The 288,358-nt window shown below is 42.9% G+C and overlaps 2 protein-coding genes and 2 pseudogenes across 3 annotated transcripts; 3 read left to right on the top strand and 1 right to left on the bottom strand.

Annotated features, from left to right (window-relative positions):
* Positions 1 to 65,778: 65,778 nt before the first annotated feature.
* On the bottom strand, positions 65,779 to 66,485 carry LOC121154007 (annotated as a pseudogene).
* Positions 66,486 to 75,001: 8,516 nt separating this feature from the next.
* LOC121154005 lies at positions 75,002 to 75,714 on the top strand (annotated as a pseudogene).
* Positions 75,715 to 80,137: 4,423 nt separating this feature from the next.
* HEPHL1 (hephaestin like 1) lies at positions 80,138 to 157,310 on the top strand. The gene is made up of 20 exons (XM_040977301.1): positions 80,138 to 80,322; positions 98,897 to 99,141; positions 116,436 to 116,648; positions 118,532 to 118,711; positions 121,902 to 122,156; positions 124,958 to 125,126; positions 127,569 to 127,708; positions 127,841 to 127,972; positions 129,099 to 129,310; positions 132,447 to 132,597; positions 135,676 to 135,888; positions 137,761 to 137,974; positions 143,140 to 143,279; positions 145,552 to 145,692; positions 148,180 to 148,286; positions 149,733 to 149,955; positions 151,128 to 151,267; positions 156,321 to 156,483; positions 156,941 to 157,012; positions 157,108 to 157,310. The coding sequence occupies exons 1-20, from the start codon at positions 80,153 to 80,155 to the stop codon at positions 157,308 to 157,310; spliced, it is 3,483 nt and encodes a 1,160-aa protein (XP_040833235.1). The 5' UTR covers positions 80,138 to 80,152.
* Positions 157,311 to 164,077: 6,767 nt separating this feature from the next.
* Positions 164,078 to 206,997, top strand: PANX1 (pannexin 1). Of its 2 annotated transcripts, none has more exons than XM_040977136.1 (5): positions 164,078 to 164,757; positions 188,069 to 188,205; positions 201,942 to 202,177; positions 203,273 to 203,931; positions 204,360 to 206,997. In XM_040977136.1, the coding sequence occupies exons 1-5, from the start codon at positions 164,577 to 164,579 to the stop codon at positions 204,440 to 204,442; spliced, it is 1,296 nt and encodes a 431-aa protein (XP_040833070.1). In that variant the 5' UTR covers positions 164,078 to 164,576; the 3' UTR covers positions 204,443 to 206,997. The 2 variants fall into 2 exon arrangements, with proteins under 2 accessions (XP_040833070.1, XP_040833069.1); XM_040977135.1 differs by having other exon boundaries at positions 204,351 to 206,997.
* The last annotated feature ends 81,361 nt before the right edge of the window (positions 206,998 to 288,358 follow it).

Raw genomic sequence — 288,358 nt, 5'->3', positions numbered from 1 at the left:
CTCTTAGGAGGTTTTGGTAAAGGAGAGTAATTTCCCCCACATATTTAAAATTATAAAAGATATCTTTTCTGACTCTGGAAAGCATGGACATTTTTATCTTTTAGTAGCAATGTCAAGAGTTAAAGGCAAGGAATGTTTGAACTCACTCTGTAGAAAGATGTTCTTCGTCTTTCCACTAACATATCTCATTTTAAGCAAGTAGTTGTACTCTTATATGAAAGTAAAGCTGTGGTAATGCAACAAGGTGGAAGAATCCACCATGGGGGCGGCGGGTTTTGGGGAAGGGAGGGAGGAATCCCAGTGCCTATAAAACTGTGTCACATAATGCAAGGTAATCAATAAAAAAATAAAAATAAAAAATAAAAAAGGGGGAAAAAAAGAAAAAAAAGTAAAGTTAAGAGTTTGGAAAAAAAAATTGTGAAAACAAGTGGCGCTGAGCCCTGCTCTGAAAGAATGTAGTTTCTTTTGGGAGAGGAAGGACTGTAAGAAGTTGAGATGTGCGTGAAGTCACAGGTGGCAGTGGACACGCCCGTGTCTGTCTCTGCCTCGTATCCTGGTGGTGGCTCGCTGAGATTTTTGTCTCTGCTTCACCCTTTCTCCCAGAATGGAGAGGCACTCTGGGAGTCTCCTTTCTCCAGGAGCTTACTCTGCACACTGTAGGAGCTCAGGAAAACCAGGTTGAGTAGATTAAGAATAGACCCAAGCCAGCCTTGCCAGTCAGCTGTGTCTGCTTAGTTTCAGATCTCTTATTCCTGTTCAACAAGAAACACATTTCAGTGGCTTAATTGTGAACTGCTCCAGGATTAGCCCCAGGTTTAGATGGTGGAGGAGCTTATTAACTGAAGCTTTCAGGATTTACCAGTTGGGCCCCTGATGAGGCCTCCACATACCCCTCTTCCCACTTTTTGCCTCCAAGTGTCTTGGTACCTGTAATTGAGAAGGAGATGCACAAGAGGGGCTTTAGCCAGAGAAACGAGACCCTTCTCCTCCATAGCTTCAAATCTGTCACTCTACGAACAGGATGTGCTAAAGAAGAAAAGCGTCTGCAAGCTTATGCTTTGGATTGTCCCGGGAAGATGATTGGGCTCTTGGGAGTCATTCGAGGTATTAGACTGTTCTAAAGATTTACTTTCCCCAAGTTCTGGAAACTCAGTGTCTTCCCTGGACCCACCAGCCTCCTGGCATTGTCAGAGCCCACAAGACAGTGTCAGCACTCAGTACAGTGCTTGAGCACATAGTGAGGGCCCATGGTGTCCCTTGCTCTGGCCACCCGTGGGACAGCCGAGAGGAAGCTGGAGGTGCAGTGGCTTTGCTTGGCAGAACTTGTGGCATGGGTGCCTTCAGCCTGACCATGCTTGTATATGGTATGTTGTTCCCATGCAAGGCAGCAAGTGCCAGGACCTGTGCTCCAGGCTGTGCTCCCCTGGCCCATGCCTTTGCATGGAGCTGCAGCTTTACTGCCAGCTGGACGGCTGAGGATGGAAGTGTCTTCCCTCAGAGTTCTGGGGGGCTGCAAGTCTGAAGTAAAGGCTGTTGGCTGGTTCTGGCTGCTCAGAGGGAGAAGCTGTGCCATGCTTCTGGTAAGTGCTGGCATTTGTGGGTGTTCCCTGGGTTGTGGTGGAGTATTCCTCTCTGCCTCTCTTTTTGCATGGCCTTCCTCTCTGTGTATTTCTTCTTATAAGAATGCTAGTAATGTTGATTTAGGTCTCTAAGTCGGTATGAACAGTTCTTAGCTGAGACCTTAGTTGTAAACAAGGTCACGTCTGAAGTTCAAGTTGAACAGAAGTTTTAGGGGACACTTTTCAACCCAGTACTGGCCATGTCAACTAGAAAAGGGCACCCTTAAAAGAACATCTGCCAGTGGTCTTGTCTGCTTCCCAAGTGTGTCTTCTGCTTGTTCTGATTTCAACAAAAGTGCCATGTAGGTTAGTAGGGGCTTGGGTATTTGCTGTGAAAGCTGTCAGCTGTGCAAGGTGCATTGTTTTACAGCTTTCCTGAAGTAGATCTCCTTCCCAATGCCTCCTTGGGAACTGCCAGAGCTTCTGCATGCAAACTCGCATTCTTGGACATATTTGTGGCAATGACAGTAAAAAATCATCACAAGGAAACTGGAGAGGCTGACTTGATTCCAGCAAAACTTTTTGCTTTTAAATGTAGGTGAGTAGTCCCCAAGCTGTTTCTTCCTCTGCTTCTCTGGTGGTTTGGAAAAGTCTGTTGTATTCTCATGAGTTAAATATGGTAGGTTTTACCACTTCACTGTGAGTCATGCGTTAGTTCTCAGTGTGCCCCATAAAATGTGCATCAGCAGAAAAGGGTTTTGTGGTTCATTAAGACTGGGGAGTTGTGTGTTTGTTAGTGCTTCCCTGGAGATTAGCAATGCACAGTGGCTTTGTGAAGGTTCTGCCAAGCTCTGAGGTAGAGAAACCCATTAAACTGTGTTTCATTCCAGTACATTATGATCCATATTAAGGTGAGCATGCATCCTCCTTCTTTATTAATCACCTCATTTAAAAGAGTTCATTTATTTGAAAGGTAGAGTTACATAGAGGAAGGGAAATGGAGGAAAGGGTGGGGAGAGAGAGAGAGAAAGAGATATTTTATTCTCTGGGCACTTTGTAAATGGTCACAACAATTAGTGCTGGGCCAAGCCGAAGTCAGGAGCTTCTTCTGAGTCATTCACTTCAGTTCAGGGTCCCAAGGACTTGGGTCATCTTCCACTGATTTCCCTGGAGCTGGATCAGAAGCAGAGCAGCTGGGGACATGAACCTGCACCCAAATGGGATGCTGGCCTTGCAGCTGGCAGCTTAACTTGCTATGTCACAATGCTGGCTCCAACCCCCTCAAACACTACAGACTACTTATTTTATCTGAGAGGGAGAAAGAGAGTGAATGCTCCCAGCTCTAGGTATCAGCCTGCTCACTGCACAAATACCGGGGAGTTGGAATCTCAATTGAAGTTTCTTCCGTTGTTGGTAGGGATCTGACCACTTGATGTCCTTGATGTCTTGTATGGCAGGCATCAGAAGGGAGCTTGTAACAGATGAGATTGGATTCCAACCCAGACCCTCTAATATGGGATGCAGATGTCCATGACAGCTTCTTAACTGCTGTGTCAACACTTGCATCCTGGTCCTCACCCCTTGAATAAATGATCAGCGTCTATTATATTCCATGGAACTTATATGTACGCAATTAACTAAAAACTGCTGGAGGGTGGTCAGAGATAATAAATGTTGGGATCAAGCTCAATTTCAAATTTAGATTCATCTAAGCTGGCTTCTATAAGCCCAAATGTCCTCATTCGTATGATGGCATTACAATGCTACTTGCATTATATGATTCACTGAAATAGAGGTCAGGGTTGGCAATTGGCCTAGTGGTAAAGGCACACTGATTAGGATGCCGGTGTCCTCTGTTAGAGTACTTGGCTTGAGTCTCAGCACCTGCTCCTGGTTCTAGCTTCATGCTAATACAGACTTTGGGGAGCAGCTGGTGATGACCCAAGTTGGGATATTCATACTCACGTGAGAGACTCACACTGAATTCTTCTGTCCTGACTTTGGGTGGCCTGGCCCCTGGCCACTGAGAACATTTGAAGAGTGAACTAGCAGATGAGAATCTCTGTATCTCTTTCATATTAAAATAAATTTTAAAAAGAAATAATACCTTGAATATCTTGTCTGAAAATAAGAAATCCGAAAGCTCAAAAATCTGTGAGCATCAACATGATGCTACAAATGGAAAGCCACACACCTGATCTTATGTGACAAAAGTCAGTCACAATGTAGGTTCATTAAAAGTGGTGGGTGATGCTACCTTCAAGGATGGGTGCTTGGTTTTGTGGTTAAGACTCGTCCTGGCACAACCATATTTCATACAGAAGTTCCTTGGTTCCCTATTCCAGCTTCCTGCTAATGCACACCCATGGAAGCATCAGATGATGGCGTGTATGTCTGCTACCCATTAGGGAGACCAAAACTGAATCTAAGCTTCCAACTGTAGCCTTGCCTAGCCGTGGCTGTTGTGGACGTTGAGGAGTAAATCAGGGATGAGATCTCTAGCTAACTTTTTCTGTCCTTGCTTTTCAGACTAACAATTTGTTTTTAAGAAAAGAGTCTTTAGGTTGCACTAAATAGATTAATTTTGTGTTGAAGTTTGGATCAGGGTATCTCACTTTGTGTATGAAAATATCCCATAATCAGAAAAAAACTAAAGTAGGAAATATCTCTGGTCTCAAGGTGAAACATAAGAAACATTTAGCTTTTTTAAAAAAAAGATTTATTTTATTTTATTGGAAAGGCAGATTTGCAGAGAGAAGGAGATATACAAAGATCCTCTGTCCACTGGATCACTCCCCAAACGGTCACAATAGCCAGAGCTGAGCCAATCTGAAGCCATAAGCCAGGAGTTTCTTCTGGGTCTCCCATGTGGATCCAGGCTTGCAATACTTGTGGCCTGGGAAAGCAGTAGAAGATGGCCAAAAGCAGGGAGATGGATGGCAAGCAAAGCAGCTGGAACCCAAATTGGTGCCTAAATGGGATCCTGAAATGTGCAAGGTGTGGATTTAGCTACTGAACCATTGCACCAGGCCCAAAATACTGCACTTGTAATAAAAAGGGCTTAGCATAAACCCTGGAATAAAGTAACAACTTGGTAAATGTGGATGACTTCTTATTTTGCAATTGTTGTATAGTTTTATGGCTTTTTCTATCATTCTTAGAGGTCATTTAGGAAGTGGTGAGCTTGATTCTAATGAAGATGTTCTCAAAGCTGACATTTAAAAAATTATTTATTTAAAAAAAAAAAGAGAGAGAATGAGATCTTCCATCCATTGGTTCACTCCCCAAAAGGCAAGGGCTGGGCTCATCTGAAGCCAGGAGCCTTTTCCTAGTCTCCCACATGGGTGTAGGGGCCCAAGCTTGGGCCATCCTCTGATGTCCTCTCAGACATACTAGCAGAGAGCTAAATCAGAAGCAGAACAGGTGGAACTCAAACTGGCACCCATATGGTAAGCCAGTGCTTCATGTGGATTCCCAACCTATCACACCATAGCGTGGGACCCTCAAAGCTAACCTTTTAAAAAATCTACTGTGATAAGAAAGGAAGGTTTTTAGTGGGCTAATGTGTAAACTGTTGCCTGTGATGCTAGCATCCTGCATGAGTGCCAAGTCAGGTCCTGCCTGCTCTGCTTTGGCTCCAATTCCCTGTGCCTGGGGAAGCAGCAAAGGATGGCCCACGAGTTTGGGCCCCTAATGTGGGAGACCTGGATGGAATTCCTGGTTCTTGGCTTGTGCCTGGTCTAGCCCTGGCTGTTGTGGCCTCTGATTTTTCATTTCAAATAAATAAACTTTTTTTTTTTAAAGATTTATTTTTTATTATTTTTTCATTGGAAAGGCGGATATACAGAGAGGAGAGACAGAGAGGAAGATCTTCCATCCGATGATTCACTCCCCAAGTGAGCGCAACGGGTCGATACTACGCCGATCCGAAGCCAGGAGCCTCTTCCGGGTCTCCCACACGGGTGCAGGTTCCCAAAGCTTTGGGCCATCCTCGACTGCTTTCCCAGGCCACAGGCAGGGAGCTGGATGGGAAGCGGGGCTGCCGGGATTAGGACCGGCGCCCATATGGGATCCCGGGCGTGCAAGGCGAGGACCTTTAACCACTTGCGCCACCGTGCCGGGCCCAACTTTTTTTTTTTTAATATTGGTTTTCCTCTCAGTTTCTATGAATTCTGGGGACTGATTTTTAGTTTCAGCCTGGGGCACTCTCTTGCTTCTGTTTATCAGTTGTGATGTCTTCAGACCGAAGGAAAATGAAGGCAGAGCTGACAAATGAAGGTCTACATTGGGAAGACCTTGCACAGTCACTGACTCACCTCTGGGGTGTGGGGCTGGGCCAGCAGAGAGACTGTGCTGATCAGGACAAGGAGAAATGGCTTGAAACTCCCTCGGTTCCAAAAGCACTGACTTACCCTTCCCATCTGCATAGACCACAGAAGTCAAAGTCGGCTGATGACTCGGTGAAGGCCAAGCACAGCCTCCACAGCGCTGAGCCCCAGCAAGGTGGGAACACGACCTGCTGAGAGGGTGTTGCGCTTGGGCTTCCGGCATGTGGCCCCCACGGCCCCCATGGCCCCACGGCCCCCACGGGTTGGCTGAGTAAGTCATGGCTCCTGCCAGGATAATCAACTTTATTGTAACAGAGAGAGAAAAGGGAGGGAGCTGCTGAGGCTGCTTACATCTGAAATTTTAAAGTTATTTATTATATTTAAAAATGTTTTGATTAACATATAATGTTTATATATTTTTATAGGACACAGTGCAATATTTCCATTTTTACTACACAGTGTAAACTAATCAATACAGACAATGGTTTTTCCATTTTGTGCTTGGCGCCTACCAATGTGTTTCATGATACATTTTTTTGTGAAGTATAGCTGACCCACTGTGCTGTGGAATGCTGGAAATGATTCTTTCTGATCATGGTTTGGTTCTTACTGTTCAATCTTTCTTTTATTCCCTATTCCACTGGCCATTCTCAGCCTCTACAATCACTATTTTAAGGTTAGGTAGCTATTTTCTCTTCCCTCTGTGTTTTTTTTTAATATTTACTTAATTTTATTGGAAAGTTAAATATACAGAGAGGAGGAGAGAGAGGAAGATCTGCTGTGTGCTGATTCACTCACTGCTGTGAGCTGCGCTGATCTGAAGCCAGGAGCAAGGAACCTCTTCCAGGTCTCCCATGTGGGTGCAGGGTCCCAAAGCTTTGAACTGTCCTCGACTACTTTCCCAGGCCACACACAGGGAGCTGGATGGGAAGTGGAGCTGCTGCGATTAGAACTGGTGCCCATATGGGATCCTGGATATACAAGGTGAGGACTTTAGCTGCCAGGCTGCTGTGCTGGGACTCTTTTCTCTTTTTATATATAAAAAGTGATTTTTATTTGAAAGGCAGGTTCATAGAGAGAGAGAAGGAGACTCAGAGAGATCTTCTATCTGCTGGTTCATTGCCCAAATGGTAGCAAAGGCCAGAGCTGGGCCAGTCCAAAGTCAGGAGCCTGGAGCTTCCTCTGTTTTTTCTGGATGCATACAGGGTCTCAGTTATTTGGAAAATTTTCCATTGCTTTCCTAGGCATCTTACCCAGGGAGCTGGATCACAAGTGGAGCAGCCGGGATTCAAACTGGTGTGCACATGGGATGCTGACACCTCAGTGGGAGGCTTACCTCATGGTGCCAACATGCTGGCCTTGATCAAGTATTTTTTCTTCTTTTTTTTTTTTTTCATCTGATCATAGTTGTTTTTATTTGTATGTATTTATTTTCTTTTCTTCTTTTTTTTTATTGTTGCTTACATTGTATTATGTAGTACAGTTTTATAGGCGCTGGGGATTCCCCCCACCCCTCCCATACCCCTCCCCCATGGTGGATTCCTCCACCTTGTTGCATAACCATAGTTCAAGTTCAGTTGAGATTCATTGCTTGCAAACACATGCCTAGCATAAAGCTCAGCGTCTTATTGTCCAGATAAGTTCAGTGGCCTCTTGGGGAGACCTTCTATGGTCTGAAGATAGGTCTAACAGAGTAAAGATCCGGTCAGTTAAAAGCCCCAACAAGGCCTCAGTATCAATATACAACATTATGGAATTAATTGACATAGTATTGGGTAAACAATATGTTAAAAATAATGCAAGTTCCATTCTTCGAAACATCTGGGTTGAGACAGTATCAATGACAGGTTCAAAAAATAACAAACAACCAAACAAAAAATTACAGGTTAAATCAAGGCAAACATGTGGTATCTAATCTTTTGGGATTCGCTCATTTCCCTTAGCATTATAGTTTCCAGTTGTGCCCATTTAGCCACAAAGAACTGCATTTTGTTTTTTTTAATAGCTGAGTAGTATTCCATGGAGTAGATGAACCAAAGCTTTCTTATCCAATCTTCTGCTGATGGGCATTTTGGTTGCTTCCATATTTTTTCAACTAAACATGTGAGAAGGAATGAGTGCTGTTTCAGTTTTTTTTTCATCTGCTATAGGAGTTTTATTTTTTATATTTATTTATATATTTTTAGATTTATTTATATTTATTACAAAGTCAGATATATATAGAGAGGAGGAGAGATAGAGAGGAAGATCTTCTGTCCAATGATTCACTCCCCAAGTGAATGCAATGGCTGGTGCTGTGCTGATCCAGAACCAGGAGCCAGGAACTTCCTCCAGGTCTCCCACATGGGGGCAGGGTCCCAAAGCATTGGGGCATCCTGGACTGCTTTCCCAGGCCACAAGCAGGGAGCTGGATGGGAAGTGGAGCTGCTGGGATTAGAACTGGCGCCTTTATGGGATCCTAGGATGTTCAAGGCGAGGACTTCAGCCACTAGGCCACCTTGCCAGACTCTATAAGAGTTTTATTTCAATAATTTGTTTTTATTTATTCATTTGAAGGGCAGAGTGACACACACAGAGGGAGGGAAGAGGGAAGGAAGGAGATAGAGGAAGAGAGAAGGAGAAATACCTTCCAACCACCAACTCAACTCTCAGATGCTAAAGCTGAGTCAGGCCAAAATCCAGGGTGGCAAGGACCCACAAGTACCCTAAGCATCATCTGCCACTTCCCATGGCGTGCGTTAGCAGGAAGCTGCATCAGAAGCAGAGGCTCAGTCCTAGGTGTTCCCCCAGGGGATGTGGGGGTCCCAGGCGGTAGCTTAACCGGATATGCACTACAGCATCTGTATCTGGTGTTTGTCTTTCTGTGTCTACCTTGTTTCACTTGAAGTGATGATCTCCACTTCTATGCATTGCAGGGCCCGGTCCCCCAAGGGTTAACCTCACCTGGTATGCCTGCTGCACTAATCTTGTTTTTTCTCATACCAGTTGTGCTTGAGAAAGCTTGAGAAACTGGTCCAATCAAGCAGGGCATGACGTCCCCCCGCATGACTGATGGGTTCATGTTGATCTAACCGCAAGCTTCCTGATACATATGAGACATGCAGTGATCAAAGAGTATGAGAATATTCCCCAGGAGGAACTAGACAGAGTATATTAGAACGGCCTGAAGTTCCAATAAGGGGCATTCTTACATGAATGACCCAGTGTGTGTGTGTGTTTTAACCCTAGCCCCTCCGCTCAGCTCGGGGTACACGGCGATGCGGGCATTGCTGGCAATGCATTTTGCTGGAAATGTCAGAATTTCATTCCTTTTTTTTTAAAGATTTATTTTTATTATTTTTTTGTTGGAAAGGCGAATATACAGAGAGGAAAGACAGAGAGGAAGGTCTTCCCTCTGATGATTCACTCCCTAAGTGAGCGCAATGGCCAATGCTATGCCGGTCCGAAGCCAGGAGACTGTTCTGGGTCTCCCACGCGGGTGCAGGGTCCCAAAGCCTTGGGCTGTCCTCGACTGCCTTCCCAGGCCACAGGCAGGGAGCTGGAAGGGAAGCGGGGCTGCCAGGGATAGAACCGGCGCCCATATGGGATCCCGGACATGCAAGGCGAGGACCTTAACCACTGCGCCACCGCGCCGTGCCCCATTCCTTTTTTTTTTATATCTGAATAGTATTCCATGGTATATCTCATTGTCTTTATTTGTTTGTCATTAATGGTTACTTGGAATGATGCCTTATTTTGGTCATTGTGGATTGTGCTGCAATGAGCATGGGAGAGGATACTGACTTAATATGGGAATCATAGAGCTGCAGAGTCCTCCCTGTTCTCATCATCATAGAGGGGGCTGATTAACTATGTGCCTATTGCTGGGAGGGCTGAATGGAACACCATCTTTCCTTTAAGAGTACAATCTCCCAGCAAAGCAGTGTGGATTCAGACTTTGCCACAAACACAGGGTCAGAGGAAGTTGAAATGGGGTATGGAATTTGCTGCAAGAGACTCCGAGGCGGCAAGGGGAAGTGAAGGGACAGAGCTCCAAAGCCATCCAGGCCTGGGTCAGAACCCCAGCTCTAGGCAGGTTTAAACCTTCTCATATCGCAGATTCCTCAAGTATAAAACAGCATCTATAATAGAACGGTCATGAACATTGGATAAGATCGCTGTCAGCACAGTGCCTGCTTCATGGAAGACAACGTAATTTAGTGAGATACCAATTATGACACACAGGGGAGAGCTGAGAATATTAGAGTGGCTGAAGGGGGCTTCACAGAGAACCTGGCCCTGAAGGAGGCCACACTCGTTGGACAGAGCAAATGGGTAGTTTTTCACATGGTAGTACATGGGTTTTATATTATTTGATATCTGTCCATCTACCTTCATGTGTGTGTGTGTTTCTGCATGCTTTGATTTCTCTGTGAGGCTGGAGTTCCTTAAATGTAAAGCTTGCTTAGCCTCACCAGCAAGCACCTTTCACAAAAGGACTGAAAGGCAAAACAGGGATGGGATACTTCCTGGAGGGCCCTTGTAGCAGTCAAGGTGTAAGCAGATGGAGTTTTGGAAGAGGGTCATGTCGGGCTTAGGGAGGAATAGTGATCAGACTCGGGACACGCTGTCAGGAGAGAATCCACAGGGATTAGTGATAGGTTAACACAGAACTGAGAAGCGAGAACAATCCAAGATGATTCATGAGTTGGAGAGGTGCATAGGGATGGCTGAGAGAGACGAGGGAAATGCTGCGAGCATTATATATGTCAGGAATGCAGAAGAAGTATCTTGGCTATAGAGACACTTGGGATTGTTCACAAATATCCATAGCCGATTCTGAAAGCCACAGGCATAGATGAAATCAGCTGGGCAGAGACCAGGAGATAGGGAAGCAGGTGTTTTCCTCAACCATCTGCTGCGAAGCTTCTTTGTGTACATATTTAGGAAAATAAATGTGCATCATCGGGTCCAGTCGTTTGGACACACACACATATTTACATGTGTTATCCAAGTTTTATGAAAAGAATACACCTGATAGAGCAGATGGGCATCTCAGGAAATAACAGATGGTCCATTTCAGGATATTTTACAACCCCAAATATGGTAATTAAATCTCCCAGTTTAAGTATGAACTTCAAGCAAATAGGCAAGCAGTCTCATTTTCTCTCTCTTAAGATTTATTTATTCTTATTGGAAAGTCAGATATACAAAGAGGAGGAGAGACATAGAAGATGATCTTTTATCCACTGATTCACTCCCCAAGTGACCGCAATGGCTGGAACTGAGCCAATCTGAAGCCAGGAGCCTCTTCTAGGTCTCCCACGTGGGTGCAGGGGCCCAAGGCTTTGGACCATCCTTGACTGCTTTCCCATGCCACAAGCAGGGAGTTGGAAGGGAAGCAGGGCTGCTGGAATATGAACTGGCACCCATATGGGATCCCAGAGTGTGTAAGGCAAGGACTTTAGGTACTAGGCTACCGTGGAGGGCCTGAATTTTTCTTATTCCTTTCTTCCTATAGAACCTAGACTGCTGAACTTGATAACCGGGGCTGATGAGGTCAAAGTAATGAGTTAAATATCTTGGAGAACTGCTTCATTCATGAGGCTACACAGACCAGTAGTTGTTCAGAGATTGTTGATTTCTAAGCACATGAGAAGGAACAAGGCGCTAGGTATGAGTAGAAGTACTTGCTGTCTTGCAGTCAACCCCGAGAATACACAACTTCACCAACGTTAGCTCTGTCCTCTTCAGAGGGCATACTGTGACTTAAGGCCATGAATATCACTCACTCCCAACTGTCACTCTTGAAAGGGAGTCTGTTATGAAATTATGCCATTTATGACTAGGTGGTCCCAACTAGAGGCCATTGTCCTCAGTGAAATGAGTCAATCACGAAAGAACAAATACCATATGTTCTCTCTAATGTAAGGGAACCATCATGGAAAGCGTAACTTCAATAACCCAATCCATACTAGTTTTTTTTTTTTTTTTTGGCTGCATCCCATGTGTTTTGATGTTTTTTTAATTTCAGTTTCATTTATTCCAAATATTTTTCTCTTGTCGAATTCATCACTGGATCATGAATTACATGGCAGCATCATTTTACCCAGGAAACTTTTGTGTTTCCTTTTTGTCACCCATGTGTTGATTACTCAGTGGTTTTTTTTCCCCCATGGTACTATAGTTTGTTGTTGTTGTTGTTGTGGCTGTTCTAACTCATACCAGTTGTTGACCTTATTTCATGACTTCTCATTTATGGAAATGTATAGTGATGGAGTACTGGGGTCTACCATATCCAGATGTGGGGGTACAATGCAACATGCATTCCTGCTTCCAAACAAAAGATGGACTCCCAATGAAATTGTTGGAAATGAATAGACAATGGGATGCTGGACTGCCTGACACTGTCTGTACCAGCAATGCCAGGGCACACTTAAATATGAGATTGATGGAATTATGACTCCTTATGAAGGACAATATTATTGTAGTAATGTGGGGAAAACCCATCGGGGGCAGTGAATTTGAGGGGGGAATCACAAATTTAAAAAAAAAAGGCAGCCATGGGGGCTGGCACATCCCATATGGGTGAGGTTTCAAGTCTTGGCTGCTCCATTTCAGATCCAGCTCCGTGTTCATGGTCCTGGAAAGGCAGTGGAGGGTGGCTTAAGACCTCGGGCTCCTGTACCCACATAGAAAACCTGGAAGAAGCTCCTGGCTCCTGGCTTCAGACTGGCTCAGCTCTGACTGCAGTGGCCATCTGGGTAATGAACCAGTGGTTAGAAGATCTCTTAGCCTTTCCTTCTCTCTTTGTGTTGTAACTCTGCCTTTCAAATTAAAGTAAATAAATCATTAAAAAAAAAAAAAGGGAGTCTGCCACAGATGGGATTACTGAGCAGATTCAGTGAAAATACGACCACACTGCACATGGCACCCACAGTGCCCTGAGTGGCTGTACGCACAGGAAACAGCATCCCCCGCCGTTTTTTTAATTCTTCATTTTTCATGCTACATTTCCTTAGGCTCAGGGATTTCCCTTTCCACCTTTCCCCATCCCCTTCCCCTCCCCCCTGACAGTTTCCACCTATATTGTAATGATAGTTTAGTACCTCAGCAACAGTCATATCTTAAACAGAGCAAAGCCAGGTATTCAGGGTATCCAGGTAGAGGCAGGTGATAGAAGCTCAGGTTTTGAAACATGCATCCTCTGAAAAAGTTGAAGGGGTTCCACATTTTCATTTGCATGTGCCATACCTGATGGTGTTCTTGCTTTGCTTATACATGCAACACAAAATGGAATGCCAGAGCTGAGATGCCCTGTATGATCATCTGCTCATTTGCAATTTTAAAGACTAAAACCTACGAAACCGTGAATAGGAAGTGAGACTTATCCACTGTGGAACGACAACACCCAGTATCTACACACTGTCCAGCACACAGAAGAGTATTTTTAAAAGCTCATGAGAAATGGAATTCAAAGATAAGCTAATTTCGGTATAAAAATTAGAATCTATATGTAAGATACTCAAGAAGTTCACTAAGGGGTCTTTCTCTCTTGACAGCTTCCTCGATGCTATGCAGGAAGTTTCTATCTTGAATATCGTTAATAAATCTTGCTTACTGCACTGAAAAAAGTTAACAAAAAAAGTGAGTAAACTATGCCTGGGTTTCATAGAACATTTTGCATCGCAATAAATTTACCTTTTAGTTCCACTTCCCAGAAACTTTCTGAAGTATCCTCAGAGAAGTATGTGTGTGGTTAGTACCCTTTTCTATGCTCATGCTTGACATCAGCAATTGATCTCAGCATTCTTTCTTTCCAAGCCTAGACAAGTCCTTCTCAGATCAGAGTGACTGATCAATTGATGTTGGCCTCTGAATGAAGCCTATTTTCCACCTTGCCTGTGGGTGTTCATTAAGCATATGTTATATGATTGGGTGGGACAATGAATAATCATTTTCCTAATGCCTGAGTCAGTGACCAACACAGCACCTTGCATGTGTACAAACTCCATAAATATTTGCTGACTGGATGGGTGAGTGCGTGTGGCTACAAGGCAGACACCAAGGGAAGGCTGGCGACCCTTCCAGCCTGTAAATGTCTTGCTGAATTGGAGTAAAAGGGACTTGTTACGTTTATCCTGGTCCACGATGTGCCTATGTGTCTTTCTTACCACAGGGAGGACAGGGGAAGTGAGTGGAGATTCTTAGAAATGGCCCGCGGGAGACACAGGTCCAAGGTCCCTATGGGGGAAGATACTGATTGAGAACAGAGTTGGGGCACAGCGTAGTGAGCATCAGGGTCTCTGGCTATTTTAGTTTTTTTCAAAGGGAAGAAGTGTGGTAACTAGACATATAAGAAAAGTGGACAGCCTGTGTGATCCAGGACTTGCATGTGGAAAACATCTATGATGAGTCCCATCCTTGCAGTTAAGTCATCCCACTTTTCTTGAGAGTAAACTGCATGGCAGATGCTATGGAAGGCCCCTCGAGTTCAATGGATAATAAATCATGGGCTTAGCCCTGAAGAAAAGAGCTTATCTGTGTACATGGAGTTGGACAAATAATCCTAGAAATAATCCAAATGGGGAGAAATTTGTAATGAATGCATTGATACTGCCACAGGTTTCTTTTCGTTGTGCTGAGTGGTAGAGAGCAGGAGCGTCATGGGCCATGGGCCAGAAACGAAAATGAATGTGCCGGGATCCCACATGGATGCCAGTTCTAATCCTGTCTGCTCCACTTCCCATCCAGCTTCCTGCCTGTGGCCTGGGAAAGCAGTTGAGGATGGCCCAATGCCTTGGAACCCTGCACCCACGGGGGAGACCTGGAGGAGGCTCCTGGCTCTTGACTTTGGATCGGCACAGCACTGCCATTGTGATTACTTGGGAAGTGAATCAGTGGATAAAAGATCTTCTTTTCTGTTTCTCTGCCTCTCTGTATATCTGACTTTGCAATAAAAATAAATCTTAAAAAAAAAAAAAAGAAAAATAACTACACAGTGAGTGAACTTGTAGTGTTAGTGAGCTTTAGTGTTAGTTCTTCCGGGACCAAAGTGGAGGGCATTTTTGAGTTTTTGAGATGTGATTTCCCATATTCCTTCTTGCTTGAGTGCTCATCTATGATGTGTCACCTTCTTGGCACCTGAGAAAGAAGAAAGACAAGCGAGGGGAGGATTTTAGTCCTCTCTGTGGGCAGACAGCTAGAAGCACAGACATCTCAGCAGGCAGGCCTCCCAAGTCTGTGGGCTTTGTGTCCACAGTCATGGCTTTCTTTCAGTCCTTTCCACTCATTCTTCCCCGTGCCTCATGCGGCACTGCCCAGCTCTGTGGGCTATAGCCCTGCTCCCTACCCCTGTGTCGAAAGGAGGATGTTCTCTAGAGGAATTGTTTCATGGAGACTAACATACTGGGAAGTGAAGATACATTGCAGTATATATCTCTACTCTCAATGAAACCATTAAAGGTGAACTCTCAATGAAACTGTTAACAATGGGATGCTGGACTTTCTGCCATTGTCTATACCACAATGTCATGATACACTTAAATAGAAGAATGGTAGACTTGTGAGCGTTGTTGAGGGGCTATACTATTGTTATGCTATAGGGCAAAATAGTGTGAAGGGGAGGGCAAATGGGGAGGGAAGAAGGGTAGAATGAAAAATCCTTGAGCTCATGGAACCATCTCATGAAAAAAATTGCCAAATTAAAATAAAGGATATTAAAAGTGCTAGGGAATGACCAAGCTCACAGTCTGATATCTGCGAATGGATGGTTAGTGATTCTGTAGACCCCACAGTGCTTACCTTGCCTCTGTCAACACAGTAGCCTCCTTCAAACACTGCTTCTCAGCAGTGTTAATGCTGGCATAAGCACCTGTAATGAAGAATGAACTCTTACAATGAAAGGAATAATAACTTTTGGAAAAATATTTTGATCGCATCACTCTCTTTTTGTAAGTGTTGAACAATTCCCTGGAGTCTGTAGGCTAAAGCTCAGATCCCCGGATGTGGCACTTGGCTCTTCATATCCTGCCATCAGAGCCTCACTTCTCCATACTTGGGAGGACCTGATACACCAACCTACAGGCTCCCAAGATGGGCCCAAGAATTTCCTGCCTCTGAGTCCTTGAATAAATCCTTTACTTTTGCCATCAGGTAAACTCCTCTTCATCCTCTTGGGGCCAATTCAAATGTTGTTTTCTGTGAAAGAAGGAGAAAACACATCCTGCTTCCAAAGATAAATGCATTTCTTGGTCCCTGGAATCAGGGAATACAGAGAAGGTATAAATCAAGTTTATGGAAAATGTTCATTATGAAAATTCTACTAGATTTCCAAGGGGTTATGGTACCAACATTTCTCTTTAATTTTTTAAAAAGATTTATTTTTATTGCAAAGTCAGATATACAGAGAGGAGGAGAGACATAAAGATCTTCTGTCCAATGATTCACTTCCCAAGTGACCGCAATGGCTGTAGTTGAGCTGATCTGAAGCCAGGAGACTGGAGCTTCCTTCAGGTCTCCCAAACAAGTGCAGGATCCCAAGGCTTTGGGTCATCCTCTGCTGCTTTCCCAGGCCACAAGCAGGAAGCTGGAGGAAGCAGGGCTGCTGGGATTAGAATTGGTGCCCATATAGGATCCCGGTGCATGCAAGGCTATGACTTTGCCATTAGGCTACTATGCTTAACCCTTCTTTTAATTTTTGAAGTACCTACATATTACCTCCTATGGCAAAAGACAGGATTCAGGTGAAGATCTTGGGAAGGGGTATTTGTTTGAGGTCTAAGTGCAACCACAAATATTCTTAGGCCAAAGGAGGCTGTGAGTAAAGGCTGACCCAGTGTGTCATGCAAAGATGGAGGCAGAGATTGGAGTGATGTGGCCACAAGCCAACGAATCCTGGCAGCTGTCAGAAGCTGGGCAAGGCCAAGGATTAATTCCCTCTAGATCATCCTAAGAACACAGCCCTACTGACAACTCGATCTTGGATTTTTGATTTTAAAAAAATATAATGTTACCTTAAAGTTTTAAATTGTCACATAATTGTGCATATTTATATGTACCTATTCTTTTGTCTGCTTCATTCACTACTGTCTTTCTAATGCCTAGAATCATGCTAATCCATAAAAGTTTGTGCAATGAGCTGCTATTCCAGGCTAAGAACCCAAATCTTCAGTGTCACATGTGAGGATAGCACGTGTGAGGGCATTTCATCTCACTTTGCATGTCAGCTGTCTGGAGGAGTTAGGGCCCTCTCTGGGGCCATCCTTCTGAGCATAGCTCTGCCTTCATGTGGAACAAGTCCTCTGCTGGTGTGAGCCACACACATGCCATCTTGTACTATGTCCTGTTTCACATGTGAATGTGTGTGCCAGATGCGGGAGAGAGGCAGAGTAACAGGCTTTGGACCCAGATGAGCATTCAAGTACAACTTTTGCCTTGTACCAGGGGAATAGCTGAGGTCAAATGGCTTCATTTTCCTGGTCTCTTCTTCACACCCGTAAGTTGGAGGTAAATGATCCTGACCCCACAAAGCTGTTGTGGGAAGCAAATGAAACCATATGTGTGTAAAGATTTAATACACTCTAAACCTTTGTGCAAATGCCTGCTGCAATTATTATTAAAGGGCAGGAACCATGACTTCTGGTTTCATCCTGTGTGCGTTCTATGAGTGGGTGTGCTTGTCATTGTATTATGAGGCCCTTATGGCTTTTGAGATCTTGTCTGGGTCATTCCGACTCAGCTCAACCCACTGCTTTTTCTTCCTCATTCTGAGGAGATGAGTGCCACCCAGTGACTCTAGTTCCTCGCCTCCAGTTTCTCTCCAGTTGTCTGCAGTGTTCCTAGTTGCTCTCCAGGGCTGCTGCAGCCAAGGGCACCCCACCATGCATTGGCATCTTTTTTTTTGGTTCCAGAGCATGTCTCCCTGATGCAGTTAACACTGGGGTTTCTCAGTGCTTCTTGTAACTTCCTTTAAGTTTTCTGACTTCCCTCTATTTTGTACTATCTTTGAATCTTTCTACCTATTTCTACGTATTTCACAGGATCTGCCTTTCCAATAGAAAATCTCTTAAAAAAGGTTTATTTTTTCCCCCACAGGAAAGGCAGCTCAGATTTACAGAAAGAAAGAGAGACAGATAGAAAGACCTTCTGTTCACTTGTTCACTTCCCAAATGGGCTAAATGGTTGGAGCTGAGCTGAACCATAGCCAGGAGCCAGGAGTTTCTTCTGGGTCTCCCATGCAAGTGCAGGATCCCAAGGCTTTGGCCCATCTTCTACTGCTTTCCTAGGCCACAAGCAGGGAGCTGGATGCGAAGTGGAGCAACTAGGACCTGAACTGGTGCATGTAGGGGATCCTGGTACTTGCAAAGTTACAATTTAGCTATTGAGTCATCACACTGGGCCCGAAAAGAAATAAATCTTTTTAAAAAAGAGAAAGAAATCAGAAGGGGCAGTTCCTACACTCCATTCATTTATTCATCCAGGCACTTGGTACTCAGTGTTGGGGTTTCATGTTGGTGCAATTAGTTCTCATAAGTGAAAACTTGATACCTGGGAGAGGAGGAGCGAAATGAAAACAAAGCAGGTATGGAAACTCTCAGTGATGACCTAGGGGCAGCAAACCATAGCTGGTAGACTCAATCTGGTAAATATTTTATTTTTATAAATAAATTTTTATGGTAAAACAACCTCATCCATTGATTATCCATGACTGCTCTTGCCTCACCATGGAATGTTGAGTTGTTGAGACAGGAGACTACATGGCTCACAGAGCCGTGTAGATTTAATGTCTTGCTTTTTAGTAGAAGTTGACCAATCCCATAATATTATAAGAAAACCCCTGATGGAAGTTATAGTACTAATTTTTAAAGAAAGTCATTTTTAAAAGATAGAATATGACAAATATTCTGGTCAGTTGTCCTCTTTTCATCGGTCTACTCTGGGTGCTGTCATAGGCAGGCACTTAGCAAAAGTGAAAGATTTGGTTTTATTTTCACAGGGATCTCAATGTAAGGGGAAGTAGCCACAGAAATAGATGCTTGCAGCAGGAAGTGCCAATGCAGAGTTTGTCATGGAGCAGTGATGAGGACCAACTGGCCATGCTTGGGGTATTAAGGGGAGATGGCCTTAAGATGGGGTGATGACTCTGTAACTAGAGGATCCTCCAAGGAAACCACTTGGGAGGAGGAAAAGTAAAAAAAAAAAATCTCCTTCTTACTAATAGTGCAGCTCCAAGAAAGCTGTGGAAGAATCATGCCAAGTCTGTGATCTTAGCAGGTCCTTGCATCTTCCTATTGGGAAAGTATAGTTGGAGGTTGATGATGATGGCTTCGGTGGCCAAGGCCACTTAACCGCCCATGAGTCTCTGTTTCCTTATTAAGGCAGAAAAGATATTACCTTTGTGAATGCTGTGTGGACAAAAGAAATCTAATATGTGCAAAACATCTGGCACTTAGTAAATGTTTAATGGGTTCTTAAAGGATTAGAGGGAGTAAGACAAGCACTTAGGGAAGCATTGTCATTTTGCTCTAGTTCTGTCTAATCCCAAGACACTGCCATAATTATTATGAACTTGGCTGTGGGTCGTACAGACTAAGGTTCAAATCCTGGCTCTATCACTTTGCAGCGGTATGACCTTAGACATATCGTTTAACTTTCTTCATCTCCTGTTCCTCATCTGTAAGATGGGGTAGAAGATAACACTCAGTTTCATGGGGTTTCTGGGATGATAAAAATAAGCTAATGCGCTCACAATAATCATATATGAAACTTTCACTGCAGGGACATTAGAAAAATGAGGGGATATGGATCATCTTGACCTTTCCTATTATTTAGGTGGAAAATTACCCGTTTTACTCCTTTAGCAACTGAGTTGACAGAGCCTAGAAATTGTAGAGAAATTATAATGGAGGTTGCCTGGAGAGAAGAGAAGATTTTACAGCATGCTTTCTTTTCCATGTTTTCTCCTTCTGAGCTTAGATTGGAGTAGATTCAGCATATAAAGTCTTAAGTTCATGAAAAATATTTATTATGTAAAAGCTATGCAGGGCTTTAAACATTCTTTATATCAAAATGGGACTATCTTTTAATTTTCACTCTTCAAAACCTTAAAACATTAAATCTTTATTATTAATTTGAAATATAGAGAGACTGAGAATGGGAGTGAAGAAAGAAATGAGAGAAGAAAAAGGAGAGGAGAGCATTCATGTGTTGGTTCACTCTCCAAATGCCCCAGGAGCAGGGCTGAAGAATTCCCTCGGAATGTCACGTGAATGCAGGGACCCAGCCTGGGATCCATCATCTGCTGCCTCCCAGGGTGCTCATTAGCAGGAAGCTAGATCAAAAGTAGGGTTAGAACTCATGCCAAGTCACTCTGCTATGAAATATGGCATCCCAGGTGGCAATTGAACTGTAATATCCCAAATTCCTATTCCCTTTGAGATAATTTCTGATAAATGTGCTATACCTGTACATTTTTATGGAGCCCAGTACAATACACCAATATGCATGTACAGTGTGAACTGATCTTATAAGTCGATCAGCACTTATGTTTCCTTGTTTTCGCTTATGCAAAGAGGCTATGAGCTCCTTTTGTGAATTTTTTCTAGTACCCCTGTATTTCTTCTGCTGAGTAGAAGGTTCTAGAAAAGTGTACTGGTTCACGGTCAGGCTCCTGGCATGAACCTCTGACTTCCCAGAGATGACATTGTGCTAACATCCCTCTTCATCTGCTCTCAGGTTCACACTGAGATTGTTAACTGGCTCGTGAGTAGCTGCTGCTCTTTCACTAGTTGGAGCCTTCCCATGGTGTAATTTGCAAAGCCAGGACCCTCAGTTTGGGCACAAAACATAAAAAGTAGCTCAACTTATTGCACCTGGAGAAGTTTTCAATTACCCTTGAATGATGACATAAGCAGAAAGATACTGCCTGGGCTTACTTTTGTCTGGTATCCAGTTCAGAGCTGCAAACAGCCCTGAGTGCGGTGCTCCTTTGCGTGTAGGAGGCTAGCACTGCCAAAATTAATACCTCATTGTGACATCTGACAGTGTGATAATGAAAATTGAAAACTTAATGAGAAATATCACTTTATAATATGCTGCCACCCACTTGCTCCAGGCATGTGATAGATGCTATTTTAATTCTCAGAATAACCTTATGGAGTAATAGTACCATGAGGAAATGGGCTTACAGGAGAATATTTGCAAATAAATTGAAAGTACAATTAAAAGATGCATTTCTTTTGGTGGAAAAGAAGAATTCACACACAGCTTTCTCACATGTAGCTTCCACGAAATTTTTTGAAGATCCCTTTAAAAGTTTTTTTAAATATTTATTTATTTTTACTGCAAAGTCAGATATACAGAGAGGAGAAGAGATGGAGAGAATGATCTTCCAACTGATGATTCACTCCCCAAGTGACCACAATGGCCTGTACGGTGCCAATACGAAGCCCGGAACCAGGAGCTCTTTTGGGTCTTCCACACAGGTGTAGGGTCCCAAGGCTTGGGCCGTCCTCAACTGCTTTCTTAGGCTACAAGCAGGGAGCTGGATAGGAAACGGGGCTGCCGGGATTAGAATTGGCGACCTTATGGGATCCTGGGGCGCGTTCAAGGCAAGGACTTTAGCTGCCAGGCCACGGCACCGGACCCCCCTTGTAAAAGTTTTAAGTAAGATTCTGGGGTCTCATAAGTCATATAAACATAACTGGCAGAGGGTTCTGCTCATGTTCACCTCCAATGTTTCTCTGTTAGGGCTGATGGCTAGGAATTGAGAGCACTGGCAGTCTTGGGCTATGGGACCTACAAGTGGCCATGAGAGGGGCTCTTTACCCATTCCCAGGGTTGAGCTGAAAATAAATTTGAAAAGCCAACAGTCTGCTGCTGCTCCTAGATGCCTTAATGTCACAGCCAGAGCTGCAATGAGTATGATTGTGCTCAGTTCCCAGGAAAACTGAAGATCGTATTAAGGAGCAATGAGTGTGTGGAGACTGGCCATGTTTAGAAAAAGTTGAGCAGCACCCAAGGTTGAGCCTCCATTCAGCCATGGAGGGAGTCGTCCTCTGGAGTCATAGCAGAGGATGCCTTTGGAATGCAACCTCTTTACTTCCCAGTAAACATTGCGTCAGAGAACTGAAGCTTCGTACTCAGGGTTATACAGTTGGATAGTTGGAAATAACAGAAAACAAACAGTAAAAGCTTCATCAGTCTTGTTTCATTTGACTTATCAGTAGTTAAGTGACAAACACATCAGTAATATATACATTTTTTAAGAAAAGAATTCTTTTGAAAGAATCACAGAGAGATAAAGATGGAGAGATTGTCTTTCTGCTGCATCACTCTTCAGATGGTTTCAACAGCTGGTGCCGGGCAGACCCGAGTAGGGGCTGGAGCTTCATCTCAGCCTCCCACGTGGGTACCAGAGCCCAAACACTTGGATTGTCTTCTGTTGCCCTTCCCAGGCCATTAGCAGAGAGCTATATATAAAGTGAACAACCCGAACACAAACCTGTGTCTGTGTGGGATTCCAGTGTCACAGGCAGTGACCTCACCCACCTTGCCTCAATGCTGGCCCCGATGTTTTCAATTTTTATGCATTTACTGCTATTCTGAGGTTCAGAGAGGTTAAGCAACTTATTTAAGGGCACACAGTTTGTTCTAGGGCAGCTTGTCTTTGCTGTTTATCCAAGTCCCATTCCTGCAAGCTTCGACTTTATGCACAGGTGACAATCAGAAGTTCTTGTGTTCCTAAATCATGCCGTTTCACAAAATCTGCCCCATGCTCCCTACATATTTATATTTAGACTTCTCACACAGTTACACCTAAACTTTGTTTGGGTGATACAGTTGCTACACTGAAGTTTCCACATCAGCATCAGGCTAGGAGAGCTTGTGAGAAACACACAGAAACCCAGCAACCCAGTATCTGGTCAGCAGCTATGCTGGGAGCACAGGTGCTCAGGGATGCCTGTCTTGGGTGAGGGGCTGCAGTCCAGACAGCTTGGGATCAGCAGAGGGACCAGCAGAGGGTAACAGTGTCAGAGAATCCTCTAGCTCAACTATCTTGGAGTTTCCTGGTGAGTTCTGGATTCTTCCACTTCTTAGAAGGCAGGAAGTGAACAGGAGTAGCAAGAAGCCCGTTAGAGGTCAGCATAACCATCAGTTCACAGCAGTCTGCCCTTTCATGAAGCTCCCTGGGTGAGGAAGCCACTTGTTTCTTTGGGAGCTGAAACCTGAGAACTTCCCAGAATCTTCTTGTGCCGCAAAGTGCCCATGGTATTCCTGAACTTTACTTATGTATTTTTGGCATAAGGCTTCCCTCTTCCTGTCTGTTTCTGACTTCTGATTTATCCCAGTCAGCGAAAAGTGGTTTAGACTCCGCAAGCAGGAGCCAGCACTGCCTCTCTGCCAGGTGTCCTGCGAAGCAGCCAAGTGATACAGCGACACAGGTACTGAGTGTGCTGTGGCCCCCACTTAGGTCACTCCTGGAAGCCTTGGCAGTTGCTCTCCCAGCTCACAGAGAATATTATGAGGCGTGTGGCGGTGCTGGTGTGAACAGCCAGGATATTGACTAGAGAGGCAAACGTTGCCTTTTCATTTTGTCATTTGTCAGCTCCCCTGCTTTTGGTCCCCAGATTGTTGTCATGCTCCATGTCACCAATGGGCATGTGGCCTCTAAGCTGGGCTTTTGTTATCCACTCGAATCATATCTCAGTCAGTCAAGGAAGGGAGATGAATTGCTCATTGCCTCTATCTCCCTCCTCACCCAGCCCTCTGGCCCCTGAGACTGTGATACAAATGGGATAGAGCAGCCACAGGGAGGGCTGCTCTCTTTCCTTTTCCTTATGATTCCTTCATTAGTTGAGCTTTCCTCCTTAACCTCCTGCCAGACCCTGCTGCTCCATCCATGATTGCCTTCATTTTATTAATTAATGAAGCTTGGCGCAGTGACAGTGATGGGGCGGAAGGGCAGCACGGATGGTGAGGAGAAGGAAGTTTTTGGTCTCTGTAGTTGAGATTACTCATATTCAACACACCTGTTGGGTATTATCTGGCCATGATTTTACTAGTAGAATCTCCAATATTTCCTCAGTTTTCAAACACGCTTGCTCTTCTAGTGTCATCTGTTGAGCTGTGCTTATTTGCAGAATAAGCAGAGCATTCTGCAATTGTGAAGGCGCTGTGCAAGTGTTTTATCTGTGCAGGTGAATTCTCAATTTTTTTCTGGTTACTATTTATCTAAGCACTGGAAGTGACACTGCAAATCTGTGAACAAATATTTATAACAGGATATTTATTGTCAGCTTCCCAGACTCTCAAGGGCTCTGAGTGTGTCCTAGGTCCAGGGGCACGAGGCCCTTGCTGTACCAGGGTTCCGTTCTTCTCCCCCTGTGGCCTCTCTTTCCTGAGAAGACTTTTGAGTGAAGCTATGGAACTGGCTGTAAGTGTGAGGCCCTTTCCCCATTGTAGCACATGAAAGTGTGAACATGGCAGATAATCGGAACAACTGTCTGAACATTCAGTTTGGAATGAGGCTTGTGGTGGCTTTGAACCTGGCCCACAAAGGAGACTCTGTGGTTTGTTCAGCAGTGACTTAAGTATCTGTGTGTACTACTTGATAGTTATCCTCAAGAGTGCGTGATTCCTCAGGATCAAAAAGTTTCTTTCATAGAGTACCATGATCTCCATAAATATGCTTCCAATGGCAGACAAGGAGAAATGGAGGAATTTCATGTGCAGCTTTTAAAAAAACACACACTCACATGATTTTTAAAATTGAAACACACAGATTTACAGAGAGGAGAGACAAATCTACCATCTGCTGGTTCATCACCAAATGGCCTCAATGGCCAGAGCTGATCTGGTCTGGAGCTCAGAGCCAGGAGCTCCTTGCTGGACTCCCATGTAGGTGCAGGGACAAGCACTTGGGTTGTCCCCTGCTGTTTTCGCAGCCCATAAGCAGGGAGCTGAATTGGAAGTGGAACTGATGCCCGCTTGGAATGCCAGCACTGCAGGCAGAGGCTTAGCCTTGGAAGGTCCCTCACTTGCAGCTTTTAAAAACATGGGTGGACACAATGAAATAAAATTGCAAGTACACCATATTAAAAGGTATACTTTACACAGATAGAGTTTATACATATATAATAACCTGTATTTTGGGGTCAAACTTTCTGATTTGTGAGATTTCAAATACGTTTATTAATACAACAATCTGGTGGACTTTTTTTTTTTTAGTGGAATAGAAATTTAAAGTTCAGGGAGAATAAGTAATTTACCTTAGGTTTTATGGTTAATGTAACAACGCAGGAATTTCACTCATGTATGCATGCATGTGCTTGCTTTACTGTGATTATTTGTGGTATTGTGTGAGTATTGTACATATGCATCCATGTTCTTGTATACTTGAGATTATCAGGAAGCCATCAAAAGTTTATGGAAAATATATTGTGTACAAAATGCATGTATTTATAATTTTTTTCCAGCAAAAGAAACTTAAAATTTTAAAAGTTTATTTGACAGACAAAACAACAGCAAAAAAAAAAAAAAAAGAGATGAGACACATCTTTCATTTACTGGTTCTTTATCCAGATGTCTGCAGTATGAGACTGAAGGCAGAGCCAGGAACTCCATTTGGGTTTCCCACACTGTGGCAGGAGCCCTGGAACTGGAGCCATCACCCACTGTTGCCTAGGATGCACGTTAGCAGAAAGTTGGATCAAGAAGTGAAGGTGGGACTTGATGCCAGGCCCTGTCAAGTAGTAGCTAAAGAATGCCTTCCCTTAAACTGTTAATTTCATTTTCCATGAGCTCTTTGAAGCATGACATTTAGAGGCTTTTGGAGCATGAATTTGACTTTGATAAAACAGCAAGAGAGGTGGTGTTGCTCATGGGGTCTCTCTGTGACTTCAGTGGTCTGGGCTCTACTGTCCAGATGTTGATCACAGCACCTTGAGAAAGGAGCCAAGTTTAGCTGATACATTTTTCAATGTAAACACAGTTTCTCAGCTGTGATGAGAAACACCCTTTGTTTCTTCTCTGCTGCCTGGATAGATCTAGAAGATGCTGGAGTCCCACATTTTCAGCACCATCCTGTACCTCACCTTCCAAACCAGAGCATTGTGGTTCTTGGGCCTTCCCAGGGTGTGTGACTTCATTGTGTGATACTGTCATTAACTCCTGCTCACCAGGCACTGAGCTTTCCATTTCCTAAGTCTTTAATTGCTTTCTATTGTCACATCTTTCTGAGCTGTGATCTCATCTCTTTGTACTTTTAAGATTATATCACTGAGTCTTCCGGAAAAAGTATCTAAATGAAGGCAGACACACATGCATGCTTTGCAGGAGTAAAGTTCTCCCCATTTGAACAGCAGTAGTGGGGCTAACATTGTGGTGGCTGGCATCCCATATATGTATTGGTTTTACTCTCACTTGCTCTGCTTCCATCTAGCTCCTTGCTTAATGTGCCTATGAAAGCAGGGTAACATGTTACAAGTGCCCTGTCATCCACGTGGAACACATGGATAGAGTTTCTTGCTCCTGTCTTTGGCCTGGCCCAGTTCCATCTGTTGCAGACACGTGCAGAGTGAATCATTCGGTAGAATCTCTTCCTGTCTCTTCCTCTCTGTCTTTTAAGTATAGATAATACATCTAAAAAAGGTACCCCAGCAGTCCTGTTGGATCATTTTACAATTATCAATGGATGCAAATTTTAAAACAATTTCAGAATTATTTGAAATAATAATTGCTTAATTGTTATTATTTAAGAGGAGGGGAAGGGAGAGAGGAAAAGAGAGAAGGAGAGAGGAGGGGAGAGAGACAAAGGTTGAGAACGAGAATGAGAGTGAGCCAGAGGTCGATGGAGATCTTGCATTTGTTGATTCACTTCCCAAATGCCTACAATAGTCATGACTAGCCAGGCTGAAACCAGTAGCCTGGAATTCAATCCAGGTCTCATATGTGGGTGGCAGTACTTGAGACATCACCTACTGTTTCCTAGGGTGTGTGTGAGCAGGAAACTGGAGTCAGCAGCAGAGGCGTGATTCAGCTCCAGGCAATCCAAACTGGAACATGTGTGTCACAAGCAGAATCTTAACCACTGAACCAAATGCCTAATCGTGATTTTACTTTTATTGGTGACTGTTCGGATTTAAGAAAAAAGTTTTTAGCTTTTTAAAAATTGCGGCAAGACAAATTGGTAGCATACCTCCTATACTCACAGCATAGTCAATATGTTTGTTCCAGTAAATTTCAGTATTTAAATATATATTTCTTAAGTTTATTAATATAAAGAGAACAATTTATTGTATTTAATAGATACAGTATAAGAAGATAATCATACTTTTCTTCCTCCCTTTTGCCTTCTCTCAACAGCACTCCTTCCTTTTTTCTTTAATTTTTGCATTTTAATTCACTCTATAATAGCAGGCTTCATGCACCACTAACCATAAAATTCAGCAAGTAAAAAGTAGAAAGACAACAGTTCTACAGAATTTTAAACAAGGGCTAAAGTCAGAAATCAAATCTCATGATATCTGTTTCATCCCTATATAATTTTTTGTATTCTATATCTACACTGTATCAGAGAAAATGTGATATTTGTATTTTGGAGATTAATTTATTACATAATGGTTTCCAGTTCAGTCTCATCTGTTGCAAAAGGCAGGAGTTCATTCTTTTTCATGGCTGATTAGTGTTCCCCAGTGAATATAAACTGTATTTTCTTTATTTAGTCATGAGCTGATAATCATCTGGGTTGATTCCATATGTCAGCTATTGTGAACTGAGCTGAAATAAACATGGGGGTACAGATGGTGTTTTCAAATGCTGATTTTATTTCATTTGGGTAAATTCTTGGGAGTGGGATGGCTGAGTCACCCGATAGACCTATTTTCAGATTTCTGAGAGTGTCCATATTACCTTCCAGGGGTGCGTTAGGGTACCTTCCTTCTCATATCCTCACAAGCACTCATTATTTTTTGATTTTTGAATGATAGACATCCAAATTACATTTTTATTTGCATTTCTGTGAAGTTAGTGATCCAGGAAATGTGCCCATATGTCTATGACCACCTGCATTTCATCCTTTGAAAAATGCCTGTTCATGTCATTTGTCCATTTCTTAACTGGATTGTTTTATTGTATTTCTTGAATTCTTTATGGATATTTGACATCAGTGCCTTGTCAGTTTGTACTTTGCAAGTATTTTCTATTTCTACACTTGCCTCTGTACTTCATTGAGTGTTTCTTTTGCAATGCAGAAACTTCTTAGCTTGATATAATATCATTTGTTAAATTTTTGCTTTTATTGCCAGAGCTTTGGGGTTTGTTTTCAAGAAGTTTTAGCCTATATAAATGTCTTGCTGAGTTTCTTCAATGTTTTATTCTAGTAATCTGATGGTATCAAGTTATAGATTTGGGTTTTTGATCCATTATGAGATGATTTTTGTATAATTGTAAGGTAGAGGTCTTGTTTATTTATACGTCTACATGTGTAGAGTCATTTCCCCCAGCTCCGTTTGTTGAAGAAACTGCCCTTTCTGCACAGATTGACTTAGCTCATTTGTGAAAGTTAGTTGGTTGTAGATGTGTGGATTAAGTTTTTGTGTTTCTGTTCTGCTGCAATGGTCTATATGCCTGGTTTTGTGCCAGTATCAGGCTGTTTTGACTATAATTTCCCTGTAGTATCTTAAAATATGACATTATGATGTATCTGGCTTAATTTTTGTCATTTAAGAAAGCTTCAGATGTTTGGGGTCTCCTGTTTCCTTATGAATTTTAGTATCTTTTTTTTTCTAGATCTGAGAAGAATGTCATTGGTATTTTGATTGGGATCACATTGAATCTGTAAATTGCTTTTAGTAGTGTGGACATTTTAATGATATTCTTGTAATCTGTGAACATGAAAGGTTTTCTATTTTTTTGTGTGTGTCTTCTATTTCTTTCTTTAATATTTTGTAGTTTCTATTGTAGAGATCTTTACCTCCTTGTGGTTAAATTTATTCCAAGATAGGTACATTTTTTTGTAGATATTATGAGTAGTATTGATGTTACAAATTCTTTCTCAGCCATGGCATTGTAACTTTACAAACTCTCTTATGAATTCCAGCAGTCTCTTAGGTGAGTTTTTTTGTTCTTCTAGACTTAAAATCATGTCATCTGCAAACAGGGACAATTTTACTTTTTCATCTCTGATTTCATTAATTTGGGTCATCTGCTACTTCTTTTTGGTTAGCTGGACCAATGGTGTATCAATTTTGTAATTTTTTTAAAAACCATGGTTTCATTTCACTGATCTTCAGTAATTTTTTTTAACCTAATTTTGTTGATTTCTTCTGAAATTTTGCTTCTTCTTTTTTTTTTTGTGGGTAAGACTATTATTTTTTCCATATTGTTTCCTTCATGTTTAAAGGGGGGTATTAAGGGAGAAGGCCCACCCAATTTCCCACCCTCCCCAGGTCCCAGATGTAGGGTATGCTCTGAGGTTCTTGCTCAAGTGGTTTTGATATTTCAACAGTTATGAATCGCTGCCAATCTTGCCACTCCAAGCACTATGAGGTCCTTGAAGAATCCACTGATTGACATAGTCCATCATAGAGTCTCTGTTTGCCCCGTATTTCGCTGCTAAGATATAGCTGAGATGGTTGGTTGACCTGTTCTGTCTTCTCTGTTTTCTTGGTTTGGGTTCTGAGTCCAGCATTTTGATTGGGGAGATCTCCAAAGAAACTTTGTCTGAGGTGTTCTGTTCTCGAACCAGATTCTTGTATGTGCTAGCAAGTACAGGGCCCAGCATAGTCCATCGCCCTGATCAGCTGGTGGTTGCAATTGCTGGGTTGGTTCTGTTTTCACTCCCGACTTCCATTCTTTTTGTTTTTAAGCAGATTATTTATATATATATATACACACACACACATACATATGTAATATACACAAATGTCTCTAATGTATACACATATATGCCTTTAATATATTAGGTAATTAATTAACTTGCCTTTCATAAATTAAGTAGTTAATTAACAGATCTTTAATAAATTAGATAGTTTAGTCACCAGGAAATGAAAATAATGAGTTTAAATTAGAAAATGAATGGGACCTTTCTCTCCCATTTTGCCCATAAGCAACTGCCTTGTTTACATTCTTCGCTGGCTGGTGCTCACAAGGCTTTGGCAAAGCCAGTGTGCTTCTTGAACGATGCGGTCCCGAGAACTGAATATGAATTGGGGTTTGAGGAAGACAAACTGTACATGCTCCCTTGTGCTGGTGCCCTATAACCCTGAGGGACTTTGTTCTCTGTATCGGGGGTCATTTGGGCCTCTCTAATGATGTCACTGAAACCAAGTTCATGAATATTTATAAAATTTGCTGTGGCCTTTCTTCCAAAAATTGATCAAAAGGAATTTGGATTGAACTTCACCTTCTTAGGCTCCTGCTTAGAAAAACATATCATGTCTTGAGGCCACATCCTATTCATGTCTGGTCAGGACATCAATGCATCAGACTTCCCGGTGAACTTGAAGAAATACTTTTGCAGGCAACCTTGACCATTAGAGGGAGTCAGGCCTTGTGAGAACTGGAAACCCTGGCTAGGTAAGGATGGTGCCAATAAAAGAGTACCTTGGAAATAAATTATCTTATTCCATTTCTAATTTTCCAATTATGAAAATATTATGTTTGAGAAACACATTTCTATTTCCTGAGAGATCATTGAAAAATTGGCTAAGCCTACTAGGGTTCTTATGAAATAATTATTTATGTTTGCTCTCATTAATAATGATCATAAGTACTTATGATTTTGATAATATTAGCTGGCACTCATAAAATATTGACTAATATTCCATATTAGCAGAGAGCTAGCTGGGGACCTGGCTCCACCTGGGGCCTCCCAGGAAGTTTAGGAGACGTCTTGAAATGTGGATGAGAAGCCGACCCCAAGGCATCCGCCCCCAGTCAGCAGCCCTCTGTGGCTCTGTCCTTGGATCTGTAGGAAGACTAGGAGTGCTGCAGGATGCAAAAAGATCTCACCACAGACTGGAATCTATTACTTCTTACTCAATTAGCTTCATCTTACGTGGTACAGATATTCCCAAGTTTGGATCTTTACACTTGAACAAACGGGCAAGGAATGAGCCCAACAGGTTAGTGGTGGGGTGTGATGGGGTAGCGGGAGAAAGATGGCATCAAAAAGCTGAGCCTATCACTCTAAATCTACTCTGTGGTGCTCTCTCTTTGATGTCTGTTGTTGACGTCACAGAAAGTAAGTTAGGGACCTACTTCTCTAAATCTGCAGAACATGCGTTGTAGCTGATGCCACGCACTGATCCAGACCATTTCTTGCCCTCTGCCTCACACGCTTTGGCGGAGGCAGGATAGGCACCTGTCCTTGGGCATGAAGCTGAGTCCTTGGTTCTCCTTCCCAGGTACCAACAGGGCTCAGGATGCAGCACCTCTTTCCCTGGCTTCCCTGGGCTCCTGTAGGTGACCCAGTAGCTCACTGGCTGCTTTGACTGGAATTCGGTCCATGGATATCATCTCATCTCAGGACCATCTGCCTATTTGCAGGGATGTCCTTGATCTGACAAAGGTGACAGACGCTATCTGTCTTATTCAAGATGTAACTTTCAGAGATAGAAGCTGTTCCTGGGCAATGAAATCACAGTTTGAAGATATTCTTAATAAGGAAGATGTTTGGAAAGTTTAAAGCTGGCAGGAGATTTTTCAGCTGTCAAGCACTCTCTTCACACCACCGGTAAAAGGTGGGAAACTAGGCAATGGAGGTGGGGTACTTGTTTCAGCCTGAATTAAGTAAAAACAGTGTTAGCGGCGGGAAGAATCTGGGTTAAGGGAAGTCATAGGCAATGAGTGTGACTTGAGGAAAGGAAAATTCCAAATATGAGCCCCAGCTCTTCTTCTTCCCTTCTTCTTTCTCCCTGAAGCCTTCTTTCTCCTGCTGTTCCCACCTCCCTGTGTAGGATTCCCTCCATACCAGCACAGAGTTGGTTCTGTAGCTGGTATCAGCCTGGGGCATCTGCCTGGGAGCCGGTGACATCAGAGATCAGGCTAACCTCCTGAGCCTTTCACATGCCCAGCCCATGGTTTGTATTCAGGGAAGGTAGAAACTGCCTACTCAAGCCCGTGCTCAACCTTTATTCCCCTAAAGTTTAGCATCCTGGGTGGCTGTTTGTGCTTTCTGCAGCATCGGCATTCCTGTTGTTCCATGTGTTGTTTTTTAGCTTCCTTTTATTATTGCTTACATAATTGAGAGGGGCCCGTGCCCATAGGGGCCTCTGATTAGAGTGAGGAGGGTAAAGTATGGAGCAAGGTGGGTAGGACAGATGTTTCAGTTTTTGCTTTTTTCTTGTGTTGGTGGCAGAAAGCATGGGTGGGGAGGAGGAGGAGGTGGGAGCTGTTCCTTGCTGTTAAATTATCTTAGCATCAGGGAATGGGGGATGGTCATTTGATGACGCCTTAGAGATCCTGACCTGGGGAAGAGTGACAGCCTGTAGGGGGGATTTCTGAATGCCTTCTCGTAAACTTGTGAATGAGACTCTGTGCACAGTTAGTGAGGCCTAGCTTTCTCAGGCCTCTACACCCTCACCCATTCACTGTGACTGCTCTCTTCCCCCACAGTCTAGGGCCCTTGGTTTTGGATCGCTTAGCTGAAAGAGCGAAAGAAACTCACAAGTAAGCCCATTCATGAGTATCTTCAGAGAAAATACTCCCCAGAACTTGAAAAAAGCAGGTTAAATCTGCCCAAACCCATATCAAGGATCTTGAGGCTTGGCAGTTGTCTCCTTAATTCTGAGTTATGGATCCAACCAAGCAAGTTGCTTGTGAGAGTGCTTGGCCTCAGTTTTCCCATATGTATAATGGGGTTAATAGCACCTGTCTCCTGCTTTTCCTCCAGTTAGATACGTTGTAATATGCACAGCAGTCTCAGATGAAAGACACCATATAAATACCCAATGTTATTAAAGGCCCTAGCCATGTGTAAAATCATGGAAACTCCGTTGTTTATAGTGTTCATAGAAAAATGGATAACAAGACTAGGCTGTGCCCAAGGGTTTCTTGGCTTGGGGACCTGGGAGCTGTTTGTGAGATACAGGATCTGTCTGTGAAATAAGGACCCAAATGGCAGCGGAAGTCCCAGAGGGAACTTTAAAATCCTTCCTAAAAGAAACACATTTTTTTTAAAGATTTATTTTTATTATTATTTGAAAGGCGGATATATAGAGAGGAGAGACAGAGAGGAAGATCTTCCATCCGATGATTCACTCCCCAAGTGAGCACAACGGCCGATGCTATGCCGATCCGAAGCCAGGAGCCTCTTCCGGGTCTCTCACGCGGGTGCAGGGTCCCAAAGCTTTGGGCCATCCTTGACTGCTTTCCTGGGCCACAGGCAGGGAGCTGGATGGGAAGCGGGGCTGCTGGGATTAGAACTGGCGCCCATATGGGATCCCGGGCGTGCAAGGTGAGGACCTTAACCACTTGCGCCACTGCGCCGGGCCCAAGAAACACATTTTAAGATAACTTGTCCTCACTGGGCTTGTCTGGACAATAGGATGCTGGACTCTATGCTGGGTATATGCTTGCAACGAAGGAATCTCAACTGAACTTGAACTGTGGTTATGCAGCAAGGTGGAGGAATCCACCATGGATGGCGGGTTGTGGGAGGGGTGGGGGGAATCCCAGTACCTATAAAACTGTTTCACATAATACAAAAATGCCATCCTTGCTTGCCTTGCCCTCTCCTCATGCCTGCCCTTTGCCTGAGCTCACCCACTTTTAATCTCTTGACTGCTTCTTGTGTTTTGAAATAAACTCGTTGTCCTCATTTCAGATATTAGTTATTGAATTTCTGTGATTGATCTGTAAAGATTTTACCACCATGTTCCCCTTTCCTCAACCTTTACCTTCATCTGTGTCATGATTTGATTGCTTCTATCAATCTGCTTTGAAATGTACGCTTTTATTTTTCATTCAATGATGGTTGTTATTTTGGAGTGAGTGGATGTTTGGCCTTGTGGTTAAGAAACTGGCTGAAATGCCAACATCCCTTATTAAGTGCCTGAATTTGATTTCTTGTTCCAGACTCCTATTCCAGTTTCTTGCTAATGCAGACCCTAGAAGGCAACAGGTCATGGCCTGACTCTGGTGTTTGAGTCTTTGCCACCTACTTAGAAGTTCTGAGTTGAATTTCTGTCTGCCAATTTCAGATCATCCCCAGCCCTGGCTATTGTTGACATTTGGGGAGAGAGGCAATGGGTGGGAGGATTCTCTGTCTACATCTCTGTTTCTTTTAATCTCAAATAAAAAATAATTCCAGTTTTTTTTATCCTCCATTTTTAAACTATTCTTTCTGTTGCTGCTCCCGACATCATTCAAAATTTTACATTGTCAAGATTGATAGTGTGATTGTCCCCTAGTATTTATGTGGGGTTGCTTCCAGCACCCCCTGAGAGTACCAAAACCTGGAGAGGCACAAATCTCTTATGTGAAAATACATAGTATTTGCATATGAACTGCTCTTATTCTCCTGAATACTTCAAATCATCTCGGGAATATCTATAATGTTCAATGCAAGGCAATTGCTATATAAATAATTGCTTACTATGTTGTTTATTTTTATTGCAAGGCCAGATATACAGAGAGGAGGAGAGACAGGAAGATCTTCTGTGTGCTGATTCACTCCCCAAGTGACCACAATGTTCAGTGCTACACAGATCTAAAGCCAGGACCCAGGAACTTCCTCCAGGTCTCCCACACAGGTGCAGGGTCCCAAGGCTTTGGGCCGTCCTCGACTGCTTTCCCAGGCCACAAGCAGGGAGCTGGAAGGGAAGTGGAGCTGCCAGGATTAGAACTGGCATCCATGTGGGATCCTGGCGCGTTCAAGGTGAGGACTTTAGCTGTTAGGCCACTGTGCCGGGCCCACTATACTATATTGTTTAAGGAATAATGTTAAGAAAACTTGTGTACATGTTTAATGCATACACATTCCCCCCCCCCCAAATATATTTAATCTCTGATTGGGTGATTCCACAGACATGGTATCATTCATATAGGAGGTTATGGATGTTTATCTTCCATTTGAAACCACAACAATCCCCTGTGATTTAGCTCGGGGGTTAGTCTATGAGCTGAAGCCTGTTTTGACTGTTCAGTGCAGAGCCTGCTCTTATGCTATGATTCTGTGTTCTCTCATAGAGCTTTTAGTTTTTTCTGCTGTCTCAGATTCTTAGTGTGGCATTACTTTTGTTGTATCCATAATCTGAGTACTTTGTCCAAATAAACACCCTCTCACATATCCTCCATCTGTCCTGGAACCCACCGTCTCTGGCTGACAGCTCTCAGGTCGTTCCCCTGCTGCTGTTATAGAAGCATCCTGAGACTTCCTTAGCACTGCCACCCAAGGGACCCTGCATCCGCCTGGCTCCTGCCTTACGTTACCTCTCTGTTGCTGGGATAGTCTAAATAGCTTCCAAAAAGGAATAATAAAAGTGAATTCTGAGTTTTGAAATGGTTTTTTTCCCTCAGCTTAAATGACAGCCTGAGCAGAGTTCGTGGTTGTTCCACTGTGCTCTGGTGTAGTGTCAGTATGACTTCTGTTCCTTTGTGAATAATCTGGTTCAATTTTTAAAATTTTAAATCTTTCAAGATCCTGCTTTTCTTCTCATTATTTTGAGAGTACACTGTGTTGATTTTAAGCAAGGATCTGTTTCAGTGGATTCTTTTCTGGTAGAAGGGACTCTGGCCTCTCTGGCAAATTCTGCTATATATTTGCTTTACCAATTTTTATTTTGGTTTTTAAAAATTTTTTTATTTCATCTTTATGTGAAAGACAGAGTTACAGCCCTGGTGTAATGACTCAGTGGCTAATGACTGCCCTGCACATGCCAGGACCACATATGGGCACCACTTCAAGTCCCGGCAGCTCCACTTCCCATCCAGATCCCTGCTGCGGCCTGGGAAAGCAGTAGAGGATGGCCCAAAGCCTTGGGACCCTGCATCCTCATGAGAAACCAAGAAGAAGCTCTTGGCTTCAGATCAGTTCAGCTCTAGCTGTTGTAACCATTTAGGGAGTGAACAGCAGACAGAAGATTTTTCTCTCTCTAAATCTCCTTCTCTCTCTAAATCTGCCTTTCTAACAACAACAACAACAACAACAAAACATCTTAAACAAAAGGCAGTTACAGAGAGAAGAGACAGAGCGAGACCTTCTGTCTAATGATTCTTATCAATTACCCACAACATCCTGGGCTAGGCTGATCTGAAGCTAGGAATCAGGAGCTTCTTCTGGGTCTCCTGCAATGGGTACAGGGTCCCAAGGCTTTGGGCTGTCCTCTACTGCTTTCCCAGGCCGCAAGCAGGGAGCTGGATGGAAGGTATGGCAGACAGGAAATGAACTGGAACCCATATGAGGTGCTTGAACTACAGGTGGAGGCTCAGCCTACTGCACCATGCACTGCTCCCCTTTGTTTTTCTAAACTCTCATTTTAACTCTTATTGGCTGTTCTGGGCTAAGTTATGTACCCTAAAGGATTCATTTGTTGAAGCTCTAGCTCCTAATCAGTACCTCATATTGTCTCTGTTTTTTGGAGATAGATCTTTAAAAAGGTGCTACAGCAAAAGAAGGCCATTGGAGAAGGACCTAACCCAATCTAGCTGGTGCCTTTAAAGGACAGGAGAATTGTGCACATAAAGGGAACACTAAAAAAAGCCCTTGAGGATAGAGAGAGAAAATGGGCATCTGTAGACACAGGAGAAAGGCTCAGAAGAAGTCAAATTTGCCAGCTATCTTAAACTGTTCATATGAAAAATTTGAGAAAACACACTTTATTGCTGAAGCTACCCAGTCTATGGTATTTTGTCATGGTGATCCTAGCAAACTAACACTTCATGAAGATCAAGTACCAAATTCACAAAGAAGCAGACTCAAATTGGTTTTTGTAATAAGGACACACAAAATGTCAATGCTAGGCGGACCAAGCTACATCACCAGGACATGATTTCTTGCCATTTCTTGGTCCTACACTGCTTTGTTCTTTCTTTAAAGGTTCAGAGATGGGGGGGCGGGGCGGGGGGTGGCAGGGCTCGACACAGTAGCCTTGTGGCTAAAGTCTTCACCTTGCATGTGCCAGGATCTTATATGGGTGCTGGTTCATGTCCCAGCAGCCCTGCTTCCCATCCAGCTCTCTGCATGTGGCCTGGGAAAGCAGTGGAAGATGGCTCAATGCTTTGGTACCCTGCATCTGGATGGGAGACCTGGAGAAGCCCCAGGCTCCTGGCTTCAAATCGGTTCAGCTTTGGCTGTTGCCGCCATTTAGGGAGTGAAACAGCAGAGCGAAGATCTTTCTCTCTGTCTCCCCTTCTCTCTGTATATCTGCCTCTCCAATGAAAATAAATAAATCTGGGCCCGGCGCGGTGGCGCAGTGGTTAAGGTCCTCGCCTTGCACGCCCAGGATCCTATATGATCGCCGGTTCTGATCCCTGCAGCTCCACTTCCCATACAGCTCCCTGCCTGTAGCCTGGGAAAGCAGTTGAGGATGGCCCAAAGCCTTGGGACCCTGCACCTGTGTGCGAGACCGGGAAGAGCCTCCTGGCTTCAGATTGGCTCAGCTCCAGCAGTTGCGGCTACCTGGGGAGTGAATCATTGGATGGAAGATCTTCCTCTCTGTCTCTCCTCTCTGTATATCTGCCTTTCCAATAAAAATAAAATAAATCTTAAAAAAAAAATCTTAAAAAAAAAAAAAGTTCCGCGGTGGGGCTTACTTGCTGTAATACCCAGTGGGAAAGAATTAATGAGAAAAAAAGTGTTTTGAAGAAATGAAACTAAAAACAGAAACATCAAAATCCATGAGATATAGTTTCTGCTGATCTTTGTTGGTGAGATATGTCTTCTGTAGGCAGCAAATAGATGGGTTTTGTTTTTTTTTTAAACCAGTCTACTAATATATGATGTTTGATTGATGGGTTTAAGCTATTTACATTCATGGTTAATATCAATATGTAGTAATTTGGCCCTTCCATTTTAGCAATGGGTTGTTCATTGATTTAGTCTTCTGTTGTTATTTTACTGGGATGTTCTTTGCATTTGCCTTTAGTTTTGGTGGGTGCTATTCCTTTTCTCTGTCAAGAGAACATCTTTTAAGTATCCTTTGTAGGGTAGGTTTGGAAGAGACATATTCTTTAAACTTCTTTACTGTGGAAGAATTTTATTTTCAAAGACAAAAGAAAATTTTGATGGATATGTTATTCTGGGCAATCAATTTTTTTTTCTTTTAGAATCTGGAATATGGTCTGCAGCCATACTACCCTGAACGGGCCTGATCTCGTCTGATCTCGGAAGAATCTAGAATATGTCACTCCATTCTCTTCTGGCCTGTAGTTTCCTGTGAGAGGTCAGTGGTGAGTCTGATCACCATTCCTCTATATGTCAATTGATTTTTTTCACGTGGAAATTTAAGGATCTTTTCCTTATGTTTCATTGAAGAGAGCTTGATTAGCATGTGTTGCCTTTGGTCAACCCCTTTGGAGGTTCTGTGTCCCTCCTGGATGTTTCCCAATGTTTTCCTCCGTGTCGGGGAAGTTTTTCTTTATTATTTCATGAAATACATTTGTAAACCCAGCTTCTCTTCATCTTCTGGAACTACAATGAGTTTTCTGAATTCTGTATTCCCCTTTGCTCAGTGTATTCCTCAGTTAACTCTGAGACTGGCGAAGACTTTTGCTCCTTTGCAGGGGAATCTTCAGTAATATTGATTGCGCCTCTGTCTCTTCTTTTGCTCTTGGTTATTGTACTTCTGGTTATCAGATTCTTCTACTTGGAGCAGGCTTCTAGGCTGTGTCTCCCACAGATCTACAATTGAATTTTACTGATTGTGTGTGGTACCTGGTTCTTTGTTTGCAGTCACTGTGGCACTCCCTCCAGCGAGTTTCAGATGTGGGCTCTCATGTTAGATTTCCACCATGGTCTTCATAGCTCCAGCTCCTGGTTCACCAGTCTCCACCTCCTGTGATCCCATGCTGAGACAACAGCATTGTCTGTACAGTCTTTCTCCCACTCCTAGTTTGAGCAGGTCTCAGGATTAGGGAGATACCAGGTGTCCTAAACAGCTATGTTTTTGGTGATACTGATCTTGCTGGAACCTGCTTGCCTTTAGATCTGAGGTCCACATGGAACTGTTTTGAGCTGTGAGGTGCCAAAGTTGGTATTATTTTTGATGTGGGACCAGTGCAATGCGCTGAGCTGGAAATGAGTTTGCTCCTAGTTTGGCACATGTGCAACTCACTGTTGTCCCTGCTGTTTCCAAAGTCTTTGCCCCCCTGTACAAAGTGATGCTTGATGTGTCACCAGTGGAGTTCCTGATCTGCTGACCATTAGGTCAAGGGGATACCTGGACTTATTTTAGGTGGAACCTGTAAGATGCCACCTTGGTGCAATTCATGGAGCCAAAAATGAGTTCACGCCAAGCTTAGTGCTTGCATAGTCCTGTCCCTTAGTGTTTCTTCCCTATACAAAATGGCACCTGATTTGCTGCTGGTGAGGGTTTAGGCTGTGAAATCGACCCTGTTCCTGCACTGCTGGTCTGGGATCTTCTGCTTTGTCTCTGCCCCTGGCAAAATTTAACAAGCTAGCAGGATTGGTAGTTCTTTGTGTGGGTTCACCTCCTGAGTTCCCAGGTAACGAACCTTCCCATCTTGTTGCTGGTGGCGTTCCAGCTGTCAGTGGAGTTCACATCACTGCTTGCTGACTGCTACTGGGGTTTATGGTCACTGCAACACCACACCGTGGGTCAATTTGTCAGTCTCCAGGAGGCCCTCTGGCGCCAGTCTGTCCTCTCCTGTTTCCTTCAATGTGCTCTTTCTGCTTCACTCTGGGTAATGTTTCTCTATGTGCTATATGTGTCTGTATCCTATTTTGCCATTTTGATTCTCCATTTTTTTTTTTACAATTATTAGGTTAATTCATTTCTTGAAAGAAAAGGTCTATAGTCTTTGTTAAAACAGGGAACAAGCAGATAAAGTTGATTTGTATTTGAGAAGTTTATAGTAGTGTCCCAGATGCTAGAGATGAGTGGAATACCCAACCATGAAATCTTGTTTTAAATTAATATTGTTGTTATTTCACATCAGTAACTTCCTTTTTCAGCTGTTGTAGAAAATTGTCACCTTCTGATTCTCTTACCCAGCAGAGACCCACAGTCTGTGTTACTGAAACTAGTGTCCTTTTGCAGGATTTGTACCAAGGATTATATTTTGAAATGTTTTTCTGTTATTTCAATCATGATTTTTTGTACTTCATTGAATCTTATCTGGAGTCTTGATATGATTTTAAGATTAGGGATATAATAAAATGCCATAGTTAAGTAAAATGATAATTTAACAAATAGGAGCAATAGATACATTCAGATAAAGTAATTCGGCATAGACAAAATATGTTCTTTTGAAATATTTGAATACTGGATAGAACAGATTGGTCAAGACTTAAAGGAGGATGAGCAACCTTAGAAAAATGTGTCTATTATTGGAAGTGTTACGTGATTCTATGAAAGTCCTTTATTTATCAATCAACAAAATTGCTTTAAGATAGATAAGTCCATTTCTTTCCTCAGCAATGGCCAAGCTGTTTGTAGCAAACTTGACACCATTGCTTAACACCTGTAGTTGGTGAAGCCATCTAAAGAAATAGTGCTTCAAGGAATTATTCTGGAAGAGTCTCATTATTTTCTGGACATCCAACCCTAACAGGTTTAGACCTCCTTGGGGTCTTTCATAGCTCTGTTTGGATTTGTCTCAGAAGACCTGTTCCTGGATTTAGAGCTCCGTTTAATACAGAATTGCATGTGGGAGGATCAACTGAAAACTGAAATAGACCTAAGATTGGACATTGTACTGAACCCTGTTTCTATATCTGCACTTTCCCTATAAAATAGCAAGAAAACAACAGAAAAGAAAGAGCCCAAGAAACTGACCAGTTTTACTGAAAAATTTCCTTAATGTTGATGAAACAGTAGGATAATAAATTTTTCAAGCCTCAACTTTTTGTTGTTTATCTTGTTAACATTCATGATAAAACAGAAAGTTTTTTTCTTAATTTTAAAATTCCGCAGTGATATGAAATACACAACATTTTTAGGGGTACAATACAATATTACAGCATATATTCATTACTTCAATTGTCCATACCAGGCAACCAGTCTTCCCATTTCCTTCTTTGTTTAGAGACTGCCTACTCCTGTATTCCAGTTATTTATAAAGAATACTATATATTGCCATGAGGCAATGACATGCTAAAATCCAGAACCCCTTGCATTTACCCCACTGTGTTTTGGTAATGCAGGAAGTACTATGGCAGGTTGGATTATGGTGGCTGACTCAAAGAAATAGGTTATTATTTGAACTGTGCATTGAATCTTTCTTTGTTTGATGGAGAGTCATTTTCCTTGAAAGAATTATTGACAGTCAAAATATAATTATGCTAAGTTGGAGACCTAGAAGGTATTTGAAAAAAAATGAATAGTAAGCCTGAGTCTGATAATTTAAGGAAAATAATAGAACATACATTCTAACCAATAATGAAATTAAGCTTTAGGGTGAAAATCAAAATTTTAAAAATTGATACACATCATCATCTGTTTGATAGCTTCCTGGTACTTTTAAAGCTTTTCAGGGACATTAGTCTTAAAAAGCACTTATTTTTTTCATATTATATTAAGAACTACCTCAGCATTTATAATACCTTTATAATTCAGTGAACCAGTATTTCCCAAATGGTCAGTGTGTGGTATTACAAATTGATACATGGGCCAAAGACTCATTCCAAGAATAAAACAGATCAATGCATTTTCATATAACAGTATATGAAAACTTAAATACAGTTTCAGAATCTACATTGAAATTAACCTTTAAGAAATGATCTACTTTTCAAGTTATGATTTTGTGACATAAAAGGATATTCAGAATCATCTGAAATGAGAGAATGTGTTGCAGTGGCTATGGAAGGGAGCAGTGGGGAATGCTTATTGGACAAATAATAAAGTTTCAGTTATGTAAGACCAATAAATCCTAGATATCTGGTGAATAAATTTTGCCTGTGTTGATATTAGAAATAAGAATTGTGAATCTATGAATTTGTAAATATTCATTGATTTTATATGGTGTTACTATTACCTCACCAAAATAATTAGAGAAAAAGATTCTTAAATTGATGAGTTTAACTGAAAAGGCTATTGAGATACTTCATGCTAGGTTTTTAAAAATTTTATCCCATAGATAAGAGCACATTGCAATTAATTCTCTTTTAACACATCTATCGCCAGACATGTGTGTTTTTTTCCATAGCATCAACCAGTTCTCTAACCCTTCTGACACCAACTGGGTGAAAGTCCAATTAGTTCTGATGGTCTCTGCCCAGGATGTTAAACTTCATAAAGACTCAACTGCATGAGAATGCCTTTACTGCAGATTCCAGTCATATATGTGGTGCCCTGGCTATGCACACTGTTGTCTTTCTTGGCTACACATTACTACAAGAGCCTCCTCAGGCTTGAAAACTTTTTGGACTGGTTCAGAGAACTGAGAGCATCACTTAACTACAGCCAGCTTATCATGAAGGATATTACTCAAGAGCCACCAAATGCAACAGAGGTACAGGCCAAGGTCTGAGCCACACTTTAAAGCTTCTGTTCCTTCTCTGGGCACATTACCCTCTGGAACCTCAACATGTAGACCAATACTCCCCAAATCCCTCTTTGTTTAGGGGTTTCTAAGAAAGCACCATTGTAGTGGCGTAATTAACTAAAGCATTGCCTATTTAGTGAATTCCATCTCGAGCTCCTCTCCACTCGTCTTTTCCAAGGTTAGGACCGGGCTGAAACTCCCAGCCTCTCTGATCACTCCTTGGTCTTTCTGGTGAGCAGTCCCTATCCTGAAGCTATCTGGTGCTCCAACCCCAGTCATTTCATAAGAACACAGTCACCTTATCCCTTTGGGAAGTCCTAGGGTTTCAGGAGCTGTGTGCCTGCAATTGGAAACAAGCATCAACTATCTGGTTTCTATTGTACCACAAAGCTGAATGTATAAGCAGATATGAAAATCCTTCAAGCTTCTAGTAGGCCTGACATTCAAGAGATTTGCAGAAATGTGAAATGCTAATTTACTTATTTTTTTTGCAATTGTAGCTATTTTCCTTAAATATATATTTCTGTTGGCATGTGTGGGCTTATTTTTTTCCTCTTAAATGAAAAATAGTTTTTTTCATTTTTCCTCTTAAATGAAAAATAGTTTTAAATTTAAATTTCAATTTTTACTAAGCCCATGTTGATATATTCAATGGATGTGATTATCGATTTTATTGGTTTGCCAATATATTTGGTGTTTCTTCATCTGGAAAGTGGGCTTCCTGGACTCCCAAAGTGTTAATGAGATATGGAGCAGGTCTCCATGGCTCCCACTAGGACTCCAAGCATCACAGACTCCCAGCCGCTTGGCCTTCTGTCTCTCTGGTCCCTTCTGTGCCTGAGAGCTGCTCTTTGGTCACCCCTGGTTAGCCTTGCTCTGCACATGCCCAGGATGGGACAGCTTTTAAACTGACTCTTTTACTCCTTGGAGGTAATGAAAAGCCTTTTGCAAGGATTCACAGGGGGTCATCTAGTAGGATTTGTTTGAAACGATCTTTTAGGTTTGTCCTAGAAAGTGAACTGGAATGCCAAGAAAACGTTCTTTTTTTTTTTTTTTTAATTACATTGCATTATGTGACACAGTTTTGTAGGTACTGGGATTCCCTCCCCCGCATGGTGTATTCCTCCACCTTGTTGCATTACCCAAGTTCAAGTTCACATGAGATTTTTTCATTGCAAGCATATACCAAGCATAGAGTCCAGCATCTTATTGTCCAGACAAATTCAGCGACCTGTTGGGGAGACCATCTTTGGTCTGAAGGTAGAGCTGGCAGAGTATCATCTCTATCAATTAAAAGCCCCAACATAACATCAGCAATAATTTATAACGTTATGGAATTCATTGACATAGTATTGAGCAAACAACATGTTAAAAAAATGCAAGTTCTTAACCACATCCTGTGACTCCTTTGTTGACATTTTAATTTTAGTTTATACACAACCAGGTTCTATACACCTTAAAATGCTAATGATTACTATTTAGCTGTCCCATGTCTATTTTCATTATAGTATTTAGCATTATATAGCATTGAAGCATAATTTTGCTGAACTTGGCTTTTTTTTTTTTTTGGTAGTCTAGACTGGCTTATAACTCTAACAAGACAAATGTCAACAGTTTAGGTGCAGAACAGTTTTAGGAGGGGTGTGCAGAGAACTCCTCAATACCCTAGTGAGGAGTAACCAATCTTTGTGTCTCACCTAGTAAGGTATAAGTGAATCCACGCTGACCGTTTCCTGTCTGATTCTAAGCTTTCCTTGTTGTTTTCTAACTATTCTAGAGTTTTATTTGTTTGTTTATTTTGAGGGGTTTCTAGAGCAATCCTGATGGTCATTGCAAGAGAGGGTGGGGACCCAAGGTTGGAACCAAGCGAGGACCAGAGAAAGCTCCGCTCCTGAGTCCCCAAGGAAGTTTACTGTTCTGTTTCTGTGGACTGCTCAGGGCTCCTGGCTGTTGTTCTGATGCCCTTGGATCCTGCGAGGAAGGATTTGGACTTCTTTCATCCCATGTGGTGGATCCAAGTGGGAGTGGATGACCTCAGAGTTCTTGGCCTCTGAAGGCACTCCAACTCCCTGTGGTCTCCTTGGCAGTTGGGATGTTGTCCTTGGTGCTGGTACTAATGGTCCTTGGTGAGAATCCGTGAGTCTTCAGGGTTGGGATACAAGCCTCCTCCTGTCCCTCTGCTCCACTCTGTGCCTATGACCTCCTGTTAAGAGGTTGTCAGGACCGCTCTTATTTCCCCTTATATGTCTTTGTAGCTTAACTATTGTTTAATGCTGATTCGAGTCTGTTGTCTTGAGTTACCAGTTATGATCCTGGTAGGTTATATTTCACGTCTTCCTTATACATTCTAGGGAGATGGAAGATTTCTCTGCTCTCCCTCCCCACTATGGGATAACATAGGGCAATATAGGTGATGAAGGGCTAATCTCCAGAATATATGAAGAACTCCAAAACAACCAAAATACCAGAACAAACAAGCCACTCAAGAAATGGGCACGGGAAATGGGCAGACATTTCACAAAGGAATAAACCCAAATGGCAAACAAATACATGAAGAAATGTTCAAGTTCCCTGGCAATAAGGGAAAATCCAAATTAAGACATCAATGAGATACCACCTAACGCCAATAAGATTGGCCCACATACAAAAAAACACCAACAACACTTGCTGGTGAGGTTGTGGGGAAAAGGGAACCCTACTCCACTAATGGTGGGGCTGCAGGCTGGTACAGCCTCTATGGAAATCAGTATGGAGAACACTCAAACAACTCAAAATCTGTATACCATATGATCCAGCAATAGCACTCTTAGGAATATATCCAAAACACCTGTTTCACAAGAAGCCAATATGCACCCCTATGTTCATAGCAGCACAGTCAGTAATTGCAAAAACGTGGAAGCAACCGAAATGCCCATCAGCAGAAGATTGGATAAGAAAGCTATGGTTCATCTACTCCATGGAATACTACTCAGCTATTAAAAAAAATGAATGAATTGCAGTTCTTTGTGGCGAAATGGGCCCAACTGGAAGCCATAATGCTAAGAGAAATGAACTAATCCCAAAAGGTTAGATACTACATATTTGCCTTAATTTAAGATGATATGATGTCAATATGAAAAACAATATATGTAAAATGTAATATGATTTCAACCTCAAACAGCCTATCTCACATGCAATAAGATATTGTAAAGTAACCAATGAACCAAGAATCAATGTAAGTCAGACTGCTTATGATCGACATCAAAGAACTGTAAAACCTAATATACTTTTATGTTATCCCAAGAAAACTATGTTATCCCAAGAAAACTTTCTTAACCTAAGTTGTCTAATGTCATGAAACAATCCTGTGAAGCAGGTGTGGGGGGCACTCTGCCTTGGTTAGTGAAACCTGCTAGCTACGGAGTGTCCTTGATCTCCATTGTTAATACCCCTGCCAAGCTGAACTGTGATAAAGGCTGGTGCCTTTCCACTTTGCTTGATTTTCCTTTTCATTTTTTAAAAATTCATTTTAAACTTCCATTTGTTGTTACTTTATTTCAAACTTTTGAAACTTTATTCATTTTCATTTTGTGAGAGACAGAGTGGAGGGAGCTCACTCCAATTGCTGGTTCACTTCTAAAATCCTCACTTTTAACAGCTAGTAGATTGGTGTGACTGAATATTCTAACATTACTTTAAATGTAAATATAATTGTTTCTGGGTGTCTGCCACCTTTTATGCCGCCATGTAGGGTAGCAGGCTCCTCAGGGCTTGGGGGTGCAGGCTTGCAGGGGACCTAGGGGATGGTGCTGGCGAGGTTATACAACCAGGCAGTTGGAGCGAGCCTAGGGATTTCCCCATATGCTTGGTCCTGGGTGGGGTTGGGGAGGGGAGGGGAGAAGAACCCTAAATTAGCAGGTGGACCAGGCTTGGGGAACTTTGAATCGGCTTTGATCTTGAGTGGGGAGTAAGTGCCAGGCCAGCACATGGGCCAGGAAGTTGGGGACCCTAGAGGCCGGGCAGAGCTGCAGGCCAGCACACCACCCCAATGGAGACTGGATATTGGAATACTGGGCTGGGGAACTCATGTGCTTCCAGGTGCAAGGATTGTGGATTTCTCAGAGAAGAGGGTAAGGGTATGTGTGGGAGGGAGTACCACTAAGGGAGTATGTTACAGGGGAGGAATAACTTTTGAGGGACTTCCATCGGCAAGGCCATTCTACTTGCAGCTAACCAAGAGGGCTAAGACAGAATAGTTTGGAGGCAGAAAGCTGGAGGAACTTTTTGGGTCAGACCGATACACCTGCTCCTGTGGGAGACCTGAGCTGGATTAGTAAGCATTGACCACCACCACCGACCATCACCTACCATTGCACACTAATGCTACAGCTGGGTCCTATGTGGCAGGGCTAGATCACAGCACCTGCCAATGGGTGTCAGAACAGGGGGATGAGCAATGTTAGAGTGGGCTGTGACACTAACCAGCAAGTAAGCGAATCAGGTCTGTTGGCAGATTCTGTGGGGTATATGTGGGTTCACCCCTGAAGGAACTTCAGTTTCCACTGGTTTGCTTAAGGGCTGGAGTAGTAAAGGGCTAAGGTAGGCATGACCATGATCCCCTGACAATCATGGGTACTGAGGTTGGGAATAGGCTGGGCTGGTCCGGAATTTAGCATCTGCAGGTGCACCTAAAAAGGGTATGGGTCAGGCTAGGCTGCAACATCCACCAGCTCATACAAAGCCTGAGACAGAGGGAGCAGACTATGCTAGGTAAGGCCCTAGCACCTGTTGGCACATGTGAGATCTGGGTCTGGGACTGGATCTGGTGAGTGAACTTGGGATACTCTCCTGGTGAGTGGTAGCTTCCACTGGCAAGCAAGTGATTCAGGCCTGTTTGTTGTTCAGGTCAGGTAAGGGAGCTCACCTGTCAGCAAGTAGGTGGGTTGATTCTGGCCATGGGTGTGTGAACTGGACAGAACTGGGACAAACCTTAGCCCACTGGCATGGGTAGGAGCTAGGCTGGAGCTAGGCTAGGCTAGGCCTAGCCTAGGCTAGGCTGTCACACCTATAGGTTTACATGAGCCAGGGATGGGGGCAGGCTGGGCAGGGTTAGGCTGTAGCAACCCACCATAAAGAGTTAGGACTGGGCAAGGCCGGAATAGGCCAGGCTGCAGCATCTGATAGTAAAGGACAAGATGGGAAATGGTCTATGCTGAATTGCATCAGCAATCACCGGCATGTGCAAGATCTGTGACTGGGAACGGGCCTAGTTGGGGAGCTAATTGGATGCCCCAGCTAGGTTGTAGTTCCCACTGGTGAGCATGAGAGCTGGAATGCGGGGTAGCAATCTGAGCTGGACATGATTGCTGTGTCCCTCAGCATGGGTGTGGACTGGGTCTGGGGTGTGCCAGACTGGACTGAACTCCAGCACCTATTGGTGCTTGTGAGAACCAGGGTGAGCAGGCAGAGATGGGCTGCCTATTGGTTGGGCTAGCTCTTGGCAGTTTCTGAACCACACCAGAGCTGGATCTGGGCATGGACCAGATATGGCTTGGCAGAAGCATCCAATAGTAAGAATCAGAATGGATACAGGCCAGCCAGTTGGGCAAGGCCACTGTTCTTGCCAGAACAGGAGATGGACAAAGTAAACCTGGGCCAAGTACCCATTGGTGTGCATGAGATCTGCCATTGGAAGGAGGCCTGATAGAGGAGTTTGGGGCACTCCTGTGTCGGGACACAGTCCCTACAGGTGAGTGCAAGAACCACACCTGGAAGCAGCCCAGACCAGGTCAGGTTATAGTACTTGCGTGCATACATGTAGGTCAGGTTTGGGAGCAGGCCAGGCTGGGCCAGTTCATACCACCCATGGCAGATCTGAGAACTACGACAGCGTGCAGGATAGGCTATAACAGGCTACAACACCAGCCAGTTTACTTTAGGGCTGGGACTGGGGGCTGGCTGGGCTGGACTAGGCTGTAGTAATCACTAGCATGAGTTGAAACAGGGCAGGCTGGGCTGGGTCAGGTAACCCCACCTGCCAGCAAATGCCAAGGTGAGGTGGATCATGACAGACTGCCATACTGGGCTGTAGCATCTACCAGCACACATAAGACCCAAAGTGGATAGGTGAGCCTGATAGGAAGGAAAACATGGACTCTCTTGCTGGGCCCCTGCTCCTACTGGTAAGCGTAAGACCTGGGACTAGGGACAGACTAGGCTGGGCAGAGTCACAACACCTGTTGGCTGTATGTAGACTGGGTTAGGGGGAGATCCAGGCTGGATAAATCATCTGTTTCTACTGGTGCATGCATGAGCCAGAGTAACTGCAGGCTGGTTGGAATTTGCCACAGCATCAGTTGGTAAGTGCAGGAACTAGACTGCAGAACCACCTGGAGAGTATAAGATGCAGGACTGGGAGTGGGCCTAGTAGGACAATGGTGGTGTTCGCTTATGGGCTGCAGCTCCTACCAGGTAACATGAGAACCAAGACTGAGGGTGGGCCTGGCTAGACAGGCAATGGTACCCATCAGCATGAGCGTGGACTTGATAGTGGGGTTGATTGTGTTGAGTCAGACTCCAGTGCCCATTGATGTATACAAGAGCTGAATGGGATATTGGACAGACTGGACCAGTCTATTGCACTTACCAACTTACACAGGAACCAGGATTGAGGTGGCCAGGTGGGGGTTAATAGAAGGTCACTCTGATAGGCTGCAGTTCCCGCTGGTGTGTGTGTGAGGGCCAAGTGTGTGTTGGCCAGGTTTGGTCTAGGCCACAGAATCCATTGGTTTACCTGAGATGGGGCTGGAGGTAGAACTGACCTAGAAACTGCTAGTGTATGCATAGGCTGATATGGGTGATGGACTGAGTAAGATCTCGTACTTGTAAGCACACATAAGAGTCATATCTGGGAACACATCAAATTAGATTTCTTTGAACTGTTGTTCTTAGAACTTCAACCATGGGGAGAATCACAGGATCTGTGGTCTGAGTGTGGAGTGCATGTGTTAGAACTGGGCTTCCTCAGTGGCTTAGATGGAGCAGTTGATGGCATGCCCAAATGTACATGGATGAACATGACTATCCAATGGGGCCTACAGAGGATATTTGGTAACATAGCAGAGGATGGAAAGCAGAACAAATTGGGCATCTCTGCCTGCCAAGCATTGACAGCAAGTATTGGTGAACGGATGCTCTGCTGGACTATGTCAGCCAATGGACATTGGAAGGATTTCCTCATTCTTGGATCAGCAAGACTGCCAGCATCTCAGAACTAGCAAAACCACTTGAACAGTACCCTCATAACATGTTCCACGTTGGGTATCCTGGGATGACATTTGTTGGCCATCCCCCATCCCTGGGTACTAAGGCAGTTGGAATGCTGCATGTGGCTTCTCCCCTTCCCTTCCCCTTCCCTTCCCTTCCCTTCCCTACCCTTCCCTTCCCTTCCCTTCCCTTCCCTTCCCTTCCCTTCCCTTCCCTTCCCTTCCCTTCCCTTCCCTTCCCTTCCCTTCCCTTCCCTTCCCTTCCCTTCCCTTCCCTTCCCTTCCCTTCCCTTCCCTTCTCTTGCCCTTCCCCTTCCTCTTCCGCTTCCCTTCCTCTTCCCTTCCTCTTCCCTTCCCCAAGATACAGGAAGAAGAAAAAGAAAATTTGGAAACAATGGTCTTATCCACTTTCCCCTAATCCTTGACCCTTCCCACCCTAGTCAGTCCACATGGGTATGCAGGGCCCTAAATACTGAAGTCATCATTTGCTTCCTTTGTATACTTTAGCAGAAAGCTGCATTGGAAGCAGAGCAGCTGGGACTTGAGTCAAATACTCCTGTGAGGATCAGAACGTGTCAACTAATGATTTAGCTGTCATGACAAGTGTCCGTTCCCAGTTTTCTTTTTTCTCCCCTTGGCTGTGAGTTCCATGGGAACAGATATCTCATTGATTTTCCTCCTTGCTGAGTCCTCTGGCTCTACCACAGAACCTGGCAGGTTGTTGAGCCTCACTAGTTCTACTTTGAACAAATAAATTAAAAACTGTGTGCACAAGTAGGGGTTATGAGGAATGTCTTTTCATTTTAAGATCTGAATTGCTCAATACTTCTATTAAAAAGTAAACTACTAAAAAAAATTCCAATAATGAAGATCAGTGATTTTGAGGGAATCCCGGTGTCACATAAGTTTCACTGGACAAATGCCATGTGATATTTTAGGTGGAATGCTAACAGCTCTATGTGTATAAAATGGCTGCTTTTAAGCCCAAGTGCTTTTATTATAATGCTTTGGGCCAATGAAGTCTTTGATGAAGGTGTGTCGCTTCCACAAATGACATGAAAGGTGACACTCTAGATGTGGTCTCACACCACATGAAACAAATCTGTAGGAAGAAGTATCAACACATGAAAACCCTATTCTCTGTCTGTATGCCTCTTTCATTAGGGTTTATTATAGTCTCCAGAGTTCATTCATAAACATTTATGGAGCACTGCAGAGGTGGTATTGAGGATATAAAACACTGAGCAGGCATGGCTGCTGCTTTGCTGGAACTTGCCGGTGGCTGGGGCACAAGTCACAGAGACAGTCACAGAGACAGAAAAGCTTATGCAAGACCCATGGCACACTAGTCACAGACAGGGGCAACATTCTGGGGTAGGAGTGGAAGGTTCAATTCCTTTGAAATCTTGAGAAAGCGGTGGGGACAGAATTGTGTTATGGGAAATATTCCTGGAAGAGTGGATTTTGATACAGACCTTGAAGGAAGTAGAAGATGTGGACTAGAGAAGAGGAATGATGGGGTTTGAGGAAAGGAATGTGAGTGTGCAGAACAGAATGGGTGAAGCATCTATTTTTCTAGAACATAGACAGGATTGGTAAGAAACGAATGTGAGATCCCAGAGATATGGGCCAGGGGGAGGTGTCCACAAAGATGTGGCTATTGAATTTTCTTGGGAAATGAAGTTTAAATTGGATACAAGAAGTATCTAGGGGGCACTCAGTGGAAAACTACCATGTAACCAACAACTGGAGAAAGGAGTTTCTAGCACAGAGCGAAAATGAGACACAATATTGGGAAGGACTGGAGGCTGGAGGCCACCTTGGAAGTGTGCTCATTTTAGAGCAGTGTCACCCAGTAGAAATACAGTGCCAGTCACATATGTAACTCTAAATTGTCTTGTAGTGACATCATACAAGTAAAAAGGGAAACTAATTTAACTATAGATTTATCTTATACCAGTCTTACCCTGATACATTAAAAATCTGATGGTGGAATATGTAATCCATATATAAATTATTAGTAAATATTCAACAGTTTTTGAACACTAAGTATTTGATTTCCTATGTCTGTTTACACTTCTAGCACATTTCAACTGGGATGTAAAATTTGCACTGGACATATCTGATCTGTGTTACATTTTATAAAATTTAAAGGGGAAAAAGATTCACTTATTCAAGTTATTACAAACATGCTTAAATGTTTCCCAGGAACTGGATTGAGTATTAGTTATTAAATGTAAGTTAATTAAGATTAAAGTGTTTAATCACCTAATATACTGTATAAATATGTTTTATTAACTCAATATAAAAAGTATATTTTATTGATTCAATAGCCTCATGTGACCAGTGGCTACCATTTTGCACAGCTCAGGCTTAGAAGCTTGTTCTGGTGTGATAGATGGGATTTCCCAATTAGATTTGTATTTATTTTTGACCCTGTAAGGAGCTGAGAAGGTAAATGAATTTCTTTGTTCAGAGAGAATAAATCTGTTTTCCTTGCATTTAACAGGATTACAGAGAAAAAGTTCTCCCTTTTTGTTTAATACAGGCATATATTAAGTACCCAAACCATGCTTGATATGTGGTGCCTGGCAGATGCCGGCCGGCTTAAGGAAACCACTTCCACTTCACTCTTGAATTCTTGTCAGCCTCCTGAGAATGCAGCCCAGTAATGTGTGCGTGTTTCTCTGTATCTGTGCGTCCTCACTTATCTCCTACCTGTTGTCAGCATTTGATCGAAAGGCATGAGCGCACACCCGACCTGCACGGCGTGTGGAGCAGGGGCTGGAGCTTTGTTCCTTGTTTCCCACCCTGCTCTTCTTCCCTTCTGACCCAGTTTCTCCTTCCCTTGTGGTATGCTTGACTTCCACAATGGATGTAGAAAATTGCCCCACAGCTTTATATCAGCAATCTGAGGGCTGCTGCTCTTGTCTGATCATTTCTGCCAGAGCCTTGATATTGAAGATGGTAATGGGGAGCTGAAGACGGTGCTAAAGGGCCCTCTGCCAACACAGTCGCCAGGGTTCCTGGCAGCAATTCCAGGCTGTCTCAATCACTATGGAGCCCAACTAAGCATCATGCTCTCTGGGGCTGGCACTGGCTCTCCCTAACTGGCTGCCAGAGTGACCTTCATGTGTACACTACTTAAACTCATGATTTTAAGTGTGTAATTTTGAATTCATTAAATAACTGAACAAGTGCCACACAGAATTCTACGCCCTTGCCTCCAGCACAAAGTTTTCACTACTAAAATCTTACACTGGTGTAAAATATTTGTTAAAATTTTAGAAAGGGGCTGGCATTGCAGTGTAGTGGGTGAAACTGCCAGCTGCAATGTAAGCGTCCTGTATGGGTGCTGGTTCAAATCCTAGTGGCTCCACTTCTGATCCAGCTCCTCGCTGATGGCCTGGGAAAAGCAGTGGAAGATGATCCAAATGCTTGGGTCCCCATCACTGACATGAGAAACCCAGAAGAAGCTCCAGGCTCCTGGCTTCAGCCTGGGATGATCCTGATCATTGCTGCCATCTGGGGAGTGAACTCATGGATGGAAGATAGAGCTCTCTCTCCAACATTGTTTGGAACTCTGATTTTAAAAAATTATTTATTTTACATGAAAATCAGAGATACAGAAGGGTAGAGGGAGAGAGCAAAAAAAAGAGGAGGAGGGAAGTAGGGAGGGAGAAAGAGATTGATTGATCCCATCTGCTGGTTCACTACCCAAATTGCTACTACAGCTACAAGCAGCTAGTGCTGGGCTATTCGAATCTGGCTCCAGGAGCTTCTTCCAGTCTCCCACCTGGCTTCAGGATCAAAGGCTCTGGCACATCCTCTGCTGCTTTCTCAGGGCATCAGTAGGGAGCTGGATTAGGAGTGGAACATTTGGGACTCAAACAGATGCCTATATGCAATTTTAGTGCTACAGGCAGAGTATTAGCTTGCTGAGTCAGTATGGCAGCTCCTGGAATTCTTTCAGATTAAGTTTGTATAAAGTGTCATTCTTTGTATCATATTTTGTTTTCTGTACAAATGACCAATGTAATGATGTGAGTCCATCACTACAATTACATGCAGTATTGTGTTACTACTCTAGAATTTCCGGGGCTTTACTTACTCAAGAAAACAAAATGACGGATCTGTTTTATGATGAGAAAATTAAGCAAACTTTTGATTCTCATGTTCATAAATAAAGTTTCATTGGGATACAGATATACCCACTTGTTGACACACTGTCTCTTGTCTCTTTCACACTGGAGCAGGGTTGTGTAGTTTAACTAGGGACCACGTATCCTGCAAAGCTGAAAATATTTCTATCTGACCTTTTATAGAAAAATTTGGTGAACATTAGTTTAGACTATAATTTCTGTAACATTCATTCATTTGTTCCAGAATGTTGTCACTTATGGAAGGGATTTGAAAATGATTGATTTCTGCTGTAACCCTGTAGATTTTAGATACAGAGGTCCCTTTGAAATATGAGCAACCGTTTCCAGCACCAGCTTTCTTTTGAGGCCTACGTTCCCTCTAATAATTTTACTGATGGGTCTTTGGGACTTACATCTGGCTTTTTAAAAAATGTGGATCTCAGACAAGAGCTGTGCAGATGGTATGTTCAAAGAAAACAAAATTGTGGACAAAAAAATCCATTCATTTGTATCCATTCATCTGTAATCCATCCATTCACGTATTTTCTTCCCTCTGAAAGTTAGTATTGGCTGTTTGATGTCTGCAGTTCTTGCTGCAGAGATCAGAAATGCAGCCTGGTCTTTAAGGAGGTTAGAAATGAGTGTGTGTGACAGACGGATGAAACAACTGTGATGCGGTGAGCTAAGTGCTATAAATGAGGTTCATGAATGAGGTAATAGAATTATAAGCCCACCAGTCACTTATTCAGCAAGTGGTTACTAAGTTCCTGCTGAATGTCAGGTCCTGTACCAGCAGTTGGGAATATGATGGTCAGTAAGGCAGGTCTTAAGGAGCTTTTAAGTCTAACGTATTTATCAAGGGGGCGGGGAGGCTGATGTAATTCTCTTACTTAGTGCAAGAATTCTCTTGGCAAATCCCATTTACTCTGATGTGGGTTATCTTTAATGATATGAAACCGAAAGATTGATTTGTGTCTAATGTTGGATAATTATAAAAATTGTTATGCTTTCTTTTGAGTGAAACTATAGTAGGAATAATTTCAGAGCTAAAAAGTATAAAAATTTGCTATTATTTTCTATGATACTGTTTTGTAGGCATAAGGATTTCCCTTTCCCTTCCCTTTCTTTTTAAAAAAGATTATTTTTATCGGAAAGTCAGATAAACATAGAGTGAAGAAGAGACAGAGAGAACAACATCTTCCATCCAATGATTCGCTCTCCAAGTGGCTGGAGTAGAGCTGATGCAGAGCCAGGAGCCTGGAGCGTCTTCCTGGTTTGCCACGGGAGTGAAGGGTCTCAAAGTTTTGGGCCATCCTCAACTGCTTTCCCAGGCCTCAAGCAGGGATCTGGATGGGAAGAGGGGCCACCGGAACATGAATCAGCACCTATATGGGATCCCAGTGTGTGTAAGGCGAGGACTTCAGCCACAAGGTTACTGTGCCAGGCCCCTTTCTCTTTCCATATTTTCCCCTACCACCACAATTTCCCCACATATTATTATAGTAGTATAGTCCTTCAATAATTGTTACAAGTTTTACATTCAGCTGTTTATGTGAATCTGGCATTGTAGGCATAGACAAAAGTAGAAAATTTAGTATCATGTTGTCAAAGTCTACTTATCTGTTTCGTTGGAAGTCTCATTTTATTCAGGAGTAGAGATGCCTATTGCAATATATCACTCCTTCCTGATATATTAGCCTTTATTATATAGTTCATCTATGAGACTGTATATATGTACTTGTTTACCCATATACTTGTCTATTTTGTATTTTGCATGAAGGTTGCCTTATATCACAGAGCACATATGGTATTTGTCTTTTTGAGACTGGATATTTCTCTGAGCATAGTGGTCCTCAGTTGGAATCTGTGTTTTTTTTTTTTTCAAAAGCTAGAATTTTATTCCCTTTTTTATTGATTGTGTAGTATTCCATGGATTAGATGTACCATATCTTTGCATTTCTCTTTCAATGGGCATCTGGGTTGTTTCCATGTCACTGCTGTTGCGGATTGTGCTGCTGTAAATACAGGGTTTTCGGTCACTTTAGAAAACCTCAATGTATTTTTTTTCTTTCATATGATATAATGTGTTGTCATTGACTCAAGTATACAATTACAGGGATTTTGTCATTTGCTCATGATTTTACTCACAGTACACATATAACAATAAGAACTACTACTATTAGGACTAATTTCTATAAACACAGAAATTTGTCAAAAAAATTCACAAACATCTGAGGACTCCAGATTTTCATCCTATTTTTTATTTAATTTAATTTATTTATTTAATTTTATTTTTATTGGAAAGGCAGATATACAGAGAGGAGAGACAGAGAGGAAGATCTTCCGCCCGATGATTCACTACCCAAGTGAGCACAACGGGCCGATACTATGCCGATCCGAAGCCAGGAGCCTCTTGCAGGTCTCCCACGCGGGTGCAGGGTCCCAAAGCTTTGGGCCGTCCTTGACTACTTTCCCGGGCCACAGGCAGGGAGTTGGCTGGGAAGTGGGGCTGCCGGGATTAGAACCAGTGCCCATATGGGATCCCAGGCGTGCAAGGCGAGGACCTTAACCATTGCGCCACCGTGCCAGGCCCCATCCTATTTTTTATAGAGAACCAGAAAAAATAGGTTCATTATATCTAGAAATAAATACTTGTGTTTACATTTGAGTGAATAATAATAGCTATTATATACTGGGTTTTGAATATGTATTAAGCTCTTTATATAATTTATCTTCTTTTTCATAATAAAATGGGAATGTTTGTTAATTCTTAACTAACTGGTGAGTAACCTGATATTTAGATAACCTCCCAAGTCTTACAGACTTGGTGAGCAGTAAAGCTTAGGCTAATATTTTCGTTGTACCTTCTTGTGGTCAGCTGTCATTCTTGCCTGTGCTGGGGACACTTTGTGGCATGTGCGTGCTCCAAAGGTTTGTCTGTTTGAACATTGGAGAGTAACTGGAGAAGGATAGGTAAAAATACATTGTGAAATACTCAAGCAAAGTCTGAGCCATCTTTGTCACATTATGGAGCCCTGTCCCCAAACGTACCAGCAAGTAGTACAACCTGCAGATTGTTGGCAGCTGACCTCTGGGTGGTGAAGCCAGCAGGATGTGTTGGCAGAGGAGGCCAGAAGCCAGGATGTTTATGTCTCTCCTATCTGGGGTGACACTGGAGGCAGCAGTTACCTAAGCCCTAACTCCCTCTCTTATGATTCCAGATCTGAGAGCTCTGTGTGGTTTTAGCTCCGACTATACCATTCCAGCGACTGAGTTCTGATAATACTGCTTCCTCTGGTTTCCCAGGACTTAGGAATGAATGACATCCTGCTGTGGCTCTCATGGGGTGGGAGTAGCCTCACCACTTCATGCCTAGCTTTCATGTTCTTCTGTTCTTTATTTAATCAATCCCTTGTATAAATTCTCTGTTAAAATACTTCCAGTTTTGTGCCCGACTATTTTGCCCTGAGAAATACACAGTTCAGCTCTAAAGTTTCAAGGGCATTGAAACAACACAGTTTAAATTTAAGAACTCTCTCTCTTTTTTTTATTTGAAAAATAAAGAGAGAGAATACTACTGTTCACTGGTACACTTGCCCAAAACCTTCAATATTCAGGAATGAACCAGGGCTGAGACCAGGCACCAGAAGAGCAATCCAGGTCTCCCACCTGGGTGGTAGGAACCCAGTCACTTGAGCTGTTAATGCAGACTCCCATGTCCTACATTTGTAGGTAGCTGGAGTCAGGGGCTGAAGCCTGGAACAGAGTCCAGGTACGCTAGCATGAGATGTGGGCATCCACTAGGGTAAATGCTTTTCTAGTAGTTGGTGTATTTGTTGTGTGCTTACAGTATGGTCAGGCAGGCCTATGTGATTCTGAGGATCTCACCGTCCTTCCTGGTAAGGCTGTCATTGGAGCTTTCTCTTGCCTCTTGTGACAACTGGGAACAGAATGGGAGAACCACACTCAGGTGAATTAACACTTCTGTCCATTTTTGAGGGGCAGGGCACAGAGAGGCTGAGCAGTGTGATCCTGGCATGGGTGCAGGAGCAGGTTACGTGACTACTACCCTGGGGTGCTTGAGAAAACCATCTGTGTATCTGGCCAAGCTGGCCTCTGTGTGTATAGTTTGCTCTTCCCTCCTTATCTCTCCCATTTGCTCTACTCAGCTTGCCTTGTTCTTACATAGCTCAATTGAAAGATGTTTACTGAAATCTAGTGCAAAGGTGATGGCTGCTTTCAGGGAGTTAGACTAAGTATATGTTCTGAACCCACTGACCAGACCAAGTTATAGCTCCTGAGGTCAGAGAAATTGGCACTTAGAGGTAACTGTGGGCTAATTGGTGATATGCAGATGTTCCTTTCACATACTCCATCACTGAGAGTAAGAATTGCTCCTGAACGTATGGCGTAGTACATGTTTTACTTCTTGAAGAGTGGATCCCATCCGTAGCAGTGTTAGCACCACCTGGGAGTTTGTCAGAAATTCATTCAGCAGTAAGCATCGTGGCACAGCAGTGCACATGCCAGTAGGGAATCCTGCCTTCATGGAATGCCCGGTTTGAGTTCCCATTTTAACCTGGCTTTCAGCTAATGTGCACTCTAGGAAAGGGCCAATGGTCAAGGACATGGGTTTCTGCTGCCCATGGAGGGAGACCCTGGTGGAGTTCTGGGCTCCCAGCTCGGACCTAACTCCAGTCCTTTACAGGCATTCCAGGAATGAATGGGTAAATGGACCATCTCTTTATTACCCTGCCTCTCACGATAAATAAATAAAAACAAATAAAATGTAAAAAATAAAAAAAGCAAAACTTCAGGCTGTCATCCAAATTTACTGAATCAAAACCTGTCATTTAACAACATTTTAGGTGATTTGTATGCACATTAAAATTTGGGAAGTACTGTGGTAATTCATAAATGAAGACTTTGCCTAGCTAGTGTTATAGTCTTTTTGCTACTTCAGCATGTGGGACAAATGGTGCCTCTTCCTGGAGGGGGAAATCTTGTCTGAGCCCTGTGCAGTCAACTCAGCCTGCTTTGCCTTCCCAACAAGCTAAGGATAGCTGGAATACACCTTTGACAATTCTAACACCAACAAAAATGTGAAAGAAAGGAGAAGAGGAGGCAGGAAGGAAGGGAAGCTGGCAGGTCAAGTTTGTGTAGCCCAAGCAGCTTGGCCGAGCCATTCCCAGGCTATCCAGGAATAGAACTTACTGGGTGGCTGCACAGTTCTGGGCCCTTTGCATGTGAAAGTTAAAATTGTCTTTCCATTGCTGTCAGGTATGACATGTGAGTGGAGAGCCAGTTCTTGGCAATTTCTCAAACAGTACGATTTAAATTTTCTCCTGGCTTTCCTGCCTGCATGCAAATTCCTGTTGAGCTTTAAAGGCTGGTCAAATGCCAGCTCTCCCATGAATGCTTGAATGCAAAATTCGTGCAAGGTTTTCAATATCCTTCTAGATGAACTCTGCAGGACACTAAGCTCTGGTAACTCTCCCTCTGCCAGTTTGCATAACCCAATCTGCTCTCCTACCCTCTCCACTCTTTGCAAGGAGGAAGATGCCAACTGGATCGTCGGATTAATGAATGCCTGCTTTTAGGTGCTGTGGAGAAAGAGTATAAGAAAGGTTCTTACAATACTAAAGAGGGTCTACTAGAGGCCCTCTGAAATCTTTCATGAAGTCCAGGAAGTATTTGAAGGAAGGTTTCTGTTCAAATGCAAATAAACAATGGGAAGAGAAGGGAAAAAAACTTCTTTCTTGCATTGCGTGGCAACCATATTTGCTGGCTGTGCTGTGTGCGGTGTTTTGTTTCATGCAAATTAACTTGGCAAAGACAGAAATATTTCTTGGCCTGGAATCTTCCAATGATTCCTTTATCCTGTGGCTGGCTGTGTATGTCAATGATGAGAAATATTTCTTAAAAGTGTAGCTCTCAGTTTATGGAAATGGGGTGAGGGTGTTCAGGTGTGTGTGTATGTGTATGTGTGTGCCAAATTTGATGGGCAGAAGAAGTTCACATTTTGAGAAAACTTTGTTGGTGTTCTTAACTTATTAATAACTATATTGAAGTAAATTTTGAATTAGTTTTTCTGTTATTTCACTCAGCAAATATAAATGGTGTGCTGTACATACAAAGACGAACGAAACCATTGATACCTACAAGCAGTTGCTTCATTCTCATCTATTTATGAATTTGCCCAATTCTTGTCTGTCGTGCCCCTATCTCACCCCTAACCTGGGAGAACTCCACAGCCTTTCTCCCTTTGAGAAGTTGGTACTTTATTTTAGAATTTTAAGTTTACAGATAAATTGAACATGAGGTAGAGGGAATTCTCATATACTTCCCACCTAATTTCTCCTGTTTTAAACATCTTGCTTTAGTGTGATGCATTTGTTACAAGTGATGAGTCAATACTGATAAATTATTACTAACTAAAGCCCACAGTTTACATTGGGCTTAGTTGTGTTGTCTTTCACAAATGTGGAAGGTATCCACCAGGGCAGTAGCTTATAGGATGTGTCACTGCCCTAAAAATGCCCTGTCTGGAGTCCCTGTGCTTTGGCTCTCTGCTGCTTCCTGCTCCACCCCCATGTCTCGCTGCCCACGCAATTGGAGAGTAAGGTGACACTGAATTGGACTGAAGTCAAGGTGGAGCTTGTATGTAGGTTACCTGGCTCCACCTCAGCATTTTGGCCAACTTATCACCCAGACACTTCTGAATCTTCACCAAATGTGACAAGAGATTCATTCTGTCTATTCGGTGTGACAAAGAGACACAAAGAGAATGTAAGGAAAAATTTACAAAGAATCCAGCCCCTAACTGAGCGATTTATTAGCCCACTGAGCTGCCTCGGGAAATTTCCCAAGAAATGCTTGGATTTTAGAAATGGCTTTTCTTTCATCTTTATGACTCATGCCTCCTAAAGGAGCACAGGTTCTTTAATGGAATGTTTTGGGGATGTAATTTTGGTGGTGCCACACTGTACCTAATGAAGTGATAATTTGTGGATGCACAGGGCATATGAGGCAACAATGGGGGCCAGTTTGGAGAGCGCTGAGGCCAGTCAAGACATGAGCCTGATTTAGATGCTGTCCATTCCCAGGGTCCTTTTGGATTACATGTTGGATGCTTGGAAGGACCTTGCATTCATCTTATATCGTAATTCAGTCTTACAGTCCTTGTTCCAGGAAGGCAGTGGGCAGCAGGTAGTCATTCTGGTTTGCAAGATTGTATCTTCATTTGTTGACAACAGGTTCTACTGGCCTTGGGAGCTTGAAAAGTCCCTTCTAAAGTAGGTATTGGACTTTAAATGCCAACAGTCAAGGCCAGTTTTTTATAGTCTGTATGGCTATCCCAGGTGATAGCCAGGGGCCGGGTGTGCCTTGACCCTGTTCTAAGTGTCTGTGCTGATGTTCCTTCATTATTCCAGATTCACAGGGAGCTGCCCCCTGACGTCTTCTGTGAGGCTCCCCTTTATGCACCCCAACCCACCCTCATGTTGTAGTAGGTAATTTTCTTATACCCATTGCAACTATGTTCTTACTTACCCACTAGATCATTAGTTTCACTGAGTTCTTATTAATCCCTACAGAAATGCCATGCAAAATATACAGGTGAACCAATTGACTTCAGAGGTTTAATGGCACTGTTAAAAAAAAATGAAAATCTTACAGACATGATTATTGATTCTCTCAGCATGTGCTCCTTCCATTTGATGACAAATTTTTCCCAGTTTTAGTCCTAAAATGAATTGAGTTCTCTAGTTTCTTTACCTCTACCTATGTTGAAAATCTTATCAGTGTTGCCAGATAAATTACAGGATGACCCGTTACATGTGCATTTCAGAAAAATCAACAACTATTTTTTGAAAAGATTTACTTAATTTATTTGAAAGAGAGAGGATTTTTATTTCATTGGTTCACTCCCCAGATGACTGCAATTGTTGGAGTGGGGCCAGTGGAAGTCAGGAAACAGGATTTTTTCCAGATGTCCCATGTGAGTGCAAGGGACCAAGGACGTGGGCCATCCTTTGCTATCTCCCAAGGCACATTAACAGGAAGCTGGATTGCAAGTGGAACAGCCAGGACTCAAACTGGTACTCATATGGCATGCAGAATCCACAGGCAATGATGTCTTTACTCGCTATGCTACAACTCTGGGCCTAGCAACAAATATTTTTTGAGTTTAAATATACCCAAAATATCTCATGGGACATAATTATACTAAATAATTATTTTTTGATCATCTGACTTTCAAACAAAATTGAATTAAAAATGTTTATTGTAAAACATAATAAAATTTGCTATTCAATAATTTAAAAAATTATTGGGAAGGCAGATTTACAGAGAGAAGGAAAGACAGAAATACCTTCTGTCTTTTGGTTCACTCTTTAAGTGACAACAGTGGTTGAAGCTGAGCTTCCAGAAGCCAGGAGCTTCTTTCAGATCTCCTACATGGGGCAAGGTCCCAAGGTTTTGGGCCATCCTCTACTGCTTTCCTAATTGCCCCAGGCCCCAATAAAATAGTTTTCAAGAATTTGATTTAGTGATGTGAAGTACATTGCTGTACAATTGTCATCACTATCTTTTTCCAGAATTTTGACACCCTCACAAAAGGAAACTGTGCACCCTTTGAAAAGTAGGCATTCAGTGTGGCAGTGAAGATTGCCCTGAGCACCCAGGATCCCACATTGCAGTGCCTGTGCCTGCGTCCCAGTTCTGCTCTAGATTCTACCTTCCTGCTAATGTACACCCTGGGAAGCAACAGGCTCCACTACTGGGTCCCTGCCACCTCGGTGGGAGACCTGGATTGAGATCCTGGCTCCTGGCTTCAACCTTGGCCCTGTCTCCACCCCGCTGTTGAGATCATCTGGGAAGTGAAACGAGGTTGAGATCTCTCTTTTTCTTTTTCCATCTCTTTCTCTCTATTTCTTTTCTAAAGATAAATGTAACACAATAGAAACCTGATTCTTTTTATCCCCTAGCAACATCTATTATATTTTCTATGAATTTGCATATTTGAGGTAATCTATATAATTAGTCATACACTATTGCTCCTTTTGTATCTTAATGTTTTTCCCCTTAACATGATTTCAATATTCATCCATGTTGGGCATGCATCAGAATTTCATTCCTTTTTTGAGTCTGAATTTTCCTTCAGATGTATATGACATATTTTGCTGAACTGTCGTTTTGTTCATGGATATTTAGGTTGTTTCCACATTTTGCTTACTGTAACACTGCTTTGAACACCATGTACAAGCACCTACTTGAGTCCTTGCTTTTAATCCTTTGGGGCTTGTATCGTGGGGCTGGGATTGCTAACAAAGGAGCTAACAAAAATGCTTTCTTTTGCAGCAGCAGTATTTTATGCTCCCACTAGCAAGGCACAAGGGTTCCAGTTTCTCCAAATTCTCACCAAAACTTTCTCTCTCTCTTTTTTTTAAAGTCATCTTTAGGGATGTGAAGTAGGATCTCATCGTGGCTTTGACTTGTATTTCTATAACGATTGAACCTATTTTCATATGCTTGTTAGACGTTCTTCGCAGTAAAGTCCTTTGCCTATTTTTATTTTTAGAACAAAATGGACGTATTTCTATTGATCCAAAAGATAGCATGTTGTGGAGGCAAAGAATGAATAACAAAAAGTAAAACTATTTTTATTTGAAACAAACAAACTCCTTACATAGCTCAGAGGATCACTTGGAAACAAACCCTTGCTTGACTCTGTTTATGAGCTAAAACAGGCACAAGCAGCTTTCTTTTATTCATCTTTATTTGAAGATAAGTAGGAAGCTACTTCTTGTTTTCTCATTTTTTTTATTGATTACATTGCATTATGTGACACAGTTTTATAGGCACTGGGATTCCCCCCCGCCTCCCCAAACCCCTCCCCCCCGCCACATAGTGGATTCCTCCACCTTGTTGCATTACCACAGTTCAAATTCAGTTGAGATTCTTTCATTGCACGCATCTACCAAGCATAAAGTCCAGTATCTTATGTCCAGATAAGTTCAACGGTTTCTTGGTGAGACCATCTCTGGTCAGAAGGTAGAACCGACAAAATATCATCCCAATCAATTAAAAGCCCCGACATTACATCAGTAACAATTTATAATGTTACGGAATTTGTTGACATGGTATTGAGTAACCAGCATGTTAGAGAGAGAGAGAGAAAAAAAAGAGAATGCAAGTTATGAACTACATCCTGTGACTTCTACATTGCCATTTCAATTATTAGTTTATATACAATTGGGTTCTATACACCTTAAAATGGCTATAGATTACTATTCAGCTGTCTCATGTCTATTTTAATTTTAGTATTTAGCAGTTTATAGCGTTGAAGCATAATTTTGCTGAACCTGGCTGTTTTTCAGGTTTTCTTGATTTTTATTTGAAAGGCAGATTTTACAGAGAGAAGGAGAAGCACAGAGAGATCTTTCATCTGCTGGTTATTCCCTAAATTGCTGCAATGGCCAGAGCTGAGCTGATCCACAGCCAGGAGCCAGGAGCCAGGAGCTTCCTCCAGATCTCCCATGTGGGTCCAGCGGTACATGGGCTGCAGCCACCTTCTGCTGCTTTCCTAGGCCATTCACAGAGAGATGGGTTGGAAATGGAACAGCTGGGACATGAACCAGGGCCCACAGTGTATTGGCCCTTTAGTTTCTTAAAAAAGCTGACCTTTGCTTTAGGCCTGATCCTAGAAGTGTAAGCAAAGTAAAACAATGGAAATGATTCGCCATTATTAGTTGTCATATCACACCTATGTCACCTATGTATACCTGCTGATATATCTGGGAAGGATTGCTGTATCATAATTATGTGTGAGTTTGTGGCAGGCAGATCCAAGAAAAAGTAATTTGACATAAGTATTGCATGTTATTTAGGGGCAGTTACAAGTGTTCTCTTAATAACAGGTTACAACAGCAAGATACTGCCTTGAAGTTAGCTTTTTCACATTGGTTTATTTTTGATATTTGTGATTTACATAGTTGATTCATTTGCTTATAGTACAATCCCTCTAGAACAGTGTGTATATTACAAAGTTACAAAGTACTAGACACAGTATAAATATTATTCTTTCCATATCTGTACTTTTTCAAATTTTCTTGTATCCACAGTAGTGCAGCAGTTCTTGAATTTAAAAACATAAATAGATAAAAACTGTTCTAAAAATACAGATGCTTGTAACACAGAGGTACTCAATGGAAAGGGGATAATGAGGGAAGGAGAGGAAGGGATGTGTTTGTGGGCAGGCAATGGGTTCAAGGCTTTTGATTTAGAAACAAGTTCCCCAGAGAAATGGCTGCAATGGAATTTCCAGAGAACCTTCTTGTCCTTCAAAAAGGATCTGGACAACCCAGATCCAGACTTTTGAAACCTCTATGAGATGCTATAAATGATGTTCAAAGCAGTCAAGTATGAATGTATCTTCCATTGAGCTGTAATTTGTAGTATCACCTCTTTAGCTGTTGGTGGATCAGTAAAAATCACTGACATACCAGAAGTGCTTTGGAGGAGGAGACAACAAAATACTGAACACATTACCAGTCTAGATCAGCAACGGGCTTCACGGCTAACAACATTTTCTAAGCAATAAAATTACCGCAGGATAGGTTTCTGTCTGACATTAATGTAGGAGGAGAAAAGATTGACAAGCAGATACTGTGCTGATAGAAAAGTGCAAGGCAGAGAATACAAAAGAATGCAAGACAATGCTGTAGGTTCAACAGCACTACAAAATCTATTGACTTTCAAAACCCTAAGAAAGGCTCACTATTGTGTATAAGTTGCTTATTTGTCATATGGCTACACACTGCATCATTCTACACATTGAAGAATCCACAGTCAGTCTTTAAGCAGTCTGGATTTCTTTGCCAATCATGTAACTGGGTATGTTGCTTTAGATTTTGCGTGCAGGTAGCTGGAAGTTGCTGGCACAAGACCTTAAATATGGCAGCTGATGTGGTGTGATAGTTTTCACTGATTGCTCTCTGATACTCATTTCTGCATTCTTTGTGACTTTAACAGACACCTTGGCAGTTTGGATTTCATTCAACACAGTTACTGAATCCTGTGTATCTTTGTAAGTAACCAGTTGAAGATTGCCATCTTCATAATGGTGAACTTGAATCATCAGCACTCTAACTGCTAGGGCCATCGCTGGTGAGATATCCTGTGTCCTTTTCAGAAGTTTTTTGGTAGAAACTGGTGCGGCTTTCGACACATACATTACCAGTCTGTTCCTTATATGTAGTATTGGCATAAACGGTACAGAAGCTATTGGGATGACGATCTTTCACTTGGCTCTTAAAACATTGTCTCAGGACTCTCTCTAGGACTTGAAACCTCTGCCTACTTCCTCTGGCTGGGGTCACTGACTTCTTTTAAGTAATCAAATTGAAAGGAAATGTTGTTTCTTGGATCTAAAAATCTGCTATTCTCTAGGTTACTGTGCTCTGGAATTAAGACCCAATCTTCATATCCTTCTGTCTTCACAGATGTGTTTTGATGCAATGCTAGGCGAATGGTGTGCTCCCCTTTTCCTAACAAGATTGTCATCCTTGGTAGTAGCTGGCCGTCATTGAATACTTCATTACAATCCCCTGAGAGTGCAAGGACCAGCGTAGCAGGTATGTGTACCTTCTCCTTGTCTGACACTGATCCTTCACGTTGGCTATCCTGGGCTGCTTTCCTTTGCCCCGTTTTGAATTAGGTTGTTTCTTCTTGTTGTTGCTGAATTCTAGTAGTTCTTTATATATCTGGGGAATTAATCACTTAAGAGATATATGATTTGAAATGTTTTATTCCATTATGTGAATTGTCTTTTCCGTGACTTATATTCTTGTTTGTTAAATCTGCCTGCTTGTTATGTGTGTGAGTCTTTACATTAGAATGAAATTATGGATTTCATTTTTTTTTGCACCAAGATGATTTTTCTTTTAATTCTGTTTTCTGTGAACTCTTTGGGGTACTCTTGTACATGAATATGATTCATGAGTGTTTTAACTTTGTTCAATGCTTGTTCTTGGCTTAGGCTATATATGTTTTTTTCTTTTTCCCATTTTAATGTTTTTAAAAATATTTATTTATTTTCATTGTAAAGTCAGATATACAGAGAGGAAGATCTGCTATCTCCTGATTCATTCCCCACCCCAAGTGGCTGCAACAGCTGAAGCTGAGCTGATCTGAAGCCAGGAGCCAGGAGCTTTTTCAGGGTCTCCTATGTGGGTACAGGTTCTAAAGGCTTTGGGCCATCCTTGACTGCTTTCTCAGGCTTCAAGCAGAGAGCTGGATGAGAAGTGGGGCAGCCAGGGCACGAACCAGCATTCATATGGGATCCTTATGTATACAAGGTGAGGACCTTAACTGCCAGGCTAACATGCTGGGTCGTATATATTTTTTTCTACCTGCATATCCTTCATAACCATTTTTGTAGTATTTATACTCTAGTAAGTATTAGACCCTGTTTACTAGTATTTAAATTCCATATTTAAGATTCTTCTATTATTATTTTATTAAACTAGTGTTCTCTGGTTTGAGATGTGATCACTTGCTCTTGTCATTGCCTCTTATCATGATGTGATACAGTCAAGAGGTCCCTTGCCTTAAGTGCATGCATGCAGCCACCAGGCCCTTGAACCTATACAACTTAGAGCTAAATAAGCCCTTTTTATTGATTTTTTACATAGTCTGTCTCTAGTATTTTGCTATATAATATAACCAAACTAATACAAATTCTGACGAACATCTAGTGCCGATTCCAGAAGGAAAGAAACATTTCACTCACTGAATTTGAAAATTCCCTGAACTAAAGATAGCCATTAACAAAGGACATGTCATATCTATACACATTTGGTATATTGTGTTGAAATTATAAAGAAGACGCTAGAAGTAACCCAAGGAACAGCTGGATTGCTACAAAAGAATGACAAATAGACTACTGGCAACAAACTTATGGTAAGCTACAGCTGAGATGGGGAAAACAATAGCTTAAAAATACTGAGAGAAAACACCTAGACTACTAATGCTAGCTAGCCCACCATCAATGGATAATGTTAAAATGCTTCACATCAAATAAAGGGAATAGAAAGTATTTTTAGTAGAAGGAAAGAAAGTAAATTTGGAGGAAAGGAATGACAAGGCAGAATTGAAATAGGTGAGGCAGTCCTGCAGAGAGCTCACAGTCCCTGTCCGGACAGCTGTCTTAATCTCTGCTGAGAACACACCCTCAGTAGCCTAAGAATCTGCTAATAGGTTCCCCTTCTAAGAGATTCCACCATCTTCCAATATTGCCGCACGGGGGACTAAGCTCCCGCACAGGGACTCTGTGGGACAAACTGTCCCAACAGTTGCCAACTTTTTCCTATCTCAGCTGCTCTTTCATACTGTGCATCTTGTTATCTCTTTTTGCTTCATTTTGTTAATTTTATATCAAAATTTTTTGTTTATTAAACATTTTCATTTAAAAAAATCTACAAAGTTGGGCTTGGCGCAATGACCCAGTTGCTTTTGCTTAATCCTCACCTTATATGTGTTAGGATCCCATATGGGTGCCAGCCTATATCTTTGTGAATGTTGTAAATTTTATTTAAGGAGAGGTAGCAATTGTCTCCATTTGTGGAAAAACTTTTGAAAAAAAGTATGTGAAAGTGATAAAAGTTGGATCTTTTTTTTTTTTAGAAAATTGACCAAGAACTCTAACATAAAATAGTCTCCAATTTTAATTTTATTTGTGCTTGAAAATATATAGGAAATCCAACATACGCCCATGGTCAAGAGTTATTTTGAATTTATATTATTACTTCAGTTTCCATGGCTTGTTCTGAACATTGGAATGGAAACTGTGGATTATCAACCAACCTTGACACTCACAATGCATTATTACTTCGTTGCTCATGATGTTGCATGACTTTCATTTGCCTCTTAGCACCTGGCCAACTTTCTGAGCTTCTTTTAAGTTGTGTAGCTTATCTCTGACTGCTTATTAAAAATCAAGTAACATAATTTATATTTGGTAAAGTTGTCATATCAGCAGTTACTTGAACTCAGAAGCTTTTGAAACTTTTTTTTTTATTACATTGCATTATGTGACACCGTTTTCCAGGCACTGGATTCCCCCTATCTCTTCCCTAACCCTCCCCCCATGGTGGATTCCTCCACCTTGCTGCATTGCCACAGTTCAAGTTCAGTTGAGGTTCTTTCATTGTAAGCATATACCAAGCATAGAGTCCAGCATCTTATCGTCCAGATAAATTCAATGGCTTCTTGTGGAGACCATCTCTGGTCTGAAGGTAGAGCCGACAGAATATCATCCCGATATGAAACTCTTAAAAATTATTGATTCCAAAGAGCTTTAGTTGATGTGGATTATAGCTGTTGATATTGATCACATTAGACATGAAAATTGATAGATAAAATAATGCTAGCTTATCTTAGAATATACCAAATATTAGTATAAACATGTTAAATCTTAGCACAAATATTATCCATTATAAAATAAAATGTATTTTTTCCAAAAATACATTTGTTGAGAAAAGTAGTATAGTTATGCAATTATGAAATCTGTGTAATATCATACTAAATATTCCATCTGTTTCTGCCCATTAAATTCTTTTTATATGCTTGAGAGAATTAAAGTGACTAAAGCAAATAATAGCTTTGTATTTTTGTGAAAATGTTTTTTAAAGATGCATTTATTTTTATGGAAAGACAGTTATGTAACTGAGAGTTATATAAAGGAGAGACAGAGGAAGATCTTCCTTCTGCTGGTTCACTCCCCAAAGTGGCCAAAATGGCCAGAGCTGAGCCAATCTGAAGCCAGGAGCTTCTTCCAGGTCTCCCACACGGGTACAGGGTCCCAAGACTTTGGGTTATCCTCCTCTGCTTTCCCAGGCCACAAGCAGGGAGCTGGATGGGAACTTGAGCAACCAGGATATAAACTGGCACCCATATGGAATTCTGGCACGTTCAAGATAAGGACTTTAGCCACGAGGCTACCGTGCTAGGCCCGTGCAAATAATTTTAACCTTAATTGACTCTGAAAGGATCTTGAGGATCTCCAGGGCTCCTGCAGTATACTTTGACAGTTACTGAAGTAGTTCTATTAGGGGAATACGGGGTACACAGTGTAAGTGGGTTTGACTGAGAGGATGGATAGACTCCAGTGAGATAAGTGTATGTGGGCATTCGGCTTCCTACTAAACACAGCTGCAACTCATGCAGCTCTTTGGGCTTCAGTCATATCCTCTGGAAATGAAGAGGCCAGACTAGCACATTGCTGAGCATTCTTCCTGCTGTACAACTATATGCCTTTCTGAGCCTGACTGTAGCAGGTGCTCAGCAGTAGTGTTTGAATGACTGTATGAATGAAGAGTATATGCTATTGAAGCGACTTCTGCACTCAGCGGAGAACTGGACCTGGACTCAGGGATCACATGCAGAGTGGCCTGAACTGGAAGAGTAGGGCAGTGAGGAGCCATGGGGTCTTTGATGAACTAGAGGATTAAATGCTTCTTAAAGGAAACCAAATTCAGATTTTATTATGCACTATGTTAAACCAGTAAAGCAGGCTGGAGTTGGCGTGTTGGCTATGGATGGAGACTTCTGGACTAGATGGTTGCCTGATTTCTTTCAAACTCAAAGCAGAGTCTTTCTGAAGCCGTTTCCTGGAAAAGCAGGTTGTTCAGGCTTCCTCTCTCTGTCCCACAAGTCTAAATCTATTCATGGGAAAGGATCTAATAAAGTCATTCAATGAAGACAACCACAACTGGAGAGACTGATACCGTGAAATATTAGAATTTTTATAGGGTTAATCTGGAACAAAAATAAGAACATTCTCTCTGATTGTGGAACTCGGGATGAGTGATGAAACCAGGGCAGGGAGCCTTGGCTGTATTCCAGAATTTGTGCCACATGTGTCTGCCTGCCCAAACCTGGGAGCCAGGGCTGCACCCATAAAGCCTTTCCCTACGGAATGGTCGGCTGCTTTGATCGTGACTGTGGTTCTCCTGGGAATCTACATCCCACGGAGGTCTCAGCTAACCCACTTCCCACCTGGAGCCACAGCCCTGCTGTCTAACAGGAGGCCACTCTCTGCGGCCACAATGCCCAGAGGCTTGCTACAGTTAATCAGTCTTTGATGCTATATAACAGGGTTTCCTGAAGAACTGTGCTTCTTGGATAGGATTTTTTAAGGAAGTACTGGGATGAGTAGTCAGAAAATAGGCTGGGAAGTTGTAAAGCCCTTCTGCATTCAGCAGGCTGCGGTCCCTAGAGCTGTACTTAGCAAACTCCAAGCAAGGTATCGCCAAGGCATAGGAGAGTGGGAGAAGAGCAAGCGGCTCTTCAGACCTACAGTCTGGATTCTCCTTCAGTCAAGTGATCCTAGACATTGTTCTGTCTTTCCCAGATGGCTTCATACAGAAAGAACTTTGAAAACCACAGGTTCAGGCAAGAGAGCTCTCTGTAGGCCTCCTTCCCTGGTCACTAGGAAAAATGGAATCTGGAGAGCTTTCTCACTGGTACTGGAATGCTGTTACTAAGATCATTACAAATGAAGTCTCAAGAATCAGGGAGGACCCTCCCCCCCACTTTAAGAAAATAATAGATATGAAATTAGATAGCCATAAAAACTTGTAGATTCAACAAATCCTAAGAATGCTATTGCTATAGAATCTGTTTAAAATATATTTGTTTTTATTTATTTGAAAGGCAGTTATGGAGAGAGAAAGAGGGGAGTGAGATCAATCTTCTGTTTGGCGGTTTACTCTCACTTGTCCACAGTGGCCAGAACTAGATCAAACCAAAGCTGGTCCAGGCCTCACCAGGAACCCAGGGCCTCTCCTGGGTCTGTTACATGGGTTCAAGGTCCCAAGGACTTGGGCCATCTTCAACTGTTTTCGCATGCTATTAGCAGGGAACTGCACTGGAAGTGGAGCAGCCAGGATTCAAGCTAGCACTGCAGGCGAGGCTTAACCTATTGTAGTACAATGTTGGCTGGCTCTGAAATCTGACTTTTTACTAACTGCCCAGGAAGTCTTGTTAACTAACTGACTTCTTTTTGCTTTAAATGAGAACTCAAAGGAAGTCTCAAGACCTTTTGGTGATTTTGTTATGCTGTTATGATTACATGCCAGGTACCCAAGTTATAACAAGCTGGTAGAAAGGATAGGTATGTTATAGCAGAGAGATGGGGAGGAGTAACCTTATTCTATGGAGGACTCAATGACACCTGGAAAGAGGTGGAGTTGGGTCTCTGGAATCTCTCTAAGCTCTTTTCCATAGTTTTCTTAGAATGAGAACCAAAAAATAAGAATTGAAGGGGTCTGAAAGTGTCACCTATGAGATGCTATGGGGAGTCTCTCTATCCAGACAAGTGACCAGATTGTATCTACTTCTCTCTGCTTCCCAAAATCAAAGCATTTGAGCCAGAAAAAAAAGCTGGATGCCTGAAACCAGTATATCTTTAGGCCTGGCTAACAGGACTCTTGTGTGAGCCAGCACTCCCAGGGAGTCCCTTGTATGCACTGCCTTTCTCAAATAGGATTCCTCTTTGTGTCTGGGACTGTTTGGGCTCACCAGTGCCATCTGGCCCAGTGACCCTGAGCCCAGACCAAAACCTGCTTGGGTGATGGGTTCTAGTCCTATTTTTCCCTTCAGGGTGCATCCTAACTTACTAGTTTGCATATGGGGTTGACCAGATGCCCAAAGGCTAAGGGACTTGTGTTACCAGATGGTCTTGTAGATAGTTTCAGTTCTAGGGAAGTAGTCTTTTGGGTGGATTGTTCTTGGTAGCAGGCATGATGTTTCTTTCACAGGATTGTGTAATATTGAGCTCCCAGAATGGTGCTGCTGCTTTGGCTATTCTATAGTTTTCCATCCTGCCCATGTGCACCCCAGGGGCGATGTTGGAACTCATGAAGCTCCACATGTGGGAGAGCACTGGGACTTTGCCTGACCTCACTGGGCTGTGTTGGTTTAGGTAACAGGAAGGGAAGACAGGGTCTGAGGAGACAGTGAAGGCGAGTTAATACTCTCTACTCTCTTTGGAAGCTGGCTTTCATGAATTTCCAGCACCAGTGCTGGCCTCGGGCAGGTGTGATGTGAGGCATTGCCAGGTACTTCTCCAGGGAGGAGCAAACAAAAGCCTGAAAGTGGACAGGGATGTAGCCCATTAACTTTCCTCCATGAACTCACCCAAGTGTCTCTCGGGTCCACTGATGATGACAGTGGGTGGGGTTTCTAAAGAAGTGACTTCTATGTGCTTTATTGCACCCCATAAAACATAAGTGTGTTTCAGAACAAACAGCTGAGCCATCATCCCAAACTCCTTAGGCACCTGCACCAGGAGTGAGATTCTCCATGCACCGTTCAGCTTGGGTGTAACTTGGATTTCACTGAACTCATCACAATATTTAATGTGTAAGATTTGTTTATTGTTTATAATCTGCTTTTTTCCCTAGAATATAAAGTCTTTAGGGACAGGGACCATGTCTGCTCTTTCTAGACTGACCACAGCAGTGTTTCATACCAGGCAAATGAATGAATCAGCAAATGTTTTAAAATAATTGATGCCTTTTCCTGGATTATGTGTTAATGTGTATTCTACTTTCTGTTTCTTTAAAATGCTTATACATTGCAGGCATGTAGTTCATGAACCAGTTAAGTTTCTTCTTTAAATGTTTGTATCCAGAATCAGTAGAGTGCATGGATTCAAGTCCCAGTTCTGGTTTCATTCCAAATTCCTGCTAATTCTTGGACAGAGGTCGGTAGGTAATGGCTCAAGTGGTTGGGTCCTTTCCATCTACTGTGGGACTGGAATTGAATTCCAGGTTCCTAGCTTTGGTTTGGCCCACTGCCAGTTGTTGGCACACTTGGAGAGTGAATTATTTCATGGAAGACTGACATTATTTCTTTCTTTCAAATGAAGAAATAAATTTTAAACTTCTTAGATTTGTTTTTTAAACAGGAAAGTGGGTAATACCATTGTTTCCACACTAATATCATTTTCCCACCTGTGTCTGGGGTGAGGGGAGAAACAAGGGGAAAAGCCCCACTCAGCCTCCCACCCATCCCAGATTCCTAATGTGAGGCACGCTCCGAAGGTCCTGCTCAAGCAGTTTTGATAGTTCAGCAGTCTGAATTGCTGCCAATCTTGCTGCTCCAATCACGAAGAAACCTATTCAGAATACACTGGCTGACATAGTCTCTTCATGGTTGGGGTTCTGAGATCAGCAGTTCAGTTGAAGGGATCTCTAAAGAAACTTCATCTGAGATGATCCCAAACCTTTTTAGACTTTTTTTTTTTTTAAGATAAAGAAACCTCTTGTGCTACTTCCTTCTTTGAAAGGGTCTCCTGATCTGGCACTGACTTCCAGTTCCGCTGAGCTCCACTAGCATCTACTATAGCTTGGGGCTTGGAGCACATGCTTTGGCACCAGACACACTTGGGTTTGAATCCTGGCTCAGCCATTTCTAGTTATGTGACCTCGGGCAGGCTATAACTTCTCCAGACCTCAGCTTCTCCAGCTGCAGAATGAGGACAATAATAGCTGACCTCCCAGGCTGTTACAGTTGTGACGAGTCACAGGCAATTTATGTAAAGTAGTTACCACACTGCCCGATGTATTGCAAACACCACTACTGTTTATGTTACTGTTTCCTCAAGATCTCCCGTATGTCTGGGTTTGTGCCAACTACTCAGGATGCAGAGATGAACAAAGTGTGTGTCAAGTCAGGCCTAAAAAATGGCCTAAGCACCAGCCCTGACTGAGAGTGAGGTGAGGCTAGGACTCAGACCTCAGAAGCAGGGCAAAGGAATATGGCAGTGGTGAGGTCTACAAGGATCAGGCAGGAGTGAGATTCTCACAGTGAGAGCTCAGAGGCTGGAGACTCTGGAGGTGGGAAATGGAGGAAGGAGCAGCCCCTGAGCTGCAGATTCTTTTCATAAAATTGTGAGCTCTCAGGTGTAGTAGGAGGGGTGACGGGGTGGGGTGGATGCTGTTCAAGGAGTTTGGAAGCAGAGGTAAGTGTGTGTGTGTGTGTGCAGAGTACAGAGGAGCACATGGGAGCGAGGCATGATGGTTGTGCAGGCAAAAAGCCTAAACGGGTCTGGGAAGGTGAGAAGGGAATTAAGAGGAGGGGTGGGTGGTGAAGTCGAAGGTCAAGTGCAAAAATGCTCGGGCTGCCCGCCTGGCTCAACTCCACTTCCGGGGGTCGTTGTTGCCACCTCAGTGGCCCTGGAGCGGGGGCGCCCGGGAGTCCTTCGCCCCGGGCCACGGGCCTTGCGCCAGGGCTTCACCGCCCCCGGTGTCCGGTGTCCGGTGTCCGGTTTCCGAGCTGGACCATACGGACGCTTGGCTCCCCCGATAAGCGCATGAAACCGCCTTCCTCTCTTGGTTCCGCAATGGACTCCTGGCTGTCGGGGGTCTGGGTCATCTCCTTCATGCAGAGCGACATGGTCTGGGAAGCCGCTTATGGTTTCTTCCTGCTGGGCGGCCCGTGCGTGGTGTGGGGCGGCACCTCCCGTGCCGTGGGCCTGGCCGCGCTGCTGGGCCCCATGCAGCTGTTGTTGGGGGGCGAGCGCCGTGCTAGCCGCCAGCCTGCTGTGGGCCTGCCGTGGGCCTCTACATGGGCCAGCTGGAGCTGGACGTGGGACTGGTGCTGGAGGATGACAGGACAGCCACCACCGAGGGCCCCGATGAAGCCGGCCGGCCACCGCTGGAGTAGCCCCCCCACCCCGAGCGTGGACCCCCTTGAGGACAAGGACTGGGACATTAAAACCTGACTCTTCCTGTGAAAAAAAAAAAAGAAAGAAATAGAATGGTACATAGGTATGTTTCCATTTCTGTCACAAGTATGGTTATACTCGGAGTGTCAGGGACGAGTGGGCGGGGCTTGAGGACACTTGCATATCTATTTAGAGACAATAAGTCATTAAATGGCCTTGAGCATATTTCTGTCTAGAGAGGGGAGGCACTCAGATGAAGCAGGTAGCCTCACTTTCTGGTGCTCCCATTGTCGGCCTGGGTAGGCTCTGTAAAGAGTGCTATGGAATCTCACCAGAAATCCATTATTGAGCAGTTGTGGTGCTAAGAAAATCCCCTAACCCTTCTAAACCTTAGCTTCCTTGTTGGCAAAGCCCACATACAATACAAAATGGAGTCACTTATGTCAACTCTAACAGCAACAACAACCAAAAAAACCCTAAGAGGAAAGCCTTTGAAGTGAGTGTGCTCGTGCATATTTTTTGGATAGCAAGAAATAGCACAAGAGACTGCCCAATGGCCACCCCAGCCTTGCCCAAGGGCCACCCCAGCCTTGCACAAACAGTGCTAGGGAAGATGTGTGCCCAGCAAGTGTCCCTCCAAACCTGGGCTGCGACAACTCTGTGACTGATTCTTATAGTCAAGGGTTGGTGTTTCAGAGTAATTTATGCAATCCTTCTCATCTTTACCTTGAAAAATTCTCCCTTGCCTCAGTGTGTGTGGACATACATGTGACCTATCACAGCGCATACAGTTCAACTGTGCAAATTCTTCCCTAGTCTCTATTAAGGTGCTTTCTTTGGAGAGCCTCTCTCCCTGTTATATTTACTTTAACAACATAATGGGGTTAGTACAGAAACTGTTACATAACAGAAGTTATTATGTATCAGTAAGTATGTTTATTTGCTCATTGATTCACATGCACATGGATTCACCTGTGATGTGTCAGAAATGGGGGACATAAAGACGGAGTGGGCCAATTTCTTGCTCATGAGGCGTCTGTGAGGAGTGTGCATGTGTGTGAGTGTGTGTGTGTGCACGCACATGTGAGGGCAGATGAGGAAACGGTGATGACGGTGCTCTGGGGTGATCATGGTTGAGATGCGATGCGAGCACAGGTGGAAAACACACTGAATGCCATAGTGATGGCTAGCACAGGCTGCCAGCTCAGGAGAGCCTTCGATACTGGTAGTCATATCAGAGTCACCTTGAAAGTCAAGTCAAGGCCACCAGCCCCTGGGCAGAAGACCATGGAGAACTGCTGAAGAGCCTAAAGCAGGGGGGAGACCTAGTCACCCTGAGTCATGAGAGCAGTTAGGAAACTGCAGGACTCTGGGTAAACATAATGAGATGCCAACAGAGGCCCACGCAGGGCAGTGAAGGGGCTGGGCTCATGGGGCTGGTGAGCAGAGCATGGGCTATCAGGAGCGTTCTGACGAGTATTGAATGTATTTCTCAAAATGTGTGAAAAGTTGAGACAAACATTTGCTGCAGTGGTGAAGCCATTTGGGATCTCCAAATCACAGTGGGTAGGTTCAAATTCTGTCTCCGACCCTAATTCTCTGTTGCTGTTGCTGTGTATCCTGGAAGGCGGTGGTGATGATATAAGGAGTTAGGTTCCTACATGGGAGGCCTGTGTTGAGTTCTGGGTTCCTGGTTTCAGCAGTTGTAGGCATTCGCAGATGTCAATGAATAGGAGATTTCTCTTTCTGTCTGCCTGTCTGGATAATTTCTTCTCTCTCTCCTGCTACTCTTTCTCTCCATTTTAAATAAGTAAATAAATAATATAAAGAATGAAAAGCCAGTTTTGCAGTTCTCTATTTATTTAAAGTCACATTTCAGCTACAGCTGGCTAAAACACTGTTTTAAAAGATTTATTTATTCGTATTTATTTGAAAGCTGGTTTATAGAGAGAAGGAGACAGAGATAGAAATCGTTCATTCATTCAGTGGCTGCTGCAATGGTAGAGCTGAGCTAATCAGAAGCCAGGAACTTCTTGCAGGTCTCCTACATGAGTGTGGGGGCCCAAGAACATGAGCCATTCGCCACTGCTTTTCCAGGCCACAGGCAGGGAGCTGGATTAGAAGGGGAGCAGTCAGGGCTAAAACCAGGGCATGCATGGGGTGTCGGTTATGGCATCATGCTGGCTCCCAAAGTGCTATTTACCTATGTTGTATTCTTCTGCTGAAACTTTCTTTTGATTATCTTATTCTACATTAATATATAAAATCTGACCTTGTTTTGTTGTAACAACTGATATCAAAGTGACTAAGGAAATCAAGGTGCTAAGGTGCTTGATAAATGATGAGTTTGCTTGACATATCTGAAAAGCATACTGTGGAGCAGAAAGTATTTGCTGAAATTGTTGCTCATAATTTTCCTGATCAAAGCACAGATAACGTCAGTCTCGTATTTGTGGGTTTTCAAAAAATTGTCATAGGCGCAATTCACTTTCTTATATTAGTTTCTTTTATTTTTATCATCAGTTCAGATAGTCTTTGAGACGTAAGAAATTTCAAAGAACTTTCCAGGGACCATCTTTCACTGCCTTAGAAAACTTCCTGATCTTTTTTTTTCCAAGTTTTATTTTATTTTATTTGGGATTACCCCCCAAATTCCACCCCTGACAGGTTTTCCCCACATTGCGTTGCTACAATAGTATAGTCCTTCATAAATCCTGATCTTTATATAACCAGATATTAGCACTGCTTAGTATCCAAATTCTCTATTACCAATAGTTTATTTTTTAACCTTTTCTATCATCTTATAGGTCTAGTTTTGAACCAGAGTTAGATGATGTCTCTCGAGTATTTACATGATATACATCCTGTATATAGGACAAGGAAGTTAACTGTTTTCTCTATTTGATATGCATCATTTATGTTTCTTGTTTCTCCTGCCTAAAAGAACAATGAAGCTTTTAATAAGTTTCAAATAATCTACTTCTGTGTGGGTACAAATGGAGTTATTTCATCTGGAACATTTTGGAACAGATTCCAAAAACTCCCGACTCCCTTCTTTTGGAGCAATGCTGAAGACCACCCTGTGAGTTCTTTTGACACAAGGAAGGACAAATGAGTAAACAAAGATAGAATGTCTATAAAACAGAGAGCCCAATGTTGCTTCTTTCAAAAATCCAAACCTAGGCTGTGAGTTATCTATAGAGTATCTACAATTCATAGCAAAAGAACTCTTCTTGGAGAACGATGGAAGGCATGGCACACTTTGAGAAAAGGTAGTGAAAAGAAAGTGGAAGAATGTTGGTGGGCCTCCAAGTCAGTCAAAATACAGTAGTCTCTCTCTCCAAGGATGTGGATGGGGCTGAAGGACAGTATCCATTATTGGGTACTTACTCTGTGCCAGGGTGTGGCAAGCACCTTGGAGCTGACATCCTTTTCAGTCTTCTTCGGAATCCCTTTGGGTCTGCTTTACAGACTGAAACTCAGGAACAGGTAAGAGATTCCTCAATGGTAAGTGATGCGATTCAGGCTCAAACCCTGTCCTGCCTCAGGGTTCAGGAGGCTGCGCTCCTCATGCTGTAGCTGCTGCCACAACAGCAGCTCTGCGTGGGACTGGGTTGGCCCTCATCAAGGTTGGACAAGGTCTCTTTCAACACGGAGATTCTAGGTCATAGACTAGAATGCACAGGAGAAGGACACTCCCTTTTCCTTTTTGACCCAAAGACCCGCTGCTGGGTTTTTGGCTTCCTGTGCCTGAAGGGTATTTGCTTCATCATTTCCACTTCCGGGGAAGGGCAGGTCATGGTGTGGGGGACAGGACCTCAACTTTTGGCTCTACCTGCCAATCAAGTTGCTCAGTTTTCCTGGTGGGCTTTGAGAGGATTTAGTAGAGATGATGCATGAGCAAAAAGAGTAGAAGTGGAGTTTTATAATGTTGCTGTGAACTTTATGATGGGTGCTGATTGTTTCATGAGCCTCGTAAAATGATTTGGAGGGTGATTGCATCACTGCCCCAGCCTCTGAACTGAGATGAGCCTTCCTTGGAGCATGGAACACTTCCTGATGTTCCCCCACACAGGCCAGCCTCCTTTCAGATTTTAATATGTTCCTGCAATAGGTTTTGAGAAAGAAAAAAAGATAATAAGGGGCAGGATAAATCCATCAGCCCATCACTTGTCATATTACTGTTCCCAGCCAAGATGAGTGACTAATGTCAGAGCGTAGTACCAAAACTCAGAGAAACAGGCCTGATTGGCTTGGGCAGTAAATGAATGAGCTGATTACACATGTCTCAGATGGCTGGCATGAGTGTGTTGTCATAGTAACTCTTCCATAGAAGTTGCTGTGCTTACCCAAGTTGTCATCTCTGTCCCAACCCCAAACTACCTCAGGAGGAGGAGCTGGGCCCAGTCCATTCCTTATTTATGACCAGCCCTTAGGAAGTGGGAGGGGCCCACAGGGTGTCTCCTGCACAGGCTGCTTTGCTGAGTTACATCCACAAATGCCTCGGAAGGAGCCGGCTGGCTGCATCCTTCTTCTCACATTCCTGGGTCTGTCTGGGCTGGTTGGTGCAGTTACCAGAACATACTACATTGGAATTGTGGAAGAGTACTGGAACTATGTACCCCAAGGGAAGGATGTTATTACGGGCAAAAGTTTCTCAGAAGACAAGTGAGTGAACTTGGGGTCCTCACAGACTCCCAGGTTTGACTTCTTTTTGACTTTGCATGGGGAGGGTTATATTGCTTGGGTAGTCTCATGGGGGGCTAAGTTTGCCTAGATCAACACAAGCATTTTGCTTTTGCTTGAAGAGATCTACTGTGGGAATCTGTAATCTGGAATTTCTTAGCCCCATTATTCATTGAGTTATTGATTTTCAGCCGTGTGTGTGAAGGGACACATACACAATCAAGTGTTTTGAGGAAAGGTTTCTTTTATGAAAGGGCTGTTTTCATAAGGTACCTTAGTAGCTTCAAGGGGATTCTTGGACTCAGTCTTTTAAAAAAGATAATACATTTTGCTTAAAAATTTGAGCATTTTCAAGAAATCTGCAGTGTTAAACCACCATGTTTTCTTAGTATTTACTTTTGTAGTGAGACATTGTAATTGGAGACAGATGTGTTATGTTTTGGTTCACTTTTGTAATGCTTAAAAGAGGGGAAGTTATGCTCAATTTCATTGGATTTTTAAGAGCTTCTCTGAGTCTACTCAGAAGTGACTCTTTCATGAGTGAGAGGTTTGTTTCCACCTCAGTCCATTCATTCTGAGGTAATATAGTCCATCTCAGAGTCTGTGGCATAGGGGAGTGAGATGCTCCAGATCTTTAACATTCACAGAAAAGCACCTTTGTCCACTCCCTCCACTCTGCAGACCAGTGTCTTAATTATCTTACTTGTTCCCTGAATTTCTCTCTGAAGTCATATCTGGCTCCAGAAGCCATCATATATATTTCCTACATTTGATTCCTAGAACATTTTCCAAGATGCTTCCATAGCCACTTTAAGATATTTGCATACAGTTGGATATTTGCCTACCCAGTTTCTTTCTGATAGGCATTCAGCATCCGTGGTCCATTTCCTAGGTCTGAAGTTAGTTGCTAAAGTTTAGGAGTGCTTTGGGACTCTGTCAACAAGTCCTTGAGAGCCATGTGCTGCTGCCTGTAGGAAGGACTCTAGATCCAGCTGGCTAACAAAACAAAGGTGGCATCATAATGTTTTGGTTGTCAAAGGAAGATGAGGCTGCCAGGAAAGTCTTCCTTAAGCTGTCTACGAGGAAAGTTCATGTCTTTAGGGCTATTTCCAAAGAAAGCTCTTAACTCCTTCCCATCCTATACCTGCTCACCATAGGTGTTGGTAGTCTTTATAATAATAACAAATGGGTATGGGAGTTAAAGTGTCATCTGACTACTGGGAACCTTCTCTAAAAATAGAACATTGCTGTCTCTGAGCGCATACACTAGATAATTGTCATCACAAGCAGCTGTTGGGTATAATCATGTTCATAATCTATAGTCTGTAAGCTATTTTGATAGTGGACTGCTTTTCTCTATGATTGAGTAAAAAGTACCAAAGTTATGTCTTTCACCTGAAATACTCGGGTTGACGTTGCTGCTGGTGGGCGTTTGTTCATTGCTGCTTGCAGATGCTGCTATTCTTATTTTACAAACCAGGAACTGAGGCTGCAAGGTTAAATGCTTGCTGGAGTTTACAGAGTGAACAGAAGCACTCAACTTATTTAGCTAAAATTACAGTGTCTATGTTTCTATTCCTTTCTTTTCCTTTTCCTTTTTTTTTTTTTTTTTACCATCTAACCTGGCTTTTTCCAAAGGTGGACCTCTCTCACTGCATTAGATCCAACTTTGATGAAAACCAGGAACCCCAGCAAGTAAAACATTTTTGAAAATTCCGGTTCTTATCCAGGGAGTATTTAATCTCACTGGTCATTATTCTCAGAGGAGTATTGAAAATGATACCTGGTACTCAGTGACCAAACTGGTTATCTGGGTTTATTGAAACCCAAAATACTTGTAATGGTCATATATTAGAATGTTCTTTTCATGGAGCTAGGTATAGGAAGAAGTTGAGGCTTTATGTAGATCATTTTTTCCTAGACAATGACACATTGCAGAAAGAGTAATGAAATGTGAAAAAATGATTATGTGTAAAAGAAGTTAGGAATGACAAAACCTGTTTGATATCAGATTAGAAGGAGGAGGTCCAAAAATGCATCCCTGGGCCGTATTTGGCAGGCTAAGATGTCACACTGGGAATTCCAAGGGTCCTAGATGTTTCCTTCTGATGCACAAAGGGCCAGTGTTCATGTAGGCCTGACTGTCAATTCTTGAAAGGAGAGTCTGGGTTTAGAAGCAGCACAGACTGGCCTGTATGGAGTTCAGCATGCATCCTCTGCATTGGGTCGCTTTCTCCACAGCAGGATGTAGCTGTCTTGGATGAGGTGTCCCTCAGGACAGTATCCCGCAGGACAAGGAGACGGTGTGTCAAACACAGTCTGCTGTGTCAGCTATTCAGACTACAACAAAGACTGCACATGGAAAGGAGGATGCAGAGAACCAGGTGCCCAGTATTCCACTAAGAGGAGAAAGATTCTGAAATAGGAATTTGGAGACCTGAGTTTGGGAACTAGGTCTGCCCGAACTTACTATGTGATCTTTATTTAGGCAGTGCACATTACCTCTGAACATCACTGCCACACCGAATATCTCTGAACACACTCTATGTGTGCCAAGAGGTTCAACTATAATCCCTAAAGTCACTTGAATTCCAAAGCATCTGACATATTTTTTGAAACTCAGCAACATCCAGCCTACTCTTTTGCCAATTCTTGAAAGAGTTTTGCAATGACAAATGAAAAAAAGAGAGATAATTTGCGAAGATGACTTGCATAAGAATTCAAGAGAGAGAAGGCCTGATACTAATAGTAGGGAGATGCGACAATTTTTAAAGTACTCTGATTTTTTACTTAATTATCCACTTCTTTTCTGTCACTCAAAAACTATCTCTAATTCCTCACTTCACACATGAAAAATTTCCCACAAGCCTGGCTTAACCTTTAAACAATGTTTTCCAAAAGACTTATTTGAAAGGGAAAGCAACAAAGATGGGAGGACAAAGAAAGAGAAAGAGAGACAAAGGAAGAGAGAGATAGAAGCAGAGGGGGAGGGAGAGATAAAGACATATTTGATCTGCTGATTCACTCCCAAAATGGCCACAATAGCCAGATCTACACCAGGCTGAAGTCAGAAGCTATAAACTCCATCCATGTCTCTTACATACATGACAGGGCCATCTTCCTCTACCTTTCCAGGCACATTAATAGGAAGCTGGATCAGAGGTGGAGTGGGCAGCACTCCAACATAGAACACTGGTGTTGCAAGTGGTGGTTTAACCTGCTGTTCCACAATGCCAGCCCCAAGCCTGGCTTTTCCTGATTTGTTTCTTTCCTAAATGTTCACACAGCATGGGGTTTTATCTTCCCTTTGGGCACAGAATTTTCTTCTTTCTGCTTTGCTTCCTGATGATCTGATATAAAAAGCTTGACAATAGAGAAGTGGGCCACTCTTGGATAATACTCCTTCCTGCCATGAGATTTCTTCATGACAATATCCCAGGGTGGCCTGAGTGCAAGGGCAACCAAATCACTTTTGTTAATCCAGTTGTTCTGGTTACTTTATAATTGAATAAGAAAAATGGGCAAACCTTAGGAAAAGCCAAGGGTAGGTGTCAATATTTCAGTTCAGTAGAAGCCAAAAGTAGGTAATGCCAATTGTCTAATGTACCAGGAGGTAGAAATAAAAGTGAAATCATCTTATGCTGAGGCTCCAAGACAGCCAGATGGTACGATTTAACTTCCCACCTTCACCACAGAGTTCATAAATATACTTGGGACTAAAACTACATATTTTTTTTTTTTTAATATGCAGGGATTGGGAGATGTTTCCTATTTAGAAATATTTCCTGTAGGGAAAGATGCTTCTTTTCCTCCTCCTCCTGGCTGGGCTTAATGGGTACACCCATTAAGGCTCTTGATTTACATGGGGGTGGTGCCAGCAGTTTGATCCCTTCATGCCAGTCCTGCTCAGGCTCATAAAGTGCTTAATTAAGGTGTGACTGTGCTTCGGTAGTAAAGCGTGGTGGTTAATGGAACCTGAGTGGGGTCATCTTAGTTGAAGCCAAGGATCTCAGCAGGTAACACACGTATATGCAATGAAATGCAGTTTTCTATGGATATTAACTTATGGGCAGCACTGTCCTTCAACATGAACTAGGACAATCACTGCTCAGCTCCGCATTTGTAGGGTCTGTTAGAGGGACTTTAGTCAAGCTCATCACTGAGGTAGCTCTGGTGACAGTTGGGTGTTGAGTTTGGATATTCCCCAACAGCAATCCTTCGGACTGGTGGGAGGGAGACATCAATACTAATGTCTGAAGGAAGGTCCAGTGTGGGGAAGTAGGTGCCTGGAAGACAGAGACTTTTATCATCTTTGAAATAGAGGGAAGGATATCATCTCATTGTTGCTTTGTCTCAGATGAATAGTGATATTTAAATCTCAAGTTCTGTCTTATCAGTATCAAAAATCATGTTTTGACCCAGATACTTTCTTCATCTCTTATAGCTGCTATAATATCCTGATCAGTAAGTGGCTGCTTCCACTTCCAATAAAGAGTGACATATCATGACTTAACTGGGATTTTGTATCTGCTTGTAAAAGAACTACAGAGATGAGCTGTGCAAGGCCAGGGTAGCAGGTGGTGTGACAGGACATCAGGTGTTTTCTATCTTCCTGATGTGCCATTCTTAGCATGTGGTTTTCCTCCCTAAAGATGTTCATGGTCAGCAGTGGTCTAATACAGACTCCAAGCCAGCCCCAGATTGCAAATGACATGGGGAACTTGAACAGACAAGTTCATAATTCTTGCTCTACTTAGAGGGCAAGTAATTGAATCTTTTGTTGCTTCAGTCTTCTCATTGATAAGACACGATAATGCTAGTACTTGCTTCTGGGGGTGTATTAATCACCCCGGCAGGTATAACAACTTACAAAGTAGGGGACTTAAAGCAATAACAACATCTTCTCACTCTGTTGTGGAGTCCAGAGGTCTAGCATAGAAGTATAATCAGCCACACTCACTCCAAGACTCCAGGGAAGTTTAATCTTTGCCTGTGCCAGCGTCTCTGGGCAGCCAGCTGTTCTTGGCCTGTGGCAATTTTACTTCAATTTCTGCTTCTGTTTTTGTATTACCTACTCCTCTTTGGGTGCTTAGCCTGCCTCTGCCTCTTACAATGACACTTTTGAGGACACTTAGGACCCACCTGGATATTCTAGAGCATCTACTGATTCAGAATCTTTTACTTAATCATGTCTGCAAAACTCTACTTTCCAAATGCGGTTATGTGGATCAGGACGGAGGGGTTGGCTTCGGGAGCTATGTCAGCCTGCCCTTAAGTGATACTTCAAAGGTATGGAACTTGCCAAGGTCCAGATATGGTGCTCGCACCTTGACAAATACCTTATACATGTTGTCCCCTGTGATAGTTCTCCCATCACAAAGTATTGTGGAGAGCAGAAGCTCTATGAGGAAGAGGTCTCACATGGTCACATTTCCTTGTCTCTTAATGGAGCTTGACCAGACCTCATCAGCATTACCATTAATTGTGCACTACTCTCCCAATTGTTGTGTATGACCCCACACACCACAGCATTCTAGAGATGTGGATTAACAACCAAGAAAGCTGGATCTAGTTATCAGCAAGCATGGAAGTGGAATCTGAGCTTGTGTTCTTTCTCTGTGATCACAAGGATTTGTTTTAACACAACCTGTGCATGTTGCAGGGAAGTCCTGTGGAGGTAAAGCGTAAGATGAAAGGACCCAAAACTTGGGTGGTACCAGAGGACTTGGGGTGAATGAATATACCTGGGAGCACATCTTCTGAATAGCTTGGAAAAGTATTAATCTAATAAGATGGGAATGGCTGTGCCAAGTAGTGATGTGTGATCTGCCCTCCTTTTTGCCAAGTGGCATTATTAGAGTTTGGCTATTTTCTCCAGGGTGGATAATGTCCCTTAATGAGCCTGTCCAGAAGTACTGGTCTCATGTGTAATGACTTTACACATTTGCTGCAGTCCTATCCTTTGCTGGTACGATGCAGCAGTTCATCTCCACTGCATATCCACATTTCAGTCTCCGACATTCAGGTTCTATACAGCACAGCTGATGTTTTTCATATAAAACTTTGCAAAGATTTATTTTCCCATGTGGCAACTTCCCAACACAGATTTTTAAATTCAGGGACTGAGTACGATGTGGTTCCATTTGATGGTTTATGTAAATGCTCAACACATATCTCCATGGTAAGTGATTGGAAACAATTACAATACTGACATATCTGGGAGAATGAACTTTTCAGATCCAGCTAGCATAGGTGGTTCTCCTGAAGTAGCTTTGGTCTGGCAATGATTACTTTCATTTTATTTAGAAGCTGCCTCTCTTCACAGCACCGCCTGGACTTGGCAAGATGATGTCTTAAAGACAGGTTGTGTGTCATGGTAAGCACTATAGGAATGTGATTTCCAAATGTGGAAGCACATCACAATTTATATTGGTCAGATTGTGTCATTATAACAATCATACCCACTCTTGGGGTCTTAATGTTGCAAAAGATCATTTTTCATGCACTCAGTCCCTTCAGGGTCGTATGATTCTAGACCAGCATCTGATCCAGGCAACACAGAAATCTGGGCTACTTGGAGATCTTGAGATCTTTGCTGTCTCTACACAAGGCTTCCCCTGCAGTTCCAGAAGTGACACAATCTCTCTCTCTCTCTCTCTCTCTCTCTCTCTTAAAGATTTATCTATTTTTATTGGAAAGGTGGATATACAGAGAGGAGGAGAGACAGAGAGGAAGATCTTCCATGGGATGATTCACTCCCCAAGTGGCCGCAACGGCTGGAACTGTGCCAATCCAAAGCCAGGAGACAGGAGCTCTTCCGGGTCTCCCAAGCAGGTGCAGGGTCCCAAGGCTTTGGGCCATCCTCAACTGATTTCCCATGCCACAAGCAGGGAGCTGGATGGGAAGTGGGGCCGCTGTGATTAGAACTGGCACCCATATGGAATCCCGGTGCGTGCAAGGTGAGGACTTTAGCCACTATGCTACTGCACTGGGCTGACACCGTCTCTTGCATGCATTGTTTGCCAGAGCTTTATAATTCCACTGCAAAAGCAGGACCTTTGTTCTTCCCTTCTGCTGGAAGAAAGAAGAATCAGACTGTGCAAGTCCCTAAGAATTATTTGGCCAGAATCATTTGGTGACATTAAGGAAATAATAGTTACTGTAGTCTTACCACTGGCAAATCTAAAGTGGGGTCTAGACACTGAAAATCTGGCAGATGTCTCCAATGACACAAATACAGTAGGCACATGAGTGGATATTTGGGAACCTATCTTGAGGCAATGATAGACTGTTTAGATTGTAAGACTGATATATGGCCAGGAACGTGCAAAGCAAGTCCATGGATAACTAATCCTGAAATAGCAGCCCAAGGAATACATTCTGTAGAGAGCCAGCAGATACTTTGCTGTGAGGCTCCGTTTCACCTCATGTTTGGGTGGCTTTGCCAGACAACTCCTGATCTCCTAGATGTGATGGAGAAAGGTCTTTAGCAGATATGGGGCCAGGATGTTTTAGCAGATTAAAAGAGCTGTGTGGGACTGGCACCATGGGGTAGTAGGCTGTTTCTTCCTGAGCTGTTGGCATCCCATATGGGTGCTGGTTCAGGTCCCATCTGCTCCACTTTGCATCTAGCTCCCTGCTTATGGCCTGGGAAAACAGCAGAAGATAACCCAAGTTTTGGGACCCTACAAAGAAGCTCCTGGTTCCTGACTTTGAATTGGCTCAGCTTTCAGAGTTGTGGCCATTTGAGAAGTGAACCAGCAGACTGAAGATCTTTGTCTCTGTCTCTTTCTCTCTGTAACTGCCTTTCAAAAAAAATTTTTTTTTAAAGCAGCAGTGTTTGTGAGAAAGTGTATTTTCAGGTATGTATACTCAGGTATGCTGTATAAATGGGTGGAGAGGCATGGAAGGTCAAGTGTCTATCCTTCCAGAGCCTCTAGACTTGCAATACTCTAGGAATAACCTTGAGTTTCCTGTCCATGAGGCTGAACTAGAGCACCTGGAGGAGTCTGAATCCAGCCTTTGCCCAGGTGCCAGCTCACTGGGTGGCTTGGAGCCACCTGTGAAGCTATGCGACACCTCCTGCTCTGGGGTTCATTAGCCAGCTCTTGGGTGACTCGGTGCTTCCTCAGCTTCTTGATTCATGTTCTGCTTCTGAATAGCCTGTTCCACTGGGAGTTTTATTAAGCTGCTAAGTAACAGTGCCTAAACAACAGTTGCTTAAAAATACTAGATGTTTATTTGTTTATTATCGTTTTTGATATTTTCTTATATTAAAGGGATGCAGAGGTTGACAGTCACTAGGGTTCTGCGTTCCGTTCAGCTTTCTGCTTGAACCTCCCTAGGGTGTGATCCTCTTCTTCATTATCTCAAAATAGTTGCTGGAATTCAATCATCACATCTTCACTTTAGGCATGAGTAAAAAATTGAGCAAAGGAGCAAAAGGATCTCTGTTAGCTATATCCAAAAGAGCATCAGCAAGTGACTTTTGCTAGCATCTCACTGGATCGAGCTATGCCTTGTGACTATCCCAAGCTACCATGAGGCTGAGAAATGTAGCAACCTGTATAATAAAGCCTAGTGTCAGGTACTCAGATTTGTAAAATCCCATTCATTTATTTTTTTTTAAAGATTTATTTTTATTATTTTTTCATTGGAAAGGCAGATATACAGAGAGGAGAGACAGAGAGGAAGATCTTCCATCCGATGATTCACTCCCCAAGTGAGCGCAACGGGCCGATACTATGCCGATCCGAAGCCAGGAGCCTCTTCCAGGTCTCCCACGCGGGTGCAGGTTCCCAAAGCTTTGGGCCGTCCTCGACTGCTTTCCCAGGCCACAAGCAGGGAGCTGGAAGGGAAGCGGGGCCGCCGGGATTAGAACCGGCGCCCATATGGGATCCCGGGCGTGCAAGGCGAGGACCTTTAACCATTTGCGCCACCGCGCCGGGCCCAAATCCCATTCATTTATGTAGGTAAATAGGCTTCTATCTTGTACAAAGGCAGAGGGCCCAGCATATGACAGACAGGCCTGAGACCTCAGCCCAATGGCCAAAAGAGGGGTCCTGGCAAGCCCAAGAGAGGGTACACAAGGATTCTGTTCCCTCTCAGGGAGCAGGCCCTGGGCTCTCTACCCAGGAAGCCAGTGCCCTTGCAGTGAGGAGGGCTGACCCTGACAGCAGGCTCGGTGATGGCAGTTTGGTTTCTGGAGGTTGGCAGCTCCTCAGAGAATTTCTCTGCCTGCTACTGCATGGCCAAGCACCCTGGTCTTCTCTCCTATATAGTATGTGAGCTTGTTTTCACTGTGAAAGTGAGTATGTGAAACAGGTTAACCATTGCCATAGGTAAAACAGAATGCAGGAAAACAAATTCCTTATCTCTCCTCACTTCTGTGGCCTCAGTCCTGTGGCCCCAGGTCTGCATTTGTTTGGTTTCCCCAGCCCACTTTCTAGATGGGCCACACCCACTATTTAAAGAGCATGGCATCAGATTTCATATGTGCTCTGCACTCCCCTTGCTTGCTTGGGGTCATTGTGGTCATGTCATGCTAGCTCCCATAACACTTTATTCTGTATGTCTGTGACAACACATGACAGTACAAATGCACCAGCAGATATTTACCCCACCCAAGTTCAAAAACAATGTAGTCTTTCCTGCTGTCTGCTATCAAAATCATCCTCTGCCTCTTTGAATAGGATGCCAGTCTTGGTTCTGTGGTCTGGATTGGAAGTTGAACTCCAGGATTGAGGGAGGGAGAGTGCTTTGTTACCTCTGGGAGGCCTGGCCTTGTGACTCTGGAGGTGCCAGTCCTTCTTGAGTCAGGTCTGTCCCTGGCTCCTCCATGAGCATCCTGAACTTATAGTTTCCTTCCTTATCCCAGGTACTGCCTCTACTGACTCTGTGGCAGGTGCAGGGCCAGGTTGACACATGTAGGGACAAGTTGGCATTCTGATGTTTGGGAAACAATCTGTAACTCTAATTGATAGCTTAAAAAGAAAAACTTGAGAAGAGGCTGAGGTAAGAGGGCGAGCTGGAGGTGTCAGCTCACATCTTCCCTTTGACTGCAAGAAGGAGTCCACCCTACGGAGAATAGGAACAATTCTCCTTGAAGGGGATTTTACTGAATACCTATTGTTACATAAGCAAAATTCTCAGGTCCCTGTCCAAGCCCCATCTGAAGCAGCTGTTCAGCTCCTTCCCAACCACATACAATACCACAGCTGTGCTTTGAGAACTATGGTTTTCTCCACCTTCAATATCATTGTCAGGGTCCTTTAGAGCTGAGGCCTGGCTGCCCCACCCTTAAACCTGGTTCAGCTAGGGAGCCCAAAAGGTGCTCCGGCCTTGAGTCAAGGTCACCTTCATTAAAAGCAGTTCTATTACTAATGAGTTCAACTGGGCTCCTGATCACGTTAGGTATTTAAGTTACATCCCTTGGCCAGTTGGAGAACTTTTCAGCAGGACTTTAAGAACTTAATATGCTGTCTTTAAATTCCTTTCCTTTTAAATTTTGCTGTGTAGTGAGTTCCAGTTTAGCAATTTGAAGAAGGCAAAATGGCTGTAAACCATACTTGTCGGTAGGTTCCTGGGAGGAAGAAAAATTTCCCTAAAGTAAGGCCAGAAAAAAGAAGCTCACAAAATCACATTGTTAGATTTCTAAAAGAGTCCAGCAGGATATGATAACCACAGATTTTACCCTGGACCCAGGCATAATCAGATGAATGCCTTAAATATGAATGAACATGGGTGGATTCTTCCCTCATCATTACCACCATGGGAAAACAACTCTGTGTAGTCTGACAGTAGTAAGATCTTACATCATCCAGCTGTGGAGAGGGCCACACCCAAAGATCCTGGAGTTGCATGCCATCTATGTAGAGCAAGGAGAGCAAGTGCTTGCCAAACATGTCTAACCCCACTCCCATATCTAGCAGACACTGTGTGTGGGTCAAAGCATTCTTCCTGTCTGAACTCAATCTTGACAGTCACTACGGATCAGTCAGATTTGATAGACAAGATAAAATCTATTTGCCATCTTAGACTTAGATGACAATCAAAGTCAAGAATGGCAGTATGCACTTCTTAGTCAATATATATAGTTTGCAAAACCTATCTTCATTTTAACTCACAAATTCAAATTCATTTGTTTTGAGAGATCCCAAAGCCATTTAGCAACTTGGAACTTTTAGGCAATTTGGAATAGGAAATTAGGAGTTGCATAAGAGGAAATTATGATATGCTTTAGAATAAAAGAGAGGTTTGAAGAGTTTTGGTCTTCAGTAACCCCACAAACCAGAGATGGACATGTGTTGTATAGAATTTCATTTATGTTTATAGGGGAGTCAGTGCTGTAATAAGACAAGTTAAGCTTCCCCCTGTGACATCCAAATCCCATTTTGGTGCTGGTTCGATCCCTGGCTGCTTCATTTCTGATCCAGCTCCCTGCTAATGTGCCTTGGAAAATAGACCCTGTACCCATGTGGGAAACCGGAGTAGGCTCCTGGCTCCCAGCTTCAGATCTGCTCAGTTCTGGCCATTGCAGCCATTTAAGGAATGAACCAAAATCATTTCTTTCTTTCTTTTTTCTTTCTTTCAGTCTTTCTCTCTCTCTCTCCTCTAATTTTGCCTTTATAATAAAATTAATTTTCAAAAGACTTATTTACTTTCAAATTGCATATTTCTTTATTATTATTACCATTTTGTGATATGGTTCCATAGGCCCTGGGATTTCCCTTTCCCTCTCTGCAAATCCCTTCTCCTGCACTGGGTTCCTTATTTTATTACAATAGTATAGTTCTTTATAAACAGTCATAACTACATCATTGTGGGTATGGACAATGACAAAGAGTCCAACATCCTATTGTCAACATATATTTAATAGTTTCATCGAGAGTCCATCTTTGATCTGGAAGTAGGGATGCCTAGTGCATTATATCCTCAATCTGGATATGATAATCTCCATTACACAGTTACTATACATCCCTTTAAATGAAAAGCCACAAAACAAAAATCAACAACAGGAAGAACAGAAATTTACAATGCAATGAAGTTAAATAAAATGCTACTAAATGACTGATGTGTCACTTAAGAAGTAGAAAATCAAGAACCTTCTTGAAGAAAATGAAGCTACTGTATCAACAAAGAATTTAGTATTAGACAAAAAACTGTTTTGAAGAAATGAAAGCAAAAACATCAAAATCCATGAGATATAGTTTCCACTGATCTTTGTTGGTGAGATGTGTCTCCTGTAGGCAGCAAATAGATGGGTTTTATTTCTTAAATCCAGTCCGCTAATCTATGACATTTCATTGTTGGGTTTAAGCCATTTACATTCATGGATAATATGAATAGGTGGCAATTTGGTTCTGTCATTTTAGCAATGGATTGTTCATTCTCTGATTTACTCTTCTTTTGTTGTTTTAATGCGATGTTCTCCATTCTTGCCTTTGGTTTTGGTGGGTGCTAGTTCTTTTCTCTGCCAAGAGAACATCTTTAAGTATAATTTATAGGACAGGTCTGAAGGAGGTGAATTCTTTGAGCTTTTCTTTACTGTGGAAGAACTTTATTTCATTTTCAAAGGCAAAGGAAAGTTTTGCTGGATATGTTATTCTGGGCTGACAATTTTTTCCTTTTAGAATCTGAAATACATTGCTTCAGTCTCTTCTGGTCCGTAGAGTTTCCTGTGAGTGGTTACTGTGAATCTAATTTCTTTATAGTCAATTTTTTTGTGTGTGGAAATTTAAGGATCTTTTCCTTATATTTGATTGAAGCGTGCTTGATTATCATGTGTCATGGTCAAGATTACTTTTGGTTAACCCTTTTGGGAGTTCTGTGTAACTCTTGTATTTTGTTTCCTAATGCTTTCTCCAGATTAGTGAAGTTTTCCTTCATTATTATTTCATGAAATACATTTTTAAACCAGGCTTCTCTTTCTGTGCCTCTGGAACTCCTATTACTCTTATATTTGGCCTTTTAATAGTGTGTCTTAATAGTGTGTCTTTAGTAGTGTGTCTTGAATACTGTTTTTAGCTTGACCCAACTCTGCTTTTAGCTTTTTGATAGTTTTCCCATTGTGAATAGAAATAACTTTCAGTTCTGAGATTCTTTTTTTAAGACTTATTTTTAATTTTTATTGCAAAGTCATATATATATATTATATTGCAAAGTTATATATATGTATATGACTTTACAATAAAATTATATATATATATATAGAGAGAGAGAGAGAGAAAGAGAGAGAGAGAGAGAGAGAGAGAGAGAGAGAGAGAGAGAGAGAGGAATACAGACAGAGAGGAAGATCTTCCATCCAATGATTCATTTTCTAAGTGACCACAATGGCCAGAGCTGTGCCAATCCGAAGCCAGGAGCCGGGAGCTCTTCTGAGTCTCCCACACAGGTGCAGGATCCCAAGGCTTTGGGCTGCCCTTGAATGCTTTCCCAGCCCACAAGCAGGGAGCTGGATGGGAAGCAGGGCTGATGGGATTAGAACCAGCACCCGTATGGGATCATGGCACATTCAAGGCTAGGACTTTAGCTGCTAGGCTACCAGGCTGGGCCCCTGAGTTTCTTCTGCTTTCTTCCTTCTATTACTGAAACTTTCCATTCAAATTTTAAATTTGTTCTATTGCCTCCTTCGCTTCCAATAATTCTGCTTGATTTTGTTTCAGTATTTCTATCTCCTGTTGACATACTGCTTAAATTCCTTGAACTCCTGTGTGTGCTTCTCATTGTTGGTAAGAAGCTCTCTAATGAGTTTTCTGAATTCTGTATTCCCCCATTTGCTCAGTGTATTCGCAGTTAACTCTGAGGTTGGCAAAGGCTTTTGCTCCTTTGCAGGGGAATCTTCAGTAATATTGATTGCGCCTCTGTCTCTTATTTTGATCTTGGTTATTGTACTTCTGGTTATCAGATTCTTCTACTTGGAGCAGGCTTCTAGGTTGTGTCTCCCACAGATCTACAATTGAATTTTACTGATTGTGTGTGGTACCTGGTTCTTTGTTTGCAGTCACTGTGGCACTCCCTCCAGCGAGTTTCAGATGTGGGCTCTCATGTTAGATTTCCACCATGGTCTTCATAGCTCCAGCTCCTGGCTCACCAGTCTCCACCTCCTGTGATCCCATGCTGAGACAACAGCATTGTCTGTACAGTCTTTCTCCCACTCCTAGTTTGAGCAGGTCTCAGGATTAGGAAGATACCAGGTGTCCTAAATAGCTATGTTTTTGGTGATCCTGATCTTGCTGGAGCCCGCTTGCCTTTAGATTTGAGGTCCACATGGAACTTTTTTGAGCTGTGAGGTGCCAAAGTTGGTATTATTTTTGATGTGGGACCAGTGCAATGAGCTGAGCTGGAAGTGAGTTTGCTCCTAGTTTAGCATATGTGCAACTCACTATTGTCCCTGCTGTTTCCAAAGTCTTTGCCCCCCTGTACAAAGTGATGCTTGATGTGTCACCAGTGGAGTTCCTGATCTGCTGACCATTAGGTCAAGGGGATACCTGGACCGATTTTGGGTGGAACCTGTAGGATGCCACGTTGGTGAAATACTGAGCCAGAAATGAGTTTGCTCCTAGCCTAGTGCCTGTACCTTCCTGTCTCATAGCCTTTGCCTCCCTATACAAAATGGAATATGTTACCAGAAATGCCCAGTGGGTTCTTTCCTCAGCTTAGCATAGAAATAAAAAGCCAGGAATCTGTTGTAGACAGAAAAGTGTATTTGCAAAGTGACCAGGTGAGCAAGGAAGGGAGAGGGAAGGGGAAAGCACCTCCGGAGAGAAAGCCAAGAGGTGGGTACCTCTCGAAATGGGAGGGAGAGAGAGACACCAAAGGTTTGAGGAAGGGTCTTGGGATTTTAAGCATTCCCTGACCCCTCTTTGTTGGGTGGGGAACCTACAGGTAAGATGTCCCCCATTGGTGGTCTCTTAATTAGTTAGAAAATGGGAGGGCAGTGCTGGTGCCGCCCACCTGAAGGTGTGGCCAAGACCTCAGCAGGCCTGGATGGGCTCAGAATGCTATGTGGCTTTGACGGAACTTGGGCTGTGGAGTCCACCCTATTCCCACACCACCAGTTTCAGATCTGCTGCTATGTCTCTACTCCTGGTTGAATCAAACAAACCAACAAGATGGGCTGTTCTTTGTCTAGATTCACCTCCTGAGCTTCTAGAAAACTCCCCTTCCCACCTGGTTGCTGGTGGAGCTCCAGCCAGCCACTGGTGGATTCAGATTGCTGCTTGGTGAGTGCTACTGGGGTATCTGGTCATTGCAACACTACAGTGTTGTGCCTGCTGATTTCCTGTGTCCATCAGTCTCCAGGTGCCCTTCTGCCTTTTGTCTGCATTCTCCTTCTTCCTGGAATGTGCCCTTTCTGCTTCACCCTGGCTAATGTTTCTCCATCTGTTTAAACATGTCCTTACCGTATTCTGCCATCTTGATTCTCCTCAGGACCTGAAAATATTTATTTATTTTTACTGGAAAGGCAGATATACAGAGAGAGATGGAAAGACAGAGAGAAAGATCTTCTGTTTGCTGATTCACTCCCCAGGTGGCTGCAACAGCCAGAGTTGAGCAGATCCAAAGCCAGCTTCTTTCTGGGTCTCCCATGCAGATGCAGGGTCCCAAGGCTTTGGGCCGTCCTCTACTGCTTTCCCTGACCATAAGCAGGGAGCTGGATGGGAAGTGGAGCAGCTGCCAGGACATGAACTGGCGCCCATATGGAATTCTGGCGGATTCACAGTGAGGACTTTAACCACTAGGTTATGGCACTGGGTCCCCTAAAGTAATTTTTTTAAAAGAAGGAAATAGAACATAATTTGACAAGTGCCATCACTAGTGTATAAATAGTGTATGAACAGCATTGTACGTGTAGAGAGGAAGAAAGGAGGAAGAAATGATTGGCTGGTTGGGGAATGAGAAAGACCCCTGAGGCCCAGAAAATCAAAAATGTAGAATTTCAGGACAGTTTAATAGACAAGGTGTCTTCTTATTTGGGAGAAACTTGAAGATCTGGGAGTTGGAGAGAAGACGGAGGGATTGAGGCTGGAGTGAAATCTGGAGCTCCTTGCTGTAATTGAGGACTTTCCCTATTTTAGGGCTTTCTTCCTGGTTTGACTCAGGTGCTGCCTCCTCCGTCTGCCCACGTGGTTCTTCTCTCATCTAGGAGGCTTCCTGTCTCTAGCTCTGTCATCCTGAGGAGTCTGCCTAGGGACCAAACCACCTTTCATAGACTGCTGGAGAGTCTCGTGGTAGACACTGCTGAGGTATTTGCACCAGAGCCATCGATGTCCAGACATTTGAAAGTATTTTTTTTTGCTTTTGAGCCTAAACTGCCCTTTGTAGCCTTAAGGAAGCAAGCAAAAATATGCTCACTTAGTGCAGAATTGGGAGACATTTATCGTAAGTTTCAGGTTCCTCCATACTGAATCACTCAGCACACTGCGGCTATTTTTTTTCTTACGATTTATTTATTTATTTATTTATATTGGAAAGTAAAATATACAGAGAGGGAGAGAGAGAGAAAGAGAGAGAGAGAAAAAGGCAGAGGCAGAGTCAGAGACAAGAAGATCTTGTGTCTGATCATTCAATCCCCATGTGGCTGCAATGGCCAGAGCTGAGCTGATCTGAAGCCAGGAACCTCATATGGGCCTCCCACTCAGGTGCAGGGTCATAAAGCCTTGGGCCATCCTCCACTGCCTTCCTAGGCCACAAGCAGAGAGCTGGATGGGAAGCAAGGCTACTGGGATTAGAATTGGCACCCATATGGGATTCCAGCACATGCAAGATGAGGATGTCAGTCACTAGGCTACCATGCCAGACACACTGCGGCTATTCCTAAACTAACCACTGTGATCTAGGGCAAGTATGGGTCACAAGTCCTACCTTTTATTCAGTGTACCGAGGGGACCTGACATGCTTACAGGTTGGGTGAGTTCCATGTTCCACCACTGGTGCTGGGGCAGTGGCCCCCATTGTAAACTCTAACAGTGAGGTGTGCTTTTAGATAAATGAGTGTTGAGTGCTACTTTGCCAGACCCCAAACACTCTATCCCATAAGCCCGGTCCATCTTCTTTGCTTAGCAGACATCTCTGTTCTTTGGGAGACTATTCAGGCATTGTTTTTTCTAGGAAGCCTGTCCTGGCCTGTCTTTCAGCTATGTGTTCTCACAGCTTTCCCTTCCAGCATGGGAGCTCCTTCTAGATAGGGACTTTGTCTCATTTGTGTTGCTATTACCAAGCACATGGCTTGACATAACTACTACCTGTTGAATGATAGAGAGGGAACACATGCATGTGCACCTGCAGATGCACCTGGAAGTTAGTAGTTCTAGGATTGGAGTTAGACCTAAAGTTCTATACTAGGAACATAAGCTGGGAATGGGGAAGGGACTTTAGCTCAATAGGGATGTTATGGTCATTCTGAAGTGGCGTCTCCAGTGCCATTTTAGTGTCGAACTCCCAGATCCGAAGGAGACTTCCTCTTATTCTGAGACCTCAGCAGGACACCAGATCACGTAACATCTTAGAATTAACATCTTAGAATCCTGACCACTTTCCCCACATCCATTCCTTTCTGCTTCTTGATGATAATCTGCTTCAGATGATAATCTGCTCTGATCTCCTCAGTCTCCCCATTCTCTTGGCTCTCCCCTTTGCCTGACCCCTTTAAAACTTGCACATCATGGCTGCAAACCGTCCATAAGCACTGAGCACCATGCCACCTACTATGAAACACTTCTGTGAGTCCCTCAGAATCTGCATGTCGCTGCATTTCCCATTTCACACCTCTCAGACCTATGCCGAGCCTATACTCCACTTTCCTGTGCCATGTGCAGTTCTTCCTCCTCATTGTTCATGCCTCATCCCTTATTGTCCTTTTGCTACCCACACCTGCCTCCTCGGGTGTGTTTTTCTGACCTTGTCTTGTCATAGCAGTATTTCCCTTCTTTTACCTGCCATATTCATGGAAAAGTTGAGCCTATATCTGTTGTATAAGAGGATCTTCAAAAAGTTCATGGAAGATGCATGCTATGCAAAGAAACTTTGCATTGTTTACAGACTTTTTTTGCATCAAAATGAACTTTCCATTCAAATCCATTTTTTTTCTGTGAACTTTTAAAGCAATTTTTATGTAAGTTGCTCAGTTAACATTTACTCATATACTCTCTGGTCAGACACTTAGTTCTTCCATTATTAGATGATAATTCTTCTGTATCCCTCCATAGCATGTGGCAGAGGGGTAGAAATATGGTAGACACCCAGTAAGTGTTCAATGAAAAAGTGAATGGGGTGCATTGAATGAAAAGGGGCAAATAGGCAGCATGACTTTAGAGTTCTTTGGTTTTGTTTTAGTTTGGCTGTGAACTCACCTGTGTCTTTTGGTTTGGCACTTGCTGATCTTTATTTCCAAGGTGGTAAATTGAAGGTAGCTTTGTCAGCCCTACAGAGGTTACAGGTTATGATGAACACCATCTGAGAATTTATATACGCAAAGTACTTTATGAACTTTTGGCTAGCTGTTAGGATTTATCCTTTAATTTCAATTATAAAATATTTTCCTTTTTGCTTTTAGACTTGCAACCTTATTTCTCGAAAGAGGGCCCAACAGGATAGGCGGCATTTACAAAAAGGCTGTCTACAGACACTTCACAGATGGAACCTACTCCACAGAGATTCCCAAACCCCCGTGGCTTGGATTCCTGGGCCCCATCCTGAGGGCTGAAGTAGGTGATGTGATTGTCATTCATTTACAGAACTTTGCTTCCCGACCTTACTCATTGCATCCACATGGCGTTTTCTACAACAAAGATTCAGAAGGTAAATATCAATCCTATGCTATTGGCATGTTCTCCGTTTTATGAGTAAAGTTACTGCCAGTTACATAATCAGGGACTGTAAGACCACTTGATTACACACGTTGTGTTTTCATCTTATCTCGTGTCTCTCTTCTTTCTCCTCTTCCTTTTTTGTTCCCTTATTTCCTTCCTCCCCTCTTGTTCCCCCTATGTTGACACTGGGCTGAGTGCTGTTCCCTTGGAACCTCTCCCACCACACACCCACTAACTTATGCACTGGCAACTCTGTCGTGCTGCCCTAGTATCCCATTGAGTGGAGAGCAGTATGCACCTGTCTCCAACCAGCCTGGGCTTGCCTTGGGTAGGGTTAATGCAGTACAAGGGGATTTTCTTTTTTTTTTTTTTTTTTTTTTTTAATAAATTTTATTTTGACATTCTTTACATAGTTAATTAGGGTAAGAAGGTTCAAGGGCCACAGGAAAGTGGATAATACCAATATGCTCTCCATATTGTTACCTTCATGTTCAAAAGGGGGGTTTTAAGGGAGAAGGCCCACCCAATTTCCCACCCTCCCCAAGTCCCGGGTGTAGGGCATGCTCTGAGGTCCTTGCTCAAGTGGTTTTGATATTGCAACAGTTATGAATCGCTGTCAATCTTGCCGCTCCAAGCACTATGAGGTCTTTGAAAAATCCACTGATCGACATAGTCCATCATAGCTTAGATGGTTGGTTGACCCGGTCTGTCTTCGCTCTTTTCTTTGTTATGGTTCTGAGTCCAGCATTCAGACTAGGAAGATCTCCAAAGAAACTTCTTGTATGTGCTAACAAAGTACAAGGGGATTTTCACCTCCCTGCTCCAGGCTGCTGTATTTGGTGTTTCGAAGTAGCCCTATTGAAATACTGTATATGCAGCAAGAAATGTACACTCCTGTACAGACAGATGAGGTTTTTGGGGTCATCTAATAACTCATGACCAATATCTAAATTAACAACAAGATGTTGCTAATAGCCCAGCAGTGCTCACTATTCCTCCCTCTCAATCTCTTTCATTCCGCCTTAAAAAAAGAACCAGTGAGTGAGGTACACATTGTCATCAACAGGGCAGCATTCTTGCTCCTGAGCAGGTAAAAGGGTTTGAGTGGTGCTACACCTGCTATGCCTTGCCTCTGGGGAATGTGGCAGCACTGTACCATCAGCTTTGATGCAATGCACCTTATTAGCATCAAAGATGAGCTTCTGAGTCTTGACAAATGTCCCAAGGCAGCCAAACTAGCTTGACAGTAGTTTTAGCCAGATGTGTGGAGCAGTCAGAATACAGAACTCTGATGATGAACAAAGAATTGAGTTTTCTCTTGTTCTTGTATCTTCCCTCTAAACTGAAGTGCAGCTAAGATTTGGTAATTCTTAGTTGCTGAGAATACACACATAAAATTGTGCCAGGGAAACTTCAAGGAGAAATTTTATAAACAAAAGGGATCACAATTGATGCAGTTTCCCTTATTATGGTTTTGTAAAAGTCTTGCTCCTACTGCAGATAGAAAGTGAAGATGCAGCACAATGACTGAGCCTGTCCTTTTAAATAAGGATATAATAGGGCTGTCTAAAATTATTTAATTTTTGTATTCATCATCACTGCTTATGTTTCTGGAAAGTGTACTGTAAAAGAGCTGAGGGTTTTCAGAATGACCATTCAGGCTGTTGGTTCTTTTTAAAATTTTTATTTCCTTTTGTCTACTTATTTTAAATTTTAATTAATTTTGAACAGATTGAATATAACTCAAAGAAATAATTATAAAAATACAAAGATATTCACATTTTCCTCTCCTTTCTGTTTCTTCCTCTATTTTTGTTTGTTTTTGAGATTACATAGTTTAAATTTATTTTACTATAAAAAAGGCTTAATCCTTCACCAAATGAATAAGAGGTTTTTGCAAGTAAAAAGTGAAAAAAACCTTACTTTAGAGTGAGTATGGATGATAGCTATAAATAATAAGTTTAATAATTTATGATTACATTAAAATTTAAAATTCCAGTAATATAACATTTGAAACTTCTGTTTTCTTTATAAGGTTTACTTATTTTAAGGACAAGCTTACAAAAAGAAAGGGAAAGACAGAGCAACAGTGCTCTTCCACCTGCTGGTTCACTCCCCAGTTGGTCACAATGGCTAGAGCTGAATTCTTCCAACATCAGAAGCCAGGAGCTTCTGGTTTTTTCACATGAGTGGCAGTGGCTCAAAGATTTGGGTCATCTTTTGCTGCTTTCCTAGGCATGTTAGCATGGAACTGGATTGGAAGTGGAGCAGCTGGTACTCAAACCATGCCCAAATGGGGTGCTGGTGCTGCTGGCATTGCTTTAATTCACTAAGCCACAACACTGACCCTGTAACTGTTGGTTTAACAAAGACAGAAAACAAAGTTTTACAAAACTTCGCAGGAACATGGGTCCTTTTTAAAAATTCATGTCAGGATAAATATAACATCAAAGTTACCATTTGGACAATAACCCAGTGTACAACCTAGTGCGTTAAGTGCATTCAACATGGCCTGTAATTATCAGCAGAATTATTCATCTCCAGAAATCCTGTATCCATTAGATAGCAGTGCCACCTTCCCCTTAGCCTTTGCTAACCTTTATTCTACTTTCCCTGTGTCCCTGAACTTGCGCATTGTAGGTACTCCATATGGCTGTGGTCATACATCATCGGTTGCCTTGTGTCTGATGTATGTTACCCAGCACAGTGGTCCCAAGGTTCATCCCTACTGCAACATCTGCCATTCTTTACTACAGCTGAAAAGATCCCGTTTTACATATATACCACATGTTGCCTAACATTTTGATAGATTCTTAGGATTATTCACATCCTTGACCATGGCAAATTAAGCTGATTTGGATGTTGGTGTACCACAAATCCTCTGAGCACCTGTGAAAGCCAGTAGGCCTCCTCCATGAAAAATACGTGTGCGCTCAAAATTTTGAATTCAGGGTAAAGGGGTTCTCAGGGAACCTGAAATCATCCATTTAGAACCCTTTAAATATTGCTTACCCAGGAAACCTCCTCTATACGTGCTCCCTGCCATCTGGGGGAATCCATTGGTTTATTCAATAGCATTTAATGAAACTTATACAGTAAGTATACCCCCTTGCGTCTATTCGTGCTTTAGAATGTATGTGTCTGATGAGCAGAGATTGTCCAAGACTTTGCAAGTCACTGGCCCTGGTCCAGGGTCTGGTCTGTGTTAAGTGCTCTCAGCACTTTTGATGTCTCCATAAACCATCATTTTACAGTTAAAAGTCAAGACCCAGAGGGGAAAAGTTCTTACACCAAATTATTGTGGTCAAGAGCTGAATTGTAACACGCACAAATTGTCACACTTCTCTCCCCCAGTCCAGGACTCTCCCCACTTCTTGCTCTTTTGTCCTCTTCTCCTGTGTGCAAATCTCAGCAGGCCATGTCATATTGGACTCTCGAAGGCCCTGAGAGGGCTTTTGGGAAAGGCCAGAGCTTGGTCAGGTCTTTAATATGGGCCCTTGCTTCTTTTACATTCACCACACATATGTATTTGTAAAAGAGTTTGCATTCTTTCCTGAGTCTGCCATTGAGCACTCACTAGGTACTAGAGATTGATTCAGGGTGTTAGGAATCAAGGGTGAATGAATGATAATTCCTGTCACTAATGAATGTCATAACCCTAAGGGGTTTATTATAGAAATCTCAATTCTGTTTCATCATTCTATGTTTATTGATGCACCAACACTACACTGTGGAGTTAGGTTTCGAAGTTATGTAATATGAATCTTGTAACTTTGTACTTATCTTTAAAAATTGTTGGCTATTCTATGTTGCATTTACATGCAAATTTTAGATAAAATTTTTAAAAGAAAAGTCAACTGGGATTTTGATGGGTATTGAGTTTATCAATTAATTAGGAGAAAATTGCTCTGTGTGTTTTAAACATCAGTTGATATCTTGACAGTATTGTCTTTTTTATATTATTATTTTTTATTTTTATTTTCTTTTAAAATATTGTTTACATAATTGAGAGTGATGCATGCCCATGTAAGCCTCTGATTAAGGTGGTGAGGGTTGGGGATGGAGGAAGGTAGGTGACACAAATATTTTAGGGTTTTTTTCCTCCTTTGTCCATAGGGGAAGATGCAAGGGGGCTGCTACTTGCTGTCAAACTACATCAGAACCTGGGGTCGTTGGATGGTCACTTGATAACCCACTAGAAACACCGATGTGGAGAAGAATTACCTGAGTAGTTTTGGTAGTTCTGAGACATTGTCAACTTCATCTGACTAGGGATGTAAAAATCTTTCCAAGACCCATTAGCTGACCAAGTCTACCTTAGTGCATACACAGACATAGGAACATCCTGCAAAGCTTGGGCAAGAGAATTGTCCAACTTGTTCTACTTTCCATCCTCTAATGAAGTACTCTGTGTCTCTTGCTGGTCTAGATGGGCTGACCATCATGTCACCCAAGTGTATCTGGACATGCTGTCCACTGCACAGGTATCAGCAACTGAGGATGCCCAGTCTCAATACCTGCACTCCAAGGTTGGACCACATATCCTATGATTTTTCCCTGTGGCCAGAGTCTGAGTCCAGTGGTCTAGTTGGTGAGTCCCCGAAGAGATCTCTCCTGGGACAATTTCAGACTTTACTCTTGTGTGTACCTGCCAGGGCAGAGTCATGTTTGTTCTGTCACCTGCACAAGCAAATGCACAAAAAACATGTATTGGTGGCTGCATCTGCCCAACCAGCCTGCCTACCACAGACCTGGTCCTCACACATACCAATTGGCTCCATGGCCCAGTTGGAGAGAACCCCGATAACTCCACAAGGGCTATTCCCAGCTCTGGTTTTTGCATGTGTCAGAATGTGCTTAAATCTAGCTCAGCCCAGTCTGTATCCCATCCAGCTCTTGAGTATATCCATAGGTGCTGTGACTTAGCTCAACCGGAGCTGCCCTCAGACTTATCCCTCACATACATCAACAGATACTGTTGCCTTGTCTTGCCTGGCTTGCACCCAGCTCTGGCTCTCATGTACACCAGCAATGGGTGTATCCTGGCAGGGGAGAGCCCACACTTCCCCTGCCAGGCATGCTATGGTGCTGGATCATTCACCTGCCAGGGAGCACTGTGGTCCAGTCTGACATGACTAATGTCCAGTACTGGTACCCACCAGCTGTTCCTACAGCGTTGCCTGGCTGGCCTGTACCCATTTTGGCTCTTGTGTGTGTCAGCAAGTACAGCAGCCTCACCCAGTCTGGCCTGCCTCATTCCCAGCGCTCACACTCAGCAGTGAAAGCAGTGGCCCAGCAAGGGAGTCCCTAAAGTTCCCTTAGCAGTCCTGCTCAAGCCATGACTCTTGTACTCACCAGAGACAGCTGAAGCCTAGCAGATATTTCCTTAAGTTCTCCAACTTGGCCTGCTTACCGCAATGGATCTCACATGTGCCAACTAATTCTGCTACCAAAAATGATATGACTGGCCCCTAGTCCTGACAACACTATTAAGTCTTTAAACTCATAAAATGAATATGGAATTTAAATTTTATTTATGTTATTATTTATTGGTGAGTGAGGAGACAGAGGGACAGGCAGAATGAGGAAAAAAATCTATTAGGTTGAGAAAGTTGTTTATTTTCTCCAATTTTTGAGAGCTTTTGATCTGAAGTGCTAGATTTTGATAAATGCTTTTCTACATCTATTGAGATGATCAAGTGCTTTTTGTCCTTGATTTTATTTACATGTAGTTTTAAATTGATTGGGTTGCAATCCTGAAATCAAATAACAAGTCCCATGTGGTTATGATATACAATCCCTTTTACATGCTACCAGATTTGCTTTGATACATTTGTGTCTACATTTTGTGTCTAGTGTTTTGAGGAATAGGGGTCTATAATTTTTTGTGATATCGTCATCAGATTTTGAAATCAAGGTAACACTTGTCTCACAGATTGAATTAGAAAGTTTTTCTCTTCTCCATTTTCTTTTTTTTCCAAAATTTATTTATTTATTAATTTACTTGAAAGTTAAATTGAGAGAGAGAGAGAAAGACAAAGAGAGAGAGAGAGATTTTCCATCTTCTGGTTCTTTCCCACAAGTTGCCATAATGGCCTTAGTTGAGTTAGTCTGAAGCTGGGAACCAGAAGCTTCTTTCACTATTTGGGTGCAGGAGCCCAAGGCCTTGGGTCAGCTCTGCTACTTCCTCAGGGCATTTACAGAGCACTGGAATGGAAGTAACATCCATGGTGTGAACTGGTGCCCACATGGGATGCTGGTGCTGCAGTCAGAGGATTAACCTGCTATCGTACCATGCTGGCCCCTGCCTTCTCTGTTATCTGAAAGAAGATTTTAAAAGTTGTCATTATTTATTTCTATAATTTATAGACTTACAAGCTTACAAGTGAAATCATCTATGCCTGGAATTTTTCTTTCAGGAAAGATTTTTAATTAGGTTTTCATTTTTAAAATGAGTTACAAGAGTCTATTTTAAAAATTTCTTCTTGACACAATTTTTGTAATTTGTGTCTCTCAAAAAAAGTCATTTTCATCTAAGTTTCTCCATGTTTTGGCAAAGCTGCTTTAAGATGCCCTGTGGGTTCTTGGGTATTTGTGTGGTGAGTGATTTCTTTTCTCATTGGTGTTCTGATAAATTTTACGATTACTCTTTCTTGATCAGGTTAGGTAACATTTTTTCAGTTTTGTTGATCTTTTCAAAGAATGAGCTGGTTTTTTTTCACCTATTTTGTGCTGATTTTTTTTGCCTTTCATTGCCTTTTTGCTTCACTATTTATCATTTCTTTTTCTCCTTTCAGTTGTTTCCTTTTCTCTTTCTAAAATATCTTATGATTTAAAATTAGATTGTTAAAGACTCTTACTTAAAACAATTATATGCAAATCCCATAAATTTTGATATGTTTATCTGTACTCTAACTCAGTTCAAAAACATTTTACAATTTCCTTTGTATTTTTTCTTTGAACCAAGAACTAGTTAAAATTACATTGTTTGATTTCTAAATATTTGCAGAAAAATGTATTCATGTTGATGATTTTAAATCGATTTCACTGCTACTGGAGAATATACTTCATAAGAAATGAATACTTTTAAGGTTTTTGAGATCTTTTTGTGTTTTGCATATGCTCTGCCTTCAAGAATGTTCCATATGCTCTTATAAAGATGGTACACAGTTGTCATTGGATAAAATGTTCTGTGGGTGTCAGTTAAGCATATTTGAGTGGCAGGATTAAGTCAGGTTTTAAGTACCTTGTTGATTTTCTGTCTTGAGAACAGAGTACTGAAAGCTCCAAAATTATGGTTGAGTTTTCCACATTTGCTTCCAGTTATGTCAGTATTTGCTTCATATATTTTGAGACTTTTTTGTTATGTATTACTACACTCACATTTGTTCTATTTTTATGTTCTATAGAACATTCTGTACTATATCACTTTATTAATATTTATCTTAAAATATATTTCTGTCATTAATGTGACTTAATGTTGCTCCCATTTGAATCATTTAATTTGAACCTAATTTGAGTCTTACACTCAAAACAGGTCTGGATAGCCTCCATGGCCAGCAGGCCCAGACCTCCTTCAGTGCCACACTGGGTACCATTTTGTGTACTAAGGAAAACGCTTTGAGTTGCACATGCACTAAGCTAGGACAGAACTTACTTGTAGCACATCATATAGCACTGGTTTCATAGGGAAAATAGTACTGACTTAGCACCCTATGGGTTCCACCCAAAATAGATCTGGGTGTCCTTCAGACCTAGAGGATTATAGGTTCCAACAAGACCAGCACCACTGACAACCCAGTGTTTTAGGATAGCTGGTCTCCCTAATCTGGGCACTGTTCAAACTGGGAGTGGGGAAAAGCTTATGCAGACAATAGTTCAGCCACAGCACAGGATCACAGGGGGAGGAAAGTGGCAAGTAGAATCTAGGGCTGTGGAGACCATGGTAGAGCCTGGCACAAGCACCTGGGACTGAAACTCACTGGAGGAAGTGGCACAAGCGACTATAAATGAAGAACTGGGTACATAACATAATCAGTACAATTGACCTGTATACCAGTGGGCAACACAGTTTAGAAATCAGTCCTGAGGAAAGGAATCCACTAATTAAAATAGCAGTGACCAAGAGGAAAAGAAGAGACTGAGGCACAATGGATATTACTGATGCCTCCCCTGCAAAGACGTAAAGGCTTTTCTCAACCTCAGAGCCAACTGAGGAAGACATCATGGAAAGAGGGGATAAAATTAAAAAAAAAAAAAAAACTTGTTGTAAAGCTTTTTAACAACAAAGAGAAGCACATACAAGAGTCCGAAAATTTTAAGGAATGTGTCACACAGGAAATAGCAGGAATGAATCAAATGAAAGCTGATATATTAGAAATGAAGGACACACTGGAGCCAATTAAATACTCAGTGGAAAGCCTCAACATTAAGAGCAAAACAGAGGAAAGAATCTCAGAATTGGAAGCTTTTTCTTCAACAATGGAGGAAAATTCAAAAGCTAGAAGAGAAATTGAGTCAAGCTAAAGTATTCAAGAATTAGGAGACACTATTTCTTTTGTTAAAATGTATTTTTTTTATCTTCCAGATTTATTCTTTTTTTGATAATCTTACGCAGTTGATTAGGGTACAAAAGGTCAAGGGCTATAGGAAAGTGGGTAAGACCATTGTTTCCACACTAATATCATCATTTTCCCCTCTGTATTTGGGGTCAGGTGAAAAACAAAGGGAGAAGGCCTATGCAGTCTCCCACCCATCCCAGGTCCCTGACGTGGGGCATAAACAGACACTATTAAAAGGCCAAATATAAGTTATGGGAATGCCAGGAGGCACAGAAAGAGAAGCCAGGTTTAAAAATATATTTCATGAAATAACAAGAAGGAAAACTTCCTTAATCTGGAGAAAGCATTGGGAAACAAAATACAAGGGGTGCACAGAACTCAACAGGGTTAACCAAAAGTGATCTTTACCATGACAACATGATAATCAAGTGCTCTTCAATTGAACAGAAGGAAAAGATTCTTGAATAGGCACAGGAAAAAAATCAATTGACATATAGAAGAATGGCAATTAGACTCAAAGTGACTGCTCAAAGGAAACTCTACAGACCAGAAAAGTTGGAGCAACATATTTCAGATTCTAAAAGGAAAAATTGTCAGCCCAGAATAATGTACTCAGCAAAGCTTTCTTTTGTCTTTGAAAATAAATAAAATTCTTCCGTAGTAAAGAAAAGATAAAAGAATGTCCCTTCCAAACTTACCCTACAAATGATACTTAAAGATGTTTGCTTGACAGAGAAAAGAACTAGCACCCACCAAAACCAAGGGCAAGCATGGAGAACATCCCATAAAAACAAGAACAGACAAATAAATCAGACAATGAACAACCCATTGCTGAAATGACAGGACCAAATTACTACGTATTGATATTAATCATGAATGTAAGTGGCTTAAACCCATCAATGAAATGTCATAAATTAGTGGACTGGATTTAAAAAACAAAACCCATCTATTTGCTGCCTGCAGGAGACACATCTCACCAACAAAGATATGTGGAAGCTGAAACTAAAGGATGGAAAAAGATATTCCAGGGTAATATAAAAGAAAATGAGCTGCTGTAGCCCTTCTTATATCAGATAATATAGACTTTGACCTTAAAAAATATTAAAAGAGATGAAGTAGGACACCACATAATGATAAAAGGATCCATATTTTAGGAAGAGATAACCTTACTAGTTTCTTATGATGTTTTCTTTTTTTTGTCTCTAGTTTTATTTGGTTTTTCTCTTGTACTTTCCTAGCTTGTCTGGCTAAGAGTTTTTGTGCTCATCTTCTTAAAAACGGCTTTTTCTTGTTGTAATGTGTAGTTTTTTAGTTTCCATGCCACTTATTTTTGCTGTAATTTTTATATTTCTTCCTGTTCATTTTTCTTTTAAATAACTCCTTAAGAAGCATTTTTAGATCATTTATTTTATATAGTTGTTTTTTTTTGTAAGCACCTGATGTTATAAATGTCCCCCTCAGATATGTTTTTGTCAGTCTTATGGGTTTTGATGTTTTTACTTTTATTTTCATTTCTTCAAAAAAGTTTTTCCTATTAATTTCTTCAGTGACACATAGGTCATACAGTAGCGTCATTTTGTTCAAAAAGATTTCTGATTTTCTTTTTCAATTTTTTATGGACACATTGGTCACTCAGCATATTATTTAACTTTGTGTCACTGTAAATTTCTATTTTTCTTCTTGTTGATTTTGTATTATTGCTTTTCATTTAAGGAGAGATATAGTAACTGTAATAGAGACTATTATATTCAGATTTAAAATACAATATAGCATGCATCTCTACTTTCTAAATCAAAGATGGACTCCCAATCAAGCTGTTAACTATATCTTGACAATAGGATGCTAGACTCTCTGCCATTGTTCATGCCTAAATATCAGGATACATTTAAATGGCAAAAATAATGGATTTATGAATGTTTATAAAGTATTATGCTATTGTAATAATATAGGGAAAATCATTGTGGAAGGGAGGGAATTGTGAGGGGAGGATTTGGGGAGGGAATAAGAGAAATCCCAGAGCCTATAGAACTGTATCATAAAAAAAAAATGTGTAGTATCTATATGAAAGGCTGGTGTGACAGCTTGTGACTTTATCCACTAGGACATGAAAATGGATTCCATCTTTATTATTTAACTATTTTGTTTGTAAGGCTTTAATATGTATCAGAAAATAAGGAAACAAAAGAAATTAATGAGAAAAAAAAGAAATCTAAAAAAAATTTTGGGGGTTCAGCACGGTGGCTCAACAGGCCTGTGCCTCCAGCACTGGCATTCCACCTGCACACCAGTTCTAGTCTTGGTTGCTCCACTTCCAATCTAGCTCTCCGCTAATTGACTGTGAAAGCATTGGCAGATGTCTGAATTCCTGAGGTCCCTGTACGCATGCAGGAGACCCAGTAATAGCTCTTGGTTTCAGATGGACTCTGCTTTTGCTGTTGTGATTATTTGTGGAGTGAATCAATGGATGGAAAATCTCTCTCTCTGTGTCTCTGCTCCTCACTGTAAATCTGCCTTGCAAATAAAAATGAATAAATATTTTAAAAATTCATGCAAAATGCAATGAAGGTCTAAATTCATTTTAATTAATTAATATTTTATTTGTGAAACAGAAAGGGAGAACATGCATAAACTCCCATCCTCTGGACAGTTTCCAGGTGCTTGCAACAACTGGGACAGGGCCAGGCCCAAGTCTAGAGTCAGGAACTCAATCGACGTTTCCCACATGAAAGCAGAGACCCAATGAATGGAACCATGACCTCCTGGGTTTCAGATGGTACATTAATAGCAAACCAGAGTCAGAAATGGATGAGGGCTCGCCTTCAAAAACTCCAATGGGATGTGTGCATCTCAAGGGGCATTTTTATGGCTATACCAAAATCCTGCTCTAAGAGATGCATTTATTTCAGTGCAAAGATATTTTTAAATGCAGTTTTTCCATAATATTCATTTCAATGGGATCTTAAAAATATCTTAGAAATGTTTTGCATCAAAGTGTATCTTCTAGTTCCACTTTTCCATAGACTTGTTGAAATACTCTTGCATAGACAGCATGTAGTTGGATTTTCTACAGTTTGACAGTCTCAGCATTCTGCTTGATCTGGTTAGATCATTTACAGTTAATGTGTTATTGATTTATGCCTGTGATTTTTCTATTTTCTTTACATATGTTACTGTTTTATTTTCTATTAAATACATTTGTAACAAAATATTTTAATTCCTTGATTGTCTTTTTAAAACTGTGTTTTCTGAGTTATATTCTTGTTGTTTTGTCTAGGGATATATATAACATATATATCTTAACACAGCACAATATACTTCATGTTTTAGGAAATGTTTGATTCATTTGAGAGAGAAGGCAAGTCAGAGAATACAGAGGTATAGAGAACCTTAATTTGCTGATTTGTTCCCCAATGTCCACAGTGGCTAGGACTGGGCCGGGACTAAAGCTAAGACCTGCAAATTTAATCCAGGTTTTCCATGTATGACAGGAACACAACTGCGTGAGAAATTCCTGCCACCATCCAGCACCTGCATTAATGGGAACTGGAGTGGGCACTGCAATAAGGGAGGTAGACATTTCACCCAAGAGGCCAAAGACCCCTCTCTAGTTATGATTTTTATTGGTGAAAATGAAACATTTTTTGAGAATAAATTGTAGCAATTCTGGATTCTTAGCTTTATTTTCTCACATTGCTTGCTTTCTTTGTTTGGTCACTTGCCTGTGATAAATTTGTAGAAGGTTTTCAGGATGGTATGTTGCCACTGAGGTTTCTGAGTTTTATTCCCCTTCTTTTTAACAGATTTGTTTTATTTATTTGAAAAGCAGAGTTAGAGAGGAAGACAGACGTATAGATGTGTAGAGAGATGTTCTATCTACTGATTCATTCTCAAAATGACCCCAAGAGCCAGGGCTGGGCCAGGCCAAAGCCAGGACCCAGAAACTTCTTCCAGGCCTCTTGCATGATTTCAGGGGCCTGAGAATTTGGGCCATTCTTTGTTTTCCCAGGCTGATTAGCAGGGACCTGGATTGAAAGTAGAGCAGGCCGGGCTCAAACTGGAGCAAATGTGGGGTGCTGGTCTTACAGTGGCTTAGCCTACCATGCCATCACACCAGTTTGTGCCATTCTTGATTTTTTTTTATAAGCCTGGTTTCTGGGGGGGTCACTTATATCCTCTTAGCTTAGTGGTCAGTAAATAATTGGACAGAGCTGTGCTTAAGCACCTAGAGCCCTTCAGTCTTCTGTTCTTCAGTCATTGGTAGGCAGGGACACATCCAATGTGTAGGCCGCTTTGCTCTGCTTCCCTTTTTTGCTTTTCTGCTGAGCTCTTTGTCTCCTGCTCATATGCTTACAGCCCCAGAGTCTTCCAGCACTTTGTGAGTGTCTTGGATCCTCTCCAGTCTTTGTGTACATGCACATGGCCTCAGGACAAACTTCCTCCAGACGTCACTGTGACTTCAGGCTAGGAGGGCCACACTATTCTTTCTTCATCCTTTCTTACTATCAAGATCACCACGACTACAAAACCTCAGTGAGGAGGCAATGCCCAGCACTCTTCTTCAACCATGATACCATGATTTCTCTTCATCCATGACATAATCTCCTTCCTGGCCATATTGGCCAAACCATCTCTTTAGTCAAGCTGTGGGTAGGTAAAAGGGACAGGAGCAGCCCCAGACAAGGACACCTCAGAGCTTGTTTCTTAGCTGGTTTTCAGCAGTTTTTCAAGCACAGACATTGTTGGATGCCTTTATTAGATGCCTGGAGTGCTGAAAAAAAACAACAACTGTGTCCAGCATTATAGTTGCTTTTAAGAAGCTGACTTCCTTGCCCTACTTTAACCACTTCCTGTCTTGGCTTCAAGACTACTTGCTTATTAATGTTGAAGTCTCTGCTTAATTCAACCTCATATTTACTGTAGCCCAGACACAGTGCTGGATAATAGGGTTGGACAGATGAGTAAATACACAATTGCTACCTCCAAGATAATCATTCAGGGGAGGGGTAGAAAATGGGAGTTAAAATTGGGTAAATAGGTGGGGCCAGCTTTAATCTGGTAGCTACTATACTCCAAAGCCTATGCTGGAGTTCTTCATTCCTTTATTTAATGATCCGATGAAATAGTATTTTCTTGATCGCCATGTAAGCCCTGTTGAAGTATTAGCACAAATTTTGAAATGAATTTTTCCGTTTTTTTCTTTATAGAACAGAAAGTATAACAAAAGGGAAAATAACACAATCTAATTTTTATTGATTAGAAGTAATTTAAAATAACCGAAAAATAGCATATGAATATAGTTAGAAATTCTTAAGATTGCAAAGCTAAAAAGAAGAAAAATTTCTCTTCACTTACCTCTTGTATGAATGTAGATACTTTTAACAATTTCTTATAAATTTTTCTGTGCATGGATTAACATGTGTCTATCTACATATATGTATATCCTAATTTATACAGAAGAGCTCATGTTATCATGCCATTAGACATTCAGGTTTTTTGTCTTTTCCTTTATCTTGAGTATTTTTTTTTTCTGGACTTGAATTTTTTTGAGAAGCAGAGTTAAAAAGATAGAAGGAGAGGGGAGAGACACAGGGAGAGGTGTTAACCCGCTGGTTAACTCCCTAAATTCAACGTGGCTTGGGCTGGGGTGAGCTGAAGCCAGAGGCCAACAGTTTCTTCTGGGTCTCCCGTGTGGGTGGCAGACACCCAAGCACTTGGGGCGTCCTCTGCTGCTTTTCCAAGTGCAATAGCAGGGAGATGGATCAGAAGTGGAAAAGTGGATCAGCTGATTATTGAATTGACATTCAAATAGTATGTCAGCATTGCGTTTGGCAACCTAACGTGCTGTGCCACAATGCAAACACCCCAAATTTTCTCATATTAACACACATGTCTAGACTATTTAAAAAACCCCCACAGTTTTGCAATATTCCACTATATGAATGTGCTTGAGGTTGCTTCCATTTATGTCTTCTGACAAACTTTTTCAAGTATGTCTGTGAGTATGTTTGCTGGTTCTATGCAAATACATACCTTGTGTTTTGGGGGACAGGAATTGGCAAGCTGTTCTCTGAAAGAGTGTTCATTTTACTCTTCTACCATCTGCTAATGAGTCAGCTTATTACAAAACACAAGTTCTCTAAATTCTCAACTACAATAAGCATAAATAATTTGTAAAAATCTACTTACCTCAGAGCATATATAATCAAATAAGTAATGTTTTCTGTTGTTAATGTACTATTGTTCAAAATTTTATTATACTCTTTTTTTGGGAATGACTTTTAAAACAATAAGTTATCCGCCAGCAGATCATTTCTTACTTTATACTCACGCTTAATTTTAGATTCCAAATGACTGTCCTCACTTTGAGTGACAACACCCATAGTTTTATAGTGATTTTAGCTGCTCATTTCAATAACAGCCACCAGCAACTACCAATAATAATAAAAAGCAAAGCCCATTCAGTAAATTGTGAGTAAAATATCGAGAAACAATTGCTATTTGCATTTGTTGGTGTCATGTAAGCAGAACAAAATAACTGATCTCAATTGAAACTTAAGACACAGCTATCTGCTATTCCTGTTTGCCAACTCCTGGTACTTCTTCATATTTAATTTTAGAAATTCCTAAATGATACATTGTACTCCTATAACTTTGGTTAAAGACAGTGTAAAATAAAATCACTCAGTCATTATTTTTCTCAACAGACGCATGGTGAGCACTCACATTTTTTTTTTTAATTATTGGTTACATTGTATTATGAGATACAGTTCCATAGGTACTGGGATTCTCCCCACCCCTCCCCCCCTTGTGGACTCCTCCACCCTGTTGTGAGACCTCAGTTCAAGATCAGTTAGGGCACCTTCACCGCAAGCATGTACCAAGCATAGAGTCCAGCATCTTATTTTCCAGATAAGTTCATCTGCTTCTTGGGGAGACCTTCCCTAGTCTGAAGGTAGGGCCAAAAGAGCTAGATCCCGATCAATTAAAAGCCCCAGCAGCAACAATATATATCATTATGGAGTTAATTGACATAGTATTGAGTTAACAATGTGTTAAAATTACATGTAGGTTCTTAAGAACCTCCTGTGACTATTTCAATGACATTTTAACAATTGAGAGCACTCACCTGTGAATGCAATAATGAGCGAATAGTTGCCTGGTACTTGCTTTCATGGAATTTACAGTCTAACATAGGAGACAGAAATTTACCAGTCACACACACACACACACACACACACACACACACACACACACACACACACTATCTGTAAGCATATATACCCTTGAACACTTTTGGAAACCATGGATATGAAGGATCTTCAAATGCTATGAATAGATAATATCTGATGTTTATTAAGTGATTAGTATACACCAGGCACTGTGATAATGTCTCGGTAATCCTATAGGGGATAAACTTACAATTATTGTCATCTTACAGTTAAGAATCTGAGGGTCATAGGAAAGAAAGAAATTCGAAAGAGAATGGATCTTATTCCAGGCAATCTAACTTCAGTGGCTATAAAGTTAACTATGAACTTTGCTTCCTCTTCTCTGTGTGAATGCCTTTTAGGAACCAGACCTAATCCAGGGAGTTCAGGAATGCTTGAGGTAGGCCATGCTGGACCTTGAAATCCATACTTAACATATTTGATTTTCATTCCAACATTAGTGGGAAGTCATGGAATCATTTTAAACAGGGAACAATGTAACTGAACTTGAGATTGGAAGTTATTCTTGCTGCCATTCATGCTTGCAAAATGGAGCAGAGAGGAACAACTGTGGAGAAGCCAGCCTGGAAGTTATTTTGTAAGTCCAGGATAGAGATGATGGTACTGCAGATTGCAGTAGAGGAAATGGATAGATTTGAGAAGAAGCAGGGGTAGGACTTTCTTGCGGTTTTGAAATGCAGAGAGAGGAGGTAAGAGTACTTCCTGTGTTTCTGGATTGTGACATTGGATACTGGGGACACCTTGCAGTGAGGAGGTGGTAGCTGAGGATCTGATCAGGTGGATCATTGGATATCAGCGTCAAGGTCAGAGGTGATGTCCAGGTTGGACATGATAGAGGGAGTCTGGCATGTGAGTTTGGTGGCACTATCAGATGGGTTCTACCAACAGGGTGGGCACATGGCAGATGGAAGAAAGGAATCAGCATCATGCTTTTCAGGTTTCTGACAGTGAATGGCAGGTAAAGGAGAATGAACTGGAGAACACATACGCATCACCCTGATTTCTTCTCCACATATCCCATGTACTCATGGCACATAATCTGATCTCAATAGAACTAGAAAACCTGCAGAGACAGTATGTATCTTATCCTTCCTTCCAATCTCTCATGATAGCCACAGAGATGCCAATTCTATAATAAGTCCTGAATAATTCATTATGTCTTCTGCTGCTTTTCTCTTACTTCTGCAGTTGATTTCAAGTGACATGAATTTAAATCTTTCTGATTGGAACAGTAGCTTCATCAGAAAGTTACTACATTGAAAATTTATTAAGTTCCTGGGTCTAGGTGAGAACACCTTGTACACACCCCCTCATTTTGTCCTCATGTTCCTGCGAAGGTAGACATCAACCTTCCAGTTTTACTAATAGAAAACAGAGACACTGAGAATTAAAGGAAATTTCTTCAATATTTTAGCAAATAGATTTAAATTCAGTTATGTTTGATTCTAAACTCTGGATCTGTGTTTTAACTGTGCTTGATCGTTTCTTGGAAGGAGCCCTATACCCTGATGGAACATCTGGAAGGAACAAGGATGATGATATGGTTCCTCCTGGCAAAAACTACACCTACGTCTGGCCTGTGAGAGAAGAATATGCACCTACTCCAGCAGATGCCAACTGCCTGACATGGGTGTACCACTCACACATCGACGCACCTAAGGACATCTGCTCCGGGCTGATTGGCCCCCTGCTGGTGTGTAAGAGAGGTAAGCAGGCCATCCAAATCTTGACCTTTATCCAAGCTAACTGATGTGTTGAAACTGAACACAATTCAGGTCTTGATTCACCCACCTCTCTTGTTCCACGCATTGGTTCTTCTACCAAGCTTCTTAAGCCTAAGGAAATTCTTTTAACATGGAAGGTAAATTTGGCACTGTAGTAGAGAGAATTAGTTCTAAGAATTATCATGACCAGGCTGAAACACATATACGTTTCTGTTTTTTTTCTTAAAGAGGTGGTGATCTATATTTTTTATTTGCCCATTTGTTTTTATTTCATTTGTTTGTTTTGCTGGAAAGGCAGATATATAAGATAAGGAGATACAGAAAGACCATCCATTCACTGATTCACTCCCAAAGTAGCCACGGGTACTGGAGCTAAGCCAAATCAGTGAAGGAGCCAGGAGCTTCTTCTGGGTCTCCCACACGAGTGCAGGGTCCCAAGGCTTTGGGCTGTCCTTGACTGCTTTCCCAGGCCACATGCAAGGAGCTGGATGGAAAGTAGGGTGCTGGGATACATACCGGCACCCGTATGGGATCCCAGCGGATGCAAGGTGAGGATCTAGCCCACTGGGTCATCATGCTGGGCCTCATCTATGCTTAACTTTTTTTTATATTATTTTTTATTGATTACATTGCATTATGTGACACTGTCTCACAGCCTCTGGGATTCCCCCAACCCCTCCCCATACCCTCTCCCCTGGGAGGATTCCTCTACCTTGTTGCAGTATTACAGTTCAAGTTCAGTTAAGATTCTTTCATTGTAAGCAGAGTCCAGCATCTTATTGTCCAGATAAATTCAACGATTTCTTGGGGAGACCATCTCTGGTCTGAAAGCAGAGCTGGCAGAATATCTTCCTGATCAACTAAAAGCCACAACGTAACATCAACATCAATTTACAACATTATGGAATTAAATGACATGGTATTGAGTAACAAATATGTTTAAAAATGCAAGTTCTTAACTATTCTGACTATTTCATTGACATTTCAATGTTGGTTTATACACAGAACCAGCTGCTATACACCTTAAAGTGGCTATAGGGTACTATTCAGCTGTCTCATGACTTATGCTTTTCTTAAGAAAATGACATTGTAGAACACTATGCATAGGAAAGTAAGAAATTTAGTCAAATGCTCAAAGCTGCTTTTTGCTTTATTATTTCACCCGATGGATCAGTTTGTTGATTCATTTTGTATTAATGGATTCAGTTTGCCTATACCTTCTTCAAATTATTTTAATTTCTTTCAGGGATATTCAGTTTTTGAAGTGTGAAGTTATGAAGATTTCTATTTTATACTTTCTTTCTATACTCTGTCATTTACTTGCCAGTCTTGCTGCATTTTTCCTGTGGGTTATTCTTTTAGGTATAGATCTTTGACAAACATTCCAATTTTCTTGACACCATTGACAGAAAGGAAAGATCACTGTCTTAGTCCATTTTCTGCTTTTGTAACAAAATATCTGAAATGGGCCATTTGTAACAGAGTAGGGTTTATTTAGGGTTGTGATTCTGGAAATCCAAGAGCAGGACCCATAATCTTCTCTGCTTCTGTTGAATGGCGTGTGCTGCTCATGTGTGGTGGCAAACACTGCAGGTGTACACCAGTGGAAGCAATCATGTGGCAAGAGAGGAAACAGAAAAGAGCCAAACTCACTGTGTAACAACTCACCCTCCCTTGAGGGACCTACATTAATTCCTCTGTGAGGATGGGGCACCCAGGAGATAGCTGACTATTGAAGGTCCTACCACTTCTCTGCTTTCAACATGAATTTGAATGGGCATAAATCATGTCCAAATCATAACACACACGTTGATTTATTTCACCTGGGACTTTTTTTTATTTCCTCATTTGGATGCACCTGATAGGTATCCTGAATAGATATTCAGGGACCAGGACTGATGTGGATCGAGAGTTCGTTATAATGTTTACTCTAGTGGACGAGAATCAAAGCTGGTACCTTGATGAAAACATCAGGCATTTCTGCACTGATCCCAATTCAGTTGATAAAAAAGATGCTGTTTTCCAGAGGAGTAACAAAATGCATGGTAAGTATTTCCTTTGTTTTCAATTCTGTACCAGTGCCTTTATATAATAACAAGGCACTCTACTGGATACAAAATGTCTGGATGTATTGTGCTTAGTTTTGAAAAGTTTGTGTTTTAGTGATGAAAATATTTTGAAAGAGATGGTACATGTACCATGGTACATGTCAAAACTTAAAACACTTTGAAAGAGCACAATGCAATAAATACATGCTAAACTAGCTATGAAATATGTGGTACAGAAAATGTCAGGATCAAAGTTATAATAGGAAAGAATGTGAGCCTGATGACTGGTGGGTTTAGAATGAGAGAGGGAAAAAGGAGAATGAAACCATCATCATATATAATAATTCTGTGCTTTGTAACCTCTGCTTGGTCGGTAATCATTTTCTGAGTGATTACTAATGTTAAGAACTATACTATGCATTAAGTTTAAATATGCACTGGTGAATGTATTCTGTTTCACAGGCGTTCTTAAATTAACCAAATTTATTGACAGAGCATTGCCTATACACCAGACTGTGTGTGATTTTCAACTTCAATGTAAACCTTCCACTTCATTCATTGATAAATCTCTAAAAGCCATCCTAACTGAGGCAGTCTAATATAGTCATAACATCCTAAGAGTAAGACATTGGTATTGTGGCATAGTAGATAAAGATGTTGCCTGTGATGGCAGCACCCCAATGAGTGCTGGGTCATATTGTGGTTCTCTGTTAATTGCCTGTGAAGGCCATCCAGTTCTCTGTTAATGGCTTTGGAGAAGCCATGGAAGGTGGCCCAGTTGTTTAGTTTCCTGCCATCCATATGGGAAACTTGAATGAAACTTCTGGCATCAGCCTGCTTCGGTGCTGGCTGGGGTGGCTGTCTGGGAAATGAACCAGCAGAAGGATGAGTTTGCCTCACCATGCCTATCCCCCTCCTCTGACTTGCAAATAGATTTTTTTTTTTAAAAAAGCTCTAAGATAAAGGGAGGGAGCTAAAGATCATCTGACCTCCCCAATTTATAGGTGAAGAAGCTGAGGTCTCAAGATAACAGTGATTGTTTAAGGTCAGAATGAGAAGAGGAGTTGGAAGTTAGGACAGAAATCTCAGACCAGACGAGTTTTGATCTGGCTGCGTTTGATCATGATGACAGAGTGTGAGTGCCATGATACTGTTTCCACTGGGCACCCACCCTGTTTTTTCTGCTAGTGATATTTCTGCAACCTTAGTGTAGTCACACTTGGCAAGCACTTTACTTATTGATTTTGTTGTTGCTATTTGTTATTTTTTATGATACAGTTTTGTAGATATAGGGATCCCCCCCCTTCTTCCCCTTTTTCCCCTCCCACTATTTCTTCCCATTTAGGAATAGTTACAAGTTCAACTTTCTGCTATTTAAGTGTATCATGGCATTGCAGGTAGCAAATCTAGTTTCAAATTGTCAGGGTGTATTTAACTATTTCATTGGGAGTCTTACTTTGATGTGGGAGTAGAGATGTATACTGCAACTTATTTTCACTTGCCAATGTGCTAGTCTCTATTACACAGTTCATCTATGAGAATGTATGTATATATTTGTTTACCTACATATCTATTTGTTTTGTATAAAGGTGACCTAATATCAGAGAGAACATATGATATCTTTGCTTTTGAGATTGGCTTATTTCATGAACCATAATGGACACCAGTTGGAACCACTTTGTTGGCAAACATTTTAGCAGGGAAGGAAGTAAGGGAAAGGAGAGGGTGAAGGAGACAGGCAATGAAAGATGCAGTTAAAAAGAATCCTCAGTTCACATCACTGCTACAATCTGTTCTATTCCTGCTCTCTACAAAATGGAACTGATCTCAAATATAGTGCTGAGAAGCACCAACTGACAGTGATAGTTTTTTAGACTTGGCTGCACACTTAATTTCTCTTACTGTGTTTGATTCTTTTGAAGTGGAAGCATCCAACAGAAAGAATTATGTAAGATATAAAGACTACATTTAAAATAAAAGCTTATCTGTGTGGATGCAGGTAATTGGAATCAATCTTTCTTGAACACTGGCAAAGAAAACTTATACAAGTTTGGAGGAAAAATTAAAGAAATAATATAGAAAATGTTCAAACAAGCTAAGATTTCGTGATTAAATTAGTTGTGCTTCTTAAGTCAGTCTCATAATAGCAATTGCTTTTAGCTCAGTTGGAATTTAAGAGGAAGTATTGTGGTTTTTGAACATTCAGAATTAATTTATTTTCTGCACTTGTTAAGTTCTAGCCATTATTTAGGTGACTTAGAGATGTTATTTGGTGCCAGTTGTGATGTAAGCACAGTCTGCAATATTCTGCCTTCCCAACATCCAGTAAAACAACTGTTCTCCCTGATTGTTAAAATAATAAAATATAAACATGTAGTTTTTCAAAGACGTATTGTTTGAAAGGCAGTGAGAGAGAGAGAGATAGAGAAGAGATGAGAAAAGATGAGAAAAGATGAGATGAGATAGAAAGCTCTTCCATTATCTGGTTCACTATCAAAATGACCACAGCAGGTGTAGCTGGATCAATCTGAAGCCAGGTGCAACGAGTTTCTTCCGGGTCTGCCACATGGGTGGCAAAAGCCCAGGAACTATGACATTTTTCCATTGCTTTTCCAGGTGAGCTAGATTGGCATTGACTTAGTCAGGAATCCATCCAGCACTCATATGGAATGGCAGCACTACATACCATGGCTTATGCCAGAGTGCTGGTCTCAAACATGCTATATGGGTCTCTCCTAATAAATGCATTTTCTTTCCATTTTGTTGTATGATATGTCACTTAGTGAAGCACATATCACATGTCAGCTTCTCTGCTAGTTTCCAGTGGTAGTAAGAAGAACAAGCTGGGGTGCCTAAGTACAGGAACCAGTTTGGTGCAGAAGACAGATATGCTAGCAAAGGCTGAGGACAGGCGGGGACAGGTCCCTCCTGTTCACCCCTGACCTGTTTATGGTACTCAAGGCCGTTTTCAGTATGTGCTGACCTTCAGTTTTAGTGAATATTTTCTCTCAGAAAAGATCATTCCAAAGCTTATAATTCTTTTCTGGGACTTTTTTGTTTTTTTTAAAGAGTTGAGCTTTGCAACTTTTGCAGCCACTGACTTGCACTGATCTAGTATGCTGTTTGTTCCTGGTCCTGCTCGCCTCCGCAGGCCAAGTCTCTCCCACTAGTGTGCTTCTATTTTCAGCTCTCAATGGGTACCTCTTTGGAAACTTCCCTGAGCCTGAAATGTGTGTGGGTGAATCTGTGTCCTGGCACCTGTTTGGAATGGGGAATGAGATAGACATCCACTCCATCTATTTCTATGGCAACACCTTCATCAGCAGAGGGCATCGGACGGATGTTGTGAACCTGTTCCCAGCCACCTTCCTCACAGCAGAAATGATAGTGGAGAACCCTGGGAAGTGGATGATAACCTGCCAAGTCAGCGATCACCTGCAAGGTAAGAAGGACAAAGATGAATACGGAGGTGCTTAGAATGGTACAACTAAACAATACCATTACTGGTACTCACAAAATAGCTGCGTTAGGTAGACTTTTAGTGCAAAATTGAAATCTGTATGTGTGTGTGTGTGTATGTTTATTTATTCTTATTGGAAAGTCAGATATACAGAAAGGAAGAGAGACAGACAGGAAGATCTTCTGTCCACTGATTCACTCCCCAAGAGGCCACAATGGTTAGCGCTGCGCCAAACCTAAACCAGGAGCCAGGAGCTTCTTCCCAGTCTCCCATGCGGGTGCAGGGTCCCAAAGTCTCGGGCCATCCTCCACTGCTTTCCCAAGCCACAAGCAGGAAGCTGGATGGAAAGCAAGGCTGCTGGGATTAGAACCGGTGCCCATATGGGATCCTGGCGCATTCAAGGTGAGGACTTTAGCCACTAGGCTACCATGCCAGGCCCCGTATATACTTTTTTTTTTAAGGTTTATTGAAGAGTCTTTATTAACCAAGCTTGGTGATAATAGAGCATATTAGAAATAGCAAACCACAAGTCCATATGGCAATCCAACCAATCATAATCCAACCAAACATATCCAAAGAGGAACAAATGGTCATTATCATTAAATCCACCCATTAAGCTTTAAACCTGTGTCCCAGCTTCCTCAACAATATAAGTTATCCTAAGAGACATATAACGAATAACCTGGACACACTTACAAAGCTGCAGACATTCACCTTTCCCTGGCTTCTCTGCCCACATTCCATCACTGCTAGGCCTCACCTCTCCTGGAATTCATGATAGTACACAAATGAGAAACAACATTACTATATCCCTTGTCCCATCTTAGCAGCACACAGGGACCATGCTCAGGGGATTATCTGCCCTGGATCATCCAAGAGTCGAGGTGCCAGGGTAGCGGAAGCACCTGACCAGAAAGAGACCCTGTATATTTTTATAATATGCATTACCATGTAATTTTGAAGTCCTCATGTGTGCTTTTAGAAAGGAGTTGATGGAAAATTCTGAGTGTTGAGCACTAGGTAAGACTCATCATTAGCATGAGAATTATGATATATAAAGGATCTGGTTTAAGGTAGTAAAAATAAGAACAGAAAAAAATGTGTCCGTGAGATAGACATGCACTAAGCCTAAGTAGTGCAGGTGCAGACATCCAACTGTTCAGAGCTGCTTTGGTAGCACATATCTGTTCCCCTCAACCTTATGCAGCTAATGGCAGCATGAGCCAGTTGGATTCTTTCCAATGAATTTAATTCAAGAATTTATCAGTTAGGAGGTGGGTAGCCTGTTTGTTGCGTCTCCATCCCATTTAAGACTGACTGGATTTGATACTCAACTCTGGCATCTGATTCTAGCTTCCTCACATTGCAGGTGATGATTTGAATTGTTGGAGCCTTGTCTCCCAAGTGAAAAACTTGGAGGAAGTTCCTGGCTCTCAGCTTTGACCTGGTCCAGCCCCCACCTATTGTAGGCATTTGGGAGGAAACCAGCAGATAGGAGCTCAGTCTGTCTGTCTCTGTCTCTCAAATGATAATAATTGTAATGAGTTGATAAGTTAGTATGTCCTGGATATTTTTCTGGGAAGACAAAGAAAAATAAGGCAGATGTCTATTTCTCAAAGGTTTTTGTGTTGTTAGACATGGGAAGATGTTATAACATTCAAGTCAGGAACATTAATGTGCTAAGTTTAGCCAGGAGTTGTGAAATAAATTGCTGTTTATACATTCACTGAAATACAGTATTTTCTAAAATATACCTGCAGAATTTTTTTTTGCTGAAAATTTGGAAAATACATACAATTAAATTTTTAAAATCAATTATATGTAGAGATAATAGCATCAGATTTCTTAAAAAGAATTTTGTTCTCATTGAAAAGTCAGATATACTGAGGAGAGACAGTGAGGAATATCCTCTATCTGATGACTCACTACCCAAGTGGCTACAATGGCCGGAGCTGTGCCAATCTGAAACCAGGAGCCCAGAGTCTCCTCTGAGTCTGCCATGTGAGTGCAGGGTCTCAAGGCTTTGGGCCATCCTCAACTGCTTTCTCAGCCACAAGCAGGGAGCCAGATGAAAAATGAGGCTGCTGGGATTAGAACTGACATCCATATGGGATCCTGGTGTGTGCAAGGTGAGGACCACAGCGCTAGGCTACTGTGCCAGGCCCTAACATCACATTTTGATAAATATCTTTTCATGTAGTACCTTAACCACCATGCCAAATGCCTCTGTCCATTTTGTTATTTTTAAAAATAATTTTCATATTCATCTTTCTTATAAGCATTTAATTGATTGATGAGTTAATATTTGAAAGACTTACAAAAAGAGAGGGCAAGATGCAATGAAAGAGAGATATTGTCCATCTTCTGGCTTGCTTTCCAGGTAGCTGCAGCAGCCAGCACTGGGCCAGGTAGCCAGGATTCGACCTCTGTCATCTCTCGTGGGTGGCAAAGGTCCAAACACTTGAGCCACCATCAGCTGCTTTTCTACACCATCAGCAGGGCACTGGATTGGGAAGTGGAGGAGTCAGGACTCAATCAGTGCCTATATAGAGTACCAGTGCCACAAGTGGTAACCTTACCAACTACACCACAATGCCAGCCCCATATACTCATCATTTGTCCCATTTGTTATAAATATCCCCCTAGTCATTTTTATTCCTTCGTCTTTAACTTTAAGGTTTGATTTTCTGTATAAAATGTTAAGTGTTTATGACATTACATTTTTCCATCTTGTCCTTAGTGAGCCTTTTGAACTTGCCTTGTGATTTTCTTCTGTTTTGTAGCTGGTATGCTGGGCCAATACAATGTTGGTAACTGCAAAAGCGATGTCTCTCACTCTAACGTGAAGGGTCATCCAAGGCGCTACTTCATAGCAGCTGAGAAGGTTCTTTGGGATTATGGTCCTCAAGGGTATGACAAATTTAGTGGTCTTCCGCTGAATGCTTCTGGCAGGTAAGCACTTTTTGTTGCCGACCCTTTGCTCTCATGTGTTTTCTGGGCACTGCTTTGATGGAGACATACCACCTAGATGACAAAACACTACTGCTTAAGGAGGTATTAGCACTGTTACCTAAGAATCACTGAGAACCATCGGAGTAATTACTGCTTGAGACTTGCTAGCTTAAAAACAAACTCTGGATCCACTCATTCATTCATTCAAACAGCAGTGGTGAATGCCATGAGAACTAAACTGGGCACAGAAGCCTAGTGGATAAAGTCCTTGCCTTGAATACACCAGGATCCCATAATGGTGCTGGTTCATATCCTGGTGGCCCCACTTCCCATCCAGCTCCCTGACTGTGGCCTGGGAAAGCAGTCAAAGACGGCCTGAGGCCTTGGGACCCTGCACCCACATGGGAGACCTCGGGGGATGTGGCTCTGGGCTCTTGGCTTGAGATTGGCTCAGCTCTGGCTGTTGTGGTCACCTGGAGAGTGATTCAATGGATGGAAAATCTTCCTCTCTGTATCTCCTCCTCTCTGTATATCTGACTTTCTAATAAAAATAAATCTTTTTTTTTAAACTACTAAGCTCACAATTCAGAGTAGGCAGTATTGAAGAGAAAATAAGACAGTGTTCTCAGTGGAGATGAGCTCTTGCGTTTGTGGGAAGCTTGAGGCAAGTTATGAGTAAACTTTTTTCTCTGACCAATAAAATTCAAAATTTCCTTTGAAACCTAACCCTATTGTCATCTCTTAAATGAAGCCTCCTTGACTCCTGGGCCATAATGAATCATTTTATCTCTAGGCTCCTAGCGTACATGGGATTTCCTCATTGATCCCAGTAATTCATTAAATGGATGTGAACTCCCCTAGCTATTTCAGACTCACATACATGAATCTGCTAAAACACTGAAAAGTGTTGGGTGTAGTATCCCAGGAATGATTACTGTTACACTATGACCTTTTTTTGTATTTGAAGTATTTAAAAATTCTCTTATGATCAGTCATATATACTTTTTGTTTAATTGCACATTTCATTCATTCACTGTTCGACCAAATTAATGCACTTGAATCTTACCAAACAATTTGTATGAATCACATGTGAAAATTCTATTATCAATATTTCCTATTGTCCAGTATTTCTTCATAAACATAAGAATTAGTATTTGCATTTGTATTATATAAGCCCTGTAGGATTCTGAAATACTTTTTGAAATATGAAATCTTAAAGTATATTCAATCAATGAATTGCAATGAATTAAGATGTGATTAAAATTCAAATGAAAGCACAAGGTACTAGTTTACATGCGGGGGGTCTAAGATGTCTAAGACTATGTTCTCATTCTTGGGTGGAGAAAGTAGCTGTGTGAACAGGTCATTTTATAAGCTACAAAAAAGAGAAGGATGAATCACCCAGCCAGTGAATTCATTGGGTATTCAAAACAAGCAATGATAGTAAGGAAACACTTAGAAGAAGTGGGATTTACATGGGACCTTGAAGAAGGATGGAATTTAATTAAGTGAATACTGAACAGATGTAGTCATGGTTAAAAAATCAGAATTAGTGGAGTGAAAGGTTTACACAGGACAGTGGGCATTTGCATGTAGGAATAGACAATGAATGCATTGGAGTAAAATGAGACTTTTTGCAACTTTTGAACTTTATTGGCAATGGGAAGAATTTAGAATTTGGAGAAGGTAAATGACCATTCACCATTTTGCAGACTGGTATTGTAGTATTTATGCTGGAAACAAAATGAGCCTGTGAGATAGAAACTGCAGTGTATGGTTAGGAGTTTCATACAATAATTCAAACCCAAGGTGATGAGGAATGAATTGGGTTTGTGGCAGTGGGTGGGAAGGAAAAGAAAAGATTCAAAAGGCATATAGAAAAAGAGACTGCAGTTTTTAACAAAGTAAGGATGGATACAATAAGGAGATTAGCAGTTGTATTACTGTATTTCACAACTTTCACATTTCATAGAGAGTCTATATGGTATTTCTTCATTATTGAAGCTATTCGATGACCTAGACACTCCATTCCTTAATTTGCCAGATGTGACAGAACTTCCTGTATACAGAGGCTATTCAGCTTGACATCTGCAAGGGTTAGAGGGTTGCTTATTCTGCAAGGAGCCCAGTGAACGCTTTGTTACTTTGTAGGACACCATTCTGGGATGCCAGTGTTGCCAAGTAGGCATTATTTGCCGGTCTCTTCTGTCATTGGATCATTGAGGAAATAAGTGCAATGGCTAAGGGAGAAATGAGCCTGACTGTTTTCCAGATTCTGAAGATTTTGAAGACTGTTTGGTGATTGTGGGAAGTTTGCTGAAGCCTGAGCTGTCATTTCTGGGGAGATGGATGGGAAAGTAGCGTAAAGACAACAAGATTCCAGGACTAAAGCATTTGGATGTGGTGAGGCACATTCTCAGTCAGGCTCCTGTCTTTCCACAGTGACTCAGAGTTCTACTTCAAGCAAGGGAACAACCGAATAGGAGGAAAATATTGGAAGGCTCAGTATGTGGAATATGTTGATGCAACTTTTACTCAAAGAAAGAAACCCTCTGACACAGAAGCCCATCTTGGAATTCTTGGTAGAGTAACATCATTTTCATGTCTTGTACCAGAAATGTTTTAGCTGGATACATACATGTGCTTAGGGCAACTATTCTCCTTTTTATTCATTTTGTTTCTTGTCACTCATTTCCCCCACTGATGTTTTCCAGGCCCAGTTATCAGGGCAGAGGTGGGTGACACCATATTAGTGACATTTGCCAACAAAGCTGACAAGGTCTACAGTATTCTGCCCCATGGTGTGTTCTATGACAAGGCATCTGATGCGGCCCCCAACATAGATGGTAAGTCTTAGTCTGGGCTTATGAAAATTAGACAGCACATGAGAGAGCTAACACCTTGGGCCTAGGGAATCCTGGTTCAAATCTTAGTCCTTCCCATTATGGACACAATGAGTTTGGTCAGCTCCTCCAACCCTCTAGACTTTATTCCTCTAATCTATCACATAGGAATGATAACACTCAGTTAACAGGGGTTTCTGAAAAGCAATGGAGAGAATTCAGGAACAGCCAAACTTACCACAGGCTCTTAGGAATTACTATTTTCTTTCTATTTCTCTTAGGAACACGTGTTTAAAGCTTGCATTGCAGAAGGCCCATAGGAAAGGCAGCTTGGTCCAGTGGCTGCAGGAACCATCCTTGTGTTCATCCCACTATTTTTGGAAAACTCCTGGCTTTTGGGTACCTGTCCCTGTTATGGCAACAGACACCATAGGCCATCAGGGCTAATTTCTCATGCTGAAGTTTGATACCAGACCAAATGTGAGGGGATGGCAGGAGAGACTTTCTCTCCAAAACTCATATTTGACCTCTTCCATGGCTGCAACGTTTCTGTATACTTCTCTTCCTTGATCAAAATACAGTGAACAGGAATAACACCATGAATAACCAACATTTTCTCTGTATTTTAACTTAGAAAATGTATTAGACACTTTATGCAAATCATTGGAAAAGTTGCAGAGTGAATCCTTGGGCTCTAATAGCGATCCAATGTGTTGTTTGAGTTATTTCCTACTTATATTTCCTAGGTTCCAAACATTTAAAAGATAGATACCTTACGTAACTTAAAAATATGCCTTCTGTATGGCAAAGCACAACATATTCCATTTAGAAGGGATTCCCTGATGTTTGACTCCTGAATGAACAACTATCACACTTAATATTTGCTGAACCTCCTATTTGAGTGAGAAATATTATTAAAGTTGTGAAGGAAATAATCCATTTATTGTAACTTCTACCTCATAAAATAGCAGTCTATGGGCAGTGCCACACCTTTATAGGATATTAAAGAGAAAATAACCATCTTTCCATGAAAGATATTATAATCTGTGGAAGACACTCTGGGCTGGGAAACCAAATTCATAGTTTAGTGCTCCTGGATTTGCTCTGAAACATTTATTTATTTATTCAGGATTCCTGAAACCAGGAGCACACGTTAAACCGGGTGAAACTTTCACATATAGGTGGACAGTGCCTGAAGGTGTAAGCCCCACAGCCGAGGATCCTCCCTGTCTGACCTATGTGTACTTCTCAGCAGTTCAGCCAATTAAGGACACCAGCTCTGGCCTTGTGGGGCCTTTGCTAGTCTGCAAAAGGGGCACTCTCAATGCTGATGGGACACAGGTAAGCCACCAAAGATGACCGGTTTTTCCCCAAGGTTTGTGTGTGACAGTTACCAGCATACTCCAACTAGAGACTAGAGAGTGATAAAGAATGTTACCCCAAAAAAATTTCTCTTCCTTTCATTTTTTCCCCTTGAAATTGAATACTACATAATGGAAATTTTACTCTATTTTTTTTAAATTAAAGATATAAATTTTCACAGTTCACTGATGCTCAGCTAGGAACCTAGATTAATACCTGTTTTGACTTGGACTCAGTATTTTTCTTCCCTGTGCATTGTTTGATTCTTGAATTTTCAGAGATCTACATGGGATGCTGCTGGGATTTTTCTTGCTGGACAAGAATTTCACCCTTGACCAAACATTAACTAAACCTGATTAATTTGCCCCAGACCAATTAAATCAGAAACCCTGGGTAATTCTAATATGCAGCTAAGGCCATGAACCACTGTGTCTCACTCTTGTAAACTGAAGGTTCATCACTCTGTGAAGGAAAAAGAAAGCATATAGACAGCTTCTTGTAAGTCCCAAGTTACAGGCTTGGATGTTTATGTTAATCAGTGTGGCAAGAAACAGCATAGCAAGCATGTCTACACAATATTAAACACACAGATTAAAGAAAAACACCAATTCATTTGCCCATTTACTTCACCGCTTATATCACAATCACAAGTACTAGGCAACTTACTTACATGGTATATTTTGTATTTATCACAGCATGGATCCATTCTTATGATCAAAGGGGTTTCTGGGCTGAGGTGTCACAAGGTATCTTATTCCACATCGGATTTATATTTTCCTCCATGAAAGGTCAATCCTGGAAATACCTGCGGGGTGCTTAGTAAACTCAGTATCTATATTGTACCTCAACAGTCGTAAAAAATAAAACAAAATGATGATCAGCATTTTAAGACTGGAGAAATTGAGACTTAGAAACATCAGATTATATCTCTGGAAATATACCTAGTGTAGTGAGAGTCAACCATAAAACATGGGCTTTGAATACCCATTTTTCTTCCAATCCAGTATTTTGCTTCCCACCAGCTAAATACTTGAGCCAAGGAGAATGAATGCCAAAAAAATTTGTGAAGTAGTTCCAATTTTGCTCCAGTTGTATCCATTCAGAGCTAATTTTGAAATTTGTTAGGTATCTTTCTGTTCTTGGAAATTTTTATCTAAGATAAATGTTGTTCACAGCCAGTCCGCTTATATAAAATTAACTCTCAACTAACCTGAAGTACTCCGTATCTAGAATTTGCCTAAGAAATCCAGCTGACCAGCCAGAAAGTTAATTTTTAAGATTTACTCACTTTTATTGGGAAGACAGATTTATAGAAAGAAGGAGAGACAGCAAAAGATCTTACATCCACTGGTTTACTTTCCAAATGGGTGCAATGGCTAGAGCCAAGCCTACCAAAAGCCAAGAGTCAGGGATGCCTTCCAGGTGTCCCATGCAAGTGCAGGGTCCCCAGGCTTTGAGCCAACATCTATTACTTTCTCAAACCATAAGTGTGAAGCTGGATGGGAAATGGAGCAGCTGGGACATGAACTGATATCCATATGGGATGCTGGCACTTGCAGGTAGAAGGTTAGCCAATTGAGCCATTGTGCTGGTCCCTAAAGCTAATTATAGTGCAACAAATACTTAGGAAATACCTAACATGTTTCAGGCTTCTTCTAATATGAACCTGGTCAGGAGTCTTCTAGGTAGGTATGGAAATAAGCATTGGAAAAGGTATTTCTATTTTGCCAGTCAATTGTCAATTGTCATGAATTATGCCAGACATGAGTGAACTGTATAGAATATAATCAGATGATATAAAGCTGTGTACTAATAATCATGCCTCCTCCATAATAGCCATTCAACTCCTTATTTCCATTCCCTTCCTTTCCTGTTTTCCTCCCGCCTTCCTTCATTCTTTTCTTCCTACTTACCTACTTTCCCACATCTTTCCTTACTTCTTTCTGAGGTTGAAATAAGGATTTGCAGCAGAAAATGGTGGAGAACTATTAAAACCAGTGGGGTACATGTCATCTTCCAGCATTGGCAAGGGAGACGAGTTCATGAAAGCTGGATGCATGCAGACACAAGTTCAGAGACCCTTAGGAGCTTAGCTTTGTTTTGGGCAAAGTATTGAGAGGGAAGGATCAAGAGATGTGGTGAACAGGTAGGTAGGGATTGGATCACTGTGAGTTTAGATTATGTTGTCCAATTTAAGGAGAGATATATGATTGGGTAAGATTGCCAAGGATCTGTCTAGAGCAGGAAAGAAAATGGAGACAAGATTTGATAGGGAGTAGGTTAGAAACAGGAAGAAAGCAAAAAAAAAAAAAACAAAACAAAACAAAACAAAGCAAAACAATAGTTTAGCTGTAAGGGAAACATATTTCAGTCTTCTGGGATTTTGTGTGACCAAATAGGCTCACATGGATTGATTAGGAATATACACAGTGTGAAGTAATCTTTAGTGTCCCCATTATCAAAATAAGTAACTAATTTAGCCAAGACTCATCTGTTACAGGAATTTTTTAAAACTTACTATCCTGTATTGAGTGCTTTTCTGTGCATTTTTCTTCAAGTTAGGAATATTGAGAGGAATTTAAAATGTTCCAACCTCATGAACACCACATTGTAGTGAGAAAAGCAGTTCAAAAAGAAGTTCAGAATATGATTGCAGGTGAAAATGAGTGCTATAAAGAAGTAAAGCAGGGTGAGGTAAAGTAAGTGAATTTGTGAGCTGGATGAAATGTGAATGGCTTGTTTAGAAGGATGGATGCAAAAGACCACTCTAAGCAGGTGAAGAATTGACTGGAATAAGGGAGTGAGACAGAAAAGATCTGAGTATGGAGTTCTTTAGGCAGTACAAACAACACATGAAACCCCCCTGAAGCAAGAATGTAGTTGGTAGGTTCCATGGAAGAGCAGGACAGGGTGGCTGTATTCTGCTAAGTGGGAATGGTATAGGATGAAGCCAGAGAGGCTGGAGCTGGGGCAAATGACTGAAGATCAGCCTGGAAACAGGAAAATCATGCCATGGCTAGCATTGATCAGCTTTATGTCAGCTTTGAAGGTGAAGGAAAAAGGTCAGTTTCTTCAAGCTATACTTTCTACGTATTTACTTCTTTCTTCTCTTTAGAAAGGAATAGACAAGGAATTCCACCTACTGTTTACAGTGTTTGATGAAAATCTGAGCAGGTATGTTGATGAAAATATTCAGAGGTTTGCCTGGCGTCCATACAGCGTGGACAAAGAAGACAAGAAGTTTGTGGAATCCAACAAAATGCATGGTATGATAAATGCTTTTCCCTTTGGCAAATGAAAGACTTCATTGTATTTGAAATCAAGATGTTTGCAATGTATTAATTATGTTAATTTGGGGTTATTGGGTATTGGTCATGTAATTATTTCATGGCTTCAGTTTCACAAGCGATGGTAAAACCCTGCTATTGGGGCTGTGTTTTGATGTAGCCAATAAAGTTGCTGCCTGCATGCCAGTGTCCCATAGGGATGCTAGCTGGAGTCCTTTCTGTTCTACTTCTGATTCAGCTCCCTGCTGGTGCCTGGCAAAAGCAACAGAAGATGGCCCATATGTTTGGCTCCTGCCACCTGCATGAAAGACCTGGGTAAAGCTCTCACACTGCTAGGAGTGAGCCATCTGGGCAGTGAGCCAGAGGATGGAAGGTCTCTGTCTCTCCTTCTCTCTCACTCTTTCAAATGAAATAAATAAATAAATAAATCTTTTTAAAAAACCAGTTTTCCAGTAATGTTGTGGAATTTAATGAGTACATATAAAACATTTTATATATACTAGCAAAGATCATAGCATTCTATATGTGTAAAAAATTATTGGCTTACACTCTCCCTTGGGTTCACAATGATGGCAAGTCAAACAATAGGAGATAATAATTATGCAGTAGGAGATAATAATTATGCAGCCAAGCATTTCTAATCAAGTAACATGAGTGATCGATATATTAATTTGCAAATTATTACTTGTTCCTATCCTAGATATTTGTTAGAGAGGAATTACTTAATTCTCTTCACTACCTCTCTTTATGTCAAATGTTACAACAGTAAGCCACATGGTAACTACATTTGACTAACACAGGCATCCCATTAGTCTTGGTCACATTGCCTAAGATTGCAGAGCAATGAGGAAGAGTACAAATCCTCCAAAGAGTGTGTGCAGCCAATGAAAGTGTCAGGAGCAAGCACTGTAAGATAACAGATATGAAACTGTTTTAGGACCAAGTATAACATCTATGAAATTTCATGTAGCATGCATATTATGAAAACTATGCCTGAATTTCACTTTTTATTTATTTTAAACTAAGCTTATTTAATTCCATTTCCAGGATTTTTGGAAATACTCTTATATTTATTGCCTTTTAAGATATTATGAAAGAATAACAAAATATCCCCCAAATTGTTTCTTTCCCATGGAAACCAAGAAAGTTCAAGATCACAACTGATCCATAGCATCTAGATTGCAATTACTCATGTGCTAGATTCTCAGGTCAAACAGTGCATTCCTGGTATGATAGAAATAGGAAGTATTGCATTTGCAATATCATCCTCTATTAAAAATACTGCTAAACTGGATATGAAATTTGTTTCTATATTTATTAGTAGACAATTACAAAGGGAAACTATGCTAGAAATTTGGTAATATAGCAGTTCCTTAATGACGAAACTAAGTGGTAAAAGAAATTTATCATCAGAGAGGTCAGAATGCAAAAAATATTAAGCAATGAAATGGACCATATGAACTCCATCCCCATCCTAGATTGGCAGTATAAAACTTCGCTTTCATATTTCAAAATATGTACAGTATGTTAATTTAAAAATGAAATTCAGAGGGGAGATAAATATACTGAAATAAACTCAGTATTTTAATAAAGAAAAATTAAATTCAAGAATAAATATTTCTTAAATTTTGCATTGATCAGAAATTAAGCTCTATCTATAGTCAGGTTCTTCATGTGACATATAATGCTTTGTGTTTGGCTTAATTGTGTAGACCTTATTCAAAAGGTATTGGATGAATGAATGAATGAATGAGTGAGTAGTCCTAAAAGCAAAGCTTAAAGCAAGTATTCCAAGGTCAGGAAAGATTGCCTAGCAGTCATTAAAGTACTATATTTATGCACATGCCAATTACATTTGGTAGACATGATTTGGATAATTTATTTGCAAAGTCAACAAATCAGACATTTTTCAGAAGATATATTCTTTTACGAAGCTTCAGGGCTTCTTGAAATTTCTATGAATAATCTCAGATTTGAGTACAATTATCAAACACCAGTAGTTTTGCAGACACAAAAATAAAAAGTAATTTCATTTGACAATGGGATTGTAACAGAAGGCCATTCATGTATATGAGAGTTATTTTTTCCTGCATTGGGCAGATAGGAGGGAAATAGAATATTTATTTCTCTAAGGGACATCAAGCATAAGACATAATGATATACACTCACTCATCAGACATTGCTATTTGACCATGGTATTCCTCCCCACAGGAAGAAATGTGGTTTCTAAATTTGTGACTCATTTCACTAGCTAACCGCTATCAGTGGGTTGAGCTGGTGTAAAAGACAACAATTTGTCATTCTGCAAGTACAGACAATCTTCATATCTAACTAATCATTGCCTTTCTGTTATTTTACTGGGATAAGAAAATGAAAGTTACCAGAATAATTTATTTATCCAAGGACTAACCTTTTTAAATTTGGTACCTCCTTCCTCCCAAAATATCCCTCTTCCCTAGGCAGACCTGTGAATATAATGCCCAAGTTTCAAATCATGTGGAATCCATGCAACCATCTGTAAATTCACAGATAGGAAGTCACTGACAAATCCAAGTCTGGCAGAAATTAGATGCATTTGCAACTGAGCTGCCCACATTTAACAAGGAAGGGGACAGGACTGAGAACTTCAAAAGAAAATGATTTTCCCAGCAGGAATTTTAGAGAAGAGTTTTGGGAAATTGGTGATGTCAAGAAATATTTTTGTAAGGATGATGTTCTTCAGGATCTGAAATTATGCAATGAAGGATATCATGAAATCTTTTTTCAGAAAGATTGTGCTCGAAAATAACCTGACCTATTCCTTATTGATTCTTAGAATTAGTGCACGTGTGTGTTGCAAAAATTTTAATAACTTTAATATATCTTTACTATTAATTGTTAATTTTAGTGTTCAATTTAAACTGATTCACAGTGTGGTTTCCCCCTACTTCTATTTATTCCCACACCAGGGATATTCCCCTGGCCTGGAAACATGGAATATCTTTCACTCTGATGGTGTATGTTTAGCATCTGCATGTTGTTATACTGGGCTTTGACTGTATTTTTCCTTCTATTTAGCTGTTAATGGTTATATGTATGGCAACCTGCCAGGCCTAAGCATGTGCAAAAAGGACAGAGTTTCCTGGCATCTGATTGGGATGGGCACCGATACCGACATGCACGGAGTTTATTTTCAAGGAAACACAATTCACCTGCGAGGGACCCACCGTGACTCCCTTGCTCTGTTCCCACACGTGTCTACCACTGCATTCATGCAGCCAGATCATGCAGGTAAACTTGCCCTTTTATCATCAATTAGGAATTTGAAACCTGGTCTTCAAAATCTTAGCTTAAGAACTACCTGAGGGGCCTGAGCAATGGCTCAACTGACTAATCCTCCACCTGCTAGTACCAGCATTCTATATGGGCGCTGGTTCATGTCGTAGCTGCTCCATTTCCCTTCCAACTCTGCTTATGGCCTGGGAAAGCAGCAGAGGATGGCCCAAAGCCTTGGAACCTGGCACTCATGTTGGAGACCCAGAAGAGGCTCCTGGCTCCTGGCTTTGGATGGTTCAGCTCTTGCCATTACAGCCATTTGGGGAGTAAACCAGTAGATGGAAGATCTTTCTTTCTGTCTCTCGTTCTCACTGTAAATCTGCCTTTCCAATAAAAAAGAATTTTTTTTAAAGAAAGAACTGCCTGAGGTTAGGACCTCCATAATCTAGTATAGCATGAGTTGCACAGAGAAGGGATATGTTGAACACATATTTTAAAAATATTCCTTAAAGTAAGGAGAGGAGAGTAAAATAAATTGCTTCAATAAACAAAAATGGGAACTCAAACCTTGACATGAAATAATGTTAGGGATTTGGCTACGTATTCTCATGTCTTGATTACTACTCATGTGTCCCACACACCTGTTGAGCACTTCATAGTAATATTTTCTGGTTTATGTTTGCTGGTAAGAACAGATGTATGACTGTTTAAATGCTTGATCATTTCACTAATAACTGTTCTTTGCCTGTAAATCAATAAGAGTACTCAAGATTGTAAACAGCAACATAAACATTTCTTCTTTGTCTTAGAAAAGGTAATTTCTTGACTACTGAAGAACCATAAAGAGTTTGTAAATAATGTAAATAATGGGATGCTTGGAAATGCTATATAGACAGGCAGGTCTTCAGGTCTGCCTTCAGGTATCTTCCCTGTAGCTTCACAAAGACTTCCGTGTGAGGGTGTGGGTCCACGGTTGTACATAGGAACCCAATGAATCAACAGAAAGGGCAGCAGCATTTATACAGTAGAGACGTGATCTGCAGCAAGAGGAAACGTTCTCTGTATGTTGTAGATGGTGAGAGAGAGGCTCAGTAGTCATGGACCTCTGAGAGCGTGGTCTGCTAGAAGAGAAACCTCATTGATCCAGTAATTCCATTGAGAGTTAATATCTTATAATTTGATTTGTTCTATATAATTTTTTGAATTGCTCAATTGGAATGTAGCTCCCTGATAACAAAATGCTTGGGAAATTCAGTTTAAACCACTACATGATTTTCATGCAAACAAGATTGTTGGTTTTATGAAGCAAAATCTAGCTATATTTTCTTTTTCCTTTTCACTGAAAATGCAAACCGCATTTGATCAAAGGCTTATTGAAGGAGCATATTTAGCTGTAATAATAGCTTGCCTATCTGTTGTGCTTTACAGCTTATGAAATACTTTAGGCAAAATGTATGGCTTAAGAAATGTGACCTAATTTGAACTTTTTATAGATATTTAATATATAGGTGATTTGTTCTTTATAAATGAAGTTGGACCAAGAAAGTCACACAAACATTCATTTGCCCAGAGTGACTCTTCTAATAGGTATGTGTCATCGGAAAGACTCAGAGGAGTTGCTTCTTGATGCAACACTATAGGTTTTATTTTTCCAGGACGAGTGAATCTCAGGGGTTTTCTCCTAGTGTTTTCTCCTGGTACTTCTACCAGAGGTAGATATATTCAAAGTAATATGTTCTTGTGGAAACCTGATATTAAAATGCTATTGAACTGATTATTTTAAAAATAACCACCCACTGGTTATTTATTTTGGGATTAAAATGCAGGTTTGCTAAAAGCACAACAACAATCGAGAAACACATAAAGTGACAAGCCCTTCTCTTTCAGGTATTTTCAAGGTGTTTTGTTCCACTTTGCACCACTTCACTAGGGGCATGGGTCAAATCTATGAGGTCAACAGTTGTGGCAACAAGGACCCTTCTGAGCAGCCGTATGGGATGATAAGAACCTTTTACATCGCTGCTGAAGAGGTAGAATGGGATTATGCCCCTAACAAAAACTGGGAGTTCGAAAAGCAGCACTTGGACGCAGGAGGGGAAAGGTACCACGGGCGAAGCCGCCAAGTCTCTTCGGTGGGATTGCGCATGCTCTGTAGGACTTTATTAAATATGGAGCCCTAACAACGGTTGGGTTTTGTCTGCATAGTTCCAGTAGGCAAAGGCTATTTCAGAAGGTTAGCAAAGCTGCCCATCTCTATCCCAGCAGTGAATCTGGGGTTGTCTTGAGGGCAATTGTGTGACAGGTGCTGGTTCAAACAAATGGCTGTGTCTTGGAGTGAGCTTGCTGAGCGCAAAGGAAGAGGGAGATGGCATAGTTAAGGGGGATTAGGGAAACCACAGACATGAGAGGAAGTAGAGATCTCTTGAAAGGGTGGATAGCTATAGACTAGGGGACCTGGGGATAGGTTGCTGAGCATGTGTTGTTGGTCACTGGACCCAAGATTGGGACAGCCAGGGAGGGTAGGAGACCATTGCCTGTGTAGATTCCTGAGCTCAATCAGAAAGAACAGGTGTTTGTGGTAGATATTGTACTCCCAAATCCTCAAGAGTCACTTTCCCTTCCAAGTGTTATCAGCTGGCATAACCTGCCAAAAAATCAGCAGTGCTTAAGTGGCAAGCAGGCCAATGTGAATATTTGTCCTTTACTGCCTTAAGTTAGAAAGTCCAGGGACCAAACCAACCAGGCACACACTGTAGAATAATTTCCCATTACTTTCCACTTCACAATGACCTGCGATTTGCGCAGTCATGTGTTGACAATGCAAGTGAAGAGTCAGGCACAAAGGGTCAAGTGCTTCAACTACTCACTGGCAGGGTTGGAATGGAACAGTTTTGAAAGACTGAGCTGTGTTCTCTAGCGATATGATGTGATCTTTTGTGCCACTGTTTCTCTTTATCCTTTATTGCTGTCTTCTTCACAACTCTCCCTCCTTATACCTTGTAGGAATGTTCTGAGCCTGCGAGACACACAAACAACACTACATATTACTATTCCTAATCTCTTAAATTTTTCATTGTATATATCTTAACCTTTTTTAAACATTCTATTTTTTATGGTGTTTACATAGTTAGAAGGATGTATGTTCATGTGGACCACTGATTAGGGTAGGAAGGGTCAAAGAACAGGGGAAAATGGATGACATGATTCTTTTTTCCAATTTCCTTTTTCTTCTTCCTGTACTTGGAGGAAAGAAGGGAAAGAAGGGAAGGAGCTGCACCCAGCATCCTAACTTCATCAGTACCTGGGGAATGGGGGACAACCACCCAATGTCATCCCAGGGTCTCTGATGTAGAGCATGCTCCAAGGGTTCTACTCAAGTGGTTTTGATGGTTCTGAAATGCTGTTGTTTTCCTTGATTCAAGGATGAGAAAATCCTTCTGAGCTTCATTGGCTGACACAGTCCACCCTAGAGTCTCCACTCACCCAGATCTTTGCTGTCAACACTCAGCTACTGAGAATTGTCCAATTTGTTCTGCTGTCCCTCCTCTGCTATGGTATTAGATTCTTCTGCAGGCCCAAATGGACCGCCATATCTCCCAGGTGCATCTTTGCATGCCATCCACTGTACCATCTTCAGCAACTGAGGAGGCTCAGTTCTGACTCATGCACTCCATAGTCAGACCAGTGATCCGGTGGTTCTCTGCATAAATGGGGAGAACAGGTCCTGGTGCGATAGTCTAGCAGCTAAAGTCCTTGCTTTATAAGTGCCAGGATCCCATATAGGCAACTGGTTCATATCCTAGTAGCCCTGCTTCCCATCCAGCTCCCTATTTGTGACCTGGGAAAGCAGTTGAGGATGGTCCAAAGCTTTGGGACCCTGCCCCTGTGTGGGAGATCTGGAAGAGGCTTTTGACTCCTGGCTTCGGATTACCTTTGCTCTGGCTGTTGCAGCTGCTTGGGGAATGAATCAGTGGAAAGAGAGAAAGATCTGTCTCTCTCTCTCTCTGTCTTTCCTCCTCTCTGTATATCTGACTTTTCAATAAAAATAAATAAGTCATTTTTTAAAAGAAAGAAAGACATGTAAGTACAACCTCCATTAGTTTCCTGATAGTTTCCAGATAGGAAGAATTTCTATCTGCTAGTTCACAAGTAGTTGCAACGGTCAAGCAGGAGGGCTAGCTTCAGTCTCTAGAACTATGCCTGAAGATGACGAGGTGAGGTAGAAGGCAAGGAGAATAAAACGCCGTGATGGTACCCTTTCCCTGCCACTCTGGCTCTTTCCCATAAATACAAGCATTGTGGGTCAGGCATGTTCACATATACAAAGCACACTAAACTCGATAACTACACACAGTGCAAAATTGAGAGAAGCTCTGGAAATGACACTCCTATGGGTAAGAGTCGGGGACCAATGCTCCTTCTGAACTCCAGTTTCCGTGCGTTTTCTGTTTACTCCAGCTCCGTGGTGGGAGCACAAGCAGTTTTTGAGCTACCCTTTGGTGTGGGTTACTCCTGAGAGATTTATTGTTTTGGTGAGTACCTTAGAGTGAGGAAGATTTTCTTTGAGGATTCCAAAGAATGTACTAGGGAGGTACCAGGATCCCAGACAAAGAATGGGACCATCAGTGCAATGCCAGGAGGGAATCTGCACAGTGGGAAGGAAGTGAAAATAAAGAGAAATTGAGTTGCTATAGAAAACAAAGTTGCACCCTTGGTACTCTTGAGATAGTGGACTTATGAGTGTCAACCAACCTGTGATTGGCCATAATGGATTCTATCTACTGAAGCATCCTCTGTGTACTAAGCATTAAAAAGAAAGAGATTTGTTTATTTTTATTGGAAAGGCAGATTTACAGAGAGAAGGAGAAATAGAAAGATTATCTATCTGCTGGTTCACTCCTTAAGTGGCCTCAACAGCCAGAACTTAGCTGCCAGGAGCTTCCTCTGGATCTCCCACACAGGTATAGGTTCCCAAGGCTTTGGGTCATCCTTTCCTGCTTTCCCAGGCTACAGGCAGAGAGCTTGAAGGGAAGTGGAGCAGCTAGGACATGAACCAGTACACATACTGGATCTTGGCGTGTGCAAGGTGAGGATTTAGCCACTAGGCGATTACACCAGACCCTATGCCATGCATTTTTATAGGGCCTTACAAATCTTACCTGGCATGAACCTTGTGTCACACTTGACCCATTCCTTCAGCTTCCCCAAGGCATTGTAGGCAGCATGCTTGCCAGGTGACGATGAAGCAAGTACTTCCATGTTCACACAGCACTTGGCATGTACTAGCTTACAGTCCTCACATCAATCTCATGAAGTAGGTGCTTTCTCACATTTAACAGAGGAGGAAAATGGGAACAGTAGAGTGTGACCCCAGGATCTGTGTTGGTCACCAAACACATTACCAGGATTCTTGGAAAGCAATAATAGCATAAGAGCTCTCTTCTCTTGAAAAGCCTGCAGTCTAGGGCGGAAAGTATATCTGCATTTATTAAATACTTGCTGCGCAAGAGGCATTCTGAAAACCATTGAAGGAACCCTGAGAAAAGGGTACCAGTGGTGAAGGGGTTTGAGAGCCAAACTGAGTTTGTCAGTGGGAAACCATGAAAAGCTTCATAGAGGAGTAACTGTCAGAGTTTAGGGGATGAGACTCACTGAGGGAGATCAAATTGTAATGATCTATCTTGGTGAGTACTTGTGCTTGCTTCAGCCATCACTCTGAAACAAGTGTCATTTTTTAGGTCTATGGCTTCAGTTTTCATGAATTTGTGCTTTATTTAGATGGTATCATTGTTTAAATACTCTCCCCAATACCACCACCCAGGAGTGAGTGCTCTGCTGTTGAGTCCTTGCTTGGGATGCCCTCCCATAGCCCATATTGCAGGGCCTGGTTTGAGTCCCAACAGGTAATGCACATCCTAAGAGGCAGGATATGTCCTTGGGTTCCTGCCAGCTGCCAAGGATACCCAGACTGAGTTCTATGGCCATAGCTTTAGCCTGTCTTGACCAGGCTATGCAGGCACTTGGGGAGTGAAACAATGGATGGAGTATTGTTCTGTCTCTCTGTCTCTCAAGTTATATATATAGTGTATTATAATGTATTATAATACATATATACATACACACATATATAGTGTATTATATACATATAGTGTATTATATATAAGCTGCATTCAGCTTATAGTGCAGTGGGCCATGAATTCAATGTTGATGAGTTCGGTGTTAATGTTAAATACATGGCAGTGTGGTGACATAGCAAACTAACCCTTTACCTGTAGTTCTGGCAACCCATATGGGCACTACTTTGTGTCCCAGCTGCTCTACTTCCAATTGGTCTCCCTCTTCATAGCCTGGGAAAGCAGCAGAGGATGGCCCAAAGCCTGGAGCCTCTGCAGTCACATGAGAGACTGGGAAGAAGCTCCTGGGTCTCAGCTTCAGATCAGCTCATCTCTGGCTGTTATGACCACTTAGAGGCACGAACCAGTGGTTGAAAGACCTGTCTATCTCTCCTTCTTTCTCTGTAAAATCTGCCTGTCAAATAAAAAATTAATCTTTTTAAAAAGTAACTTTAAGCATCAGCATACACTGAACAGGGTTTTATATCAACCTGTTAATAAAAAGAAAGAGGTCCACCAGAAGCTGTGTGCTTAATAACAGTGGTTCACTGCTCATTGAACTCAGTGTTCTCAGTAGTCTTCTAGAACACAACTACCGTGAATGCCGAGAATTCACTTTACCTGTTTTTGTACATGGGCATATGTGCAACACATAGCTTGGAGTCCTTTTTGATATCTTGTGAAGTTGAAAAGCGTAAGATACAGAATGATCAGAAGGTACGTGTGAAATCTGGAAGAAATCTGGATGGTAGGGGATAGGAGTGTGTGTGTGTGTGTGTGTGTGTGTGTGTGTGTGTGTTTGGGTACACACATGTCCATGTCCACGTGCAGGAGATTAGTTTAGTCAGTCCCAAGAAGAGAAGTGTAGCATCAAGGGCCTGAGTGTCTTTAAGGCTCACTCTGTTCAGCACCTAGCAGGTGTTCAGGGCAATCATTCAGAAGAGTGATCTGTGAGCTAACTGTGTTATTCAGCTCAGAACCTGATGAGTTATAAAGTGCAGATCCTGGCCCTACTTGCAATAGTGGTACAAAAGACCAAATCCCCAAGAAAACCTTGATCACAGCTGGGTTTGTTGAGTGTTTTTCTGGAACCCCCCCGAGAGAAAATTCCCACCTTCTAACGACTTTAACTTGCACTGTTTCTGATTTCCAGACATGGAGACATATTCATGAATCACACTGATAACTGGATTGGCTCTCAGTACAAGAAAGTCGTGTACCGGGAGTATACAAATGGAGAATTTGTGGAGATCAAAGCCCGACCACCGCGAGAACAGCACTTAGAACTCCTGGGTATGACACAGAGTTCTACTCAGGCCCAAGCACACACACACACACACATGAACCTGAGAGAGGAATCCAACTGTTTTCATCCAAACTGTGGCATCTTCCAGTTCTGCCTTCCCAGGGCACAGACTGTGTGTTCAGTTCAGACAAGGAATGGTTGCAGAGAGACTATTAATAACATGCCAGGGGAGTCCACATCGTTGGGGCAGACCAGGTTTCTTTCCATCCCCTCTGCTGGGTCAGAAAACTCTAATTTGAAACAAGTTACTGCTTCAAAATATCAGGCAGTACTTTGCTTAACTTCTTCAAGATCCCAAATCATCCAACCATAGTGCTGTAACAATCCAATATAAAAATAACCTGGACAAAAGAGGAACTGCTGATTTGAGATAGGTGCCAAAGGGGGAAAGGATAGTTCGAGGCAAGAGGCTTGATTCCTGGCCTTCCCAGACCCTTCTGGGGCTTCCAGAAGCCCCAGCTGCCTGGCCATCTGACAAGCTCTGCTTGTTTTCTTTCCCCCACTCCTCCTCACCTGTGAATCACCAGACCATACCCCATCTTGAACATACAACGTTAAAGTTGATAATGACTATCCTAGAATACTTTTTGGAATTCCTTTTCTGCTTTTAAATGCAAAGGGCAGTTACAGGAACAGTATGGCTTTACCTGGTTGCAGTTCAGGATTACAGTAAGGCACCATGGCTCCTAGCTGGCACCTCATCCTGCCAGGCCCACTAACACTGGCATGGGATCTTGTTTATCCACCAAATGAGTGAGTCATCCCTGAAGGAGCAGTCTTCCTCTGAGTGGTGTAGAACAACAGAACTCTGAACAAAGGCGCTGATCCTGCTGAAAGGGGAGGGTAGAGAGAGCCCTCATTGGATTCTGTTCAGTGAAACACACAAGTGAATGATTTCATGAAAATCAAGACCAGAAGCACTTAACTGGGGGAGGGTGAGCTTAGCCACGTGGTTCTCTGCTGAGCTAGAATTGCCCAAGTGGCACAGGGCAGGCACATCTTGGCACGTATCTGTACCCAGTGGCCTATTGCACTGCAAATCAGAAAGTGCTTGCTCCTGATCACCAGTCCCCAAGGCATGAACAATTGCCATGGTAATGAGTTTATAAATAATGATTTTAATTTGTAATATTAGAATTTACTCTTTAAGTTTCCTGGTTTTGGTTATTTTCAGATACTTCCTGATTCATGCTAATTGGTTTTCTCTGATGAGAGTAATAGCCTAGCACATTTTAATTTTATTTATGCCTTTAAGTGGAATCTTCAGAAAAGCTATTAGAACCATGGCTTATATCAGGAAAGGATAGACAGATGAGGCCAGACCCTGACTGGGAGTGACTCACTCTATGGATGCCCAAGAGAAAACCGCAGGAGTCAGGTCTGAGGTGCTTCCCAAGTTGAGATTGTAATGAACATGAGGCAAGCCCCAAGGAGCCATTGGGAACACGAAGCTCCATCCATGTGGGGCGTATGTGTCATGGGCGCTGCAAGGGGAGAGGCTCAGGCCTGCCAAGCAATATCCCACAGACATGCTGACACTGGCTCTCCCCAGTTGGCTTGGAGCTCATCTCCGCTGGCACCAAGGCTGCCTGCTCCCAATGGAAATGTGCAGATGTGACACTCTAAGAGGGCGGGTCTCCTCCAGGACTGTGTCTATTGAGAAAGAGTTGCAGACATGCCTTGGTGAAGTCATTGCTGAGATCATGAATCAATGTATGCTTTTATTTCTCCCTGACTTTGTATGTTGCTTCACTGGATCCCCCTCCTCCTTCTCCCTATTTGCCAAATGATGAGCAATTTCAGGTTTATCCAAAATCATTTACATGGGGGTTATAACCGCAATACCGTATCATGTGGCTATGGCTTTCTCTGCAATTATTTCTGAACCATCTTAACACATTAAGCACTTATTTAGTACTTTGTCTCAAAGTACTAAAATAGCCACCTAACAGGCATGGTCTTCTTTAAGCTTTATTATCATGCTATGAGAAAAGTGTTAGTGATCTCATTTTTGAGAAAGATGATATGAATTAACCACAACCCCCCCCCCCTTGTAAGTGAAAGAGACATATTTGATATCTAGGTTGGTCCCACCATCAAACACTACACAGCATGTAATACAAAACAATGCTGTCCTTGAAAGAGAAAGTAATCTAAGGAAGAAGTTCATTTCTATTTTGCTTTGTTAAATAACTGCATTTAAATGGCATCGGTGTTGGAAAGAGCAATGGTAATGCACACAGGCTTGTTTGCCTTCAGGCCCAATGATTCACGCTGAGGTGGGCGACTCCATCCTGATCATATTTAAGAACAAAGCCAGCCGGCCCTACTCCATCTCAGCCCAGGGTGTAGAGGACATGGACAGTGGGAAGCGACTTCAGGTGCCCGTCACTCAGCCGGGTAAGTGACACTACAGACCTGCACTATCCTGATGTAGGTGCTGGCTTCACGGCTCTTCTCATCTCTGAGGGGTCTTTGAGAGCTGATCTCTAAGTCAGTGTGTCTCCGCACTCACCCAGTCACGGGACTCACTGCTGATGTACCACTGTATGGGTTGTGGCAAATATACAGGGACCTGTACCTACAATTTTAGTATCTCACAGAGTTAGTTTCATTGTCTCAAAATTCTCAGGTTTGCCAATGTATTTTTCTTTCCATTCTCTTCTGGGAAACCACTGATCTTCATGCTGTCTCCATGATTTTGCTTTTTCCAGAATGCCATCAAGCTTGAGTTATATACTATGTCAACTTTTTAAGGATTTTTAACAATTTTTATTTATTTACTTGGCAGACAGGGTGAGGGCAAAGATGAGGGAGAAGGAGAAAAAGAAAAGTGAAGCAGGGTGGGGAGAGAGGACAGGGATGACACAGAGAAATGGTACTTCTGGCTGCCTGAGCTGGCCATGGCTGGGCCGTGGCTGGACCAGGGCTGGGCCAGGGCAAAGCTGGGAGCCAGGAACTCAATACACGTCTCCCACGTGAGTGCTCGAGTCATCACAGCTGCCTCCCAGGATCTGTATTAATAGGAATCTGGACTCAGAAGCTGGGTCCAGAGATCCAAACCAGGCTCTAGAATGCAGCTGTCTCAACCAGTGACTTAACTGCTGGGCTAAACACCTTCCCTTGGCCTTTTTAGGTTGATTTCTTTGCTAAATAATACACATTTACATGGCCTAACAGCTCATTTCTTTTTCTCATTAAATGATATTCTGTTGTGTTTGTCCGTTTGTACCATGCATTTGGCTGCAGAACATCTTGTTTTTTCTAAGTTTTCGTAATTATGAAGGAACCTACTATAAATACTCATGTGTGGGTTTTGTATAGATACACTCTGCAGCTCCTTTGCGTAAATACTGAGGAATATAATTGCTGGGTCTTATGGTAAGAATATGAATATTTGGGCCCAGCGCAGCAGCCTAGCAGCTGAAGTCTACACCTTGCACATACCGGGATCCCATAAGGTCGCCAGTTCTAATCCCAACAGCCCCACTTCCCATCCAGCTCCCTGACTGTGGCCTGGAAAAGCAGTCAAGGACGGCCCAAAGCCTTGGGACCCTGCACCCATGTGGGAGACTCGGAAGAAGCTCCTAGCTCATGGCTTAGCACCGACCATTGCGGCCACTTGGGCAGTGAATCAGCAGACAGAAGATCTTCCTCTCTGTCTCTTCTCCTCTGTGTATGTCTGACTCTCCAATTTAAAAAAAATCTTTAAAAAAAAAGAATATGAAAAATTTTGTGAGAAACTTCCAAATGTTTCCAAAGTGGTTGTACCATTTTGCATTCTCATCAACAATGAAAGTCTTGCTGCTCCATATTTCTGTATTTGGCACTTTCTCTGTTTTGGATTTTCACCATGCTAATTTACATACAATGGCATGACATCATTATTCTAATATCCATTTCCCTAACAGCATGTGATGCTGACCTGACCTCTGTACTCACTTGCCATCTGTGCGTCTTCTTTGGTGAGGTGTCTGTTTCGGTCTATTTCAAAATCATGTTGTTTTCTTGTTGATTTTTGAGAATCCTTGGTTCATTTTGGACAATAGGCCTTTATCAATGGTGTCCTTTACAAATTTTCTATTTAAGTGTGTGACTTGTCCTCTTTTCTTCTTTCGAGTTTTCTGTTTTAATGGAATCCTGCTTACTCAGAGTCCAGGCTCTCTCTTGCAGAATGTAGGCGTCTTAAACAGTGGATTAGTTACTAGGCTAAACACCTTTCCGTGTATTGAGTGTTATTGTTTCATATAATCCTTACCATAATCAGGAAACTAGGATGACCAACTCACTTTATACGTAAGGAAACTAAACGTCAATGAAGAAAGGCATAGGTTTGAGATTGGAACTAGATCTCTCTGATTATATCTGGTTCTGACTCTGATTATATCTGGTTCTGACGAACTCACTTGAAAAGCTCTAAAAAAAAAAAATACTACTGCCTGAGCCCCTAACCCCAGTACTCCAATTTTATTTGATTGGGGTGAGGCCTGTGCAGTGAAAGCTTAGAATTCCTTGATGATACAACTATAAGAGGCCAAAGCTATTGATGCTTAAAGTGTGTTCCAAGATAGGCCTCAGACAGGTGACACAAAGTTTGAATAGGAAAAACAATTAGGCATAGAACATGTTTTATTCCCTGAAAACAGACTTGTTGCCAAATGAAAACAGGCAAAACAAAGGGAAGGTTGGAGTCTAAGATGATAAGATTTCATTTTGAGATCATAGAAATTGAAATGCATGCTTAAAAAGGATCTTCTAACCAGCAGGTGACTCTTTCTAGCAACAAATATTGGCCAAAATGTACAAATATTGAATGCATTTTGCCACATCCATTATACAGAGCCAAGCTAACACTAGTAAATCTTTTCCATTTCTTATTTATTTCAGGGGAAATAAAAACTTACAGATGGAATGTCCCTAAAAGATCTGGTCCAGGACCCTCTGATCCCAATTGTATTCCATGGGTTTACTATTCAACAGTAAACTTTGTGAAGGTAAAGCTGAGAGAGCAACCAAAATGCTTAAAGTAATCTGACTGTAAGTTGACTAAGCATGTCACCGCAACTCGGGTTGGTATATGTGAAAGGGACTCCAAGTATAGACTCCTGGCCAAATCCAGTCATGCCTACTCATTAGTATTGTTTATGGTTGAGTGAAATAGTTAAGTAATTGTAAAAGGAAAAGTGTGGCCACAAAGTAAAAATATTTTGTGCTTTACACATGCACACACACACACACACAGACACACAGTTTGTTGATCCTTGATTTGAAGGCTGGCAGATAAAGACAAATGAATGTTTAAGTTACCACATTTAGAAATTACAGAGTATGAAGCAAAAGAAGATAAGTAAGGAAAAAAGCATGAAGTAAAAGTATCTTACAATTAATTATTGATGGTGCTGAATATGTAGAATCTATTAATTTTAAATTTATTACTATTGCTACCAGGGCCCAAGGAAAGAATGCATATTGTAAACAGTAACTAAAAATGCAAGACTATTAAAATGATGAATATGCTATTTTATAAAGACAAAGACTCTATACTGACTGAGTCAGATCTGTGTATGTAAAACAACTACTGTTTTTTATTGCATGTCATAAGTCAAAGTCCAAACTAAAATCATACCCTATATAATATGTCAGCATGTCTAGTCTAGAAAAGTAGAAGATTCTCTTAATCTTCCTTTCAGACACTATATGACTTGTATTGATATCCCTCAGTACTGGACAAGCTAGACTTTTGGAGACAAATATGCAAGACTCCTGAAAAAGTAAACATATTAGAATTGTGGGAGACTCATATTTACTTGTTTATTCATTGATGCATTCCAGTGAATACTTCTTTGAGTGTTTCTCATATGCAAATAACTACATACTAGTAAGGATGCAAACATTCTTGCCTTGAAGAAATTTATATTGCTGTGGGGGAAAATGGTGCATGTCCCCACTTATAACTATAGTGCAACTCTGAACCTGGTGAGCTCTGTCGGAGCAGTAGGTATGGAAGGTGCCAACAGAGGTTTTGAAAAAAGGGTCTGGGAAGAGAGAATATCATGAACAAAGCTGAAGACAGGGAAGTCTAAGGTGTGTTTGAGAGAACCATGGAGAGTCCCACTTGGGTATCAGGGTAGGGAAGCAATGGGGAAAGCTAATCCAGAAAGGGCACTGGGGGCCACATGGAGGGACTTAAGGACCTGCCCATGGTTTGAGGTTTATTTTGTAAACCACAGAAAATCTCTGAAGACTTCTAGATCTGGAGGTGACAAGATTAATCAGACAGTGGTCAACAAAATGGGTGAAAGATAAAGCGAGTCTGACTCCAGAGAGGAACTAAGTTCTAGTAGAGTATGCAGAATTAGGAGCCTGCAGTAGAATGGTGGAGGGTGGCATATGATGAACTTGTTTAGTGGCCTTTCTAATGCAGTGCGTTTTTCTTTCAGGATACGTACAGTGGTTTGATGGGTCCTCTAATTACATGTCGAGAGGGAGTGCTGAATGAAAAGGGCAGAAGAAGTGATGTTGACTACGAGTTTGCACTCTTGTTTTTGGTGGTAGATGAGAATGAATCCTGGTACCTGGATGACAATATTAAGAAATATCTCAACAAAGATCCACGAGACTTTAGGCGCAGTGATGATTTTGAGGAGAGCAACAAAATGCATGGTACATTAGGAATTTACAGAGATCCTTGTTAAGATTAGTTTGGAGAAATTCCTATAAAGGCTGAAGGCTTGCGTCTGCCTTCTCTGAGCCTTTCCTCCTTCTCAGAGGTACCCAGACTGGACAATGTGTTCCAGAGCTTTCTTTTAGAGTGACTCAGCTTGATTGGCTTGATGGCAGAAAGTCAATCAAATCTTGAGCAAACTTTTAGGGAGCAACTATCTCTGAATGCTACAATGTACACTTTAATACTGGGAAATAATTCTTTAGAAATAGATCTATAACCATTGGTATATTTATGTAAGAATGCACCATAACTTTTGTTTGATTGCATTCAAGGGTTGGTTCAGTTGTGCCTGGGACATGAAAGTCTAGTTCCAAATTTCTGTTTCAGTGGATCTGCATTATTTAACTCCATGTAATTTCAGGTGGTTTGGAGCAATGTACTCAAATTGACACATCCATCCATTCTTACCAAATTCTACTTTTGCCACAAAGCATGCAAAAAGACAGTCTTTGCTGTCTTTGCTCAAGATCAGGGATGAGAATAGAGTAGCTTGACGTCTGATTCGGCTACTCTTTTCCTTCCCAGTTTTGTTACTTTCTCCTGAAACTTTCCTCTTTGCTCTCCATTTCTAATGAATGTCACTCATTAAGACATGTCGTGATACATAGGATGAAAAGTTAATAAAATAGTGGAGGGGTCAGAATCACAGTGTGGAAATTAAGCTTGCTTTGGTCATTGCTAGGACTTGGTTCACCCTGTGTAATTTCATGCTTTTGGAAATTGAACCAAAGTGAAAGCTAGCAAAATATTAACACAATACCTTCTAATTAATTCAGCTTCGACTGAATCAACTCCTCTCTAGAATATGTCTACTCACCCATGAGCCTGTGATCTATTTCCTAAAGAGATTATACTGAATAAACAGGCACACACTGTTATTCCAAATGTTGCTTTAAAAACTAAATCACAATTTCACTTTTCTGGCTGTCTTTGCAGAAAGATTTCATAGTTACATGAATTCTGGGCCTAAAATGTTAGGAATATTGGTAGGCACAAGTAAGAGCAGATACACATATTGATGATCTAAAGATCTTGAGCCCGTTCTAAAGCCAAATTAAGTAGTGAGTGTGTCTTCTCACTAACAAGCAACTTCTTGTCACCCTATTAGCCATTAATGGGAAGATTTTTGGGAATCTTCATGGCCTCATAATGAATGAAGACACAATGACAAACTGGTATTTGTTAGGCATAGGAAGTGAAGTGGACATCCATACCATCCATTATCACGCCGAGAGCTTTCTCTTCAAGGTGAGTATGCAGAAAACATGTTGGAGAAGACTTTTTGAACTGATTGATTGTATTTCTACCAGGAAATATTACATGGCAATAATGTTTGCATATGATGGTGCTGTGTGTTACAGAATGGACCAGAGTAATGTAATAAACCCTTTTTTATATTTGTTAAGATGTATATGCTTGCATATGTTGTTAAGTTGGTACGAATCAAAGAGATGAGAATTTTCTCTTCACTTACAGCATGATTCTGACCACCACCTTGGCACTTGTCCTTTCTTTCTCTCTCTCTTTTTTTTTTCTTCTCTTTTTTGATTAGCTGGCAGAACAGCCCTTTCCAGTAAAGGAGATATTTTGAGTTCTGACTTGGGCCCCCATATTTTATCTTGACTTTTGCTCTAGCAAGCTAGGCTGGACCAAATGTTACCCACCTTGTACTCTCTGCTTTCAGGTTGTACCACGTGGGTGGTGCTGGCGGTATGCAGAGTCACCTGTTTGTAGAACAGATTATAGACTCCACCCCAGACATGCTGAATCAGACTCTATGGATAAAGTCCAACTAGTCAGGCCTGGCGTGGTGGCCTAGTGGCTAAAGTCCGCACCTTGCACATGCTGGGAACCCATATGGGCACCAGTTCTTATCCTGGCAGCCTGCTTCCCATTGAGCTCCCTGCTTGTGGTCTGGGAAAGCAGTGGAGGACGGCCCAAAGCCTTGGGACCCTGCAGCTGCATAGGAGACCCTGAAGAGGCTTTTGGGCTCCTAGCTTTGGATTGGCTCAGCTCCATCTGTTGTGGCCAGTTGGGGTGTGACTCGGCAAATGGAAGATCTTCCTCTCTGTCGTTCCTCCTCTCTGTTTATCTGGTTTTCCAATAAAAAAAAATCTTTTAAAAAAGATCTTCATTAAAATATATATTTACAAAGAGGCTTACTTAGATTCTTGAAACACAGACCGTAACAAAAAAATTAAGAACAACACATTCTGTATATATATTCCCTATAGTAAGCAATTGACATTCCTTAGAAAATGTATAGAATGCTTAATTATCCAGATGTTAATAAAAACATTCTTTGAAGGAATGATTGGTCTTTTCTACAGAGCTACCAAGTCTACATTCAGTCAAGAGTCAGATAGTACAGCTCTCATTCAGTTTCTCTATCAGGAAGCGCAGGTTTGACATAGGACTTCTCTGTGTAAGTTGGACTAGTCTGCTGTCTCAAATTCTCAGTGCTGTTCACAAGAAAATGGAACAGAAACTAGTGGCAATATTTCATTTGTGGAGGAAACCAGAATGTTTTTTTTTTCTAATTAAACAGGAACAAATAGTGGTTTTTAATAAAATCTCTGCTATCTTCTCCCCTTTTTATATTTTAAAATCACTTAGGACATCATATGACAATTTCATATTACATGGTTATGCTATTTTTTACAAATTGGCTTTTGCAACTGGTAAATAAAAATTCATAAAATTTAAGCTTATGAAATTATAAGTGTATATTTAAGTTTAAATACTAAATATTAATTATTCAGATGCCAAATAATTTGTATTACATTAGGTTTATCCTACTTGTACAATTCTGATAAATATATACAGTGATGCAAATAACATCGATGAAACTATAGAACACTTCCATCACCTCCCCACCCCAAATCTTTCCCTTGTCATTCTGATATCAGCCACTTTCCTATGGTCAACAGATGGCAACCACTGATTTGTCTTCTCTTAGCTTTTTCTGAAATGTCTTATGGAAATCATACAATTTGAAGCAACTACTGCCTTGCTTGTCTCATTTAGTGTAAGCATTTGAATTGCATTCGTCTTGCTGTCAGTGGTGTGTTGTGTTTGTTAAGCAGTGTTCCATCGGAGGCATAGAGAGAAGTTTGCTCATCTGTTCTTCCATAGAGGAACATTTGAGTTGTTTCCAGTGTTGATTATTAGAAACAGAGTCATTATAAACATTGGAGCACAGGCTTTTGTGTGAATGTGAGTCTCATTCCTTTTGAGAAAACATATAGCGATGGAATGCTAAGCCACGTGACAGATGTATGTTTAGCTTTTTAACAAACTGAAAAAAACACTTTTCCAAGGAGACTGTGCCATTTTGCATTTTTAATAGAAATACACATGATTTCATTTCTTCCATATCCTTATCAGTATTGGATATTTTAAGTTTTTATTTCATTTCATTTTTTTTCTCAACTAGTATATTAAACACAATCGTTTATTTGCATTTTCCTCATGGCTAATGATAGCATTTTTTAGAATATATTTATTATCTTCTCTCTGTAAATCCTCTTTAGAAAAGTGTTATTTTATTAATATTTCATTTTATCAAATTTTATTTAAATTTTAAACTGGGAATTCTCCCCTCCCCTTTAATATAGGGTAAAGGGCTTTCTACTTTCTAGATGAAAATACTTTTTCAGTTATGTAATTTGAAGATAATTACTCCCAGTTTATGACTTGACTTTTCATTCTTTTAACACTTATCCTTCAAAATAGCAGGATTGTCCAGTGGTCATTTTTTCCTTTAAAAATTGATCATTATTTGGTTAAGTAGTACAGTGATAGGGAAAGCAAGTGAGAAAGAGAGACAGAGAGTCCATCTGCTGACTCATTCTCAAAACATTTGCAGCCGCCAGGTCTGAGTCGAGCCAAAGCCAGGAGCCAGGAGCTCCCTCTGGGTTTCCCACATGGGTGGCAAGGGTGAATGCCTCTTGAGCTGTCATCTGCCACCTTCCTAAGCACATCACGAGGAAGTTGGGTCAGAACTGGAGCACCTGGGATTTGAATCAGCACTAAGATGTAGCATTGTAAGGCAGTGGCTTAACTCGCTGTACCATGATGGCAACACCCATCATTTTTATATTATACTGATAATACTTTAGCTAAGACATATGCAAGAAATTTTCCAAAGAGTATAAAAATGTTCTCTTATTACTGTAGAAGTTTTGTATTTTAGATTTTATTTATAGTCATGATCAATCTGATGTTTTTTATAAATGAATTCAGAGATTCATTTTTGTTTGCCTATGGGTGTTCAAAGAGTCCATCACTACCTTTTAAAGAGGCTTCTTTAGCTCACTCTATTACTGCTGCACTTGTGTCAAAATCTTATTGAATGTACATATATGTGTGTATGTGTGTGCATGTCTATGTGTTAACTCTATTCATTTATACTGTTCTATACTTTTGTCCTTCCTTAAATTTTATACCACTTTGAGTATTTTAGTGTTACAGTAAGTCTTGAGATATGGTGGTTGAGTGTGTTAACTTTTCTAACTATTTTACTGCCATATTTGTTTGAAAAGAGCTTTTATATTTTAAAACTGGTACTTGGGGGCCCAGCACAGTAGCCTTGTGGCTAAAGTCCTTGCATTGCATGCTCCAGGATCCCATATCGATGCTGGTCCTAATCCCAGAGGACCTGCTTCCCATCCAGCTCCCTGCTTGTGGTCCGGGAAAGCAGTTGAGGATGGCTCAAAGTCTTGGGACCCTGCACCTGCATGGGAGACCCAGAGGAAGCTCCTGGCTCCTGGGTTTGGATCAGCTCAGATCTGACTATTGTGGGTGCTTGGGGAGTGAATCAATGGAAGATCTTTCTGTCTCTCCTCCTCTTTGTTATCTGACTTTCCAATAAGAATAAATGAACAAATCTTTTTAAAAAAGTACTACTTGGATTTTTATTGGAATTGCATCGAATCATATAATGATATTGGGGCAATTGATATGTTAAGATATTTCCAATTTATGAATCTGGTATATTTCACTATTTAGTTTAGATCTTGTGTGATTTGTCAGTGTTTTCTAATTTTCAGTATACAGATCTCTACCCAACCGTATTATGAGATTTGGTGATAGTGTAAATGGTATTGTTTTTATTTTAGTTTTCATCTATTCATTGCTAATATGCATAAATGTAGTGGATGTTTGTATACAGACATTGTATTCCTTCAACTTTGCTGAACTCACTTAAGTTCTGATAGCTTTTCCATAGTTATTAGAATGACTTTTTATGTAGACATATTGTCTGTGACAGAAAATTTTCTTTTGTTTTCAGTGTGTGAGATATTTCTTTTTTTTTCTCCTCTTATTGCACTCCCAGGACCTCTAGAATAATTTTGAATGTGAACAAGGAAAGTGGACATCCTCGGTTATACTTTTAGGAGGAGAGCATTCAGTCATTGACTTTTTGACATGAAGTTAGCCATAGCTTTGTTGTAGAAACAATTATCAGGTTGTTTTTGTTAAGAGTTTTGACTATGAACAGTTGTTAAATTTCATTTAAATTCTAGGGAAATGTTTTTTCCAATATTTGTCCAAGTATTTCTTTCTTATCTGGTTTAATGTAAATCAGATCTTAGAGATGTCGTCTCTTGGTATTTGTAATTTGTGTTTTCTTCTACAGGCAATTTGTCACTTTTCTTTTGATACATGACAGATTATTCTGAAATTTAGTGGGCTAAATCAACAATTTATTATCTCACAGCTTCTCTAAGTCTGGAATCTTAGAGTAGCTTAGCTACAGAATTCTGATTCACCCTCTCTTATGAAGCTGCCATCAATTGTCAGCTGGGTGGGGCTACAGTTACAAGACGTTAGGAGCTGAACGGAGCCACCTTCAAGCTCACTAATGTTGACAGTTAACTGGAAGCTTTAGTTAGTCCCTCACCAGGTGAGTATGGCACAGGATCTGGGTTCCACCAGAGCAAGTGATTCAAGAGGGGAGTCTGGGAGAGAGGGTCTAATACAGAACTTATGGTCTCCCTAATCTTGGGAATGTAATGCCATCACTTGTGTCATAGGCCCTTAGTCACACAGATACATTTCATTTGATGTAGGAGGGAATGACAGTGACTGTGAACATTTGTGAACTTCCAGGGGCATCTGGAAGCTAGTGACTACAAGGTTTCCTTGGGTTATCTGTGTTGTATTTCTGTTCTTGATTTTGTTGACTTCTGCTCCTTCTTATTTTCTTTCTTCTATTTGTGAATTTACTTCTTTCCTCTTTTTCTTCTTGCTATGTTGAACAAACAAAGTGATGAGCCATGTGGTTTAATTTTTGCAGATAGATAAATCTTACCGAGAAGATGTGTATGATCTCTTCCCTGGGACCTTCCAAACCATTGAACTCTTTGCGGACCACCCAGGGACGTGGCTGCTCCATTGTCATGTGTCTGACCACATCCATGCTGGCATGGAGACAACCTACACCGTCCTCCGAAACATAGGTACTGTTGTCTATCAGTGACATCAGATGGTGGCACCAAGCTTCCTTTAGACACTGAAAACAAGAGACTTAAGAGAAACCCAGACACAGCCCTCTAGAAACTCAGAGTCAAGTAAGAGAAACAGATATGTGAATATGTGACCATAATAGAGTATGCTATGTGCTACAACAGAGGAGTCAATGGCAGTAACAGGAGGGAATAGTTGAAAGTTCGGAAATGAAAGCCAAAGTAACAGAGGCTGTGATGCGCAAAATGGCTCCTAGTGGGTGAGCAGAAGCTGGAAAGGTGGGTGGGAAGAGAAAGCAGGTGCACAAGAATGAACCTAAGTAAGTTTCCAAGAAAGAGTGGCAGATGCTAGTGAGGCAAAGTGCTTACTGGTGAAGTGTAATGACTCATATCAGGAAAAGAATCTCCCTTTGAAGTTTATAAAAAAAATCAGTCTGTCTTCTTTGTTCAGATAACAGGGTTCCTTACTCCACCAAATCTCCCTCGGGAGGAGCACCACATCCAGACACAGTGTCTCCCAATGGTAATGATGGCCTCTCTCACATTGTGCCTATGAATGTATCTGTATTTGATTCTTCAGGGAAAGACATGTACCTGACATCTCACTCTCTTCCACAGAACAACCTGGCAAGGGGATGCTGTATTTCTTCGGCAGGAATCTGGGTCCGAGAGGAGCCAAGGCAGCCTTGGTTATCCTTTTCATCATAGGACTCCTCCTCCTGATAGCCACTGTGGCTCTCTTCCTCCGACTCCGCTCCGTGAGGAGACAGGTGGCTTACCAGGAAGTACAGTCTTGTGCACTCCCCACTGATGCTCTGTGAAACATCTGGTCTTGCTAGGCAGGAAGCCAGGAGGGTCCCTAGCTGAAGAGCAGCCAGCAAAGAAACACTGGACCAAGGCTTTTTCACCAAGAAAGGCTGACACTATATCCTGGGGTCAGGTTTCTGATCCTCTGGAACATCATTCAAACTAACCTGCTTTTATTTATTTATTTTCAAATGGGCTGTGAATAGTCCTCAGGTATACAAGAAAAGGAGAATGTGTGGGACTGACTGAAAAAAGCCAATGCTTAGTCTGTTCTCCAAACAAATTCGTTCAAGTAGGAGATGCTCTGAAAGACGTTTTGTATATGCCATCTTTCATACTGCTTACACTCAATGCTCCCTCAGCTGATTATCAAGATCTCTAAGTGCACAACTTCTAGAGTTTTAGTGCTTCAACACCTCACTGCAACGACACAATCCTGTTATGTGAGATGCTTGCTTTAGTTGTACTGGGGAAAAAAATCACTTTCTAAAGTCTTCATGCAAATGTCTAAGTTAGAAGTGAACCAAATGAAGTTTCTTGAGGCTTTATCCAGCTCTTCCGGCCTTTTCTCCTCTGATGGAAACAGCCTGTTCACTGTCACAAAGGCACTGTTACAAGCGTTAATAAGCAAATTGCTGCTGTTCCTACGCAAACCTGTAGAAATACTTCAATGTTTACAACTCTCTTCATGTTATATGTTTTCATGGCAAGGTTTGTTTTCTCCAAAATCAACTGCAGAATCTGTATTTCCATTTCAGCTGATGTCTGACCCTGGGTCAGACAACCCCTCAGGCAGGTGAGTGTGCAGCTCTACCAAGGGAGGGAAACGGCAGGAAGTGAGCCTGAGCTTGATCTTGAGTTTAATTCTTTCCAAGTCTCCATTCTTTGGCACAACACCAACCTAATCAGTGAGAAACCGCGGGAGGAATTCATCAAAGCAGCTGACCAGGCTGGTAGAGAGGGCATCTCTCAATGCTAGATTCCAGACCCTCTCTTTAAAAGCCCCTTGGGGGAGGAGACAACAAAGGCAAGAAAATGCCAGAAACAGAGTCTCACTGGTACTTCTGAAACCATTAAATCAGCCTTTGCAATACAAAAATCAAATACTGAACAACAAATTTCAACCTTTTATGGACAATCCACACTCTCTATAGGCAAGCCTAGACTTTAGGTATAAGATAGATGAAACCAACATTGTTTACACTAGGCAGAGAAATTGCTCTTAGCTCAGGGTAAGATGGGATGCTAATGTCAGACGCATGATGTTAGTGCACCTGCCTTAGCTGTGTGTCATTTGAATGTCCAGGTGGATGAGTAGGACCTAATAAGTACTCTGGTGGAGGGACCTTTCACACTTTCTCATCTCTTCATCTGGGTGAGGGAAAATGGGTAATTTGATAGAAGCTATCCTCTTATTTAGAACAGAATGCAAATATTAACAGTTCAGTTCATGGTCTGCTTGACTGCATATCAATCAGGGTATCCAAAAGATTTTGAATCTCAGCGTGTTAACCACTGGCAATGTGATTGTGTAGTCCACACTCTACAGTTTTCATACATGTGTAGACTGTGTAATTACATAATAATCTGATACATGTCTTATTTATTATTCACCTTTAGTAAGACAACATGGTTTAGTTGTAAGGTTTTTTTTCCTTTTTAGTTTATTTTTTTAATGAAAATGAAAATAAAGTAGTTTGCACCATTTCTCTTTTTAATAAAGTTTCACATATTATCAGATGGCTGTTTGCTTTTTTTTTCACTCAAAATTGCTTATCAGTAAACATGAGGGGGTCGTTGAAGGGGAATTATCTTTCAGATGCATGTATGTAGCCACTAAGACCATGCTAGTTTTAGTTACTAGAGGAAACGAGGTAAAACGCCCTTCCCACAAATAACATTTTGTCCTCATTTTCTCCACAGCCATTACACAGTTCTTCATTTTTGGCATATCTCGTGAGAAAGTCAACTCTACCCTAATTGATGCACACCTTCTCCTCCCCTTACCACGGGGGGATATCCTTTCTCCTAGCATAACCAGGTTCTCCACTTGGCTTTGAACCTCATCCTGCTTACTTTTTAAAGGACTTCATTCTCCCAGTTATCATTGTTTTGCACTTTCTGCACCATTTCAGTGTCAGCCATAAAAACAGAAAGTGGTGGCTGTCTGCCTTCCTCTAGCATACCCTCTGAGCCAGTGTCCCTTCCCTTGGATGCAGAAGGTGAAGAGCTGTCTACTGCCTGAACGTCAACCCATATTTTTCTCAGTATTCCAATGGCTTGCAATTCAGTGTGTCTATCCGTTGCAACCCAATTTGTTGTTGTCAAGTCAAGGTCACCAATCAGGATGAACTTCCCAGTGTTTCCCCCTGCCCCCTCCCTCTTTACCATACACAACCTCTCAGTAGCCATGCCAACTCCTTCCCTTTGCACTCGTCTAGCCTGCGGCTCTGCAGCCTGGCTTCCCGCCCACCTTCCTTCTTTGTGCACTGCTGTTCCTTCAGCCTCTCTTGCTAGCCCTTCTCCTATGTGTGACAGATGTTAGTATGCCCCAGAACTCAAAACTGGGGCCTTATCTCTTTCTTACTATCTGTAGCAGACTGTGTAATGTGCCCAATCATTCTATACCCCAGGCCTCAAAGTTATGAATGTTGTATGGCAAAAGAGACATTTAAGGATTTAGGGATTAGAGGCTAACTCTGGACTCTCCAGTTGGGCGCTAACAGGAATCGCCAGTAATTCTGTAGAGGTGCAGCAGAGAGAGGTTTGACTACAGGAGAAGGCAATGTAGCCACTGAAGGAAGATGCCAGGCCACTGGCTTTGGAGATGCAAGAAGAAAACTCATGGAATGCAGTTCTAGAAGATGGAAAAGGCAAGAGGATGCATTTTCTTCCTGAGGAAGTTAGCCTTGCCAACACCTTAAACTGATTTCAGTTTCTGAACTGTGGCAGTAGAACTGGGCTTCAATTCTTAGGTCTTGTTTAAACAGGATCATGACTGTGGTCTCCGCTTTACTGTCACTGTCCAAGCTGCCCACACAGTCCCAGTGTTCTTCCAAATCACATCACTTCCTCAGTAAAGAAGTCTGCCTTTTCATTTCACATTTAATAGCATCCAAATTCTTGGGACTGGGGTTGTGGTATTGCGGGCTAAGCTACTGCCTGCATCACCAGCATCACATATGAGTGCTGAGTCCTAGCTGCTCCACTTAGCTACTAATGGCCTGGAAAAAGCCATTAGATAGCTCAAGTTTTGGGCTCCTGCACCCTCATGGGAAACCTGGATGGAGTTCCATGCTCCTAGCTTCAGCCTGGTCCAGTCCCTGGCTGTTGTAGCAATTTGGAGAGTGAACCAGCAGCTGAAAGACTCTGTCTCTCCTTTGCCTTGTAACTCTACCTTTCAAATAAATAAATAAATCTTTTGAAAAAATAAAGAAAATGGTATGTGACTCTTTACCTTGGTTGGTAGGTCTCAGCCTGATTTGGTTCATGTTTGTGTCTCTCTTTGCTCCATTCCACTATGCCCTGTGGGCCTCAGGGGCTTGGCATATGCTGTTCCCTGTCCTGGAATGCTCTTCCTGGGCAGCACTCAATCCGTTGGCTGGCCTCCCTAGTTCATATATATATGAAATATATGAACTGTCCAGACTGCCCTTCTAAGCGGGGAATCCTTCCACTGTAATCTGCTCTTCCCACACTTTCATTTCTAGCACTTAGCCATGGGGCATGCTCATTTTAAATGCTTGTTTTTCATCTGCCTCTGAGTTAAATGTGGCATCCGTGGAAGCCAGGACCCTGAACCTATTTTGCTAACTGCTACATTCCAACATAGACCACAGTACTGACCCATGATCATTGCTCAGCACATATTTTTTGAGTGAACAAAAATATAAACAGTCTATGAGCTTGACCATTTTGCCTCTGAGTCTTCTTGTTGCAAAGACCTCGCATGCGAATGCCAAGGATCTCTAACGGGCAAAATGGAGCTCTGTGAGAGTACCCAGAGAGATCCGCGAGATACTTTGGCCTCTGACCAGAACACAGGGGCAAGAGTTGGGGGCAGGGTAGGCTTGGCAAGAGAATGTTAATGTAATCCCTGAAGGTATTTGACACTTACAATGAAGTCATGTCATTAAAAAAAAATTGTCCTAGCCACGAGTTGCTAAGGAACGCCCACATAAACATAATTGGTATCTTAGATGGAATCCTGCAACAGAGGAAGGATTTTAGTGGGGAGTTCAGGCATCTTTAATGTGTAGATACAGTTTGTTAATTGTAACAAAGGGGCCACACCAATGGAAGATATTGCTAATAAAACCTGCATGCAGGAATGGGGGTATATAGGAATTTTCTGTACCACCTGCCCAATTTTTCTGTAACTTCAAAACTGATATTTAAAATATGGAGGCTGCAAGTCTACGTTTAATCAAAGCAGTGTTATCCAAACTCTTATCTGACATGCCCGATTCCTGAGGTTGGTAATGACAATTATCAAATGCCAAACACCTATGAAATTCAGCGAGCCCTGTCACATTTGATCTTCAACATGGGTGGGGAGCGGGGTTAAGGCAGTACTGTTCTTGTGTGGTGAATGAAGCAAGGAGGGCTTGGAGGTTTCCAGTGACACACATTGAGTGGTGAACCTGGGAGTTGAGCCAAGCCTCTCGCCTTCTAATTTCCTCCAAAGGATGTTGGCTCATGCAGCACTGTTTGATATCTGTAGTAGTGAAAAGGGTCCCTTATCTACCACGCCCTCCGTGCCACTCAAAGCCACAACAGCAGTTTCAGCACAGGCCAAAATCTTGGCGGCCTCTTCTCCAACCTCACCACTGCACTCTTTGGCTTCCGATCCATTTTAAAGGAGGATTGGTCATTCCAAAGTACAACTCTTTTTCTACCACTCCATTCCCAAAGTTCCCTAATCCCTGCCCAGAAAAAAGCCAGCACTGCCTTCCCTGGCCCCAGCCTTGTATCTTTGATTTCTCCCTCATCTTTCCTTCAGCTCTATTGGGAGTTTCTAATTTCTTAATAACCTTTCTTGCCTATTTTAAATTCATCATCATTCAACAGTACTTCTTATTTATGGTTAATTGTGCCTGTATCTTATTAATTGTTGTCGTTATTTTACTAAGTGGTGAGACCTTTGAGGAAATGAGTTTGTTTCATTTTTGCGTCTCCATCCAGTGTTGAGAACTGCACCAACAAGTGGCGACTGCTGTAATTGTGATTATTGGTAAGAAGAAAAACTGGCCAGAGTAACAGATGATTTTTGTATAGTATTTGTCAGTTTCCAGGTGCCATCCAGGATATCTCATAAGTTAACTCTTGTGACCCTAAACATGCTGAGAAGTGGTATCATTTACAGGTAAGGATGCTGAGGCAAAGGAGGACCATGTAACATCCCCAAGAGCTCAAGTTAATAGCAAGGTGGTTGCAATAGTGTGAATAAAAGGACCTAATCTTGTTCAGTCTACTCAGGTAAGACTTTTTTGGAGGAAATAACACTGAACAGAGGCCAGGAGAACAAATACAGGTTGGTCAGGCACAGGCCTCTGGGGGACAGGATGGGGTGGACAGATAAAGGGCCCAGCTAAGGCAAAGAACTTAAGTGGAGGCACCGAAGGTGTTGAGGTAAGCAGCGGTTTTGTTAACTCACGGGTTTTATTCTAAAGGGGATGTACACTTTAAGCAAGAGTGTTACAGCTAGATTGGAATTACCCTCCAGAGTGGCGTGGAAGAGTCGGGAATACCTTCCTGAATAGGTTTAGGATGGTGAGCTGAACTCCGCCTTAGCATTGCAGGCAGAGAGCTGTCAGGCATGCTCACTGCAGGGCTGTGTAGACAGGAGTTCTGGCAGCTGGGAGAGATGGAAACCTGCCAGAGGGGTCCAGGATTCTGTCCTGAGTGTGTGGGCAGAGGACGTGGTGCCTTTAGTATGAATGGAAAGTAGAGTTCAAGTTGAAGGGGATTGATAATCCCGGCCGTTAGGAGTTTGAAGTGGAGAGTTCATGTAGGCCCCGGATGTCTGTGTAGAGAGGATGAACTGAGGCGGTGAGCTGAAGCTGCCTCCTGACCTCGGGCTTGCAAAGTGCACAAACGCCAGCTAAGCTCGGGCCCCAACAAGCCCTCACATTTCAAGGTTCTGCCTGCTCCCGGCGTTGCTGGTGGGAGTATTTCCTCCGGCCGTTCTCACTCTCACTCCCTTGAGTGGTTCAGAACTCTGCAGCTCCCAATACCCTCTGACCCCGCATCAGGCACCCTGCGGCCAGCTTCAGTCCAAGGCTGGCCGAGATGCAGGGAAAAGCAGCAGGGAAAAGCAGCATTAATGGAGATCTGAGACCCCAGCACGCACAGACGCTCTGCCCAGGCTCGGGTCCTACGCAGGGTTCTCTATACGGTCCGAACGGCCTGGCGTGGCACATTTTCTTCGAAAGGTTTATAGCTCCTTTGAACCCCATTCCTTGGTGTAGAAACGTTTGGCGTGGGGCGTGCGGCGTAGGAGGGATCCACAGGGGAACGGAAGACAACAGAGAGGGTTTCAACAATCCCAGGTCCTGGGGAGAATGTAGATAGCACGGGCCCGAGACATCCAAGAGGTGCCACAGGCTTGACTCGCAAACTTCCTTTGCTAAAGTGGGTAGCAGAGGCGCGGGACGCAGCCGTGCCCACCCCGCCCCGCGTCGGCGCCGCTTCCGGAAACGCCACGCCCCCTACTACCAGCGTTTCCCCGCGGTTCCGGAAGAGCGCGCCGGGCCCGGGGTTCGCTTCGGGGGCCGGGCGCACGCCGGGTTTACAGCACAGGGAAGCCCTTTGTTTCCGGTTGGCCCTGGCGCCTGTGGGCGCGCGGGGCAGGCGCGGAGCCCAGGTTTCGTGGGCGCCACGGGACCCGTCTGGACTGAGCGCGCGGAGACGGAATCGCTGCTCCCCGTGCGCCTGCCCGGTGCGCCTGGGTAGAGCTCCTGCCTCGTGCGCCTGGATAGAGCTCCTGCCCCGTGCGCCTTGGGTCCAGCTCCACTGGCGTACAAAGGCAGGAGCGGGAGAAAAGAGCTCTTCCAGTCCGTGTTTGTAGGCGCCGGGTGGAGGCCGCCTAGGCCCGGGCACACCGAGACACAAAAGGCAGGATGAGGGAGCAGCTGCGGGGCGAGCGGCGAAGGGAAAGCGAAAGCCTCGCGCCCGGCTGGTAACAGTGTGAAGGCGCCCGGACCGCCGCCTTCCAGACCCCGGCGGCACCTGGGCCTGCCCTCGTGGGCCTGCCGGGTTGAGCCCCGCGTACCGCAGCCATGGCCATCGCCCACCTGGCCACGGAATACGTGTTCTCGGACTTTTTGTTGAAGGAGCCCTCCGAGCCCAAGTTCAAGGGGCTGCGGTTGGAGCTGGCCGTGGACAAGATGGTCACGTGCATCGCCGTGGGACTGCCTCTGCTGCTCATCTCGCTGGCCTTCGCCCAGGAGATCTCCATTGGTAAGCACTGGGGGCTGGAGGGACTGAGCCAGCCTTACCGCGCTAGCACAGGCCCGGGACTCGGCGGCAGGAAGGTGACTGCAGTTTGGGGAGGGGGGGCGAAGTGATTTGGGGTCCTGTCAGCCACACTCACATCCCTACTGTTCTTTCGTTCCCTGCGCCCCGCTGCTCAGACTGTGGCTTTCGAGTTTATATTCCCATTCATTTGTGAACGATTCACCACCGGATTTGCCAAGAGCAAGTGTCCCCTGCCCTCCGCCCCCTGCGACGTTACCCCCCCATGCCCCATATTTGCAGTAGCCTAAAATGTGTCAGAGAAGTTACTGGATAGCTAAGCAGAGGCTGTGAAGCTCATGAAAGTGTGTGCTCACTCATTCCCTTGCTGTTAATTGATACTTCAGCTGTACAGGGTTGAGAAGGAGAGGCAGGGCCTGCATTTGGCAGGTGTTTGGAGGGCTTTGTTAACGAGCTTGAGATAAACATGTGCTCTTCCTGTACCCTTTGATTGCATCTTAGTAGCCAACTGAAACAAAGTTCTGGTGGTTGGATCAGGCTCAGGTGGCTCGGAGGCTCGTGCTCCTTATCCACTGTTGAGAGTTTGACGCTGGAGAGAGTGTTACTGACTCAACTGGAAAGTAGTGTAGGAGGACCTAAGACAGTTCTGTAGTGAGGGAGGCTGGGCCCCGGGGAGAGCTTTTGTCAGGGCAGGAGGGAGCACAGGTGAAACTCGGCTGTGATTCTGAGGTGGCCGAGAACTTTCACGTTCCTGTAAGGGGAGGCAGGATTGGCTGTCCTCAGCCAGGCAGGCGGGTTATCCAAGGTTCCTGGGTCTCAGTGCCTCCAGGCCGGGGTTAGTTACATCGGAAGAGTGCACACTGAGGACTCCAGGCAGGTGAAGTGGTTTGAGCAGGCACACGGTAGAAAGCAGCAGTCCGCAGCCTGGTGGTGGTGTGCAGGGGCTGCACGTGCAGGAGGGGAGAGGATGGAGCCGGGAGTTCAGATGTGGTGGGGTGGATGTCCATTGAGGACTTGTGCATGGTGGTGCCAAGAAGGAGCAATAAGAAACTGTGGAGTTTATTTTTTTTTTCCATGTGTTTGAAATGCAAAGAGACACAGTGAAAGAGATCTTCCATCTGCTGGTTCACTCCTGGAATGCTTGCAATAACCAAGACTGGTTCAGCACAAAGCCAAGAGCCCAGCACTCAGTCCAGATCTGCCACGTGGATGGCAGGGACCCCGTGATTCCCAGGGTGGGCCTTAACAGGAAGCTGAATCAAAAGCAGAGGCAGGGGCCCGGCGCCGTGGCCTAGCGGCTAGACTCCTCACCTCGAACGTGCCGGGATCCCATATGGGCACCAGTTCTAATCCTGGCAGCCCCACTTGCCTTCCAGCTCCAGGCTTGTGGCCTGGGAAAGCAGTCAAGGATGGCCCAAAGCCTTAGGGACCTTGTACCTGCATGGGAGACCTGGAGGAGGCTCCTGGCTTTGGATCGGTGCAGTTCTGGCTGTTGCGTCCGCTTGGGGAGTGAATCAACGGAAGATCTTTCTGTCTCTCCTCCTTTCTATATATCTGATTTTGCAATAAAAAAGATTTTTAAAATAATAATAAAAAAAGCAGAGGCAGAACTCAAGCCTGGTATCCTGATATAAAAGTGTCACAAGCAGTGTTTTCAACACCTTCTTCAAGGTGTCTGGATTTTAATAGGTCTATAATGGGCAGAAACTGGTTAAATTTGTTGCAGAATTTATTGGCTTGATTGAATGCATAATGGTGTTTGTGTTGATGGGAGTAGTGAAGTTGAAGGAAGCATTGGTCAGAAAGCGGTGGCGGTGGATTGTACTTTATGGTCTGGCGGGAAGCTGTCAAATTCATTGAGGAAACTGAAGTTTCCTTTCCTCTGGTTTTTGGGCAGTCATGGTCTTCCGAGTTTCCCCTTTTGCTATCCAAATGGCAGGAGGTTGAGTGTTCCAGGTAAGAGGAGAACCACGGGCAGCCTGGGTCCGGGAGATGATCTCTTCCTTCTGCAAATGCCCCTTAGTACCAGCTGGTGCTGAACCCTGTGCCAGGTGCCATGGCTATAAGAATATATGTCCCTGTTCTCGAGGAGCGAGTCTTGGGCACTTGGTGGGGACAGAGGGCCAGGAGGGAGGAGTTGGTCACCTGGGTGGCCAAACCTCCACCCCAAGTCCACCAACCAGAAGGACTCCTGAGGTCCCTGCTCCCGCAAGTAATTTAGAAGCATCCAAATTGATGGATTGTCTGAGAGGCGTTTTGGGGAGCTGCAAGTAGATGTGCTCAGCAGGTGTGTAATGCTGCTGCATATTGAGGATCAGAAAGGGTTTTTTCAGCAGGTCCTCTCTCTGTCCTGTGACAATGTGTCCCCCAGCTGTGCACTGGAATAGGTGTACCGGCCTCATTTCACAGCATGTGCTCGTGATAAGACACTGGTTGGCACTCTGAACACCAGAGGAGGGCCATCTGGGGGAAGGGTTATCCCCCAGGATTCTGGGCCAGGGCACAGGCGTTGAAGCATGAAGCCAACAGGACCGAGACCTGCTGAGCGGGCATCGAAGTAATGCTAGAAGCAGGGCTTTGGAGATGAAAGCACAGGTGAACAGCTCATGCACCATTTAGGCAGAGCAGACAGCTCAGAAGACACGTGAGAAGGCCTGCCAACATCGACCCTGGCCTCATCCGCCTTGTCCCTCTCTGATGCTGGCAAGATTGGCACATTGCATTTTAGCCCCTACAGGATACTTAATCTATGTGGAAGCTGTTGTGTGGCATGTCATAGCGAGGCCACTCTGCAAACATTTGTTGAGTCAGTGAAAGGTGATACTTTTGGCATCATCTCCTTATTTAGCCAGGGGTGTGTGGTGCTGTTCTTTGGCAGTGGAGGGTCAGACATGTGTAGACTATGGACTCCTGCCCTCAGAAGCACAGGGGAGCAGAGAGAGTGGACACAGAACCGTCCTGCTGCAGGAGTCCAGGGTTCTGAGTGGTGTCAGAGCCTGGCACAGTGGGAGCAGAAGGAGGGGTTACTGTTACCTGCGAGGAACACCGTGTGTTAGGCCGAGCCCCGGGCAGCAGCCCAGGGAGCTGTGTGTCTGAAGCAGGGTTGGTTGCTGGCGCCTCAGTCTCCTCAAGAGGGGTGGACCCAAATCCATGGGCAGGAGCTCTGGATGGAAGGGGGTGCAGCAGATGTGTTCTCATGTGCATTGATGTGTGTGAAATTACAAATGAGCAAATCACTCTGAAGGATTACACCTGTCAGTCACATCCATCAAATGTCCTTTTGTGATGTGAATATGCTCCCCGTCCATGCTCAATAGGAGTTTAATCTCCATAGCTTTGTGTTAATGATATTAATAAGGTGGAACTTGTAAAAGGTTTATTTATTTGAAAGAGTGTCGGGAAAGCTTCCATGTGCCAGTCCACTCCTTTAAATTGCTATAATAGTCTGAGTAAGACCAGGAGCTCCGTCTGGGTCTGCCTCATGGGTGGCAGGCCCCAAGCAATTGGGCCATCTTCCACTGCTTTCTCTGGCACAGTCAGGGAGCTGCTTTGAAGGGAAGCAGCTGAGCCTTGTACCAGCACTCAGATATGGGTCATGGCATAACCCACTGTGCCACAATACTGGCTCTGCATAGTGCCTATAGAGTACTGTTTGATGTAGAATAATGTCTGATCAAGGCAGATATCTCTATCTTTTCCAGCATTTAACTTTGTTTTATGTTGAACACATCCAGAATCCAATCTTCTAGTTGACTGTACTGCATGGTGTTAGTGGTGGGACCTTTAGAACATGGTTAGATAAGATTTAGCGTGGAGCTCCTGTGACTGCATCTGGTGGCTTTATAAGGAAAGGCACAGAGACCCCCAGGCTCCCTGTCTCTCCTGACACTGGCCACTCCATGCTGCCTCAGGACTGTGCCAGCACAGTGGCATTCTCTGGCTGACACAGTTAGGCCTTAAACCTGCATAACCATGAGCCAAAATAAATCTCCTTCCCTTCTATAGTTAACCTGCTTTAGATAGTTTGTTATAATAATAGGTGACCACTACATCTCTGTTCTACTTGTCTTTTAATTTTTTTTTTTAAGATTTATTTTTATTGCAAAGTCAGATATACAGAGAGGAGGAGAGACAGAGAGGAAGATCTTCCATCCAATGATTGACTCCCCAAGTGACCACGATGGCCAGTGCTGTGCTGATCTGAAGCCAGGAGCCTGGAACTTCCTCCAGGTCTCCCATGCATGTGGGTACAAGGTCCCTAAGGCTTTGGGCCGTCCTTGACTGCTTTCCCAGGCCACAAGCAGGGAGCTAGATGGGAAGTGGAGCTGCCAGGATTAGAGAGAGCCAGTGCCCATATGGGATCCGGGCGCGTTCAAGGTGAGGAGTCTAGCCACTAGGTTATCACGCTGGGCCCTTCACTTGTCTTAATAAACAAGTATGTTGGGGTCCGTAGTGTGACATGATGGTTAAGTCATGCCTGCAACACCAGCATTCCAGATGGGCACAGGTTCATGTCTGAATTGCCCACCTTCAGTCCAGCTCCCTGCTAAATCATCTAGGGAAGTGTAATGCTCCAAGTGTTTGGGCCCACGTATCCACATAGGAGACCCGGGTGAAGTTCCTGGCTTGAGCCTTGCCTAGGCCAGGCCATTTGGGGAGTGAATGGTGAATGGAAGATTCTCCCTCCTGTTTGTTCTCCTTCTGTGTCTCTAACTCTTTTTATTAATTTTTTTTGAGATTTATTTTTATTGCAAAATCAGATATACAGAGAGGAGAGACAGAAAAGGAAGATCTTCTGTCTGAGAATTCACTCTCCAAGTGGCTGCAACTGCTGGAGCTGAGCCGATCCCTAACTAGGAGACAGGAGCTTCTTCCAGGTCTCCCACGTGGGTGTAGGGTCCCAAGGCCTTCCCAGACCACAGGCGGAAAACTGGATGGGAAGTGGAGCCACTGGATACAAATCGGTGCCTATATGGGATCCTGGGGCGCAGGTGTAGACTTTAACCACTAGGCTACCATGCCGGGTCCTCTCTAACTCTCAAATAAGTAAAACTTTAAAAATAAACACATTATAAAAATCCAGTTGCATTATAAAATCCTCAAGTGTAAAATGATATTTTTTTCAGTACTTCTTGAATACTGAACTTTCTACCAAGTAGTGTTCTGTAAAATGGTATTGAAGTTGTTACTGGTGATTTTAACTTTACAGAAATGTTTAAGAGCTTGGCTTTTAAAACCGTTCCCTGTGAACTTACCTTCTCCCAGTTAGCAATGTTTGGAGAGCTCTCCCTGTGAGTAGTTAGGTGGTACCTATGGTTTTGTACCAGGCAGAATGATCATCTGTAGCACAGGATATTCTTAGCAGTGCACAGCTGCTGTCTCCCAGTGCTGGCCATGGGCCTTCTTTGGCTGCATACCCCGACTCTGAGCAGAAAGGAGATGGAGACAGTAACCGTGCCCAGAAGTGTGAATCATTGTCCGGGTGGGCGTTTCTGCATTGCCGAGTTCCTATTCAAGTAAGTGGAGAAAACACTGCCTTAGGCACTGTCTAGCTCTGCATCCCTCTAGGTATGATTCCAAGGTTTATATGCTGTGGTTTCTAAGAAAGGGGCCTATTTTCTGGCAAAAGCACAACTTTTACTTGGGCTTCCTGATACCTCATTACCTGCAATATTTTCCTTTTTAACACCACAAAGTATAGATAGGCAACTACTTGTATAAATATTTGTTGATTATTCTCTTCCCACCAGGCTATAAGTTCAGCAAGGGCAGGGGTTTTGTCCTTAAACATGATGTTAGTAGGCCTTCAAGAAACTGTTTTGTGTAAGTGAATTGAATGAACAGGGATGTATGGTTTTTATGACTTTTTTAAAAAAAAAAATAGTTTTTGAAAGAGTTAGAGGGAGCTCTATATGTTGCATCTGCTGGTTCGATGTCCAAGTGACCGTGTTAGCCAGGGCTGAGCCGGGCCAAGGGCAGGAGCTTCATTTGGGTCTCCCGTGTGGTGGCAGGGGCCTAAGTACTTGGGCCATCGTAGGCTGCTTTTCCTAGACCATTAACTAGGAACTATGTCAGAAGTGGAGCAGGCGACTCAGGCCAGCACCCATAGGCGTCCTGGTGTTGCAGTTGGCAGCCTTCCTTGGCGTTCCACAGCACAGACCCCGAGTTCAGCACCTTTGAGTGTTGCTTGCTATATTGTCACTAAAATGGGATTTTCTAACTCTTGAAATATTCGGTGTTAAAGTCATGCAAATATTTGGGAGTTTTTCAGTGTTACTGGTGTTGGCCAGAATAATAAAAGTAGAGTAAAAAATACGAGTGACAGAGAAAGAACAAAATTTTAGTAATGATGAGATCAAGTAAAATATCCTAAAACTGACCCAATTAGCATTTGTCCACGCTTAGCATGTGGTGGTCGCTCTCTAGGTACACTGTTCTTCGACTTGAAAATGCCCTATGAGTTACAGGATCAACATTTAGTTATTCATTATCTGCTTTGTCTTTCTATGCCAAAACAAAGCAACAACAACAAAGAGGAAGAAAAAAGAAAAGTACTGTGTGGGGGAAAAAAATTTAAAAATAACATACTTTGAAAATGATGAATTCTGGGTTTCTCGGCATCTTGGTTTGGGCCAGCTGCATGCTTGTTAAGCATCATGCAGCCACTGCGTCCACAGATTGTTGCTCCCTGGTTGAGGCCGTGACAGTCTGGTTCAGAGTGGGGATGGCTGCTCTGGCCCATGGTGCCCTGGCTGAATTAGGTCACCCCAGACCAGGTGGGCTCAGCTGTGAGCAGTGGGGCTGCAGAGGGCAACAGGAGTTGTCTGCTTTATTTATACAGAAGCAGTCACAAGCTCTGGCACAGACTTTTTACGACTGCAGAGTGCAGCCCTAGACAGTACAATTACAAAGTTTTCTTTAGGCTCAGTTTGACATAGCTTCGGGGAGGGAGGGCACAATTTACAACTTCTTGAGAGATGAATGAGGGAGGATTACACATTCCTTGGTTATCTCGGCTTGCCAGTCCTCACCTGCTCTCCTCAAGTCTGGTCTCTATCCTTGGCCCCACCTGTGACAACCAGGCCCCTATCTTGAATTATGTATGGGTTAAAAGGTCTGGGGCCTTGGTTTATAGGGATTAAGGTCAAGGTGGTCTTTTTCTTGCCTGATAGATCTGGCAAGGACTTCCAGTACTATGTTGATTAACCGTAGTAGAAGTAGGCATCCTTGTCTAGTTCTGGATCTTAGTGGAAAAGCTTCCGGCCTTTCCCATCCAGTAGGATGCTGGTGTTGGGTTTGTTCATGTATTGCTTTGGTTATATTGTGGAATGATCCTGTCTTGCTTAGGATTTTTAGCATGACACGTGGTGGATTTTATTAAATGCCTTTTCTGTATCTGTTGAGATGATGATATGATTTTTATCCGTTTTGTTGATGTGGTGTATTACATCTGTTGATTTGTGTTTGTTAAATGTTCCCTGCTGCATGTCAGGCTTAAATCCCACCTGGTCTAAGTGAGTGACCCATCTGATGTATTGTTGATTCTTTGGCAAGTATTTTGTTGAGGATTTTTGCATCTATGTTCATCAGGGATCTGTAGTTCTCGTTGTTGTATGTCTATCTGGTTTGGGTATTAATGTGATGTTGGCTTCATGGAGTTTGGAAGGATTGCCTTCTTTCTATTGTTTGGAAAAGTTTGTAGAGGATTGGGTTAAGTTCTTCTTGAAATATTTGATAGAATTTAGCAGTGAGGGCCTGATGCGATGGCCCAGTGGCTAAATCCTTGCCTTGCATGTGCTGGGATCCCATATAAGCACCAGTTCATGTCCTGGCTGATCTACTTTCCGTGCAGGTCCCTGCTTGTGGCCTGGGAAAACAGTTGTGGACGGCCCAAAGCCTTGGGAACCTGCATTCATTTGGGAGACCTGGTAGAAACTCCTGGCTCTGGCTTCAGATCAGCTCAGTTCTGGTTGTTGTGGCCGCTTGGGGAGTGAACCAACTGACTGAAGATCATTTTCTCTTTAACTCCTTTTCTCTGTAAATCTTCCTAAGAAAATTGAATAATTTTTTAAAATAAAAATAATTCAGCAGTGAAGCCATCTGATCTTCAGCTTTTAAGGGGAGGGGGTGTAAAAAAAAATTTTTTTTTCCAGAAGGTCAGATTTACAGAGAGAGGAGATAGATCTTCACTGCAGCAGTTCACTCTGCAAATGACTGCTGCAGGTGGAGCTCAGCCCATCCGACGCTGGGAGCCTTCCCTTGGCCCCCCATGTGGGTACAGGGTCCCAAGGCTTCGGCCATCCTCCACTGCCTTCCCAGGAAACAAGCAGGGAGATGGACTGAAGTGGAGCAGCTGGCACATGCGTGTTTGGGTTGTCAGCACTGCAGGGCAAGGACTAGTCAATTGAGCTGTTGCACCAGCCCCAGTCCTGGGATTTTCTTTGGTGGGAGGTTCTGTGTTACTGATTCCATGTGCAGCTGAATTTTGATCTACTTAGGCATAAATTTACTTGCTTTCCCACAGTGCCAACCTTAGTAAATCCTTTAAAAAATTGATGGATGATTTTATAAGAAAAAGAAGCCATGCATGGATTTTCATTTCTTTTGCAGCAAAATGAAGTTGTATTAACTTATTAAAATGTATCTGACTGGAAGCTAGTTTGAAGATAGAGAAGAGTAAGGTGTCTGTTGGGAAATGGCCCCTGTCAGTAACATGGATTCTAAAATTGAAACAAGAATGAACATTCTACTGTGGTGAAACTTTGGGTCTACAATGATTAAATCATTGACATTTTACAAACGTTATTTGGACAACAGCAGCTTACAAATGGATCCCATCTTTAACAAGTGACTGGGCAGCATTAAAGACAAAGCCTTACCTGGGTAGTCCTGAAGCCGATGCACAGTCAGAGCTATGGTTAGGCATGGGTGCTGTGGAGCGATGGAAGCAGAAACCTCTTGGGCAAGAGCAAAGGTCATGGCAGCAGGTTTTTGGGGATGTTTGAGCAATTTTGCTTGTTGACTTTCTGTAGGGGCAAAGAATGACAGCCGACCTGCTTGTTAAGAGAGTTTTGAGGAAGTTAGCCGAAACTTCAGCAGAGAAACACTCGAGCAGGATTCCTGGAGATGCCTCCAGAGCTGCTGCTCCTTCCTCCCAGCGGATGAGGGCAATTCTGTGCGCATTTTGAGGGAAGTGCTTAGGTTTCCACCTTACGGCCCTGATTTGGCTCATCTTTTTCTAATTTCCTACCCAAACAATATATGCATTCGAGGAAGAGAAAGAGAACGAGAGAATGAGAGAGAGAGAGAGAGATGTAGGGATGTAGGTATCCCAGGTGCTGACTTAATCACTGCACAACAATCCACACCTCAGCTGCTCCTCTTTATGTTGTGATTTGTCACCTCAGTAGCTTTGGAAAACTCTGTACACTTGTAAAAGAATAAAACTTAAGATGCAAATCACAGTGTTAGGTTATTATGGACACAGTCAACACCAGGAACCACCACTTGTAAAAAGTCTGATTCCAAGGATGCTGGGCTGCACTCTGAGGACCAGTGCGATAGTCAGACTCCAGCAGGGAGTTGAAGTCACAGGGTTGGAACCAAATGGCTGCAATAGCTGGAGCTAAAGTGATCTAAAGCTGGAAGCCAGGAGCTCCTTCCCAGTCTCTGGCATGGATGGCAGGACCCCAAGTACTTGGGCCTTCACCTGCTGCTTCCAAGGCACATTATCAGGAAGCTGAATCCAAAGTACGGGAGCGGGGAATCTGATACAGGAGGTGGGTGTCCCTGGTGGTGGCTTCCCCAGCTGCACCTCACTGCCCACATCAAGTGTGCGTTCTTATGGTGTACAGGGTGTCTCAGCATCTTAGCTTGTAGTTCCTTGTTTTCCCTGGGACTTCTCAGGATCGATTCTGGGCCCTTGCCATCACAGAGCAAGGTCTTGAGCTTGTTACTTCTTACCCTTGTGATTGACCTGGCATTTTGACCTGGGCTGTTTGATCCTAGAGAGACCCACAGCCCCATCTTGCTACCCTTGGCTTTTAATATCTTTCCCCACTCTCCTCTGAGACCCATCTTAACTTTCTGTTTTGATTTGCTTTTTGTTTTAAGCTGAATAGCTAAAAACTGGCTATTTTTTGGTTTTAAATTTAGCCCAGTGGTACAAGTTGCATATGCCATATATTAGAACTGATATAAACTATTTAATGTCTTGCCATTCTATTTTTTTAATTTGAAATAGTTATTTATTTTTATTTGAAAGAGTTAGAGATCTTTTGTCTGTTGGTCCACTCCCTAAATGGCCGCAGTGGCCAGGCCTGGGCCAGTCCAGTGCCAGCAACCTGGCACTTTATCTGGATCTGCCATTTCCTACATGAGCGCATAGCCCAGGCATTTTCTGATGTCATCTTCTGATGTTTTCCCAGGCTGTTAGCAAGGGGCTCAATCTCAATGAAGTAGAAGGAACTTGAACTGACACTCATAAAGGATGATGGCATTACAGGTGGTGAGTTAACCTGCTATATAACAATGCCAGTCCCTTTCTAGTAAATTGCTATAATACTTCCACATTTGAAGACCAGCATAAGCATTCTTACCATTTTGGAAAAACACAGCTAGTCCTCTGTGGGAAGGTGACTCCCAGAGAGGAAAGTTCTTACTCAGTTGGGCCCTTGGTTGTTCATCCTCAGAACCGATTGAATGAGGTGATGACCTTAGGAGGAGGTCCTTACATTCTTCTCCTTAATAAGGCTCCATTCCTTTTCTGTACACACTCTTAAGCCTTTCTGCTCTCGGTTTGTAGTAAACAGTGTGTGCAGAGTAACTGCTGCACACATTGAAGTGAATGTGAAGCAGAAAAGCCATACCCTTTTCAGGACTAAATGAGCATTCTCATGACACCGCTGAACAGCAAGAGCAATATGGGGTGTGGATGAGACTGGAGGCATCTGAAAAGCAGCTGGTATGCACTGGGTGCTGGGCCCTGCTGCCATGGGATCATCTCTCCCTGGCTTCCTAGCTTCCTGCCAGGCAGGGCACCTGCATTCTTAGAGTCACCGTCATGCTCACCCCTGACTCAACACTGTGGCCTCATCAGGAACAGGAGTGCAGACACCAGCACTGAGGACACACCCCACCCCGCCCTGCTGAGTCTCCACACCATTGTAGGATCAAGTGTAGACCTTGTATGTGTGTGTTCCTGAAGTCATGTTGATCTGATTTCCAGCTCTGTTCCCTGTCCTGAATGGGCTGGTTGTTCCTCTAAAGATGCAAGGGGGTTGCTTGTCCTGTTTCCTCAGCCTGGATGCCCTGCACTGCTCCCTGTAAATCCGGACATCAGCCACAGCTCTATGTTTCTGTCAAGTATCCTTGTTGGTTCACACTCCTGGTCTCCTGCACTGGACTGTAAGCAGTGGCAGGCAGGGACCGTGCTTTCCCGTGATGCATTGGCTGCAGTACCAAGTATGTAACAGGTGCCCAGTGGCTACTTTTTGGTGCACACAGTACTGCTGAGTTCTGATCTCCTTAGGGAGAATGTGTTCCCGTACTCCATGTAGAAATGTGACAAATGGAGCCCTTGCGAGGGTGAGAGTTCTTGACTGTCTTTGCTGGCACAAGGACCACATGTCATCAAGCAGTCTACTGTGAAGTTTCTCGAAAAAAGAGCGCTTGCCATTGTAGCGTCTGCCTCTGTCACATGAACCTCATGATGGCCTATTAAGAAAGCCCTTGTGTTTGCAAAGACATCTCATGACCAGTTAACAGTAATAGTCTTCCTAAGTTCTTTTCCCTTTTGTCCAAGTCACTAGCCTTTGATTCTGAACTGAATGTAGGCCATCTCCTACACAGAAGAGTCTCTTTGTTGCAAGAAGTACAAAAGCTATCTTTGAAAAGGCCTCTTTGAAGGAGAGATGATGTAAAAGAACTTAGCAGAGTTGGATTTAGTTTCACACTGTGGCCCCTTTCCGGTCCAAGTTACCTAAGGCCCACCTTCATGGTGCATGTGATCCAGAATTGTGGGAGACCAGACGGAGCGGTAAGCCATCTAATTGCTGTATGCACCGTGGCAAAGGCCTGCTGTGTTATGTCTCCAGCCCTGTCCATGTCGCTGAGTGTGCAACTAAAAATCCTTGTACCACTTACTGAATTCCTACTGAGTATGCTGTGTACCTTTCCTGTCCACCATGCGGGAATTCCATGAGGTTTTACAGATGAGGAAAGTCAGGTACAGGGAGGGTAATTTGCTATCAGGAAAAATTAATACCTATCAAATGTAATAGAATCTTTTTAAAAGCAGCATTCAGGAATAGGTTTCCAGAACCCCTGTTTCATGAAGGTTTACTTCATTTTTCCCCTCCTATGTTATCTGACAGTTCTTGCATATTGCTTGATTCAGTAGGTTTCCTTGTTGGTGAAGACCCCTCAACAGTGATTTTATTCTAACTTTTCGTCTTAAAGGCATCTGTCCAGTTGCTTCATGGCATTCAATTGTAGCTTGAACACCAGTTGCTTCATGGCATTCAATTGTAGCTTGAACATCCTCTCCTACTTCTTTTCCCGCAGCTTCGCTTTATTCATGCTCTTCGTGGAGTCATGCCCCCTTGACGATGCAGAAGCCAACACCACACCACACACTCTTGCAGTGATAGAAGCATGAGCCATCTGGGATTGTGTTCACGCGGCACATTCCCACGGTGACATTTTTTGATGAGGTTGCTAATTTGATCCCAGTCTTCCTTTCCATAGATCCAGACCCTTTCCTCACTAGGTGCATTCCCTGTTGCCTGTCCCTTAGCCTGCCAACAGTTTTTTTCTGATGCCACTCAAAGTAGTATAAGGGCTTGAGTAGAATCCACACATACCAGCCACAACTTCGTTTTAGGTGACACTGATGAACTTGGGGCCTGTAGTTCAGGTTCAGGCTGCTGGGGAGATTGATACAGGCCCTTTCCTGCTGCTGCTGCTGCTGCTTCTGTGTGCCTGGCCTGTTGTCTCCAGCGCCTAGTCTTCCCCACTCCACCTGATCCTGTGGCTCCGCCCCTTCTCCATGGCCACTCACTCCCAGGGTGTCACAGTGTTGGGCAGAGTACAGCCAGATACTCAAGACTGAATTTCGACTTGACCCAGCATTAGCCATATAACCTCGATTTCCTCCTCTGTAAAATGAAAATAATAATGATTGGTTCTCAGATTTTTAAAAATTTTCATTTAGTTTTATTTGGAAGGCAGATTTACAGAAAGAAGGAGAGACAGATATTCCTTCTGATGGTTCACGCCTCAAATTTCCTCAGTGCCTGGAGCTGAGCTGATAAGAAGCCAAGAGCCAGGAACTTCCTGTGGATCTTCCATGTAGGTGCAAGGGACCAAGGACTTAGACCATCCTGCATTGCTTTTCTAGGTCATAAGCGAGGAGCTGGATCAGAAACGGAGCAGCTGGTACATGAACCAGCATCCATATAGGATGCTGACACTGCAGCCGGAGGATAAGTGTGCTAGGCCCCCCCACCACGCCCCCCTTAGATTTCTTTGATTGGCTTGAATGAGAGCGTTAGATTCATGGCACATAACAGTGTTTGCTAAATACTGTCTCTTCTTTGAAGAAATGGCTCTATATTTGTAGGAAAGTCATCTATGATTCTTATTGCTTCATGTGTGGCTTTTTTTCCAGCCTAAGAATGCTAGATGTGAACAAAAAAGAACATGGAATGAAGCAAACTGAAGAGAACTGTGGCACATTGATTTTGCAGTTTACAGTCTTAAGCATTGTTTCACAGGGAAAGAGGCACTTTGACAGCAGAGACCTGGCAGACAGCACTTTAACCAAGTGACTGCTGCAGATGACATCACCAGTTGCCTGCTGTCTCCTGGGGAGCATCCTGAGGGTGCAGCTGCAGGGGAGTTCTGCTACAGTGCAGACCTTGGACAAGAGCTTGGCGAATCGTCAAGTGCAAATCAAGGGCATTGCACAAAATGGAGAGCCTGTACTTGTCATGCATTAGGGATGTGAATGACAGAAAGGTTGTGGACTATTGCAAAAGGGAGTAAGGAGAGGTGACAGCTGAATGCAGCTTGTGGTGTTGAGTTGGCTTCTGGTTGGAGAAAGAAAAAGGGACTCTGAGGATAGTTTGAGAAATCTCAATATAGATTGTGTCAATGTGTGCGTCTGTGTAAGTTGGTAATTGCACTGGCTTAAGAGAATGTCCTTGTTCTTGAAAGGATACACACTGCTAGAATAAAGGGTCATGTCTCTTAACTAACTCTGAAGAGGTTTAGGAGACAGAAGAATGTATTATGGAAAGAGGGCGAGTGGTAGTGTTGGCAGTGGTTAAATATGAGTGCTGGGTAATGTGGGAGGCCATTGTAGTTCTCACATAACTTTTTTTATAGCTCTGAGAACATTTTCCAAGTAAAACAATTTTTAAAAAATGAGGTCAATACAGTACAGTGTCAATATTGTTTTAAACCTTCATGTCTATTCTGTTCTCTCTAATTTTCCATATGGTTGAATTAAATTTTTTAAAAAAGATTTCTTTGACAGGCACACACACGGAGGAGGAGAGGTGTCTCCCATCTGTTGGTCCATTCCCCAGATGGCCATAAGAAGTTGCAACTGGTGGGAGCATGAATTCCATCCAGATCTCCTGTGTGGGTAGCAGGGACCCAATCACCTGGGTCATCATCTGCTACCTCCTACATCATCAGCAGGAACCTGGATCATAAGCATGGAGTCGCTGGGACTCAAGTGAGGCAGTGTAAGAGGGGATGCAGGCATCCCATGCCCAGGCTTAACCCACTGTGCCATGAGACCCACTGTGGGTAATTAACACGACAATTTTCTTGAATATTTATTTTTATTGGAAAGGCAGATTTACAGAGAGGAGGAGAGACAGACAGATCTTCCATACTCTGCTTCAAGTGGCCATAATGTCCAGAGCTGAGCTGATCCGTAACCATGAGCCAGGAGCTTCTTCCAGGTCTCCCACATGGGTATAGGGTCCTAAGGCTTTGGGCCATCCTCCTCTGCTTTCCCAGGCTACAATCAGGGAGCTGGATGGAAAGTGGAGCAGCCAGGATACAAACTGGCATCCACAAGGGATGCATGCAAGATGAAGATCTAGCCAACTGAGCCATCGCCAACAGGCCCAAGAAAAATTTTAATAAGGAAATGCACTCAGTACTTCTTTGTGTCTTTAATATACTGTTGAGCTTTTCTTCTTAGCTTCATCTCCAGGTCTTGGAAAACAGCTGTCGGGCTCTGCTTACATTAGATTATGCAAGTTCTTGTTTTGTGTGGTTTAGACCTTCCGGGTGGTTTGGTAAGGATGGGCTTAGCACAACAGGAGAGGCGCCCCTCAAACTGCCTGTGGGCTCCCTCGTGTGTAAGCCTGCTCCATTCCGGACTTCCTTGTGACTGTCTATTGGTTCAGCTTCTTTTCCATGTCGGGTCTTGTACTTGGCAGGCTATTTTATTGACACTATTATTCTTCATTGAATTAAGCCAGCCCTCAAGTGCCTTGGTGGCTTCTTCCCTCTGCCTTCGGGGCCCCATGGTCACACATCCTGGACTGTCCATGAAATGGTACTTGTATTACTCGGTCCAAACATGAGAGGATTGCTGACTGTGGTGGGACCTAAGAGAAGTCCACTCACCCTAAAGTGCTGAGCTGTGTGTATTGCTGCATGCAACAGAGGATGGGTGGTGAAGTATTTGAGTCTCTTTAGAACTCAGTTTGATTATGCCTATTCTGGCAAAGGGGCACAGAGTTCCGATGTTTGCTCTTGAAAAGTCAGGCTGTTTTAACCTTCACAATGAATCGAAGTGTGGAGTATTGGTGTTCCTGCTTATTTCATGTAGAATCTTCCAGTTCTTTCTATGTTGCTACAGATGACAAGCTTTCGTCTTGTAATGCATGAATAATATCCAGTCATCTCTCATTGGACATTTTGGTTGATTTCTTATCTTAGCTGTCATTGGACATTTTGGTTGGTTTTTTTATCTTGGCTGTTATGAATAGTGGTGCAATAAGCATGGCAGTGCAAGTGTGTCTCACAGCTTCATTCATGTGTGGAGGGCAACAGTGCTTTTATTTATCAATTTGGTTCAGGTCTGTTTCATCCTTATGAGTGCTTGTTGCTATTCATTTTTAGTTATTTGTTTTAAGAGTTATTTGGAAGGCAGAGTTACAAGGGTTTTGGGAGAGAGAAAACACACACACACACACACAACAACACACAAGATCTGTCTGCTGGGTCATTCTGCAAATGACTACAGTGGGTAGGACTGCAGCAGTCTGAAGCCAGGAGCCTGGAACTCTATCTAGGTCTCATGTGTTGTCAGGGCTCAGGTGCTTGGCTCATCTTCCACTGCTTCCCCAGAGAAGGGAGGTGGATCACAATTGCAGCAGCTGGATGGGAACTGATGTTCATTTGGGACACTGGCATTGTGGGTGGTGGCCTCACCTCTTGTAGCACAAAGCGACCCACTGTGTTTATTTTTAAGAGCTGATCTGTATCTGTTTCTGTGTGCCATGCATTCCAGGTTTTGTTTGTATGATTATACTCTTTGAACTGGAGATTTTAGTTGTCTTTGGAAGATAGCCACGGGTGGCATGGTGGTGTCCTGGGGGTTAAGCTGCCAGTTGGGAGACCTGGGGTGCCTGAGTTCAAGTCCTGGCTCTGGCTACTCACGCCCACCCTGGCAGGCAGCGGTGATGGCTCCATGCTTGGGGTCCTGCCACTCATGGCACACACATGGATTGTGTTCTCAGCTTCCCTTGTCTTTGGCCTGGCCCCGCCCTGGCTGTTTTGGACACTTGAGGAATGAAGAGTCAGGTAGGGTATCTATCTCTCTTTCTGTCTCTCAGATTGAAAAAAAAAAAATTAGAGCTTTGACGTTTGGATGCTTTGTAGGTTGCTTCTGTTGTGATCTGCCTGGATCCCCTTTATTTGAGAAAAGATGTGCGTGTATTTAGTTTACGTTGAAGTGAAATGGGACTGGTTTTTGTTTTGTAACATGAACACATGTAACAAATTTCCAATTTTATCCTAAGGATTATTATTGATATGTTTCTTAATATGCTCTTGATTTTCTTTTTGTGCCATGTGGTACAGCAGTACCAGGATTTCCTGTTCCTCTTTAAAAAAAATTCTCCTGCCTCCTTCGCTCTTCATCTCTGATCCAGTTTCCTCAATGATACGTGCCTTGTGCTTCTTGTCCCTTGGATGTGGAAGGTAAAGAAGGGGGCTGGGTGAGGGCCCAGCTCTGCAGCCCATGAGCCAGGCCGTCTCAGCACCTGGCTTTGCTCGGCGTGAAGATGAGGGGCGAGTGCCCAGCCAGGGTTGCTGCTTTCTCTGCGCTTTTGCTACAGCCTCTTCCTTGTGGCAGTTACCGCAGTTAAGAATTGCTTCATTGCAAAGTCTCTCTTTACTTCTCCCAGCTGGTTAAGTGCTCTTTCTTTTGGAATCTTTGTTTATGGTGGTTGTGGGCTGGACAGGTCCCCTTAATTCCACAGGAGGCCTGATTCCTGTGTTAGTCCATTGCTCCCTGGAGCTCCTCAGTGCAGGAGCAGTGTGGAAGGCATACTCCTGGGAAGGAGTGCCGGCCTGTGACTGCACTCTGTCTGCTGGGCTCATCACCCCTGTGTTAATGATACAGAAGAACAAAGAGAAAACTTATTGCAGGACAGTGGATGGGGATGGGGAGAGGGACAGTCAGGAAGAGAGGGTGAGGTCGGGCAGGCAGGGCGTGCTGACCCGGTGTAGTGCTGCTGTCAGTGGGAAACGTCTGGTTGATCCCGCTGTGTGTACTGCCTTATGGTGCAGCCACAGACACGGTCTAGACCACAGTGGGGTGTCCAGGGCTCCCCCTTAGGAAGGTATAACTGCACCCTGGGCTCCTGCCCAGGCCCTGGGAGTATGGGTAGGGAATCAGCTGCGGTGTGATCCTTTCTGCAGCGGCTGCTGCGGTGTCTTGCATGTGGCAGTGAGCAGCTTCCCCCTCATGGTCTTCTGTCATCTTTGGCTGTCTACACATTGTGTAAAGTCCACACTTCAGCCAACAGGAAGTATTGCTTGTCATTGTCTGATCTCGTTGTAGACCTCACTTGCGTTGCTTGCTTCCTGCGTGGTGTGAAGGACAGTGCATGTCTCACAAATGGCTTTACCAGAAACAATCTTGTACTTAATCAGCCAATGCTGGCTGGAGGCTCTCACAGGTTTTGTTTCCTTGATTGAGGGGACTGTATGATCTAATCTGTTTTTTTTTTTTTTAAGATTTATTGTTTTTATTGGGAAGTCAGATTTACAAAGAGAAGGAGAGGCATTGAGAAAGATCTTCCATCCGTTGGTTTATCTCCTCAAGTGGCTGCAACAGCTAGAGTTGAGCTGATATGAAGCCAGGAGCTTCTTCTGGGTCTCCCATGTGGGCGTAAGTTCCCAAGGCTTTGGGCCATCCTTCTCTGCCCTCCTAGACTACAAACAGGGAACTGGAAGAATTTTGTTCTTATTGGAAAGAAAGATAATACAGAGAGTAGGAGAGACAGAGAGGAAGATCTTCCATCCATTGGTTTACTCCCCAAGTGGTCGCTACAGCCAGAGCTGCGCTGATCTGAAGCCTCGAGCCTGGAGCCTCTTCCGGGTCTCCCAGGAGGATGCAGGGTTGCCCAAGGCTCATCCTTGACTGCTTTCCCAGACCACAAGCAGGGAACTGGATGGGAAGCAGGGCTGCTGGGACTATGGGCTGCAGTACCCATATGGGATTCTTCACATACAAGGTGAGGAGTTTAGCTGCTAGTGCCCTGGGCCTGCTACGGTGCAATCTTAATGGGAGTAACTGAGCACTGATTGAGAGGGTATCTTATGGGTCCAGCATAATGGCTCAAGTGGCTAATTCTCCTTCAAGTGCTGGGATCCCGTATGGGTGCCGGTTCATGTCCCAGCTACTTCTCTTCCCATCCTGCTTCCTGCTTGTGTTCTGGGAAAGCAGTGGAGGATAGCCCAAGACCTTGGGACCCTTCAGTCACATGGAAGATCTGGTGAAAGTTTCTGGCTGCTGGCTCCAGATCAACTCAGCTTAAGTCATCATAACCATTTGGGGGGTGAGCCAGCATATGGATGATCTATCTTTCTCTCTGTAAATCTGTCTCTACAATAAAAATTAAAAGTCTTTAATAAAAAAGAGCCCTTCAGCAAACAACTGTTACTTAAAAAAAGAAAGAGGACATCATAGAATTGTGCTTTTAAAGTTTATTTGAAAGGTAGAGTTAGAGAGCTTCCATCCACTAGTTCACTCAAGGGCCAGGACCAGGCTAGACAGATGCTGGAGACCGGAGCTTCATCTGGGACTTCAGTGTGGGTACATTGGGTCATCTTCTGCTTCCCCAGGCATGTAACAAGGGAGCTAGATTGAAAGTGGAGCAGCTGGGACTTGAATTTGTGCTGATATGGGATGCTGGCATTGTGGACAGTGATTTTACTCGATACACCAGAACATCGGCCACTATGTTTGTATTTTAAAATCTGGAAGCATCTGCAGATGTTAGTTACTTGATAGAGGGTGCAGGTGGTTTCTCAAAGACTTGAGATTTTACTAGAGGAGAGGAGGCACATTGGGGTGTTTCCATGATGTGATTAAAAATGATATCTATATGGCCTTGGAGCCTATAATGTGTGAGTCCGGGAGATCAGTGGAGGGGAAGCTATATGTCTGGGATGACCTCTGAGCTGGGATTGGGAAGGCTGGCCATTAAGGTAGATGGCATGGACGAAACATCTGATTAGTGAGTGTTGGAGAGAGAAGGCCTTTTAAGCACAGGGAACAGGGTAAGAAAAGGTGCAGATTTGGAAGTGTGTCAGGCTTTTGCATACCATCATGGTCACTGTGTTGCACTGGATTTGTACCCTGGCCAGTGGAAAACCAGTGAATGATGTCAAGGTCAAAATTAAGCTTTCGGATGAATGTTAAACTGGTGGAATGGGAAGAGACTGGGAGACCACTAGGAAATACATGAACACTTAATGGGTTTACCTCCTGATTTGATTTGAAGAATAAATGAGGTACACGGTGGGGGAGAAATGACTGGACATGTGATAATCCAGGTTCCAAGCTCCCCAGGCCCATGCTGCAACTGGGCACCCTGACACAGTGGCCACAAGCCAGGCTGCACTGTCACCCTGTGCGGCCATGCAGGGCTGCAGTCCCTGCACCCTCTGCTGTCCCCTTCCCTTCACTCCTGAGGCAGCACCTTTGCCTGACTGCCTCTTGACTTCCTTGATTTTATCTCCCAGTTCTGTCCTGGGAATATTTTGTACCTGGGGCATGATCTGTTTCTTTTCCTAGATTGTCCTTAACTATTCCCAGGAAGGTGTCTGCTTTCTGGCTACTTAGAGAAAGCACCTGTTCAGACCACACCCTTCTTCATAATGTCAAAAGCCCAGTCTCTGGACCTCTGCACTCCAGAGAGGAGTGTGCAAGGAGGCCATGCGTGGATTTCAGGTTCAAATTTTGGTGCTTCCCTTGACTAGCTTGGGTAGAAGATTCTTGAACTACTCTGAGCTTTGATTTCCTCACAGGGAAAAGAAGATAGGAAGGTTGTATGAGGTTGTAATGGAAAGGATTGGTTGCTATCCTGGGGGCACTGGATACCCACTATCCTGCCTTCAGACCTTCCTTTCCAGATGAAGAAAACTTTCCCATGATCTCATTGCCTTGGTCTTCCCTCAGTTAGTTTTGTTCTTGGCATAAGTATTGGTATAAGGTGTTTACTCACCTGCAGACTGCCTGCCCTGTCTCTCTTGTGTACCTGCTGCTGCTTGTGAGCCTTGGTAGGGGGTGCCATAGGACAGAGTCACGGTGATGCCAGCACAGCGTGGAGGTAGCCCTGAGGTTCTGGGTCATCCTATGTTTGTTGTTGGAAAGGTAGAGAAACAGGCAACCAGCCAGAGCTAACCACTGGTTCACTTCCAGATGCCCACCGTGGTCCAAGTTGGACCACAACTGCAGCTGAAATCTGCACACAATCTTGTTCTCCACACTAGTGACAGGAGCCCAAAGAGTTGAGCCTTGACTGCTGCCTCCCAGGGCCTGAGCTGGGTATCAAGGCTAGGTGGCTCCATTTATTGTCAGCGAACATCATTTAACTCCCTGCCAAATACCCTCTCCTCTATTTCTTATAAAATGTAAGAAATCAAATCCCGTTAAGGATGAGAGAAAAGACCTTGAAATGTCTTACCCATCCCCTACTCTTATTTAAACCGTTGCTGGGTGCTGAGACTCACCCCTACTTATTGTTTGGTGACTTTTCATGATGCTTGTCCCCATGGACTCTTACTTTCTTCTTAAGTAATCCTGTGTTTCCAGAGTGTTCCCTTTCTGAACTGCAAAGTGACTGAGTAGAACAGAGATCTTCATCTGCTAATCAATTTCCCAAAGCCAGGAGCCGGAAACTCCATTTGGGCTTCCCATGTAGGTTGCAGGAACCCAAGTACTGGTACCATCATTTGCTGCCCCTCAGGCACAACAGCATGATGTTTCGGTATGGGATGCAAGTGTCCCAAGTGGAAGCTTAACCCACTCTACCACACCATCCCCACAAGACTCTTGATTGATGTCTGTGAACATCAGGGCACCTGCTGATGAAGGAGCTGTGCTCAGGCCTTGTCTACTTCTCTCTTCTCTCCCCTCAATCCTCTCCCTTGCTGTGATATAAAGATCTACATCCTCTTTGTGCTCTTTTATATGCCAGGGGCTAGGAAAGTTCATCTGTCCCTGATTTCCCAACAGGCTGGGAGGTAGACTTGCAATTCCTGTCTTTGCATCAATCCCAGAAATGCTCATATATTTCAGGAAATTGTAATACTTGCCAAGCAACCAGGCACTGTAGGCAGTGCTGCAGCGACTATCTCTATCTATTGTCACTGCAACAAACCGGCAATGTGGATGTTAATGTCATCTCCGTTTTTGGAGCTCTCGTGGCTTTACAAGGGAAGTGACTTGTCAGCTGTGAGTCAACCCAACTATGAGTGGCTAGGTTAAAATACAACTCCTATCTGAGCTAGGGTCTTAGCACTCCACGCAGTGTAGGATGTGGAAGCAGTGAGTCCCTGGGCTAGTGACACACACCCCCTGTGTGATGTCAGTGGGTTCAGGGCCGGCTCAGTGCCCACACGCCCTCGCCTGTGTGTGAGAAGGGAGGGTGTGGCTCTGTGCTGGGCCTCATGCACGGTCCTGAGAGCCAGGTCGTTGGCTCAGCTCTTGTGAGTCAGAAGCTGAGAAAATCTTCCAGGAATAACTTTGACCCACATCACAGCAGTATTCACAGGGTGCTGCAGAGGAAAACAAATGACAGGGTCCTTTCCCAGCAGAGTCCCAGGGGAGACCCCAATCTCCCCAAGCCCGCTGGGAGCATCCATGTCTTGAGCATTTGAGTTTTAGAAGTCCCCACTTGGGCAGTGGTGGAGCCTGGGTTCCTCCTGATTCCTGGAGAGCGGAAACTACTGTTTGCTTCCAGTGATCTGCAACCAAAGCCTTCTCTCCCCAGGGTGAAAGTTCCTGCTTTGTTCTGTGAAGTTCCCTTTCCAGTCCAGCTTCCTGTGTCGACTTTCTTCCCCAGGCCCTTTTCCCTCACCATGCAACAACCCGCTCCTACCCCAGTCCTTACCCCAGCATCAGCCATCCCTTCCATGCTGTGTTGCTTGGGGTTCTGCCCTGCACCCTTTTTCTTTTGCTGGTGTCTTCACTTCTCATTTATTTATTCATTTACAATACTGATGTATCTGAAAGGCAGAGTGGCAGAGTAGGAGAAGCAGAGCTATTCATCTGCTTGCTCACTCCCCAAGGAACTGCAACAGTCAGGTCTGGGCCAGGCCAAAGCAAGAAGGCTGGAACTCCATCTGGGTCTCCCACAAGGGTGACAGGGGCCCAAGCATTTGAGCCATCTTCCCCTGCCCTCCCAGGTGTATTAGCAGGAAGCTGGATCTGAATTAGAGCAGACAGGACTTGATCTGGTGGTCATATGGGATGTCGACTAATAGCCATTCAGCCTGCTGTACCCACTGTTGCCCCTGCTTTCACTAGCCCTGGACATGACCAGTGCGGGCCAGGAAACTATAGGACTCAAGTTTTAATATAAATTCTCTCTGTGTGTGCATATAGTTCTGTCCTCATTGAAGTCCCTACTTTCTGTTCTGGTGCTCTAGGACTTGGATGGCATTTAAAAAACCATAAAGCAGTTTGGTGGCATAGGATGGGTTCAAGTCGCTGTGCTTTCATTCATGTGACACTGTCTCTTTTGCTTAGGTACACAGATCAGCTGCTTCTCCCCCAGCAATTTCTCCTGGCGTCAGGCTGCCTTTGTGGATTCTTACTGCTGGGCTGCTGTTCAGCAGGACTCCCTGCAGAGCGACTCTGGGAACCTGCCCCTGTGGCTGCACAAGGTAGGAGGATGCGCAGCTGGGGAAGCCAGCCTGTTTGCAGCTGTGCGAAATGAGCCCCAGGGCTGTGTCTGATACTGTACAACCATAGCATGATGGTTAGACCCAACAGGTTGATTATGGCAGACAGGGAAATGGAAGCATTCTTTGGATCTTGCTTATTGTTTTTTATTTTATTTTATTTTAATATTAATTATAAAAATGAGGGAATTGCAGATCCGTGTGGGCTTCTGTTTAGGACAGAGATGATGGAGTGGGTGGAAGTAGGGTGAGGCAAATGTTTCTATGTTCCCTCCTGTGTCCACAGGGGAGTGGGGAGAAAGTGCACCGTTCTGTGCTGTCCGACTATATCAGTGAGGGGTGCCAGAGGTGGTCGTTTCATGTTGCCTTAGAGACCCCAATGGGGAAAGTTGGTTCTCAGGCTATTGTCTGAGTGGTTTTGATTGTCGTTGAACTTGTCAGCATCGTTGTGCCAGAGGTGAGAAGTGTTGTCTGAGGCCTGGTGGCTGTCCATGTCCACAGTGTTTCTTAAGGTGTCCACAGACCCAAGTGCTTACTGTGAAACCTAGCCTGGAGTGTTGCTCATTCTGCCCTTCTTTCTGTCCTTCCAAGGGGTACTCACTGTCTTTTGTTGGCTTAAATGAACCAGCTCTTGTCTTTTGTCCGTATCTGGGTATTCTGTCTCTTCTTGCGTGGGAGTCAGCAACTAAGGCAGCCCAGAACTGCAACATGTGCTCTGGGGTCAGACCACACGTCTGTGTGCTTTTCTCTGAGGTTGGCAACTGAGTATAGACATCTGTTGGGGAGTCCTTACCTGGGAGTACTCAGACCTGGTTCTCATGGGTGCTGGCTGCCCTCGGACCAGGCTCAGTTTGCCCCCTGCACCAGCCCACACCTATACTGGTGGATGCATCTGCCTGGCCAGTCCTTCTTGCAGCTCTGACTCTTGCCTGCACTGACAGATGCTGCAGCCTAGTTGGGGCAACTCTGAAGAATTCCTGCTAGACCCACTCCCAGTTCTGGGGTGCTGCAGCCCAGCTTGGCCCATCCCTCCCTCCCCAAGTCCCAGCTCTCACTGGTGGGTGTTACTCTTTAATGGCAGGCACCTCCTAAGTGTAAATCACCTCTCTGTGCCTAAAGCCTAGCAGGATGTGTGATCCTTTTGTGGGCTCAGTACAATCTGAGAGGGCATGACTAGGAAGGGACACAGCCAGGGCTCAGCATGGCTTCTTGGCTGGTGTCCTCACCGCCACACACAGGGTGTTGGCAAAAGCAGGGACCACGTGGTGTTCAGCCAGTGTGCTGCTAATGCTGAGCACCCTGACAAGGACCCCTTCTTGGGGTGTTGGCTGCAGCACAACTTGGGGAGTCAATTTATTTGTTCTCTAATGGATCCATACACTGCAGTGGAGGCAGATGACTACATATGAGGCCTCATTAACTACGCTGCAGAGCAGTGGCAAGGGTCAGAAATTCTGTGGTCAGGAGTGGTGTGTGTGTGTGTGTACATGTACATGTTTACTCTGTTGCACAGTGACGGGGGTTGGGGGCGTGCCTTGAGGCTGGGCAGTAAGGGATTTGGGCCGCCACTGTTGTTTGTGTGGAAGAAAATCCTTTAAGCAATGGCGTGACTCCATTAGGTCTTCTCTGTGCTCATGAAAATGACTTTGCTACAGCCTTCGGTTTCTTTGTCCATAAATGGAAATTACTGGAGCACGAGTATCTTTTGCACTTGTCATCTGCCTAAGAAAGCCCAGGACTTTATCTGCTAAAAACTAAAGGGCTGAAGTTTGTTGACCCTCTCCTGGCTTGGCCTGCTCCTCAGTTCACAGCATCTTTTTTTTTTTTTTTCTGTCTGCCGTAACCCAGCACATATTCCTTGTGTTAACTTCATGCTGTCTGGCCTGGCGATGCCAGTAGTGACTCCTTTCTGCTTTGGGGTTGGCCTTTGGTAGGAGGATCCTTGTTAGCTTTGCATGGTTAATAGACTAAGGGTCTGCTATATGAATGGGCCCAGTTCTGGAACTTGAACAACTTTGTTGATGGCAACTCATGCTGTTATCATGATAGTCTTGGGGGCCCAGAACGGTAGCCTAGTGGCTGAATCCTCACTTTGCATCTGCAGGGATCCCATATGGGCACCGGTTCAATTCTTGGCTGCTCCACTTCCTGTCCAGCTCCCTGCCTGTGGCCTGGAAGGGCAGTAGAGCATGGCCCAAAGCCTTGGGACCCTGCACCCATGTGGGAGACCTGGAAGAAGCTCTTGGCTTCTCATCAGCTCAGCTCTGGTCGTTGTGGCCACGTGGGGAGAGGATGAAAGAGCTTTCTCTGTTTCTCCTTTTCTCTGTAAATCTGCCTTTCCAGTAAAAGTAAATAAATAAAGCCTTTTTTTGGTTTGTTTTAAAGGAACAATAGTCTTGGAAAATGGAAAAGTTATAATCAGCCTCTGGGCTGCTCCCTGATCTGCAGAAGCACATGTAACCTGGGATTGTCTAATGCAAGCCTTGGCAGGGAGTTGTGAAACTTTTATAGCAGGAAGAAACATGCAAGTTTACATCTAAGAGCATGTCCCGTGTCAGGGGAAGGGGACCTGGGAGTCAGGCCCCAGAGCTGCAGTGCTGGCGGCCAGCTCCACAGAGCAGGGCTCGGCTCTCCGGAGTCCCACCCTGCCTCCCCCCTGGGTGAGGAAGGTGCGATCTGCTGGCGGTGCCTGGTGTGACGTGAGATCTTGGGGCAGCGGTGTCTGTGGTATAGCAGCTCGCCAGAAGCAAGAATAAACCCTCCCATTCAGAACCTGAAATCCTTACTGTGGTTGTTCACATATGGCCATTAGCGCTCACTCAGAAATTACCTAGTGCACAAGGAAACCGGGGAGCCGCCGTTGCCGTGGGCTCGGCCCTTGGGCAGCTGGCTGCTGAGTGGGAAAGCAAGCCTGTGTGATGACAGAAAGCTCGGTGGGAAGGGAGACGGTGGTCATGAGACAGAGCGGACTGTGTGAACTGCAGCTGGGCAGAGCGGGTGAGACCGGGCTTCCTGTATGTAATGACATCCTCAGCCGCCCTGGCAGGAAGGAGCCAGCTGTCCGTGGGCGCAGTGAAGGGGCGGTGGGGAAATGGAGATGATGGGAACAGATGATTTTTCTAGACTGTTTTTATTTTCTTTGTCTTAGAAAATTTCTTTTCTTGGTAACCAGGGATACAATGAGCTCCACATTTGGGTGGCAGCGCAGGTTGAATTGTGTTCCCTAAAAAATCAGGGTCTTAACCCCTGCAGCAAAGATTCTTACTTTGGAAATAGGATTGCTGCTGGTCAAGACAGTGTCCTACAGAGGCAGGCTGGGCTCCTTCTTGAGAAAAGGAACATTTGGACACAGAAATGACAATGTGAAGACCCCTGGGGGTGGGGAGGGTGGCCGTGGGCATGCAGAGGCCTGTGCTGTGGCAGTGCTGCCAAGCTGCAGGATGCCCGGGCCTTCCAGAAGCTGAAAGACAAAGGAAGGATCCACCATGTGGGAGCATGGTCCTCAGACACCCTGACTTTGGATGTCTGGCATCCAAAACTCTCATGAGAAACAAAACTGTGCTGAAGTTGTCCAATGTGGGAGACAGAGACCCAGGTTCCACCCGACCGGAGACAGAGCACCCAGGCCTGGTGTGAACATTAGCCAACTTTTCCAACCCAGACAGACTTAGTCATCACAGACCACGGCTGAGTCATTGCAGTTCTTAGCTGTTGTGCATGGTGCTGCTCTGAGCACCTGTTGGGGTTCCTGCTTGTGGTTCCCAAGAATGCCCGAAGAGGAACTGCTGGGTTCTTTTGAGTTCAGAAAGGTGTTTGGGTTGGCTTCTTTGGCCTCCCCACATTCAGCAGATTGATGGTAGTTGCACTGCCCAGACATCTCCAGGCTCTTCATCTCACAGAGGTGGCTCTCAGGGCCAGAGCAGCTGATGCCTTGCCTGAGAACCCCCAGCTCCCGATGTGGTGAAAAGCCAGAGATTATGCTATGTGCCTTCGGGAGTCTGTACTTTGTCCCGTGGTTAAAAGTTACTGGTTGGTGATCTTTGGCATGGCACAGGAAGGAACCTTCTTTCGGAGGAGCTGTCCAGCAGGGGTGCCTGTGGTTGGCCCACGAGGTCCTTAGTTGCAGGGCATGCTAGAGTTGTCTTCTTCTTTCCATGCCCTTATCCCTCACCTCACTGCCCTTCTTTCCTGCTAAAAACTCAGCTCCATCATCCCCCACTTTGCCTGTTGCTCTTGCCCTCCCAGTCACCCCCTTATTCTTCATGGAGGTGTCAGGTCTTCACCATCCTGGGGACTCCGTGGACATCACTCCTGGCACCGCTGCCGCTGTTGCACCTCCGAGGAGGGTGACCTCCTTTCCCCTTTACACCTACGTTCCCATGGCTGCGGGCTCTGAATTTGTGAGCAGAAGTGAGTCAGGGCACACACACCCCAACCCCCATCACTGAGTGACAGCTTCCATGCCTCCCTGCAGCACCAGCCCTCTCCTCCCCTTCTCACCAAGGATCGGGTCCCCCTGTTCCCTGTCCCTCCTGCCCTCATTCCATTTTGCTCCCCTGCACTGCCAGTGCTCCTCCTGTGGTTTTAACCATTTGTCTCCCCATTGTGGGGAAAGAAAATGAGGCCCTCCCTCCCCTTTGGTATCTCCATCCTTCTCTGGCACCCAGAGGACCGGAGCGTGAACTCATCTGCCTCCCGTCTCCGCAGCCCAGGCTCATGTGGTCACACCCCTCTGGCCCCATCCTGCCCACACTGTGTGACCTCCCTGTCACTCTGTCTTCCCAGGGCTCAGCTTACCTCATTTATCTCCGGTGTCATGTCCCTCTCTATGCAGGTGAGCTTTTCCAAGCTCCTTTGCAGGTGGCTTTTCATTTGTCCTTTGCTTAGAAGTTGGGGGTGTTCAGGGCTTCTGGGCTCAGCTTGCCTTCTCCCTCACACTGTACCCCGTGTCCCTTGGTCATCTCATCTGCCTGCAAGTCTTGCCTGCTGCCCAGATGCTGTTAACACACAAATTCTGATCTACACACCCCAGCCCTGTTCCTGAGCCCAGAGCCTCTGCCCCGCTGTAACGTGAACTTGGTGTCCGGACTTTGACTGCAGCTTGCTCAATGCTGGACTCTCCCTACCCACCCTTGCCGCCCTGTCACTTCAGCTGGAAACAAAGCTCTTACCTGGGCCACGTTGGGTCAGCTTCTTGAGTGGCTCTGAAATCCTCCCACTTCCTCCAGCCCAGTCTCTGGACTGCTGCCTTCATTCCTGCTCTCCTTTTCTCTTACTATTCTGATGTAATTTCGAAGTGGTCGTTTTTTTCTCCCATGCCAAATTTCACTTTGTTTTGTCCTAATGAGCACTCAGGTGTCCCCTTGAAATGTCTGTTTTTAGGCCTGTTTTGGTTAAGAAGAAACCCATCCCCTACCCCCAGTGCCAGTGAACTACCCTGGCCGCAGCTCCAGGCCCATGCCCACTGCCCTTAGGTCCCAGGCCAAGCCCCTCCGTCTGGAGCCCTGGCCTCGTCCTCCCACACCTGCATCATTCCGGACTAACTCAAGGGCTCTTCCCACCTGAAAGCTTGCCCTGATCTTTGCAGTGGGACACTGCTGACCAGGACTTTTTTTCAGGAAATTCAGAGAATTTGCTAGCACAGTGTAGCAGGAGAAAGGGAAGTCTTGGGGCAATAGCTGGATTGCCCCGCTTGACTTTTTTGTGGAAGTGGGTGAGGTGGGTGAGCAGGTTTGATTGAGAACAGTTGGGGCTCTTGCATGAATAGTGAGAACTATTTTTTTTTTTTTGTGGCTGTACTTTTATTAATGATAATTTTCCTTGAAAAGAAAAAAAATGACAGAAAACAATTTGAGATGAGGAGGCACAAGTTGGGACCAGACAAAGGGTTTCCCTGTGACCCTTTCCTCAGGGGTGTTGCTTGCTTGGTGCCTTTTTCCTGCTGCGTTGCTGTCCAGCTGCGTGAACACTCCTTCACGAGTGGATATGCTTGCACATCAAGCTGTCTTCTGAGGGCATAGCAAGTGGTGATTTGCGGGAGATGAAATGTTTGTGTTCTGAGAATTATCTGTGTTCTGTGCAAGGAAAGCATCCACTTCACCGCGCTGTGGCGGTGCACCCACGCGGGAGCAGCCTGCCCTTCTCTTGGAATAAGCTTGTGTTCTGGTTCATTCTTCAGGCAGAGGCCCAGCGTATACCCTCAGGGGTGCTTCAGAAAGCTTGTTGAGAAATGAAATTAGCAGTTTGTTTTGGTGCTAAAAAAAAATCCTTGCATCGTTTTTCACTATAATCATTTCCACAGCTTTTTGTTTGTTTGTTTGCTTGCTTCAGAATAAACTTTTCTTGCCATTGTCTACAAACTCTTCACAGTATCCTGATATAGCAAAAAGTCAGATGTTCCCTGTGTCTTTCTCCAGGCACCAGCTCTGGTTCGAGCATGTCTGTGATTCTGATGCTAAGGTGAAAGCCCCAGAAGGTTGTTTGGCATGATGTTTCGGTGACCATCACTGTGGGGAGTTTGTGGTGCACATCTAGTGACTGATGAAATTTCTCCCCTTTTACCTCTTTAACTTGGCTTTTTGTTCTCCCTTTCCCACTCATTGACTTCTTATTTTTTTATTTACACAAAGTGGACAAATCTCACCTATATCTAAACACAGACCTAGCAGTTTAGTGATCCCTCCCCGCACCCCCACGCACACACTTCCTTTATTTTTTCCTAGGTTTGACATCAGCATTCTTTCACTTCACTTCGCAATCACAGGCTTAACATTCCATTAGGTAAAGGATCAACACATGGCATAAAAAAGATCAGCTATTCCTCAGGGGTATAAATAAAGGCTGTGCATTATCACATTGTAGGATGTTGGTCTTACGCCTATAGAAACATCTGTTGTACTCTGCGTTAGGTAGCAGAGATCAAGGAAAACGTGATACTTGTCTGTGGGGACTGTCTTTATTTTGCTAAGCATGATGATATACGGTTGTACCACCCTTTCGGTTGCAGAAGGCAAGAGTTTTCATTCTTTTCTAGGGCTGATTATTATTCCACATAGTAGTATTCCACATTTTCTTTATACAGTCAACTGTCGATGGGCGTCTGGGTTAGTTGAATCTTAGCTGTTGTGAATTGAGTGTCTATTTACCAGGGATAAGTTCCACTTGGTCTGGGTGTATCTTTCTGATGTGGTGTTGGCATCAATTAACTAGTGTTTTGTTGAATTTCTGTGTCTATTCTTCATGGATATTGCTCTATAGATGTCTTTCTCTGTTGTATCTGTTTGTGGTTTTGGAATTAAGGTGATGCTGGCCTCCTAGGAGTTTGGGAGGATTCCTTCCCTTTCAGCTGTTTTAATAGTTTGAGAATCAGTCATTTGTGAAAAGTTTGGTAGGATTTAGCAATGAAGCAATCCAGTTTTGGGCTTTTCTTTGTTGAGAGAGTCTCTTACTGATTCTGTCTGCATCTTAGTTATTGATCTGTTTAGACTTTTTGTGTCGTCATGATTTATTTGGGTAGACTGTATATGTCCAGAAATCTGATTTCTTCTGAATTTTCCAATTTATTGCCATATAGCTATTTGTACTACATCTGTACTACACCTGCTTTAATCTCTGATGTTATTAATTTTGGTCTTAACCTTTTTTGTATATTTGAGCCCATAATTCATGTGTTTAAAAAATTTTTTTTTATTCACTGACCTTATGTGTTTTTGATTTCAATTTTCGTTCTTTAATATTGTTTCTATTAACTTTGGTTTGTTGCTTTCTAGGCCCTTGATATGTAATATATATCTATATTGATATAAGTATATATATATCTAGCTATAGATTAATGCCTTTCTGATTTTTTGATATAGACTGATTGCTACAAATTTCCCTCTGAACAGCACTTTTGCCATATCCTATGTTCTGATACAGTTGTGCTGTTGCCTTCATTTGTTTCCAGTTTGATTTCTTATGTTACCCAATATGTGGGTTACTGTTACCAGTGTCTTTGGATAATTTGTAGAGTTTCTTCCAGTTTCTTTCCATAGTGGTCAGAGAAGATACATGATAGGATTTCAGGATTTGTTTGTTTTGAACTTGAGTAGGACTGCTTTCTGTATGGCATAGCATATGGTCGCTCCCAGAGCAAGGAACATGAACTGTGGATCTGCAACTCTGGGATAAAATGTTCCTTAGATATCACTTAGGTCCGTCCGGTCCAGCATGTAAACTAGCCCTGTTGTTTCGTTTTCTGTGCGTTGATGAGGATGAGGTGTGAAAGTCCCTCACTGTACTGTATTTGAGTGTGTGTCTCCCTTTACATCTGTTAACAATTGTAAATAACCAAAGAGCACATGCATTTACTCCAGTCCTTTCTTCATACTGAATTGCTGCCTTCATCATTAGGTGATGCTCTTCCTCGTATCTTTTAATAACGGTTGTGGTAAAGTCGGCTTTTCTGATTAGGATGGCTACATCTGCCCGTTTTTTCATTCCATTGGCATGGAATAATTTTTTTCCACCCACCCTTTCAGTCTATGTATGTTTTGTTGTTCGAATGGATTTCTTGCAGGCGGCAAATAGATGAGAGATGAACTTGTGTTTTCATCTGTTTAGATAGTCTTTTGATTAGAGTGTTTAAGCCATTTCATTGAGGAATATTCTTGAAAGTAACACCTGCCTACCATTTTTCCATCAGTATTCTTCTCACTGTTTGGGTTTCACCTGGGCCTTTACTAGGAGCTTTTCTACCTTCTCATTGTTTTATTATGGCGATTATCGGTCTGTTTCTGTGTGTCGCATCATTTGTAGGGCTGGGCAGGTGGTGGCAAGTTATTTGTTTCTTTTGGAAGGTCTTTATTTCACCTTCAAGTATAAATGAGAGCTTTACTGGGTATAGTATCCTGGGAGTGTAGTTTTTTTAATTGTTACTGTGTATGATAGTTTCGTAGCTATGGGATTCCCCCTTCCTCCATATTCCCTCATATTACAGTAGTATAGTCCCTTAGTAACAGGCACTGGTTTAACATTCTGCATCCTGTGCACCATGGTATTGTAGGTATAGGCAAAGATAGAAATTCTAGTATATTGTCAGGGTCTATTTAACTGTTTCATTGTGAGTCTTCCTTCTATCTAGGAGTATGCTCAGTGAAATAAGCCACTTCCCAAAGAGTATGTATCATACGTTCTCGCTGATATAACTCTCACGCAAAATGCAAAACACACACACATGTCGCTATCCCGCAGCGACGGACTTGGTGCACGGATCCGATAATAACACGCATGGACCCTGACTGATGGTCAAAGCCGAAGTTTATTAGGGGCATCAGACTTTATACTCTGAAAGTCCGTATTGGATAGGGGAGGAAGTATCTAGCTCATAAACAAAACCATCAACTGTTTTCGCACTCTAGATTGGAATTCCTTTTGTCTTGTATAGGTGTTCTCATTCACATGCTGTTTACTCGACCCATGGGAACTATCTCCCAACAGGTATACAAAAGGTAGCCATTTGGTTGTTTTTATGCAAATACTGCCCAATGAACTGCAAATCTGTGCTCGCTGGCCTTCCAGGGACACAATGTCCTCCTACACACACACACACACACACACATATATATATATATAAAGTATATATATGTATGTGTATACATACACACATTTATGTATTCTGAGATAAACTTTATAAGGGAGACTAAAATACTGGGAAGTGAAGATACGTTATAGTTTTTAAGACCTGTACTGTTTCTCCATTCTCCTAGCTTGTAGGATTTCTGATGAGAAATAGACTAAGTCTGATTGAAGATCTGTAAAGATTTGTCATGCACATTTTAGAATCTTTTCTGATCATGTGTATTTCAAGTTCTATCTGCTTCCTGTACTCATGGTAGCCTCCAGTAATGCCTTTGCTGTAAGTATGTGTGCATTCTGGGAGGCCAGCAGGTGGCGCTCCAGCACCACGTGGTGACAGGTCTCTTGGCGTGTCCTGTACTTTTAGGTTTAGAATGTTAAGCCAAACAAGATCTTTCTCCAAAACAGAGAAGTTGGCTTTTGGCTGGAAACCCAAGTCAAAAAAAGAATAAGTAACAGAGCGGGAAAATTTACATTCTCTCAAATGTGTGCCTGTCTTCTAACTCTGGTAGGATCAGAAGCATCTGGACCTTAGAACAGGGATGCGGCTTTAATGAACTTCCCAGGAGAGTCTGATGCTAGTGGCCTGGCTTTGGGCCCAGGTGGGTACCAGCAAGATGACCCCAGATTCTGTACCTGTAGATGGATTGGTCCAGCAGGTCTCATGAGACCCGCAGGCTGCCTTACTGCAAACCCCCAGTTGATGCTATAGGTACTGGTTTGTGGGTCACACGCCATTTGAGAAGAATTCAGAGCCAGGGTTGGTAGACAAGGCCCAAGCGTCCGCCAAACCCAACCCAGCAGTTGTTTTGTAAAGTTTTACTGGGGCACAACCTTGCCCCTACATGGAGAAGCCATCTGTAACTAAGTTCACACTGTGAAGGCAGGGTTGAAGGGCTCACAGGGAACTGCTGCTCTGAGGTTTGCAGTTCTGCTGTGCCCCCGGAGGACTGATTTATCCCCCGGCTACAGGGCACAGTATTCTCGGGCCACTTGGTGGGAACCTTGTAACCTACTTCTCTTTGGGGTCTTGTCCTTCCATGCTGAGAAAGCGTGCTCACTGCTCCCTCTCCCCATCTCCCTACCAGCAAACAGCAGGGCAGCTTGGATGGTTCCTTCTGTGCAGACACACCATCTCCCCAAGTCTAATCCTCCCTGCTTGCACAGTCCGTTCCTGCAGGGCCAGCCAGGCCCTTGCATCAGCTGCGGCACTGTCCTCAGTTTGCGGCAGGTACTGAACCAGGGTCTCCCCATCCATCCCTGGCGCTTTCAGCCCTGGCTGCCTTTGACCCCCTGGTGCTGCTGCCGTGCCCTCTGCCTTGTCTCTTCCCTTCACTGTGCTCCCTCCCCCGCCCCTGGGGTTTTCTAGAACGCTCATGCCTTCCCCCAGAAGCTTCCCGTTTTACTGAGTGGCCCAGCCCAGGCCCTGCCCACCCTTTGTGAGAGTGGGTTGGAGCCACCGTAGCAGCTGACCACAATGCAGTTCTCTTGTGGAGGTGAGAAGTCCAGATGCAAGTGTCCCATGGCAGGGTGGGGAGGGCTGCTGTTCCTGGCGGTGTGCAGGTGTTCTACACAGAGCAGATGGCCTGTCTTCACCTGGCTTCCCTCCTGTGTGGCTACTGGAATAGGGCTGCTCTCAATTTGATAGAACCTCATTTTAATAACTTAAGTAAAAATCTTGTATCCAAACCCTGTGCCGTCCTAGCCTTGGGGTGGATGTGAATTTGTTGGGGGTTGGGGGGGGGGGCACTAACGCACCCTTCTGGCCTCTGCAGTTTCTGCTTCTTCACAGGGGCTTGTTGCTGTGCTTCAGCCCTCTGAGGGGTTCGCATTCCCCGACCAGTCGGGGGGCTGTCTGAAGGACCACAGAAGCCGCCCTACTGGAACAGAGGCTTTGTATCCCAAGCTTATACATTTCGGGGTGATCCTGCACCGAGTCTGGGGGGCCACCACCCTGAAATGTTTCAATTCATTCTTCTGCTTTCGCTCCTATAAGAGGAGGTCACAGCCCTGCCGAGAGTGGTTGAGTCCTGGTCAGATGCTTCAGTGTGACGCAGGGTGGGCTGATGGCCTTCTGGAGGATCTGGTGTGGTCCTGTGGGAAACAAAGCAGATTTTTAAGGGAAAGAACATAGACTGAAAATAGTGGTTGGAACGATGTGGCCTCCCTCGCCCTGAGGAATGTCACTGTCTTTGGATGGATTCAGTGCTAACTTGGACATCATGCAGAGCAGTGTGATCGCGGTGTCCAGGGTGCTGAGCACATCGGGCCAGATGTGGGAGAGCCAGCGGGGAAACAAAGCCACCAGCAGGGGGCGCTCAGAACAGCAGCCTTCGCAAGGATGGTATTTGGACATAGGGCTCTTAAAAACTGTAATTGAATGCTTTCTAGATTCTTCTGTGGGTTGGCATTGATTGTACTAGGTTGTTACACACTCATAGAAACTTGCCTTCGTGATCAGGAAAATGATTTAACTCTGCAGGATCGCAAGAGAGGGAGCATTCAGTGATGATCAGGGCACAAAAGCCCAGCACTCAATGCATAATACCCTGAAGCATTTGTTTTCCTAATTACAATGAGCTTACTGCACTATTCATCGGTTCTAATTATTGCACCATACAGGCATGTTAGGAAGGCTGCCGGGGGAGTGTAAACAATCACTTTTTAATTCAGGAGAACAATTTGAATGTAACTCAAACAGCTTTGAAACAGAAATGACTTATAGAAACATTTGACAAGCACATATTACAGATTACCCCCCCCCACCCTTGCCAAATAAGAGCTCTCTTGGATAAGGAAGCAGCAGTGTCACTTGGTTACTGTTGTATGCTAATAGGAACCCTTCAGGGTGGGCAGGGAAGCTGCTTTCTGGACAGCCAGTTTTGAATCATTCAACCAAATGCAGCTAATCATAGCCTGCTGGATGTGTTATTGTGTAGCCACCCTTGGCAAATTGGGTTAATCACTCTGAGAAACCCCCTAAAGGCCTATGTTAAAGTCTTGCTCTGGAGGGGTGGGGATGGAGATCTTTGAGGCATGCCCTAAAAGCAACTGCTAGGAATACCCTGGGTTGTGCCCTGCTGCTTCTGGATTCACCACGTGGTCCTTCCTGCAGGAGCCTCTCCTTCAGAGCTAAAGCCTGTGTACACGGGCCCTGGAGGTCAGATCTCCTAAGACAGGTGCTCCTGGTTCCTGTGCCTCAGGGACTGCGCTGCAGAACCAAAGGCTGACTCATTTCTGTCTCAACCCAGAACCTCCAAGCAAGGAAGCTGTGTTGATGAGGGGGCTTCACAGAGTCCCAAGGCCAAATCTTCTGAGTTTACTTCTCTCTTCCTTCTGGGTCAGAGATCCACTACCTGGGTCCACAATGGTGTTGGGAGGTCTGAGCTAGGATATGAAAACACCTGCCAGTCTTGCTTTGTTTTGAGATATGTTTGCATGCCAGAGTCATAGAGGGAGAGATCCAGTTTCCTCCCCCAGTCACTGGGTCAGGCTGAAGCCAGGAACTGTCTCCCTTGTGGGTGCAGGGCCCAGGTTCTTGGGTCATCTGCTGCATTCCCAGGTGTGGGAACGGGGATTTAAATGCGAAGTGCGGCATCTGAGATGCCAGCACTGCAGGCAGCAGTTTAACTCCCAAGTTCCATCACTGGCTTCTCTGACATCCACTGTGAAATTATGGCCCCAGACCAGCCTCAAGGTCCAGGCCATGTTTCCTGAGTTTCAGCTATTTTTGTCAGCTCTTTGCTGGGATAATGACTGTCCCTGTGAAGCTAACATTTTCCTAATTTGTTTTGGGTGAAATTATGTTTCTGTGGTATTTTCCCTAATTTCAGGACCTCAGGATGGGGTTGGTGGGGAACTCCCGGAGTTAGTTGCCTCTTAAAACCTTAACAGTGGGGAACAAAAATAGCAGCAGGCCTTGTGTGTGATGGTACTTAATACTTAATACTTCTTCAGATAATTGTCCCGCGGGCTTTTGGGAAAGGCTAGCAGGTGACAAGCTGAGTGCCCACAGGCAGTAGGGCTAATGAGCACAGTGCTTGGCACACAGGGTGCTTCCAGGAGGGGTCTGTTAATCCCTGCCTTGCTCTCTTGTTTTTCAGTTTTTCCCCTACATCTTGCTGCTGTTCGCCATCCTCCTGTACCTGCCCCACCTGTTCTGGCGTTTCGCAGCCGCACCTCATCTCTTCTCAGACTTGAAGTTTATCATGGAGGAACTTGACAAGGTTTACAACCGTGCGATTAAGGCTACAAAGAGTGTCCGGAACCCAGACCTGCCAGACGGAGGCTCCTGCCCCATTCCGGCATTTCCCAGTGCTAATGAGAATGCAGGACAGAGGTAACGTCAGCCCAGCAGGCAGGTTGCTGCATTTGAGTACAATGTTTTCTGCCTGGTCTGGGCCGAGACCTCCCATTGTGGCATGTGGGAGGGGTACCACCCACTTGTGGAGGCCAGGCACTCCCACTCGGCCTGAGTCTCACCCCCAGATTTCCTCCCTCATTAAGTTGTCACTGTCTTAGTTTTTAGAGTGCATTGTCTATTCTGCCCTGGGTAACAGGCTAAGCCACTGAGTCCTCCTTAGTGGAAAGCCACAGGGACTCGGGGCAGCTGAGAGTAAAGGGGCCGGAGGGAGAGAAGGGGCTTTGGCATTTGTTACCACCCCACTTCGTTATTGACAGTGACAGTTTTCAAATCCTCATGGACACTGTGTTGAATTTAAGACCTTGTGTCATTTAGTCCTCAGAACATCATTAACTGTGTTTATTTTTATCTCTACCTGCACACTTCAGTTGTTTTCCAATGAGAAGACAGTCCTGGAGCTGTCACTGGGAAGTCCTCCACCTGCACCCCCTCTGCCTCCCTGCACACCTTGGGCTAAAAAGCCTTTATTCTGCACATCTTAGTAGAAAAATAATTTTAATAGATTTCATTGCGATTGGAACAGCGAGATTGGCAGCAATCCAGACTGTTGAACTATCAAAACTGGAGCAGGACCCTCGGAGCGCAGGGCCCCACATCGGGGACCTGAAATGGGTGGGGCTTTTCCCTTTGTTTCTCCCCTAACCCCAGATACAGGGAAAAAAATATTAGTGTGGAAACAGTGGTCTTACTCACTTTCCTGCAGCTCTTGACCCTTTGTACCCTAATCAACTAAGTAAGATTATTTAAAAAAAAAAAGACAAAAATATTTCCCATTCACGAATTGATAACATCTCACATTTATATTCTAGGTGTCGGGCATTGTTTCAAGAATTTCTAAAGGGGTTAAGTGTTTTATTCCTGCATTTCTCTTTTGAAAACCTGCTTTGATTCCCTTGCCTGCTGCTGAAGAGGCAGGCTGAGGTTTTCAGTGTGAAGGGCGTAAACGTGTGTGTGTGCTGCGTGGAGGGCTCAGTGAGGGTCTACGTGACGTTTGTATGCTTCCCTTTGTAGTTTCTGGGAGGTACCGGAAAGTCACTTCAAGTACCCCATCGTGGAACAGTACCTGAAGACGAAGAAGAGCTCCGGCAAGCTCATCGTGCAGTACGTTGGCTGCCGGCTGCTCACACTCACCATCATCCTGTTGGCGTGCGGCTACCTAGGCTATTACTTCAGCCTCTCTTCGCTCTCGGATGAGTTCATCTGCAACATCAAGTCGGGGATCCTGAGAAACGACAGCAGCGTGCCCGATCGGTTTCAGTGCAAGCTCATCGCCGTGGGAGTCTTCCAGCTGCTCAGCTTCATCAACCTCCTGGTGTACGGGCTGCTGGCGCCCCTCGTGCTCTACACGCTGTGCGTCCCGTACCGGCAAAAGACAGACGTCCTCAAAGTGTACGAGATTCTGCCCACTTTCGATGTGCTGCAGTTCAAGTCGGAAGGGTACAACGACCTGAGCCTCTACAATCTCTTCTTGGAGGAGAACATAAGTGAGCTCAAATCCTACAAGTGGCTTAAGGTCCTGGAGAATATTAAGAGCAGCAGCGAGGGGATTGACCCAATGCTGCTCCTCACCAACCTTGGCATGATCAAGATGGACGTGCTTGATGGCAAAGCTCGCAAGCCCACAGAGACGGCAGGGGAGGAGCAGGGCAGCCAGACGGCAGCGCTCAAAGGTAGGGCAGAGGCTGGGAGGGCCCCCGGCCTTCTAGACGTACTGACAGTCTGTGTCCCACGCATCATCTAAACTGTTTCCTGGCTGGATCTTAGAGAGGACCCCTGGGCACCAGGAGAGTGAGGGAAGGAACTGATGTTGCCCCAAGTTTACAAGAAGCAAAAACTTCTGGACTCTGTCCGCTGATTCTCGCTTGCCTCTCTGTCCTGGCTGCACTTCTCTTGCTGTCCCTCTCATCTCTCAACAGTCATTCTTTCTGTTTGAACAGGGACTGAACACTTGTTATTTGTCGCCATGACCTAGCATCACTATTTTGCTGTTTCCTAAGATTATAAAGCACAGACTAAAAGACTTCTTGGCAGGAAGAAAGCTGATTAGTTCTAATGGTTCTTGCTATAATTCTGTCATAAATGTTTTCAGTTTTCACAGATTTGGACGAACACAGTGAAACTAAAGCGAGTAATGGTGATAAGAATGCTCGGCAGAGACTTCTGAATTCTTCTGGAATATGACATCTGTGACTTTTACAACGGAATTCACTTTGTGTCAAGCTGTTTGATTCATAGTTGGTTTGCAGCCGGTTGTTCCTGGTGGAGATACTCTGAGTCTCTAAATGAACATGGCAGTCAGCAAGATGCTGTGGAGGATGGCTTATGAGCACCCTACAAGAAGCAATGCCGAGAGAAGGAAACTGCCGAAGTATGTCTGTGTGAGTCCTAACGGGGCAACGGGAAGGCTGGTACGAGGAGCCCTCTTCACCACTCCATACACACACTTCTCTGCTCCCGCTGTGACAGGACCGCGAGCTTTGGGAGATGTGTTGCCTGATGAGATAATAAACCTGTCAGAACACAACTTATCTCGGTCTCTTCTGTGCCCTTCGTGACTGAGACAAGAAATATACGCCCTGGGGACCCGCCCATCATCCTGCCTTTGGCCGGTCCTATACCAGTTGTGTGTGTGGTGCCTTGCTTCTCTGGCACACAGGTGCTTGTATTGCATGGCTCAGTACCTTCCTCGAAGCACTGTTGGTTGCACTCTGCCCTGGGGAGAGGTCGGTATGGGGGTAGCTGCCCATGTGCTCCTGGCTCCAACCCCAGAAGGAACACTGAAAAAAAGAAAAACAAAAGCTCAGTGGAGGAAATCTGAATTTCTTGGCTGTCTACAGGCTGCCTCTCTGTCAAAGACATTGGAAACAGGATTTACTTAACTCAGAACCCAGGAATGCTTAATGCAAGAGACACTGCCTATCTGGCTCAAAGTGCAGGAGCGGCACCTGCCACATGATGTACTTGGAGACCACTTAGAAGATTATTTTGTTTCTATTTAAGCTCCATTTTAAAAATGCATTTTTAAATACAATGTCAGACTTGAGACTAGGTGGAAAGAACTTCCTAGCAATGATGGAGCATTATAGAATCCACATTACTGATGGGTGGGTCAGACAGCATTCAGAGTTAAAAATATCAAATTCCAAATGAGCTTTAAGGAATCCTTGCCACATACTGACCGTGTAAACAGCTCTTATGTTCACATTTTATCCCAAAGGATCTGTAGCATCTGTGGACCTTCCCAGTTGATCCTTAGCCATTAACACGTTGTTTAGGAACCTGGGAGTTTACGTCTGCCCTGGGGGATGTTGTTTACCTCATGTAACTACTGTCTTGTGAAGAATGGAAGGAAGTTAGCTGCTATTTGCCTTTCAGGATGTTTGTAAAAGCAGATTTTGTGCATCTAATGATAAGTATATCAAGGATGCAATCAGCATTTTAAGTTATCTGTTATCAATATTTAATATTGTAAATTATAGTGCCATTTAGAAATGGCAGCAACTTAAGTAACTGACACTGCTACATTCTCACTGTACCTGAGGTGTTCCTTTCACAACCTATACTCTGGTTTCTTTTGAAAACTTGAAAAGATGTTTTCAGAGTATATTTTTCCATCCACAAGTTTGTAAATGATAGAAATGGGTGTTTTAGGAGATTGGGAAGAGTGCATGACCTGCCACATCTGGTCCTCTCATCAGAGGTAGTGGAATTGGGTCCTGAGCTGCAGTAGTCTGATGCCTTTAGCACTGCACGTGGCCCTGGCTGTGCAGGTGTGAACAGGCAGGCCGTTGTTGAGGGCCTCTTAGGCCTTCACAAAGATAGCAGGGACTTGGGAAGAGCAGCTCTGTTACAGGCCCTGCCAAGAAAGGAGCACTCTTTGTTCTGGGAGGTGCCATGCTTGGTTTTCATCTCACCCTAGTTTTTTAGCTCATGGCTTGGAAAGTTGTTCTGATTGTTCCCTGAGCCTGGCGATTCCAATTCTGTGAGTTATAGAATACACAGAGTGCGGTTTAGAACATAAGGATGCTTTTGTTCTTTTGCATCTTCCCTTGCTGGGAATGGGCAGAACAAGCCTGGGGATACAGGCAATTGGGTCTCTGCAAGGCTTGCCTGTGAACGCTGGTGACTCATTCAGCTACGGAAAGAAGTGTTAGGGAAGCTAACTCACCCATCCACTCAGAGAGGCTGGCTTGGCAGACTGCTGGTGAGGAGAAATGCTGTTGTAAAACATTCATTGTTTTATAAAAAGAAGAGATGAATGTGTTTAAATGATGCTACCTAAGTGATGAGGGCGTTTAAAAACAGGTTAATGTCACCAAGGGACAGAAGACCTCCCAAGTAGAGGTGCTTAAGCCTCGTGGGCTTCCAAACCCCCTTGCAAATATTTTTAAAGCAGTGGCCTTCTGCTCAGTCACAGATTGTTAGACGTGGATCTGAGGTCAAGGAGCAGGAGTTCTAGGGTCTGAATTGCAGCCCGCAGGCAGAGAAGGCAGCTCACTTTGTCCTTGGGAAAGCCACTTTTTCCCACAAAAAGACTAGGGTTTGTAATCGTTTCATTGCATTCTTCTGAATGAGCTATATCCTTTCAATAACTGCTACTTACCTTCTAGAGTCAGACTGAACAAGATCAAGAGTGACTAGGCAGCAAGGACCCAAAATGACCAGGAGCTGACCGAAACTGCCGTTCTCCTCCCTATGAAGAAGTATCTCCTTCCAGATTCAGGTGTCTTACTTTTCCTCACTGGAAAATGAGAAGGATGAACTCATAAATGCATGCACTGCTCTATGGTTGTACTGTGAGGAAACTAGAAACTTCCAGCTGTACAGTATGTCTGGTTAGCATGTTTACCTTGTAATGTGGCAATTCCCCTGTTCACTGCATAATTATCTACCATCCTAGACTGAGCTCAAATGGGAATGCTGGGACCAGTTTGACTCTGTGAGAATTGGTTCAACTCCAAGAAAACAAAGTATAGCATATCTTTTAAAATGTGCTCATGTTTAAGAGTCAGCTTTGTGGCATAGCAGCTAAAACTGCCACCTGTGATGCTGGCATGCCATCTGAGCTGTTCCACTTCCAAATGAGCTCCCTGCTGTTGTGTCTGGGAAAGCCACAGGGGCTGGCCTAAGTGCTTGGACCCCTGCCACTGCTGTGGGAGACCCAGGTGTTGCTCCTGGCTTGGACCTGACCCAGTCCTAACCATTGCAGCCGTCTGGGGTGTGAACCAGACAAGGGAAAGATCCTTGCATCTCTTCCCCTCTCCTGTAACTGCTTTCAGATAAGCAAACATGCCCTTTAAAAAGAGTGTTCATGTTTGATGACTTTTGCTTACTGTCAGTCCAGGATCAATAGAAGATCTGGAAGATCTCATTCACTGCCCTTTTTGAGTAAGAGTTACTGAGAGGAGAGATGGAGAGCTCTTCTATCCACTGGTTCAGTCCCTCATGGCTGCAACAACTGGGGCTGGGCTAGTCTGAAGCCAGGAGTCAGGAGCTTCCTGCATGTCTCCCTTGTGGGTACAGGAACCCAAGCACTTTGGGCATCCTTAGCTGCTTTCCCAGGCACATTAGCAGGGAGGTGCCTGGAAGTGGGGCAGCCAGAACTCTGACGCCCATACAAGTTGCTGGCATCACAGAAAGCAGTTTTACCCGCTGTGCCACAGTGCTGACTTCATCCTTTGCTCTGTTGCCAGCTCCTGAGACAATGTTGTTAGTGGGCATCCTATATAAATTCTGTTGTGCAAATGGACAAATGGTTAAGATCAAGCCTAGTCTCTTGTCCCATACACTCCTGTGTAGGCGGGGAGTGGGCTCCTTTAGCCTCTCGGGAGAGCAGTATTTCTAGTAATGAATACTTTTCAACGGTTAGTACTGACTGCTTAGCTTTTCTTGTGGCATGACTCGTGATCACTTTCCAAGTTTAATATGAATTCATTGTTGCTCAATGATTAAGGAAAACTGAGGTTTTAAAGGTGCTGGTCTGCAGCTTCCCCATGAATCTGTGAAGAGGATGTTGATGGAAATGGGCAGTCAGCACATTGAGGTGGGATAGGAGGGCATTTGAAATGAAATGCCTCCTCACTGGGCCATTTTGGGCTTTCTGGTCCTGTTTTTCCACAAATAAAATGAAACCTTTTAAAAAGATTGATAAGGTAACGGTTGCTCATTTGTGGTTGTCCTAGCTGTTTTCATGAAATGTCTTAAGGTTCCTTTTTAGATGGAAAAGTATTTGGTCACCAAAGCATGTGGTTTGATCAGAATTATGCTTCAGGTGATTGAAAGTTAGAACAGTTTCTCATGCCCTGATGTTTTCCCTTGCCTGCCAAAGGAGATGAATCCTTGCAGAATCCCAGTGTGACAAGGTTCTCTACAAAACCCGAACAATTAGCTCCTCTTTAGCAAGTTGTCTTTTTTTTTAAAAGCACCATAATTGCAATTTAATGGTGTTCTGGAAAGTGGTATTCTAGGCCCAGATTCTTTTCTTAATGACTACATTGCCTAAAAATTTCAAGTTTCTTTTCTTTTTTGGCTTTGTCATTTGCTAAGAATGTGCCCACACATAAAGAGTGATGTGAGAAATTAAGATCTTAGATTCTCCTCCACAGAGATATGAAGATGGCAAATTATGACATTAGGAAAACGATCCTTCAACACAAGAATTTCCAGAGCTTTGCATTTTGTCAGTTACCACTGTTACATTTTGTATTTCCACACTTTTTGTAGGCCTGGTATTCTGATCTCACTGACTTTCACATAAAGAGAGATGTTTTAGGTCTGTGCTATTGTCCATCTGAATAAAATTTTTCATAACAAGAACTGTTCTGAACTGTGTTGTCTTCCCTTCAGAAAGTCGCTTCAGGGGAGCTGTAGCAGGAGAGAAGCCCTGCGATGTTTGGAGCTCACTGCTCTCCACTGCACACACAGGATCCATGAGGCCCCACGGTACGTGCTACAACCTAGCTGGCGGTAACAGAGGCAAGTCCTTGATTGAGGGCACATACATTGCAGATTTCTAAAGCAGAAATCACACGCATCCTTGATTGAGAATTGTCTGCCTGGACTTGAGCAGCAACAACTAGAGATTCTGTGCTCCTAACATGGGCTGAGCTACCCACCTCTCTCAAAAGGACAGTTTGTTTACACAATGATTGATAATGTGGTTGACTCTCGTGGATAACTATGGCCATGCATGGTGCCGGAGACAGAGCAAGTGTATTATAAATGGCTACCGTGATCACCACTGCCTCCTGTTCTCCAGCTTTCCCCATGGATGTTGTGTTTGTTTTCTGTTGCTCCGTAACAAAGGAGCACAAGTTAGGAGCTTGGAACAACACTGCTTTATTGAAGTTTCCTGGGTGAGCAGGCTGGACACAGAATACTTGGGTTTTCTGCTAAGGGACGGCATTATAATGAAGAGGTGGGCAGGTTGACTTCTCACTTGGAAGCTCTGCCAAGGAAGAAACTGCCACTGGGCTGCCTCCACTGACAGAATTCATTCTGATTAGCTCAATATCAACAGCGCTACTACATGGCTTAGCTATAGTCAAGTCACAGGTCCTGCTCACATACCAGGAACTCACAAGCTGAGTCAACATCAGGGAAACCCTAGGCCCAAAATTATGACACTGCCACAGGAGTTACCCTGAATCCCAGCTTTTCTGCCTGTCACATCATCACTTGACCTCCTCAAGCCTTCTGAGAGCTCTTACCATTTCCAGAGCTTCCAGGCCTTTCTGTCTTTCCTGAATTCCTTTAACAGTCTTGCCATGTCTAGCCCATCACTTGAATCTGTACAGTACAAATCTACGTAAGCCAAACACTGTCCAAATACAGCATTTTTAAATCCTTTCAGATTTCAGGATATTGAACAGGTGTGTGGAATATTCCATGCCAGGCCCCACCTTCTAGTCGCCTCTTCAAAGTCATTGCCTCTCTTATTCCAGGTACTGATGTGGCCACTGGTGGTATTCATGAAAAGCCTGTTGCTCAGATGCCCTTCTTGGTCTCCACACCCTCTCCAGCAGGGAGCTACAGGACACGTCCCTTCCCTCCATAGATAAATAATACCTGTGCTCACCATTGCCTCAGTGGCTATCATTCTGCAATATCATAATAGCTTTTCCTGCTGCCCACCAGCCTGGAGACCCGAGGAACAGTGCCACCTTCCTCATCCCTGTCCACCTAGTGCCTCGCACACAGACTGATACCCAGACAGTATAGATTATTCATGCCCTCATGAATACCATCTGATGCTCAGTGTACAGAGCATCAGATTAAAACTGAATCCTCCACCTGTGACCCATCGTTCACCACCTCGTCTATACTTTGCCCAGTTCACGGTAGCCAAGCAGAGTTCCTCTTGTCTCAGCGACTGTGTGCTTAATTGGAGTCCTTTTTGAAGCACTTGGGTTAAACTTTTACTGTCACAACAAAATGCCAGAGGGAACTACACTCTGGAAAGGAAGAATTTGGACTTGCAATTCCAAGATTGGGTGGCCTCAGTAGCTTGACCTCCAATAATAGACAAGTGCATAGGACCTGGTGAGCTGGGGAGCACACAGTGAGCCCACCCTGACTTTCTTCCATGACAGAGCCTCTCATGAGAACTGCCTCTGGGGACATTCACATGGGCGTTCCCTAAGGACCTCCCAGTATAGGCGCACCTGGTGTCTCCACATCCTTGGTACTATTCACGTGTAATTTAAGGGCTGAAAATCTGGAAGAAGTTCAGAATCCAAATTGTATTCCAACCATGGCATCCTGCCCCTGCTTCCCTAAACCTCATGTCCAACATATAAATCTTCCATCCCCAAGTAAGCTCCTCCAGTATTCATCCCAACATACGATTCTTCCATCCCCAAGTCAGATCCTCCAGTGTTAATCCCAAAGGCCAAACCCAAAGTTGTAAGACTCAAACATGCTCTTATTTATAAATGAGTCCGTAAAAATTCTAATTACATGCTTCTAAGATACAATGGCAGGATAAACGCAATCCCATTTCATAAAGAAGGGAGTAGAGGAGTAGGGTTCATCAGACCAAAGCAACACCAAATCCATTAGGGCAAGCAAATTGCAAAGCCCCATGTCAGACATCCAAGGTGCACTGCACACTGGTGGTCAGTGAGAGTTCTGTCTGATGATAGCCTGTGTTTCAGTGCTCCTGGACTGTAGTCCCATGTCTGCTGCTTTGCCAGCCAGACAGAACCCTGGGGGCAATTTTTGTGGCAACTCCAGTTCCACGTTCTACTTTGCAGAGCCATGGCAAGAGCTCTTAACAACAATCTACCTCATGATGAATCCGCCCTTCCTAGGCATCCTTTAACATCTCAGGGGAAGCCTCTCTGCTTCCTTGATGCCATCATGGTTGCTCTATGAGCTAGCCTGCAGGTGTCTGTGGCTTTTTCTGAGGTGTTGTATGTTCTGGGCATTTTACCTTGCTGAGATCTCCACACTGGTTTTATCCTTTCAGTTTGCACTATATGTATGCCCAATTGGGTTCCACATAAGGGCTTCAACCCTGCAGGGCAACTGTGGTTTCCCAGGATTTCCTTTGATATTTCAGGAGGAACCACCTTGCATCCCCCCCAAACTCTTGCACTCTGCACACATAAAAATCAGTGTTATGTGAACACTACCAAAGTCTGCCACTTGTGGGCCTACCTGAGCCCTGCTGCAGCAGGCTGAACACAGGGAAGCAAAGCTAGCTGAGCCCCCCTGGAGCTCTTAGTGCTGTTCTGAGTCTCTGATCGGAAGAGCAGGCTCCTGGAGTTCTGAGATGCCCTTGAGACCTCCCCCCCGCCCCCGCCGTCTTACCAACTAGTCCATAGTTTGCTTTCATACCTCTGCTAATGTCTTAAGCAAGAGATTAACCAAAAATCTGGATGCACTTATTTTTTCCTCCTTTGGTCAGGCTGCAAACTTTCAAAACATTTCTGGTGTGTGATTTTTTAGAATTTGTTTCACTGTATTAGATGGTAGACACATAGAAAAACAGAATTTGTATTTGTTGATTCACCCACCCCTGAACATCTGCAATAGCTGTGGCCAGGCAAGGCTGAAGCCAGGAGCTCAGAACTGAAATCTTACTCTCCCAACTTGAGCCATCATCTACTACTGCCCAGGATATGCATCAACAGAAGCAATATCAGAAACAGCTAGCATTCTAAGGTGGCATTCTGATATGGAACTGTGCCAAATGTCTCTGCTCCTTTTTGCTACAGATTCTCACTGTAAGACTCATTAGCACAGACAATACCGGTGCAGCCGGAACACTGGGCTGCCTTGCGGTCTCCTCCAGCAAATCCCCATTCTGCAGTAGTCCGAGTTCAGTCTCCAAGTATCTAGGTAGGGACACAGTGCAGCAGAAACGGGCAGAACCCAACTTGCCATTTGGTCATGGCAACTCCTCCCGCACCAAGGCCCTGAATGCTTTCACTAGGTTCACCTGCTAACACCTGTTTGCATTGTTTCCACTCAGTATTGTTCACAAGCCATGGCTGGCTTGTCTTGGTTCAGTTTCACAAAAAGTAATGAATTGTAGTTCAGAGAAGCATCAGTAGGTATAGTAGAGCAAACTCAAGTATGTTGTAAGGGAGGAATGACCAGCCTGAGAGAGAACATGGCTGTCTTCCTGGTTTGAGGTTGTATCCCTGAAGTATGAAGGGCATTGGCTAATCATGATGCCATGATGATCAGGTTAGGGGAGGTGCAATCTTTGCACTCTGCAAATATGGCTACAAACTAGATTTTGCTGGTTTGGTCAGAATACTTTAATGACAAACTGCCAATTGGGCAGTCTTACCTGGTTCCTGGCCAAAAAAAAAAAAAAAGCAGAATCCCTGGTTCCTCCCCTGTCACTCATGTTTAACTATCTGCCTGGCGGTATCATTAACTTAAGACTTCTTATGATCCAGAGTGAGTTTAAAAGTCTAGTCACATTCCAATCACGATAACTTCTGAGTAACTTTCCCTGTGACAGTTTGTCCTAACTAAGCCTGTTTTTATCTGTGAGTATCCTCATTCCTTTTTTTAAAGAGTTTTGACACCACCTTATCTGCACCACACAGTTCGTAGGGAGAATACTGATGACTTTTCTGTTCACAGTTTGAGTTCAGCCAGGGAAGAGACTTCTAGAATGTGTTTCACATCCCTGCAGGCCTCAGGTGTTGGCGGAGTAAGTTGTGGGAAGCCACAGGTCGTTGACCTGGTCCTGCAGCTCTGGGAACCTCGTGACCAAATGGAAAAGCAGCAACTAAAATGCAGAAATGCGAATGTTCCAAATTCAGGTCATGTGTCTTCCCTTTTCATTGACCTCAGGATTGTGCCGTCTGTCCCTTGAGAGTGGAGTGGAAAGAAAGGAAAAGGAGCTCCTTTGTGTTATAACAGAGTGGGCAGCTTCAGCCAGGGAAGAGAGGCCAGGTAGTCCCTTCTCCCACAGCGTGGCACTGCCTCTTCTCAAACAAGTGGATGGGAAACAAACCCTGGTGTGCAATCAGTCCCCAGGACTGAACTGCGCATCCCTCAGGAAGCAGCAAACAGAAACTTCCCGTGTGGGAGGAGCTGTTCTCTGGCAGTTTCAAAAGCAGCGAGACTCAGGTTTTAACATTCATCTCACTTGTTCATTTTGAATATCGAAACTGTTCCATGGGAAGCATTGCTGAGTACTGAGGCCTCCTTATGTTTCAAGTACTTTCTAAATGATATCACCCCTTGAAATATTGGAAGCTTCATTTAAGGAAGAAAAAAAATCGCAAAAACAGCAGAGTAAGACTTAGTGGAAAAAGAATTAGCTGCTATGGCCAGTAGGTCCAAAAGGATAGAAAGACATTCAAGTTCTCTTAAGCTTCCTGTTTATTTGTTTTGTTTTGTTTTTTGTAGTAAGGTGAGTTGATGCTAATATTTTAGTCAAATATGTTCAAATTATTGAAATATGTAACAAAAATGTCATGGTGCTGTTTCTAAAATTTAACGTGCATTTTTGACAGCATATCTCATTCCAGACCAGCTTCACGTGAAGTACTTAGCCATCACATGTAATCTGTTCTAGACAGACTGTAACCATGTCTGCTTGCCTGCATCTAATGGCATGCATTATGTCTTAGTACCTTTCCTTTTTGAAAAGGATTTGACAGTTACAAAGAAAAGGAGAGGAAGGGGGTTGGTCTAGGCCAAAGCCAGGAGCTGCATATGGATCTCTGCTAGCTGGTTGGCAGGGGCCCAAGCACTTGACTTATCCTCTTGTGTTATCCCTGGTGCATTAGCAGGGAACTGGATCAGAAGTGGGCAGCTGGAATTGGAACTAGTGCTCCGATGAGGAATGCTGGTGTCTCACACAGTAGCTCATCAGCGTACCACAGTACCAGGCCTAGGGTTTTCTTTTCTCTCTTTTATGAAAGACTTTTGGGGAATGGGTATTGTGTCACAGATGGTTAAGTGTGTCTTGGAGATGCTAGCATCCTGTATTGAAGTACTGGCTCCACTTTAGGTTACTGTGTTTCCTGTTCAGCTTCCTGCTGGATGCCTGGGAAGGCATGAATGATGGAGCAAATGCTTGGTTCTCCGCCACCCATGTGAGAGACCAGGATGGAGTCTTGGCTCCTAGCCTAACTCTGCTATTGGAGACATTTGGAGAATGAATCAAGAGATGGAATATGTTTCTTCCTTTCTCTCTCTCTTTCTATCCCTTCCCTTCCCTCCCTCCCTTTCACTTTACCTTTCAAATAAATAAGTAAATCTTTCAAAACACTATCATCAATGGGCAGGTTGACTAGACAGGAGATCAGCAAGTGAACAGAGCCAATCTATACAATGGACCAAATGGACCTAGTTGATAGCTACAGAACATTTTGTCACACAGATGAAGAATGTACATTTTTCAAACCAGGTCATGGAATCCTCTCTACAACAGACCACGTGCTAGACCATACACTATGCCTCAGCAAATTAAAAAAAAAAAATTGAAATCATATCATTTATCTTTTTCTGCCACCATGAATGAAGTTAGAAATCAACAAGCTCAGTATAGAGACTGAAAAACACACTAAGTGAACAGTGGGTAATAGAGGAAATCAAAAAGGAAATTAAAAAAATTTCAGGAAACAAATGAAGATGACAGCATAGCATTATATGATATGACAAAAACAAGGTTAAAAGGGAAGTTCATAGCAATTAGTGTCTATATCAAGAAATCAGAAAGGAGTCAATCTATCAATGCTTCTAAAAAAAAACAACCAAAACCCAAATTTAGTGCAAGGAATTAGAGAATAAACAAATCAGAACTCCAAACCAGTAACATAAGATCAAGAAATTGAAAAGCTTGCTAAAAAAAAATAAGCAAAATCAATGCACCAATGACCCAACTATTCAAAAAAAGAAGGAAAAGACCAAAAATCAATAAAATCAGTGATAAAAGGGGAAATATAACCACTGACAAAACAGATATACAAAGAATCATCAGGAAATACTAGCAACAGCTATAGGCCAACAAAATGGAAAAAAACAAGAAGTGGGCAGATTTCTGGACATACAATCTACCTTACTTGAGTCATGAGGAAGTTAACCTACATGGACTAAACACAGTCAGATTTAATCATTAGTAAGGACAGCCATATAAAGTAAAGCCCAGGACTGGATGGCTTCATTACTGACTTCTCCCAAACTTTTCAAAAAGAACTAACTGCAGTTCTTAAATTATTCAAAACAATTGGGTGGGTCTCAGGACGGGGCGTCTCATGCCTGGATCCCGGACGGCCGCCATGGGCACATGGTGAGCCGTTCTCCCCGGGCGGCCAGTGCGCCATTGGTGCCAGGCTCCGCCTGCTGGCCGCCCGGCCCGGGAGCTCTGGGGATTTGGTTCTTTGAGTTGCTGCTTAATTAGCTCCAGGTTGAACCCATTGTGCTTCTTGGACCTGAAACAGGCAGTAACTCTTCCTTAGCAAAACTTGTAATCACTAATAATGCTGAGCACCAAATACCAGTCATGCAGAAGCTATGGCTTGGGGCTTGTCCTGCACAAGTAGCTCCAACAGCTGGCCAAAGTGTCAACTGGTAATGGAACAGAGTAGATTAGGCACGACTGAGCAAACCTTAGCCCACAAGTAAAACTAGAAACCAGGAGGGAGCAGAGGTCATGCCGAGCTAGGCTCTTGTACCTGCTGGTCTGTGGGAGCCTGGGACGCTAAGCCACAGTGTCTAAGGCAGAGTTCGGGACAGGGGAGGGGCTGTGCCAAGCTGAGTCAGAGCATCCATTGGCAGGCATGTGATCTATGGCTGGGAACAGACCCGGTTGGGGAGCAAAGGGGACAACCCTAGCTGGGCTGAGGTTCCCACCAAGAGGCGCGTGGCCTGGAAGGGGGCTGCGTTCTGATCTGGAAACAGTTGTAGTCTCCCTTGGCACAAGTGTGGACTGGGATTGGATGCACCGAACCGGGCTGGACCCCGACTCCCCCTGGTGTTCTGGAGGACCAGGGCAGATGTGGGATGGACTAGGCAGGGTCTCAAACCCCTACTGAGCCATGTGTGAGCCATACGTGGGTATGGGCAAACCATGTCTGGGCTGGAACATCCAACAGCAAGAACCAGATTGGGTTGAAGGCCAGTCAGGAAAAGCCACAGTTCCTGCTATGACAGGAGGTGGACTGAGTAGGGTTGGCTCATGGACCCACTGGTAAGCGTGAAACCTGGCATTGGGAGAGGTTCTGATGGAGGAGCCTGGGCAACTCCTCTGGCAGGGCACAGACCCAGCAGGTAAACGCAAGAAACATGGTAGGAAACAGCCCAGAAAAAGCCATGGAAAACTACCCACTGGCATACAATTGGCAGACGTGGGGGCAAGACCAGGCTGAATCTGTCCACGTCATCCACTGGCAAATCCAGGCACCAGTGTGGGTCGACCCAGGTTCGGTCGCAACAAAGACTAGTGCACATTATGGAATGCCGAGGTGAGGTTGCCTGTACCGGAAGGGACCACAGCGCCCAACCAGCCTGAGAACAAGAAAGGAAGTGGGCAGAGCTGGCAGGGGAATAAGGGAGGGTTCCTTTGCTGGACAGCTACTTCCACAGGAGAGCATGGGCTGGGATGGGGGCAGACCAGACTAGGCAGAGCTACCACACCTGTGCGCCTCATGTGGACTAGATCAGGGAAAGGCCAGGCTGGGCGGATTATTCCTACTGGTGCAAACAAAATTAAAGTGGGCGAGGTTTGTTTGGGCAGCATCAACTGGAATCTGGGAGTGGGAGAGGCCTGGGAGGGAAATAGTGGGCTCATCCCTCTTGGGTTACCACTTCCATGGGAGGACATAAAACTAAGACAGCGGCTGGGGTGGAATGGGATGTGGGACAGACTGGATTACTGCTACACTTACTGGCAAACCAGGGTAGGGGGTGGGCCTGGTTGGGGTTATTGTGGGTCGCTCCAACCTAGGCTACAGCTCCTGCTGGTTTATGTGAGGGCCAAGTATGTGCTGGGCAGAACCAGGCTGGACTGCAACACCCATTGGTTCCAGTGGAAGTCGGGAGTGAAAACAGAACCAACCCAGCAATTGCAACCACCAGCTGATTGGAGCGATGGACGGTGCCAGGCCCTGTACTTGTTAGCACATACAAGAAGTTTCTATGGAGATCTTCCTAATCTAAATGCTGGACTCAGAACCCTAACGAAGAAAAGAGAGAAGACAGAACAGGTCAACCAACCATCTCAGCTATGATGGACTATGTCAATCAGTGGATTTTTCAAAGATCTCATAGTGCTTGGAGTGGCAAGATTGACAGCGATTCATAACTGTGGCAATATCAAGACCACTTGAGCAAGAACCTCAGAGCATGCCCTATATCCGGGACCTGGGGAGGGTGGGAAATTGGGTGGGCTTCTCCCTTAAATACCCCCCTTTGAATATGAAGCTAACAATATGGAAAACATACTAGTATTATCCACTTTCCTGTAGCCCTTGAACCTTCTTACCCTAATTAACTATGTAAAGAATGTCAAAATAAAATTTATTAATAAGAAAAAAAAAAAACAATTGAAAGGGAAGGATTCTTCCCAAGGTCCTTTTATGAGGCTAACATCACCTCATTTACCAAACCAGAAAATGTACACAGAGAAAGAAAAAAAATAAATTATCCCCATGGGCATATATGCAAAATTCCTCAACAAAATACTCATTGAATCCAACAACATATCAGGAAGATCATTCACCCTAAAAAGGACTTATCCCTGGTATGCAGGGATGGTTCAACATATACAAATAATAAATATGATGCATACATTAATAAACTGCAGAATAAAATCATATGATTATATCAATAGTTTCAGATAAAGCACTTGATAAAAATACAACATTGTTTCATGCTAAACAAAAGAGCCCTTGAACAAATTGAGTACAGGAGCATCATTCCTTAAACCAATAAAAGCAGCATGTGAAAAACCAAAAAGCAAAAATCGCATATTCAATGGGGAAAAGTTAGAGGCATTTCCAGGTAGTGATACCCACTCTAACCACAGCTATTTAATATAATCCTGAAATTTGTACCCAGAGTCATGAGGCAGAATAAAGAAATTAAGCAGATACAAAATGGAAAGGAGGAAGTCAAACTATCCTTGTTTCAAGATGACATAATCTGCTACATAGAGGAACCAAAGACTCCTGTAAGCAACTATTGGAACTCATAAAAGTTCAGCAAGGTTGCAGGATATAAAGTCAACACACAAGTTAAAAGCTTTTGTATACACAGTTTCATTGCTGAGAAATAAATTGTAAAATCAGTTCCAGCCCTAATAGCTGAAAAAAAAAAAAAAGACTGAAAAATTCAGCCAGGAATGTGAGGGATCTTTTTGATGAAGTTTATAAAGTATTAAATAAAATGTAAGACATCAGAATGTGGATAGCCTTCCAGGTTTGTGGATGGGTAGACTTAATATCATCAAAATGTCCATACTATCAAAAGTAACTTACAGATCACAATCAAAATACCTACAACATTCTTCTCAGATCTAGAACAAGATGGTGCAAAAATTCATATGCAAACTGAAGAGACCCTGAATAGTAAAGCAATCTTAAAGAAAAATAATGCCGAAGGCCTAATATCAAACTTCAAGATATACTATAAGCCAGTTATAAGCAAAATAGCCTGGTGTTGGCACAAAAAGTAGATATTAAGATAATGCAATAGAATAAAATCCCAGAAAGAACCTATAGCCAACTCATATTTGATAAATGAACCAAAATCAATCCAGGGGAAAGGACAGCCTGTTCAACAATTGGTGCTGGGAAAACAATCTACATATGCAGAAGTATGACACAAGACTCTTGCCTTATCTTTCACTCAAATTTACTCAAAATGGATCAAAAATCTAGATCTGTAACATTATCAAAATACAAGAGGAAAATATCTGTGGCATTCTGAAAGACATAGGCATAGGCAAAGACACATTAGAGAAGACCACAAATCAAAACAACACTAAGCAAATAAATTACATCAAACTAAGTTTTTCCACTGCAAAAAATCAACAGAGGAAGCCAACAGAAAAACTATACACCTGACAGATGATTAAAATCTAAGATCTATGAAGAGCTCATGAAACCCAACAACAAACAGTGCAGTTAAAATAGGCAAAGGCATTATGGAAATCAGTATGGAAAGTGATAAAACAAGTGAAAATTGGTTGACAATATGATCCAGCTATCTCACTTCTGGGAATATATCCAAAGAAAATGCAGTGTACTTCTGAGAAAGTGACCTGTAGTCCCATATTTACAGCTGCACAATATACAATAACAAAGACATGTGAACAACCCAGTTACTCATCGAAAGAGGCATGGATAAAGAAACTGGTACATCTACTCCACGGAACACTACTTGGCCATTAAAAAGACTTTGGAAGCAAATGGTTCCAACTACAAAATGTTCTGCTCAGTGAAACGAGCCAATCGCCAAAAGATAAATATCATGTTCTCTCTGATAAGGCAACCTTTAAGCAAAATACAATAGATTTATAGGCAAACATGTATGTACATGTATCTATTAGAGGAAATGTACAATGGTAGCAAGTATACAGCAATGTGAAGATACATTGCAAACGATGAAATGCAAATGGTGAACAGACATGAAAAAAATTCTCAGGATTACTATTCACCAGGGAAATGCAAATTAAAACCACAAGCAGGTATCACAACTCACCCAAACTGAAAAATAAATACTGGCAAGCCATGTGCGAGAAAAGGTACTCTAATTCATTGTTGGCGGGAGTGGAATTATTGTAACATTATGGAAGACAGCACAGAAATTCCTCAGACATCTGAAAATAGATCCACCATATGACTCAGCCATCCCACTTTTGGAATTTATCCAAATAAGATAGAATCAGCATGTTAATTTTGAAATAATTATGGACACAGAAAAGAACAGAAATAGCATAACCAAGAGAGAGGTTCCCTCCTACCTCAAGGGCAACAGCTTTCCTCAGTGTCAGTATCAATTATAGTACAATGTCACACCTCAAAAATATAAAGCCTTCAGCATAACCAATAGACATTCAGATCTGACCAGTTTTGCATGCAGGCATTTGTATGGGAGCACATTTCTGTGCAATGTCATCTCAGATTTTTAAAAAAGATTTATTTTGTTTTTTGAAAGGTAGATTTACAGAGGAGAGAGAAATCTTATCCACTGGTTCACTACCCTACTGGCCCCAACAGCCACAGCTGAGTCAATCTGAAGTTAATTCCCAGGAACTTCCAGGTCTCCCATGCGAGTACAGGGTTTCAAGATTTTGGGCCATCCTCCACCGCTTTCCCAGGCTATAAGCTTTCAGCTTGATGGGAAGTGGAGCAGCAAGACATTCCATATGGAATCCCTACCCTTCAAAGCGAGGATTTAGCCATTGAGCCATCATGCAGAACCCTCACACACACCAAGAACTGCTCACAAGCACAAGAAAACTCCATCCTGCTACCTTCACACAGCCGTAGGGAAAGAGGATCCCTGCCTGGAGCAGGTTAGAAAGGAGAGTGGACTTTGGGCAAATTTGGACTGATTCCCCTCCTTCCAGGAAAAAAAACAAAATGTAAGAACACACAACTTAGAATAGACCAAAGGGAGGAAGAGGAGTTATAAGGCACCTCAAATAGGGGCATGGAAAATATCAGCCATCTATGACCCTTCCCACATATATGCAGAGGTTGGTGGGGGAGAAGACGGGATCCCATTATTCAACACTTCCCCGTTCATGGACAGAGGCGGCAGAAGCCATTTTAAATACAACCCTTATAGTATATGTACTAGGTGAGAGACCAGTGGGTCACAAATAAGAAAGGACAAAAAAATAATAAAAATAAGCACAGGGGCCAGTGTATTGGCTCAACTAGCTAATCCTCTACTTCCAAGCACAGGCATCCCATGTAGGTGCTGGTCCATGTCACAACTGTTCCATTTCCCATCCAGCTCCCTGCTTGTGGCCTGGGATAGTAGAGTTTGACCCAAAGCCTTGAGACCCTGCACCTATGTCGGAGACCCAGAAGAAGCTCCTGGCTTCAGATCAGTTCACCCCCGCTGTTGAGGCTACTTGGGGAGTAAACCAGTGGATGTCTCTCCTCTCTGTAAATCTGTCTTTCCAATAAAAAGGTATAGATCTTTAAAAACCAACCAACTATAAAAGAGATCACGGCAGGTGGCACAGCAGATTCCTTGCTCTGAGGCACTTCTCTCTACATGGGGGTGCTTTTGCCACTTCTCATTACTAAATTTGCTTTCACTCTTATGCTTTCCAATTATACTCTATATTTCTAAACAGTGGACCAAGAGAAGCTGTTTTCCCGTGACCAGGACAAAATAGTCCCTAGCTGTAATCTCCTTCACTCCTGGCAACTCCCAATCTGCGCTACATCTGATTTTGGCATTGTTAGAATCCTGTCTGATAATGGGGTTTTTAACCTTATGAAGTTGCCTTTTCTCCCTGAGCAAATGCCACTGTGGTCCATTCCAGCATGCACTGATCAACAGGCATTCCTTTTGACTGCTGAAGAATATTATGTGCCTCCAATACGACATCAAGGCAACTCCCCATGCAGTGCTTGGCAGAGGTTAGCTCTTCTTTGCTGGTGGCCTGGTCTGATCTCTTGATAGAGATGGACACCAGTCTGCATGGCAGCTTCACTGCCCATGAATACCCATGCCCCTTGTTTGTTTTTTTTTTCCCCCCTCTCTGGAAAGCCCTGGAAAGCAGCTTACCTAGTCCCTTCCTCTCCTACAAAAACCCAAAGGGAGGTTGCCAGTAGGAGGACACGGCCCAGGCTGCTGGCTCCCAGATTTGTGCTCCTCCCATTGTACAGTGCCTGCGGGCTAGGCCAGATGGTGAAGGTTCCAGGTGGTCCTGGAGAACTCTTCACGCAGCATGTCAGCTGGAAAACTGGGCTTTTTACCAAGCTGCTGAGTCATTCATGAGCACTGATCAAGTTGAGGCAGAAAGCCAAGGCTACTTAGTTTTTCTCTGGATAACAAGCTCTCATCAGGAAAGTTCTCATGACTTCAGATTGCTCAAGTACAAGAGGAGATCGACATCAAGCCACCTGTTATATAGTCCATAAGAATTTTGTTTTCTGAATACTTATTGTGCCTTCATGGTGGGCATGTAAAGATGAATAACCAGCCGGCCCCTGGCTTTATGACATTTTTGCTTTCATCCATAATTTCACCTTCCTGGACAAATCAACAGCATCTGCAGTGTAATGACATATACTTCTGGGAGCTGCAGCTTGATTTATGTCTTACAAAATCCCTGAGCCCAGAAAGAAAGCAGAGCAAATGACACTTGTTGAAACACCACATGCCAGCATGTAAGACTGCATTAGTTCACTACCTTTTCACAGGTCAAGAAAGATGTTCCTAGTTTGGGGATAAAGAACAACAAGGAAACCAGCTCCCAAAAGAAGCTGCCTGATTGTGGTCCCAGGCTGCTCACTGCCCACTGTGCGACCACAATTCTCAATTCTGCCACACCAGTTCCTCATCTCTAAGGAAGCCCATGAATTTAGTGAGGATTAAAGCAAGTCCAATCAAGGTGAATGTTTACATGCCACCCTGGCATGGCAAACATTCTATCCATTCTATCCTTGCTTTAAGTCTACTAGCATTTTCTCTTGTCAACCATTTGAAAAGTAGAAATCTCCCACACAGTTAGAGCATATGTGAAAAGGCAGTTGGGCATGCTCAATGTGGTTTCAACATCAGAGAATCTGTTTTTGCAGTGTTCGTTTTAGTATTCAGAGAGGGTGACCATGGGGATCCTTCCCACTGTTTTATTCTGAACCAGTTCAGAGCTATTGTGAAGATTCAATGAGATCACACACCTGGCATTCAACAAGGACACAACCAACAGTAGCTGTTTTTGGAATAGCAGCACTCCTAACAGCTAAAGCAAAGGAGACAATTCAGTTTCTTCAGGGACATCCTGGTGAGGAAGTATCCTGGGGGAGTATCCTGGAAAGGTATTGTCAACGATAGGTACCCCCCAGTCCCCTCACCCCGGGCCTTCCTGAGAGTAGCCACCCCATCCATGATCCCCACATGTTGTCACTGGGCCCAGAGTGAGTGGCAGCGCAGATCTGGCAGCACTGTGAGGGTGACTTAGGAAATATCTCTGACTCAGACAGCCCCAAGCTGAGCCAGATGGACCTGTGGGTGTCAAGCTCTTGAGCATTTGGACTGGAGGCTGGAAAAGCTATCCCAGGGAACCCCAGTCCCTGCACACTCACACAAGCCCATGGATGCCACAGGGACTCATATGAGCCAGGAGTGTCGCCTCATTCTTCCCAGCCTGTTAGGAGCAGCAAGTGGTGATCCCCCAAACAGACCCAGGCACCCCTCCGTGTTTACTCTTCCTCTTTTGTCATGTGCTGCTTTTACTTTCAAAACAAGTTATTATAATTACATATTTACTGTTTCACTACAGAAATGAATAAAGCAAGCAATTCTTGACTGCCTCTCTCTGGCCCTTTCTTGCTACCCATTTACGGCACAGGGACCTGTCCCACTCTATACTCAGCCTGGGTTCCCACATTCCACATTATACTTGGTCTTGGCTAGATGCCTGTATTGCTTGCCTACTGAGTGATATTAGGACAGAACTGGTGAGGCTAGGAAAGGGTATCATAACTTGCTAGCACAAATTAAGCACATTTCTCTATCAAGATATGGCATTTTCACTCAAGTGTTGTCAGTTTGAGAGGAATTCTTTTTCAAGTGGAGTTACATGGGGTTAAGAGGCCCAGACTGCCAGTAGACAGCTCCTGCTTGTGGACTGGCTGCATGAGTGAGGCTGTTCAGCAGCTCCTTACATTTCAGTATTCAGCTGAAGGGCACAAACGCATCACCACAAGACAGTGGGAGGGTTCAGCTGGAACACCTACACAGAGAGGTGCAAAGTCTGGCCGGATTGTTAGATTATGTTAGCCATAACGCATGTGGCTAACATTAGTTCTTGTTCCATTATTGGACCTTTCTGTGTTTGCCTTACAATTTAATGCTCAGGCAGAAATGCTTTTTTTCTCCCCAGGGGTCACCGCACACAGGAATCCAACAGGTACTCTGTTTCTAAACTAAACCTTGCCCGTTTCAGCTTCTGGTGATGTAGAATCTTCATCTACAGGAGGCAGGACTTAGTGGCCAGAATGTATGTGTTTTCCTGGCTGGATTGGTAACATACACCCATAAGGAAGAATTTGGCAAGTACACATGAGACATAAAATAAAAGCCATTTGTGATGTACATGGCTTGCACCAGGCCATTGGCCGGGGTTGTGGTTGTTGAGGGTTTATTTCGTGTCAGATACAGCTTTCAGATTTGTGAGGAATAGATGCATGTTGTTTAAGCTGTGCAGTCTATGGTTTTTGTTACAGCACCCCAGGCTGATGAAGCTAACCAATACAGTGACTTGCTCCATGCAAAGAGTGTATTTGACCCAACTGGCCCCCTTCCAAGTGTGGTCAGCCACACTTAGCACATGTTTTCTGTATGTTGGTTTATTTGAGAGCCATGACTCCTGGGTCAGAGAGATGCTGTTAATCCCAGCTGCACAGATAGGGCAAGTGAAGCTTACAGAGACTGATTCACCTCAGGTCAGTGTATAAGAGGGAGAGTGGAACCTGAATGCCAAGGCCTGTGTGCCCACACAGAGCGACAGGCAGGCAGATGGTTTTCTTGGGAAGTTCAGGACCGAGTTCCTGCAGCAGAATCAGTTTGGCATCATCCATTCATTCACTTGTTACCTGTCCGACACTTCCCTTCTGCAGCCAGCTTTGTTATGGAGCCATCTCCTCTCCCTGGGTTGTGAGTTTAGTGTTTAAACTCTATTAATGGGTGTGAATTTAAGTGTCCATATAATGAGAAACATCACTGACCATTGGTTAGCAATAGAGGGGAAAATCTAGAACATGCCACATTTGGATTATGCCTATGAATATGGCTGCCAGTTTTCTGGATTAAAGAGCTGGGACTGTGGTAGCATGATGCTAAAGATCAGAGCATGTGTCCTGTAGCTCAGAAAAGGGCTAGGGGCCTCTTGGTAAAAAGGAATGAAGGGTGAGGTGAGGCTGGGCCAGTTTCCCCCTTTTCTAGTCACCTATCCTCTCAAAAAAAAAAAAGCCACTGGGCCACAGATGCACAAGGACTATGCATGTTCTCAAAGATTGCAGGTTCAGAAACAAGCAGAGATGTTTTTTCAGATAGAGACTTACTTTGACTGACCACCTGCTGTGTTGGATGCCTACTCCACCCCATTGACTAGCTTGCCCTCCATCACACATCATCAAGTAGGTTAGCTCCCTCTCTGATGAGGAAATAGGCCCTAGAGCCTCCAGGACCTGCTGGAAACACACTGCCAGGTCCTAATCCAGGACCCGACCAACTCCCAAGCCCAGGGACCATGTGCATCAGAAGAAAACAAAGATTGCTGCAGACCTACCGAGGCCTGGATTGTGCCTGTACTATGCCTTCCTGTTGGCTGAAGAAGCTTGCATTTAAGAATCCAGGTCTTGTGCTGGACACCCTGCCTTTGCACTGAACAAGGGGGACCAAAAAGATAGCTGGGGAAGAAGCTGTTTCAAGTGGAAACAAAATATGCCTTGTTCTGCTCATTAGGAAGACGGTGGAATTTCCAGAAGCTGCAAGGCTAGTATGGTCTGCAAGGACAGCCCTACTTCAGACCCTGCTTTCTGCTTAGTTTTCCTGTGTTGTTTTTATGCATTCATTTCTAACCTCACCGTTCCAGCAGAAATTTCCCAGTGCTCTGCAGGGCACACCTGCACTCACAGAAGCCAAAAGGGCTGCACCAGCTCACACCCACAGGATGTGTCAGCTTCCTGTCTTCATCCAGAGGGTGGACATACCTAGCAGCCCTGTGTATCCCCACTCCCAGTGCAGCCTTCTCTGACCTCAAGGTTTAGTGCTGCTGTCCATAGCTGGGCATGCATAGATTAAAAGGGGCTAAACATATTAAAAATAATTTTTAATGCCAGAAAGGAATACTTTTATTGTTTTCTGAGTTCTTTTAAGAAGCAGTGATGGGGGCCCCGCACGGTGGCACAAGTGGTTAAGGTCCTCGCCTTGCACGCCCGGGATCCCATATGGGCGCCGGTTCTATCCCAGCAGCCCCACTTCCCTTCCAGCTCCCTGCCTGTGGCCCGGGAAAGCAGTTGAGGACGGGCCAAAGCCTTGGGACCCTGCACCCGCGTGGGAGACCCGGAAGAGGCTCCTGGCTTTGGATCGGCATAGCATCGGCCATTGTGTTCACTTGGGGAGTGAAACATTGGACGGAAGATCCTCCTCTCTGTCTCTCCTCTCTGTATATCCGCCTTTCCAATAAAAATAAAATAAATCTTTAAAAAAAAAAAAGAAGCAGTGATGGCTCAGATAATTGAGTTCCTGCCACATATGTAAGAAACCCAGGGCCTGGTATGATGGCCTAGCAGCTAAATCCTTTGCAACTGGCAGTTCATGTCCTAACTGCTCCACTTCCCTTCCAGCTCCTTGTTTTATGGCCTGGCAAAGTAATAGAGTTTGGCCCAAAGCCTTGAGACCCTGCCTCCATATGGGAGACCCCAAAGAAGCTTCTGGCTCCTGGCTATAAACAATTGAATCGCAAAGTGACACTGCATACATATTCAGTAAACTATGAAGTAATCACACATTAGGAGCTTCCAGAGTTTCTGTTCAAACATCTGAATACAGTGAGCCAGCCCCTGTAGCTGTGCAGCCCAGAGTGGAGGAAACAGCTCAATGCAGTGTCCGTCAGTTGCAGCCAACTTTCAGCCCCATCCCTCAAGCATAGACTTGGTACTGGGAACTAATCACAACCACACCAGCAGCTTAACATGTGTCTCTCATCTTTGTATCACTGTCCACTGACCCCACTGCCCAGGTTAGACTCAGTTGCAACATCAGCCTAAGTATATAGGTGACAGCTCAACAACTTCTTGTTGATTGACTGATACACCCTGCTACTATGGGAACCACAAGGTTCAACCCTGACTCTGTACTTAACAAACCACTAGCTCACTTGATTTTCTTTTCTTTCATGTGCCACTTCTCTGGGTCTAGAGAAACAAACGAGAGTGAAAGGTCTAAGAAGGTGTGAAGAGTAATAAACCTTATCACAGGGAGAAAGTACAATGAATTAGAGGAGTGGCCCCAAGAGAGAAAAAAACATCAGAGGATGCACAGTGCTTGTGGGTTTCAGGGCTTTGGATTCAAGCTAGATCTACGATCAAATATCAGTTTCTGCACTCACTAGGCTGAGTTTGGTTAAGGTTATTTGTCTTTACTTTCTCACTTGAGAAACTGGTGTAATAATTACCTCCCAAGCCTTTCACTTACCTGGACAAGGGGATGAGATTATATAAACAAGGCAGAGAGCAGAGTGCCTGGTACCTAGGGGAACCTTTTTCAGCTCAGAGATCAGGCCATCACATTGTTAATGGTTCTTGAGTAGAAAAGGAATAGCAAATAATATTAGTCAATTGAGGGAGAGTTGGATTGTGCATGGAACTATTACTTTTAGTACCAAAAAATGCAACAGAAATGATTACAGAACTTTTGGAAATACCAATTCAAAGGTTCTTGTACACTGTGTCCGTAAATTGGACCTAAGTGTATATGATGGATATTCTCTTCCCAGGGAACCCATAGTTTTATTTTTAACCCCTTTGAATAGGACTTTGAATATGACATCAATGTGTTCCTTTGTGAATGAGATACCCGAGGAGCCCTCTGCTCTCAAGAAACCCTCCTGAGCATAGAATAAGGGTCCAGGAAATATTAGAGATTTTAGGCATTCCTCTAGTGCCTCCGCTGAAGGTGAAACACCAGGTACACTGGAGCTGGAGTCCTGCCGCTCTTCACACAGTGACAGATACCTGGAGAACACAAAGGTGATGGACACACCTGTACAGTCTCTAGATTCCTGGTGACAGGGTAAACTGGTGCTGTGCATCATGACAAGCTAGCTGGCTGCTCCTCCTTGAACCACTCACAGTCATGCCCAGTTTCATGCTTCTGTGTGGTGACCACTGTAGTGTTCACCCAGGTTTCCTGTTGTTCCTCTACCTTTTGTTTATTTCTGTTACAAACAGAAAAGTTTATTTGTGAAGGGACCAGGGGAGCAGGGAAGGGAAGGAAGGGGAAGCACCTCCGGAAAGGAAGCTGGGAGGTGGAGTGCCTCTCGAAAGAGGAGGGAGAGAGAGACACCAAAGGTTATGTGGTTCTTCCCTGCCCCCTGTCAATAGTCATGTGACTCGCAAATCCAATGCCAGGCCCTCTTTCCTTCTGCCATGGCAACCAGAAAACATGGATGTTCTTTGTTAGTATGGCATTGACTGATCTATACTGATTGAGACATTCCTATTTTAGATTGTCTTGTGATTATTTTAACTATGCATCTTACTCATTTTCTGTTGGCATAACAGAACACTTGAGACTAAGTACATTATGAGAAATGAGATTCATTTATCTCAAAATTCTAGGGGCTGAAAGTCCAGGGCTGGGAAGTCACATCTACCCCACTTCTGGTAAGAACCTCTTGTGATATCATGCATGGCAAAAAAGCAGGGGAGGGTAAAAACACACACACACACACACACACACACACACACACACACACACACACACACGCAGCAGCCAGGATTGAGGAAGGCAGATCTTTGTAATGCCTGCTCTGATGGTAACTCACAGGAAAAGCATTAACCCCTTCACGAGAGCCGAGTCCCAAAGACCCCAGCAGCTCGTAAAGTCTCCATTACCTCTCAATTTTGTTACACTGACAAATTTCAATGTGTTCTGGCGGGGACAAAAGCATCCGAACCATGGTAATGTGTTTATTCTGATAACCAGGAAATTATTATGGGCAGAGGCTGCTCTTTTCTGATTCTGGAAAAGTGGCAGCATTGATTAATATCTGCTTACTGGATAGATAAATCTGAGGTGTGATCTCAGTTTGTCCTCCATGACGGCTCTATGAAACTGGCATATGGATGCCTGTTTTGGAATAAGGTCTTCATATGTCATCATTTTGTTTCCATGTGGCCCTTTGTCGCAACAGGGCATCTTCCAGCACAACATGGATAATTCTCACATCTTTAACAACTCTCTAACCCATCCCTCCCTTCACTCATTTTTGCCTATGTAATTTATTCAGCAAGTATTGTCTGAATGCTTGTTGGGCTGGGAATACTGAGATGTATAAAACTTAATGATTTCTTCCCTCTCTCCCATGGAAGGAAAGCAAGAAGACTATGCATAAATCAGAGTGGGCCCTCACTAGACACAACTGGAGTTTGGATTTCCTGATTGCCAAAGTTGACCAAAGCAAATAAAGGAGAAATAAATGTTTGTTGTTGGGGCGAACATTGTACACAGAGGATTAAACTGCTGTCTGCGATGCTGACATCCCATGTGAGTGCAAGTTGGAGTCCCAGCTGCTCCATTTCCGATCCAGCTTCGTGCTAATGTGCTTGGCAAAACAGAGCACCCACTTGTGTGGATGCTCTAACTCAGGAAGAGAAAAAGCAAGTAGATACATGAAAGAGATATTTTTGTCAATGGTAGGGTCTAAAATTTTTATTAAATGAAAGTAAACCTTCAAGCTTGAAAAACACTTCCCTAGTCTGATGCGCTTGTTTTTCACATGAGGAAATGGAAGACTAGCTGGGTGTGCAAAGCAGTCCTTTGCCATGTATCCTTATTGGGTGGCCTCAAGTACTTGTGAAATATGGAGATCTTACCTCTTCCAGTAAGGGCAAATAGTTTGAGCCAGCTGTCAGCCTAAGCGCTCTTTGGCTGTGCAAATCCTTTCCCTAGGTACAGTAGACAGTTTCCATGGAAATTGAAAATCAGGCCAAGCTAGTAACTAAATCAGCTCAGAGTCACCTTTATCAACAGATCACATGGCAGTGACAATGACACCCTGTTGGGTTTCTGACATTGTTCCCTGTATGCACACCAGCTGCTAGGAGCCTGCACTGTCACAGGAACAGAACATATGCGGCCAGCCCAGCTGAATCTAGGTATGGAGGGGTGGAAGATGCTAGTGGGCTTTGATTATGCTGGGCACAGCTGTGACATTCTGCCTTTAGGGGACCAGAGTGGCCCTGTGGGTAGTTTATGGTCTGTCCTGGGCAGATTTGGCTGGAAATGGATTCAGACTTTGTTACATATGTGCTGGATTTCCTAATCTGTGAAGTGAGATCACAGTGTTATTCAAAAACATCGATTTAGTAATCTATATAAAGTACAGCGGCTAGTCAACAGAAATCCACACCTACAGCAAGTACTCTTATTCAACATGAGACAAAAAATGAAGTTTTCAGACTAGATGATGTAGAATGTAAGCTATGTCATTGTTATCATAATCAATGTTGTATTCAGAGCATCACATTCTTAGGAAACCAACTTTGGGGGATGACATTGTGGGTTGAGATGTCCACATCCCATATTAGAGCACCAGTTGGAACTCCAGCTACTCCAGTCCCTATCTGGATCCCTGCTAAGGTGCCTGTGTAGCAGCATGATAGCTCCTACATGGGAGATACGAAGGAGTTCCTGGATCCTGACTTCAGCCTGCCCCAGCACAGGAATGAGCAGATGGAAACTCTGTCTCATAAGTAAATCTCAAAAGAGATAAATCAATTTTGAACTATCAGACTATCAGCAAGGTAACCACATAGGACTGCCATCCCCTCACAGAAGCAAACAAGAGTACCTATGAGGGAGTCAGGAATCCAAAAGCGGAAGTTACAGCAGAATGATGTAGACAAAAAGCATGAGAGTAAACACGCTGAAATGGTTCAGAGCAATTTCACTTTACCCAAGTTCCTCTCTCTAAGGTGGCACAGCTCACTGTCAAGATAAACACTCCTAGTCTGCAATTTGTTCCATTGGGAAAATGGAACACAGTGAATGACCTGTAAGATCCCCCAGTGATGCAAGGCACTTCCAAGATACCTGCTTTTTGTCATCTAACTCAGGCGTCTGAGGCAATCATCACAACTGAGAGGTTGGGAGAGCCTGAGAGCAAGGAAGAGAGATGAACTACTTCACAGATTCCATCAGGAAAACTTCTCCAAAGCTGACACCCCACACATAAAACTCCTCCCCAAGAAAAGATCCACAGCTCAAATGTTCTGCACACTTCACTTCCTTTGCTCAGCTCCCCCTCAAGCATCCCTCCATATGTGGTGTGTGCATCTCATGCAGAAAATTGGAAGCAGGCACACAAACTTGAGTATTTCAAGGCACTTGCCTAGAGCAAGCAAGCAGGAGGCTGTAAGCACCAGGCTTTGTTTGTGGGATCAAGAGAGGCCCCCACAATTAAGAATGCTGCCTCCTTCCCAAGAGGGAATAAAATCTGTACAGTGGGCACATCCCTAAAAATGGTCTGAGGGATGGGGTTGAACTCTCTCCCTCTCCACAAGATCCCATTGCAGTGCTCTCTACACCTCTTAAAGTCTGCCTTTTATCCTTGAAAACATTTTGTATGTGGTAGGATAAACATTTTGCCATAATTGTTAAGACATCTGTTGGAAACCTGTATCCTATGTCAGAGTGCTTAGGTTGGAGCCTTGTCCCTGTATCTGCTCCTGCTATGTTAACTCCCTGCTGATGTGAAGCAGACAATGGCTTAGGTATCTGAGTTCCTGCCAGGTGTGTAAGAGGCCCAGAATGAGATAACAGCTCCTGGCTTTGGCCTGGGACAGCTATTGTAGGCATGTAGGGAATGAACCAGTAGATTAAAGAAAACCAGTCAGGGGGTGGGAATTGGGATGGGGGTGAGGAATCCCAGGCTGTACAGAATTGTATCATAAAATTCAAAATTTAAAATAAAAAGAAAAAATTTCTTTTTCTACATTTTAAATTAGTAAATATTCAAGTATATATGAAAAGTAAGCAGCTATGGCAGTAGCCTAATGGCTAAAGTCCTCGCCTTGCAACCACTGGGATCCCATACGGGTACCAGTTCATGTCCCAGTTGCCCTGCTTCCCATCCAACTTCCTGCTATGGTCTGGGAAAGTAGTGGAGGATGGCCCAAAGCCTTGGGACTCTGCACCCTTGTGGGAGATCTGGAAGAAGCTCCAGGCTCCTGTTTTCAGATTGGCTCAACTCCAGTCAATGAGCCACTTGGAGAATGATCTAACAGATGGAAGATTTTTCTTTCTGTCTCTCCATCTCTCCCTGTATATGCTTAAAAAAAAACTAAAAAAGGAAAAAAACAAAGCTGATTAACAAAAAGTGGAGAAGGTGACTATCTCTTACAATTCAGGGTATCAATGCAATCTTAAATAATAACTGACGCAATATGAGACTTCCAAAGAATACAATAAAATCTAATAACTGACCCTCAAGAAAGATTTAGGAATTTCCTGACAAAAAAAAATCATACTTACTGAAAGAAAGTTCTAAATGTACAAGAGAATGCATAGAGACAACCCAATGATATTAGAATAGTACATGAACAAAACTAAAAGTTCAATATAGACAGAAGTTATTAAAAAATATTTGAACAAAACTAGAGCTGAAGAATAAAAGGACAGAAGTGGAAAAACTCAACAGATTGCATTAACAGTTATGTTGATCAAGCAGAAGAAACTAAAGCTAAAAACTGAAGATAGGCCATTTGTAAGTATCCAGTCAGAGGAGAAAATAATTTTGAAAGCCTATAGGTTTTATAAAACGCCAAGCATTGGTACTATTCACATTATGGAAGTGAAAGAAAAGGAATAGAAAGTTTTTGTAAGGGAAAAATAGCTAAAACTTTCCAAGTCTAGGAAAAGATCAAGACATGAATATATAAAACTCAAAAGACTGAACAAGTAGGTTCAATTCACAGATGACTTCAAAGAGACACATTGGAACTGAGTTGTCTACAATTAAGTACAAAAACACATACTCAAGAATATTGTTAGCAAAAAAGAAATACCCATAGGCTATCACTGGACTCCTCACAAGAAATAATGCAGGTCACAAGAAAGTGGATAAGACATTCAGTGAATTGGGGGGGGGGGGGAGGGGGAAGGGAGACCTGTCAGTCAAGAATGCTTTGCAAAGCTGACCTTCAGAAATGTATAAATAAAAACTTCCTGAAACAAAAAATTTAGTGCAGTCCATCAGACTATGAGAAATGCTGAAAGAGAGTTTTTCAGGAGGAAATGAAAAGATGCTAATTGGAAATATGAAAACACTTGAAAGACTAAACCTTACTGGTAAAAGTATATACTCCAACAGTGGTGTATAAATCATTAGAAGGATGCTTTAAAGACAACAGTATTTCAAATAGCAGTAGCTATAGCAATTTTTATAGAATGTAACAAAAGCAGTTTTAAGGCAGAAGTTCATGCTTGTCACAATAATGCCCACATAAAGTAAAAAAGATCTAAACAACTTTAAACTAAAAGGAAAAGAACAAAGTATTCCAAAAGTTAGGAGGAACAAGATTAGAAGAGCAGAAATAAGAAATAGAGATTAGAAAAATGGTAGAAAAGATCAAAGTATGTTTTTTGAAATGACAAAAGAAACCCCTAGCTAGATGAAGGGAAAGGACTCAATCATAAAAAGGAGACTTCACAAATGACCACATGGAAGTGAGAGGATCATACAGTAATTCCATACCAACGAATTGGATGACCCACAAGTGAAGTGTCCTAGAAACGTATAATCTAGTAAGACAGAGTGATGAAGAGAAAATAGGAATAAAGCAATGAATTTGTAACAGTCTTTGAACTAGCAAATCTCGGGATCTGATGGATTTACTGTTACATTCTAGCAAACATAAGGAGTACTGGTTATCAATTCTTCTCAGACTCTCAAAACATTGAAAATATATTCCAATTCATTTTAGAAGGCAAACATTTTTCTGATCTCAAACACAGAAGGACACTTAAAGCAGGAACAAAATTATACACCAGTATCTCTAATGAGAGTGAATGCAAGAATCCTTAAAATACTGTCACACAAATTTTAGCATCACAGTAAATACACTATAGTTAATAAGTGATATTTGTTTCTGAATGTAAAGACGGTTGAACACAAGCAGATCCATAAATTTGATTTAGCACACTATCAGAATAAAGAATTAAAGCCATATGGTGATTTAGAGAAAATAGGGGAAGTACATGGTCCTGGGAACATTGCTGTTCTCTCTGTGGGCTCAGCAGATCCTGAGCTCCTGGTGTTGGGAGTCCTTAGGGATAAGGCTGCAGGAATTCTGACTGCACACTAGAGCGCCACCTGTAGCTGAGTCAGAGTGTCTGACATCAAACACAAAAAACTCCCAGATTGCCCAAAGTGTATCAGTAGGATGCTGTGCTCGCACGGACATCACAGAAATCCCCTGTGTAGTTCATGTGTCTGTATGGGACAGGGTTATGTGCTAATCCTGGGCATGGATCACCATAAAAGACAAACGTAATCACAAAAGACAATCGTGATTACTTGCTCCTCACCCCCATCAACAAAGAGATCTAGCACATCCAACTTGGGTGTCAGCCAGAACTCTTGCCACACACACTTGAGCCATGTGAAGGAGCTGAGTGCATCGTTGGACAGGGGAGCTATACAAATCCATGTGTTCCTGGCTTGCAGTTAACCTTGGAACACCAAGCGGCAGACCAAACTCCCTGGTGCTCTCTCTCCTTTGTGCCTCCTTCTGGTTAAAAACAACAGAAGAGAACATCCCTGGCCTCAATACTATCTTTCTCTTTCAGTCCAGGAGTTACAAGTAACAAATAAAAAGCATATCAAGACTCTGTGTTGATATCTTCTGCTTATTGTAAAAATTGCTATGAGGATTAATGAAAGATTTGTATGACTCCCAGGTCCTTTCAGGGTATAAACAGCTACATTTTCTTAGACAATGTGCATCATCCTGAAAGTGTAGATGATGGCCACAGTGTAGATTATAAACTCATTTCTCCGTTAAGCTTCTTCTTATTGTCTGATCAACCCTGACAGCCATGAATTCCCTGGCCTCAACCCAAACACACTCTGGACTTCAACCCAAACACACTCTGGACTTCACTGAAGGAGCAGTCATCCCAGTAAACCAAAGAGGCATAATTTACAGATGAAAACTGTCAGTCAAGAAACCTAACAACTGTTTTTCACAGATGCCTAAAAGCAAATGCAGAAACACAAGAAACAAGGAAGATATTGTAATTCCCCAAATAGAAAGTAACTCTGAATTTTAGGATATGATAAAGAGTTTGAGAAAATGTCTGAAAATTAATGTTTAAAAATTAATCACAGAATAACTCAAAAGGATATAGAAATGGACAGTTGAAATTAAAGAAATCCATATCTGATATGATAGATTCTGCGACCAGGTTGAGAGTCTGAAGAGAAATCATACAGAAATATTAGAACTGAAGAAATTAGTATGTCAAATAGAAAATGCAGTGGGGAAGGCCTCCACAAAAGGCTTTGGGAAGCAGAACAAAGGATATTGGAGACAGGAGACAAAAACTCTTGAATTATCCTGACCCCCCCCAAAAAAAACCCACCTAATAACAGTGGAAAATATTTTCCTAATAATTAGATAATATATTTAAACAGTATAAATGTATGTATGTATGTATAAATGGTAGAGACAGAAGGGGAGATCAAAGTACAGAAAGCATACAGTACTCCTAATAGACATGATTAAATGACATTCACCATGGCACATTACATTTACTTTCAGCAGTAAAACAAACCTTCATGCATGTTTTTAGACTGTTAACAGCAGGTTACCTTCAGAGGATCTCCAAAAATACAATAGAAAGCCTTAACAACAGGGAAAGGTGTAACAACAGGCAGAAGAAAGAATCTCTGATCTAGAAGATAATTCTTGGGACAAATTGGTATCCAATAATTGTGTGATATCATTCAAAGGCCAAGCACACATGTCTTAAGAGTTCCTGAAGGCATGGAAGAAGACTGGACTAGAAGACCTATTTAGTGAAGAACTGAAAACTTCCCTAACAAGGAGAAAGAGATAACCAAGTATAGGAAGCAGAGAGAACTCCAAATAGACATTACCAGAAACAGCGATCAGCATAAGTCAAGCTTTCCACATTTAAAGAATATAAATGTGCACAAAAGAACTGACAGATTGTTAGAGGATCTCCAATCAGACTTAAAACTGATTTGTCATCAGAAGTCACAAAATCTATGAGAGAATGGAGTGTCAACAAGAAAGAAACTGTCAATTATACTATACCCAGCAAAGCTTTACTTAAAGATTTAAAGATTTATTTGTTTATTTATTTTATTGGTAAGGCAGATTTACAGAGAGACAGATCTTTTACCCACTGGCTCACTCATCAAGTGGCCACAATGGTTGGTGCTGAAGCCAAGAGCCAGAAGCTTCTTCTGGGTCTCCCATTTGGATTCAGGGCCCCAAGGCTTTGGGGTGTCCTTGAATGCTTTCCCAGGTGATAAGCTGGGAGCTGGAAGGCAAGAAGAGCAGCCAGGACACGAACCAGCACCTATATGGGAGCTTGGTGCATGCAAGGCCAGGACGTTAGCCATTAGGCTGCCATGTCAGGCTCTGCAAAGCTTTTATTTTTATATAAAGACAAAATAAGGACCTTCAGAAACAAAATATTGGAAAAATTTGCAGACATCCCTCCAGCCCTACAATAGGTGCTTAAGGATGTGCTGCAGACAAAAACAGAAAATGATGATCACCATAATGAAATAATGCAAAGACAGAAAATCTCTTAGTACAGGCAGAAACTAAACTGAAAGCAAACAATGAGATTATACTAAAAAAAAATTGCAGAGCCAAATTGCTACCTTTCAACAATCACCTTGAATGCAAATGATCTAAACTCTCCAATCAAAAACATACAGACTGGTTGAATGGATTAAAACCCAAGATGCCATCTAATTGCTGACTACCAGAAACACACCTCACCAACAGACACACAGACCGAAAAGTTGAAGAGTAAATGATATTCCATGTAACAGAAATAAAAAAGGAGGTGTGGCCATTCCAGTACCAGCCAAAATAGACCAACACAAAACCACTTACAGAAATGAAGAAGGGCATTATATAATGATCAAGGGATTGATTCAACAGTAAGAAGTGACTATTGTGAATGTACATGCACAAACAGCAGGGCACCTGGCTATTTGAAACAATTATTTATGACCCTAAGGGGATACATCCACTCCTATACAACAATAACACGGGGTTTCAACACTCCACTTTCATCAATAGATAGATTAACTAGACAGATAATCAACAAAGAAATAACAGAGTGCTAATCTATACCATGGACCCCAAATGGACCTAACTGATGTCTTAGAAGACTTCATCTTGGATACAGAACACACTTTGACTTTTTTTTTTGTCAGTTCATGAACCTACTTTAGAATAGACACAGGCTAGGTTATAAAGCAAGCCTCAGTAAACTCAAACAGGGAAAAATTATATACACATCTTTTCTGAACACCTTAGAATGAAGCTGGAAACCATCAACTCAAGAAACTCTAGAAGATGAGTAAATAAATTTGTATTGAACAATATGCTACTGAATGAACAGTGGGGTCACAGGAGAACTCAAAAGGGAAATCAATCCATAGAAATGAATGAAAATGACAGCATAATGTCAAAACAGAAGAATTAAAGCAAAGGCAGTGTTAAGAGGGAATGTCATAGCAATTAGTGCCTATATGAAGAAATCAGAAAGGCATCAAATAAATTAATTCATCTCAAGCACCTAGAAAATCAACAAAAAACAAGCCCAAAGTTAGAACAGAGAACCAACAAAATTGGAAAAAGTAATAAGTGACTTGAAGAGCTTGTTTTCTGAAAAAACTAAATCTATTTCCTCTTAACATGCTGATGAACAAAACCGTCATTATCTCATTAGACTCTGAGAAAGGATTTAACAATACATCATCCATTCATGATAAAAGCCTAAAACAAATCGAGTACAGAAGGGCCATTCCAAAGGAGTATGAAAAATCATAGATAGCATTATACTGAATGATGAACAGTTGGTGGCATTTCTGCTAATATCTGAACCAGACAAGGATGTCTATTCTCACCACTGCTCAATGGTTAAAGGCTGAAAAATGTTCCACCAAGGATTGGAACAAAACACACCCATTCTCACAATTTCTACCCAAAATATGATTTGATGTTTTAGCCAGAGTCTTTAGGCAGGAAAAAGAACTAAAAGGGAAATAAATTAGAAAGGAGAACGCCAAGATATTGCTGTATGTAGATGGCATGATCTTACATAGGAGACTCAAAAGAATAAGAGAGACTATTGGAACTCACAAAAGTTGAAGTTTCAGGATATAAAACGAGTACACAAAAATCAGCAGTTTTTGCATACATATACAAAAAATTCCATGGCTGAGAAAGAATGTATACATAAAGTCAGGATCAGTAGCATTAGCTACAAAAAAATTTTAAATGCTTTAGGATAAATTAACCAAGGATTTAAGGGTTATTTTAATATTATAAAATACTAAAGAAACAGAATATACCAAAACATGGAGCAGCCTCCCATATTTATAACTGGATAGAATATGAATATGTCAATATGTCAAAAATAATGTACAGATTCAATGCAATCCCAATACCTATGACATTGTCAGATCAGAAAAAAATACACTAACATTTGTATGGATACACAAGACCCAGAATAGCTATAAGATATTTTCATCAAAATCAAATATGAAGACACCACAATATCACAGTACATTGTAAAAAGAAAAGAGAAAAGAAAAGAAAAGAAAGAAAAAGAAAAGAAAAGAAAAGAAAGAAAAGAAAAAAGAAAAGAAAAGAAGGCTGGTACTGGCATAAAAACAGGCATCAAGATAAGTGGAATAGAATAGAAATCCCAGAAGTAAACCCACACAGCTACAGCCAACTACTTTTTGACAAGCAAACCAAAATCAACTTAGAAAGGATTATCTTTTCAACAATTGGTGCTGAAAAAATTGGACCTATGTGTGAAGGAATGTGAAACAAAATCCCTGCCTTGCATGTTTTACAAAAATCTGCTCTACATGGATCAAGGATCTGGCTCAATGATTTACTATCATCAGAGAGGCAAATATTGGTGACACTCTGCAACACATATTGCAGTAAAATACTTTTTGGATGAATCTCAGGAGCTTAGGCAATCAAAACAAAAAAGGTGGTATTACATCAAACTACAATGTTTTTGCACTGCAAATGAAACTATCAGTAAAGTGAAGAGGCAGCTAACCGAATGGGAGAAAGTATTTGAAAACTGTACACTGACAGAGAAGCAACACCCAGGATCTAAGAAATTCAGTAACAAGACAAACAGTGCAATTAAAAAATGGGGAAAGGACATGGGCAGACATTTGTCAAATGAAATTCAAATGGCCAACAGACTTGAAAAAACGCTCAGGTTCACTGGTCACCAAACACAATGTAAAATCATAGTAATTTTTCACCCCATTAGTTGCAGTAATTATCATCTGAAAATCATCTGAAAATCAAAAATGATAAATATTGGCAAGAATCTAGGGAAAAAGGTAATCAAGTTCATGGTTGAAATATACACTAGTGCAACCATTATGGAAGACAGTGTGAAGATTCCTCAGAAATCAGAAATACATCTACTATACAGCCAGCCATTTCATTCCCAGAATTGTATTCAAATGAAATGAAATAAGCAAATGAGAGTTACCTATATCCTCATGTTTACAGTAACTCAATTCATAACAACTAAGATGTATGGTCAACCCAAATGTCTAAAAATGGATGACTGCTTAAAGAAAATGAGGCATACGCACATCATGAAATAGCATTCAGCCACAAAAAAGAATGAAGTCATGTGTTTTGCAACTAAATGAATTCAACTGGAAACCATTATGTTTAGTGAAACAAGCCAGTTCTCCCAAAACAAACATCATATGTTGTTCCTAATCTGTGATAGCTAATGAAATGTAAGAAAAAAAAAACTAACAAAAGTGAGAGTGACTTTCAGGATTGGATTACTGTATACCGTCTTTGTTTATACATCTGAAGAATAGGTTTTTTGTTTTGCTTTGTTTGTATTTTGTGTTATATATTATTACTTTCTACTTGCTAGGTTTCACTATCTTTACCAAGTGGATTAGTAAAGTTCTAATTGCGATAGGAAATGAAAGTATGTTATTATAAAACTAGAGAAAAACAAAGAAATAAAAACAGAAGAGTGGCTGCAGAATGCAGCCAAAAGGTGTAGGTAGGGTGGAAAGTTTTAGCAAGCTCCTGTATCTATATTATGATATAGGTGAGATTTTCCACATTATGTAAATAAAATGTAAGAAATGTAATAATTAACTTTAAGCAAAGGAGAATGTAACTCAATACAATAAAGACTACCAACTGTAATCTTACAACTAACATGATGCTCAATGATGAAAGGCTGAAAATTTTTCCACCAAGACTTGGAACAAAACACACCCATTCTCACCATTTCTACCCAACATAGGATTTGATGTTTTAGCCAGAGTAGTTAAGCAAGAAGTTCAAAGACCTGTGCAGTGAAACTATAAAGTATTGATAAAGGAAGTCAAAGAGAGCAGCTGGATTGTGGATTTGGTAAAGCTGCTACCTGCATGTCCTTTCTGCTCTACTTCTGATCCAGAAACTGAAGAGGACACAAACATGCAAGAAAATGTTCCATGTTTATGCCAGGAAGCACTAATAATGTCAAGTTATTGCTATCCAAAGTGTTACAGAACATCTACATTCCTATCCACATTCCAAGGACATTTCTCACAGATATGGAAAACACAATTCTAAAATTTATATAGAACCATAGACGGTTTCATATAACCAAAGCGATTAGAACAAGAACAAAACTGAAGATATTACACTAACTTCAAAATATAATGCAGGGGGGATGGGGAGGGTGGAAGGGAAAATCCACGAACTTAGGAATTATATCATGAAAAAAAGGTAAAAATTAAAAATATATAATACAAAATTATAGTGCTTAAAATAGTATGGCAATTGCATGAAAAATAGTCGCATAGGGGCAGAAGGAAGAGACCCAAAATAAGCCCATACATTTATGGGAAACTGATTTTCAACAAAAGTGCCAAGAACATATGATAGAGCAAGGTTACTCTTGAAAAATAAAAACAAAACAAAAAACTGGTGTTCGGAAAATTTGGTATCTATATACAAAAGAATGAAATTAGACCTCACTCTACATACAAAATGAGTCCCAAATGTATATAAAGACTTAAATATAAATCATGAAGTTGTAAAAAAAAACTACAGAAAAGTATAGAACAAAATGGCATTTGAATGATGAAATTTGTTTTTTATGGTTTGTTTTTTGCATTTGACTCCAAAAGGAAAGATAAAAATCAAAAATAGCCGTATGACAATATACCAAATTGAATTAGATCAAAATCTACACAGTCAAGAAAACATGCAGAGGACAAAATATGAAATGGAAACATTTGCAACCACACATATAAGATAAAGGGCTAAAAACATATAAGGAACTCAATGAATAGCAAAAGAAAAAAGTGATCCAATTTTTAAAATGAAGGACCTAAATTGGTATTGTTAAAAGACGATATGAAAGAACAGACCTTTGGCACAACAGTTAAGTTGCATCCCACATCAGTGTCTGGTTCAGATCTTGCCTCTGCTTCCTACTGATGGGAGTCCTAAACCCTGGGAGGCAGTGACAACAGCGCAAGTAGCTGGGTCCCTGCCATCTGCCTTGGAGACGTTGACCGAAAGTGCCCAAGCATCAGGCTGGACCAACCTCAACTACAATGAACTTTAGTTGAGTGAACAAGCAGGTAGTAAATCTGTCTCTTCTACTTTTTTTTTTTTTAAAGATTTATTTGAAATGCAAAAATACAGAGAGAAAAGGAGAAGGGGAAGCAGGATGGGGGAAAATGGGAAAAGGGGAGAGGAAGGAGAGGGAGGGAATGGAATTTTTTTTATTCTTTTCAAAATTGCCTACATAGTTGAGAGTGATGCATGCCCATATGGGCCCCTGATTAGGGTGCAGAGGGTCAGGCAAAGAGGAAGGTGGGTGGGACAAATGTTTTTCCTTTCTTCCCTCCCTCCTTCCTTCCTTTGCTCTTTCCTTCCTCCCTTTTCTCATGTGACTGCAGGAGAGAATGCCAACCCCTAGTTGTCGTGCATGCCAGTCTCTGCTGTGGCCTAACCTGGCCCACCCCACATCCCCTTCAGCTCTTGTACATATTCATGGCTGTTGCAGCTTGGCTCAGCCTGGCCCATCCAGATCCAGCCTTCACATATATTGATAGGTGAGGCTGCATCATCCAGTCTGGCCTGCCCCCAGTTCTGGTTCTGACGTTCACTGGTGGGAGGGTCAGCCTAGTACAAGAGTACTAACAATTTCCCTTCCAGGGATGTTCCCAGCCCTGGATCTTGTGCCTGTCAGGAGGTATTATAGCCTAGCCTGACAGGACTAGCAACCAGTCCTGTCACCTGCCAGCTGGTGTTGTGGCCTAGCCCAGTTGGTCCACACCCAGTCCCAGCTTTCATACTCACCAGTGGAAGCAGTGCCCCAGCAGGCAGATGCAGAGGCTCCCGTACTAGGCCCACCCTGAGTCCTAGGTCTTATATGCACCAGTGAGTGCTACGACTCAGCCTGAGATGGCCTGCCCACAGTTATAGCAGCTGGCAGAATATGCTGAAGCCTGGCTAAGCCTAGCCTAGCCCCATCCCCACCCCCAAGTCCAGTTCTCACTAATGGGTACAGCAGCCGAACCCACTCCAAGCACCAGCCTTCATGTGAACTGGTAGTTATTGTGGCTTAGTCTGACCTGTCTTGCACCCCAACCTGGCTATCACTTGTACAGTGTGTGCTATAAATTAATCCTGCCTGGATCAACTCACACATATGCCAATGGGTGCTACAGCCCAACCTGGTCTGGCCTGCCACCAGAGTTGTTGATTAGCAGGAGTTTCCCCAAGTTCCCCTACCAGCCCATTCCCAGCAATTGGTTTCATGTACACCATTGGGGGCTGCTGCCCAGACCAACATGACCAACCCCCAGTCCTGGTACTCATTGGTGTGTACTGTGGCCTAGGCCAGCCTGGTCCATCACCATACCCAGCTGTTATGTTATCTGGCCAGTGCCAGGTGACCTAGCCCATCCTGTCCTACACACATTTCAGCTTTCATGAGCACTAGCGAGTGCTGTATCCTTGCCCAGCCTGGTCTTCTCACAGTCCTGGCTCTTGTGCTCAACAGTGGAAACTGCAGCTTGGCAGGGGAGTCTTCAGAGTTCCCCTACCAAACCCATTTCCAGCCATGGGTCTTGTACATGCCGGCAGGTGCTTCAACCCAGCCTGGCATGGCCCACCTGAAGTCTCAGCTCTCCCTGGCAGGTGTTGCAGCCTAGCCTACCCCAGTCAGGTGCAGTCAATACCCTTTTCTGGCTCTCGTGCATGCTAGCAGATGCTGTAGCTGGGTCTAACCCAGCCTGTCCCCAGACCTGGCCCACATAAACACTGAGGATGCTGTAGCCTTTCCCCAGACCTGGCCTGTTCCCAGCTCTAGCTCTTGTGTCCCCCAGCAGGAGTCACAGACTAATAGGCGAGTTCCCTAAGCTCCCCTGCCAGGCCTGTTTCCAGCCCTGGATCTCACACATGCCACTAGGGGAAGTGGCCCTGCTTAGCATGGTCTTCCCTCAGTTCCTGCCTCTGCATGTTTCAGCAGGTGTTGCAGCCTGGCTTCACCCAGCCCCAACTTCCACAAATGTCAGGTGGGTTCCTGTCAGGGCCCATCACCACCCCTAGTTCTCCGTAGAAACCAGTGGGTGCTGCAGTCCTATAGAAATGAGCTCACAACTCCCCTAGAATCTGCCCTTAGATCTGGTTCTCCCATATTCTGATGGGCACTGCAGCCCAGCCTGTTGTGGCCCAACCCCTGCTCTGACACAAATAGGTGGGTACTGTGTCCTGGTCCCACTAGGCCCCTAGTCCCAGATTTTGCATGTACCAGCAGGTGGCAGAGGTTGCTATTTAGCTCAGATCTCCCACCAAGGCAGATGCCTTGGTCTGACCCAGACATGCCCTTCCTTGTCCCCTTTCTAAACCACTTGTCCTAAACTCCTTTGCCTAACTGGCAGTGTAATGGTTTGGTCCATCGAAGACCCCAGAAGTCATTCCTCCTTTGTCAAGCATGCCCTCAGCTGCTCCCAATTTAATACATTCTCAGATCCCCTTCTGGAAGTCTGCAGCCCACCCAACCCCAACCTAGGGGACAAGTGAAATGTTCTAGCCCAGCGTTTCCCATCTTCCCCGCCCATCTTGCAACTATACTGAACTACTGGTATAGTTAATACAAATTTGGCATTGACTAGGCCCAGAGTGCCTACCAGATACTGGCTACATTTCTTCCAACAGTGTATCACCTGCTTAGTACAAGGCAATCTAGGCAGTTGCCTACAACTAAGGGAAGAGAGAATCTTCTATTCATTGATTAACTCCCCAAATGGCTGCAATTGGCAGGACTGGGCGAAGCTGATGCCAGAAACCTCACCTAGGTCTCCCATGAGAGTGACAGAGGTCTAAGAATTTGGGCAATCTCTTAATGCCTTTGCTGGTGCATTAGCAGGTACCTGGATTGGAAGTGGAGTAATCAGAATTTCAACCAGCCCTCAAATGGGATGCTGGCATTGCAGACAGTTTAATCCACTGCACCACAATGCTAGTCCCCAAAGATGGATTTATTTGATAGGCAGACTGACAATTAGCAGGGAGCTGGATCAGAAGTAAATCAGTCAGGACTTGAATTATTTCATTGATATGGGATGCCAGTGTCACAAGCAATGGCACAGTGCCAATTCCTTTCCCCCATTTCTGTCTCTGCTTTTCAAATAATATTTTTCAAACAAATATATGAAAATGTTGAGCATCACTAATCATCATGGAAATACAAGCTAACACCTCTAAGAACTATCACCTCACAGTTGTTAAACCCAACTGGTTTACCAACTATTACCCAAAAGGTAAGAGTTGGAGCCAGCATGATGCCTCAACTGGTTAATTCTCTGTCTGCAAGCACCAGCATCTGATATGGGTACCAGTTTGAGCCCTGACTATTGCACTTCCCTTCCAGCTCCCTGCTTTGTGGACTGGGAAAGCAGTAAAGCATGGTCCAAATCCTCAGGACAGTACACTCAAGGAGAAGACCCAAAGGAATCTTCCTTCTGGCTCCTGGCTTCAGATTGGCTCAGTTCCAGCTGTTACAGCCATTTGGGTGTGGCAGATGGAAGAGCTTTTTCTCTGTCTCTCCTTCTTGCTGTAAAAATATCTGCCTTTTCAATAAAATAAATAACTTTTTTTTAAAAAAGAGAAAAACTAAGTACTGAAGATGATGTTAAGAAAAGAATTCTTACATACTGTTGGTGGGAATGTAAATTGTTAAGGTCATTATGGAAAACAGTATGGAAGTTTCTAAAAAAAAACAGAATGAATATATAATCCAATAATACTACTTGGCTTATATCCAAAGGAAAACAGATCAACATCTTGAAGGGACACCTTGAAACTCTTCTGTTCATTTGTAGCATTATTAACAATAGCCAATATCTATGGAAGTGACAGAAACAAGATCTATTTCTATCAACAGATGAATGGATAAAGAGAATGTGGTATACATACTCAATGGATCACTATACAACTTTAAAAGAGGACAATCTCTTCATTTGTGCAACAGGAATTAACCTAGAGGAATTCTTGAATGATCCCATTTACGTATACAATCTAAACATTTTTGAACTCACAGAATTGAGTAGAATAGTGGCTACTAGGAGCTGGATATGTTGCTCAAAGAGTACAAATAATTAGTTACCAAGAGTAAATTTAAGAGATCTATTGTTCAACGTGGTGATTATCAATAATATATTGTGATCTGAAAAGTCAGAGTATATTTTAAGCATTCTTCCCATAAAACCGTAAGTATGAGTTAATGTATGCATGGTGATTTAACCACTTCAAAGTATAGACATTAAATATTATCTATGCAAATATATATGCATGTTTGTTTATCAACAATTAGAAATGAGATCACAAGGTCATGGTTCTGTCATTAATTTGATCATAGACATCATTTCATAGTGCGTTTGCACGTCCAATTATCATTGCAATGGTTTGAGTGTGTCTTCCACAGCCCATCTTTGGAAACATAATTCAGATGGTATTTACAGCTAAGGTCTTTGGGGGTTACTCAGGTTTAGATGGAATTAAGCTAGCACCTCCATGAGGGCCTTAGGGACTTTCTAAGAGGAAGGGGAAACCAAGCTGAAACACTTACCATCTTGCCATATGATGCCTTCAATCATGTGATGATGCAACAAGAAAGCCCTTACTAGATGCTAGCCACATGGTTTTTGGACAGCTCAGCTTCTCTGTGAATTCAGCAAGTCTATATTTCTTATAATTTGCTGAGTTATAAGAAATTACACTGTTTATAGCTACAGAAAAACAACCAGAAAATATCCCACACATCTAAATATATTTGACAGTTCTACCTTAATAAAACTGGAGAAAGCAAATAAGATGATTTTGCATTTGAGCATGCATAAGGCAGTGGCCCAAACCGGATATTTTTAGGTAACCCTATGTACAATTTCCCTCTTCTATACAGTTGAAGCTAATGAAGAGATGTGTTTGCCTCAAAGCTTACTGCAAATTTGGTTATATTTGGATGAACTGCTTCACTTCAGAAAGAGACATAGATTGCTGTCAAACACCCATGTGCACAGTTAACAAACCATTAAAACAAATACTAAAATCTAATACAAAAGGTCCACCGTACTTTATTCAGAACTTTGGAAGGTTTTGTAGCCTCAACTGCCCATGGGAACCTTTTTTTTTTGATGACCCAAATGTGTGTTCAACCAAACAGATGTGATTAAAGAAGATGCAGGCAAGTTCTTAGCCAGAGCCAGGGAGGGGCGAGGCCGGTAGGGGGCAGGGTCCGCATGCATGAGCCATGTCTTGGCTCTGATGACATCTGAGGCCATGAAACAAACATAATATGTACAGTCTTGCCAGGAATCAAATCAAGATGACACAGCCAACTTTTCTCCTAAGAGACTTCCTCTAAGTCCACAGAAACATGTGACTTCCCTCTCAAAATGTACTGCTGCATGAGTTAAACATCGTAGTATGAAAGAACAGCAACTGGGGAGGATCATTAATCTCATTCTTGAAACCATTATGCTCACAGCATCTGAAGGCTCTGGGTCTGCCCCATTCTAAATCCTTTCAGCAGCTTCTAATTTGGTACTGTTTCATTACACAGTTTTGCATCCATTCACACAAAAGGATGAGGATATTCATCATATTGTGAATGAAGTCTATTAAAAAAAGCTGCTGTGAGATATTGCTTTATCATTTCATGATAAATGAAGTGAGGGGAATGCAAAGGAGAAAGGCACTCTTGTCCACGGGCATAACGTTGGAAAGCTTAATATGCATTCACCTAATCTCTCAGTGTCTATCACATATTGGAAGACTTCAAAATTTGGTCAAGGGTCAGCTCTGCAAATATCCCTTCTCACCTAACTTTCCGCTGCACCCGATTTCCGAAGCAAAATCGGGCAGGGCCGAGGGCTCTCAGGGACTGACATCATCCACTGGAAGAGTCAATTGGAATGGGAAGCCAGGGAATGATACAGATTTTTTCTCCTCTGCAGGAACAAAGCCTGTTCCCAAAGAAATGCCAACAACACAGAAACCAAAGGGGTTATTTACCTTTCTTTTCTCTTTTTAAACATCACAAAAGGTACAATGGATTTTAAATATCAAAAGACAAATGAAGCCATCCCTAACATCAAAGCCCAGCCTAGCCAGGCTATTGTGGATGTTGATGTGAGCTTTCTGAGCCCAGTCCATTTGCTCTCTATGCTGCGGTGTGCATTGTTCTGTGGTCTGTCTTTTCATCTTTCCATTCATTCATCATCCCCAGATTGTTGCCAGGCCAACCCTGCAATTTAACCAAAAGGCCTTCCTGGGGTTCTAAAATGTCAGAGCAGCAAAGGATTCTTGAGACTGTCTTCTGAAGGAATTTTTAACCAACTCTTCAGAGACAGGCTTATGGAAAAGTATGCCCTCTGCACCCCTGCCCAAAATCATTGCAAAATTCTACTATGGGCATGAAAGTCTTCATGCATGAGCAAATGACATCCTTGTATTTTCTAAGATTCTCAAGGCAGCTTATGCCCCCCAAAACTTGCTCGTGCACTGTACACAGGATCACTGTATGCAGTTATATAGGGTGTGCCTTACTTGATCTGGTAGCAGTTGGAGTATGGCGATAATAAAACATGGACTAGAACATGTTGTAGGGTCCAGTGTTGGGGTATAGCAAGTAAAGCCACTGCCTGTGATGTTGGCTTTCCACATGGGCAGCAGCTGTCCCATTTCCAATCCAGCTCTCTGCTAAAGGTTTAGAAAAGCAGCATGAGATGGCCCAATTGCTTGGGTCCTTGACACCCACATTGGAGATCCAGATGAATCTCCCAGCTTGGCTCAGGTCTGACTGTTGCAGCCACAAGAGGAATGAATCACAAGTTGGAAGGTCGGTCTGTCTCTCAATAATTCTGACTTCCTAACAAATAACTATTTTTAAAAAGTCAGTCAAAAGTAAAAAATAACATTCTAGAGCTGCACAAGATAGAATCTACACAACTGTGGGTGGCGGACCTGTGTTCAAACCCCAGCTGGCAACACACAATTGAAGAGTTTCCTTTTCTGCTTCCATTGCTCTCCACAGAAGTTGTTTTCATCATTCTGAAGTGATTTTTAGAAATACATCTAATTCTAGAACAAAGTATCTAGAAACCCACTGAGACGTCATACCCAGATGTACGTGGAGACTACGGCAGTCCATTAGGGTCTGCAGAGGACATCTGGTACCAGTGCAGAGGAAGGAGAGCAGAACAAATTGATCAACTACCCCAGCCAAGCATTGACAGCAAATATCTGGGCAAATGGAGACTCTAAGGTGGACTGTGTCATCCAGTGGACCTTAGAAGGATTCTCATCCTTGGATCAGTAAGATTGAAAATATGTCAGAACTATCAAAGCCACTTGAGTAGACCCCTCAGAGCATGTGCCACATCAGGTGTTCTGGATGACATCGGGTGGCCATTCCCCATCCCCTGGTACTGATGTGGTTGGGATGCTGAGTGCAACTTCTCCCCTTCTTTCACCCAGGTACAGGAAGAAAAAGAAAATTTGGAAGCAATGGTCTCACCCACTTTCCCCTGATCCTCACCCTTCCCACCCTAATCAACTATTTAAATATAAAAAATAAAACAAAAAACCCCACTACTAGAAGGCAGCATGTGGAGCAGCTGAACCTGTAGCTTACAATGCTGGAGATCCAATATTGGAGTTATCCAGTCTCGGCTGTTCTATATCTAATCCAGCTTCCTGCTAATGTGCCTGGGAAAGCAGTTAAAGATGGCCCGAGAACTTAGGCTCATGTCACCTAAATGGAGTACTGGGCTCTATACTCGCTTAGCCTAAACCAAGACAGCCATTTTGGAGAATGCACTAGTGGACAGAAGATCTGTCCTTCCCTCTATGTCACTCAGTTCTTGAAATAAACACTTCTAAAAAACCCTCACCGTTGGCCACACTAACAGCATATTTGCTAATATCAACTTTAATAGTAACAAAATTGATATTTTATTTTTCATTCTGCTTGATTTACATTTTTTTTTCAGTTGGTTCTAAACTAGGGAAGAGATATGCTATTTCTTGTCCCTTAAACCTTATACAAGCACATGAAGAGTAAACCAAAAGTTCATGAATGAAAGAGCACCCCCTGGCCCCCCCAAAAAAGCTGTGCAAAGGGCCTGGCAGCGTGGTCTAGCAGCTAAAGTCCTTGCCTTGAACACACTGGGATTCCATATGGGCACCGGTTCTATCTCAGCGACCCCACTTCCCATCCAGCTCCCTGCTTGTGGCCTGGGAAAGCAGTTGAGGATGGCCCAAAGCCTTGGGACCCTGCACCCATGTGGGATACCCGGAAGAAGTTCCTGGTTCCCGGCTTCGGATCAGCACAGCACGGGCCGTTGTGGCCACTTGGGGAGTGAATCATCGGATGGAAGATCTTCCTCTCTTTCTCTCCTCTTCTCTGTATGTTTGACTTTCCAATAAAATAAATAAATCTTAAAAAAAAAAAAGCTGTGCAAAGCAGTGAGGACTAAGGATCAAATGACAAATTAATCCCTTCTGTAATTCTAGCTGCTAGAAATACTTCCCTCGATGGTATTTTTATGTCTTGCTCTTTCTCTATTTAGAAATTTTTGCATCCCCATACATTAAGTTTTCCAAGGGTTTATAATTTAAATAGATTTTTTTTTGCAGTTCTTGAAACACTAATTACATGTGTTAATTGCAATCTGCAGGATGAACAGGTGCCATATCTGCATCTTATATGAAAGGAAAAAATGACTTGGTGAGGTCGAGGGACTCAGTCCTGTGAACAGTCAAGCAGGACTCAGTCATGGTTCACCTGACCTGAATTCATTGCACCAAATCCCCACGTCCACAAAGACAGTAGAAATGGACAACAACATCTGGCTCTGCTCCACTTCAGGTAAACAGATCTGTGCATCTCTACCTCCTGAATTATTCGAATGGCTGTGTGACCCAATATGGTCAATAAATGTCAATTTTATATTTATTTGCTTATATTTAAAGGAGGGGTGAAAAGAAAGGAATAAAATATCTTCTATCCACTACCCTGGGTCAGGCTGAGGCCGGGAGGCTGGAACTCAATCCAGATCTTCCACATGGGTGGGAGGGATTCAACCTAAGTCCTCCCTGCTGCTTGCTGCAGTGCACATTAGTGGGAAGGTAGAAATGGGAGGAGAGTCGGGACTCAAACCCAGGCACCACAACCATCGCTTTAATTACTATGCTAAATGTCCAGCTCTGTCTCACAGAGCAAGTCACTTCGTTCCTGGTAAACTCAGCAATTCTATTTGTTCCAGTGTCCAGCACGTGGAAATACAGCTGGATAAGAAAATACTATATGACCAAAGTAGTCTGGACTGATGAACCAACACATGGAAGCTGTTTTCTCTGGGAAGTTGTCTTGCCTTGCAGTAGACTTTACTTGAGCAAGAATTTAACTTTTACTGTGATCACCAATAAGGTGTAGAGATTGCTTGACACAGCATAATTGCCTGCACCCTGAATTCCGGCAAACTTCATATGTGACTAGGTTCCTGTCCCTTAAGGTCCAGGGAGGCTTAATTTGTCATGCTTAATTGGATTATTTTCTCCTATTCAGCAACCCCTTTGATTAGGTATGCATTCAGTCTTTAGTAACCGCATTCTTTACCACTGACCTGCAGGAGATGTAATTCAGAGGAAGAGATTTAGGGAGGGTCAAATTCTTGAATGACTGAGAGCATTCTCAGATGTGATGAAAATTATCAGCACAGTGGATGTTCTGGGTTAGAGAACATGATTGGTTGAAATGGCACATCATTACTCATTTATTCATCACTTCCTCATCATTCTAGAATGAGTAGAAATGGGAAAGGGCACAAGAGCATGTGCCAGGGCCATGGAAGAGAAGAGGTTGGCTCAGCCTGGCTGGAAGCTGATTTGGTACCGCAGATGCTGTGGGCCCTGTCTGCTGACTTTTTCCTGGGCAACTCAGCCTTTTAGGTGAGCCTTGCACTTGAACTATCTGTATAGACCTTTAAATGCCCAGTTCCTCCTAAAGCAGGTCTTGTCATAAGCTAGGCCAGTTATCTTTGTCTGATATTTCTCAACTTCTTTTTCTCCATGCTATGTAAACATAAGAATATTTACCTGGCACTCTGGATGTTTCCTCTGGCTGGAATTAACTTGTGGGCTTAGGCTTCCCTTGATGGGCTTAAGGGATGTACATTTCACAGGTTTATAATCTGTTCTTGGGAAGCTCTGAACCAGCGATTTCTTCTTTGTCGTTAGACTATACGAAAGTTAATACATAGGTCTTTCTTGAGGCACGTAGAGGCCAAACTTTGGTTCTAACTTACCCATAAACTGACCCTGACTCCCATGGGTGCTCTTTAAAAATATTCTTAGACTTATACTGGACCCAGGGGTTGTATGACCAAAACTCGAATCTACTTGTACTTCTCTTATTAGCTGTGTTTTTTTCAACTGGATTCCGATGCAGGTTTTAACATACCTCTGTTAAGACCTCAGCCCATCAAGGGAAGCCTAAGCCCACAAGTTAATTCCAGCCAGAGGAATAAAAAAAATCTAGACCCAACCGGAGGAAGTTTCCTCTATACTTCCTGGTGCTGGGAGCCCTGTGCACAAGCCTCAACATCATCCTTTCATGCCACATGGGAACTAGAAATATTTCCATCTGTCTTGGAGAGCTGGGACCTCTGATGGTATTACAACAATTAAAGCAATTCACACACACTTGTGGTATCTAGAGTACAATATCTGCATTATTTGGGTTCAAGCAGATGGCCACTACCATCCCCAAGACTCGGCTTCCACCACTGAGACCTAGGTATAGAACCACTGTATCAGGCAATGTCAGGACTGAAATAAAAGTACTAATTTCTAGCCCCGGAGTGGCAGCCTAGTTGCTAAAGTCCTTACCTTGCATGTGCCAGGATCCCATACGGATACCAGGTCTAATCTAGGCAACCCTTCTTCCCATCCAGCTCCCTGCTTGTGGCCTGGGAAAGCAGTAGAGGATGGCCCAAAGTCTTGGGTCTCTGCATCTGCATGGGGGACCCAGATGAAGCTCCAGTCTCCTGGCTTGGGACCAGCTCAGCTCCAGCCATTGCAGCTGCTTGGAAGATCTCCCTGTTTTTCTTCCTCTCTATATATCTGCCTTTCAATAAAGATAAATACATAAATCTTCAAGTAAAAAGTGCTGACTTCCTTAAAACCATTGGAATCTACCAAGTTGGCACAGAGGGAAGAACCTGCCTACATTACACATCTCCAGACGCAAACTCAACATAAAAATCTCCTTTCTTTTGACTAGCACAGACCGCATGGCTCTCTGGGGAGGGGTGGGCCTGAGTGGTCTGGTGGTACACTCTGGGGTTGGAGTTTGGATTTTCAGGAGGACTTAGGGATCACATAGGTGGGGGTGAGAAATGACCTGTGGGTTCATGCCCAGGGTGAGGAATTACTACTGAGGGACTTCCATGGATAAGGCCACTGTATGTGTAGTTTAGCAAGGGGCTGAGATCACGTGGTTTGGGAGGGGAACAGGAGGGCCTTTAAGGGTCAGGCCAAAGTACAAAGCACACATGGGAGACCTGAGCTGAGGTAGTTAGCATTGACTATCACCCAACACCACCCACTGACACACACTACAGCTAAGGCTGGGGCCTACCGGTGAGAGAACAGGGACTGGCAATGTTATGATGAATCATAACAGCTTCCCCCTTCCCCCAGAAACAAGGAGAAAAAATAGAAAATCTGCAAACAATGATTTCTCCCATTTTTCCCTAACCCTCAATCCTTCCTATCCTGATCAACCATGTAATCATCATGGAAAATAAAAAATAAATTTTTAAATCTCCTGTATTCTTTGTTAGTCACTTTATGGGACTGTAGCAGGGTTCAGCTCACATCGCCTAGCCCTAGGCTGAGGGTTTGGGTGCTTTAAATCCCGGTGCCATACTCTCCTGACAGGATGAGTGGAGGGTCCCCTTGCCCTCACAGAGTCTTAGAGCCACAGTGACCTGCTCCACGAGCCCCAGCACTGAAGTCCAGGCCTGATGCTGGGACAAGCTACCATTGGGTCCCTTAGCACAAAGAATCAGATCCTGGATATCACAATGTTTAGTCCAACTATTGGGGAACTGAAGATATCAACTATAAGAGGCTCACGTTCAAAGTCACATTTGTACCCTTACAAATTGCTTCAGACTAGACCACTGTGTCACTTAGACACTACTGACAGAGACAGAAGCAAAGGGCTCACCTGGAACTAACAAAGCAGTAAGCTGAGTGATACTCTGTATTCTATCTAAATGGTAAACAAAATCTACTCCATATAAAAGAGACAATTGCACTAGATTCATAGATATCAATGTTGAGGCATTAAAAAAAAACACACACAGAGAAGCAAGGGAGCATCACATCTCCAAAAGAACAAAATATTTCTAGAGAAACAGACATTGGTGAAGTCTATGGAATGCCAGAAGTAAAAGTCAAAATATGGAGGCTGGGGTGGTGGTGTAACACGCTAATCCTCTGCCTACTGCACTAACATCCTATAGATGCCAGCTCATCCTGGTGGCTCTACTTCCAATCTAGCTTCCTGATAATCCTGGGAAGGCAACGGAGGACAGCGCAAGTCCTTGAGTCCCTATACTCACATGGGAGACCTGAAGCTCCTGACGCTCAGCTGGCTGTTGTGGCTATTTTGGGGGTGAATCTGCAGATGGAGGATCTTTATTCTTCAACTTTTCCTCACTCTGTAACTCTTAAGAAATAATTTTTTAAAAAGATTGTTTTCTTTTTAAATTTTTATTAGAAAGGCAGATATACAGAGAGAAGACCAGACAGAGGGGAAGATCTTCCTTCCAATGGTTCACTCCCCAAAGTGGCCAAAATGGCCAGAGTTGAGCCAATCTGAAGCCAGGAGCTTCTTCCTGGTCTCCCACAAACGCAGGTGCAGGGTTCCAAAGCTTTGGGCCATCCTCAACTGCATTCCCAGGCCACAGGCAGGGAGTTGGATGGGAAGTGGGGCTGCTAGGATTGGAACTGGTGCCAATATGGGATCCCGGCATGCTCAAGTTGAGGACTGTAGCCACTATGCTACCGCACTGACCCAAGAAATAAAATTTTAAAAATAACTAAAAATAATGATTGCTAGGAAACTCAATGTGCCGAAAGCAAATATAGATAAATAAATGAAGGAAACCATGACATAAAAGAAATCTTCACTAAGGAATAGAAATCAAAAACAATCACACAGAAATTGGAGTTGAAACTTGAATGAAAACATTGATAGCTTCAGCTGCATAATAGATCAGCAGAAGCAAAGCATGTGATCTAAGGGCAAGGTTTGTGAAATAACCTCACAGAAAACAATAGAAAAGACTAAAAAGGAATGGAAAAAAACACCTAGGCAACATTTGGGATATCATTAAGCAACCAAATATTGGTATTATCAACATCCTTGAAGGGAAGAAATAAAAAAATGTGAGAACCTGCTAACTGAAAACAGCTGAAAGTGTTCCAAGTCTTGCAAGAGATGTGGACATCCTGATATGGAATTTCAAAGGACCCAGGGCTGACTGAACAAAGAAGAGCTCTTCTCTAAGGCATATTGTTGTCAAGTTTCCTAATCTTAAGGAGATAATTCTGAAGACAGTCAATAATAAGTATCGAATTGTATATAAAGGAAATTTAGACTCTGACTTTTCAGCAGAAACCCTGAAGGCCGGAAGAGAGTGGGATGAAGTACTCCAGGTCTTAAAGCAAAAAAAAACTTTCCACTAAGAACATTATACACAGTGAGTCAATCCTTTAGAAGTGAGAGATAAGATTTTTCCAAGTTAAGCAAACCAAAGCAGCCTTTCAAGAAATTCTAAAGATCATCCTACATTGGAAGAATTATGAAAATACAATACATTCTCAAATTCCACTAACAGAATAGGTAAAATCAGTTACCAATCAACAAAGTGACAAAAAACAAATTCTTATCTATCTATATCACAGTGAAATGTAATTGGGGTTAGGCATAACACATTTAAGTGTAAACTCCACAGCAAGAAGATTTCGGTTGGCTGAATGGGTAAAAACAAAACCCAGGGCTGCTTCCAAGAAATTCACTGCACACAGATATATACAGATTGACGTGAAGGGCTAGAGAAAGTGAAGGGCAAATGGAAACCAAAATCAGCTGGAGAAGCTGCACATTTAATAGGTAAAATAAACTAAAAAGCAAAAGGAGTATAATCCATTGGTGAAAGGATTGATTCAGCCATAATTTTTTAGATTATAAACAGAGAGGGGAAGACAGAGATCCTCCATCCACTGGTACAATCCCCAGATAGTCACAACGGGACAGGTTTGGGACAGGAGCCAAGATCATATTCTGGGTCTCCTATGTGATGGCATGGTCCAAGCATCCTCTGCTGCTTCTCTGAGGTCAGTCTCAGAAAATCGTATCAGAAGTAGAACAGCCAGGTTTCAACTTACACACACACAGCCACCCAAATATGTAGCAGCAAATTACTAAAAGGGAGATAGAGACTCTAGTACAACAATACCAGCCGACTTTATCACTTCACTGTCATTAATGGGTAGATCACCCAGACTGACCCTCAGTGATGATACATCAGAGTAGGAGTACATTATTGAACAAATGGACCTAACAGATATTTACAGGGCATTTCAACCAACATAAAACATTCTTTTCATCAACACTAAGAATATTTTCTAGAATATGCAATCTATTAGGCCTCAAGCCCAGTATCAGTAAATTTAAAATACTCAAATTATATGATGCATTTTCTCAGAACACAAAATTAGATCAGCAAAAAGAATACTTACAAATACATGAAAATAAAGAACATGCTACTGAATGACAATTAGATCATTGAAGACACTAAAAAACGAAATAAAATTTTTTGACTTAAATAAAAATGAGACAGTGTAGGAACACCAGTAAGAGAGCAAAATGACATTAAGGAGGTATATTAGCATTAACTACTCCCACTGAAATAAAAGTCTCAAACCAGTGTGCTAAGGGTGAATCTCAAGGACTTAGAAAAACACGAACAAACCAAAAACAAAATTAGCAGGTGATTATAAATGAGGAACCAAGAAAAAAAATGAAATACTAAAAAACAAAAGTTTTTACAAGAAAAACAGAATAGACAAAACTTTAGCCAGATTAAAGGAAAAACTCAAGTGAAAGCAGATGAAACAGGAGACATTACAACTGACACCAAAGATGTATGCGATCATAAACTATGAGCAACTATATAGTAACAAAGAAATGGATAAATCATTACCTACATAGAACCTGCCAAGATTAAACAAAGAAATCCCAAACAGTCCAGCAACAAGCAAAGAGATTGAAGCAGTAATTAAAAATCTTCCATCAAGGAAATGTCCAGGACTTGATGGATTCACTACTGACTTCTACAAAACATTTACAGAGGAACTAACTCCAATATTTTCAAACTACTCAAAATATTGAGGATAGAACTATGTCAAACTTTATGAGTCCAGTATCCCTCTGATGCCAAAATTGAAGACACAACACAAAAACTACAAAGCTATGTGCTTGATCATAGATACAAAAATTAAGAAAACACTTCACAAATAAAATCTAACATTTCATCAAAGAGATCATGCACCATATTCAGGAGGGATGTATCCCAGAGACGCAAGCTGAGTCAATATTCACAAATCACTAAACATTGCAAATCTCACAACAAAATGAAGAACAAAACTCATATGGTTATGCCAGTAGATGTGTTGAAACCATTTGATAAGATTCAACATTCCTTGATTAAAACCCTCTACAAATTATAAAACAAATCTCAAAAATTATAAAAGATGTAATTGACTAACCAGTAGACATTCTCCTACTGATAGGGAATAACATGAAAGCATTTCTTCTTGTAATTGGACCAGACAAGCATTTCTACTTCAACAGTTATCAGTATCATTGAAAGAATTAACAAGAGCAAATAGGAAGAAGAAATGTGAGCATCAGAATTAAAGGGGTGGTGGTGGGAATAAGTATTGTGGCAGAACAGCTTAAGCCACTGTCTCATGCTGGCATCCCATATGGCACCTATTTGCATTCCAGCTGCACTATTTCCAATCCAGCTGCCTGGTAATGGCCTGGGAGTATAGGAGAAAGATGGTCCAAGTATTGGCAGCCTACCCCCGATGTAGAAGACACAAATAGCTCTTGGCTTCAGCCCAGTGCAGTCCTAATTGTTCTCAATGTTTGTGTAGTGAAACAATCGACACAAGATTTTGAACTTTGGGCCTGTTGCAACAGCCTAGTGGCTGAATCCTCACTTTGCATGTGCTGGGACTCTATACGGGCACCAGTTTGTGTCCCGGTTGCTCTACTTCCCTTCCAGCTCCATGCCTGTAGCCTGAGAAAGCAGTCGAGGATAGCCCAAACTCTTGGAATCTTGTACCCACACAGGAGACCCACAAGAAGCTCCTAGCTCTGGATTGGCTTAGCTTTGGCCATTGTGATCGCTTGGGGAGTGAATCAGATGGAAGATCTTCTGTTTCTCCTCCTCTCTGTGTACCTGACTTTCGATGGAAAATAAATCTTTAAAACAGTTATAATAATTAAAATAGTACGGTATTGGCATTAAAACTCACATTGATCATTGAGCAGAATTAAAAGCCCAGAACTTAATCCATGCTCAAAATAGCTAACTCATTTTTGACAACAGTGTCAGACCATGTTTTGTAAAGACAATAATCTGTTCAATAAATGGTTCTGGCACAACAGTGTGGATTTATGTAGAAGGTGAAGTTATATCTCTACCTCTCACCATATTAAAAAATGATGTGTCAAAGGTTTAAATTTAAAGATCTGAGACTATAAAGTTGCTAAAGAAAATATAGGGCGAACATGAAGACATCGGTGTAGGTGATGACTTCTTGGGTAACTCTCAAAGAGCATGCATCAAAAGTAAAGCAAATAGTGTTATATTAAATTCAGAAACTTCTCCACATCAGAGGAAGTCATCAGAGTGAAGAGATCCAACAGAATGAAAAAGTTTTCAAGCTACTTAATCAATAAAGAATTGATATTCAGCAATATATCAACTTCAAAAAACCAACAACAAAGCAACCATTCAAGAATTGAACAAAAGACCTCACTTGACAGCATTTGAAAGACTGCAAATGACCAACAAATAAAAAAATGTTCAACATAACACACCAGAGAAATATATATCAAAACCATAATAAGTTATCACCTCCCCCTGATTAGAGTGATTACTTAAAAGAGCAACAAATGTTTGGGAGGATGTGAAGAAATGAAAGCTCTCATACACTGTTGGTGGGATGTGTTGTAATGTAGCCACTGGGAAGAACAGTATGGAGATTTCTTATAGTAGAAATGGATCTGCCATATGCTGCTGCAATCCCTCTACTGGATGTATACCCAAGAGACATGAACACACTGTATCAAAGACACAGGTGCACTACCATGTTTAGAGCAACACTGCTGACAATGGCCAAAATATGGAATCAATTCATTATTGGAAACAAGATAAACAAAATGTAATATACACATGCACACTGAAATATTATTCAACCCTAAGAATGAATTTCTAAAATTTTCAGCAAATGCACTAACTGAAGATCACATTGAGTGAAATAAACTAGGCATCAAAATATGACTGCAACATTTTCCTTCATATACAGGAACTAAATTAAAGAAAAAAAACACCAAAATGCAAAAACACAAAAGAAATGCCTGTGTGCACATCTATTGCTGGAAATTGTGTTCTCAAATTTCATTTTAAATGTCTGTCATGCATACTTTTAAGAATGCTAAACTACTATAGTTTAATGACCCGTAATCATCTTAAATTTACCATGAGTTAAATTGATGTATTTTGCTTTGATTACTGTTTATAGCCTTTGCCTATATTTCTGAACTATTATCTTTAATTTTTATTTTTGAAAACTATTTGATGGAGCATCAAGCACTTGACTATTATGTAAATTGAAAATGCTAGCTGAAACAAACAAATTGCCTTGGAATTCCATAGCACCCTCAAAGGGATTTAGAGATAATCCATAGGAAGCAGGGCTGAATAGGAGCTGTACCTTACTCAATGGGAAAATGAGGTGACTATGGGAATTTCTAAAGCCAAATTAGAAAATCTGTCCTTTGAGTGAACTATACATTCATTTCATATTCTGAAAGTTATTATTTAAAAATTGTACATAGAGCTCACCACCATTTAAACCCAAACAACCTGATTTACTCAGCCCTGAACAGGCTTATACATTGCTGTGTATCTTTGTATGGAAACACAGAGGAAGATGGTTAAAGCAAGCAGTAAAAGTGAGTGGGAGATGGCTAGTGAGAAGGACAAGGTTGTTGACCACACAGCTGAAGCTTAAGCCTGAAAGGAGACGTGAACTGTTGAGTAGGCAGTTTTTTGTTTAACAATTTTTACATAATTGATTAGGGCACAAAGGGATAAGGGCTATAGGTAAGTGGGTAAGACTATTGTTTCCACATTATTGCCTTTTTTTTTTCCTGTATCTGGGGTAAAGGGGGAGATAAAGGAAGAAGCCCACCCAGCCTCCACTCATCCCAACTCCCTGATGTGGGGCATGCTCCTAGGGTCCTGCTCAAGTGGTTTTGAGAATTCAACAGTTTTGAATTGCTGCCAATCTCACCCAATGAAATTGCTGCAGAATCTACTGGTTGACACAGCCCACCTTAGAGTTTGTTTGCCCAGATTTTCACTGAGTAGGCAGGTTTTAAAGAAATATATGGAAAAAACTCAGGCCAGTAGCCTCAGAATTCAGGCTGTGTATGTGGATCTCCAACCTTGGTGACCTGCTGCTTTTCTCAGGCTCACAACTTATTGTCCTGCCTCACTGATGCCCACCCTCCTGTAGCCTGTTGTCTCATTGTCCTAAGCCAGTTCTGACTGATGGAGGAATACATTTTAACTGTTTATGACCAAAATTTTCAATATGCAAAGTAGAGCACAGTATGAAGAGACCCATCCCCAGACTCAGTCATCTTCATAGGAAGGCTCACCTTGTTTCATTTATGCCCCTGTATATGTCTCTGTATGGGTTATTTTAAAGAAAATTTTAGAGGTATATCTTCATCCATCCATATTTGAACATATCTACCCAAAGACCTGTAAAAATAGCTGGAATGCATCTACTATAAGTAAAGTTAAACAAATTCATAACAAATATTTTGTTAAGAGTTTTGTAAGTAGGTAGCTACATAAATAATTAAGAAATAACTTGCTTCATGAAAAATTATTCCATCTTTAGTCAATGGGAGCATACCAACTTAGTCTGAATTCTTTTGAAAGATTCCTTGTGTTATGCAACAGCAAGATGTTCTAGATTCATTATGTTAGTTGTCTAGAGATCACAAAAAAAAGTACCACAAAATGCTTAATTAAAATATTTTTTTCTTTCAGTTTTAGAGGTCAGAAGTCTAATGTCAAGTCATTAGCAGTGTCATGATCCTCTGAAAACTCCTGGGAAGAATTCTATCTTGCCTCTTCCTTACTTTAGTTGCTGACAATCCATGGCATTCCTTGGCTTGCAGCTGACTTATTCTACTCTGCCAATGACCTTCTCTTCCACATCACTGTCTGCTCTCAATTCTCTTCTGAAATTGACACAATTGACTTAATCCATTATATTAAGGCTCACATTAGTCCATCACAGCATTTAAGTGCACCTGTAAGAATTTTAGTTCAAGTAAGGCTAATATTCTAAGATTTTGGAAGGACACAACTTTTGGAGGCCCAATGGGTAATACACAGAATGATGCATTATGAAGTTCTACAGTTCAGCTTTGTACTGACCAAGTAGAAGATGGGCAAAGAATCAACACAATGATCCAACTGTCTTGAAGGAAAACAAAACTAGTGTAGAAGGATAAAAGGGGGATATGACTGAATTCTGAATGGGTCATCACAAAATAGACAGTACACACACAAGAGAATGAGCTACATTTTCAGCCATAAATCCAGCTACTTCTCATTGTCCACCTCCTTTACTTCTCATCCCGTATGACAACTCATGGTGGTGGCCAGGATGGTGGACAGAGGAAACAGGAAAAAGTGAATAAACTGGCTGTTAATGTGGTTTGAGAAGAAGGAAAGTTTAAAGGCAGAAAAACATGGAAGAAGTTTTCATGGGCAGGAAAATTGAAGAATGGCTGTAGGAGAGATTAGAGCATCAGAGTTGCCCTCTGCTACTTACAAAATCTATGGCTTTATATTTACTAAATGATAATCAACCTTATAAGCTCATGCCTATATTTACTGTATGGCTTACAAGCCAGGCACTCTTTTAAAGTGTAAGAAATAAAGCCATGAAAACACCAAATGAAAATATCTGGTGTTATATAGCTACTATTCTCATTCAAGCACCTGGGAGGTAGAAGCGAAAAAAGAAATGCAAACACTTGGCAAATGAAAGAACTCCAAAAAAAGTCAGATTCTCCATTGAGTTGTAGTTGAAACATGACCAACGTGTAGGCTGACGTGAGGACTAATTTCAAAGACAGAACCCACCACTGAAAGATCCAGTGTGCCCTAGAGAATAGGGCAAGGTAAGGGAACAACCTTAATACTTGCTCCAGGAGGAGAGAATGGATTGTTTGAATCATAATAATTTTTGTTTAATGTCCTACTATAATTTCTGAGAATGCAATCTTGGAGTCTCCCTGGTAAAATTTTCTCTCAGATATATATAGACTAGTCAAAGTGACTGCAGATGTCAACTGTTGTGCTGCTTCAAGTCCCCCCTCCCTAAAGCTTCTGAATGCCCTGTGCCTCCTGCTCCCTAAGGGAGGGTGGTTGGAGTTGGAGGATGGATTTTGCATTGGGTCCTTTGAGGCTGGACAGTTGCATGAACATTGGGGTGGATGTGGCTGTCTTGTCTCCCTGGCATTTCAGAAACTTTGTGATTCAGGATTCTTCAAGACATCCTGGCCTTAATGCATCTTTACCAAGAAAAGTTTTGGATTCTGAGAGGTGAAGAAGATCAGTGAACACTAAAAATGGACCAGGACACATCCTCTACTAATGACATCTTTTGGAATAGGAATAACTATGGGCTTCTCCCCAAGACAGTCATGGCAAGCATTTCTGCATTGTTTTGAGTATTAGGAAGAAACGATGAAACAGAACTTAATTTCTCATTGGAAATTCACATTGTGGAACTTGCAGACTGAGGGAAGCTTCTTATGGGTTTTTTGCTTTTGTTTTTCCTCCCTGACAGATTAACAGAGCATTGATTCCACATGCCAAAAAAAAAAAAAAAGCATGGTGGCCTCAGCACCCCTCAATCTCAAAACCCACAAAAGAGAGGGGTGGTGATGTTAAGGTACTCTGGCACTGGGGATACCCTTTGGCTCTTGGGTGAGGTAAAGCTCCCAAGATAATTGTGGTAGCAGATAACCACTTTTTGTCTGCTGGGAAAATCTTCTTTGTATTTTGTTTAACTGCAGCATAAAATATGCATTCAAAACCCGGGGGGAAAAAAGTAGCCAGAGGACCAGATATAAAACCACAAGGGAAGGGAATTGTTGCTTAATGAAGACACTGATTCTCTGGGAGTTGGTCTATCTGGTGGGCGGGGAAGCTTCTTGTCCATCTGTGGGAAGACACCTGCCAGCATCACACTACAGACAGAGATATGGGCTTAGCTTTCAGTGTTTTTTCCTTTCCACATAGTCTTACCCTCTTCCTCCTTCTGCCTTGAGGAGAACAGAGGTAGGCAGGGCAACTGAGGTCTGCTTTCTCTTGAGAACATTTAAGACAGGCAGCTAACGGCTCTCTTTCTGGCTAGGGTAAGAAAAAATTATCACAGAATAATAGGAAACAGGCTGGAGACAGAGCTCATAATGTATCCCCACATATTTTTTTTAATTTACCATTCTTTATATTTAATTCATTATCTGTATTTAATTCTACATTCTTCTCTAAATGGCACCACTTAAGATTGTTGATGGTGGGTATTTAACATATGTTCTCAATAGCTTTTATTGTGCTTCTAATGTATGCATGCTATGTCTTGGGACAATAGTGGTGAACACACTTTCACGGTCCCTGCCCCCATGGGGCTTACATTCAAGAACCTCTGTCAGATTGTGCTCATCAATATATCCCTATGGAAGTTACATAAGAGGTTTTTTTGTGTTTGTTTTTTAATGGGTGTAGGGTAACAGGGGTTAGGGAAAGGAGGACAGTTCCAGCAGAAGGAAGAGAGGTATTAAATGACAGTAAGATAAGGCTGGACAAAGAAATGCAAAGCATTTATTTTGTGCCAGAGTATCTTTATCTTTAAAATGAGACTAATTATATAATTATATATGTATATACACATATACACATACAACATATATATATAGGTTGTTGTGGGAAGAGAATATTAATATACCTAGAGCACTTAGAGCAGTGCCTTAGTACCTTGTACTGAATTCTACCTTGAGTTATATTATAGCTCCCCTTCTCCGCTATTGTACTGACAATTGACTGAGGTTAGGGAAGGTGTCTTGCTCATCTTTGGATTGTTAGGGTCTAGTACATAACAAAAGCTGAACAAATATCTTCTGTATTTTTCCAAACTACTACAAAGAATATTGCTTGCAACATAACCATTTTTAACTATTAACTATTTTTCATTTTCTGATTTTAAAGGCAAACACAGAATATGAGTGAGTAGAAGAGGGAAACAGAGACATCCTTCATCCATGAACTCACTCCACAAATGTCCTCAACAGCCAAGGCTAGACCACAACAAAGCCAGAAGGCTGAAATTCAATCTGGATCTCCCACATGGGTGATAGGGGCCAGAGTTCTGCTATATTCCAGGGTACACAGAAGAAAGAAACTAAAATTCAAAGCTTGGACTCAAACCCAGGCACTTTGATACGAAACTGTGTGTATCCCAACTGGTGAGTTAACTGATGCACCAAACCTCTACACATTCCAATCACTGCCTACCTTCCAAGACAGCCACTATCCTGATTCTAACTTGACTATTCTTTTGTGGTTTCAAACTCGCTCATGTTCTCTTCAATGTTCAACTTTCACTTAACATTCTAGTTGTGAGATAGTGTTTTGTGTAAACAAAATTTGCTCATTTTTGTTGCTATGATTAACTTGTTCACTCTATTCTTAATGGATATTTGAATAGTGCCTAATTTGGGCAACTACCAATAGTTTTGTTTTCAACATCCTAAAACACTAATGAATACATTTATGTATTTCTACTGACCATACATCTTGGAGTGCAGTTTCTGCATCACAGGAAATATGCATGTTCAGTTTTAGATTTGGCTACACTGTTTTCTGATGATATTATCCCTGTCCATACAGCCCCCAATGTTCTGATAGTAAGGATACAATAGAGCTGAAATCCTAACACTTGGCAGTTCATCTTTGTTTAGAGTGCTGATTTGATCAGCAAGTTGGGATATAGGGGACTATGATGCAATCCTCTGAGTGCAAAGTTGCAGCTGTTATTAACTCAAAACTTTTCCTGTCAGAGATCTTTTGTGTATTTAGTCAGCAATGATAATCTATTCTATTCTAGCCACAGAGAAATAGCACACTGCAGGTACAGAAGCCTGGTTTAAGTCAAGGAAGGAGTGATGGGTTGAATTCTCAAGACATGCAACCCAGATGCCATAAGAACGGAGTGGGGTTTGATGACCAGTGGCCTCAGTGAGCATCCACGGAGGACAGGATATCTGAGGAGAATTGACAAGGCTTAGAGCAGAAGGCCAAGCTCTCAGCTGGAGCACAGCAGGGCTCAGGAACACAGAGCAGAGTTCTTTGGATAATCTGTTCAAATTCCAAAAGATCAAAATCCCCAAAGATGAAGGTAAAAACAGATTCTGATCTTTCACTGATGGATTTTACCGTTCAGGATTATAGCCCTTGGACATTTAGAACTTTGCAAGAGTAGGATTGAGGTCATGCTCCCAAACTTCCAAGGTAGCACCTTTGCCACCTCTGAGGAGACCCTTGTTTTCATGGGAAATAAAACTAATAACAACAGCCTTAATTCCTCTGTTGAACACCTGTGTGCTGGACATGATAGGAAGCACTGTGTTGTATTTCCTCCTCTGATAAGTCCTGTGAGATGCCATTGTTGTCCCATTTGACAGCTGAGGAAACTGAGTGTGGTCAACAGACATGTCCAAATCACATGGTAGAGATTTGCATAGCCAAGAATTGAACTGAGAATCTCCCCCCTAAATTTTAAAGTTTTTATTCTGTTTTCAATATTTTGAATCAACGCTACTCTTTTCCTCTTGTCTGTTCCTCATAGCCCACAATACCTTCTCCCTCCCAACACCATCACTTTTAAGAGGGATTTTCAAAGTAACATAAAACCCGATCTTCATAGATACAGAAATGTGAAAGATTTTGTTCTATTCATATTGTAAGTAATTCAAGTAAGTCTCTGAGGAGCAGACACATTATACATCAGGAATATTTAAATTAATGCACAAACCAGAGGCAAAACTGGTTTCTTTAAAGAAAGGAGGAAGTCAAAGTGGACCTCTTGGGTACGAGACAGAGTTTGCATGTTTGTAAGAATCATTTTAGTTAGCTCTTGGTTACCTACAACTCAGCTATAAAATAACGCAAAGATGATTACCAACTGGAACCAGAGAGCCAGAAGTGGTGTCCTGGAGACGAGCCTCTCGTGTTGATGCACAATTCTTCCCCGTTCTACTCTTCACGCAATTTAAAGAGGACTGTTATGTCCCTGGGCATCATTTTTTTGTTCAACATACAATCATGATGATGTATGATGATCCTCATGTAACTTATTTTCAAATCTCCCCTCCATCCCTTTTATTATTATTATTATTATTATCTTACTCTATCCCAGCAGTTACAAAAATACCTTAAATTGAGTAGCTTATAAACACAAATTTATTTCTCACAATTCTGGAGGCTGAAAAGCCCAGGATTGTAGTGTAGGAAGACCTAGTGTCTGATGTTGGCTCACCTTCAGGTTCACAAGTGGAATTTTCTTGCTGTGTCCTCACGTGCTGAAAGGAGCATGGGTCATTTTGCCCCAAAAGTTAACACTCAAGTGTGCTATTTTACATTAAAGGCCCTTGGAACCCAAAGAATCTTTATTCTGATCATTCCTGTGGCTAAATCCTCACCTTGCATGCACCAGTTTTTCATATGGGATTTTGTTTATGCCCTGGCTGCATAACTGCCCATCCAGCTTCTTACTTGTGACCTGGAAAGGCAGTGGAGAATAACACAAAGCCTTGGGACCTTGAACCCATGTGTGAGAGCTGGAGGAGGCTCCAGCCATTGCAGCCACTTGGGGAGTGAACCAGCAGATGGAAGATCTTTCCGTTTCTCCTTCTCTGTAAATCTGCCTTTCCAATAAAAAGTAATAAAATCCTTATTTAAAAAAAGAAATCACTTATAGACTGTTGTTTTGTTCTTGGCCCATCCATCTTACCTACAAGTCGTTACTGTCATTATAAATTGTCTACATTTCCCCATCCCCTCTACCCTATGGAAAGGGCAAACAAGCACTGGAATTCTTCTGACTTATTGGGTAAGCTCTCTCCTGCAATTTCTCTTCTGCAGGTAAATAAATTTCTATTTCTTTTTTCCAGATTGATCTAACTATTATCAATTTACTCCAGTAAACCCCTTGCCCCTACTCTGGCTCAACAGCTGTCTGTAATCAGTTTCCTGAGGGCACTAATTCTACTCATGGGGGTCCCACCTTACACGCTTGGGCTGTAAACATGGGGATGATAAGGTTATACTTTCAGATCATGGCATTTATTTTTGTATGCACCCCCAATATCTTATTATCTCTATTTCAGTGTGACACCTTAAATTGAACAAAGCACTCAAGGATTGTTAGCCAGTTTGAAGTCATTTGGGAGCTTTAAAACTCTGTAAACTTTGTTTATATTGATGAGTCTATATTTAATTTGGTTTTATGTTCCTGGTTTGCCACTTTGTCATGCTAATTGCATCTCCCTTTCTAACCAGACTACATTTCCCATATATCTTGCTGTCAGCTGTGGCCACAGAACTGATCTCTCACTAATATGAGTAGAAGTGATGCGTGTCATATCTGGGCAGAAGCAGGTGGATGGACATTTCTCAGGTTTTTATCCTCATCTCTCAGGAGATAAATAGTATCCTGTTACAAGAGTTACAAAGGAAATGAGCCTGATTCCCTAGATGCTGATGTGGTAGGTTGGTAGACTATGACACCTGCAATGAACTACATCTTGGAGAGAGGTGAACCCAGACCGGCTTGTATGAAGCCACCAGGACTGAAGGGTTTAGCCTACAGCAGCTAATGTCATCTTAACAATAGCCACCCTTGAACACAGCACGGTAGCCTGTGGCTAAAGTCCTTGCCTTGCATGCACTGGGATCCTATATGGGTGCCAGTTCTAATCCCGGTGACCCCGTTACCCATCCAGCTCCTTGCTTGTGGCCTGGGAAAGCAGTCAAGGACTCCCCAAAGCCTTGGGTCCCTGCACCTATGTGGGAAGCCCAGAGGAAGTTCCTGGCTTCACATCAGCTTAGCTCCAGCCATTGCAGTCACTTGGGGAGTGGATTAGTAGACTGAGGATCTTTCTCTTTGTCTCTCCTCCTCTCTGCATATCTGCCTTTCCAATTAAAAAAGGTAAATTTTAAAAATAAAACAGTAACCCTGTTGTCTTAAACTTCTTTTCCATCTGCTTTACCCAAGATGTTAACATAGCTTCCACAGTTTCACCTGAAACCTCTCCCAGCAAAATGAGAACTGTTCTACCAGGGGAGGGCTACAAGTTATTTAGATGAATCCAGAGCCTTCTTGCAATCTTTTTTTCCTGCTACATATCTATACCCTCTACATAATTTGACCCTGTTCTTTCTCATTTGTCAATTATTCATTTTTCCCAACAAAGACCACACTGAGGCAGGATTCAGCAAGTGCTGCCTTCTCTCTGATGACACCACAGCATCTGAGTTTTTCTGTCTGACAAAACATAAGCTGAGTCCTTCCTTCTGCCAAGTGGCAGAACAAGCTTTTCATACCACATCCTGTCCTCCAAATCTTCTGAAACAGCCAAACAGATGACGAGAGAAGAGCCAGCCTCAGCCAATTCACCTTCACAAAACAAATCAAGCCCTGGTCTGGTGTGAGTTCAACACGCACACTGCTATGGTTGATGCTCCATCCTCAGTACTCAGAGTGACTGCTTTCTGGTAAGCACTACTGAAATTAAATTTTCCTGAATTTTATAGGTTAAAGCATTCATTTGCTAATTAGAGATGATCAGTAGCAGCCAATCAATACAGCCAACCAGTCAGCACTTCCACATGACTAATTTAAGTATTCCAAGTCTCCTTGTCGTTCTGGTCACCACTGGACTGGAAATCACACGCCTGGGTTTGGTCAATCCAAAACTAGCTATCATGAATAAAACACTTGTGTTCTAAATCATTCTGGGCACTTTGTAGGCATTTCAAACACCATTGAAATAGGATTCAAATTTGCTGGTCTGAAAACTGTGCAGATATCTCTATTTTACAGATAATTATACAGATATTTCCATTTAATAAAGACATTGAGGTTGTATCTACTCTGGTCAATAGTATGTTAATACTCCCTGGAAACCAAAGTGAAACTTGACTTTGGTCAATTTAAAATATCCTCCAGGAAATGAGATTTTCTTGAAATAATCAGAATCATACACCGCAACACAAACCTAGGTGTGTATTTATGCTACTCAGAGACAGAAACTGGGGTCCTGGCCAAAGGAGTGGTAAGGAGTCACATCCAGCCTGAGAGGCCATGAGTGCAGGTGCAGGGTATAATTAGCCCAGCTGCCTGGTGCTCTGGTGGATAAACTACAGTAGCTGTGCTAGAGTTGACCCAGTGCTGAGGTGTGCTTTGGGAGGCAGAGCAGAAACCAGCCATACAGACAGGAGATACAGTATCTTGGAGGAAGGTCAGGATGGCTTGCTTTAACTTTCCTGCATCACTGGCTTTGGCCTAGAGTAACCTCAAAGTGGTGATTCTTAAGCTCTGCTTCACGTGGGAGATACGGAGCAGAGCCAATACCTTATTCTCACCCACAAAGATTCTCAGTTCATGAGTGGGATTTAATAGGCTTGGGTCTGGGTGATGGGAGTTTTCAGAACTGCCAAAATGATTCTAATATGAAGTGAAGTTTGAGAAGCTTTACTCGTGTTTTCCTGAGGAGCAAAAAGAAAAAAAAATAAACAAACAGACAAAATCGAACTACCCTAGGGTTATGAGGGACAGGCTTCATGGAAAAAGTTGAGTCTCTACTTAGAACTTGTCAAACTGAAGTTTCTCTGAAGACAGGAGAGCTATATAGTAGCAGAACCAAGGCCCACAGCTGTCTGCCAGTTGAGGTCTGGCTTTCAACTATGGAAGGAAGCTGATAAAATATTCCTCACCTCAGCTGAAATTTATTTTACAATCCCGGACTCCTTCAGGGTCTTAACCTTCCAGCCAAGAGCAGGGTTTATGCTTTCAGACTTGAACATTTACACAGCACTTGTAGTGTTCCAAGCACCAGGGCAGGTATATTGCTAGGTTATTCCATACAACACATAGGGCTTCATTTAAAGTAATTTACCCTTCCTGCATACATTCTTGAAGACTCCTCATCTTCATTAACCAGATTTTGGGAAAGGGGTTAGATTTACTCTTGAAATGGTTAGAATTTCAAAGGAGCACCAGTAATAATTATTATATTAACTACTGTTAGCATTTCTTAAGCATTTATTATATCCTTTGGTCTAAGTGCTTTAGGTTTATGGCTTCCCAGTTCATTCTTATAAGCCTCAGCATGGATTGCTTTTTACAGATAAGAAAATAGAGACTTAGAGATTTTAAGTGTCTAGCTGAAATTTAGCCAGGATTGGTTCCCAGACCTGTTTTGAGTCTAATCGATCTGTTGTGATCCTCTAAGACTACAGTTCTCAACATCTGAAGTCATATCAGAACCTTTGTAGCATTTAAAACTAAACTAGTTTGGAATGATTTTAGATTTTCAGAAGAGTCTGTGAAGATTGCCAAGAGCAGTCTCCTATCCCCTACTCAGTTTGCCCCATTTGAACATCTTAAATCTCCGTGGTAGGCTCACCAAGGCTAAGAAACCAGCTCGGACACATGATTCACAAACTGTAGCCTGCATGTGTGTTTTGCTGATTCTATTAATGTCATCTCTATATTTTACAGTATTGAATGTAGCATATCACAATATATTTGTCACATCTTCCTACTTTACATTGGTCTGTAACAGGTCCCCACCTTTGCTCGTTTGTCATCACCTTCATAGAATTAAGAGATAATTCAGGTGTTGCATTTAGTCAGCAATTTTTCACTTTAACTAAAATATCCAAGAGAAGCTTCTTAAATGGGAAAGAAAAGGTTTACGGTTAGCTTACGGTTTGGAAGTTCTCGGTTCAACGTTGAACAGGCCGTTCGTCTAGCGTCTGGTAGGAGCCGTCGATGGGGGCATGTGTGTGGAAAACCCGGTCACAGGCTGAGCTAGTGGGGGGAAGCAGAGAAGTTCTGGAACTCAGGATATAGAGCCAACCCTCTCGCGAGAGATCCCTTCCAAGGGCAAGCCCGTAATTACCTTAAGTCCTCTCACCGGCCCACTTCCCAGCCACCACAATGTCCACCTTAACCCACCAACCCGTAGTATTAATCTGCTTTGGTGTTTAAATATCTGCAGGGGTCTGGGAGACAAGTCCTGTACGTCATAACAAGTAGCCTGTCCACAATCTCCAGCCTGGGCTTGCCTAACGAGTCTCTCATGGTTACACTGAGGCCTTGGGTTTTGTAAAGACTATCACGTAGTGAGGTGTCTGCTTCAATACATCACACCAGAGGGCACCTGACAAGTGATATCACTAACGATGTTAACCTGTCTCACCTGCTTAAGGTCATTTGCCAGGTTTTCTTGTTCCCAATTACCTGCTCTACTCTTTGGCAACCAATCGTTATGCCTAGTATAGCCCCTTATAAAAATGCATATTCTGAGCTCTCCCCTGGACCCACTAAATAAAAAATGATAATGTGAGTGGGTTGTAGCTTTAAGGCCTCTTTTAAAAGTAAAATGTCACATAAATCATGAGACCTGGGCTATGTGCTTTTAAATTGTTTTTAAAAAGTTTTATTTGTTGGGCCCGGCGCGGTGGCGCAGTGGTTAAGGTCCTCGCCTTGCATGCCCGGGATCCCATATGGGCGCCGGTTCTATCCTGGCAGCCCCGCTTCCCTTCCAGCTCCCTGCCTGTGGCCCAGGAAAGCAGTCGAGGACGGCCCAAAGCTTTGGGACCCTGCACCCGCGTGGGAGACCCAGAAGAGGCTCCTGGCTTCGGATTGGCATAGTATCGGCCCGTTGCGCTCACTTGGGTAGTGAATCATCGGACGGAAGATCTTCCTCTCTGTCTCTCCTCTCTGTATATCTGCTTTTCCAATAAAAAAAATAATAATAATAAAAATAAATCTTTAAAAAGTTTTATTTGTTTTTACTTGAAAGAGTTACAAAGACAGAGGAGAGATGAAGATGAAACCTTCCAGCTGCTGGCTCACTCCCCAAATGGCCACACCAAGCCAAAGCTGAACAGGTCAGAAGCTGGGAGAGAGACAAGAACTTTCGGTTCTCCCATGTGGATGCAAGGGCTTAAGGCGTTGGGCCATCCTCTGCTGTTTTTCCAGGCCATATTCAGGGAGCTGGATGAGAAGTGGAGCAGCTGGGACATGAACCAATGCCCATATGCGATGTCAACACTGCAGGGAAAGTGCCAGCCACCTAAATAAGCCATCTTTTAATTTCACTTTCCAAGAGAATTTTCAAGTTTACCTATGTTTGATAATTTTGCCCAAAAGTATTTTATGACATTCCTGTTGGCCCCAGTCTACTTCTCCACCACTTCCCACCATGAACTGGTCCTGCAGACTCATGCTGGCACTCATCCTTACCCAGACATGCAGAGGCACTGCCTGTGCCTGTTACAGCATTTCCCATGCCCGAACACCCTTCCTGCCTGTTTCGTGGCTGCTAAGATGCTTTTCTTTAGGACTTGGCATACAGGTCTGTAAAACTATCTCTAATTCTTGAGGCTAGAATTAACTTAATTGTTTCTCTATGGCGGATTTTCGTGACTGTTTTAATTCCTCATGGAAGTTCACTAGACACGTGCTTGTTCTCTATAACACGTTCTAGTTATAATCAGGTCATACATTCTGCAATGTGTTGTTTGCTGTCTCTACACTCCATGATTGGTCTGATTGAAGCTGTAGTATCCCTAGTGCCTAACAGGTGAGCATTCCATACAATTTTGTTGTAGGTGGAATACATGTTAATCTTCCTTGCTCCTGCTGCCCCTCTCCCAGATTCTTAAAAGGAGACAACACCTAATAGAGACAGAAAGCTAGCATGGCAGTTCCTCCGGCCTGAAACCGTAATTACTGACCATGCATTCCAGTGCAAGAATCTGTTACTACCATGTACTATCCAGATTTCTCCATGACTTCTGTTGAGGATATGAACTTGGGAAGAGGAAGTTATCAAGTTCCCATGCTTTTTCCCTTGCCCCTTAGTCTGTGCTCCCATATCTCTGTGTGTCCATGTAACAATGTCAAGGTAACTGACGGATCCACCTGCATGACTATCATGTAATCATTTGATTCCAGACCACTCTTTCCTATGAGCCCATGTAAGCAGCTGGGCGCATGGCTGGCTGCAGCTGCCTGTGGGTGTGTGATTGTGTGGCTATCTGCAGCTGTTAGTGGATGTGTGGCTGGCTGTAGATATCTGTGTATGTGTGTCTGACCACCGCCATGGATGTCAGGTGGCTAGCTCCTGTGGACCCCAGACACTGGGGGCAAATGGCTGTTCCTTGTGTATTTCTCACCACTACTGTGAATAAATAGCAAATGACTTTGAGTTGTTTTCTCACCTGTCAGAATCCAGATCTCATTGTCCCGGGCCCTAAGCCCCATTCTATAATCTCAGCACAACTTAATTAGTAAGGAAGTTCCACCTCATAGGAAGAGCAGATCTTTATCAAATGTCTCCTTCATGAACCATTGCATTGAATATTGAAGGGCTTATAACCCTGGAATCACAGGAATATCACCTGCTGGACTTAAAAGCACAAAGCCTGGAGGCCAGTGTAGCAGGCTAAACCTTTTTTTCCCTCTGTCTCTCCTTTCTATAATTCTACCTTTCAAATTAAAAAAAAAAAAATCAGGGCTGGTACAGTGGCTTGGCAGTCTAATCCTCCATGTGCAAGGACAACATCTCATATGGGCACCAGTTCATATCCCAGTTACTCCACTTCCCACCCAGCTCCCTGTTTATGGCCAGGGAAAACAGCAGAGGATGCCTCAAGGTCTTGGTTCCAAGTACCCATTTAGGAGACCCAGAAGAAGTTCCTGCCTCCTAGCCTCAGACCTGCTCAGCTCTGGCTGTTGCAACCATTCGGGAGTGAGCCAGCAGCTAAAAGGCCTCTCTTCATCACCTCTCTCTTTGCAACTCTATCAAGTAAAAATAAAACTTTTAAGAAGTAATTTAAAAGCACGTAGCCCAGATCTTCATTTATGTGGCATTTACCAGCAACCAGATGGAAACTCCAGGCTCTTGGCCCTAGATTGACCCAGCTCTGACCATTGGGGCCATTTGGGGAGTAAATCAGCAGATGGAAGATCTATTTATTTTTATCACTCTTTCTCTTGGTTACTCTGCCTTTCCAATAAAAATAAATAAATTAAAAATAGTTTATTTTGGTTCAGATGATTGAAATCCATGCATATGAATTGTTTTCAAAAAGTTCATGCAAAACATATATTACAAAAAATTATGCAGACCTAAAAACATTTTTCACTAAAATAAACTGTTTAATTCAGTTTTTCATATTTTGAAGTATTCACGTACATTTATTAGGGTAAAGGCTTTAGGCTATACAGAGAATAGATTGAAGGGTTGTTGGTCTATGGCCCCTTACAAACAACAGTTCCAACACAAAATCAATACCACCCTTCAACAGACTTTTTCAGCTTAGAGTTAAGGTTGGCCTATCACGTCCAGTACATCGTCAGCCATCAATATTGCCAGCTGAGTTATCTCATGTGTCCCTACTCTCCATCCTCACTGTCATGCTCCTGAAGCAACACATTACCCACTTACATGTTCCCTACTTATAGTCTAACCCTCTTTTAATTCACCTTACCCACTCTTGATAGGGTAATGTTTTTTAGCAGGCAGGGTTGATTCCTATTACTCTTCAATTAAAAATCTCTCAGGGACACAGAGGTTAAGTTACTGCTTAGAAATCCCTCATCCCAAACTAGAGTGGTTGGTTTGAGTCCTAACCTATTCACTTTTAATCTTCCTGATACTGAACATCTTGAGAGGCAGCAGATGATGACTTGGGTGCTTGGGTGCCTGTCATCCATGTAGGAGACTCAGATGGAGTTTCAGGCTTCTAAATTGGGCCTTCCCTATCCCTGGCTATTGCAGGCATTTGAGAATGAACCAGTGGATGAAGGATCTGCCTCTCTCCGATAAAATGAAAATAAAAATAAAAATTCTTCCATAGTTCTCTATTATCCATTTAATTAAAACTGAAATTTATTCATGTAATTTATAGGAACTTTCGTGATAGAACATATCCCTACAATTCCCCTTCTGCCACCTGGTTAGCATTTCACTGAGGAACATTGAGGAACATCGAGCCACCACACCTCTTCCCAAGACACCAAGTTGGCTCAGTGATTTTGCATGAGTTGTTACCTCTGCACTAGATACCATTTTTTTCCTGCCCATTTATCCACTTGCAAATGTGTTCTTATATATCAACACTCAACATCAAGGGTACCTCCTCTGTGAAGTCATCCCTGAGCCCTCCAGGTGAGCTGCTGTATTTTGTTACTCTTTCATTGTCAGAATAATCTTTGTTTCCTTCCATGCATGTTGATTTTCCTGTGCCCAGTGCCTGTCAATAGCACCTGAAATATCTGAGATTCTCAAGAATGTGCAAAGAAACAGAGGGAAGGATAGAAAGAACAGAAAGGGGAATAAAATCAAAGAGGGTACAGGAGGGAAGGAAGAAGGGAATGAAGGAAGGGAGAAAAAGGTGAAGCTAAGCCAGGACGTGATGAGAGGGAAGATGCAATTTTGACCTATGTCATCCATTGTCCCAGCAGAAAGTTTGGAAGGCCTTCTGAGTTTCATCCCCTGCTGAATTTCAGGAGAAGTGCTAAAAGACACAGAACTTGAAAAGCAGTTATGTAAAACTAAGCACACAGGCACAGACACAGACATCCACACAAGAATCCGTTGCTTTGGGGTTTTAAATTGTCACAGAAATTCCACTGCAGTAGACAGTCTAGACAAAGTGAAAAAGAAATTGCTTCCTGGAGGAAAAAGGGTTCTGAAGCAACCTATTGATTGAGAGACAGTAACATCTCTATGTCTTGAGTGGCAAGTTTATGAGCCAAATTCTTTTGTGGAGTACCAATGAAAGAGATTGAAAATATAATTGAAATTCCAAGCAGATTTTGAGGGAGAAAGGGAAGAGAAAAACAAAACCCTCAAGACATGCCCAAGTGAAACACTGGCAGACTGAGAAATCAGATTTAACCGGAACAGCCTCAAAACATAAGGTTCATTCTGCAGTGTCCAAAATCATATCACGGAAGCAACATTTCCCCCTAAACATGCTGGAGTTCTTGGGTTTCTGTGGTATTTATATTCTCATTGCAGAATGAGGAGTTCTGTTGCCACTAGACCCTACCTGGCCTGGAGTCTGGGGAAGGCACAGGTGATGTTTCTTCCATTGAACGACCACCTCTACTCTCAATTCCCCACAGAGAAGCCTCTTCTTTCCATATTTCAGTTTCTTTGCTTTTCCAGAAAACAAGTAGTCTAGGGCCCTGGTCATGCCTCCCTTTTCCAAATCACCTCTGGTTAATTACCTCAGCGGTTAGAAATGCTGGCCAAACTCTTGCCACAGGTTGTGTCCATAGGCAATAGGGCCACTGTGTCAGGAGGTATTCTCAGACCCCATGGAGCTTTCTTCCCAATCTCTTCAGACCTAGACTCAGCCTTAAACACATCACCCCAGGCATCCTCTTTAACTAAAAGATGCAGATCTTTAGCTCACCCCAAAAATCCATCTTTTATCTCAATCTCTGAAATGGGCAGCTTCTGACTTCAGGCTCTGAAAATTTTCCCCTCAGCCTTGGTCATATTCTCTGCCCTGTTGCATTCCCTGCAGCATATTTGAGAGTTGTAAAAGTTTATTTCATCTGTGAGTGAAGTCCTTATTTGTTCCTGCTGCTCCTCCCATTTCACAGATGTTTAAATAGGAACAAATTACCAGGGTCTCTCTCCTCTCATCATTAAAAGCTTCTGAGAGGCTGAATAGCAATGGCCAAACCACTCATTACAATAGAATCCTGACATACAATGTGCAGTGCCAGTCCAGAAAGCCAGATCACACCCTTTGTGGCAATTGGTCCCAAATGGTCAAGACTTGGTCAGTAACTATCAGCTTTTCTAGTTGGTGCCTCATTTCTATTTTGGGGTAGCTAGAGAAAGCCAAACATGTCACCATAAGACATCACATAGGGTGCCTTGTGCTGTGTTTGGGTGTGGTTTGTCCCCTAGAGATCTATGGGTTGGAGGCATGGTTCTTTTGGTGGTGGTAGGAGATGGAGGAGCTTTCAGAAGTGAGGCCTAATGGGAGATTTGTAAGTCACTGGATGAATGTCACCAGAAGTGACTAAGGTAGTTTTCATATGACCCTGGTGAGTTCTCCCAAGAGAGCTTTAGTAGATACCTTGAACCTGGCCCCATCCAGCCTCTTGTTGACTTCCTTTATCAAGGTGTGATTCTTTCTCCCACAGACACTACTGACATGATGGGAGATCATTAGGATCGCAGCAGAGTTCAACCAGTGCAGACTTTCAGCCTCCAAAACTGTGAGATAAATCAACCTCTTTTATTTATCAAGTAATACCACCTTGGGAATTTAGTTATAGTAACAAAAAAAATGAGTCAACACAACTTATTTCCAGCTAGCCCACCCTCAGCTTCCCCCAACAGCCTCTGATTGGAGGAGACCTAAATCCTCCCCTTTTTACACTGGAAATCTTTCCCACTGCATGAGCTGCTTTATGTCTGCACCAAAATACAAGTGAGACTCCCTTGTTATAGCATGTTCTGAACGAATAGTCCTTGTTGCTTTCATTTGTGAAGTCTTCATTTATTTCCACACAATTGAAGGTAGCAAAAGCAATAAGAATTAAATACTAGACTGAATGGTTCCATTTATATGAACTCCACAGCAGACAGAAAGAATCTATAGCAGTAGAAATTTTTAAAAAGGGGGGATTTGCAACGCTTGTTGATGGAAGTGGAATGATGTCAGAGATGGAGTAATGTGACTGGAAAGTTTTGCTTCCTGGAGGGATAGAAATGCTTGGTATCTTGAGTGCTGGTGACACAATGTATACATGACTCAAAACTCGCTGATATGACTACTTTGGATTTGAACATTTCTTGATATGTGCATTACACCTACAGCAGGAAGATGTAATAATGCTTTGATGATGATCCTCAATTCCTGATACCCACATTCTCATGGGACGCCCTGCCTTGGGGTATTGGCCAGTGTCATTGAGTCAGGTCTACCACGTATGAGTGGTCTTCAGAAAATTTGTAGAATATGTGCTATAAAAAACCATGCAAGAATCTCAAACATTATTCACTAAAATTAATGTAGCTTCTAACTCCATCTTCCATCAGCTTTTTGATGCAGTCTGACAGAAAAAATGGCAAAAACCGACACTTTTGAGATGAGGTCACAGAAAGTCTAAGGCTTTGGGAGTACTATGTTGCTCTCCTTTGACTTGCTTGCCCTTCTGGGAGAAGTCAGCCAGTGTCATGTGAACATCCCAGTGGACAGGTCCACATGGCAAGGGACAGCTTCCTCTGAGAAATAGCCAACAAGGACCTGAGGCCTGGTTGCAGCCACCTGAGTGAACTTGAAAGTAGGTCTTTCTCCAGTCAGATCTTGAAATAAGACCACAACCCTGTGATGGTGTCTGAGTGTAGCCTTGTGAGAGGCCTGAGCCAGCGAATGTTCCTGATCCACAAAAATGGTATGAGCAGAAATGTGCATCATTTGAAGTCATTATATGATAGGATCATTTGTTCTACAGCAATAGATAATGAATGCACAGATGGGATCTAGTCTTTATAAATTGCTTTAAAACCTGTTTGAAAAGGAAAGACAACAGAGTGGCTAGCAGCACATGCATCTATTCTTTTTCCAGTTCAGATTTGCCCTGGCTACCATGACTCAGTTGCAACAAACTCCTCGCCAAGATTGTAATCTTCCAGAATAATCATTGACCATACAGGAACTAGAACACTTGGACACACTCACAGCAGCGCTCTAAGGCTTGAAGAGAGAGGATCACCACCTTGTGTTTGGGGAGCACTTCTGGCCCCAAGGTGCAGAGCTTCCTGACACCTGGGCAGGCTCCCAGAAAGAGTGGCAGATGGAATCACACCATTCCTCAGACCAATGTTCCTTGTCCTCTGTGCCACCATGTGTCTTCAGCTCAGTTAGCTGCTGAATACAGGGAGAGACGCAGCCTCCCTGATTAGAATCACATCCACTGGAAGGATGATGCGAAGGACTTGAAGCCACACAGCCCTGGGTTCAAATCCCATGTCCATTTTTATGGTCTTAGTGAGCTTGGGTAGATCATGCTCAGCTTCTTGCTATGTGCCTGAGGGAAGGCAGTGAGTGATGATACAAATGCTTAAGTTATTGCCCTCCTCTGGGATATCTGCATTGGGTGCTGGCTCCTGTATGTCCTAGCTCAGCCCTGTCTGTTACCAATATCTGGGGAGTGAACCAGTGGATAGAAGGGCTCTCTCTTTCTCACTCTCTCTCTTTCAAGTAGATAAAAATAAACATTTTATAAAGATATAGATTATTAATTAATGAATCACAAGAACTTATTAGGAAAGATACAGATAACTAGGAAATGTGAAATGATTAGATTTGACACTGCAAATTGAAACAAGAAAGAGCCAGTCCATAAGAAGATGAGCAAAACAACCCCTCGCCGTATTAGCATTGAGATTTTTGATGGAAGTTATCTTGTATTAGAGCAAACATGTGGTATTTGACCTTTTTGGGATTGGCTCATTTCCCTTAGCATAATGATCTAAAAAAATATTTTTAAAGGTAAAAGAAAAAATATGAATTATTGTGCCATATAACTGCTTTCAAGAATAATGAAAGGATACTGGTGCTGTGGCATAGTAGGTTAAACTTGCAGCACCAGCATCCCATTTGGGCTCCAGTTCAAGTACCAGTTCTCCACTTCAGATCCAACCCTCTGGGCTAGCAGTGAGAACAGTTCAAGTGCTTGGGCTCCTGTACCAACACGGAAGATCCAGATGAAGTTACTAGCTTCAGTTTTGGATCTGTCTAGTCTATCCATTGTGGCTATTTGGTAGTGAACCAGTAGATGGAATTTGTAATTCTACCTTTCAAATAAAAATAAATCTTTATTTAAAATAAAAAAAATAATGGAAGTGAAGAGTGCAGACACAATAAATCTCAGTTCAGCTCACCAAGATCACCTGTCATGTAGGTTTAGGTCAAAACTCTGAGTTTGCTTAGTCAAGGTGCTGGACATGTATAAGCCAAGACTGTCATCTCCCAAATGAATCCTCCACATGCCCTAAGGCTTCAGCCAAGTCTGCACTGGCTAGAAGGAACTGCTGTTCTGGGGTACTCAGATTCAGGGCTGGGGATGTCAGGTGTAACCACGTGTCAGTGCTGCTCAGAACCAGGGTGGCCATCCACACATGTTGAAACAAATATAATGTGATATCCTTTCCTTCAGAATTCCGTCAGCTAACAAGGCAACCTTGAAAGTCAGCCATTTTCTTCAATCATCTGCATCTATGTAAATATACACATTTTAACCTCTAAAGCAGCAAATATGAGATTGATATAACCATGGAGCAGTAGACTCCAAGTCAGATGTATGTTATATATAATCCACCACAAAGCGATACATTGATCCTCCCAATGTTTTTAATCAAGCCACAAAGTGAGAAAGAAAGAGAATGCGGTTATTAATCTTCTTGAAGTTTCCACAGGGATGGGTCCACCAGAAGTCTTTATTTCTAAGAAAACCACAAAAGGCAGTTTGGACAAAAGGAAATGAAACAAGAGCAAATAAAGGATTGGCTCTGTTCTGGGCAAGACTGAATTCCAAGGCTGGTCAGCTGATAGGCTTGGGAATCGTCAAAGCTTGCAAGGCAAAGCCCTGTTGCCCAGCGCTACAAAAGCATTTCCCAGGGCCTGGAGCATAGTCAAAGTGTTCCAAACCCAGTAGGCGTGAGCACCGCTAAAGAAATCCAACAAGGTCGGTGAAGGTAGAGCAGGACAACAGCACAGGCCAGGGAAAGTGAAGAAGGAAGGCGGAGAATGTGCTCACCCAAGACTTGGTTCCCAGCATCTGTAATCAGGATGGCATTCTCCTCTAAAGCCCCAAGGGTGCCCTGTCCTTGTCCCACTGGAATTCAGAACAGTGACTATAGCAGCTGTTTACCTGCTATCCTGGCCACCAGATTCCTCATTAGGACCACTAGTGTAGAGAGTTCATTATTGCTGTAACGGACTCTAGTTCAAGGCTCAGCCCATAGAACAGCTGCTAGCAGAGGAACAGCTTAGCATTATATCACAAAAACAAGTTCATCACAAGTTATAGTATGTTAGGTATGTTTTCAGGTCTTTACACTTATTTTAACATTCCAAATCCTCACTGCTGATACTATATTCATTTCCTAGATTAGAAAACTGAAACCTAGAAGCTCAAGATGTATGCCCAAGGCCACACTGCTAGTATGTGGCAGAGCTAGGATTCAAACCCAGAATGCACCAGGCTGTATTTATGTTCCCATAATAAAAGCTCTATTGAATGTATGACTTGCCAATGGCTTTTCCACCTCTATTCTACCGAATTACCCATTTCCTCAGTTTTGGCCATTATGTAACTGCCTGCAATTCCTAGATATGTATATATAGCACCATCTTCTTTCATATGTTCATAATTTAGTCAAGAGATAACCAAATCACAATAAATCATTGATCTTATCATATTCTTATTCTTTGCTTTCTGTCTCAGAATGAACACACACACACACACACACACACACACACACACACACACACACACACACACACACTCACACACACACCAGAAATTCCGCATTCTCTCCTGCAGGGAATCATTTACCAGACACATTATGCTTTGCTTTTCAAGTCTCCTAAAATTGGTGCAATGAAAATGAAATCAGGGCCAGCACTGTGGCACAGTAGGATAAACTGCTACTTGCAGTGCTTGGTTCAAATCCCAGCTGACCTGATTCACATCCTACTCCATATTAATAGACCTCAGAAGGTGGTGAAGGATGGGCTAAGTGCTTGGGTTCCTATCACTCACATGGGAGACCCAGATGGAGTTCCTAGCTTCTACCTTGCCCAGTGAACCAATAGAAGATCTCACCCCCTCCCACCTTGTGCCTCTGTATCTCTGCTTTTCAAACAGAAAAAAAATCTTTAATTGAAATCATATTTGTCAGACAGTTCCATATGAGAAACTCTTTAGAAAAACCACATTTAATTTATTTTGCCACATATGACCTTGTCTTAATTAGTTCAGAATTCCAGTTCTTGGCAATATCTAGCATTATTAATAAACTGATATCAATTCTTCCTCAGGACTCATTGGCTAAAGTGGTAATTATTTCCAAATCACATTTAAATGATGAATGAATGATGAAACTGCCCCTGGATTGTAAGCAGCCTCCTACTGCTTTTCTCCATAGTCCCTCCCGCTAGGTGAAAATGCCCTGGAATAAATACAGGGTGATAAAGAATCCAGGCAATCAATAGAAACCTCCCATGCATTCATGCTAACAATCAATTTCTTCCCTGGCACACCTTGACATGAAGATTCCTAAAATGAGCTCATCCATCATTTATTAGCTATAAACCCAAATGGTTCACACTCAGATAAATAGATTGGTAGCTGGCTTCTGTGCCTTTCTGGAAGAGAAGGTTCCTTCCGTGCAAAGCAGCAGATACTCATTATGAGCCAACTACCAGCCATAAACAGTGCCAGGAGTGGGGACAGCCAAGGCACTGATGCCCTATGTGCTTTCCACATGCTTATGCTTCAGTAACACAAGTATAGCCAATCTTGGAGGAAAGCCACGGGTGTGAGGGGGAAGAAGCAGAGCAGAGGAATAATTCAACTCTGGAAAGTTCACAATGGTAAGGGAAAATACAGTCCCTGAATAGAGACTTGAAGAATGGAGACAAACACTCTATAGTCATTACATTGTAAATTTTCACTAATCAAGGGGATGGATACCACACAATTGTTGTAATTTTATGTCTCTGATTATTAATGAGTAGGGTAACATCTTCTCACGTTTCAGGATTACTTGGGTTTTCTTGATGAATGATCTGATTTCTTATTTTATTGAAATTCTTTGAAATTATTAACTTGAGAGAGTTCATGAGTAAATTGTTGAATTCCCTTTTGTCAATAGCTCTCTTCCAGAGGAACATTTCAGTTGTACTGTAGTCAGATTCAGCAATCCCTTGTCTTGAAGGGGTATACTGCCTGTGTTTTGTTAAAACTCTGTCCAGAGAGTGTGTTGCAGCACATTAGGTTAAGCTGCCACTTGAGATACTCTAATATCAGCGTACCAGTTCGAGTAGTGATTGCTCTACTTCCTTTCCGGCTTCCTGATAATGCATCTGGGAAGCAGCAAAGGACAGCCCAAATGCTTGGACCCTTGTCACCTATGTGCAAGACCCTGATGGAGTTCCTGGTGCTTGGCATCAGCTTGACCCAAGTCAATCTCTTGTAACCACTTGGGGAATGAACAGCAGTCAGAAGATGCATGGATGTCCTTTGCTGTTTCTTTCTCTCCCTCTCCACTTCTGCCACCCAAATAAAAATTCTATCCACTGCCTGGGTTGCATTGTACCTAGGCAGATGCTATGCTGCTGGGAGAAAAACAGCTAATAGCTGATGGGCATCCTGGGCCTGGTTAATGTGAAATTTTTATTAACTGTACCAAAGTGCCAGCATAGATGCTTATCTTATTTTTTCAAAAGATATGTTGTGGTAGGGGAGCAGAAACCAACACACAACAGACAGGGTATGGGGCCTCACATGTGAGTGTGTATGGGCCCTGGGTAGGCATACAGGGTCCCAGGTTGGCACAGCACACCACTGGAGGATTGTGCTTTGGTATTCCCAGGCATTGAGAGGTAGGGACTCAAAAACCTCTAAGAAGCAGGTCTGGAGATGTGTGGGAGGGAGGACTACTGAGGGAGAACCTGATAAATGAGGAGTGACTTCTAGGGAACTTTCACCAACCTGACTGTTGCAAGATCCAGGGCTGGGAGTAGTAGTCACACTAGGGAAACTGTGGGCAGCGCTCTGATGGGCTGCAACTCCCACTGGTGAGTACGAGAACCAGGGCTGGGGATGGACCCAGCTAGACAGGTGGTGGCATCCACTGGCATGAGTGTGGGCTAGATTGTGGGGTTGGTTGGGTTGAGCTAGATTCCAACATCCATTGATGTGTATGAGAAGTGAATGGGATGCAGGGCAGACTGGACCAGTCTGTTGCATATACTGGTGTGTGCAGGAACTGGGAGTGGAGACAAACCTGGTGGGAATTTCTGGGGGTCATTCTGACCAGGTTGCAGTTCCTGCTGATTTATGAGAGGGCCACGTGTGTTGTGGGCAGGATTAGGGTTGGGCCACAGCATCCATTGGTTTGTTGTGTATGAGATGGGAATGGGAAAAGAACTGACCAGGCACTGCAACCACCAATGTGTGTGTAGTTGATGTCGGTGATGGCTGAGCTGGACCCTGCACTGGCTGGCACATACAGAAGTCAGATTGGGGTCACTTTTGCCAAAGTTCTTTGGGGATCCCTCCCAGCTGGACTTCTGGACTCAGAACTCCAACCTTAGGGAAAATCACAGGATCTCTGGTCTGACCATGGAACACATGTGTCAGAACTGAGTCACTATGGTTGCGGAGGCCTGTATGGTGGATGGACTGCCCAGATGCTCATGGGGGATGATAACCAGTTTATTGAAGTCTACAGAGGACATCTAGTACCGTGGAGGACAGAATAATATAGGCAGCTCTCCCAATCAAGCTTTGACAGCAAGTCTCTGGGCAAATGGAGATTCTAAGGTGGGCTATGTCAGCAAATGGATCTTCCTCAACCTCAGAGCAATGAAATCAATAGTATCTCATAACTATTGAAACCATTGAAGCAGTATTCTTGCAATCTGCTGCACATCAGGGACCCTGGGATGACATCAGGTGGCCATTCCCTATCCCAAGGCACTCAAGCAATTGGGCTGCTAGGAGCAGCCCTTTCCTCACTTTACCCAGATACAGGAAGAAAAAAGGAGATTGGCATTAACTGTCTCATCTACTTTACCCCATTCCTTGACCCTCCCCACTCTAATCTGTGATCTACATAGGCATGTATCCCTCTCAACTATGTAAACATTATAAAAAACAATACATTTAAAAATTATATCCACATTCTGAAATTTAAAATACTTTATATGTTCATTTTTATTATTTCTGAGTCACCAGAACTAATTTGTTAAATTTAACAAACATTATTTATGTGGGTAAAAGATGAAGAATGTTGGACCCACACAGTAGCATAGCAGCTGAAGTCCTAGCCTTAAACGTGCCAGGATCCCATATGGGTACCAGTTCTAATCCCAGTGGCCCCCGCTTCCCATCCAGCTCCCTGCCTGTGGCCTGGGGAAGCAGTCGAGGACGGTCTAAGGCCTTGGGACCCTGTACCTGTGTGGGAGAACTGCACCTGCTGGGAGACCCAGAGGAAGTTGCTGGTTCCTGGCTTTGGTTTGGCGCAGCTCTGGCCGTTGCTGCCACTTGGGGAGTGAAATATCGGACGGAGGATCTTTCTGTCTCTCCTCCTCTCTGTGCATCTGACTTTCCAATAAAGTTAAATAATTCTTTAAAAACTAAGATGATGAAGAATGTTGATCCCACTGTTAATCACTGCCCCTTTGTAAAACTCTCAAATTCTTTAGTTCTCACTGTCCTTTCGCTTAGGGAGCTGAATAAAAATCTAGATACCCTCTAATTTTTGCCACTACCATGCCTTCACTTGCAGAATTAATCAATGATGAAAAGCAACAGAGCCATAGTAACTGTCATGCCATTATTCTATGGCGATGCTTCAGTAGTATTATCTGGTAGTAAAACCACAGTTCCCTCTTCAATTCACTAAAAGATGAATTATACTCTCTATTTTAACATTTAACAATGTTTTTTTTAAAAAAAAGATTTATTCATACGAAGATCAGCTGCAAAGAGAGGGCAAGACACACATGTACATGCACACACATGCACAGATTTTAAAAATTTATCTTATTTTTGTTAGAAAGGCGGATTTACAAAGAAAAGGAGAGATAGTGAGAAAGATCTTCCCTCCATTGCTTCACTCCTTAAGTAGTCATAATGGCCAGAGCTGAGTCAATCCAAAGCCAGGAGCCAGTGGATTCCTCTAGGTCTCGCATGCAGGTGCAGGGTTCCAAGGCTTTGGGATATCTTCTATTGCCTTCCCAGGCCACAATGAGGGACCTGGATGAGAAATTGAGCATCCAGGACATATAATGGCACCCATATGGGATCCCAGCACACTGCAAGGTGAGGACTTTAGCTACTGAGCCATTGCACCAGGCCCCAGAAATCTTCCATTTGCTGAGTCAGCCCCCAAATGGCCATAATGACTGGGGCTGGGCCAGGTCCACGAAAGGAACTAGGAGGTCCATCTAGCTTTTTCACACAGGTGGCCGGGGCCCAAACACTTGGGCCCTCTTACACTGCCTTCCGCATCACATGAGCAAGATCAGGACTCAAACTGGTGCTCATATGCAATGCTGGTATCACGGGTGGCAGATTAACTTGCTATACCACAATGCTAGCCTCACGAACAGCCCGACTATTAAAACAAATTTGTTACAAACAAATCTGATTTAAAAGCATCAAATTTACCATCTCATTTTAAAAAAGGTTATCTACATTTTTAGTTTGAAAGGAGAGAGAAAAAGAATTTTCTGATCTCTGGTTCTCCTCGGATTCAATCCAGATCTCCTACATGGATGATAGATATTCAGCTACTTGAGCCATCACACATTAGCAGGAAACTGCAATCTGAAGTAGATCCAGAACTCAAGCACTCCTGCATGGGATGTGGGTGTCTCAAGTACATCTGACTTCGCTGCACCAAACTCCTACTTCTTGTCTGAACCCCCTTTTCAAGTACACAGCTCAGGAGTATAAAGTATATTCATACTGTTGTGCAGTTGATCTTCAAATATTTTTCATTTTATAACCCTGTAACTCTATACCCACTAACTCTAATTTTCTCACCCTCCAGCCTGTGGTAACTACCTTTGTTGGTTCTAGGATTTCCACCACTTTATGAATTCTATGAAATGGGATCATACAGGTTTTGTCTTTGTGTGACTAATCGGCTTTATTTGTCCTCCAGGTTCAGTCTTTGTTGTCATTGCTGTTGTTTTTTACACGGTGACCATCTACAAGAGGATGTAAAGTTTATTTTTATATTGTGTAACATGGGCAAAACTATTTAAAGTTAGTTTTCCTTTAAGAAATTCCCCATGTTGCAATT

Source organism: Ochotona curzoniae, unplaced genomic scaffold (assembly GCF_017591425.1).
Source record: "Ochotona curzoniae isolate NIBS_2020 unplaced genomic scaffold, NIBS_Ocur_1.0 contig_2723, whole genome shotgun sequence".
Classification (NCBI taxonomy): Eukaryota; Metazoa; Chordata; class Mammalia; order Lagomorpha; family Ochotonidae; genus Ochotona; species Ochotona curzoniae.
This window is presented reverse-complemented; position numbering and strand designations above follow the sequence as displayed.

What these genes read in the sequence shown, in the direction of transcription:
- HEPHL1 (XM_040977301.1), top strand. Translation starts at nt 80,153, where the DNA reads ATGCCTCGGAAGGAGCCGGCTGGCTGCATCCTTCTTCTCACATTCCTG. An exon ending in GGAATCCAACAAAATGCATG is followed by an intron (nt 132,598 to 135,675) that starts GTATGATAAATG and finishes CCTTCTATTTAG; the next exon opens with CTGTTAATGGTTATATGTAT. An exon ending in CCGAGAGCTTTCTCTTCAAG is followed by an intron (nt 151,268 to 156,320) that starts GTGAGTATGCAG and finishes TAATTTTTGCAG; the next exon opens with ATAGATAAATCTTACCGAGA.
- PANX1 (XM_040977135.1), top strand. Translation starts at nt 164,577, where the DNA reads ATGGCCATCGCCCACCTGGCCACGGAATACGTGTTCTCGGACTTTTTG. An exon ending in CGCCCAGGAGATCTCCATTG is followed by an intron (nt 164,758 to 188,068) that starts GTAAGCACTGGG and finishes TCTTTTGCTTAG; the next exon opens with GTACACAGATCAGCTGCTTC. An exon ending in TGCCCCTGTGGCTGCACAAG is followed by an intron (nt 188,206 to 201,941) that starts GTAGGAGGATGC and finishes CTTGTTTTTCAG; the next exon opens with TTTTTCCCCTACATCTTGCT.